Source organism: Pholis gunnellus (genome assembly GCF_910591455.1).
Source record: "Pholis gunnellus genome assembly, chromosome: 23".
NCBI lineage: Eukaryota > Metazoa > Chordata > Actinopteri > Perciformes > Pholidae > Pholis > Pholis gunnellus.
The window spans coordinates 8,310,603-8,598,960 of NC_136550.1; the positions used below are offsets into that span (position 1 = coordinate 8,310,603).

Below are 288,358 nucleotides of genomic sequence, written 5' to 3' on the forward strand. Positions count from 1 at the left end.
GCATGGTGGCACCTGCATGAACACAACAGAGGAGCCTCGTTTCTTGGTGAGTTGTGTTCTTTCAAATTCACACAGTCCAAAGGGATGCCGTCTTCCTCAGAAAAGCGTTTTAGCGTTGAGCTTAACATTTGTGGTAGCTTATTTAGTTATGACTTAATCTCATTAATTCCTGGGGGGGGGAAAAAAGAGCTTAATTGCAAAATAAGCAGAAGCATTTTCTCTTCACTTTAAGCTTCTAATATGAGAAAAGCAGCTTTTAGAATACATTGGAACAGCGATTTCATTGAAAAACCACAGGACGGTGTCTTTTTAAGACCAAAGGCTGGAGTTGTAGCTTTTGGTTTTGTGAATGGGTTAAAAAGAACAATGCTTTCATTTTGTGATTGACATCAGGATGCATTTTACTTCAAAATGTCTTATAATTTACTTTAAATGAGTTCACGGTCTGGAGTTCAAACCAATTTTGTCTATGTGGGTGGGGACACAAGACGTGTCTTGTGCAAAAAAATGAATACAAATTGTTTTATCTTCACATACAGTATGCCACTATTTGAATCTGATGACAGGAAAGTACATCGTTTGTTAATGTCGTCAGAATTACGTTTAAGAAGCACAGGCATTTTAAAAGGAGGCCCAAAAGCAAAAGCCCTGTTGGCTATCACGTCCTTAAATATAGATATAAATACAATTTCCCAAACTCAACTTTGACCCCTTTTGTAAGGATTTTAAAAACATAATAATATATTTAATCTTTTAACTTTCATTTCTGCTGTTACTGAAGGATGGTCTCGTCTTTCACAGACAAAACGTACCTAACATTGACACGGAGAACTTATATTTAAGGATAAACTTATATTAATCAAGATTTGAGTGCTTTATGATTACCGAACATACGCAGTTCATGGCATTTTAGAATTTTAAGTTTGCACTTCACTGAATGGCTTGCATGTTTAAGAGAGCACCACCATTAGCAAGAACGTGTTCCGTACAAAACAACATCTATTCTTCTTTGTCCTTCCATTAACACTCCCCCGCTTTGGAAAACATTTTTGAAACACAATTTTGAAGCATTTACATTTCATGTCAGGCTTCTCTAAAGCAGGAGAGAATACATTCGTAATGAAACAACATAACAAAAGAGAGAACAATGAGAAAAAAACAGACAAACGTACAAAAACTCTGCTGAGAGTTCCGATTGGATTGGACTGCGCGACTTGATGTTCATCTTTGAGTAAATAATTGCTGAAAAGAAGTCCCCAACTTATTGTCGTCGACATCATTAAAATGATATACTCATCTCTACAAATGAGTTTTACTGCTCGATGAATACACTAGATGGTGCAAAATCTAGACATGGGATTAGATCTAGGCATTTAAAACATTGCGAAATATAGGACGTTTTAAAAGAGGAGCATTGGCTCAGGGGGCCCCATACGTCATTCCAAACAGACAGAATGTGATTTTGGGAGAAATTCAGGGGATTGTTTTTCCAGGTTTAACCGGGGCCTGAAACACTAAAATCTGTTCTCGGAGGAGAAAATCCCTGCCCAGGGCCTGTGCGACGATGTAGCTGAGGAAAACACATTCAGCGGGGTATAAATATTGCACGGTGAGTACATGCAGGGCTTTTTAGCCAATGAATTATTACAAAGTCCAGTGGCTTTATGCCAGCCTCAGAATATATCTCGCTCAGCTTCACCCTGCAATAAGCTGTGGCTGGGGAATTGTGGTTATAGGCACGCCACAAATAACTACCAACGATACTAGGAATCCGTCACGCTCATCCCACATGTTGTGTGCTTACACTTGAGCGCTCTTAACATCAGCCGGTTATCGAAAACACACACACACACACACACACACACACACACAGGAGTAAGAATTGCCTGTGAGGCCTGAGTCAGGGTATAAAAGCCCTCTTAAAATGCATATTACGGCATATAGAGTCCAGTACAGTATACTGTAGTATATTATAAATGATTTTTTTTCACATTTACTCCATGAACACATGCAGAGCAGTGTGTGTTCTGTGTGTGGAAGTGCTGTCGGGAGTTGGGACTGAGAGGGCCAGCTCCTCGTGCTCGCTCTTCGGAGAGCACATCTGGATGAATGGGGATGAGTCTGTTCGCTCAACACCAGTAGAACACGGGTTGTGAATTTAGTCCATCTTCGGCTTTATTTTTCCTGCTAAATCACTTTTCATTTGCACGACATAATCATGTAACTCAGCGGAGTGTGAAGTTAATGGTTAATACATCTGATTGTGCCGACACGACGAGAATAAAGGAAGATCAAAAATAAGCATCTAAATGGGAAGGGACTTTGGCTCTGTGCACTGCATTGTTGAACCAAAGAAATATCGGGCAGGTTGGGTCCTTTGGTGATTAGCAAAAAAAAAAAAAAAAAGAAGCATAATCCCCAGACTGCTGACATATTTCTTTAGAAAACCGCCTGTCTGAAAAAGACAGATATGCGCTGGAAAACGGATCAAATCTGTTTCATGTCAGATAGCAGCTCGCGCTTTCCCAGGGAGAATCTTTACTAAGCCACAAACAGACAGGATTAGAGTTTGAAGTACTGACCATAGTAGATCAGGAATATACAAAAAAAAAAAAGACAATATTAAATGATTAATGACAACTTATGATAACCTCCAAATGACAGTCCGTACTTCTGCAACGTGTGCTCTGTGAATCAGCACGTTCAGTGCTGCTGGACCGAATCCACAACCTTCCCTAATGTGTGGTAACAAACGTGCTAATTCTCTTAACATTACAGCGCTATTGTGATTATTAGGACGCGAGCAGAGACAAGTCATTGTATTTCCTCTGCAAAGCAGCAGAGCCGAGCCACCGTGTGTGTTTAATGAAATGCATGGATTTAACTCAAGGCACTATGGATGAGGCGTTTAAGTGCGGTGCATATTTCATGGCCGTTAACTGCTCACGGGCTGCTCATTAGTCGCGTGACAGTTAATGCTTCTGGTGCCTTTTGAAATGCATTACAAGATCTCACTGTCAAGCGCACCAATACTGGCACATGTGCATACGGACAGCATTAACAATAGCTTATGGATGTGATTAATTACACTGTTCCTCATGGCGTAGCAAATATATGTGGTAAACGTCCACATGGGAAAAATCAAGTGTTATTATCCACTCAGGTAAAACCTCTGCAAATGATCACAATCCCCAAAAGGAATGAAAGAGAAATGCTACATTTCCTTCGGAGACAAACTTTTAGCTGTTTAAACTGTCGATTCACATCCTGGATGCATATTTAATATTCAGATTTATACATTTGGCTATTTTTTCAGTCAAATGAGGGTGTTGTGTCAACCTTTAGCCAGTGTATTACAACCACAAGATGGTGCTGTGCATCACCGTTTGCCCTCAAAGGGGACTCCGTCTGAGGCAGTGCAGTTTCCCTCCCATCATTAAAGTGATTGGCTTCCATTTGCTTTTATTTGCTTTAGCGATATAGATTTACATGGGATATTAAACCAACCAATTTAAGTAACCAATGCTGTGCATTTTAATTACTTTCTTATGTGCAGGTACATTTCTAGACACTCATTTTAACTTTGAAGGTCTCCATCAGACCAAACATGTTGACTAAAGAATAAACTAAGAAACGACAAATGTTAAACAAACATTGCTCTCTGTCTGTAACGCTTTAGATATGTGCATATAAATGCATGTGTTCATATACCGTATTCAAGAAGAGTCGTGATGATAAAATAGTATGTATTGAAATTATAGTAAAAATCCAGTAGATGGCAGTCTGTCAATATGGAATCCTCCTCACAGCTCTTCGTAGGTGTGCCTCCAGTCATCAGGAGAGGTCCTTTACTTGCAATGTCTACTCTGCACAGTATGACAGGCGACAGCAAAGTGACAGCACAACGGCACGTTTATTGCTGCTGTAATGAAGTACACAAGCTATTTGGATGTGGAATTAAAAAAAAAAAAAAAAAAAAAATGCATGTGGATTAATGCCTGCATGAGATAGTCCCCACTCACACACACACACACACCTCTGCAGTGCTTTTCCCTCCTTCATTTTCTCCCCTGATATCTCTCGCACTCCATCGCTCACTCTTGCACAAAGCCGAATGGCGTCACCGCCCACCACTTGCGTGTGCGCACACACACACACACACCCCACACACACACACCTCCACGCCATCTGTCTGTGCAGCGGCCCATGTCTCTGGCACTGGGAGCAGTTGGGAGCAAGGGAGTGAAAGAGAAAGTGTCTCTTGGCTCTGTAGTCTTGAATGCCACTTCCTCTCTTCTTCCTCCTGCTGTGCTGTTGCCTATCAAATGATCTCACGACATCACACTGCCCGCCGATGGGCTCCTTCTACTATCGTTACAGCCATGCTTGATGCCATTTGGGGAAGAATCCAATCCTGCCTTGCTGGAACCTTATGAGCTAAAGAGATGGAGGACATGGGCTCGGTGTTTCCAGTGATTTCACCTCACAGTTATGAGAGCTCATTTCAGCTTAGTTCATTAACTACGGGATCCTCGCAAATGTTCGGGCTGAGCCCACAACTCAGCAAGAGGAAAAACATACATGGCTGATTAGCATATGCATTAGGTGTTTCAAATTAATACCACAGATGGCAGCTCTACTCTCACCATGTTGGTAAAAGCTGGGAGGGACAGAGTCTATTCATGCACCCTATTACTGAGTGATTGCAGGAAGAATCCTGCTCGACTGATATTAGTACTTCTCCTGTAATATATATATATATATATATTTACCAGCATGAGTTCATTGTAAGTACAAAATAAAATACAACACATGAGCCAGGGAATCACAGTGTCTGCACACAGCATAATGAGACAAATCCACAGGCACATAGGTGATTCTCTGTCATCAAGATTCCCTTCTCTTTTCAGTGAATTTTCATAACCATGCAGCTTTACAGAGAGCTTTGGAGGCAGCTTAAGTAATTTGAACAAAAATGCATTCCCTCTCTCTCAGTCTCTTCCATTTAGACAGCAAGCGAAAGTGCCTTCATAACGGCGCTATATTCCACAGGAGTGATAAGAAATGGCAGCTATCAGCAGGCGCTTTGGAAGCCGCATATAACAGTTATTGTGTGCGTATATATAAAAATTGATTTATGTGGCCTCTCACTTAGCAGGCGCAATATGTGGATGAATATGGGCTAATATAATATTATGGAATGAGTGAGAGGGTTAAGGGAAGGACCAGCTGCTGCCTCAAGGTGAAAAAAGCCCAAATACATTTATTAACACACCATATTTCAACATCTAAAGCAATGTGAGACTGTCTAGACACTGCAGATTATGCAGATTAAATATATATGTATATACAGTGAGTATATATATATATACACACACACATACATAACATGTGATTATGTTTCATTGACATTTCATAAATTACTTTTTTTAATTTCAACTACATATATAGATACATATAGAGTACTTATTATATTTTAGATATATTACAAAAAAGTTTTTATATTTTCTTTGACCATCCTCTTGGAACTCCTTCCCCTCCAGTGCGTCAACATATGATAATATTGAATTGGTTCAACTTGTTTTAGAATTCATTATAAGAGACAAAATACAAACAATGTATGACGGTGTTCATTGTTTCAAACTACAATTTCGTAATGGAACAATCATTTTCACATATAGCCTCCATTGTACTTACTATTTCAGTCACTATTTTTTGGGGGAAATTGAAAGAAATACTGCCATGATTGAGAAAACTGGGTACAACATGTCCTGCTGAACTATTCTTGTATTAATTATGTTATTGGCTAACTAATACATTAAAGAAAATATCTTTGGTGAAGGTGGGAAATTTAATTCATGTTTATGTTATCCATCGTATGTTTCTCAAAACTGATATATTGGCCCTGCAGGTTACAAATTATAATGGGCGAACACTACAGCGTCCACAATTCATATCAATGATATCCTCCTTTTAAATGTTTATTTAATTACATAACAATTCAAATGTATACATTTATATGAATAATTATGAAGAGAATCAGCTTATATTAGGGATTTTCTAACCAAATCAATGACACGTTTGTCTTGTAAACAAATCATAGTTCATAAAAGCTACTTTTCTGTTCTCCTACCCATTAAATGCAGTAAGGGGAAACAGGTTTGTCGGGAGCAAACAGCCTCATGTTTACCCCTTTGCGCAGAGCTGGTGCCATGTCCAGACTTGTAAATCAGGCCCATTGAGGTAGCATAATGCTGATGATTATGACAGCCAGTCGCATGGGAGTGATAGAGGGAGGTTGAGTTATGGGCTTGGGGAGGATGCCCAGAACTGGAGAGTCTCACAAATGGAGAAGCACTTTCACCAAAACACAAGTCCCCAGATGGGGACTAATGCTGCAGTTGGCGGCTGTGGCACCCAAATGAGGGCACATTAGCTGCTCAAAACCCACAGAATAGTGAAGTATGTTATTTCACAGTTCTGCCGCTTCACTCTATTACTGCTAGATTACATTTAAAAAAACACACAGACTGAACAAGCGAGCGAGAGACAGCCAAAGTATTTCGAAAGTGTCTTTTTGTTGCAATGCCATGCAATGCATCACTTAACCAGATCACTCCGAGTTGGGAGATGCAATCGCGTTCACTGGATTCCTGAAGAATGTCCCGTTTGCATTCTGCTTTATTCATTCGACTCCCCTTTGCGGATGAGCGATCATTCATTCGCATTGATTGTCAGCCATGATAATATAATCAGGCGTAAAGCCTGACAAGGCTGGCCGGTCCGATAGATCAGAGCGGCTGACAGCAGAGCTATGCACAGGTCATAAACCCTCACCTTCCCTGTTTGACCCCACATCAATTTGGCTCTTTCCAATATGAATGCAAATAACAATGCATTTTTGGTGACATGTTTATGGTTATCTCTGTATCTCCACTCGCTCCGCCTGCTGCCCCTAAATGTGCTGATGTCACCGAGCTAATGGGAATGAGAAAGGCAACCTATTGCTCACTAGTGGTCAGCTCACCACGACCCTCCCCTCCAGCACCTCCCCAAAACATAAACAAAGCGTCCGAGCATGCCCTTGCTCTCACATACACACACACACACACATACACATACACACATGCATATGTCCTCCACCCCAGTCACTTGTGTATGCATTGAGCTGATAAGTACTGCGGTTCATTTTCCCCATGGCAAAGCACAGTAAAAAACTGGGGAGTAATAATTGCTTTGGGGGGGGGGGGGGGGGGGGGGCGAGGATGGCTAAATATGCTTGATTGCCTCCTAAGCTTTGGTGCTGTGTAATGAAATATGGCTTCTGCAGACAGGAGCTCCCGTGCGATAGCTTTCTTGTCACTTTCTCACTTGCTTTTTTTTCCGCTTTTTTTTTCCCTCACCCCTTTGCTCTTCTGTTCTGGCATTTCGTCTTTGCTCACCCGTTGCCTTTGTTACAGAATGGAGTCCATCAAAGCTTGTGTTGCCATTGAACACTTATCGTAGCTATAATGTAATAATTACGGGGGCCAAATCCAGCCTAATTGAGTATTCCTCGCCACATCATAACGGCAGGCGCCCTAATATTCCTCTGTTCTACAATTTAATTTGTGGATTCATTAGCATGAACAGGGTGTGTAGAGAGAAAGCCGATAACAAGGAATTTAGCAAAAACACCGCTGATGAAGTCAGATTGAAGATGGCTCACCTGGATAATTATGTTTCCCTGTCACTTACACGTTAGGAGTAAAAATAATAAAATAATAAAAATGTGTTTCCACCAAGGCCCGTTAAGACCTTTGAATGCAACTAAATTGACCAGTTGGCTTGTCTGCTTTCTGCTTTTACATAAAAAGCAGCCACACAGACAATTAACAATGAATTAGCACAAATGAGAAGTGTTCGGCAGACAGACTGCATTCATGACTTCCATAATCACAACTGCCAATATTCATTTGACTGCCATAAAGCCCTAAAATAATATTTTAAAGATAATGAGTCAAAATTAAAGCTCACGGACTGAAGCTAAAAAAAAAAAAAAAAAATGTTTATCCCCAACTCATTTTTGTTGTAACCACCCAAAGCACATTTCACTCTGTTGGTTAAATAAGTAGCTAATCATTTACACGAATATTAGACCACAGGCTTGTATGGGCACAGCAGCATCTGCTAATGCATTTAGCAAGAAAATAGCCTGAGAAAATCCCAGCACATTAAATGAAAGACTCTCTTCGCTTCCAGAATAACTCACAAGCCTAATTTGTTGTGCTACTTAAAGGAAAATGTAATTACACTTGTTTTCATTATAATTCACGAAGCCAATCGATAACTGTTGTGAAGTCATTCTCGACTGCACATGCAATTTTCTGTTCCTTCAACTGACATTTGGTTGGGAAACAAGTATCCTGTATGTCTTTACTATATATCATGTATATCCAATAACGGTGCTGAGTAATTAACTAATTATAATGAACATAAAAATAAGAGTTTTACTCCAAATACTGTACAGTAAACTTCATTGGTGCTTTGTTTTTATCAAGCGTTCCGTTCCTTGCCGTTTGTAATACATGTACAGAAATGGCTGATCCTTACTCCACAGGCAGGCTGATGAAGCTATTCATCCCTATCCTGTTCCTCTCTGTCTCTCTCATTTATGCAGTTCTCTTTCCTGAGACGTCAACCACAGGATGAGGCCTGCGGCAGGTAAGAGACTGAAAAGAATAGCTGATGAGTGTAGAACAAGAATGTTCTGACCTCTGTTTTGCTTCATTTGCCATGCGCTTAAATTTGACGAATCAAGGGCGCCCACATGCTGCGTTATTTATTTTTATGCCTATACATTGTCAAGCCGAGGGTTACAGCTGATCGTGGGTCCAAATAATCCTTCTTTGTTTAAAAAAGGAGTTTATATTTTGAGTTTGGAGACAGAACAGGGTCATCGTCACAGATATCAAGTGATATCAAATCAAGTGCTAAACTGAATCTTGACTCCAGCTCAATCCCTCCCATCTCCTGTCCCGCGATGGGGCAGGGGAAACAGACTATATCTGGCAACCTAAACCTTTTTAAAGTGACTGAGAGAGTGAGGGAGACTGACTGGCACTGATGGGACCAGACCAGGACTGTGCGACGCTGTGCTGCACTGCGCCCAGGCCTCACAAGCCTGATTGATAGAGTGTGATGAGACTGTCACTGAGCAAGGAGAGCAGCAGAGAGATAGGCTCGATGGAGGGAGGGAGTGAAGTGGGCTGACCAGGGTAGAGAGATAGGGAGAAATAAATTTGAGAACATGTGAAGGATGAAGTAGGGGAATGGAGTGGCTGGATGGAATGTGTTTCGGACACTTGAAGGATGGGGAGGTGGAGGGGTAGGGGGGTCACTGGCGGAGAGGTGAGCCAGATACTGGAGGGCTGAAGGCTCCACCTATATGCAAGTTAACTTTGGCAGAGACAGATGTAGTTGACATGATATGTTGACAAAACCGCATAAATCTCTAAAAACATGTGTTGAGGATAAAACGTCTGAAGCAATTATGACAAATGATGGTTGGTTCATCCAAGTTCCAACAAGACAACCCCCCCATATAGTTTCCCTTAATTCTGCTGTCAGGCCAAGGGGATTTTATATGATGAGGTTTTGCGATATCCGTCTTTTTCGTCGATATCCACATTTTTCAATTCTGTGAGTGCCTTCAGAGCAAATTAGTAATATAAGTATATGAAGTTAAATGCAAAAAGACAAGGCTGCTATGTGAAATATCTTATGTTGGAAATAAAGCATGCAACTGGCAACGTCACATTATTTTGGAACATGTTGAACATTGAAATTTGTCACTGGATGGATTCATGTAAAAAAACAAAGTTATTGAGCTTCTACTCTTTTGATCCTCAGAATTACATATTTCCTATATTGTATGTTGTCCATGTGTATGTCATAAATAGTTACTGGCTTGTTTATCAGTCCATCAGCAACTGCTTGGGACACAATATTAGATCTTGTGGACACATGGCATCTTGGCAGTGAATGGAATACAGGCTGAGCTAAAGCCCTGTTCTGGGAATTCCACAGTTAGTGATTTCAGACTCAATAAAGGCGCCATGTTTTACTTTCATCCTTGCCTGAGGAAAGAAGGCTGACTCACCAGAACGGCAAAGTTATTATTAGTTCCTCACATGTGTGGAGAAAAAGCTATGCGTATGTATGTGTGTGTGTGTGTGTGAGAGAGACAGACAGAGAGAAAGAGGCTGAGCTCCAGCAGCAGTGGTAAGTGCATGCAGGAGCAGCATGAGGAGCTCTTATCTGCCGCCTGCCAAGCCCTGACCGGGGCGCCCCGACTCACGCGCTCCCTCCCTCCCCTCTGTCCCTCTCTGGCGCGGCTCCCCACTAGTCTGCTAAAGGCAAGGCGACCAGGTGAAATGAGCAATTCCCATTCAGGGACAGGAGCGCCGCGCTCACTCGCCCTGTGAAATGGCTGCTCACTTTGGCAGATCAATGGACTCCCTCTCCCTCGCGCACTGCCACTGAGTGATAGCCAGGAAGAAAAAGAAGGGGGGGGGGGGGTGTTTGTGCGTCTGTTTGTTTGTGTATATGTGTGAGCGTGTGGAGGGGGTAGGGTGTTAGCAGGGCATTTAATGATATTTGCCATGGCTGCTCTGAGTGAGCGCCGTTGAAGGAAAATGGGATATGCTTTGCATATACTCAAAAGACACGCAATATTGCTGTTGCCTCTTTGGGAAGAAAAAAAAGTGGCGTTCACAGTCCCACCGGATATGAGAATATTCAGCCAGTGAACTGGAAATTTTGCAGATATGAATGATATTAGTGGCTGTCATTAAAATGCTTAGTTCTGGCAAAAATGATTTCCATATCTCCACAGTGATGAAACTCTTATGTCAAACATTACAGCAAATAGGCAGTGGTTGGGCATATATTTTCAAGGGTAAAACGGTGAGATGATATGTGCAATTTGTTGGGTAATTTTGGACCAGGTAATCATCCAGACACAATAACCTGTGGATTTATTTTACTTACACTGTGTATGTTCATTGCACACCGTGTCTTTGTTCTTTAAAAAGATAACACAGGACCTAATGAATCAGGAATGTGAAAAAGTCTATTTAACGATGACAGCATATATAATAATTTATAGCTTGAAATCTATAGCTCCTGAGTCATTTGTAAAAATGAATGCTAGCTTGTTTATGATCCACAGTATTACTTAAAATTCATACATCTTGTGTTGTTGAAGACCTATAATTATGCTCAATCCGCTTCTTTCTAATGAATGAATGCAACAAAGATGCAAGCTGTCCAATTGTCTACTCTGATACATCAAAATCATCACCGTGGGATATTCACTCGCACTCTGACCACATCCTGCACTTGCTGGGACCCTGAATCTTGTTTGGCTGCGGATGATTCCAACAATGCACTCTGTTGATTGGTTACATCATTGGCTCATGAGTGCCAAGTGATTCATGGTCAAATCTATTACTTAAATCTCAAAACTTATCCATAAATGTATCATTTCATGATTAACGCTCATGATGTTTTGCTCATCTGAACAAAGGCATCAGATTCGTACACATTACAGAGTCAGCAACATAGACACACAAAGTGTAATTGTGATTTTTTTTGTATGGTATATATGATTTTAATCTTACTACAGTGTTTATAAAGCTCAAGCCTTTCAGCAGGGTGGCCTTGGGTACTACATCTGTCAGGACCGTCAATACTATTGAGCAAGTCTAATAAACTATGCTGAATAATCTGTACCAGAAGAAAATAAATCTACTTGGATTATCCAGACATCAATGTGTCCTCTTAATGGGGAAGCCATGTAATTAAGATGAAAAGCAATATGGCCACTCCAAATGAAAACTAAGATTTGTTTTTGTACGACTGTACAAGTCTCAGTTCTACAGCATCCAGATGCCTCACGCGAAGCAAGGTTCTGAACAGATCATCTCACAGGGACATATTTGACGCCTCTAATCTGGTTTTATCCCTTTGATTGGTCAAACATAATCAATAATCACATGTCTCTCCATTTATATTGTAGGGGAACCATAAGGCTTCACTTTTTCTTTTGCAGAAACATTGTTTTTCTGTATTTGCATTATGCTGATGATACAGTATTTATCCTGACTCACATATTGTTGTTTTCTCTATCGATGTCTCCTACTGGATTACCAAACAATGAACACAAAATCTATCTCATTGTAAACTGGAAGAAGCTGAATCCGTCCACAACACGACAAGGTCTTATCTCCACAATATGACAAGTCGGGATTCAGTGTTTTTTTACAATCTCTCAATATACCCATAAATCAATCTCACTGAAACTTCCATCAAATATAATTGACCTCGGAATCCTTTCGTCACGTTTTGCATCCTACAGTGTTCCTTAACGCATAGCAAACAGCTGTGTACCTCAGTGGAGGGGCAGAGAAAATGAAATCACCTTACTCCCTCTTGTAAATAATGGAGTGATAGTCTCTTAGTAATTCAGACCACTTCAGATTCATTAAAAAGTCCTTACCAAATCAATGCTGACTTAAAACGGCGTACTGAACAAACGGAAGAAAAGCTCTGCCGTAATGAACGAGCAATGAATTAGAGATTCAGTTTGAATAAGGAAGTACAGAAGCACCTGACCTGAAGCTAAATGATATGAAAATTATAAACATGAGCCTTTTACAGCGATGTCATAATTGCAGATGTTGTCTTTATCATTTAGTAGAACACATAATCCAGAGACTTGATTTTTTTTTTTTTACAGTTTTACAATCCTATTTTACAAGCTCATTAAATATTTTACTGACTGGCTTACTGACCTATACACTGGCCAAAATGAATGACTCATCCGGAAACCTCCTTTGCTTTTGACAGGATATTGAGACTTCCTAATGCGAACCTTAAGGATATTTAGTGATGGATGTCGCAGACAAATTGATTTAACCTGTTTTTTTGCTACTGTTGGGTGAGGTCCCTTATTATAAAACAGTGGCTACAAGTCAGATTCTTGTTACTGTTCGAAAAGATAATCGATTCTCTTTTCCGTCCCTTTTCCAAACTTCTGAAGTCTCTCAACATCAATGGAGCCCGAGTTGAAAATATAGTCAGCCCTATGCAGACATGACAGCAATAAAGTGCACTTGATTACATGGTTGAAAGTAAGGACAAGGAGACCGAAGAGCACAGGATAAGAAAATAGAAAAGAGCACCGCCTCTCAGCTCTGATCGCTCCGAACATCTTTAAGTTAGAAAGTCCTGTTTGTGTGCAGTCTTGACAGAGGCAGGTGCAGGAGGGTTGCATCTTGGTCATCAGCTGTCAAGGCAGTAATGAACAGTGTTTACTAGTAATACCATGCGCTGCCACATTTCAGGGTGGGAAATGTCAAAGTGTCCATTTTTCCCCAAGCTAGTCTGAAGCAACACTGTCAAGGCTTCGGCTGTAAACAATAAGAAACGAGAGGCCAGACAGCAACAAGGAGCTTTCTCCGTTACACCCATTACAGTCAGAGTGAGTGGGGAAGAGTGGTAGAATGTCAAACCTATAAAAGATAGAGATGCTTGCAAAGGGGAGAAATAGTGGATTCCAAGTGGATTGTATTTGGCAGACACATAATGATAGCTGTTAAACAAAACTGAGGGAAGGAGAGGCTGAGAGAGAGACAGAGAGAGAGGCACAAAGACACAAGAAGACAGAGGATACGAGACAGACGGGCACAGAGACACCTGCTGTTGCGTCACCTGCTGTAATAATAGTGTTGACATTCGAATAGAAAGCTCTGACAATAGGAGCGGGCTGATGCAGCACCCCGTATGCAAATAAAAAGAACACATCAGGGAATATTAGCTAGCGTCAGGAATTTCCATCGTACACAATGAATACCACTTGACCCTTTGACATCCTACAAGTGCTTATGTATTATGTGTGTGTGTGTGCAGGCAAGCACAGTTAACACATTAAATGAGCAGATTTGCCACTTAAGTCTTCATTTCATACTAACCCCACATGTAAGGCTTTGAATAGAACTATGTTGTTCATGCATCTTTGTTCATAATAGGCACAGCCACTTCAAAAATGCACTGTCTCTGTTAAGTGTGACATTCCACGCCTGATGCTAGCATGTTGAGAATATTAAAACTTTTATGCGCATCTTATTACCGCAACAAAAAAAAAAAAAAAGACGCGTGGCACAAGAGGGGAGTGCATGGCAGGCAGCGCCGAAACGTTGGAAAACAATGGTTTTGCCGGCACACACATGGCTGGTGACGCGTCTCCAGCAACACGCCTCGTTGTGATCAGCCCCGTCGAATGTACCGAAGCCTTCTGAAGCAATTAGGTGAACCTGTGCTGTAGTGTATAGGCTTTGTTTTCTTTGATTGGCATTCCAATTCCACTCACACCGCCACCCCCTTCCTTTCTCGCTGTCATGCTATCTCGAATACCCAGGTTAAACATAATTCAAAAACAGAAAGGATCATTAGTTGGCAAATTCATTCTCGACACTCCCTTTCATGCACCCCACATGGTCCCTCTGGGCCTATCAATCAAAATCAGATTCAGCTGATATCACATTCACCATTGCACAAATTTCATTTCCTTTTAAATGCTCAGCAGTCTTTTGTGTCAATGTGGACCTATGGTGACTGGAGGAGAAACTTTTCCATGTTTGAACTGGAATTTGAAGGACTGCAGACATCAGCAGATCCTCACTGATGCCCAGGTCAATACCTATTATAGTAAAAGCAATATGGTCAATATGGTGCTCTCACATTACCAGCTTTGTATGCGGTTGCTTTCAAAAGCTGTGGCCCTTTCTACAGCACTTTGATGATGAATTTGATGGTTTAACAGCGCTGCGATTGTTTTGTCTTGTCGGATTCTTGCTGGCAAAATAAAAAAATAAATTGAACACAGAGAAGAGCTTCAATTGTCCACTATACAGAGAATAAACTCGAGTATTCCCATACTCTAGATTTATTGGGTGTTTTCCATCAATGCTCTTTGGAAAGGCCTGTGCACTTTGGAGCGTAGGCTTGCCAAATTACCATCGCCATTTTATACAACTCCTAAAAACACACCTGTATTGACATGCCTTTATGTAATAATCGTTAACTAATTGGTCTTGACTTACTTCCTAATGAAGTGCACTCAAAATTCCGATCATTAATAGAGGCGGTCTCGACGCGCCAGATTGGAACTCTCCTCTGTCCGCATGTGTGTGTGTCCACACTTTTAACCGACCTGCTTGATTGGATAGTGATCAGAATCTTTCTGTGGTCGTAACCTTTTTGAAAGCTTTTTATGTTGAAGCAGGATCTGGAAAATGTTGGGTTGACTCAGACCGAGGTCTCGGCGGATTTCCCTCTCTCTTCCCTTTGCTCTCGTCGGGAGAGGAACGCCCATGCGGGGGGGGGGGGGGGGGATGATGATACCAGACCCACGTTTGATATGTCATCCGGATTGTGCCCCACATGCTGTCCCCACACCTCTCACTGAGATCTGAAGTCAATGCGAGTCAAGTCCACCTCGACATTTAGTCAGGCTTATCAGAACCCAATGCAAGCAAGATCCCATCTCAGAGCATACAGACATGACAGTTTGTGCCGTCCTGGCAAGATCGGATGAGAAAGGTTGCATTGAAAAGACAAGTGTAACCCCAGCCTCTGTTTTTCCCTAATGGCTAGCTAATGCTCGCCGCTGTGCTCTGCGCTCATACTGCGGTTACACTTCGATCCACCTCGTCGTCGCAGACGTGCAGAGCCCACCTTCCAGTTCATCCCCAGGTGAACACCGTTAGCGTCAGCCTCTTGTGACCGCAGCGAGTATTATAACAACAAACACTGAGAAAAAAATGATCCTGATTATAATAACAAAAACATTTTTCACCCGCCAAATTTTCTTTTTCTCCTGTTTTTATGGCTGTATTTCCTTTTTAGGGACCTCAGAAGGATTATCCTCGCAGAAACTTTTCCTCACCTGTTCTTCAGTCATAAACACAGGAGAGAAACAATTCAGATCAGACTTGTTCTCACTTGCTGCTCAGGGCTTACAAAGTATCTCTCATAAGAAAATCACAAAAGCCTTTTGCAAGAATGTGTCAGAAAGGCCGTCAGTTGAACGGGTGCAAGGTTGTGCAATCAGCTAACAACAACCCTGCACATTTCTTTAACCCGAGCAGAGTCAACATATGTAATGAATGAGGCCCTAACTTTGAGCCTTCTGGCAACATCATATTTTAAATCTTTAAAATGCTCTGCTCTCTCTCTCTCACTACTACAGGAACACATCAGCTGCTGTCTTCAGTTGTTTTTACAAACAACCTATTTAATATGAAAATATGTTGCGTTTTAATTCACTTACCACATCCATGTTGGTTTACAATCTGTATGACTAAAAGCAGCTCATATTCAGCTGATATGTCACAGCCCAGTCTCCCTAGCAACAGTCTCCATATTGATCCATTTTCCAGCATATGATGAATGACATTATTCAGTGCAACTGGAGGAAACAATGTGATGTTTATATGGCGAGGCGAAAAGTACGGTTAAGCTGGTGTCTGATTTTCATGCCAGAGTTCACGTTCAATCCTCAACCAACAATTGTGATTGGCCTTCAAGCGATCAATAACACAATCTTTAGTTTTACTTTCCTAATGATAATTAGACCCATTACAGGAATTACAGTTTATAAGGCAAAGAACATTATCATCAAAACCCTGGGTTGAGCAAAAGTGGCCAATGCCAGAGTTCTGTCTGGCATAGGGTTAGTAAATTAATACTGTCATAAGAAAGGAGCTGCAATTATTGTCATTGTGCTCGTTTTAGTCGTCCGTGGAGGGGAAATTATTGAAAAATAAGACTGTAGCATTGACTATGACAGTGTATTCAAAAAAGGAAAGAAAGGAACCGCACCGATTTATACAAGGGAGCAGAAGAGTGCTGGCAAGCTTGAGCGACTTTAAAGTTTTCTATGGGAAATGAGATTTGGTCTATGACAGAGCTCGTAATATCCATTCGCACAGCATCCCAGCATGTATGCTAATGCCCTGTCTTGACCACTAATACACAGCAGGAAATGTGGGCTAAATAAAATGAAGGAAAAAGGGGCTGTGAAATATAATTCTGAATGCCTAGAACGACTACAGTATCAGCACTCTTGGATCTGTACTTCTTCATTCGGATGTTCTCATTTGTATCCACACCTGTGTCATTCACAGCCTTACGTCTTAACCTAATTTCATGGTCTGCAGGTTTGGATGGATGGCTCTGCTGCAACTTGTACACTGAAGGAAGGGGAAGGAGAGAGAGAGAGAGAGAGAGAGAGAGAGAGAGTGCCATGAGTGTGTGTGCACTCACACAAAAACACGATTGTGTAAGAGCGAATGGAGGAGAGAGAGCGGGGGGGGGGGGGGGGGGGGGGCGGCGCTACGATAGCATAGAGAATTCTAGTCACTGCCAGAAATTACCCTTTTAACCTTGTACTTTTGTGTTAACAGATTTACATTAAGCTCCTCTTGGTAGCTGACAGGGAATTGGGGTTTTCAATGAGTGTTAGTTTATGATCAGAGTTTAACTCTTTTTTTGGCTTCGATTCCAGTAAACTCTGTCAACACCACACAACTTAAACCGATATGATGTATTGCAGCATTTCGGTATCAGCAAATGTTATTGCCACGGTCGGCCGGAACAGCTAGAGCAGGGAGAAGAAGACAACTGAAAGCAAATACCACGGTGGACATTGTACATAATGCACCCAATGGCCTTAAACAAGAAAGACATGTGATTAAATAACTGACACAGCTTGACTAAGTGAGAGTTATTCCTATTAATACTTCTCCAAATTGTTCTGAGAGCTACGTACAGCATTATGCCCTAAAACCTTTTTTTGTGCGTGTAATTTCTCAGTATATTCTTAAGCAAAGTGTCAGCACTGCCCTTTTAGTTTGCCAGAGTATCTTCGGGTGTAATGGCTTATTTAGCCAAACCAGGCATGACAGCAATTATACTGGAGGGAAATCGATTCCAACAAAGCACTCTGCTTGGACAAACAATAAAATGATCAAAGTGACTGAATGTTTTTCTTGCGACAAGCTGCAAAATGAATGTTTACTTTAGCCCAGTCAAAAATCCGCAATCCTTGAAGCTATTAGGAGTATGATACTAGCGTGACATAAATACACAAATACAAAGACGGACAGGAAAACAAGCATGAAAAAAACAAACAAAAACAAACCACAGCGGCTCCAACAAGTTTTGTTGCAACAACACATTAAAGCCTTTCGCATTCCTTCATTGCAAATTTCCTTTTTCCATTGATGTCCACAGACTGCTGCCAAAGACACAATTCGAGATAATTGCTTTTCCACACATTAATTGATAAAGTTGGTGACATTTTATTTCAAGAAACTGTGGCTCCAAATGCAGATTTGATGTCCATTGTCCGAGCTCTGTGTTATGTTATTGAAGTGTTTATTCTTCAATTGAAATGCTTTTGCAAGAAAAGGGAAATGCCACGATCGAATAAAATGACGCCGTGTCCCCTCATCTTACCAGAAACTTTTATTTCCCTCCTTTTCAGTCAAGACTCGTTAAGACCTCCATGAATACCGTGTTTCAATATTGGCCTTTGTATGCTAGGTTGAGCAGCAATAAAGCAATTTCCTCTTTTTTAATTCTTACATATTCGGTTTGTGTACAGAGAGAATACACAACAAAAAGGTCTGGGACGGAAAAAACCTCCACCGGTGTATTTTATTATCTGTAACCTTGCCTCTGAGGCATTTGATTTTCTATGTTTCTCTGGATTTTAAAATTCAGATGAACTTCAGTGAGGCTACACAGTCTGCCTCATTTATTTGAATTACTATCGTATCTCACTTGTCCTCACTGAAATGCACAGTACTGTGAACAATATTAAATCATAACGGGTATGTCAACTATCCATTTTCATATTGAGAATCAAACAGTGATTTTATATTCTTCGGATAACAGCACCAATAGTAAGTGCATGTAATTACTGACAATAATAATGTGTCATAACACTGTATCTGCAGTATTATTGTAATCAGTAAACTGTTACTTGAACTCATAAACGACCACCTATGAAGTATTACTGACTGTTCTTGTCCAGGTCATCTTTAAGCTGTCGGCGAGCCGTTGCCACTCGTTGTCAATCTTCATTCCTGTTTCCAGACGCTAGTCTGTGGAAGATAGATCCCTCATATGTCAGAACCACACAGACCATTTCCCGGAGTCCGCTGTGACAGTCAGGCTCCACCAACCATGAAAGCCGTATATGTGATGCACCAAATTACCTCATTGTAGAATGCCACGGACTACCACATTGGTGTGGTAAAAACTCCCTATGCCTTCAAGAGACACTAAAAGGAGCTCCCCTGACACTTTTTAGGCAGTTCTTCGCCAACAAATATAGTGGGAACTGTTATACATTCTCAGGAAGAAACATAAAATAAATCCATTTTACAGGATGTGGGTAGAACATGAATCATCAGGTTAACGGTGTTCATGGCATTCGGTAGGTTAAATCATAGATTTTGCAATGAATAATGTTTTTTTTGGGGTGGGGGGCATTTTAATAAGGCACCCCCAACACACAAGAAGTTTTTTTTATATTCTGAGTGTGGTCTATAATGTCAGCACTTAGTCTTACAATACGTCTCCTGTCTTAACAAGGTGTGTCTGAGGCAAGAGTGGGGAAGAGACCCAACTCTCCCCGGTACAATTACAGAAGTGCACTGCAGTCACTTTGCCTGCTAATACACGGTGTGATATTAATTACTGTTGGTAAACAATGCACTTTGCAGAGATTATTGCACGCACTCGGCGTCCTCCATTTGTGTTTGGTAATTCTCACAAGTGATTAAGTGGTGAAGCTAGGACAGCTGTTCAAGATGAGTTCATTGGCATGTTTAATTAATTGCACTTGAGATAATTATTCAATCATTACTTTGATTAATTTTCTGCATCCCAGATAATGCATCAAACGTCTGCCTGATGTCAATACTTCGGGAGAGAAGAACAAGGCCAAACACTTTTTTTTGGGGGGGGGGAGCTCGATTCAGGACTACATTCTGCTTTGTGGAGAAAATGATGTCAGCTGGTCATGATAGGAATTCATTATTATGGATGCATGGTTGATTTAAACAAAGCTGATGCTCACTAAACAGGCATACCCCCCTCAAGGTTGTCCGAACACCCCACACCTGGAAGGGCTGCATGTTTCCCTTACACTAACAACACCCTGTCACTGCTCACTTCAACGTTTTCAATCGATTCAGTCCGCGTTATGTTTGAAACGTGCTTATTCTTCACCCCCTCCGATATGCAGGGTAGTGGCAACATCCCACTGAAGGAAAGCCAGGCAAATCGTTTGTGAGAGATCTTGTCAAACAGATTAATTCCCACCCTGGGCCTCGGGGTTCTGGGCCGTTTTTCTGTCATGCTGCTTTGCCAGGCTCCCTCTTGATAATACCCCAAAGATAAAATTAATTGTGCAGGGAGATGTGGGATGGGGAGTATCTAAAAGGACCTTGAGCAACACATGAAGCTTTCTTTTTTCCTCTCCGCTCCTCTGCATGTGAAAACACAGAAAACAATCAAACCGTCAGAAGCATGACACATTGCACCAACGATCACGAACTTTGTTCGGAAGTTTCTGGAAGTGGGAAGTCTTGAGAGAGATGAGAAGGGACAGTATCAACCCTCGTGAAACATCCTTGTCGAAGAATGTCCATGCTCAAATTACCATCAAAGTGAAATCCCCCTCCTTCATCAGCAGTTTACTTATTTATCTACAACTGTCGACTTCTGCGAGTTCAGGAAAGTGTGAACTAAAGATGTGACAGCTGTATCAGATGCTGCTCCGGAATAAATCCACGAACAAGAGTAAGGATCTGCAGCCATGCTAGCAGCTCGGTGAGGCTGCACTAAGCATGGTGGTGCTGGGAGCTAACGCTATAGGTTCATGAGCATTATCACAATGATGATGGTGATGGGAAAGTCATTAGATTTGCAGGCATTTGGTCATTTACAGTTAAGTACTGGACATTACAATTTTGATCTGATGGTGGCCCTCACGTACATGAACACTCAGGAGATGTAAATGTGAACTGACAATATACCTAGCAGTTGTGAGCCATTTAACTAAAATCCTAAAATGTCAACCTCACGCTGGTGCTATAGAGGACAAGTTAGGGGATCACCAACGTAATGATGTCACGATACGAGAAATTGAATAGTCGATTTTAATACTCGTGAAATTGCACGATTCTTGATACCCAATTTGATTCCACGGTAAAAAAACTAAAATATGAAATCTCATTTACTTCAACATACACTCTTTTATTATCATTTGCTAACTGTACATATTTAACTTTTTTTATTATTATTCCCCTTATGATCTGCCTGAAAAGCAAAATACTACAAGATTACATTCAAACACTTGTTGATAACTTTATAAGTTAACTTCTTTAACCAAGCAGGACTGTGCTGCCCAGCGGCTGCTATCAGCTATCAACATTATATTAGCTCTCATGCTGTCGCTCTCATTGGAGCGACGGGACACCGTTAATCTAGAGTCTTTTGTGAATTTTGGCATCTAATGCTCGGGACAACGCTATAATGAAGTCAGTAGGATTCATCATCTGGGAACCTTGAATTTCATAGCAATCTATCTGAGAGCTGTAGACGCATTTCACAAACAACTAAGAATGTCGGCCTCATGGTGGTGCTGAAGGGAAAGTTACATCACCAAAGAAAAAGTCAGGATTTCATGGGCAACCATCCAATAGTTCCATCCATAACTCTAGCGTGGCTAAAAAAACATTCCTCCTCGAAAAACTGCCCATTTATCTCAACTATACAGTATAGCAGTCAACTGCTGTCACATTGCAAGTAAAGCAGACCTTTCCCACAACCCCCTGTCACAGCAAACAGCTCAGAACATTAGCTAACGAGTGCTAATCCCTGCTGTGACTGTGTGCAAGCACACAATGTCTCAGTCTTTCATCAAGCGCCGGCCCTCAAAAGCCAGCTAAAGACCAATTTCACCAAGGCATATTCCATAGAGAGCAAAGCAGAAGAGCAGGTAGATTGTGGCAGCTGCACGTTAGTTTTTCAATAGCCCCTTGGCACTTGAGTTGCCCCTGCCACCTCCACTGGCAGATGGTGCAAATGAGCCTTTATGTGCCGCTGCTAGACACTGTGGACAGGCAGCCAAGTCACCAGAGATCCATGCTCGCATGGGTAGGAGACTGAAACAAAAGTGTTCCCTTTTTTGTGCTGTCATGGTCAAAACACATCAGCGACTGCTTCAGAGGAAGATAACGTTTGTATTACCACTCGAGCTTAAATCAGGGTTTTGTCGGCTGTCTTTTTTTGCTGTGACAAATGCAGACTAGAGTGACTTGGCTGTTGTAATATTGTGTTGTTGTTAGCACAGACGTTGAAGCTGTCAAGACTCGTAGTGGTGTATGAATAAGAGATGAGATCATTGAGTTGTTTGTTGGTACAGGCTGCACATCCGATTCTTTGTGTGAGGATTCCAAGAATGTTCTGTGCTTACAGCAAAACACTCCTTGTAAAAAAAAAATGTTATGTTTGGCAGTGGATATGAATTTGGATCTCATGTTCGTGAGCGTTTCACACACACATAAACGTGCAAATACGCGATGGTACACAACCTCACATAAACCCTCATAGTCCCTGGGCAGGCCACATCCAGTAGTTTTGAGTTAAAGCAGTCGCCGCTGTCACTGTGTGACATCATCAACCGCACTGGCTATGTCCCAGTGGTGTCCTCCTTTGGAGCCAGAGATATCCTTCAACAGCGCTCATCCAGTGATGCTGCTGTGTCACTCAGAGGCCCAGACAGCCAGTGAGCAAGGATGACAGCCTGGGAATGAGAGCTCAAGAGCAGGTAGAAACTATCGACGGGGCCCTGGGGAGCAATTATGAGTGAAACCCAAGGGCTTGCTAAAAGGAACCTTGTTGAAGTCTTTTGGAAACACAGCTCCGACCCCTGCTACGGGGTGACAGTTCTCGCTGGTTAGCTAGTCACAAAAGTAAATTTGGAGCTCAACTGGTGACAGATTAATCATATGAAAACCATGGGGGTTGTCAAATTTAGGAGTTCAGCTTAAAAGTAAATGAAAGCATTTGGCTTTTCTGTCAGTGAAATCGTGGCAGTCAGTCGTCATCTGTGGAAATCTGTGAAACACTAAATGTAGTGATGTGATTAACAAGCTGACCTTTTGCAGGCTTTCTCACTCCTCAGCATTTGTATTTCTAAGCCTATAAAAATCCAACGGGAATAAATTCAATAGCTACCGTTGACACTCAGCACATCACTCTCCATAAAATACCTGCAAAAGATCAAGGCAGACAGATAATGGCTTGGAAGAGGACTCGGCTTGCTGCCCTGTGACAGACATTTCCAATTAAAAAGGGTAAATAACTTGAGATTCATCTATTTCACCCTGTCCTGAAATTTATCAGTCCATCGTGCTTTAAATCCGTTCACCCCTGAAATGGTAATATCGCAGATTTGGATTTACTTGCCAAAGAAAATGTCATATAGTTCCAATATCCTCACACTCCTACTTAAATCTCCCTGCACTGTCGGTATCATTTTATAAGGAAACCCAGGTGTGGGAGGAAGCTAGTTATAATAGTAGACAAACGTGATTCGAACAATAGCTGGTGGTTGCAGAACTGTTTTAACCAGAACCAGTATACCAAGGCTGTTTGAGTCTATGTCCACAGGCAGGAATATAATCTAACATCATAACCTTTTATGAACTGCTACTACGTGCTACTATCTGTCATGAAAGAGCAGAGCCTTCCCCATCAAATCTAAAAATAGGATTTTCTAAAAAAAAAAACTACAACTCAAAACAACCAAAGACTTTTACATTCCCAAGTTAGCCAAAATTGTCTCGCCCCAAACATGACCCAAATCTGGCACAGCTGGCTGCACAAACTACTGCCACAGGTTTGATTAATGGGCCGCCATTGGCCCAAAGCTTGCCCAAGTGCTAATAACTGGAGCTGATTCCGAGCCCGAATCGCACCGTGTCTGCATCCCAAAAACCCAGCCAAATTTGAACCTCTGGTGTCAGAATACAAGCGGGCGATATTCAGCTGCAATCAGCCCGACTGGACCAGCTACCTGGGCTACTGGAGATTAATTCTTACATTGCCTTTTTCGATTAACTTCAGCCAACATTAACAGAATGCTGCATCATGATAGTGGGGACCATCTATGGGGGGTGGGGAGTCTTCCTTTTTGTAAATAAAGTGACATGACTCATTAATGTGATGAATGACCATGCAATTCCCCAGGACCTCAGCATCAAGCCTTCCCGCAACCCCCTTCAGGCGTCCCTCTTGTGGGCCATTCCGGGTGAAAGCCGAACATTTAAACGTGTGCCGAGAAGTGCTGAGGCAAGCAGGTCCGCCGGCCAAATGGTTGCTCTTTTCAGCTGTTGAAGCTCCCAAGGACCCATTTCACTGCAAACATCAAATCATTAAATTCACCCCATACTCAGTCAGTTAGAGTTATAGGGACATAGATAGCAAGACAAAGAGAGAGGGTAAAGTTAAAGAAGAAAGAAAAACATAATAGTCATTGTCAGCTTTAATGGCTTTATAAGTGACAGTATTAGTTTGGAAACACAAATGGATGGTTCCAACAAGTTTGCTTATTCTATACAAGCTTTTGTGACTGAGCAAAGTACAAATGGTGAAGTGCGTGTGCACGTTTATTTATGGATGAAATGTTAAGAAGACAAACTATCCACAGCAGATGGTGCAGTCCTTTAAATGTCTCTTTGGTTAAAAGGTAAGCTTGATAGAGTTTAGCAACTGTATCATTTCATGCCACCTCAGAGTACATGAAGAACTAACTTTAGTAAACTGCAAGGCCCAGACAAATCATGTCTTCAGAGTGACTATATTTTTAACAACTTGATACAAAACATCTGAATATGGTAGCCCTATTGTATCACTGAATGTACCAACAAACTGCCTATTGATTACTTGCAATTCTCTTTATTACTTAGGATCTCGATAATAAACAGAGCAGGCTGCTCACACAGCATCTATTATAATTACACCACTTTCAAGACACTCAAAGAGGTGTTCTACCCTGAGCACCCTTGAGTGACTGGACTTAGTTTCTATGGGAACCAAAGCAGCAACACAAGCCAGTAAAATGAGGACAACGCTGCTGTGCTTTGAGAGGAAGCCGTATAAAATGAATGGGGACCTATTCAAACGAATAAAGGTGTACAGGGGGAGACACTGAACGAAAAGAGGGCCACACTTTGCCGAAAAGAAAGATAGTTGGGGCTGCGCGGCACGGTGCACTCCAGGGGTGTTTGACTTTCCCCACTTTCATTACTTTGAGCTCCGTAATCTTGATGTTCGCGGCAAGTAGAGAGATAGCAGGTGAAGGCCATCATGTTTGAACTAGTCTCAGTTGGGTACAGTGTGAACTCGCAGCTGCACCGCAGCTCACTCAGATGCAGTACGCTTCCTTGAAAGATGAAAGAAATGACTTTATATCAGGTTGCCTCCTTTGTATTCACACCTTGCGTCCACTGGAAATCAATTTCTAAATCAATCACCTAAATACACAAAGAGAAATGTCTTCTTTTCCAGGAGTATTTGCAGAGTCAGTGTTTGTGCCTTTGTATTGGGGTGGTCACTTCAGATGACTGATTTGATACACCATCAGCTCTTGAACAGTGTAGCATAGCCTAAAAACACTGAAATCTGTGAAACGCACCTGCACTTATTAATGCGCAGCATGTGGTCCAGTGTGCTGCTTATTAATTAGTAACTCTGCGAAACATGTGCCAGACTTCCAGTCTGCACAACATTCAGTTCCCCACTGATGCGAGTTATGAAATCAACCTTCTGTAAAGAGTTCTCCTCTAATTATTTCCCAGACAAAAATACAGGTTTTTCATGAAACCTGAGAATGTCTATGTTCGAGTATTCAGCCATGTGTGCGTGTGTGCTCAGTGTATGTGTGTGTGTGCGCGCGTGCAGTTTGGAGGAGAAAAAAGTTGAAGCACCCGTCGGATGCCTCCCTCGAAGTGCCGGCTGTTTTCGGCAAACGCCCCTCTCACCCACGTACATGGCATGAATAGAACAGCACGCTAATGTGTCCCTCCTTATGGTAGGTCACACTTCAAGGCAGTCCGGATTTTTCGGGCAGTTTATTTCAGGGCTAAATCAAAAACTGAATTTCAACGCAGTGCCGTATGAAGCTTTTGCCTCAGGGGCCTGATTTCCTCGTTCTCTGGTGTTTTAACAATGAGGCTGTACTTGACAGACTGGGGCAGTCATGTTTAAGTCAGCCTGTGTTGTGTATCAAATTCAAAAGCGCCACAGAAGTTCGGTTTGCAACTCATGGGAGTGTGGCTAGTACAATCGTATCAGGCCAATTTAATCAGACGCAACAATGAAGCACAGAGCCAAACTACAACCCATCTCTGTCACTCAAATGTGGAATCACGGGATACAGAATGGGGATCCAATAATAAAAAGATTGCTCTATAGTGCTACTAGTGGTGAATATCTCCACAGGATACTTTTAATCTATCTATTAAGATTACAATTAGGAAATGTCCAATGTTCTCCTTCATATACGGTGTGGTTGACTTTTGAAACATCACATGTAAAATATTTTTGTAACACATGTTGCCAAAAGGACGAGTGTCCATTGTCCCAACAAGAAATGGTAGACAAGATTTTAGTCCGAATCATTAAGTAAGCTGGAATATTGTAGGAATATGTGGACAAAAAGCACCCTGTAACTTTTGAAAGTCTTGGCATTACCTCAGTTTGACTTCTACTCAGACTGTATGAAATCAGACACAGCACCTGTACAAACTGCTGCCCCAGACGGGATGATCCTCTTAGTGCTTTAGCAATCTGGGACACTATTCCCACTACTTACTTTAGCCAATTTGCTCCTGGGAGCCCCTGAGTCCTTGTCTTCATTAAGGGAGTTCCTCATTGATCAATCACTGTCAGAGGAGCTGCTCTGTAATTGCACTGTGGCCTAATCATGACTGACGTCTCCCCCCCCCCCCCCCCCCCACGCACTCTGTCACAGGTCTCAGGAGAGAGAATGTTCCATGACTTTCACACCTCCGATCTCAAGGTAGGCCTCTTGGATTTGTACTCTTCTCTCTGTGGTTTATCTTCAGCTCTATATGGTTTTATAGTGGACATTTTAACTCCCATCTGAATATTGTTGGAGATGATTACGACAGGTAAGTTAAGATGGGTGATGGGATATTCTTTTTCTTTAATACACAGCACACTGTTTTGATAAATTGTGAAAATCAACTTTTCCTTATCACATGCAACCACTTGTGCAAAAATCACTTGGCTATTATAGATCTACAAATAACAAAACATAAATTCATCAAAGAGTGGCACAAAACAATTAGACTACAGCACAATAAGGTGCCAGTTGCAGTGCCGCAGTTCCTGGCTTGAGTTCTTAAAATTCATCAATCACGCCACATTTTCACTGTGAACTGATTTATATGTGCTGTAGGACTTGCACTCTGTTTGTCACATTCAATGAATAGACCCTTACATCTGTCAAAATGTATTACAGTGAATGTAAGACAAAACGCAAGTCGTATAACTGCAACAAATTACCAGCCTTTGACGTCTTTACTGAGGCACGTACGGTGTTCTCCGAGCAAACCACTTCAGAAATATGCATAGTTGCCTATATAAAAATTAAATGTTTTGTTATATTATCCTTGTTAAAGCTAATGACTGCTGTGGTTATATGTATACAGTCTATTTGCCAAGTTTCACATCTAATTTACTAACATCACACACTGTGGACCACTAATACTGAGCACCAATATACAGTATGTGGGCTTTCATTGAAAAAATGTATAGAATGTTTACAGTGTTTAATGTCATAAAGTGTTTGAACTAAAAGTCAACAAGAAAAAAGTATATAGGAAAAACGTCCCCGAAAACGTCTCTTGGCCTTACAGATCTACATGTTTGCACTATTTGCTCACAACTATTCTTGTTCGGGTTTTTGTGAGAAAGTGAGAAAAAACATCAAAACATTTCTGAAAATCACCGTATAATCAACGCCAGCTCTGTGGTGATAAATTCAAGTAAAAAGTGTCAAATATAAAACTAAAGTTACAGTAATACAAGATTATTTAGGATATATACTGTATGTACAATTAGACCGGTTCAGGTGACAGACAATTCAAGTGTTTGTACAGTTTATCACAGTATCAGGTATTACATTTCTTTGTCTAAGTTTGCCAACAAATGTGAACAAGCAGTCCCTCTTGACTTGTGAAACATTGAGCCTGGTTGCGATGAAGGGAAATGTCTCTGTTACACTGACCGTAAAGGAACAGCTTAGAACAACAGGACTAGTAGCAATACATTCATAAAGTCAGATAGCTAGAGTTTGGATTCAAGCCAGTGCATACTCACAGGATGCCTTTACAACCATTTACTTTAAATATCATCCATGTGAAACAGACAATCTGCAGTGCTGCACAAAAACAAAAAAAGGATGCTTTTCTTTTCATAAAACTGTGCAGTTCATTGATTTTCTTTTCTAACAATATGGCTAAAATGATGAGCAGCTGGTCATGGGACGTAAGTGAACACACTCAGGAAGTGGTAGTGTTTCTTTTCCCACAGAATGTACGACAGAATGACATCAAAATATTCCTGCCCACAGATAACTTCTAAAAAGGAAGGCAAGTTTTGCCATTAGCTCCTTAATCTGTGGTGACACGCCAACACACACGTCTTTGGAGAACCAATTGGAAAAGATGCAAAATGATGTCAAACAGATCAAGAGCGATTTTACGGATTGAAATTGATATCTCTGCCATGACATTAAAAGCACTGGGACACAAAAGTTCTGAAAACTTGATGTGGTTTTTAAACCTTATTTTTGAGTCCTCCATATTTGTCGCTGAGAAGGTGTTTCACGTGGGTTTGATAGCACAGATTCTCAGTCCTCTTGTAATCCTTGCATTATTAGCACAAGGTTATTCAAGCTTACAAACAGCGATTGGACTGAATGCCTACTGAACCTGCATTCTGGTCTGTGTCTGTAAACACGGTCAAATTCTGCTCTCAACACAAATCCCTGTATTTTTTATTTATTTTAATTGTCAACTCGCAGTTGTTAGCTCATGTTGGGTGTTACACATGGATGTGCATGACATGATCTGTCATTTCCGAGAGAGGGCATGGACACAATAGCAAATGCCCCCCACCTCCAAATATGCTAATGATTTATCTTGTGCCGTATTTCATGCAAATGCCTTTCATCGTATATTTTCAAATGTCATTGATATGACAGCTGTAGCACAAGCATCCATAATGTTTTGACATGGGGGGGAGAAATTGCAACACGGGTCTCGGTCATTGTGAATTCTGCCCACAGTCAGAAAAAGAGAAAGTCAGGACTGCTGAACATGATTGTTTTGTTAAACGTTGAACATATCTGATATATTTCACCAATGACAGGTGGAAAGGATTGGTCATGTAGGAATGTATCTAAAGACATGCAGAATTAGACTATACGCAGTGCAAACAACACACAAATGATTATCTGTGTCTGTGTTTTTCATTTGTAACATGCACACACTTCTGTAACTTCAACAACTAAAGTAAAAAATAAAGTGAGGTATTTCCCTCCCAGTCGATGAGATTGCAGGCACCTTGGAATTTACTAAGCCTGCTATGTCATTGTCTGCAATACTGTTCAGGACCATGTAGGAGGAGGAAAGTTTTAAATTTAAAATGTAATCAGCACAATCACCACAAGCAATCAGTTCCTCTTCATTTCACCTGATCGAGCCCCCCGCTAAAACGAGCCTGTTAAATAGAGCATCTTATCAGGCCTGGATTAAGTTTTGACTTTCATTAACATCTGTATTCGGAGTTTAGAATGTCAAAGTTCAAATTTTGGGAAAATATAGTATTTTTAAAAGTCAAAAGCACCAGGTGTCATTATCAAGCAGGACTTCTTTTTGAGATAAGGATAATTCCAAATCATACGAAACAGCATAACAACATCTTAACACTTGATCTGTTAAAGAAATGGTTTGACATTTTGTGAAATACACTAATGCCGTGTCTTGTTGTGAGTCTGAGGGGAAGATTGATACCACTCTCATGCAGTAAATATGAACTCGGGGCCAGCAGACATTTAGCTTAGCTTAGCACAAAGACTACAAACAGGAGGAGCCCGACCTACGTGCACTTCTAAATCTCCACCTTCCAACATAGCCATGCCAGCTGTGTCCCCCTTTATGCTAAGCTAACAGGCTGCTTACTCAAACTGCATATGTACCATACAGACACTAGTGGTTTCAATTGTCAAATATTAAACTCTCAGCAAAAAAAAAATGAGCATATTCCCCGAAATGTAGCTGATCACAGACGAAATACTTTTGTTCTTACAAAACTGAGAGAGAGAGAGAGAGAGAGAGAGAGAGAGAGCGAGAGAGAGAGAATTAACAAAACTGGGAACAAATGGCTTCAAGAGACCAACACACTGTGACGCAAACTACACAGGTGCAGTTGCAGGTGCTAGTGCCACCTGCCCACTACAGAGAGAAGAATGAGTGATACAAAATCACACAGGACACCTCACAGCGTTTGAATAAGGGTTTTTGCAGCGTCGGCAGCAAACGTGCCATGAAATTAATTCTCCGTTTAGCAGAAACTTAAATTTGTAAGCAATTTGTAATTTGAGAGCATAAACTCATTCACATTGTTTGTCCACGCCGCCTCAATGGGACGTGAACTTAATTGTGTATTTTCTATCGGCTGCAAGAGTTTTGCCATTTTTTTGATAGCACTGTTTAATGAATAAATCATAAACTGCAAAATATTGTTTTCCTATTTTTGCGGGTAATTATTTTGTGATAAATAGTGCTGATACAGCATGGCGAGGCAATCAAAAACTTTAAGAAAAGACTTGATGATTCGAGTGATTTGCAAAAAATTGTACTGTATTTGCAGTTGTTCATGAGGAAATCCACTACATGCGGCGCTGACTGGCCAACTATGAACACATTATGAATACCAGTGTCACTACAGCTGAGCTCCTTTAGGGAAAGGCAAACCAAGCACACAGAGGCCACATCCAGTTATAATAAACTGTCGCCCTGTTCACAGAAGCGTGGAGAGGTGAGAACACCTCCGCGGTACATCCTCAGACACATCTGAGCCCATGGCCCTCGGATGTGGTTTCTTTTGTGAAGGAAATAGGTCAGCCGTGAATACCTGGCTCCTTCCATCTTTAAAAAAATCCTTTAACACACTTAATTAAGAGTGTAGCTATGTGGAATGACTGAGCGTGAATTTCGAAATGTTGACTTGTTTTGTTGTTGAGGAGCTGTACAACTCACATGTCAATCGAGGGCATGTCATTCTCACCAATGTCATGTCTTTCATAAATCCTACATTTTAGGAGACGCTTCATTAAGAGCTGCAAAGGCACAGCGATGCAAACTTGGCCCACATTTAGACACTGCCAACTTGGCCCTCATTTAGCCACTGAATCATTCAGATTGCACCGCTGTGATTGCTTAATTAAATGCCCGGCTGTGTAATGACTTTGCTTGAAAGGGAATTAAATGTCTAAATGCTGCAGAATCCGCGTTGAGCTGAAGAGAAATCAATGGGACATAGTGCTGGAACCCAAGGTGTTTTCCGACTTGTTTAGGGTGAACGCTTTGTATTGATGCCGTCCCTCAGTCAGTGAGTCAAAAGCTCATTCCTCTTGGTCCAAAGCATTGATTGGTGGCGTGCGAACAGTGTGCTTACTTTGTGCTTTCTGGAGAGATCTGGGAAGGTAGTTTACAATGCCTTACAAGTCAGCAATGTGTGTGAAGCTGCATGTATATTTAAAGAGGCCGAACTCCGAACGACATCCTCCTATTCTATACAGTAAAATCAACAACTACACTACTACTAAATTAGCAATTGTTAGCATGCTAACATGCTAAACTAAGATGGTGAACATTGTAACGTCATCCCGGCTGAACATCAACATGTTGGCATTATTCTTGTTAGCATGTTAGCATTCTGGCATTGGCGTTTGGCTCAAAGCCGTGCTGTGCCCGTGTTATTCCTTGGCTGGCCATTTAATGTCAGCAAAGCATGGCTACGTTTGTCTCAAAATAACTTTCAGAGTCCAGAATTATCAGTCTCCCAACATATTTTCAGAATGTTTTACCATGAAAGCCTGAAGGCAAACATTAAAACCCAGCCCACATAGAAATAGTTCTTGAAAGGAGTGCAGCCAACTAATCTCACAAACATTTGATTGAACCAAAGACCTTTAGAAATCGCAAAAGCTGGGAAGGGCACACAACTCCTAAAATGACAACCGATTATCAAACTGCCTCTGGCTCGAGACACTGTAATCCCCCAGATGTTGCAGTCTATGAAATATAGGAGTCTGAATTAGATCTCTCAAACAATGTCTGCTTGTCTGCATTCGTAAACCCTCAGCATTTCAGTCACAAAATGAAGTTGACCCCGTCAGAAAGCTTAAGGACATGTAACAAAGCCCCCGGCAGTCTTATTACTTCATCTGCTTTCGTCTCATCTCCTCTGTGTATTAAGTTCCCACTCTAGTAAGAAGACCACTGGGGCTAATAAGGGTTTTATCTGCTTTTGATATTAGATATTAACACCTCATCAAAGTTAAGCCAGCGGTAGGCTCGCGTCCTCCCTCCAAATTTACATTAGCCTAACAATGTCTCAAAAAGAAATCTTATCAAATTCAAATTAAGGACGAGTTGAATAGCCAGAAGGACACCGCTACCCATCACTCAAGGAACATGTAATTTGGTTCGGCGGCAAAGAATACAAGCCAGCTTTACAAATCACTGCAATCATAGCTTTCATGCAATAGCGGTAATACCTTGCATTCCCCTCCGAAATAATCAAAACAGAGTCAAAACAGAGCACATTTGTTGCATATGAATGATGAATGTTTAGCTGCTGGTTATTAAATTAGGTCTGAGTGACACAATCAGGATTTTCTGTTTTGGAAACTCTATAAATAGGGACTGTAGTCAGACTGTCTTTGTGAGCTTCTCCTGAGGGGAAACACATCTGTAGCATGTGTCGCTTGTGTTGTTCTCATCACTCAACGCAGGTTGTAACCCTGTGGTTCGTTGAAGTCGTCTATGAACTGGAATTAAATGCACATCCAAATTCAACATGAATCGTGAATGTTTCAGAATCTGCTCTGAGAAAAAACCATGATGTAGAGCTTGTGTAGCTCCGAATGAACATGTCAATGTCGTTTTTTTTAAGTACCTCTCTTATTTTAGAAGTCTTATTTTTCTGGAAAATGCTCAAGGTAAATCCTGTATCTAGAGCGAGAGTGCAAAGGTTTCAGACTTCTTATCATCCCTTGTGGCATCCTTTGTCAGGTTGTATGAAAAAAAAAAAGAAATATTAACTGGAAAATATAGCTCGGAGAGATAGAAAATAAATTACTTCAGTGTGGCAGGGAAAAGAAGATTGTGATATTTATCAAGTCAAGATGGAAATGCCTGCTAAGTCTGTGCCCCTACCTTGAAAATTAAAGAGAAATCAAATGCCTTGGAGTACACAGCGATTGTGATGGTAGCGGTGTGTGTTTATGTGTGTGCGCCTGTTTACCCGTTCTCTCAGTAATTTATTGTTAAATATTTTTGCTCAAGCCCAGCTGTTTCTGGCGTGATAGGTGCAAAAAAAGCTACAAGTCTGCATATCACTGTAATGCTTTTGCATGGATGCAACTTTAAGCTGAAGTCTGTAGTGGAGTAAATGCATACAATAAGACATTTATGTAGAAGACGTACACACAGTCCACTTTTAGTTTAGCTGGACTCTCCAGTCTTTTAACACTCAACAGATTTGCTGTGAAACAGCTTGACTGGCAAAATCTATAATTGTACAGATAAGTGTTCATGTTAGCTAGATAAAGGTTAAACTATCAGGGATATGTTCTCCATCCATCTAAAGCCAATTTTACACATTCAGCTGAAGCAATAGTGGGTGGGGAACGGGGGGGGGGGGGGAAACTGGCAAGTCAATATTGATTGATCTGGAGCCTTAGCAATTACCTCCATGTGCAGAAGACCATGTTAAGGTCAGTATTATCTTAGCTCATTTTATGGGTCAGCGCTCTGGCTTTAGCTGAAATAAATTAATGGGGTAAACACTTTAGTTCACCTTGATGAAATTTACAGCAAGTGTAAAAGCTTTGCATAGGTGGAAGGTACAGCGCCGGAGAGTGACCCTAAATATTTTGCTGAACCTTCATGAACTTGGGTAGTAAAATGCAGTCTATGAATGGCATTGAATCCCCTGTAATGAAACTGTAAGAGCACAATAATATACTCTATAAATGGAACGGGCCTGTTAAATTGTACGCATTTATTTAACTCAACCCATTTTCTTTTTAAATGTCAAATGACGACAACTCGGGTTTTAAAAATGGAAAACAGGGACATTTAATCAAGTCAAACAATGAATTAAACTTTTAAAAGTTTGATCAATACACTGCTATCACAGAACAAAGATGATGTTTAAACAATTTTGAATAATCTTCTATGCAACTATATGCAAAGGAGGCAAACAGCACAAAGCAGCCTACCGAAAAGAACAACTGCAGCACACTAACCAATACTAATGGAGTCCTCAACTTCGCATGTTATTTCTTGACACCTGTATGTTTTTCACTTGAGGCAACAGGGGGGGGGGGGGGGAGTGTTATTAGTCAACCAAAACATTCCATCAGCTTTCGGTGCATCGGCATTCTTCTGTGGCCTTCGGCTGACTCGCAAACAGCTCTGTTATGTTCTTAAGCCCAAAATAAATTCAATTTCCAACGCAGTGATCTCCTTAATGAAAAGTCAATGTCCCTCACTCATTGGCGTGCTCCCAGGGGGACAGTAAGAAAGATGAATTTATCAGCAGGCCGGAGACTTGTGCCCCGAGGGGACGCCACCTCATATGATCAAACAGAATGCTACAGAGTGTGTCCAACCAGTCGTCCATTATTGCCCAGCTTGTGCTCTTAATGTGAGCCGACGGAGGAGGGTTGACGGTATTGATCTCATGAAAGTGCTATTTATATTCTCACAAATCCTCTCACCAGTGATTACAAAAGAACTCCACCATTGTGGCCAGCCTGTTCTCAATTTGTACAAGTGGACAGGGGGACAGCCTCACATGCATGCGGCAATATCTTACCGTGCTTATTCCTGCAGAGGGTTCAGCATTCTCTATCGGACTGCATGTAACAGTGTCAAAACAGGCCCCTGCTATATTTCAAGTCTCACATTAATGCCCTTTTATGAACTGAAATTTAAACATAAACACAATTTTACTCAACATCAATAAACATGTTTGCATTCTCCATGTAGCTCAGGGTTTGTTGTTTAATTTCCGCAGAGTTTCTGCATTGTTGGGCTGCATCCAGTTCAGAGGTTTTTGATTATTAATAACACCATGTCTTGTCAGCAGCTAACCCTGTGATAAGGGGGACATGAGGTTGTTGTCACGGCATATGGTTAACAGTACCATAGATAAGCTTTAATCCCCACTAGGCTCGACGTAATGCATAGCAAAAGTGATGGGAGCCGAGAACACATCACATGTGTAAACATTGACTACGGGGGGAGAAATAGAAGTGTGCCGATATTACACACGGCAGGGAGAACAATATGAAATAGGTTGCTACAACACAGATGTAATTCAAGCTCATCGCATTCATTATTCCATAAGTGCAGTTCTTGTGCAGTTTAACATGCATGAACATACTCTACCCCTGGCTATGCACCCACGAATACAACAGAGAAATATAGAACTGTATATAACTGTTGACCTTTCACCCAACATACTAGGCATTCTCCTAATAAAGAAATTGCACATTGTGTGTCGGATGGAGGTCAACATACTGAGCATTCTCACAGACTTATTAGAATTATGCTTTAAATAAAAAAAATCATTAAATGTCTCAGAAAGAAATTTTTAATTCTTGGGAGTTGTGGCCAAAATGTACGTGTATGTATCTGAGCTGACATAAACTTCATTTAGTTTTAATCGTTAAAAGATACACGTGTGTACTTTGCAGAGCTGATTGGCTGTGTTAAGTGCTAAATGTTATTTAAATGATCCAATTACAGTCAGAGCACATCGGTTTGTATTAATTTGTGTGGTAATATGTTGCAGAACATTTGTGTGTATTGATATGATATACAAACATCAATATCAAGCTTTTCTCATGGACTTTTGGATAGTATGGTAAGAGGCATGGAAGGCTGATCAGAAAGGGTTGGTTATTTTGGGGGGGGGGTGTATATATATATGGATATATATATTATTTGAACATATATAGTCAAAAGACGTATTTCTGGAGAGTTAGATACACTTGATCATGATAAACTTTCTCAGTATTTGTTATATTTATTTGACATATTTCACATGGATAAAATAAAAACAAAATAACTAATTAACTATGGTTACTGTATATTGTTTTGAGGGTGTTACAAATATTTTGCAATGTCTTATGTCAGTTATAACAGCTAGTTATATGTATCCTTAATCTATATATTGAAAAAATTACTTAATTATAACTCTAATTTGCATACGAACAAATACCAGTCGGTTTCGAAATTCAGTAACAGCAGTTGGACAAGATCAAAAGTACTAATTCTCTGTGCTTATAAGATAAAGTGTAAAACTTTCAAAATAGACCCTACATTTTAATTTATAATTGAAACATATAATAAATATGCATTTGTATCTATCCACAAAAGGTGCATGCTGGCCATATGAAACTTTTAAAGATAGCTCTAAATATAGCTGGCGCATGTCTGCTAACATCTGAACTCATAAACTTTATAAAACCTGAATAATATTAAGTGGTAAGACCATCTTTACATCCCTTGAGAAAATGCATACTATCCACGGAGAAAGGGGTCTAATTTATTGGATCCTTCACCAATAGAGGATCTCTGTTCATCTCAGTCTCCACTGTGTGAGCCTCCCACTAATGTGGCTGTACTGCCCGTAAACAGACATTGAGTGATTAGCGCTGCTCTGCCATTGACATCATTTGCATTTTAATAGACCATAATTACAACTCGGGGAAAATAAATTGCAGTTTGAAGAATGTTTGAATTACTCCAACTCTCCTTGCAAGATAGCAGTGAGCATATGCAGGAGCTGCCTGGATGGTTAATATCAGGTTCGGCAGTGTACAGAGAAACGGGATTGCAAACTGAAAGGAGCAGAAGGGGACAATGTGGGCTGCGTTAATGTCGTTCACGGTATCAATCAACGTTCTTGATACTGAACATTTTCTATAATTTAGGTTTGAAAACCGCTGCAAATTGGGTTCTTTTTCAAAAACAAATTAAAACTAAACCGATACAGAAAAAGAACCTGCCGACGCTTGCTGGAGGATACTTCACAGCACAAAGACGGACACACACTGACTATTTCTGGGATCACATCTGTGGCCTTTCAGCTACAGAACATGTGCTCTAATCACGGGGCCACCCTGCTGCCCCTCCTGTAGAGTCTTGCTTTGTCATTAATGCCTGTGATAATTGCAGTTTGTCCATTAAATATCCCCCAGTCCGTCTTATCGCCGCACCTCACCTGCTGAGATGTGACACCTTCCTGGGATTTGCCGAGGGATGTCTAACCCTGGCAGCTAAAGCCCGTGTGACCCTGTAAGCAAGAGTGACAACACAATAATACTCCCTGCGCTTAATCTTTCATTGGTGGATTATCCGATTAGAGGCCCCAGTTGTTTATGGGCTCGGTGACTATCAAAAAAGTTGATCTGTCAAGTTTATCTTTACACTTGTCGTATCAAGGCAGTGTTGGACTATACAGTTTGGCTGTGGATAGAAGATAAGGCCGACATGGCTGAATGGAACCGCCGGAAAATGAGAAACACGGCTTTTCTTTTTCACTCTTAACGATACACTTTATCTCGCTTTAAGAAATGGACCCAACAAAAAGCATAACCACTCTTTTGGATTCACTTGATTTCTTTGACCTCGTTGGTGTGACAGAGCTGCCCCTTTTTTTTTTTTTTATTTGAAAAGGAGATATCAGAAATCATCCACTAGTTTAAGACTCAGGTTAGTGTTGAGGAATCACAAGTTTCAAAAGGGGACATAATCCATCCTCTTTTCAAGCTGCCCCATTGTGGTGTTTCAAAGACTGGATTTGATATAGGTTTCCTACCAATCTGTTGTTTTGACAAAGTAAAAGGATAGAGGGAGTCCATTATTGAACCTTTGGTTGCGGTTCACTAATTCCTGCTAACTGGTTTCTTACCATTACAAAGCAGTGACTCTGAAGGTCACGGCCTCCTCAAACGTGACTGTCAGAAGATATCTGCGAATAACCGTCAGAGATGAGATCACTATCTTTATAAATCTGCTCTTATCGGATTTGCGAGCCAAGGTGTAAATGCTTTGACGTCGCCCCTGGTAGGAAGGGGAAGTTGAATTTAAAATTACTGGAGAGGCATCCTTTATATGAGCAGAATGATAAACAAGCGTAACAACCTTAGTGATAGAACATTATTCGCACTGTTCCCAGAAAACCTATAAAAAGATATTTGTCTCTTGAAACACCGACCCCGTCTAGTTTACCACGCTTTGAGAGTGGGACTTTTTTTTCCCGCGTCATCACCATTCATATTTTTACAACCAGTGTGTTTATGATTACATTATTTACTTGAGCACAGCATTAAAATACTCAGTTACAAGTAAAACCTCTGCATTCAAAATCTTACTTTCAAAATGTACAAAAGTACCAAAAGTAAAAGTAAACTCATGATGCAGAATGGCCAATTTCAAAGAATATATATGTACGGTAGGCCTATATCATTGGACTAGAATTATTGATGCATTTATGTGTTAATCACTTTAATGTTGCAGCTGGTAGAGGTGGAGCTGATTTACTGTTTTATATACCCACTAATCAATAATATTATACAATAAATGTAGAGAGGTTAAAATACAATATTTCCCTCTCAGACAGTGGTGTAGTGGACTAGAAGTACAGTACAGGACTTGAGTAGCCTGCATTTAACTCTAGAAAGTACATTTCATCTGAGGGAGCGTGCCACCATGGTCTCACTAAATACGCTGCAAAATAATGCAGAACGTGTAATATAAGGATATATAAGTAATATATACAAGAACTATTCATTTTGTTGCAAATGTTCGCATGATAACTCACGAAACTCAAATGAAAAACGGTTGAATTTACGGGACATTTTGTGGCTTAGTCCAAAAGAATCCTCAGCCTGCTAACCTGGCTAAGCCAACTATATTCCACATTCACTGCATTTAGTGGATCACATTCATCACACAGTGGCTTAACTGTTTGGGGATGCATGTCATCACATTGTGATTCATCTAAAGCCCCTTTGAGTATTGGGCCACTGGATAGTGCCAAACAGCCTTAGTGTGAATTATATGTATAAGCACAAGCCTGATATTTTAGAATAGTAACAACCTCCTAAAGGGATAATAATAATTTCCTTTTACCCCATTCCCATCTTATTTATGGCACAACACACTGGTTTGTCACTTCCAGACAGTGTGATTATTCACCTGGCGAGCATATTATTCTAGCAAATACCACAGCTATAAAAAAAAAAAAAAAAAAAGAATCATATTTCCTTCCAGGGGTTTGATGAGAATGCGCTGAATCCCATTTTCGAAAATATTGGGTACTCTGTGTGACAAGTATATGGCTTCCCTGATTACATTATGCCTCGTAGCTGTGTTTAGCCAAATGTGCATGGCTTGCAAGTATAATGTACAATAGGCTGCTGCAAGGGTGTCACATTAAGAAGAAGAAAAAAAAAGAGATGGAGCGAAGGTAGATCATAGAAGTCCGCTTTCATCAGACTATTTACATGCAGATGAAATCCACCAAGATGAATTTGTCGGTCACTGTAAATGTAACTAAGTTAGGGTTCGGTGCATTTCTGGTAACAGCAGAGTGACGGCAGGTTCTTGAAATACTGAAATGTCTTAAATTATATTATTTTAACTTGGCATTGAAAGATTGCAGTGTTTCAGATATTTCTTAGTGCAACCATAGGGAATCACAGTGTCATATCATATTTCTATCTATTTATTCGAATAGATCTTTGTTAATAATACAGAAAGCAGCTGCAATTTGATTTCATTATGATTTAATACACACTGAGGAAACTCATCAAAAACACCAAGTAAACACGTTCTTATTTCAAAAGCATCCGAAATTCCACATTGAACAAAATAATTCCTTGATACTAAAACAAAGGCACCAGACCTAAACCTGAGGCACAACCAGGCAGTCTGGAGCACAGATGTCCACCACATGGAGTGGACGCAACTCATTTGTTGCACTTTGCCATCATTTATTTATTTCCTAGGTCTGGTATAGGGAAACATCTGTCACCTTTGCCTAAGTGCCTGCTTGCCTGATCCATGGTCTATGCTTCAGAATAAAAACACCCCCATATTGTTTGGCTCTCCAGTCCCGAGCTCAGGTGCAGAGTCCTGTTTGGCATTTGGAATGCCCTGCTGTTGCACCAGAGGCAGGCAAGACCCCAAACACCTGGAGACCTCATGTGTGCCACCAGAGTGAGCAGTCGTGGCCAAGTTATCACATGGCTTTGTTTTTCAGTGATACCTATGATTATCGGTGTGCTGAAATGAAAAGTAATCAGTCCTCGGAGTAGGTTTGCTCAGTTATAGATACAAACCTTCTCTCACATATATATTTAAAGATTTACCCTTTGAGTTCGATATCTATTAGACTGAAAGTTTTACCCAATGAATAAACCCGTGCTGCTATATGGACACTTATGTTTTATTTGTTTTTTCGTAGAATAAATAGACATCAATGCTTTTTAGCCGGAGTGGTCAGTTTCCATATATGGTCTGAGATGATCCTGTGGCCTTTTCCTCATGGCAGTCGGCACACCCCCAAAGTAAATTCATTAAAGGGGCAAAGTGCCACACTTGTGGTACAAAATCTGACACTCGCATCTCAAGTATTTGAAGTGTCATCGAAGATAAAGGATGTCGGAGAGGTTCTTAGTCTCAGAGCCCAGCCCCAAATAGTCATCTGTATTCTCATTTCTGCAGCACTCACTAAATCAACACACTCGACACAAGCCTGAGGATGCCTCCGCACAATCATGCATGACAACATCAAAGCTTTTCTTTATTGCCTCTGCTCTTCATTTTTCCCCTCCTCAGTCCCTCTTAACCGCTATCTGGAGCTAAAAGCAGTGGTAACCACGGCAAATATTATCTTTGGGGTTAGTGCAAACACTGAAATTCCCAGCTGTCTCTTGTCAACGGCTTCCGTCAGAGCTGATAGCCGTGTTCAAGGATGATTTGGTCCTTGCAGAGGTGAGAATCTAATATGTGAATCTGCATGTGCAGGGATACCGGGGAAAGGTTTGCAGCCTGATCTGTGAATCGGTGGCCTTAGGAAAGACCTCCCATCTTCACAAAGAATAGACTGTTCAGCATTCTTTAGGACCTCCCCTTAATTGCCTTTGTTCCCACCTCAACCTATTGACAACCATAAATCTCTAAAATGTCAAATGAGCCAAATCCCCAGATTTCCATGAGCGGGATGTTTCAAAGATAAGCTGGATCTGTCATTGGGGAGCCACTCAGCACCCACAAACAGATTGAGCAGGCACCCAAGATGGATTTGTCGACACTTCATTCTGCATATCTCTATTTAATGATATTATATTTCATTTCCCGCGCAAAGAAAACACCATTACCCAAAGCAGTGAGTCGTAACGAGCCATTCTGCAACAGATTCCAGGCCTCCTTGGTGGTACAGTAATTGAATTACAATTGCATGTGACACAAAGTTTCAAAATGATTGTATTTGTTTCCATTTGTTCCTTCGATGTTACACACTAAGCTCAGCTTTGCACACAGTCAAAAACATTGACGGCCTTGATGCTGTCAAGATGTTCTAGGATCTTTAGCGGACACCTCATTCTGGAGCTTCACTACAAACTAAATATAATGCTACATGCTCATATATGGGTAAAATAACAGACATCCGTCTGTAGCATGCTACACAATTCCATCAACTCTCAGACAGGATGACCAACCAGTGGAGAGGTCACAAGCAATGGTCCTCGGGCAGCGTTTAGGTTGATTTCCGACAATCACTGGACCTATATTGATAACTGCCCAAAAATCATTTCCCTGGTAACAGCGGTTAAGTGCTCTTCAAGCCATTGGGGCTTTCAAAAGTGTGCCCAGTTGTTTTGACCACAGATTGAAAAGCAGTTATCATTTCTATGGGAGCGATATGCTCATAGGGGAAAGGACAAAGAGGTCAGCAGAAGTGGAGTAAGTGCTCCCTCAGGCAAAAACACGAGGCCATTCAAAAGGCCCCACAGAGAGACCAGAGGAAATTGATTACAGCTTTATTCCTGTTCAGATGCATAACTCTGCTGACGGGTGACCTGTCCACTCAAATGAGGAAACCATTTGGAGGATATGGCCTCATGAGAATGCCGGCCTATCACACTCTGTGAATATTGCTCCACAATAACATTATTTCACACATCAAAACATCTAGAGGTCATCCAGTGCTCCTGTTTCTGTGAGTGATGATCTTTTTTGTCGGGGAAGGCCCCCCCCCCCCCCATCAATGGTGGCCACTGGCAAAACTGAACAGTGACACTGTAAAAGGTTTCTGGGGCACTGTCATTGGCACAAATTACATAAAGACATAAAAGCTTTCGCTATACCGGCTGCATGCATTTTGACAAAGGAGGGATTGACACATATTCTTTATTCCATTGATAATGGAGAGAGAGTGCTTTCAGTTCCACTGAGCCCCCCCCCCTCCCCCCATTCACCGATCAGCCATCGTGATCCCCCGGAAAAAGGCAAGAGGGGTGAACATAGGGAGATGGAACATACTGTACACCAGCTATTTGATAGTTGTAACACTAGCGGAGTTGACATGGTTTGAATGGATACGGAACTATTTGGTCAACTACTCAGTTATTCACAAGCAAAGAGGAAGCCATTGACACTGCCTTGGATGTGACGGTAATGGCGGATTGTCACACAACCTTTTCTCTGGTGCATTAGTGCGCCTTATTAAGTGAGTTAGGAGATTGTTTGAATTCCATGTGGTACAGAAACTATATTAGCATGGCCCACATACAATTTGTCACGCACTTCTTCTTTCAGCAGTGGAAGTGGTCGCAGTAAAAGCAGCAGCTGGGACTTTGTGTCATGGCTTGTACAATATGTCATTTCCAAAAGCATACCTGATAACATTAAGAGCATTCAATGAATTAAAGTCCACTGTATATTTTGAGTCATAGTTTTCGTCTAAAAACTAAAAGGTTGGTTCACCCACATTGCCGAAAAGCAAGTTTTCAGTTTTCTATTGGGCTATTTATTTGGTAGAGAGTCGTTCCAATGCAAACTGTTAACATCAAGGCCAGTGCTTTATCCAGAGTGACAAGGACAGTTTTACTGGAAAGAAGCATTTCTATTGAACTTTGCAAAAATCTGAGCACAACCTTTCCGTTCACCACCGTCATAACGAGAGCTGCAGGCATGACATACTTTTTGGAGGCCAACCTAGAAGTTAGCGCTGGTTTCCTCGACAAAAAGCCAATGGGATTTTTCCATTGGATTTTGTATTACAGCAGAAAATATACTCTGTGGCAAACCCAAATGAATGAGTTTAATACAAGTTCTGTACAGCAAGATAATCTTCGAGAATGAACACCACTAATATCATTTTTAAAACGTGAATGCAATAAGCAGAAGTAAAAAAGCTAATGCTATTAAAAAGCTATTAAACTACACCACGGTCACATTAGTGTGAGTATAAACACAATGAGGCTTATACATCCATGGGCTGTAAAAGACGGACCTGTTGGTGTCTTTTAAATGTCACCGACAACCTCTGTCGTCTTATTCAGCCACATGTTAGCAACCGCCTTCTTTAGAGACCCAAAAAGCTTATGAATGTTTGTTATGTTGGAGAAGAAAAAAAAGAAAAGAAAAGTGGAGATATCTCAATCTTGTGCTAAGCACAGACCTTAGACCAGGCATCCAACCAAAAGTCCAGACAAAGATTTTTACTACCACATGACCCATTGACTTGCAAAATGCTAACTCGTTTCTGGGTGATAGGACTCATTCCTGCAGCAGGAATCTTTGTGTCTTAAACTCTCCTACAGTTATTTCCGTGGCTCAGTAGAGGTAAACTTGTTGCCATAATTTGTATCCTTTTAAAGGCCATTTGTAAAACGTTAATGTGGTGCACTGCTTATAGCCACACACTGTGTGTATATAGACAATTTATGTATGCTTTGACGCTTTAACAATGGCGCAAATCGGGTTCATTTTAGAGCTGTTTTTCAGACCAAAAAAGAAAGAAAAAAGGCCCATGTTTTTCCCCCCACAACCACACTGTTTATACACTACAGTATATGAAGCAGGACAGGAGCATTGGTACGGAAAAGAGGGTTGTACCAACCATTGCTATGTTGCTTCAACACCACGGACCTCGGGGCTGTGCATGCTTGCCAAGCTGCAGTCACCCACAGAGCCGTGTGCTTATTTTCTCTGCCCTTTTCTTGACCATATGGAGCATAAGGGTCATAGGGACACGGTGTATCACAGATTTGTCCGTGTGTGAGTGTGTGCATCAACATGGGTGTGTGTGTGTGTGTGTGTGTGTGTGTATGTATTGCTTGTTTGCGAAATGAGCCAAATCTGCTCGCTAGTGTCTGTGGGTTTGTCAGCAGGGTGCATTGATTTTGTCAGCATTTGCATTTTCCTGCCAGCCAAGAATACTTTTATTAGCTCTACCAATATAGATGCAGGAAACAGTTCATATTCTGAATGGACTTAACAACATGGCTGTGTTCTTTTCTCACTTTATGAAGGGATTCCTTATTCCCATTAAATTCAAAACCAAGAATTGCAGAGCCGGTGCAAGCTGTTCCTATTATTATAAACAATGGGCTATACAATGGTACAAGTGGAAGGAAAACCCCAGATAATGACTGTAAATGCCAAAGGTCAAAGACACTATATAGGTGGAAGATGATAAAGTGTCTTTTACTCCATTGCCAGCTGATCCGGGGTCAGCTTGTCAGAGCTGACATGGTGACACAGAAGCAACCTCTCACTTAATCACCGTATTAATTCACCCATCACAGAGCCCTAATGACACCGCCGCTGGCCGACTAATCTCCAAATTTGATTTAGCGAGTGTCCATTCATCATAACCGACTGATTCAGTATGCAATCAATACAGCCCTTTTAGCACTTCGGACACCTAGACCTCAAGAGGTACACATTCATGGTGTGAAGAGGTGTTGTGATAAAGTAAATGCTTGCCCAGGCCAAAGGAGGGAAGCATCAATCAAGTACCAGTGCATACATCAGCAGCACTTTGCCCTCAGCATCTCTTGAAAGCCTCTTTGGAGAAGTAGCAACGGGTGCAGCGCAGTGCTCATCAACAATGAACATGTGTCCATCACTTCAGAGCTTCATAAAACAAGTCCTCCCTGACCACAATGAGCAACTGTTTTACGTTGTCGTTGGGAAACATGTACTGACACAGCCCCCTTGCTAGCGGCTCCCAATTTGCTTGTGCAGAGTTGTTTTGTATTTCCTGTGTCTTGGAATAAGCTGTGTTGCTAGTGCACCTTGTCAGTATCCCTGCATGCTTGCGCTTGGACACACTCTCGCCCATTCGTACACACACACGCCATCAAGCCGCGGGGCAAAGGCAGCTCTGCTCACTCAAGGGGAAAGTGAACAGCTGTGCCTGTGACAGCTGGAGCGGCCATGACATCCCCTCACCAAATACCAGGGATGGCTTAGGACGCAACGGCGAATCAGCCGAGAGGGGTCCATTTACAACCTGGACGAGAGGCCGAGGCTTTAGCCTGCGACCAGACTGAAGCGACAGAGCTCGGCTCTTTTTTTTTTTTCCTCCTCGCATTTGCGGTGATAATGTGAGAAGTAATGAGTTTCTCCTTGGTCCACAGCCCATATAATAGTCCCCCATTTGCTTCAAAACAAGCCCAATGGAGCAAATTAGATAATGTTGTGCCTGTGAAAAATGAGCGGAATACTAATGTTTATTTTCGGAGGTCCAGTTTCAATGATTCCTCATCAGATTCTCACCAGAATCTTGTTTCATTGCTTACATTTTCTAATCTCATCGAGACCAACGTGGTAGTAACTCACTCAGGAGAAAAACATCTGCTACAAACTACAAAAAATAGAGCTGTACATTGAGAATGCACTAACATCGGTGGCATGTCAATCAAATGTGCCTTCCCTGGAGATAGATTAAGAATGCAATATGCTTTTGCACGTAAACACTTTTACTAATCATCCCAAAGTTTTGGTTTTGTTTGAAAAATTAAAAATGATGGATGTCGAAAATGTGTTAGAACCGCTTGTGATTGTGAAGGCAGCATTAAAAAAAAGAAATCAGTGTACTATGCAAATGAGCATAATCACCTTCAGCCCCTTTAGCACCAGACCGATTTTAATTACACCTTAATTTCATGTATAAATACCCCCAATTCAGACGAGCTGCTGCAGTAAGCCCCTGCAGAATAGACTGAGTGGGAGGACTGTATAGGTACAGATAATTACAACTCGCTGTTATGGACTCCTGATTATATGAGGTGGTGGCCAACATACTGTCTCCAAATACCACTGAATGAACCTCATCGGGGTGATAGATTAAAGTGTGTCACGGCTGTGACACTGTCGTCCTGTAACCTGAGCAGTACTTCACACATGGCCAAGACAAGTCATTTTATCTTAAAGACGAAGCATGACCGGTCCAATTTTGTGATGCGGACGCAAGGTAACCAAGACGGCATGTCTTGCCACTTCATATAGTCGAGAGCATGTAACTCTAGGATATATAAAAGTCTTACACTTTGGGTACCAACTGGTGATGTGGCCCAGTAAGAAGAAGCACGGAGGAGCTGGATTCCCCCCTTGTTACATGTTCTGAAAACTGTTCAGTTAGTGGAATTTTGGGACTGGCTTATGTGTAAAACAGACCCTCTTAAAACTTGCTATCTGAGGTTATTTCTAAACCAAAGACTTGTGGGCACGTTTGTGTTTCCAATGAAGTGCGATTTGTCTCCAGAAACTTTCCAGCTTTTAATTAACTTGATAACATTAACTGATTTAACAGACGCAACCACATGTTACCCTTTTTTTCCCCCCTTTTGATGTAATATATATTTAGTAGAATTAATGTACTATGCTTGAGAACTTCAAAACATATACAGTACTACCAGGGAAATTAGCCCAGACAGTAAAAAGCAAAACCGCAGTCCATCTTGAGAAAGCATTCAAGTTGAACTATAAATAGAAGCTTTTTTTCTCCTGCAGGGACCGAAGACTGAGCATTGTTGCGAACACCGGAGGAGCATATGCTGAGGCACAGCTTGTTGCGGCCTCAGATGTTCCTTAACAGTTGATTTCCTCAAGTTGCGTTTCCTTTTTTTTTCACCACGTTATTGTGCTAATTATCTTTCGGCACGTTCCACATGGGTGGCTTGCGGCGCAGGGCCGCACAAACTCAGCTCAGTTTGTTTTTCTTACCCCAGAAGCACCCGACACGAGGGCCGCCGTACATCGGCCCAGCTGTGTGTGACACATTGGGTCCTCAACACTATTGACTGTTTTGAAATGCGCCTGAAAGCCGATGGAGCATTTGCAAAGCTCTGCGCTTTTTGCAGTCAAATAAGATTTGTGCAGAGCAAATTTCCCGCGGCGCTGCTCTCACGGTGTTGATATTCAGGTAACTTCATATAGAGGTAAAAAAAAAACACAAAGCATCGCTTATATTGCCCGATTAGGGTGATTTGTGTTCTACTGTATGTACTTCACCTCCTACCATGCCGGAGGGCTCAGAAAATATGAACCGCGTACTTCCATTATTCACAAAGTGCACGGCGATGCCGCTGGTAATTGCCATAGACAACAGCACACCCTGACATGGAGGCAGAAAACAGCGAGGCAGTCAAAAATAAGTGTGTAATTTTATTGCTAGTCACGCAGAATTTTACGGCTATACATTTTTCACATTTCCCTCAAACACTCACGCGGCACGCCTGGAACCTCTGCTGTCTGCCGCGATCTGAAACGGGTTCTGTGCTTTGTGTGCACACCTGTATGCCAATGTTACAGTTGGAATCTGAACGGTTATTCATTTTTTCTGCTTGGGAGGAACGACTGCGGTTTGACCCGACTTTAAAATCTCCTGACTTCAGCGTAGCAGATATGATCTTGACTGAAATGCCGGCATGGAAATTCAGACTAAATCTGTCACTCTGTGATGTTTCTAGTCATTTCTTTTTGCGTCTTACAAGCAAGATGATAACAAAAAGAAAACAGCCCTGTGGGTGTTTTTTTTTCCTGTAAAAAAATATGTACAAAAATAAATAAATAAATAAAAGAGCCGATGCACATTTCCTTTTCTTTTAAGAGAAAGTAAAGTGCTGGCTGTTCTGTAATTTCAGAATTGCCTACTGAGGTCAGAGGTTCCATGCTTGAATGCCCACATTTGCATCTTTGACTCGCTGCGGCCCAGGAAAGAAGAATGAGCTGTTGCATCTCCTCTGATGTGCAAAAGTGAGAATGTACAACAGCATTCACTGAACTACATGCGCTCCACTGATCTCAGCGTGAAACTATTTCGCCGCAGCAGGGTATTCCTTCTCTCACAGAATCTATACAAATGCAAAACCACGTGAAAATGGGGCCAAGCTTTCATGGGAGCACATGAACAGACGGCATCGAGACACAATAAGTAAAATAGTCACGCAAAACAAATGTGCTGGCGACATGTATTTTGAGTAAACGGCGCATTGTCATCATTGCATGCCTATTTTTTGCCGTTTCTTTAAATGTCTTTATGTGGCAGGTATCCTGGTCTCCTTAGCGCCTCTGTTTTCCAATCCCCAATTATCATGCAGGATCATAACAACAGCAGCAACCAAAGGCATTTGCGGTGGCAGGGCTATATGACCCTTGTTTGTCATTCCCCAGCTACAATGCAGGCACCCGATCCACGCGGGCAAGGTGAAATCTGCATCCATTTGTCATATTTACATGTGAACTAATGATTCCCCTGTGGGCTTACTGTGGCCTTCTAAATACTCTACGTGGTGCAGCGGAGGTGATGCATGGCACTAGTGGGCAAGTGAAGCTGGTGACTAACCCAATATGATACATGGTTTCACAGCCTAATTACAGCTCCCAGCTGAATAGGCCATAAGCCAACAGAGACCTACTGACCTTGTAGAAAGTAAATAAATAAATAAAAAGGGGCCCCCATGCCTCTACATGACCCGCTAAAAACAATCTCTGCTCGACATGTAACAACTCTGAAAGGCTAGAGCGAATGGCCGCATTTGACAACATTTACCTCATTGGCCGAGATGTCAGGAGAGCTGCTTGTGTGTTACATATAGAAAGAAGGTAACATCTGCCACATACCCTGTACAGAGTATACAGTGAAGTTATTCTGTGGTGCTTTACCGATCTGTCAGAGGATAGGGAATTTAAACATTATTTATGTGGCATATAGGCCTTTGCACCAACTGTTCAGGTGCAGGATGCCCACATTAAACAAACCACGTCTGTTTGCATAGCTTTAACCAAGACTGTACATACTGCCGTGTCCCACTATATTAGACACACCTGGAGGAAAGCTGCTCTAGTGGTGGTATGCCACACAAGGATAGTGATGCAAAAAAAAAAAACACGCCATCTTTCAAAGAGGCAGATGCTGCCCTCTTTGTTCTCCATCACCCGTCTTCCTACCCCGTCGAAGCCAACAGCTGTTCTTTTGCTGTGCAAGTTAAGGCAGGAAACAGATAATTGAAAATGTCGATCTCATTAATTATCACAGTGAGGCAACTTGCATTGGGAAATAAAGGGATCCTTCTGATCGCTTCAGACCTGGGTGCTTACAAAGCAAAATCATATTCCATGGCAAAACCTTTTGCCAAAAGTTAGTGATCTCAAAAGCTTAAAGCGGCATTCAATAAGTTTATCTTGACAATGGATCAAATGACTGTGTGTAATGTCAAAGGGGTTCCTTGTAGTGACAAGCACACACAAACAATAATGTGCTCAGCTCTACAAAGCTTTATAGCTCCTTCAGCTAATAGTTTTGATTTCACAGCCCGCAGCTTCACTCTTTTGGTTCAATCTCATTGCTCTTATAGTGTTATTTTCTGCATAAAAGGGAATATAAATCCACAGTACGCTACCTGGCCAGCACCAAATGGCAGACATAATTAGGTTAGCAACTAGCTAGTGAACAAATTTAACATTTAAGAGCTCGAGAGAGATGTAGCAAATATTATACATTATACAGACAAATATTTCCCAAAGCTAAGTGAAAGAGTACTTGGACTTCTCATTCGGTAGCCAGAAACATGACGCCGAATGAATGCTAATGTATCTGTTGGATGAGTCAATAGGCAACTGTGATAATATGCCAGTCTTGCTGGTTTAATTAACTAAAGCCTGTGGTCAGAAAACAGGTAAATGCATTGCACAGAAAACTCACATTTCCACTGCATTGATAATGTGACATGAAAGAACACAAATCATCAGGAGCCAGTCTTCCTGTTGTAGTTTAGGTGCAATATGAGAGCTTATTTCATCATTGGAGAACTTAACTCAAAGACAAAGATGAAGTCTGTCAGCTCACACTTGCAACGTTGCAGACAGAATATACTTTACTTTGCATTGCTGTCAAAACATTTTTTTAAGCTTTTCAGCAACTCTAAACCTACAAAACAAAGCCGCTCCTCGCAGGAGAGGACGGTTTTATGGATCATTTTGTGACCAAGGTGCTGCAGATTATATACTCTTGCATGGCCTTCCTGGTCCATTTAGAGAGGTGCCAGCCAGTGGTGCACCTGTAACACATACTGCAACTCCTAATTGATTTTACAAGGCAGCTTAGACGCTAATTGCGGATTTGCCTGGGGAGATTCTTGATCCGAATGGCTTAGCAACTTCTTTTGTGGTGTGCTGTTCGGAGATTTTCATTCATGGGAGAGAAGATAGGATGGGGATTGAATGAATGCATCAGGAAACAAGTTGTGTGCTGCATTTAAAGGAAAGGCAGATATGAGCACACTGACATGAGCAAACGGATGCATTCCAGGAACCACACGTTCATGCCACATCCAATTTGAAAGTTATCTTTTTTTTTTGTGGGGTGGCACAGCAAATAGTGTTCACATTTGGAGTATGATGATGATGATAACACTTTTGACATTACATTTTGGGTTTTTCAGATCAGGAGAGCAGGAAATCATTACAGTGTGGTAAATAAATGCAAAAAACTGCTTTCAATTTGTTCAAACCATTCAAGACAAATCTTTTACTTCAAGTGAGGACGAAATAATTGTGTGTTTTAGAGTAAGCTACAGTTTATTTTTGAACAAGTCTGACACCAATCCGGGGCAGATGAATAATTGGATAACAATATCAAAAAGGGGTTCTAAGTGATAGAACACAGCGCACTTTGAATTCCAATGTAACCGATTTAGCTTCTCCTCACTTAATAAGTTGTGCCGCACAAAAGAAAACAAACTGTGTGCTCAAATCTTGTCATCTCTACAGCTCTTGATGTTGAGCGAAGCTCCTTTCAAAACACATCAATAAATTGCCCTCATGGTCATCGGCACGGAGCGAGTAAATGCATCAATCAGCATTAACCAGTGCAGCGGTAAATCTCATTCATATTCACATTATTGAACGACCATTAGGCTAATGCAGTTCTTTTTCAAAACATTGTGTTGAAGGAATCCCATGTTACTGCAGTGACCAAGGACAGTTCAGTCATCTGGCTGCGAACACTGTACCTGCTCCAGAGACAAAGAATACGGACTTTGTGAAGCGGTGCATTTGCCATTTTCCTTTTTATGCTCCAGAGGGCTTTGTGTAAAGGTCCAGAATTGTCAGCACTACTGGAATGTAAAGCTTATTCCAGAGAAAGATTAAATAAATGTAATGGTGCAAAAGGCAATGTCTTATTCACTCTGTAGCGCAGCTGCAGCCTTTCCAGTAATGTGGCATTACAGCAATTCTCTTTAAGTTGAATCTATGAGCCGGATGCAAGAGGAAATATTACGATTTTGGGAGAGAGTGTTTGGAGGGTGACTAACGTTGCTTACCATGAACAAAGCTTAAAGCTGTGCCTTATCAATGCTATCTTGTGAAATGTAGTTTTTGGCTAGAAACTTGAATAAATGCAGTTGTTTGAAGGAGATGTTTTCACAGCAATATAAGAGATATTAGAGGGAATTATGGCCCGTTTAACTTGCTCAAAGCTAGTGCCAAGATTTGTTTTATTGATAAATATAAATCTTTTCTTTCCTAATCATATGAATTCTGTGTTTTTATGCAAATCACCACTTTAGATGACTATGACAAAGTAAAAGCACAAGGTTTAGAGTCTTTGATTGTTTACTGGCGGTTGAAATGATTTTCCGGGACGGAGGTGAAAGAAAGAATAGTCTGAAACACTGTACAGGTTACCAGCTGCTGTATCAAAACAAAACAACAACAAAAACAATCTGTATCTCATCGGCAATCGGCAGAAAACGTGATGGAGGAATCTCTCCGTAGTGGTGGCATGTTCATTTCCTCTTGGTTACAAAAGAACATTATTTTTTTCATCCTTTGGTTCTGATTAGCTTTTGTCTAATAGGCAAATTCAATTTTCAGTGTAGTCTTTCTGTCCTGTTGGTTATGGCCCAAACACTGTGTTTTTTTTTTTCTTTTACAAGTTAGATAATAGAAAATATGAATATAATATAAATATTTTATCTCAGCAAGATCATATTAATGGCATATTACAACCTATTGGCCTATTCAAGCAAAAATAATGAACTAACGGTCATTTTAAATTGCCTTTCAAAAGCATGAAGGTATGAATAGTGAGTCTTAATATATGTCTACTTAAAATGCATCCATTCTTCTTCAAGCCGGGTTGTACATTCCTACTATATAACCGTGAAGACACCTAGTATAATTTGAAAAAGTGTACATTATCATAATAATACAACACTGATGTAATAATGTGCCTCTGGGACCTTAAACATAAAACCACACTCGCCACATCACAGGATCAGAAAACCATGAATTTAATGTGTTAAGCACAAAGGACCATCGTTAAATCTCCACCGTGCAGCCCGTCTCTGAAGAGATCACACATTCCGCGTTGTCTTGGCCCTCATTTCAAAATTCTGCCCCTCAAAACACCCGAGAACTAAACAGTATGGGGATATGATGGGATTAATACGACAGAATATATGCAGTTTCATAAGACCAGCCAGGCAGAAAATAGATTGGAGGTTGTGATTTGGGGGAGTTAGGATGGGAGTGGCGGGGGTTCCAGAGAAATAATGTGTCACTCACAGCGCCGACTGCTGCCTCCGCAAACCGAGGCTGAGGCATGACCCGCAGCCTGTTTCATGTGATAAAAACTGAACATTCGTAGCTTTCACCTTCAGCTGCTTTCAATGTTCTTACAGAAAAGCAACAAGAAAAGGAGTCTCGAGGGGGAAAAGAGATACATTTAGACAGCCTCTTTCTCATCATTTATTTTGTCTGTAGCACTTTGATGTAAGCTCAGTCCCTCTGTATGCGCTTTGACAGAAGTGCAAGGTAATTATTGAAACATATGGATGGCTGAGCCCTCTCTTAACCCTCTCACTAATGATGCTTGGCTATTACAGAAGGGCACGGGAAGGACACTTCTACCATTAACTGATATATCCCACTAGAGATCCATGCCTTATCTTACACTGGTTGGCTAAAGGGAAGCCGTTGGAGCTTTAGAGGGAAACATATGACCTTGTTCATGCTCAAAAGTGCTCCTCAAAACACAAAAGGGACCGCGGCCCACATGCTGCAAAAAGGGCTTTCAGTGAAAACGTGGAACTTTTCCGAACCTTGACGTCAATCCCAAGATAAACTCTTTTTGTTTCATTTTAATTTTCTGCTTCATTCTCACCAACATGTGGACCAAACAATTATCACCATTATCAAATGAGACGGTGTCGACTCTCTTCACACCATATTGACATCCTTAGATTGCAAGATGCATGTTTAAAAAAAGGGAACTCGTATTTTTCCTACATCTAATAGATGCTGGAAATGTTTGACTGCTTTTCACTGCATGTTTTTACCAACAGAGCAAAGCAACCACTGATGGACTAAGACCATTTTAAAAGGGGTTGCTTTCTGAGGCTGATGGTACTCCGGGTTAGCACATAAAATTACAACAATTGCTTAATCTTCGCGACATCAAAGCCTTTCCATTGGAAGCAGATTCACTTAGACTACCCACTTCAACTCCATTAACTTTCCTTGCTGAATGGAATCAGGGAAGATGCCTCGGTATAATGCCGGCTCGCTTAGGGCAATTTTTCAGCTTGGAAGCTGCAGCTCTCTCTCATGTTAATGGCCCCAATAGTTACCCTCCCCAGTCCATGCAAAACACAAGCGTACATCCCCCAGGTAACATCGCAGTGTGACCCAGCCAACTGGAGCTTTTGTTCATGTGGTCTTGTGGCTGTGGGCAAAAGTGATGCTGCTACACAATGCACTAAAAGCTTTGGCGGACAGCACGAGTGCCCAACACAATGGCTGTAGCCGATCCAGAAGCAGCAGTTGAAAATAGCTTCACTCCTTCAGCGATACGCAGCATTTACACAATTCAGCCGAAAATGGCCTTATGCGAAATTAACCTCAGCCGCAGCTATTTGGAGGGCATATTTGCATGAGATTATTAAAATGTAAAAAGGATATTACAGACCTATATAGCATATTGAAAAGCTCAACTCTAAATACAACTCTGACAAACTTTATTATCACACCATGGTTTGAGTTATCGAGTGCCTAGACACGACCTTACTGTGCCGTTGATTTTATCTTCAGGCGGTGTAGATAGAGTGTGCGCCTCAGGTCCAGCTGAGTGGGTGAAACAACGGAAAAATATAGGCCAGCAAGTACATCTGTTCAGTCATTCTAAGTGGAATTTTCTTGTCACCTAGTGACATTTTCCAACTGGCACATAGCACACATCTTTGATTGGTCCATAACACCAGAGCAGCTCTTACATCCATCTCTCCCAGTAGCTAATTGAGACAGGAGAAAGGCTTCAGCCATTCCATTCTCTCCCTAAACGACTATGGGACGCTGGAGACCAGATGGTCTGTCTGCGAATGTCACTGGTGGCCAGTTGTTACATTTGACAATGTGGGCTGATCTGGCAACTAAAAGTACAATTTTGCTGCCTTCAAGAAGGGAGAAACTGGGAAAATAGCACTTGGATTGATTTCATCCCTCATTCGGCGCACGGCAAATATTTTTGACAAAGACATATGGTGCAGAGAAGTGCAGAGAAGCATGCTGCCCAGTCTCAAGCCTGAGCCGTTTTCACTTGATTGTTTCAGGCAACATGTGCATTTAGACAAGCAATGTATGCAGTGTTCGCATGCAGGCAGGCTGGCAGGCACACACGATGCTTCATCTCAGTGATGGATCTCTGCAGAACCACAAATATCCCTCCCTGACTGTATTATACACAAAAGCCCTCCCTTTTTTTTACCCCCAAAGCATGAAAATATTATTCAACACATTGCTTCATTCTGGTATTATTAATACATGTTCATCAGCCTACATGAAGTCACAGACATTTGTCTCCGGACCGCAAAGCCGCATGCCAGATGTTGGCTGTAACATGTCAGGAAGGAAGTAGCAATGCTGCCTCGAAGCTCCACCTCAGTCACCCTGTCTCCAGCTGAACCAGTCTCTGAGAAATAGAGTCTTTCACCTTCAGTCTATTTGGAATTTGGGGGGAAACCAACCTGACGTTCAAAGTTGCTTGCTGAAGCAGAGTCCCTGTCTGGGCTTTGGCAGCTGGACTGATAGCCAGCCCTGTGGAATGGCAGCTGTTGAAGGGCTTTTTAAATTGCACCCAGGTTGATGGGTGGCTGTCAGGAGGGCAATGGACAGAGAATTTAGAAAGGGAAAAAAAAAAAGATCAGGGATGGAAGGGCAGGAGGGAGGGGAGTGGAGCTGGGATGACAGTGACCCCAAGGTGTACAGAAAAAGAACTGTCTCAAATCCTGAAATAATATATGAAGTGAAGGCATTGAAAGAAAATGGTGAACAGGGAGTGGGATGGGGGGGGGGGGCATCGCTAAGGTGGAGGGGGGGCGATATTAGTGTAAGAATAAATGGAGCGCCAAGGCCTGTCATCGCCAGGGTTATTTAGGCAGGCAGCACATCATCACTGTTCATCATGTTTGATATTCCCAGACTATGTTTACATACAGCAGGATAATACCGCTCTCTTTGCAAGCGTGATCGTTTGTCACAGATACAAATGGAAATGTCAACCGTCTACGGCGCTCTGTTTCTTCGTTTGACGGTGCTTTACATTAGCCTTTGTGCTCACCAAATCGTACCATTCTAATAATTACAAAAGCGAAGACATGTTTTCGGCTGGCTTTCGAATCAACACGTTGTGAACGCACAATACCTATTTAGAATTAAGCAAAGTGGAGATACTGTGTTTTGCCATTTACGGCGCGGTGGGACACTGTGGGTGTCAATGTGACTCTTTCAGCCTCACTGGCTAATCTCGCCTTGCTGTGGTTGTGCTGTGCAACAGATGGCGCTTTAAGAAGGTCATCATGTCTATTTCCCCAGTTACACATGCTAGTTTCATTATTTGGGGATACTTAAGGCATAATGTAGAACTTGTCAAGGTGTCAACCTGCAGCTGAATATACACAGTGCTTGTTTAATCTATCACACCCCGTGGAGAGTTTAAGATTGAAATGTACTGAGTGGACCCTGAGCAGCAAATTATTTTTAATAAACTATCCAATTAGTAATGTTAAGCGTACGCGCATAGCACTGCAGAGTGACTAGCAGGCAGGTCTGCCATTTAAAGTGAATACAGTCTTGGGCACCATAATGTGTGACTGTCTATTTTCGGGAACTAACGTCATTGTCTGGAGCTATTCTCAGTTTCGTACAGGCACAAGCATTTTCACTTGGAATGTATTGTCTGCATCCTCTCACAGTATTCAGCATAAAACACACAGATTGATTTTATTCTGTTTGTATATCTAGCCAACTGGCCCTGTGAGCCTCTGATAGCACCAGGCTGGCTACATTCATGGCCAATTATTAGCCATAAATCTATGAAGGGCGGGAGGACCTCTGACAGGTGGCTCCCTTACTGCCTGCTGATTGCTGAGTGTACCTATTAATCATGTTCTGTATTCCCCACCGGTCAAGACACCTTTCTTACTGGAAGCATAGATCAGACACAATGGGGCTACCTATTTCCTCTTTCCTAACTCTTTGTTGTGTTTCGCTTTCTCTCATTGGCTCCTTCCCAAAAGATGCTCACATCACATTCCAATCATATCATTGATGCTGAGCGTCGTTCAAAATGGATTTTTTTTTAAAACTCAAATGCATCAGATTTACAAAGTGTTCACACATAAGCTGACGTTGACCAATATTAAGGTTGTGGTAATTACAACAACGGTTCAAAGACTATTTGATATTTTGAAATGTAGAGGATTTGTCATATCCGAGCAAATTATTGGACGCTTCCATTGCATTCACTGAATCCAGGCACGGCACCCGTAAGCCTGCGTCTAGAACAGCTCCGCGATTATACGCCAGTGGAATGACAGCATACTGTATATCAAACTGTAGCCGTTTAGTCTCAGTAACTCCATGATATAGCTTGCATATAAACTAGGAATAAATTCCCCTTCAGCATTTTGACAGCAGCTATTCAGATACTTAGCCCTCATACTCTGCAGTCATATTCCTCTGCCAGAATCAATTTCGATGGCAACCATTGCCAAAGCCTGAATTTTATCTCCCAGCTGGAAAAAAGAGGGGAAGAAAACAGAGCACGGAGATATGCTGTTTATCGGTCACACAACTAATTCTCTCTTGATTCCCCTTTTGAAAGTGAACTTGCATTAATCTACAAGACCTTGAGCGCCTTATGCACACAATCAGCAGTGACGTGCCCCTTTTTTCCCTCTTTCTTTTGGTCAATCTCTGACCTTTTGAGTGCCGCCCACATTTTAATTAATACTAAACTAAAAAAGCTGCTCAGCCCCCCCGCAACTCCCATTTCTTCTTTGTTCTCACAACTCCTTTTTTTGGTGCCCCAATGAAATCTCTGTTCGACATACCACATTAAAGCAGTGACTGAATATCAGCGGCGAAGAAGGGGCTTTTGTAACGGCTTGGAAAATTACAAGGGCTTAAGTGTCAGACATATGCCTGCCAAATGTAATCAGTGGGTAATAAATGTTTGCCCTTTACACTATAAAAAGCAACGGCAGTAGTGAATGTGTGCTCAAGCTCAGGGCAGCAGTTCACTGCGCTGTTGGAACAATCACAATCTTCACCCGTGCCTCTTGAACTCTTTTCTTTCTTTTTTTTTTATCATAACAGCTTTTATGACGGTGAATAAAGCGCATGCATTCTAACATGTGTTGTTTGTTGTCGTCCTGCAGCTCTTGAACTGTTGGGTGGGTCGCTTGAGTGCTGAAAGGTAAGCTTTTATAATCACATCTGAGGCAAGAATCATTGTATGGTCAACAACAACGATGGGTCATGACATTTTAAGCTGGGTTTCCATTTCTGCTCCGTCTCAGAAGAACTGTGTGTGCTAATGCTGGTTGCAGCAGAGACGGAGCCTTAGAGGATAGAGTGTGAAGGCCTCCTGCTCTTTTCTCCCCACTGTTTAATTAGCATGGTCTCAGAGACTGGGGGTGCCGCTTTAGCAATCACGAATCCTGCCCAGCCAATAAGAACTGGTGCTCAACCACGTCTGACAGAGATAAATGGCATGCCGCAACATCTCAGCCTCACCCATCATCTCTGCTGCCCATGCAACAGTGAAGTCTATTGGTGGAGTGCCACAAATCTAAGTGAGCATGTGGGTCATTCGACAACAGCATAAATCTATGTGGGTGTTTGTTTGGGCAGTTTGTTTGCACAAGCTAAGCCGATCTTCTTGGGTTTGTATGGTTAGGTTTGCTGAGCATACATTCGACATCTTGACACAAGACTCAGTAGATGCATTGTGGAAAAGTTTGGAGGTAAAAAGAAAACTAAAATGGTAATGTGTCGTCACCACAGAAGTAGCAGAAGTGCTTCTTCTGCATTTGAGAAGAGTGCCACATATTTACTAATTGAGATGCTGTTCATTGGATCTGTTTCACCGAGACGGGATTCAAGGGCTGGGTTTGATCAATAGGTGGGGAATTTAGGTAACAATCGTGAGCCAATCACTAAAGACTGACAAGACGTGTTACCCATCCTTTGACTTGATCACGGAAAGCATTTTGGAGCTTAAGATTCAATTAAAGAGGGGATATTTTGGATAAAAGTCTGAAAATTGGTCCATCTTTGAAAGACGAGAACTGTTATTCATCCATGCAAAAGAACAGATTACCAGAGAGCTTCCACCGAACACATTATATGCAACATCCGGCATTACCTCGTCTTTTGAGCGAGATGCTTCATCTTGTCCAAGGCTAATCGTTCCAGAATAATTTTTCCATAAAGGACACCGACAGCATATAATAAAACCACCTCGATAATCATACCCAAAGGACGTTGAAGGTACCGTGTGTAAAAGGGTAATACGTGTGTAAAAGTACAAGATTATAAAATAGAAAATCCATTTTACAAGCTTGAATCACGCAGTAGAGTAGTTACATCTCAGTTAAAGGCAACTTGACAATGACTGCCATGCCAGCAAGGGCTAAGTCCAGAGAAAACCTCATCGGGTTCAACAGCCTCCAGTCCAAACAGGGAAAACCTGAGAACTGCTTGAGTTTACATAGTTTGAAAGAATTGCTTCTATTTTGATAGATATTTACATAAAATCAATTTGCTTTAGCTGATTAACTTGCAGGCTGTTCCAGATAAACAGTTCCATCTGGTTTCTGTCAAAAAGGTTGACATGTGTGACACACAGTGCTCTTGCTACATGCATTAAGTTGTATTCCTTAAATTTCGTGTCAGAGAGTAATGGATTACCATTTCATGTAGATTATTTTTTTGTTATGGAAGCCCGTTTAAATTGAACTGCACTCTGTCGTTACAGCACATCCAGTATGCACTTCCGAGGTCAATTTACAAAAATAGTGTCACTGAAATAATGCCAGGTTGTTCAAAAGCCATATCAAACTAAATACCTATTATGGAACCCTTTTATAATAAAGTGTCTTTATTAAAGAACCGTTTCCCACATCCTGACACTGACTAACACACATTTGACTTATGGGGTGGTTTCATCAGTAATTGCTGCAGCCTTTTCCCCTGCCTCCTGTTTCAGAGGATCATAGAAAGGGAACAGTTTGTAGCAGTGGGGGCATAATTAGTGATAGGCCTTGGACATGTCATACTCTGTTAGTCAGCCTCGCTTTAAATCCTTTGTCTCCTATCTGCTCCTGGCATTCATTCGGGCTGTGTGCATGTGTGCCTTTGCTCAGGCGTTACCATGCGTATGCATACATAATGCATCTGGTGAAATTTGATTTGACCCTATATAATACTGTTATGATAATACAGGAAAGATGTTCCATCAGGACGTACGTTTGCCTTCTTGTGTCCGTCCGTACTGAGATACCTGTGCGAGTGCCCCTTTGATTTGCTGTCGAAACAAAAGAAAAACAAAATCATTCTATTTTGGCTTTGTCTCTCAAGCTGGAAAGGCTTCAATATTCATCTCCCTCGCGAGGCTCCTTTTTTCTATATTGAGAGGAAATATTTTTTTTAGGCTTTCCGTCTACCTTTTTGAGCAATTCCCTGGAGCAACAAAATTCATAAAAACTAATGTTTATGATGCCAAAAGGTAGACTTGTGATTACTGTCAAAGGACACTTTTCGGAATAATTAGTGTGTGTGTATGTGTGTGTAGTTTGCAGAGGGGTTTCTCAAGGCTGGTGATGTGAGGGCGGATGAAAGCCGCTTTGAGGATACAGTATAGGGCTATAGGAAAAGCTCTTCCTCCAACACCTTTCTTTGCTTTTCTCCAATTTTGCCTCTCTCCTTCCTTTCCACCCGCTCTCATTCTGATGCCACTCTACGCATGCCATGTCATCTTGACTGCTTCTCCCAACCCTCTGTTGTTTCCCTATCCAATTTTCCCTGTACATCCTCCCCCCTCTCTCTCTCTCTCTCTCTCTCTCTCTCTCTCTCTCTCTCTCTCTCTCTCTCTCTCTCTCTCTCTCTCTCTCTCTCTCTCTCTCTCTCTCTCCTCTCTCTCTCTCTCTCTCTCTCTCTCTCTCTCTCTCTCTCTCTCTCTCTCTCTCCTCTTTCCCCCTCTCCCCATAGCTGTTTTCATGCCTGCGCTCATCTGCAACAGCTTTTCTCTCCCCGTCCTCTCTCTTTTACTTTGTGCCCATTCACTCCTGACCCCTCTCTTTTCCCCGACGTGAGGGCTGGCAGCAGCGAAGGACACTGCCCACAGCATGATTAGTCCAAGAAACATGACCAGAAATCACGGATTACGCAGGCATAAATGAAACTCCAGTAATACCGTTCATGTTTCCAGTTTGTGTCGTGAGTGCAGCCTTGTTGCTTTACATCAACATTTCAAGATGTAAAATCTGAAATGTGGAGCACAGGGTTCAGGTGTGCGCCCAGAGCCATTTCGGGGAATGTTCCTTCAGCCATAGCACATGGCACCTCTGCAGATAGCAACCATTGTGCTTCTGTTCTCTCATCACGCTATATTAGCTTTACAAAGAGGAGGGGAAAAAAAAACTCTGCAGTGTGTTTGGAGGTGAACCTTGGACTTGAAGTAAAGTCAGCAAATAGCCAGACTTGTGCAGCTCTATTAGATTGTATTATACCTCAGGTAACCTCCTGAGCAGGCCCTTCAGTGTGGACCATTCATATCCAAGATGAACTAGCTTATGTTACTAGTTCAGCAATGCAAACCTACTGCAAAATACAATTTCAAAAGCTAGGTATGCAATTCCCTAAATGGCACTAATCAAGGCCTTGCACTGCAGCAGGTGTGTACATTATATTTACCTGCATTTTGTGCATATTTATCAGAATGTGTTATTGTTCAGTATAAACGTAAATGGCATGTAATAAAGATTGCATCAGGGCTGTGCTGTTATTACGCTAGACCCTTATCCTTTCCATTACCTCTCATCAGGAGACAGACTTTGACAATGACTTCAGATGCACATCAAAGTCCACTGGTTGCACAAAGCTTTCTTGTTCTTGACTGTCTTAAGTAGGACTAATTTTCGGGGTAAATTAGGACGGCTTTCAAACGAACAAATATGGCTGATTGAGATAGAGCTCCACAGTGCCGAGCTGTGTTCATGCCAGCAGAAAAGAAAATGAAAAGATGCTTCCGGGGGGAGAATTTAACAGTTACAAGGACATTTTGGATTCAATATTTAGCCGTAAGATGCCTTTTAAGGGGATTTATTCCGGGTTCTAAAAACAGTTTTCATTGCTTCTCCAAACATTTGTGAAAAAACAACAAATTATGGTTTATGTTTTCTTCTTTTGTGTTAGTCGTCAACAGGTGTACAATTCCAAACATGGAAACACGGCACAAAGCACTTGTGTCTGCGGATGTATTGGCTAACTTGTTAAGCTTGAAAAGGTGCAGTGTATATTTTTAGACGAGTCTCTATAACGAGGACTGACCTGACATACCTTTCTGCAACCAGTTGTCTTGTCTTTCCTGAGTTTCTTTCAAACATCTCACTGGGCCATCAAAACCAATCAATACTCATCCAATCAGAGATTTTGCCTCGGCCACATATTTTTAAATGTACTGTATCTTACCCTGCATTCACTGTAAAGCTTGCATTTCTCCCATCTTTCCATGCTCGCTCATGCCTCCAGCATCATTTGCCTGATTGTAATTCACTGTCTACTATTTGAGGAGCCCGGGCAGCTTGTTTGCTATTGATTTTATTTACAAGACTTCTATATTTTACTCCGAGCAAATCAGAGCGATTGTTTCCAAGTGCATGCATGAATCAATGCTTCCCTGGAGCCCGCGCTGGCGACTGCATGCAGCTCAATACCTCCAATTTATGTTTTAATTACGATGATCTACTAAGTGTTGGGAGCTCGGCTCTGCTCTCACAATCAGCATCAACAAGCCTCGTAGCATGCATTGTAGTGTACATTGGATTTTACCATCTACATAGGCAGGGGCTGCTTTTGACTCAACTACGCTGATTTGCAGTGATGAAGATGGAGAATGCAGTTGCGCCTTTTTTGCTGACATGGTTAAAGTTGACTGAATACTGAAATGAGCAAAAAAAAAAAAAGCATCGCTGTTTTTTTTCTACAGCACGGTTTAGATTTTTTTGGGAGGCCACACTAAATAGCAGGTGGTGGTTTATTTTATGATTTGCTATCAATTGTTCAGACACGGAGGATAAAAACTGAAAATGCTGAGCCCTGACAACCTTGTTTGGCAATGTAGCTCCAGACTGGATTTTATCCCCCTCCTTGTTTGTTCTATACTGCTTTTGTTTAGCAGAACAGTTTGTCATTTGATCACTCACCATTAGAAGTGAGTGCTCAACTCAGTATGGCATATTAGTGGCTTCTGGCAAGCCTGAAAAACATAAATTCCATTGACTCCTGTAATTAGGGCCGATCAATAAAAGGCAGTTTATTTCAGTGCTTCCCAAGACTCTATTGGTTGCTGCACTTCTCTAGGCCTTGGTTCCCTTGCAATCACAATATTATGACACAAAGCCACCATCAAATCCAAAAGAAAATCTTTATGGTGTATTCTACAAAACGTACATATAGCAGCGCCACAACTTTTTACAATATCAATCCAAAATTGTAAAGAAATACTACGCTATTTTATGGAGGAAGAGACCACCAGGGGTCCACTCTGCTTTCAGGGATTTTCTTTCATAATTTGTTGCTGTTGTATCGCGTGAAACCATTTGCAGATGCTCCACCAGTAAGGCCTAATACAATGCAGTAGAAAAACGGCCCCATAGTGAGCTGCTGTCAAGCCTCTTAAGTTGATAGCTGTGTCTTTGCACACTGCGGGAAGAATCCCTTTCTGTCAAACAACAGCTGGTGAAGACAACATGATGCGGAGGCCACGGACGAGTGAGCCATCAAACTCCGGCTCTGACAGTACTTTGGCAAGCCCCGTTTCATAAGAGTCTGTCTCACTCTGCTTTGCTTTTATGGCGCATGAATCAATGATAATTGTGCTCTGTTCTCACTTGAATGGCAGAAGTATCCCCCATGTGGCAACATGTGGGGAGGGGGGGGAGAATTGGAGGGATGGATCAAGGAATACCTAGAAATTAGTATGAATGAAATGAAACCCAGTTCCCCGGAAATTATGATTCATTAGATGGAAAATGTTCCGTTCAGAAGGCATTGGCAGATACGTGCCAATACGGCTAATATGATATAAATTATGAGCCGCTACGACACGCAAGGTTACATGTGCATTACACGTGCATGTTGTTGACTTAGGTTCAAATAGCAGTTTTTGTTATTGCCAATGTATTTAACCCAAGCTGTACAGCATGTTGGCAGTATAGATTTGATCAAACATGCTACTCTAAAGCTTTCAAGCAAACTGTGTGATCAAATCAAAGTCCAAACAACCTTATCCCCGGCTCCATCAGGGCCTAATTCCATTCCAAACCAAGCTCCCATTCTCCTTTCCCTTATCCCCTCTGAAAGGCCCAGTGATTAGAAGTAGACTTGAGGTTGACTATATCAACCCCCCCACACGCACACATCCCGCTACCCAATTCCCGACGGGACCTTCTTGAATCCCCAAAGCCTCGGCCAGTTTATCAGCATCAGGGGATCAGGCAATCCCCCCCCCCCCCCCCCCCTTCAAACGGGGAGCCCAATGTGTTCCGCGGCCTTCGGTGTAATCTCTGTGGCTGTTGACAGATCTGGCGACAGGTCAGCTGTGATAACAGGATCACTCAGGTGGAGACAGAGGAGGGGACCACTAAAGAAAGGGACAGAAGCTAAACAAAAAGAGAGAGAAATGTGGCCAAGTGTGAGGCGAGTTCTGCTGGTGAAGTGGAGCTGGCGACTGAGATGAGGAGAAGGAGATTTTTGTGGAGCATAATGCGGAGCCACAGGACGTAACCAACGGAACCGGGGGTGGAACAGTTAGTTAATCAAAAACAATTTTAATAAGCGATTCATTCATTATTCCTTTTAAGGTCATGAGCAAAAATGCAACACATTTGCTGGATACAGCTTTTTAAATGTGATGATTTGTCTGCTTTTCTCTCTTTTATCAGTATTCAATATCTTTGCAACGACTAAACAATTGACCAAATTATCAAAAACATAGTTAACAGATGAATCAATGATGTTATGAGTCAATAAGCAGCAAATGGCAGCAGCGTTTGGTGCCAAATACAATTATGTCCAAACTTTTCCGGTGGAAATAACAGGAAATCCAATATTTGTTTCCAAACGGAGCGCTATGTGACACGGCTGGATGCCTGACAGAGCAGAGGGGCAACCTGACAAGGCAACCTGACAAGGAAACTTTGGCCTGTCTTCGCCAGTCTGCCTCTCGCCATATCCACCAGCACTCTGACCTTGTATCTTATTAAAATTGCTATCACCCATAGAGAAAGAAAAAAAAGAAAGTGCAGCAGTGGACATAACTAGTGGAAACAAATGGAAAGGTGAAAGGCCATGCAAAATGGAGGAGCTACAGTGTCAATTATACGCTCGGGCATCCAGTTGACATGGAGCAACACACACAGAAGCCATTACTCACACCCCGTACACAAAGTTTTACAAACATATTGCGTTTGCATGCGGACACACTAGCATTCACAGACTCTTCCCTCTACTCTCTCGCGCTCTAACACACACACACGCTGAGAAGCAGCATGGCAGGCAGTGACACAAAGCTAATGCCTTGTCACACAGGCTGTCAGCAGATTAGCCAGTGGATTACACCCCAGCCATTAGATGTGCACAGAGCGAAAGGCCACAAAAAATGGCAGAGAGAGTGAGGAGAGGAGAGGAGAGGACAGAGTGAGACAGAGTGCGAGACCGGCTGTAATAGAGCACATATTCTGGCATAGGGGCATAAGAAAAACTAGCGGCGGGTAGGTTAAAGGAAAGAGAAGACAAATAAAGGCTGGTTAAGTAGCGCAAAGACTAAAAGTCAAAGTGACAAAAAGGAGAACATGTAAAGATCGGGTCAAGAGAATTTGCTGCTAAAGCGGCGGTAACAAGATAATCAGACAGGACCGAAAAGGTAATAACAATGGTAAAGGGAGACAAACAGAGAGAAGCAGAATATGTGAGGGGAAGGCGGGAAGAGGATCCAACAGCACACGAGGGAGCGAAGAAGAGGAGGAGAAGTTGTGTAGTGTGCAGGAGGGGGGGGGGGGGGGGGGGGGGGGGGAACAAAACCAAACGGATGGGAGGAGTGGGGGTGATGAGAGGGACATGAGAGGGGAGAGAAAAGGGAATGAGGACGCTAGAAAATACAGAGTGAGAAGGGAAGAGAGGGTAGGGGAGGAGCGGAGAGACATGGAAATGAAAGGACCAGGAGTAGAGATTAGAGGGGAGAGATGGGATGTGAAGCACCAGAGGAGAGGATGGAGAATACTCTGCGGCGCATTGAAACAACGCAGCACGCAGATGAGACATTTAAAACGGTCAGAGGTGGGATAAGGACCTCGATGTGGAGTTGGGGCAGAGAAAATGAAAAAGATGGATTCAGTGAAGGACATTGGGGTGCAAACATTTGTCCTTGCAGCACCAAGAACCGTAAGGCCGCCATCACGGTGGGGCCTCGGCGTATTTTGTCTCACCTCAAGATAGACTTAGACAGACATTTAGATAATTGAATTCAGTTTCAGGGTTCTGGTATTATGCATCCGGGCTCACTGTCACACTGTCATGGCTTATTGGGACTTTTGAATAGAACGGAGCTGTCATTAATGTTGTTAGTAACACCTGTGCTTTCCCCGCTGTAAGTCAAAATGTCTGAGGTGAAAAAGCTTTTTGATCAGCTGATCTGGTGAAAAACATGGTCAGACTCATGCTCTGTGTAACGTAAAGCTGCAACTAATAACCAATCTGTCAGGCCACTTGGGGGCAGCAGAACAAGCTGAAAACACAGCATCAGACACATTAACACATTCCAAATTTGGATACATATATTAATTGCTGCAGTTTCAGCATCTGCAAATGAATGGAAATACCCTGATAGCTAGTTCAGAATACAGCAGTCAGCCCTGTAATAGGACAAGTTTGACCCGGATGTACTTTTCTTCACTTTGTCAGTTGAATAAATACATATTTTCAAATTTCCATGTTTCATCGTAATTTTCTGATTTTATCTGATCCACAATATTATGGGGAATACAAGAAAAAACATAATTATCGTCATTATTATCATTATTAATAATATTATTGTTGTTGCAGTCTGGATCTCTTTGAGAGACGAGTTGACAAAGTCACCAAATAACACTTGTCGACAACTGTCGACACCGCTTTCCTCTCGATGTTACTAACTGCAGATGGCACTGTTGATGGCAGAAGTGTCAGAAACTTTCCGAGCATTTTTCAGTTGAACTTTTACCATGGCACTTGTGCATCACCATCTGCTGTGTAGAATGAAAGCCACTCTCTGCATTGTGAGGCAATGATGATGCTTCAGCTTTTTTTTTTTTCTTCCTTTTCTTTTCTTTTTTCAATCAGTGTCTGGTTCCAAGTGGAGAGGTGTCAGGCCTTCTCAGTTGGCGTTTCATTTTATGATAATCGACTGCACTGCCCCTACCCGTCACAGCCACCTACAGCCCCCACCACAAAACCACTTTGCAGATGTAATGGCATGTAATTGTCTGCTGGATTTGCCTGTTAGGAGCTTCATTTTGAGCTGGTATTTGTGCAAGAATGGAAGAAAAGATGTCAACTTAACGGGAGCTAATGGGACACTCTGATATCCATTCTGACGGGGAATTGTGGTCAGCAAAGCCATGAGAAGCATCTCATACTTCCATCACAGAACGCACGTGTTTAGTGTGTGAATTGCATGTATAGAACGTGCCATGAGTTCATAGCAGCATATCCGCTGATTATTCTTGGTGACTGAGGTAGGAAGGGCTTTGTGTGCGTCTGCATGTATGCCAACAAGGGTGTGTGCATTATGTGTATGCATGCATACATTTGTGCGAGTGTATTTGACAGCAAGGCTGATGTCATTCAGGACCTTTAGCTGCTTGAGTGATTTGACTGTGTGCTGTGGAATGAGCTGAGGTCTCAGAAGTGCCGGAGGGAGATGGCGAGGTGGGGGGGGGGGGGGGGACTAAATGTGTGATATCCCTGCAGGATATTTAGACAGTTTATTATGATAAGCCTCTGCACGCACACGTCCTCCACATAAACACATATAAGTACACACATCAACTCACAAATGTAGAGAAAGAATGACAGAAGGGGGGCAAGATGAAGATGTAGAGAGGGGGGGGGGGATTATAAGGAGACAAGGAAAAGGAAGAAAAAAGAGAGCTACGAAACACCTGATTCACACATGCACAGTAATTGGTTAGTAGTTCACAACCTATAAAGACTAATTCCACAGCAGCCTATCCATAGCCATCTCATGTGGGAGCCATTCCACCTTTTAAGCCGCCTCTCACTTAAAGCGGGCCCAGATGTAAGTCAAGGGGCTGCTTTGGATTAGCCAGAGAAAAAAAGAAACCTCATTTCCTTTGCCATTTTACGAGCATTTAATTTGAAACAATTAAGATATTACGGTGCTACGGATTCACTACACAGAGTGACAGCTGGAAGCAATCCCATAAACCCCTGAGCCAGTGAATGAGGCACCTTGCTTCTCTCTTTTGCTCCACTCGCTTCTTCCTCCTCTATCTCCTCTCTGTTATTTCACTGAAGCGTTTCGCTTAAGGCTCTGTCGAGGTGAATGCGCTGCCTTTTGTCTCAGCCGAGATCTCGCCGCGACCGCCAATTACTTTAGCGGCTCATAAATGCACCAGTTGGCTGATGATAGAATGGCCTAATTTCCCAAGACTAAAAAGGAGGAAGTGAGCACAGGGGATGTTTACCTTCTGGTTGGCTTTTTCCATCACACCTTTTATTGCGTTATTGGCTTTATAGCATAAGTTGCATGACTCATCTTTGGGAGGAATTAATGAGAAAGAGGCGAACTACAGAGGGCAGCGAATGGTAAACTGAGAGGCAGAGGCTCACACTGTACATTACGGAAGTGAAAAAAGGGATTTTCATAGACTCTAATGGACATGTTTGAATTGGAACACTTGTTTTGGCATCATTCAGATGTTTCATTAGTGGACTTTGACAAAACGTATATCGACGACCCTCCATCTCCTATCTGTCCTCCACTTGAAGAACTTTGTCACTCCCTGACTTCGAATTCAAGCCAGCTTTGTCAACACTCACCCATCAATTCTCCTCCGCCCCCTCCTCCCCCTCCTCCCTTCCTCACTGGCATAAGAGGGCATCGGAGGTGTGAAATTGATGAAGGTGTGCTTGTGAAAATGTCAGCGGGGGATCACTGGCCAAAAGGAGAAAGGGAAAGAGAGAATATATTTCGGGGTTGACAGATAGCGAGAGTGGAAAAAGCTCCTTTTCATGAACACTGAACTGTAAAATGGAGGACCCAGTGCAAACAATGGCCGTGATCAATCGGCTATGGTGAGAGGTTTCTCGTAAATACCCGATGCCGGCCCGCACACGCTGAAAGACGGAGAGGGAGAGAGAGAGAGAGAGATGGAGAAAGAGGGAGTGGAGGTATGAGATATAGACAGAGATGATGTATTTCACTATTAGTTTTGGGAAGGAAAGTTAGAGCGGTGGAGAGCAGAAAGAGCCGATGTAGAGCGGGTAGTGAATGAGCAAATAACCGGGATAAGAAGATGGCAGGAAAAAGTTAAAAAGGCTTTTAGAGGAGGGAATATTTAAATAAATGAAAGGACAATGAAGAGGAACAGAGGGAGAAGATCAACACGCAGCCATGCAAATTCAGGCAAGATGTAGAATTACAAAGAAAAAAATGAGAGTGAGATCTGTAACAACATCCAAACAGTGTCGCATTATCACATCAGTACTCTTCACAATATTCATCCTGGTTTACTTCATCCTGTCGTCCCTGTGGAGGGTTTGCCATATCAAAGGCCTTCCTAAACCACTGCTTTGGACAAGGACAGGCAATATGTTCCCACATTTAAATAGCTGGAGTCTGGACTTTTGCTAAATAAGTGACTAATGGTTAGTCAATAATTGAAATTGCCATTGACTCATTTAGCAAATTGATTAATCAACAACGCATTTCAGCGGCAGCTTATAATAGATGTGCACAGAGCACGCAGACCACATGTTCATTGTTTTGGGATGTTTTGCATTCGCAGGGAAACGGCACACCACATAACTCAAAAAGCAGAGCGGCTAATGCATCTCTCAGTGCGTGGTGACGGATGTCCCCCGCTTGAAGGAGTGTGCGCGTGCTCCTTACAATTTGACTGCTTATGTGCGGCCTCTTTTTCTAATAGGACGCGCCCTCCACAGCGGTAAAATGCAACTTCACGCAGGTTGACAATTAAGAGTGAAGTGCTTGCGGGGTCAGGAACGGTCTGCCAATCCACTCCTCCTCATTCTCCACCTCAATTTTATAGTCACAGACAACTTGTTCGGGGCTCATACATCGAGCACAAAGTCCATTTGCATGCGCATGCTCACACTACTACACACACACACACACATTCAGATACAAATTTGCATGGTTTCACCGGACAGGTGTCCTGAGCCGAGTTCCACAGAGGGACTCCGTCAGGCAGGAGTTGACTCAATCTGTCTAAGCCCATGTCCCTCGCCAACTCAGTCTCTCTCCGATCCTCTGAGCAGGTTGCCGCACACACACCATGGCTGCTCATGCCATCCCAGATGATCTCTTAATGGACCTAATTGCTTTTCAGCTCATTGCACCCCATGCCAACAATAAACTAAATCACACCGAGGTCCCATCCACGGGCCTCGTCGTGAATCTGATTTCGCTCGACATCATAATAAGGCGATATTGACTACTCGTGACTCAGCAGTTCCCGTGCAGTTGAGTAAGCGCATTCCTCTCGTCACGGCGTGCCCAGTAACAGGAGGAGCGGTTCAGGTCACGTAAGAGTTCAAGTCGCCCTCTTTAGGAGTGCAGCCTATTGCGTTTTCATTGACAATATGCTCTCTGTGGCAGACAATATATTATGCATTGTCGCACACTGAACTATGGATGCTGCCTCCATACAGCACAGACTGTAGTCATGCCTGCTTCGGTGGTCTCACCACTGTGTCCTTTACTTTACTGGTGACGTCTTGGGTACTCTCGTCAAAAGCTACTTGAAAGCTAATCAAAGCTGATCAAACATGTAAGATAAGCCTGCAGTCAGCTCCTCCAATCTGAGGCAATGTCACAGTAGACTAAACATGTCGTCAGCTCCACCAGAGTTTAAGACTACATGCAGTGAGCTCTGAAGGTATTGTGACACCAGGCTGCAGTCAGCTGCTCCAAATATAGTTAATATCTAACGTAAAACTGCTGGCAGCGCCACCAGTGAGAGCTAATGTATTACCACAGTGCTCTTTGCTCACTCACCTCTTTTATATGAGCGATGGGGGCCTGACATCAACTCAACGTTTTCTGACATATTTAGAACTGGTTTATTTTACATAAAACGTCGATGTCATATATTGCTGTGCACCTTATAAAGTTAGCAACATTCAAATAAAAATGTCATGTTGTTTGATCATGTTCCCTGACTTGTCAATCAAATATAATCAAACTTCAAGCATATAGTCCTGATGAAGCAGATTAGCTGAGTTTTCAGTGTAAAACTTTATGTGTTTAATATGTTTTGCCCAAATTTTTACTTTGACTCTTAGGATAGGGTTAATTTAATAATCGGGCTAGAGGGCACGCGTTACACGGCTGTCATTGTTTTTCCAAGTTATGTGAATTATATAGACGCTTGTCACTGATTGTGTAAGGCTCCAGATGTAGCTATCGGACATCAGACCAATAAATGAACCACTTCTTCCCTATCATGTACATAATAATGGCTATTAATGCTCGTGAAAGCATGGCTGCATGGTTATCCATCCATCATGTCTGACAGGCTCTAAGAAGGAGCGAGGTATAAGATGTCCCGGCCAAGGACTACACTTGAGTGTTGGTTTACATTTTTCCTGCCTTGGAGATGTGTGTAATATCACCTTGGTATTTGTCGCTTCACCCCTCCCCTAACACCACCACCCACCACCCTACCCCACCTCTCTTGACTGCTTGGGCAGCGGCCATAAACAAGTCAATCTCAACACATTGGATTAGATTTATCCGCTTAAAATAGATTGTTATCCTGAGGAGCGCGAGTCTCGCTTGATGGGGAAATTAATTTTACGATGACTGGTTTACTTGATCAGGGTTGAGGAGGAGGAGGAGGAAGGGGGGACTATAAATGTATCATCTCTGGGGCGCGAGGGGCTGAACACAACAGTCCTTGTTTTTGATTCAGACAACGTGTCTCTCTTCTCCGCCGTATTATACACGGTGTCGTCTTTGGGTAGCAGAAACTAGAGTAATGACTGACAGTCATTTGTAATTCGCCAACAACTTGTCAAGGGTGAAAAGGCCTACACCCCAGGCTATAGGGAGATTGACAGTGAACGATATTGTATTTTCACGTCTGTCCGTCTCACATTAAATGCGACATTGACAGTTTTGTTTGCAGAATTATAAATAGGCAGCATGATCAGAAGTACATGCAACTTATTCAGAAATAAAATCCTTCTAAAATAGCTGTCGGCCCTCCCAAATCTCAAGTGTTAAACTGGTATGGCAGTTATTGGATTGAGTTACAATGGAACTGACCTCAGCCTATTTAGCAACAAAATCCAGTCTGAGCCTTTTCCTGAGTGGAAATGTACCCGACAAGCATCACTTAAAACGTTGTTTTTCTGCAGACTAAAAGCAAACAACTTTCTTTGCAACTTAAAGAACAACTTGATTGGTTTTCGAGCCGTGTTGCCGGTTTGTTTCTTAACCTTTATCCCCACTGGGATAAACACTGCACCCTGGAAAAGAAACCCTACTGAATCTATAAATGTATTTGCTTTATTCAGTAACTTACATAGCCCACAATGCCACCTCTAAAGACAGTGCTGAGAGAAAATGTAGCATTTAAGTGCACGGCATCCACCAACTCTAGCATACTACGACCTGCTAGTTATCACTTAACACCAAGTACTTCTCAAGGCTGATGGGAATGGGATTATTGTGCAGGTATTTGGTCGATGTTGAGATATTTCACAGGATAAGTACATACTTTGACCTTCTTGTGGCGCTAGAAGGAAAGTAAGGGCATTTTGACAGTGAAAATGTATCCTCTGGGGACCATGAATATCTGTACTGAATTGAATGGCAGGCAATTCATCCAGTAGTTGCCAAGATATTTAACTTAGGTTCTGATACTTACTTAAAACATTATAGAACATGGCATTCAATTATTCATTGGCAGCCTGTAAGGCAACCCACTACCATTTCCAGTGTGGAAAAGACAAAAAAAAGGGAGGTAACTGAACAGACTTTTGAAATAAATGAAAATATTCAATGCTAATTATTTTTGTGGAATCTGAATAGCCCCCATAGATTTCCTGTGTCAGCAGGAAAAACACCAACAGAAGATTTGCTCACATCATCCATTCGAAGCAAATGCATATTGATTGTAGAAACATGCATCCTCAGCTGTATTTGCATTGTACTTACAGAGTAAATGTCAATCAGTGCTACACTTTACCTGACCCCCCACACACGTGTGGATGGATATAAACGCGCCTTAGGCAGTTTATCAACCACTGTTGGCTCACTTAATAGTAATGTGGTGTCATTCTCCAACAAAGAAAACATTTGCCAAGTGAGTTAAATGGCCTTCCCACTGTCAAGAGTATTAATAGGCGAACTTCAGCACGCGATGATGCCGCATCTCAGCCCGGCACTCAGGCTCTCTGTCTTGGATCCCTCTTACTGAAGGACACATGGTTTATAGACTACCGTGTCCTGTTGGGGCGACAAAGTTCAGCCATGATAGGCCAGGAAGGAAGGCTCTTGATAAATCCTACCCTTGCACCCATTTATCAACAAGTGCTGCAGTATCACTGCTGGAGCTGGTGCCAAGAATATGAAAGCACAAGGTTAGCTACAGAGCGGAATTATAAATCTTCTAACTAGTGTCATCCAATTATATTCAAAGATCACGAATACGTTGGAGGGATTTGAAAAAGAGTAAGACCCCCTTCAGTCGTGCATCGGAGGTGAACGTCTGCAGGCCTCGTGCTAAAGGGCCGAAACCATTTTATTCAAGAGAGCAAGAGCACAACCAGGACCGCGTTCCAGCCTTCAGTCTGTACTCCGGATGAATATGAATATTTTCCAAACAACCGCTTCGGCGAAAGTTAGATAATCAGACATTTGTGATCTTTAGTACAATGTGCCTCTAGACACAACAAGCTATCACTCCCACCGTGTTTTCTCATAGCTAGCAGTCGAGGGCAATAGTTCACCCAACAGTAATTTCATCAAGTTTCTCGATTGTTCATTGTCACAAAACCAGCACTTTCTTTTGGCCCATAAATCTGCATGTGGAGGCGGTATCTGGTACGCTGCCCTTAATAAATGGGAGCCTGGGTATAATTTGCAGGTATGAATCACTATCCCAGTTACTTACTCAATCAGATACATGGCATGTCTGAGTGCAGGTAAGAAAACAGATCTGCTGACTGCGGCAGTCTGTCTCTCAGAGTACTATTGCTGGATGCTGGATGTTTGGTGTCTGCAGGGCTGGGTTGTTCATCAGAAGGCTTGGGTTGCTGCCACAAAAAGCAACTTTTCTCAAAACACAATTGGTCATAGTCATCTGTCTCCCCGGGCCATTGCTGCTGTTTTTCTGTATAGCCCTACATCAGAGGACCCTACAACTTGACTGTGTTATCAGGAGCAACATTGTCCCTTTATGCGTTTGCTGTGTGCACCATTATGTCTTTTCAGTAAGGTGGACGTGAATCAATCACGCCTTGGAATCATTACATGAAATGTGTGATCATTATACATGGTTTATAGAGGTTACTGCTCAGCTTGGCTGCTCCGACTGGCTGACCTTGAGTACGCGATGCGGTATGTGAAGGCAGCTTTCCTGACATACTGAAGCACTGCCTTTGATAAAAATAAACAAAATGCTAGATGACAGGCTTGCACACACATTCAAGCCCAGCCTGACACCAAAATCGATATAATCTCTCTACAGGGACCTATAGTGTGGCTGTTAGTGATGAGTTTGTCGTCATCATATTGTATATGTTGGCATTTTTATGGAGTCTGCACTGACATTACTACCATGAAGCATCCATTTATGCCAGGCTTTAACTCTCACTTGCTTAAAAAGGTGCAATATGTCAGATCTGGCCAGAACTAATATTAACAAAATGTCACGAGGTTACAGTGTCTATGTCTTGAATTGTAGTTATATCTCCTGACATGAGCATGCTAAACAGCTAGCCCCAGCCCGTATAGTGTCTTGTAATACCACTGTCACTGTAGTGTCCAGTCTGCAGAAATGAGAACATTTATTTTTGTTTTCATTTCGTCCTCGCCGCCGCCAGGAGACCACTTTGCCGGCAGGAGGGCAGGCAGCAGTTCTTCAGTTGGCGGTTAGTTGTAGCAACTAGCATTCAGCCAGCTCAAACCCCGGCAGCCGGGAGTCGCAGCGTGCTGTGATTACCGGCAGCCCCGGGGTCTAACCTGTGCAACGTCTGCAACAGAAGGTTTTGCTGATCTGGCGGGGAGTCCGGGAAGGGCCCAGGAATCAGACCCCTGCTGCAGTTGTGTTGCTACAACTCTGCTCTCTGAAGGTCTGTCTCCCTGGGCTGCCCCCCGTCTCTGGCGGTGGGGAGGGCGAGTGGTTTCCTCGTTTATGTCACCTTGGATTAGATCTCATAAACAAACTATCCAAACATACTGGGACGGTACAGTCCTTGCTTTGCGGCACAGTAAACAAACAGATGGAGCCACACATGAAGATTATAAGATAGTAGTGTTGTTTTGACCGTCTCTCGGAGTTTCAACAGTTTGGTCGAATTCAGCTCATTTTTGCCCTGCTGTGGGTTTGTGACTGTTGATTGTATATTTAGATTGTATAGATCAAGTAGTAGAGGTGAAATGCTGCCCCCTATTTGTTTGGAGCATGTGGCCAGACATTACACAGTGCAACTTAAGGATTTAAAGTATATTTATTTAAGTACTGAACTTAATATCCTGAGGTAGTTTTCTTTGTACTTTATACTCATACTCATCATAGGCATACTACATTTCAGAGGGAATATATTGCAATTTGTACAGTACTAGATCTATTTGACAGCTACAGTTACAACATCATATTCACATTAAGTTCAGTTAAAAACCTCTATTGAGCATATCAAACATGATGTAGTGTAAACATCAACACGATGGTTTATATGATCTGATCCCAACTACATTCGGAAAAGAGTGTTTTCAGAAGTTATTTGCTTGTCGTGACGAAGCATGAATTTAGACTTTTTACAAATTGGCATCATAATGTAGTTATTTTTGCATCCTTTCTATCCGTTTGCTGCAATTGAATCCCCTAATAGCCTATTATGGAAAGTGCATTTTTTCTCAATTTTCTGAACCGTGTTATGTAAATTCCTCCATGCTATTCGGTCTGTTGTATCAGATACAGTATGTGTTTACTTTCATCCTTCATAATAACATAGCTGTAGCATAACTAACATACACAGACATATGCGGTGTCACACATGAACTCGTATTCTCACGATTTACCGACTGGGGGGGGAACAAAATGACATAGTCAGACCCAAACACTCACCCACTAGCTCGCACACACCCACACACACAAATCATCCTCTAACGTAGCCATGTCCAAGTGCACATTCCTGTAGTGGACTTGGGGGGGAGTTGATCCCAAAAAATTGGGGAAAAGTGGGACCTCGCTATGTGACGTCACCCCTCCTCTCTCTCTCTCTCGCTCTCCTTTTCTCTCTCTCTCACACACACACACACACACACTCTCCTGGGTTCAGTCCGTGCTCGGCAAAGACAGAGAGAAAAAGAGACAGATAGACAGTGAGAGAAGGAGAGAGAGAGAGAAAAGGAGAGCGAGAGAGAGAGTGCGAGAGAGGGGAGAGCGAGAGAGCGAGCGCGAGGGGCTGTGTGTCCCAGCCACGCCGCACTCTTCAAACACAAGCACAGTCTCGCCACGTTCAATTCAATGTAGATCTAAACAGAGCCCAGCGCAGACAGACCCGAAACCCAGAGAATACATCACATACACGCTCCACGTGCGTGGGTTTTTTTTTTATTGGGTCCGATCGCCCCGAAGATCGTTTATGCGTTGGTGACGGACAACCCCGAGGAAAGAAACGAAATAAGAGCGAACAGACGGGGGGGGGAAAGGAGAACCTGAGGACGGATTTCTTTCTTCCACGTTATTTCATTTCCCCAGGACCAGACTGTCACTACTGGATGTAAAAAAGAAAAAAAAGAAACTTCTCTTTGTACAGAAGAATAAAGGGAGAGTCCGAGTTTCGAACTGACAGCACAATGGTGATAAGGTAAGACTGAGTTTGGATGTTGTGACAGTCGGAGCTGAAGTCGCTGCCGCAGTGATTTCAGGCGTGCGTCGAGCCCCATGAAGTTGGTTCAAATATATAAGCTGGAAGCAGCGTTACCTATTTGGACTGCCTTCATACTGCTGATGCATACAGTGTATATACTGTGTTGAGGGATGCAACCGTTTTATTTATCAGTCAGAAATTGTTTTATTCATAGTTTATTATAATGGAGCGCGCAGCCTTGAATACAGTAGCGCTCTCCCGAGCCACATTACATGATTTACAACGCCACGAATGGCATAAAATACCACCGACAACGTGTTTATTATCTATTTTAAACACCTATCGGCACGTAAACTACATGGTTTAATGGGCAGGTGGAGTGTTTTCGTCACGGTGAGCGGTTTGCGTTGAGGGTTGGAGAGACTCGTGTTAAAATCAGTTCATGTTTTCAGTAATTCATCAAAACACAGCCTAATACACAGATTGCATTGCTTTAATATTACGCTTTGAAAAGGCTACAGTTGAATTGTTCGCCCTTTTGTTCTAAAACGTGACAAAAAAAAAAGAACGCCAGCAAAATCTGTTATTTTAAGCCCAGTGTGCTGTAAATACAGTTCATGAAGTGGACTCTTCTTAGAGTTGTGGAAGCCTTTTCAGCGACTACATCGTGAAGAATTTTCAAAGAGCATTCCTGCAGCTCTCCAGAGAGCTCTCCTCTTATCCCTCTTATTTTTAGAACGCGTTTTATTTTCGCGGGGTTTAATTAAAGTTGACTTTGCTTCTTTTCTTTCTTTTTTTTTTTTTTTTAAAGAGCTCACATGTTTTAAAAAAAAAAAAGAAAGCCACAACGTATCAGCGAGGCACGCAGGGAGCCAGTCAGTCACGCAACATATTGTGTCAGTCAGGTGAAAAGTGAGCCTTTATTTCCAGCAGAGCTGTGTGCGCCACCTGTGCTCAGTGCGCCGGTTGGGCCACTAGGGGACTCGTTCTCCTCAGCCAGTGAGGGGAATGCAGTAGAGAAGAGGGTTTTTAGGCACTATGTGGAAAACACTCTTAACATGAAGAGGCATACTGGTTTCCAAAGCTAAAAAAAAAATGACTGGGTTTGTACCCATTAGTTTGATGAAAATTAAGATTTTTCTAATCTGCAACTCGTTTTTGGAGGCATTGTGGTGTAAAACAAAAGGCCGAAGAAAGTCTATCTGACCATATGCAAAGAAATATATTGCCAAATGAAAAGGCAGTGATTGAAGGCGGAGTATTCAAATGGCCAATGTGTGTGTTTAAGCATGCAAAGTAGTGTGTGTGTGTGTGTGTGTGTGTGTGTGTCTGCTCAAGCAATTCCCAGTTTAAAGCGAGTAAGCACTTCCCAGCACCTCCACTGTCTCACATGTTTTACGGTTTCCCCGGCTCAAACAATCAGCACTCGCCCCAATTTTGACACGCCGCACTGTTCGATTTCCAATTTTGCTGTTGCAGACAGCGGGGCGCTAAAAAAAAAAAGAGGAGGCGAAATGGATAAGGTGGTGCTCGCTCAAAGTGCTGCTATCCAAAGTCGCTGAAGGGGGCAAAGTGTCTCAGTCGAGGAAAAGCGGCCATCTTCTCTCAAACCCCCATCCTCCACTTTGTGGCTTTTCTGAATCCTCTAAAATAACATGGAGCTTTTGGGAGGGGGGAAATATTGGTGTACATTATGAACAGGTAATTCCTTATTATAGTGTAAAAGGAGAAATGAGTCAAGGTTTCACCAGTGTGCGTGTGCGAAGGCTACAAACCGTTAGTGGCATGCAAGCCATTAAATTGAAAGATGATATCAGGGTTTAGAAAAATGCCTATAAGGGAGTTCGGCCATCTTTGCGTGTCTGCCGATCTACTTTTCTCTCCTGCTTTTTTTCGCCTGAAGCACATTCTGAAATCATATCCCACATTTCTGACAGTGTCTAGAAGGGACAACGGGACTTTAAAGACTGAATGTTGGAGAAAAGTCGACAATGTCTTTCAGATTTTTTGACTTCTCGAATGTGCACTCACCTGCGTACGCGTTTATTTATTATTTGTTCTGGGTCGAATATTAAGTTTATAGATATAAGCTCATTGACAGCATTAATGTAGCGGGCATCTTGAAGGACTGCGGGATCTTTAAACATTCCTTTATCAAAGTCCTTATTCGGCAAACAAGCCAAGCCCTCTTACAAAGAAGTGTGCTTTGCACCTCACAGTCCCATTGTCTTAGCACAAGTCAAGTAGCTCTGACTCACTGGTTTATTTTCAAGTGTGGACAAAAAGAGCGAGACCAAAAGTTTGTGTGTGTGTTCATGCGTGTGCCTACGCCTGTGTGTGAGCACTACTTCAGGAATCCCAAGGCCAGGGCCCCTATTACGAGCGTGGAATGAGAAATCAACACTTCCATCGCAAAAACATGGATACGTAAACACAGAGGCCACAATTATCGGGCGCCGTGGTGTTGGGAGCTGAAGGAGATGGAGTGCCAATAGGTCTGTTAGCAATCACCCCCCTCACTGCCTGCCCTCTGTAATCCAGTGGGTGTATTCTAGCTTATTTTGTGCCAGCAACAGTCCTTAACTACCCACTGACTGGCAGGCCGGCTGGCTAGCTGGCAGGGTGGGTGGTTTGGCGGATGCAGGGGAAGTTTGACGGGTAGAGGTCATGTTGGGAGGAACAAAAACATAATAGGCAGGAGGGCAGCAAGGTGTATTCCCACGTGTCGTAGCGGTGTTGCCGTGTGCACTGTGGCACACGCTGTACATGCGTGGATTGATTGTGTACGTCATGCGGTGAACTTCACTGATGGACATCAACCGGTGCGTGCGCCTGTGCGTCGTGGGGCCTTACGCTGCTCTCTTCACAGAGGCCAGCTTGATGCATTGTGACAAATGAGAAAGCAGTTTGATTTCGCACAACACTGAGCCGCACTCCAGCATAATGAAGTGATCATGACTTTACCCTTGGTTCACTTTGGCCCCGGTCCCGCTGTGTTTTTCCCCTCGATTCAATCGCTTCACTCACTTATTTACTTGGCAAGCATTTCCTCCCGTAACCTCTAGTACTGCATAACTAGCGTCAAGGGTGGGTTGCTTGATAAAAACCACCGCTATGGGGCATTGGTTTTACACATAGGGGAGCGCGAGCAGTTTTTTTAAATTTTTTTTATTGATATTCAAGTTGCCACTGGGTTGGAATAATAAGAAGCCTATTTTCACGCCCAGGCAAAATCACCTCTACTGTCCATCACGCTGTCAGGGCAGAAAGCTGAGGCGTAAATATTATTTAGCAGTGGGGGGGGGGGGCACAGGGCTTTAGCTGCACTTCTTCTTTACTGTGTGTTACTCTTGTTTTCGCTCTGTCCTTTCTCATAATATTCTTTCTTTCGCTCCGTCTCAGATGAGTGTCATTAAAATGAAGTATCATGAAGAATAAAAAAAGTCCCATCCTTTCATCCCGATGTCACAACGTGCATCTCTCTCAGTGAAATTGACTTGCGTGTGCTCCAGTGTCACTTCCAACACGGTTCGACTTAGCGTTGGGTACAACACCATTAGCTTGGCCTCTGCCTCCAGGCTTTGCGTACAGGGGGAGTACCGACATGTCGGAAACATGGAGGACTGCTTTTCCGCCCCAGCTGTCCTTTGCTTGCAGATTGAGTTTCAGGGGTTATGATTGATGCCAAACGCCTGTAGCCAGTTGTGAAGACATACAGAGGGAGGGGGGGGGAGGGGTGTTCTGGTATGGTTTTGGATCGGGGTCAGTGGCACTGGCAGAGGATTTGAATTCTGCCCTTGACCTCCATTTTGGATCACCCCCCCATCTGGCAACTATTAGCACTTTGAGGGAGTTGGTACTAATTAGAGGAAAACTAAAGAGAAGTGAAAGGTAATAACTCTAGTTTCAAATAACACAGGAATGTGAATGATGGGGTATATAAAGGTATGTTGGTAATATTTTTCAAGACTTTCTGATTGTGTTGCAACCAAAAACATTGCTTTTTATGCCGTTCCCATTGTCTCATTTTCTTCTTATCTTAATTTTTTGGAAAGGCCGGGAGTAGAATCCACCGAGGTTCATTTGAATAACCTGCGAAATGAGGAAATAAAAGCTGGAGGAAGAAATAGAAGTGGCGGTCGGCTCTTTGCATTCATGTCACACAGCTTTATCAAATTATTCCACAATAGCAGCCACACAAGTGATGGAATTTCAATTAAAGTATGACAGTTTTAGAATTTGTTTCTGCTTGCAAGAGAGCCAGTAGAGGTTGTGTTTCATGGGTTGGGAAGGGAGGGGGGTGGACGACAGGGAGGGTCTCCTCCAGGAGACATATTTTCCAGTCTATATTCTCCATCTATCCCCCCCCAAGCCTCTATCAAAAGGGACTGACTTAGCTGAAACACTTTTGTTCAGAGGCACTCTGCGGTTAGAGCCTGGAGCTGGGCAAAACAAATGGGGTGTTATGATGAAGGTCTCTGCAACAAGGAGTCAAAACGGAGCCTTTAGCTGATAGGCTCTTACCAAGAACAAATATGCTACCTGCTGTGCCAAATAGAAGGGTGCTAGAGATAAGTGCAATGGAGGGGTGCACAGCTCAGGCTGGTGGCTACCTCGTAAACTGGGAAAGAGCAACGTATATATATGACCCTCGGGGACTGAACCGCTTCAGGGCTCAATTTGTGAAACACGCAAGCCAAACACACTCATATATATATATATATATATATATATATATATATATATATATATATATATAGACACACACTATGATAGAACAAATATAAGATTAGACAAAACATAGCGTTTGTTGCTGCAGCCGCTTTGCATAAAATAATTTGCGTAAGATGAACCTGAAATAGGATCATTTGTATTTGTTGGCCATTTACATTTCCCCAGACTCCCACTGGAATTGTCAAAGAGGAGAAAAATCCATTAAAAAGTGCAGTGACATTGCCACATAGCAATTTCACGAATGAGGAATGCATTTAATCGTGGATGGATTTTTCATAATTTGGAAGTGTTTCCCCAATTCGTGCCATAATTCTTGAAGTGACACGTGTCATAATGGGATCCAGTGCCGCCTCCACTCCGCTCACAGTCCGTCACCCACAGAGAGGGGTTTTTAAACATGTATGGGTGTCTCACAAGCAAACTGAGGAATACTGATTAACATCAGCATTTCGTAAATATTGGTTGTGTATCAACTCTCATTTACCCTTCCCGTTTTTGAACTCAAATTAAAAACCCTGCATCACTGCAAGGTTAGGAGTCAACGTTTAAATTCTGTGTAACCTCAGCATTCCCTCTCTACTCAATCTGCAATTATAGCTAGCTGCTTTGAAGAAGCCAGGCGGAACTAAAATGACTTTTCATGTCCGGTATAATGACTGCCATTTGGAAGCGAACATGGAGAGAGAGAGAGGGCAAGAGAGATAGAGCAACAGAGGAGAGAGTGAAAAGAGATGGGAGGGAGGGGCAGAAGCAGGGAGAAAAAGGGGGACAATCATTGGGTGACAATGACTTAGGTCACCTTTGGTTCTCACTAGACGGCCCAAACCAACCACCTTTCCGTCCGTCATTCCACTCAGATGGATCTGCCACGTTTTTTGGTCCTTTTCTTCCTTTCCTGCGCTGCTCGCTGAAACTTTCACCCTCTCGTCCCTGTGTGTCCATCTTTCCTGCCATTGGTCCCCATTCGTTTGCCATCAACGGAGGCTTAGCAGCTTTAAGGCGGATTACAAGATGAATAGCGCAGAGCGAGACGTCGTATATTCTCTTTAGGGTGGGCCACTACTGCCAAAGGCCAGAGCTGAGTGCCGTCACCTGGGCTAGCAGCTGGCTATCTTTTACACTTCCCTCGCTAATGAGGCTAGACAGTTGGGGCTGAAGTTATAGCGCGGGCTCGATGCTGTGTTGGTAATCTATTATTTAGACTGTCGTGGGGAGGCTGGTCTCAAGAATTTCATGCATGCATTTTGCAAAGCAAATGGTAGCCCGGGGGGAATACAGAGCTCTGTGTGGGGAAGAAAAATAAATGAGCGAGTATTAGACTTTAATGTGAGTTTGCAGCGTTTCGTTGACCTGCCGATTTCAAACCTGCCAAGACCTGAAAGGAAAATTGTTGGTGTTTTGTCATTTTTTTCCTCACACTAGAATAGGAATGTTGCTCATACAGATGTGCTTCAGTGGTGCTAGCAATGCTCCATTCGAAGCACAAGTCGTCTTTGTCTTTTTCATTCGGGGCTTCTTCCCGCCTTTCCTTCCTTCCTTCCTTCATTTCTTTCCTGGTTGTGATATTTTAGGCATGACAGATGACGGTTGTGCTCGCGTCTTCAAACAACTGATAGAAGAAATAAAAAAACTGCTGTATTTTTCCATTCCCTTTTCATGTATATTTTAGGAACTATTTCACAGGGGTTTCGGGGGGTTGCATCACACCGTTACAGATAACACTGCGCAGACGGGCCTTGTTTATATTTAGTCGGGCTAGAAAACTATGGCACACATGACCCCACCTATGTATTTATAGAAAAATACCAGCATTTGATTCCCTTAAGGACCAGGGGTTGCCATGGCAGTGTTCTAAGTCTAGCATCTCCCAATAATTCAACCATATTGGACATCCAAAAATTAGAGAAGCATCATGGCCCGGTACCAGTCATTCAATCAGCAAATAAGGCATCAGTATCCAATAACTTTTACAGCCCCATGAACCAAGTTGGCAATTAACTATATTTGGACCTGTGTATACGCATAACTCCTCCAAGATGAGATGGCAACAGTTAAACATAGAGATGCCGTTTTAGCCTGAGCTTTTTTAGCAGACTTAAGTTACTCTGAAATGAAGTTCATGCATAATAGCTCAAGATACCACAAATAGCTCAGAGTCATGGATGGCATAAATCAGCTGCACATACCAAACCCCACGAAGTCACCAAGTTATTTATGACTCCACATGTAAGATCCACATCATGATAATTTAATGTTGATATTTGCAAAGGCCATGGGACAAAGAAAGGGGCCTGTCATGTCATGAGAGTTACAGCGAGACAAAGTGACTGTGGCGTACTTATGCCGTCCCATTCATGAGAAGTATTTTCAATTACACACCCAGACTGTATATAAGACGTAAATTACTGTGACGTCACCCACTGGGTTGTGGACTGCCGTTTTGAAGCCTTGAGTTTAGCATTTGGCCCGTCACCATCTTGGTTTTTGGCCCGTCACTTGACTTGACACGTGACTCGAGAGGGTGGAGCGTACAACTGACGCTGAATTATACGTTTTTTTAGATGACCAAAATGTTACAATTAACTTTGTTGAACTGAAAACACACTGTGAAAGGGTTAAAGTTGTAAGATTAGAACACAGACAACTCCCAGACTGGACACCACCGTGGTAGCAACCTGTCAATCGCAACTTACCCTTAAGCATACCCTGCTTTTTCATCTGAATTGAAGAAGACTTGAAACCAGTGATTGAGACCATAAACTCTTGTTTACAAGGGTCATTTTCTCATGGACTATACAATCGTAGACCAGAGGAGTCTCTTCCTGCTGGCCATTTGAAAGAAGGTCTAAGGCACATCCACATTGCCGCCTGGGCCCACCTCACACTCACATACAGCTTTTACAGATGCAAACTGTGGAGGATGCCGTCGGCCATCCATCAAATTCCCAAAAACCCACAGGGTGAGGTTAACTAGAATCTCCGTGACCTCCAATACAGAGATTTTACACCACATTTCTCATGCTGTTCAAGAGAAGTGAATGCCAGGTGTAGGGCAATGTAACCCAAGCTGCCACACTTATTCCTCCACCTAACCCCTACCTTGTCCTTGCATGTGTTCTCCTGTCGATCTGCCCTAAAGAAACATTCCATAAGAGTTTTAGCGTCGCTGTAACTGGACACCAGCATGGCTTTTGTGTGTGTGTGTGTGTGTGTTTGACAGTGAGAAAGGGAGAGTTTCTGCGTGGGAATCGGAATGCTTGGGTATGGCCGTCTCTTTTTTCTTCCAATCAGTGACAGTTTAACACAACATGCTCCTTGGGTTCCATGATGTAAGGCAACAAATAAGCCTGAGATCAGGTCCCTAGGTAGCAATGGCTAATATGCAGTTTGGTTAAAGATCGGATGGCAACATCTTAGGCGTGATTGACGTACATTGCAGGAGAGATTTTGCAAAAAGGGGTGGTGGAATTAGATGAGGGGAAGAGAGAGAAAGGGATGCACACACACACAAACATATGTTGAGCATAACTAGGAGTTAAGATTGGGATAAAAGAAAGGTTTTGGCGAGTAACTTAGATACATAAATGAATTGTTTGAAGGCAACTCAAGAGAACAATCCCTACGGAAACCTAACCTCCACGACTGTAGTTGAAACTGAGATTGAGATTGACTGTGAAATGGCTTACTAGCTTTAATTGTCATCCATATTTGATGGCTTGCCTCAGGTCTAGACAAGAAAAAAGGCATCAATTACAGCAGGTTTTATTTTAAAAGTATTACCACATAAAGAAAGCTAATAAGCTCCAAAAAAAAATTAAATAATAAAGTGTGGACGGATGGCAATTTAGCAGTTGATGCTGGCCGTCACACCTCAAGCTTCTAATACCGCCTGTAAATGTTCCTTTTGCCACAGCGCATTTTTATTCCTGTGACAGCCCAAGAGGAGTGTGAGTGTGTGTTACAGTACTACGGCACTCTTTGTGTCACAGTCTACGGAAAGGTTCATTTGGCAGCCATGAAAAGACATTACAATACAATCCCTTCCCTTCCCCTTCCTTCTGCTCTCTCCCCCGTCTTCCCACCCTCTGCCGTTATTTGGAAACCTGCCAGACCGTCTATTGTGATAAGCTAAACACACAGCTGTGAGGAGGATGTCCTGCGCTAGCTGCTAGCCATATTGTTGTCTTGCTCCTCCGCTCGGACTGCCAGCCTGCATAACACTGCACCAGGGAATTAACCTCTGCTGCCGTTTCTTTCATATTGTATACATTTTTGCAACAGCCACTCCAACAGAGCCGCAAGGGGGAAAGTACCGAAAATGTTGCCAATTTACTGACAGTTTCTCTCGAGCCTAACTGCATAAATACACAGCGAACGCGATAAACAGCTCAGTCTCCCTTGCTTGTGGCTGCCTCTGGTAAAGGGCATGACATTTTTTTTAAAAGACAAGTTAGTTGACGTGAGAGTTGGATGTTAAATAAAGGAGAGTGTAGTTCAGTGAATGGGACATTACTACATTGTGACAGTTTGTGACCTTTCCCATGTGTTCTGACAAGCCTGGGTTTCTCTCTGTCAAAATGGCCTACGCTGTTTGCAAGCAATTCCTCCCTTCCTGTCCTTTTTTTTTTTTTTTCTCCCCATATTTGCCATCTGCAGTGACTGCATGACGCCGCAGCTTCTGTGTCATCAGTGACACCACTCTCACACACACACACACACACACACACAGAGGGACGAGACAAGAGAGTGTAGAGGAAGAAAGAGGGAGACGGAAGAGACGGGGAAAGAGAGCTCACTTCATCCTTTTAATTGTGTCTCTGAATGTCCCAGTGGACTTCATTACCCAGGCATCGGAAGAATTCTCACTTGTTTGCTCTTGGAGTGTTTGTAGTTCTTTTTATGTCTCTACAGTGTCAGCGTCACTGCTTCAGTTGGGGTAGTCAACATTTCTTGTAGCACAGATCGAGGCATATTTCAAGCAGTCGGTAAATCCAAGGGTTTCTTTGCAGTCAGAAAGTTGTGACGATTGTGTGCTAAGCTAATGGATCTGATGGATGCCCTCGGCAGGTCCGCTGTGCCAATATCTTTTACAGCTGCTCAATTGAAAGACGTTTTCATTACACTTTAAATAATATATGTAAATTTGAGTATTTTCTTTAGTTTAAGTGTACATATTAATCATATTGTAATTGTGTTAATAGACTTTAAATGATAGCCTGACTGGTTCACTTGTGTCCATAGAAAATATAATATAGTATTACCGGATTTTTTAATATTCAAATTTTCTTGAATAGTGACAGTAATTTCATAAACTTTCATGTTTATGAAAATAACACCCTTTCCTTTACGATCCAAAGACAAATATTCGCTTCCGTATACCTTACCGGAGGACTGGAGGTAATTTTTGACTTCATTAAATCCGAGTCTAAAAATCTACAGCTTCTCTGCATAAAAACACAGCAGGAGAGGTGATTATCTTTGGAAATTAGCTCACTCATTTAGAGCTGTGTGGATGCAGATGCCTCCGTTCAATGGAAGCCTATTATTCCAAACGACTCTCATTAAGCCATAGTGAAATAAGGCAAGCTGTGGAAGCGGTGAAATAAAATCTTTAGACTGGCTGTGCAGAACTCGGCAGCGGTGAGCGACGCCGTCTTCATTAAGGGCTCTGACGTCAGAAGTGAAATGCAGAAAATGACTCCGTGTGAAAGAAAAATTGTATGCAGCTGATTTCTACCTCTTAAAACCGAAAGAAGACTATTTAGTGTCTGTGCTCCGAGGCGGGGGAACCAACAATACAGTCTGAGCTTAATGAGTTTACCTAATACTGAGGAGCATGAGTCACAGCTGATGCATGATTTCTGTATTTCAATATAGACCTGCTGATCACGAGCTTCTTTTGAATAACGAGCCACTTTTCCTGATTAGCCAAGCCTGGCTGTGCTCACTTCTATGTGACACTAAAGAAAACGGATCACTCGCATACTTTTACCATGGCCTCCGACACTGGTTCCCACAGACCCTTATGGGAATCCACATCCATCCCATCGCCAAACACTTGTCTGCCACTGCTCAGGTCCCGCCCAGGTAGGCGTGGTCACAAAAAACAAAAAGACCTCATAATGTGTTTATTAAGTGCTGCTTATAGTCAGCTAACAGAACGGAACATGTCCTCACCTCCTCTCCTTCCCAATTAGCAACATTCTTTCCTTCTTTTTCTTAAGGACACAAAACGTGCATTAGCCAATACGGGCCAGTCCGCCAATCATTTAGTCATTACTCAGTCCATCCCTTTGTTCCAGTGCACGAATAGGTTCATTTAAGGTTTTTGTCAAGCTATAAACTAAATGATATAACTGTACTTTGATGAAACACATCGATGCTGGTATTGATATTGCCATTCCTTACCAAATTAACTTTAAATTAAATTTATCAATCTGCGTTTTAATGGTTGAAATTGGCTCAAACCGCCATCTACTGTTTCAAATCAAAACTGCTCTTGCAAGGCCCGACTCTGAGATAGAGTTGACCGTTTGGGACTGATCTATGTCTACTGATCTAGAAAATGTATGTTAACTCTCTCGGATCAGACGCCCCCCCCCCCCTCCCCAGCATCTATCCTTTCAACCTTTACAATCACCGCACAGCACCAACCTGTCTCCTCTCCTTTCTGTGGACCGCAAATTACAAAATCTGGTCAGTGTTGATGGCTGGTGATCCGGCAATAGCAATGTGCTTTTCTACGCTGTGACAAGAGTGTGTAGATGAAGCATTAAGTTGTTGAATTTTTCTCATTTAACGGCTGGTTAGTAAGCTAGCTAACACAAGCTTAGTAACTCCAGTATGTTTTAATACGAACGTTACGCTGGCTACAACAAGTGAGCAGAACATCGGCAGTGGGTCCCTGCTCCCCGCCGCTAGGAGAGCAGACGGGGTCCAGGCTTTTGTCATAAAAATGTGACCGTTTTTTAGCATTTTCCATAATTATGCAGTGGGTTGACTGAAGAAAAGACCTGGGGGTGAAGTTACTAATTCACATTAAAACAGTTCATTAACTTGGTTATCATGTTTTCCAAATCTTACAACACCTTTTGCCTGGGTCACAAAGCTAGGTCCGTTCAGATTTACACCCAGTGCAGGTTTGACACCGGTCACCGTTTCTCTGAAAGGGGCATCGCTGATGCTCACTTGCAAAGTCAGTTTGCAAAAAATACTTGCACATAAGCTCACTGCAGTAAATAAAATATTAGATAATAAAGCCAGACTACACACAACTCTCAGACTCTCACAACTACTGTAACTTTTCTGAATATTCCAGGACTGGAGTACATTACAAGACGGCATAAACCAGTGGTGCATAACAAAGCACCATGGGACCGTACAGCATCTGGGCTTTTTGTTTTCTTCCCAGGAACCATTTCAAGTGTTGGGGGAACAAGGGAGGGAGGGAGATTAGATGGACTCTTGTCAAATGAGGAAAAATACTGATGGGTCTCCCGGTTCCCTGTGGTCTCAACACCACAGCAGGTGTCCGTCATTTGCATCTCTCATGAGTTTACCTCCTCGCTCTCCCTTTGCCGGTTATTTATGTCAATGGCTGCAGGTGGAAATCAGATGACTGTCAAATCACCCTGATGTTTAACAAGGTTCTATAACACACACACACACACACACACACACACACACACACACACACAAACTCAACAGACAGAGTCTGTTTTTAGAATGTTTCCCACTTTATTACTGCCCTATGATAACCTCAGTCCATAGATTCATGTACTGTTTGGCCGGGGCCCTAAACATCAGTAGCCTGTATGAAGTGATGGAATGTACACATTAAAATTCGATCTCCTGCATCAGTACATCCCGTGCTGGTCAGGACGGCAACTATAAATTTCGGGCCATTATTTTCGATTAACCACACTGACACCATGGCCCATCACATTTCTTCTCATTTTTACCCCCGCTGTCGACAGTGGCGCAATATTTTCAGCGCCGTTTCATTTCAGATTGTCCTGAAGCACGATAACACAGACCAGCAAACCTCGGGACACAAGCCAGCGGGCGATTTTATTAATGGCAGAGCTACGATAACAGTAGTTGTCTACGTCCCCAGTTGGTATCTCGATCTTCAGGCACATCCTTTCCAGGGCCTGAAGAGCAGAAAGCGTCATAGACGGGTGCAAAGGGCCGGTGACTCGACAGTTTATCATTGATGTGATGGGGAAATAGTTGGCAGATAAATAAAATGAAATAACCTTTGTACATTTATAACCCCTATATGTTCAGATTAACAGAGGCAGTATGCATGTTATTTTTTATGTGCCAGATCTGCCAACCTTGGAAGCTTATTAAACATAATATGCAGATAGGATAGAAACAGATACGGTCAGCTGCCAGTGGACATCGGGGATAGCAGATGCACAACACAAGAGGAGCAGATATATGACTTTATCAGTTGCTCGTTCTGTGAAATAATGGCCGGTGTCCCAAAGCAATAAAGCACTGCCAGAGTTACACTGTTATCAGAATTATAGTCATTTCATTGCCCTCATTATGAGGCCTTTACAATATGCACGTTCACCTAATTGTCTTACTTCAGGTTTGAATATAGTCAGGGATAACTGATATGAAAATCATTGATATGGCTCGGAGCCATAGCTCAATTGGAAAACAATGAGTTCAAAAGGGCAAAGCAGTAAACTGAATCTGTGAAAACAAGTGCTAAGCTCTTGTTTTGACGGAAACAAATTGTTGTGTCTGTGCAGAAAGTCCTACTCTTAGCTCTTAATGAGTTTATTGGGAATCGATATCTCTCTCTCTCTCGTCCACTGGCATGTGACACTGAGGCCGTGACCCAAGAGGGACCCTCAGACGGTGGAGTCGAGCGGGTCACTGAGGATTGGCAGTTGCTTGTCCATGCTTAGGCAGGCAGGAATGTCCCAGTTTCACCTCGGCGAGACGGAGGCCTAACGTGTCTATTCGCTTAAATTAAGCAAATTCCTTTTCATATGTTGTTCTCTCATATCCCTCATTTATTTCAAGGTGCTATTTTTTCTGTCTACGTTCTGCAGCGCATGCTTTCTGCCTTGGCTTGCGACCAATGCTCTTTGAAAGCAGACCTTCGCAAAGAGCTGGGTCTGCGTCCCTGTCAAATACTGCACAAAACGCTAGAGTGCCTGTCATTCAAAACGTCTTTGCGGAACCTCTCTCCCTGTGATTCCGTTCGTATCCTGCTGACACGGACGCTTTTTGGGTCTTTTTTCTTTTCTTTTTTTTTTCCAGGAAAATGGGGCCTGGCCTCCCATTGGGGGTCAGAGCAGTTGACCCTACCCTGGCGAGCTCTCAGTCTCTTCCTGAGATGATTTTATTCAGCCCCGCTCAGTAGAACAGCGGGGTGTGACCCGGGTCGACGTGGCACTGCCAACGCCGACTCCATTGAGAAACCCAAGGCCCATTCAGAGGCGCTGATCAAGGGTGCCGGATGTTTTGGATTCACACTGCTGAGCCTCCATATATTCAACCGTCAAATCAGTCTGCTAAAATCAGTTTGGTTTCTCTTTTCTGTAAACATGTGATTCAATTTGAGCTGGCCGGGTGCAGTGGAGCTTTGCGATCCCTTAAAAAAAACAAGATATAGTCTTTCTCCTATGGTTCATGTCAAACAAATTGTATACGCGCATCATTCAAGGTCCTCTTTGTTATTATTTAGCCTGATACAAAGCCGAACAAAAGGAGGGAGAGAAGGAAATGAAAATGAAAAACAATTGGGCCAGGTGCCAGACTCAAGTCAAGCATGTGAGCTCAATAAAGCACACTGTATCGATTTGCGAGTTATTCATTATTTGTTTTGGATGTAGAGAAAGTTCTTTGGAAAATGATTTTCGCGTGCAGTTCAGACTCTGAAATATATGGTTTGACAGGTCATCAATGACCACAACATATGATAGTAAATGGCCCGATATTGATTGATTTCACGATGCCCCCTCCTCTTCTCCATGCCTAAAGCAAAACCAAGCACTCTCCTGAGGATAGGATTTGTGTCCACTCTGCTTTCAAATGTGAAAATGAGGATTTATTCGGACCTGGTGCTTGAGTGATGCTTATAAGGGAGCGTGGATTCGACTAGATGAATGGAGATAGAGAAAGGATATACATCACACCGCACGTAATACCTCCCATCACAACAAACAACCTTGCAGGTGGTAATATGCAAGCATCTCAAAACGCAAAAAAAAAATGGCAGCTTTGTTTACTGCATTCTAGATAAATGGCTGAGGCCCCGCTGTCACTCACAGATGGCACTTCCTTTGAGAAAAAAAAAAAATGGCAGAGCCAGTGACTCGTAATAATGCGTTGGCATGGCGGCAGCCATTTTGCACAACCTCCGGAGGCACTGATCGTCACAGAGAGGCGTTGGCATTGTCTTGGCACCGGCCCGACCTCAGGCCCGGAGTAGTAACTGATAGCCAAGCTGGAGCTTGTCAGGCCTGACGCCTACCACTTCTGACATCTGTCCACACCATCTCTCTTCCCCCGTCTGTAGCGGGCCTCGGAACACTGACCTTGGGATCTCTCTCTCTGTTTCTCCACTGCTCCGGACCTCCCTTCCGCTCCTTCTATGTCCTCATTTGGCACGGCTTCCGCGAGTGTTGTTTCGAGGCTATCATTTACCCTTTTAGACCTTGCTTTGTGGTCACAGATGACTTGCAAATCAATGTTCAAGCACTGACAAGTCCCCTGCCTCATTTGGATTCCTGCGTGCATGTAATAAAATCATTAAGGTTTATTAAAGATGTATTTATGTCAAATATATATTTCAAATTGATATTTTCCCATGGGTAGAAACAAAATGAAAGAAAAACAGTATTTCTTTCAGATAATTAACGAAAGATAATTATGTAAGACAAAGGAACAAGCCGCCACACACAGCCTAGCGTTAACAGGCTGGCAGGAAAATGCTTGAAATGATGTGTTGTGAGGGAGCGCTGCTGCCGCCGGAGTGCCGTGTTGCTGTAAAGAAAGGGTCAGCGTGGCCAGCACATCCAGACTCACATATGCCATATGGCATCCTGAGTCAATCCGTGTCACGGCTGACAAGAAGAATATGCTGATCACTCGGCTTTCACATACGTCAAGGGCCTACCAGTTTAGAAGCGAATCATGTCGTCCTCCTTTCTTTGTGCGAGAACCAACACCAAACCCCCCCTGTTTTAGCAAGTCAAAGGGGGTCTTGCGAGTTTGTGTGTTTGCACGAAGCAGCTGAGATATTAAAAGTGCTAGTTTAAGACTCCCACATTGCTTGCAATCATGCATCCTTTTGAATGAATAGGTTTTTTTTGCCACTGAGTCACCACTCGAATCAAAATCCACAAATCGTTTGCATTCACAGCAGAGTGTATTGCATTTTCCCCGGGTTACGTTCCACATCCTTTTACATTATGCTACTGTGACTCATCGGCAGCCCTCACCCCTGGCCTCCCTTATGAGGTAATTAAGCCCCTGGTTGTTTGTTTAGCTGTCTGCTTGTGTGTCCTGTATAAAACACAGGGGGGGCATATGTTCTTCCTACCATAAACCCATTTGAAACAGCGGGACATGAGTGGTGAGGAGGGGTCGACTGCGAATGTGTGTGTGAGTGTGTGCTCTAATTAGGCAGGCAGAAGTGTATTAGCCTCACTGGGCAACAGCCAGCTGGGAGCATCTGGAGTCGTCTCTCATACTCACAAACTTCCCATCCACACACATACTTGTCCACACACACACACACACACACACACACACACACACACACACACACAGAAAATTAGAAAAGATATCTGTGGAACAGCAGTGTGATAAGAGAGCGCAGGTCAGGCATGACGGGTCGTATGCGGCAGCTATTTAAGTCAGCCACATTTCAAGCCTCTCTCACATCACAGCCCCCCACCCCATGCCCCGTCTGGAGTCCTCGCGTCTCTCTCGAAGCTGGAATGCCAACAGCAGGGAGGGGAGGACCTCATCCATTCCCAACTTCTGCACTCCCAAAGACGCATCAAAGCAGTTTGAAGGGCCAAAAAGAATTTCGTTTCAAAGTGGGGTCAATATCTAAAATAATCCTCACAGCCTCCTGCAATCCCTCTGCTCTCTGCGTTTGGTTTGTATCAATGGAACACGAGATGGCTAATCTGCTTTTTTATGGTCGGCGTTCTTTTAAAACCGCTTCTTCTATTTGCCAAAGTTGTGAAACTTTAGCAGCCCCTGCTATATAAACAGTAGAGTTTCCTCTTGTTCATATCAATGACATACTTCAGCTGCTCCCACTCGCTGCATTCCCTCTAACGTCCAACTCGGGCTGCTGCGTAGGTGCACTCTCACCACTGTACAAGACACATCACTTCCTGTGCATCACCTAAATGTATTAAAAGAAATACGGCTGTCACACACTGCAGAGGGGGGAAAAACTGAAACACTGAGTTGGCACTCTCAGTATTTATCCAATACAGAGCGCTCAGTGAGCCAGCTGAAATAGTGTTTCTCTGTGCTATTGATTAGCTGGTTATGCCATGAAAAGCCTGGGACAAGACATCCACTGAGCTCCCTTCCTCTGGCTTAAGCTATGGTGTGTCTGCTCTCTCGCTCACACTTTTATGGCCCCTTTTTCCCCCCCCCCTCCATCCATCCCAATCCTCTCTGTGTACTGTATTTGTTGCCCTCATTCTTGTGCTATTCTTACGTGTTTTACTATTCCGCTCACGGAGGAAAAAAGCCCCGGCAAGCCGCTTGCCGAGTTAGATCACAGGAGCCCAGCTGTTCACAGTCAAGGGCCGCTTCTTTTATTAGCCGTGAGTAGGCCGACCCGGTGGGGCAGTGAGAAGGAGAAAGGGTGGGTGGCAGGAGGAGGAGCAAGGGCAGCAGGGGGGGGGGGGGGTCACAGATTTCCCAGCTGTTAGTCCACCAGCTCTGCCCCCCTGTCAGAGATTAAGTAGATCAGCGGGAACGCTAGCACGTACACAGCGGCGAGACAAGACAGCTGACAGAAAATGGATTGAGATTGTCCCCCTCAAGGGTGATAGGAGCTGCGTAGGAGCGACAGAGCTCTTTAAGTTCTTTGTTGGCTGAGGACTGCACAGGGCTGCACACTGCACCACTGGAATGTACAGTGGGATAAGGGACAAGCGGGCAAGTCCTTAATACCCCTACAAATCCCCCACTCCTGCCTTGCGTCCCTTTTTTATTTTCCCCTACCATCTCACAAACCCATGCCGCCTTACCGTCGATGGAGGACTGTTTTACTAGTGAGCCAGTTGTCTGGAGGGACACAAAAGGACCTGAGTGTAAAATTATATTTCGAGCTATATAACTAGACCTCCATAGTGCCATTTTTACGATATTATTTTCATTAAGATTGCAGGGTTGGGTTTCAGCCTTTGTTGTGCCTACCCTCCATATATGCCTCGATTCTAACCACTGTGGAAACAAAACCACTCAAAAGAAGTGGCAGCGATGAGAGCAGCACAGAGTGCTCCCATTTTGTATGATTAAATTCACTGTGACAAGCAAGCATGCTGTGTTTTGGCAAAGCACGTTGCAGCGGGAACCCGTAAAACTTTCGCCCCACATGAGATGTTTAAGAGACCTGACTCGAGATTGGAGAAGGGGTCTCCTGCAGGACTTTGCCTGAACTCCCTTTTGCACTTTAATTGCTAAAGATGTCTGGATTTCATTTGCATATTCATGAGAAATGGGTGTCACAGTGATTAAGTTAACTGGGAGACAGTTCTTCAGAGCGTGGATAAAAAAAAGCCATATGAAAGCCAAAAGACATCCTGTAACCTTTTTTAACATATCTGCTTTAACCTTGTTCACCTGGTGAAGTTTAGTTCAGAACTTGCCTTCAGCAAGACGGACTGATATTTGAGGAATCCGGTCGGTTATGGCCCAGTAGCTGCTAAGACTGCTGGAAGATGGTACAAATGACAAACATCAAAACGTACAGGTTGTCAACTTCTCCTGTACGCATACACTAACTGACACAAAGACAAATCCAGAGCATGAGCAGTCAGGAAATATATTTTTGTGTTTAATAAACATGGAACCAATATGGACTTCATTACTAAGTGCTTGAGACCAACGTAGCTCAGTGGCCCCAGACAAGTAATTAGAGTTCAGTCTGAGACCTGACTCTAAAATACAGTCATTATCCCAGCAAAAATACAACCTTTTCAGGTCACATCATTTTGTTTGCAGCAGTAAAACAAGTTTATTTCTGCATTGAGCCACGATTATAGTGGGCCCAATCCACTCGCCAGCATTTTATGGAGCACAGAGTGATTGGGGGCGACCCAGAGATTCCATAAAAAAGTGGTAACACAATTGGCTCAAAGCAAGGTAACCGCGTGAGCGTAACACATTTTGTGTGGAATTTTTTGCTTGATTATAGAGTCTTTTTATATGCCAGTGTATGCGACGCATGTGTAGAATAGTTTTCATCCCTCCTAATTTAACAAGCGTCTCCTGAGTGAAGCCCCAAACGACAGCACAAAATTCTTTACAGGCCCCTTAAGAGCTAATCAGCCATCTTGCAATGAAACACTGGAGTTTATATTGGGCCTTCGCACACAATAGTCCCAGTGTACACTTGTTGTTGGGCTCAAAGTTCCTGGCAAGAATGAAACTCATCTTGTTGCTGTCTTGGTGATAACAGAGTGCAGACAGGACGGGAAAAAGTCCATAATCTGACATAAATTAGGTCTAATGAATGTTTTGCAACTGCAGACTGGACGGCGGTCCGAAGTTTGTCATAAAAATGGGAAAAATGCAGCTAAGAAAATTGCCCTTGGAATGTGAAATCAGCTGTGAATGTTCAAATAATCTCCACTTTCCTCCTGCAAGACTCCTGAGTCAGCAAAAAATCTTGTTAATATTATGTCTATAACTGTCTGTCTCAGGGACACCGTTTGCAGTGCTCCATTAGGTTGGATCTGTTTTCAGTTGGAATTGTAGGATAAAGACACACACTCAAGAGCCTGTGCCAGTGTTTTGTTGAGCTTGAATTAAACTGTTGTAGTGTTGTTGTATTGACCGTTTTGCCAATATGTTGGTACACCGATGTTTCAATGTAATGACTCTACTCAACGACAGGTATTTATAGTATACACAACAGATTGTTTTTCCATATACCAACCTATGAGCAGATGAAATAGACAAAAAAACTGAATAATGCCACTTAAGCTTCTGGTGACTCAATGGTGATTCATATTGAGCTATAGATTTTATAGTCGTCCCTTTGGATCAAAACCAGTAAAGGGCTTCCTCTTGTTCTTCCCAAAAGGCATCACTTGATAGAGGATACGTGGGAGAATCGCGCTCAAACGCTGACTTTCAGCATGAGACGCAGGCTGTACTTTCAAAGAGACTAAGCACTTCATCAAACACACTCCCGAAGAGGAAGGAGAGGATGACCCCACTCTCATATACGCAACACCACTGGCACCACTGCCAATTTATCACACGTAATTTCCTCAGCTCTTGACCTTTGACCCCTCCCTAGGGCTGTGTTTGTATTGAGGGCAACCTGCCACTGTCTGAACTGTCTGTCTGAAGCCTCCCTAGAGGGACACAGCGGTGTTTGCAGGAGAAATATCCTGCTTAAGCCACTGACGGTAAATCCACCCTTGTGCCCAGCATATGTTGCTGTCCCTGTGTGTACGTCTATCATTGTCTTCTCAGCCCTCTGGTGTTTTAGGCATGCTGTTCATTAGCCAGACAATGGGTACCTTCCGATGAAATGCCGTTCAGGTCAATACGTCAGCAAACCCTTGGGATGAAAGAAGGGAGGGTGGCAGCGGAAACGTGGTGTGATTTCAAAGAAAGAGGAGGCTGGAGCTAAAGGAAAGAGGGGCGAATGACAGAGAGATCCTATGGATAGCTCAAAAACAACAGAGATTTCAACCAATGAGGAGAGGTTTGCATGTTTTTCATAACAACAATACCCGAACAAAGCATCAGCAAGATCTCAGTTCAACGCAGCAACCTGCAAGCAAGCCCAACGAGTCAGATTGTCCTGACCTCTTGTGCTTGTGAGACCTAGTAGAACAAGCACACTGCTGCATGCACGCACCAGCCGCACCGCCGCAGCGCTAACTGAGGCACGAGCTCCATCCAGTGTGTGCCGGCTCCCCTCCCCTTACATCACTGCGTCTGGAGGCGGAAGGTGGGGTACAAGATTAATGACGGTGCTAACCGCGTATTTATCATCCGGCTGGAGAGTAATGCGACACCTTTCTAATCTGAATATATTTCATTGGGCTGTTATGGCACTCAGCCCTGGGCCCCCATGTATGTGTGTGTGTGTGTCCGGGTGTGTGCGTCACGGGAAGTGTATTTGAAAGTTAATCATATCTGCTCAAGTTTGTGCATGAGAACGCGTGTGCTCGTAAAGGCATGCGAGTACTGCGATACCCAACCCCCGCCATAAACGCTCACACTATCTACCCCTGTGGTAATTAGATAAAGATGAAGTTCCTCTTTCCAGCACGTTGGGGCCACGCTCCCCGAGATCCTCTCCTCCGATTCCCAGCTGCCTTATCAGGTGAACACCTTTCTTCCGTCCTCCGCTCCATCTCTGCCTCTCTTTCTCTTACTCCTTCTTTTTGGCACTCAGCAGAAATCAAGATGGATGTCTCCCCAACAGAGATGGGGAGATAGGGAATGTGCAAGGCCAAGATGGGGCCTGATAGGGCCCACATTGGGCAGCCGCCAGTTTGATTGGTTTTACTGCGGCCAAGTCTGCCAGAACTATTGAGGAACTTTGGAGTCGAAAGTCTCCTGTCTAGATGGTCATTCTGGGCATGCACAAGACCACACACAAACGTACAATTATGCAATAATTTGGCTTTCTGACAATTTGTCATAGTTACTGTTACCGAACTAATCAATGGATGGTGGTAGAATCTCAAAACAGGAGAGCAGATGAGTGTATACAATCTGTTCTGCACTCATTTTCTAAATGTATTCGGTCTTACATACGGGATCAAAGTGTGGCCATGTGCAATTGTACCCAGATAGCATAAACATACACTGTAAGCACTGGTCATGGGGAAAAAAAGGGATTTGCAGTGATGGTATAGAACATTTGAACAAACACTGGCCTCATCACTAATTAAATGTCTAAGTCCATAGCTAATTACCATCATTCAGTAGCTACAGCTTTAGTCTTCAGACAGTCTTTGTACTCACAGGAATCTCTATCTTAAGCGTCCACAGTATCGAGCATGCAGGCTTACATTCCAGTCAACAATCACAGCGGTGACACGGACGTCGAGATTTTATGCTGGAACGGAGTACACGCGCAGGCAGGCTTTCTAGCACAAAGATGTTTTCTCTCTCGGAGATTATGCATCTTGCTTTCTTGTGCACCCTTTGCCAACATGCCATTTATACAAGTGAATGTATTTCAGACTCTGAGGCTTATTGCACGCTGCATTGTTCAAGTTCATTGTAAGGCAACAAAGAGAGAGAGGGAGTTAGACGATGACTTTTCAAGTGAGAGATATGGATGAGGCTTACCACCAACTAACCAACCTACCCATACTCACATTTAACCCATCACAACAGCAGTAGCTCCTTGAACACTCAACAGGATTATTACAAGTCAAGGCTCAAGATATGTTAACAGCCGCTTGTTGTTGTTACACTTGCTCTAATATCTTAATATCTTGGGACTACGTGGTGGTAAGTTTGTCTCGCCATTTCGCCATCTTCAGTTCAGGTACGTCACCTTTGCTAGAGATGCATAAGGTGGCTAGATACTCAGTTTACAATGTGATAGCAAAATATAGTATATTTTCCTGATGCCTTTACCAAATGAATTACACTGAAACAGTAACTTCTGTCATCATTGGTGGCTCAGGGACAGACTTCTCACCTGTCATGTACGAGATCCAAGTCAATTTCCTCGCGAGTGCAGGAACCTTTTCAACCTCCATCATGTCAAAGAAGAGTAATAGGTCTGGTGCTAGGACAGCACTGACTGACTCATGATGCTCCAGTGTCATTTCAGCCCTGAGCATCTTTGGGCCAGTCTTCAGCACCACTCCCCCACCATGGTGCTCATATGAATCCCCAGAGGGAGGGACAGTTTATCAGCAGCAGTTAGCAGCTGGTGCCTGCCCCAAAGACTCCCAACAGCCCCCCAGCTAGCGTTGCCACTTCAGATGCTAGTCATTTAGCAAAGAAGTCAATCATGAGCAAGCCAACTGCCAGTGACTTGCCAATGTCCCCAGTGATCCCACATTTAGAGATGAGGGGGCAAAACAGAGTCACAGCCTGCTGGGTCATGGAAATCGGGTCAACATGGTCATCAGAAAACTATCTGGGTCCAGCCTTCTGTTCTAATAATTGCCACAGTTGATATTGTTTGTAATGACAAAAAGATCAGGGGCCCTTGGTGTCATCCAGAGTCCGCCTCGGTTCATTAATTCAAGCCCCTTGGTCAGAATATCTCACAACTAAGTTCAGAATTATGATCACAAACATCTCGGCAGTGAAATATGTGAGTAAATGAGCCTGTTAGACCGCAACGTAGTGGAACTGCAAAGGAACGTGTGGTCACCCAATATCGTGAAATGTCGAGAAGGGAATTGAACAGCATTCTCTCTGCACTGAACTGGTGGTGCTTTTGTCTCAATAGCTTTGAAGATCTTAAAGACTACAAAAATAAAAGCTTCTTTTGAAGTAAACGCCACATTTACTTTTTCACCACATCTAGAAATTCAATTTAAGTGGATAACATCACAATGAATAGTTGCATTATCGCAGCTTCTGTAAGAAAGATAAAAAAGATACATATCCCTCTTGTATCTCATCTCTTGTCTGACAAAACTGCTTTAGATGTGGCACTGGAGAGCTAGGGGCTGACACACCGTGGCGTCAATAAAAAACTTCAGTTAACGACCGACAATGTTAGTGGCATTAACTCACTTGCTGTCGTTTGTTGTTGGGCTGGAGGAAACTTAGCAGTAATGTGTGCACAAAAATGTCCCTTCTATTGGATTCAATTAGCTTCAAGGAGACAGGAAATGTTTCAGCTTTGTAGTGTTTTTCTTTCATCATGTAGCACAGCCTAGTACTCTCAAACGTTCTCTTTTAGTTTGTAGCTTTATTTGGCTGGCAATGACAATGTTGCCCAAAAATAGCAGTTGGAACAACTGGAGCAGAATTTGCATCACATTAACACAAAGACTGTACATATCTCCCGAGCAAGTTTTCTTTGGCTAAAGCAAGGGGCGAATGTCTTAATCTATCGCCGGTTACAACAGTTTTTTATCAAGTAAAGCAGAATGGAATGAAATTAAAATGTGAGAAAGGCTCGACAGAATAAGAAACTCATTAATTTTGCATTTGGTCACCATTGGGAGAGCAGGAAATTGTCCACTCAGCTCACTCACATTATAGATACGGTTGACTTAATCATCAGTAAGTTATAGAATAAGAACAAAATTAGAATTACGGTTTTGTTTTGTTTCGATTCAATACTGAACGTGTCTACGGAATCGGAACTAACAATTGCCTTTGCAAACCACCAACTATCTATAAAGATGGAACTTGATTTGGATTCCTAAAGGTTGGACCAAAGGTTGGAACTGTGGAAAGTTCCGATGTTTACTTTGTCAATCAATTTCTAAAGGTGAATCTCTATTGGATTCACTTAAACATGCATGTGCCAAACTGTCTAATCGCTATGACAACAAAAAGACAAGGTTACAATCTGCTGCACACACGGGCATATGCAAACCCACATAACCCCACCGCCTCACGCCCACACAAGCATACTCACATGCATGCACAGGCAAATACATCTATATCCCTGTAGTGCCTTCCTTGGCAAAATCTCAGTGCCAGTCTCCTAATGAAATGCTCAATTAGGATCTTTAAATAGGTAATTATGCAGTGCCTAATCCCTTAGCTCCTGGGCCCTATCTCATTTAGATGACACTTGGGCAAGCAGAATGGGAGGAGCAGGCACAGGGGCCTTGGTTTTCTGTCATCAAAGCCCCTCAGTGGTGGAACAGGCGGCCCTGTTAATGATAAGGCACATCCAGGCAGTCAGTCAACAGCGACTCCCAGTGAGGGCCACTGACAGCAACGGGAGCTGGCGACGTCAGGCTTGACAGTGTCTTAATCGTGTTTTTGAGTGTTCGGGGGTGGATTGTATTGGGTTGGGGGAGCTTGCATAAAGGTTTCTAAGAGGATGTTCGATGGAGAGCGAGAGCAACAGAAACTATTTGCGCGATTTGGGTTCATAGGCATTTTTTTTGCGACAATTTCCAAGTTAATTTTACATGAAACAAGTACAGAGGGAGAGAAAATCTCTTCCAAATGTCAAACTGTGTATTTTATTTGATGCCAGGCATCGACAAAAAGGTTTTGATTTCCTGTACTGACATTTGTTTGAAGGTGGCATTTGATTTGAATTTCAATCTGCAAGCTGTGGCTGGAGAAAAGGACTTATTCATTCCTTTTCAGCAGCATAATAAAATGTCTTGTTCGAGTCCTACAATATACCATCACTGACCGGGGAACTGCTCTTGTTCAGTTGCTAACGTAGCAATGGCAAGCATTTGTCTTAGTGAAACGACAAAGAGGGAATTGTTGCTTTTGCCTTGGGGTGACCCATTGCTTTTCCTCGAATGAGTTGCACAAGCACCCAGCGCTGCCTTCCATGAGAACAATAGCTTAGCCCGGCTAAAACACCTTTCAAGGGCGTCCAAGAACTTCAAAAAGTTCAGCTTTTCAAACCTATTAATCAGCAGCAGCCACATCAAAGAGCTCAGTAAAGTTAGGGAAGGATACTTGAACCACTGGAATATTGAAACGGCTTTCTAAAATGCTGTTCAACGCTGTCCACCCCGCATGTCCTTTGACAGTCTTATCAGGATGGAGATGGAAAAGCAGAAACAACACAATTTCACCTCTATCTGTCTATTCAGCAAAAACATCTCATATCTGTGATAATATTTTCTCCGTCCCGTTGCCCTCCCTTGTTGGCACTGATGTATTTTCATGCAAGAAGCTTTTGATAAGCTGCCGGTTGTAATGCCGGCTGTCTGTTCGTTCAGTTGTTGACTCAGGCCTTCTTATCAAATCTGAGTCACGGCAAAAACACCAGTGAGCAAAACCCACTGAAACACAAGAACAGCTGTCAGTGTCTTCATGAACACCAGTTTGACCAACTCTGAGTGACACCGGATAACATCCACGCATTATTTAAAGCCGGTTGGTGAAAAATATAGAATTCAAATGAGCACAGCAGCATTTTTGCCTATTAATTAAGCTTAGCTTAGAAATCTAAAGATCAGCTGCCTGTGAAACAAAGACTTATTAAAACGTCCACCGCGTAACATACCGAAACAGATAGCATCCGGTGTGCTCGGCTAACTGAAGGGAAATTCACCCGCCGTTGCTTCCGTGCAGTACAGCAACCATAATGTGGCGTTACATTTTAGCTCAGGGTATATCAAGGCAAATTAGCATTTAGATAATGGGAGAGACTTGGCATTTTAATTATTTTGCTGCCCTATGAGTGTAGCGTGTATGCCCCAAGCGCCTCCTTACATCCTTCATGTTCGCCTAAGTAGTGCATTTACTAACCAAACGGCCTGGCCTGTGTACAAAAGCCGCGAAAATGTCACCACCGCACAATGTACCTTGGTGTTCAATTGTTTCGAGAAGATAAAGATGCATATTGTTGTTGACTTATGCCATATGTATTAGGGGGCAACACAATGCCCGGTCCTGTGTTATTCAGTCATTTTCAATAGACGTCTGTTTTCTGCCATGTCGGCGAGTGGCAGTGGAATGCCGTTTTGTCCGTTCGAGGTCTCTGTACTTAGCATAAAAAAAACGACATGCGCTCAGGCTGGGAACAACCTCCCTCTCACCCTCGTTCCTTTCTCTCATTTTCTCTGCCTCGCGGAAGTGAAATTATTCATCTTCCAACAGACCGTTGCTGTGTTGGGGGTAGATGTCAAAGTGCCAAGAGCATGTGGTGCAAAGGGTATGCGTGCCTGCTCTCTGCTTGTACGTGTCTATTTAGTGCACATGAATGCCTGAGTTTACATGTGCGAGCGAGTGTGTGTTGGAGTTCGATTGGATGCGCTTTTTTTTTTAGGGTGAGGAGAGCTTACATGCGCCGTGATTCTTATTCTCTCACTTTTTCACCCGCTGTCATCGGTCCAGTTCCCTCCCTCCAGGAAACAACACCTTTAGACTGTCAGAGTGGCCTCACAACGATTATCTCCTCTTCAGCAGTGCCTGCTTTTCCTCCCTCTCTTCTTCTTCCCTCTCCTCCATCTCTCTCACGCTGCCTCTGTTAGGCGTACAAGCACAGACGGAGCGTGAGAAAAGCTGGCGGTGAGGCACATTCCCTTGCTTCCCTCCCTCTGCCTCCACCTCTCCTGCTCTCTACCCTACGCCGCGCTCTCCTCGCGCCTCCTTCCTCCCTCTCCTTTCTCTCGCCACCTCGCTCCCTCTCTGCCTCGTTGCTCCCCTTATCCATTATATTTCCACTCCTCTGCTCCGCCCTCCCCCCTCACTCCCCCTTTATTTTTTTCTGGTTCATAATATGTAACATGATTTAGCCCTCCCCTGTTCATGCGGCATAAATTTAATCCCAGCCATTACAGGTTGGCTGCTGCTGCTGCGTCTACCATTTTTTTCTCAATTCCACCCCCCTCGTCCTGCCACACTCGCTGCTCCCGGAACAATAGACTCCTCAAGATTCAGCCTGTTTGCATGATAACAAGTTTTTTTTCCCCCTGTGCTAAATGCTGATGCGCAAGGTCAAGCACGATCCGAGTGGCACACGCTGTACTATAGTAGGCGCCCACACTGTGACAAGCAAACATAGCACAAGAGAAGGCCGCCCCAACAAGCAGGCCGTCATTTGAACAGTTTACACAGCTCACACGCAGGCCCAATGGCTGATTGTGCCTGTGTTATCTGCTGCACATTGAAAAGGCATTAGTGGCGTCCGTTACAGTTCAATAAGTAGCATGTTTTCCTGTGTCATCAAGGTCAAAGGACGCGATCCAAGCATGCAGGCGAAGATGAAATACTTTACTTTGCCCCCCCCTTCCAGTGTCCTTAAAGCTAACCCAATGGCTATGTACCCGTGCGTGTGTGTTTGTTTGTGACTGCCTGTTTGTGCACTGTGTGCTGGTATTATTTCAGGGAGCAGCACAACAGGACACTGGGATAATCAGTCACTAGAGTGCAGGTCAGGGTCTTGCACTGTTGGGACCATCCATCTGAACCCAACAGCTGCTGGGAAACGTGGCGAGAGGAAAGGGACGAGGGAGAAAGATGGGTGAGAGAGAGAGAGAGAGAGAGAGAGAGAACAAGTGTCGAGGTAGATCAGGTAGATAGAAAAGTCAAGGAGAGGCTTTTGAAAACGAGTGGGAGGAGGAGGAGTATTTGTGAGCTGATGCTACGTGGTGATTTTTTTTTTTTTTACTAGAGTGTATGCTCAAGGTTAGTTTGGGTGGTCTGAATTCTCATGAGGACACAAAATGCTCTTTGCACCCAAACAAGGTAACGGTTTTCAAATTGCGACATCCTCTCCTTGAACTATGTTTCAAATACAAGCTTGTTTTTACAGCAGTTAGTATTTTACGAAGATGTGTAGCCTCATAAAATGAGAAACTATCACATAAACATATAATACATATAATACAATTTGATTAATAACAGTGCTCACGAGCTAGGTGAATAAGTGTGAGATTTTAAAGTCCAAGTCATTTTGGCGACAACAAAAAAGAGTGGCTTTGAAATCCAACCGGAGTTATGTTGCAGCGGACACACAACTGAGATGGTATTGTGATAGCTGCGTTATCCTACAGCCGCAGCAGGTGCTTTTAAGCCAATTATTACACTGGCAAATGTCATCAGATGCAATTAGCTCCCTGCTGTGTGTTTCATGTTGCGGCGATTCATTCATAAGAAAGCAAGATAGAACCACAGACATTGGCTTGACAAAAAATTAGCCAGGCTTGCAGGCGGAACTGTAAACCTTGACTTTCTCAAAACACAAAGTCAGGCGGTACCACCCAAAGGGTAGTTTATGACCGTGGGAGGCTTGTCAAGGGAGGCGAGGAGGGAGAGGGGGGGGGGGGGGGGGAGTAAATAAATAAGTATAGCAAATAAACTCCTCTGATGTGTGCTTGTCAGGGTCTTTCATGTGGAGGCTGCACTTGAGGGCATAGCTTAGCTTAGCTTGAGGGATGTTATTACACATGCCGGCTGATCGGGAGCGATGTGTGAGAAACGGCCTTGTCACTCGGTCTTAAATCACGCCATCTTGGGCAGAAGAAAGTAGCGGCAGATGAAAAAAAAAAACAGTAAAAACACAGGAAAAGAAAAAAAAAGCGGTGAAGAAAAGAAAGAACTACAGCTAAGGAATGGACTCTGTGCAGATTGACAGACTTTATATCACGATCTAGTGAAAAAGAGATAAAAGATGGCTGCAGCTACCATGTGAAACACACTGTGACTCAACCCGAACTTAACCTCTCTTGATGAGGATGTGGGGATTGGCAAAGGCGGTGGGTGGGTGTCGATGTATGAGGGAGCCTTTGATGAGCTTATTTTATAAATCTGGTCATATGATGTTTTAAAAAACCCTGGGGGCACTGTGAGTGGGTGCCTGTCACAGGAAGCCATGTTTTACTGTTACCAAATCTGTAGAACGAGGAAAGGTGCTGGTGCACAGGCCCTTTTACGTGCCCTTTGACCTCAAGGCCTTAATTTAAGCAATACTGCATTCTTAAAGTAGTTTAATCTTATCCACACCCCTGCCTACCCCCTGTCACTGACACATATTGCATAGACAAGGAGGGAGATGTGTGTGTAACCATTTTATTTTACATCATTTTCATATTTAATTCATTAAAATTTGAATAATGTCATTCCTAAACTAGAGTAAAGCACTGGGAACATCCGGCGGCCTGTTTAAATGAACAATAAAAGAAGAATACTATCAAAATGACGTCTTGATTTGCAATAATAATAAGGAAATTACATGGCTCTGATGCAATACTACAACAGCATATTGGCAATGATGTACTAAGTATTTTAGACAACACACACGCACACAGGGAGGTGTAGACAAGTAAAAGGCTCAATATATTTCTTTAAAATTCAATATGTAAAACAACCCTTTATTAACAAACCATGCGTCATTCCTCAAATTGCGCCTTCACTGTGTTTTGTAGAGTAGTTGAATGAAATAGTATGTCAGCAGCAAAAAGGATGGTGGTGGAGTCTGTCTCAGGTGCGGCGCTGACTCTTCTCCACCTCGCTGCTAATTAACTCAAACTTTAGCCCGGCTTCCTGAAGCAGGGTCGGTCAGCAACAGGCCAAAGTCAAAAAGAGACATCCCAGAGATAATTCCAGTACTTACACAGCAGCGTACTCTGTGTGCTTGACTACCGTAGTCCTGTGTATCGTTGCAGTTAGAACGTGTGCGTGTGGGGGGTAATTACTGCATTCTTTAACTCTGCTAGTCCTGAGGGAAATTGAAAGTCCTGCCTCATAAAAAGACACTAATTCTTATTTGCTGTGCCTGGCTGGCCATGATACTGGGCAACTTTTTCTAACCCAGTGGATCGCATCCTGTGTAGTTTTGCCATGCTTTGTCCTTGCATGTGTTGGGCTAATTACAGAGGGATTGGCCTTAATAGATTTGGTGGCATTTTTGCGGCTGCTTTGGTCTGTTAGGATAACATACTGTGGATCCGCTACTTCCTTGAAGTTCAATTCAGTTTGTGCATGAGCCTGAAATTAAAAAACACCCCGTTTTAAAATCCCCTGGAGCTGGCCAAAGTTAAATTAGTCAACTCGCACGAAGGATGGCCATACTGTGGTACCACTGCTCGGCTCAAACCCATGTTTAATTAGTTGAAAATGCCACCATCGGTAGCATTCTCGTGTCAGCACTTGTTTCCTCGGTTTGCCAAAATATTACAGCATGTGCGAGAACACGGAGAGACAAAAAGCCGATGTTGTGAACCTGCTACTTTGGGGAGCTCATTACTAATCTGCCTGCATTCTTTGCTCTAACAAGTTCATTGCAGTATGGCTGGAATATAAGATAAATATGACTGAATCTTTCTTCCCCCTCAATAATATTGCTCGTCTAAATAGAGCAGAATACCAAACACACGCGCTGAAATGAGAATAGAGAGCATAAACATCCCACCCTCCTTCTCTTTCACATTTGTGATAAGGATCATGGGGAAGGAGAAAGAGTAGACAGCTCAACAGCCCCTTTCTTTTTCTTGCCCCCCCCCCCCCCCCCCCCTTTTTTTTCTAATTAACATTGTGCATGTTGTCAGGCTTTGTTTAATAATGCATGATTGCTATCAGCAGCAAAATCCTTTGAATGAAGCACCACTGAATGGGAACACAATAATACCACCAGGGGCCCAGGAAGAAAGACAAGATTGTTTTTTCTTTCTATTGTAATAAGCGTTCAATGGAAAGCATCAATGCCACCAGATGTATGAAAGTGAAGGTGCAGAGCGCAATGCAAAATGGCCATGTTGGGGATAAAATGGGCAAAGGTGGCGCCACCTTTTTGAGGGAGTCTTGTTTTACGGACACATGAGAATGGAAAGGATCACGTGTACATGCTCATACATGTATTCAAACACGCATTAGCACAAGCTTTCACGCAAAAAGAAGCCGCAGCTCAATCCGATGCCAGATAACGACGCACAACGCATTCGGCAAACTGCTGCTTCTCTGCCAATGTACACCGCGAGTCAACACCAAATATAATTGCTTTGATTTTTGGTATAAATCAAGGTTTTCATGGGGCGTTTGAGCTGTGCGTACATTAGCTTCTCCTTGTGTTTACTCACATGGCAAAGCCTCTTGGTAGTCTCACTGGTGGTTACGCAACATACAGATGGTTGTGTTTGCCTCTTATCAGAGTGCGTGTGTGTGTGTGTGTGTGTGTGTGTGTGTGTGTGAGTGTAAATGGCTGTGCGCGCATGCCGGCCGTGATTAGAGAAAGGGAGTGCTGCTGAGCACTGTTTCTCGTGTGCTGCCTAATGTCACGTCATTATGAAAATGTACACATTAATTAACTCAAAGGCTATCACTTAGATTTGGAGGGGCCCGATGCGTGAAACAACAACTGGGGGAAGACAGACAGCTGTACCTGCGCTACGTATGATCACACTGCGGCTTCATCCTCTCACGCCCTGCTCAGCCTTTTCAGTCCGGTTGAGTCTAATCAAATTCAAAGTCGCTACAAACGCCACTCGTGTGAAAAGTCTAGTGTGCTCAAACGTATGTATATGTATACGCATTTGTGTTTGTAAGCGTGTGTGTGTGATGTGTGTGTCGGCGGAGGTGTGAGCGGGGGATGAGATTGCCTCAAATTGATTCCCTTCGCCACACGTCCCCCGCTCTCGCGCTTGCTGCTAGCCCTGCGGTGCTCGGAGACAGGTAGTCATGTCTATCTCCCCCCAACACAAATCGAGTGTGACAGGTGCGCTATCTTCCCGTCTTTTCTGCCATTTACAGCCCACAGAAATGAAAGAGGGAGAGCTAGTGGCGAGAAAGAGGATGATTGGTAACAGGGAAATGAGGTACTTTGTCATCATTGCGCCTGGTGATTGGGCTTAGGTGGGGCTTGTTTTTCTTTTCTTTTCTTTTTTTTTCCTTTTAGTGAGTGGCGGTCAAATCTGCAGATAAACAGTCCAATAAAATATTTTTTCTAGCAAAATAGCATTTATATGCACCGTTGCAGTCTCCTGAGCAGACTCCCAAGACTTCAAAAGATCTGGCGTGTTCTGTGTTTGATCTCATGGGACATAAAGTGTCACGGACCACGTACCGGTCCACAAACACCCAGTCGCCACAGCTGAAACAACAACAGTCTGCAGAACAATGCAGGCGGACCAGCTAATATGCTAACCGGCAGTACAATATGTCATCAAAGCTCACACACTTGGATTAGCAGGGAGGCGTATTGCGAGGCGAAGACTACTGCAGAGCATCCATCACTAAGGATCAAGCTCTGGCTTAAGCAAATGGATGACAGGGATAGAGCCGGTCTGCAGCTAATACTAGCTCACTGTATCACATTGATTTCCACAGCCGATGTAGTGGCCCTTCAATAAAGAGCTGAGACATGAATGGCAACACTTAGCCACTCTGTCTTCTAGATTGTGTTTGTTTGAGCCGCGCTGGATAAAAAGAGAGAGTCTGTGTTTGTGTGTGCTAAAGCTAAGCTACTCCATCACTTTGTATCGGCCTTCAGAGCTATTAAACCTCCTACTATGGATTACATGTGGTGTAAGAAGCATGACTCGGAGCTTCAGATGCACTGGTTTATTGAATGTGTGGACCATAATGTACTGTAACTAAGCATCTTGTATTGTACTTTAGAGAAAAGTACCCAAGAAAGTCCAAGCAGTCTCGCGGTGATCAACTTTACTAAACTACTTAATTTAAGAACTATGAAATAGCTTTCAGCATTCACGAATACATCCGGTATTTTCAGACACGCGACAGAGGTGCTTTTTTATGTGAAACAGATATCAACACTGATCTTACCACTTAAAATGTACTCTTATTATACGCTATATTTAATTGGTGCTCGAGACCAAAGCTGTGAAGACAAAATCTTATTAGCCCACAGTTTCATATGTGTGGTTTCTCCTTCTCTCCATCGCTCTCCCTCTCACGCACACGCATTGTGTGAAGTGACTATTCCATTTAGAGAACTGTCAGAACATACCCCGTGAGCACATCAGCCTCTTCCTATCCTCTGTCAGCTCCAGCCGAGGCTGTGTGGGGGTATGTCAGAAATGTGCAGGGATAGATAAAACCCGTTGAGCCAAACAGCTTTGTTTCATTCAGTCCCTCTCTCTCTCTTCTTCCCTCCTTTTTTCCCTCCCTCTCCCTCTCCCTCTCCCTCTCCCCATCCCTCCTTGCCTTGCATAGGCTGTGAATACCCTGCATCTGAGAAATCAGACCAGACTGACTCACAGGGCTCTGTGAGCCAGCGCCACCGAGGCTGCCAAAGCATGCTGGTGCCAAGCTGTCCCACCATGCACAGAGCCAGACCCACGCTGCTGCTGCCGCTGCTGCTTGTCCTGGGTCTGTTTCTCCACCTCGCCGACGCTCAAAGTAAGTGGACCGTTGGCTTTCACGTGGGCCTCAAGTGTTGTGTCCTGCTGGGTTGGGGGGGGGGCTGGGCTGGGATTGGTCTTTTTTCATTGAACATCAATACTTCATGTAACACCCATGCAACTTAAATACTTAATGAATGCATGAAACACACACACACACTGATCTGTACTATGATGAGACTTTCATACACCGGGGAGATATTGCCACTGCCAGAATGAGATTGCTTTTTCAGTGCTTGTGCACATACATTTGGGTACTTTGCTGATTACCAACCCACAAACTGTGAAATAAGACAGCCCGGTTAGTTTAGATTTGTGAGCTGTCAAGATCACAAACCATGCGATTCAATAAACCATTTAGATTTGTCACTGGGGGTGTCACAACACCAGAAATTCAGTGGCCGATACCAATACCAGTGAAAATCCATGATTCTCGATTTCCATTTCAATACCACGGTAACAAAAAAAACCCAATAAATCCCATGTACTTTATCATATACTCCTTACTTACCATTTGCATACTGTATCACAAATGTATTATTAATTCCTGATGATCTGCTTCAAAAACAATCATTTGTTATTAATTTGAACACATCCTGATAGCGTCATCATTTACCTTTGTCAATACTCACTGAATAAAGCAAGAATGCATCATAATGCAACCGTTACCGTTAGCTTTTAGCTACATTATTTAGCCAGGCATGTCCTGTGCTGCCCACTGGCTGCTATCAGCTAACGTCACAAGTTCTCCTTCAGCCAATTTCAACATAGAGACATGTTGCGGTGCTGTGAAAAAATAAGCAACTTCACAATTTCTGAATTGTACCATTGACTTGGTATGAAAGTATCAGTTCTCGTGACATCCCTATTGGGTTCCCCTTGCTTTGTCACATGCAGCCCTATTACAAAGACACGCCCCCCCATCTGAGTATCTCCACCCACGGCTTGAGGAGTTTGCAAAGATGCACCGTATTTTTCCCGTAAACCAATCACAGCAGACTGGGCGTTATTGGGAGGTGAGCTTAAAGAGACGGGCGCTAAAGAGTGACAACAGGTGTATTCAGACAGACAGTATTAGAGGAATTGTGTGTTTTTTTAACATTAAAGCATGTAAACACGATCCCGTAGAAACCCCAAATAAAAGTATGATCCGACTCTAGCATGGGTATTGGCAAGTAGTAATGTTAGCATCACATTGAGCTTATACCTCCCTCCCTCTCTCACACACACACACACCTGGAGACAATGATCCATCTCATCAGACAATCAAAATGTGTTCAAGTGCCTATTTTCCCACTACATTTTTCCGTCGCAAAAACCATCATGTGAACCAGAAATGCTAAGGCCTCAGCCAAAAATCTCATCATGACAAGTCATTGGAATTGAGTTACTTGACATCAGACACCTGCTCATTGATGTGTGACAACAGTTTTCAAACCTCATTGAGCTCTGGTCCTGCACCTCAGCTCCCCCCCCCCCCCCCCCCCCCCCTTCTCCCGCCCACTCTTTTTTTTTTTTTTACACTAAGATCCATGAATCATTAGCTTCTGGAGTCACAGAGGGATGAATAAAAGTTTGATTGCTCCCTTTGCAGCGACTGAAATCCCCTCAGTTCAGCTGAATGTCTCTGACTGAAGGGATCATTCACCCAAGGTCATCTACAAAAGAGCCACGCAAAGTGAAATTGATGGGAGAGACTCACAACGTTGTGCTTGAGAAATGTTCCCTGCAATCTGCTCAAATGTGTTTTATTTTTCTTCTCTGCCTCCCGCCACATATGTCTCACAGCGGGGAAGAGGCAAGCGGAGAAACGTAGTCGCTGTTTATCCCCCGTTTTTATGTGCAGCTCCAGGATTTATTGACACAATTTAATTACGGGACCTTCCCAAAACGGCATTAACAGTCGATAAACGTTACCATTGAGGGGGCTCTTTAGTAGTTATCTTTTCAGAAACTCCCATCTTCCACAACCTAGTGTGAATTTACATAACAGCATTTGACACCACTGCCAAAAACCTTCCCTCAGACAACTGCCTCGGCAAAACTTCCACTATTGCGTGTCCAGACATTCCACAGTCACATTTGAGCACGCATGCAACAGAGACCTGCACAAGTGTAGTCAGCAGCCCCCAAATCATGACGCCTCTGTGCTCCCCCCCCCCCCCACCCCAACCCCCCAAATCTCCTTCCTTATAGCTGTCTGGCTGTGAGCAGCTGCTGCTACCTCATACCCTACTTAGACAGCTGTGCTGGGTCATCATTTCAAAGCCAAAACAAACGTATCATGAGGTAGCCACAGTGGCTGTCTGTTAATGACTGAGGGGGTGTATGGAAGGTCACGGTGGGTGAGGTGTGTGTCCTCTCTGCAACCAAGGTAAGAGAGCAAGAGTGTGTTCAGGCAGTACATATTGGCCCTGGGATTCATTTTTGCCCCTTTCTGTTCCTGCACTGCCTGATCTCCCACATGCACGTGTTTGTTCCTCCCCTTCCCGACTCCCTTCTATTGTTTTTCTCTCCTAATCGCTCTCTTGCCAATTTTCTCCTCATTTATTCGTATTATTATTTTTTTTCCTTTCTAATGTGTTTCCGCCTGCGTCTTTGTCTCACCCCCCCCCCACCTTCTCCCCTCGTTGTTTGGAAGCAGTGCAATAGCCCCTTCCAGCGACTGAGCAGCTCCTTAATTTCCTCTACTGTGCCGCTGCATACGCAGCCCAGACACACTCTGGGGCTCTCTCTCCAATCTGTGGTGTGGTGTGCTGAGGACAAAGAGACCACCACTCGGTTTAGTCTGCTCCAGACGGACCCAGAGAACCAAAAGTCGGGCTGGATTTAAAGGGAAAGCTGCCCTCTGTTGGTGCTCTGGATTCATTTGGGTTTGAGCTAGCCTCCGGCTGTAGACATGGTGGAGGATATGAGACGAGCGAGAGCAGAAAATGGCTGAGTCGGCCTGCTCAACAGATGGCACGATCCTCGGAGCCAGTCCTACTCACCACCCCACACAGTGGACACTGCAGCCCCCTCTCAAGAAAAACGCCAATCAGGCCCATAACAAACACACATTGCTGTTAATGGAAGCTCTAGCAAAGATTTTCTTTGTGCAAATATTTCCAGTGTAGAACCAGGATTTAGCTGGGAAGAGCATGATGGATACGGAAAATGATCTACTAAGATAGCGGGTTGTTTGTTTCCCCCACTGCCATTTTTCTTTTTGTCTTTGGCCTTCTCTCTCCCTCTGATTTTCTCCTTCACCGTGTCCCCCTCGCTCTTCAAATGTGCACCAATTAATTTGTGTGGCAAATTGGGCTTGGCAATAGCTTGAATGAAGGGCATAATTGTCCCCGGTGAGCCAAGGGGACAGATCGCGAGAGACGAAGAGCACGGGAGGAAACAAACAACTCCTCTGTGTCCTTTGCTCAACAGTAATGCAAAAAAAAAAAAAAAGGAAGCGTCTGAGGATGAGAAGAGAGCTGGGAGCATTTAACACCTCCACCTGGGCGGGGATGAGGCAGGCGATAACTTTGATGTGGGCAACTGTACTAAATGACTTGGCTCTTAAATAACTGGATAGAGTGTTTCATGAGTCGGACAGTGAAATGAGGAAGGAAATAGCCGAGTGTTAAACGTTAGTGTCTAGAAAGTTTCCCACAGGTATCATTTTGTGATGGCGCTACAGTATGCAACACATCGACCAAGACGGCTTGAGACTGCTTTACCGGTTTTCATATCAAAAATACAGTTTTATAAAGATACTTATTGATAAGATACATCGGCAGTGAAAATTGGCTTGCAGACACCCATGCACTTACCGCCCCATGCTGTGCTGGACCATGTCAAACCCTGGGCCTAATGGTGTTTTAATTGATTGCTAGTGGATGGCATGGTGAGCTCCAGCAAACCAGCATGCTTCTCTTTAACACGTCGAATGAGTATCGACAGGCCCCTCCGGCCTCTGTAAACATTAAGATGTTAACACCCAAAGCACTGCACACAGATGCGCGCACGCGCTCACTCGCAACACCCGCAGGCATCAAATGTATGCGAGAATCCTTTTGAGCCAGCAATCAAAGGTGAACCACATGGGAGGAAAAACTGCAAATTGTCTATTGATGCGGCACTTCTTTTGAGCCACTGCAGTGTGAGAAAAGCAGGATCGGGCAGGATCGGGGGGGGCAAACTTAGTCCCATTTGAACACGACGACGGTCACGTTTAAATGTGCGTGAAATAATCAGAGGAGAGGAGTCGCTCTCTCCCGTTACACGCGAGTTGGACTCTCGTGCTGTTTTTTTTTTTTTGTGACAGGAGTCGGTTCTCCATATGTTCACTATAAAAGTTACACATTTATGATGGAAGAGCGTCTACCGCTCTATGAGGAGTAATTTGTTGAACAGTACGGCACTAACAATCCAACAGCATCTGGCCGTGTTGAAGTCAGTTCGAGTATTTTGTGGGTGGAATGCAGATTATCATAACGATGTCTTGTAGTGGTGTTTGTATATCTGTATATCAGGGAGATGCATGCCGGGATGGACAAGAATAACTAAGCATGCATGCGCACACGCACACTTGAAAAGGCACACATTAATAGAAAGGGAGTAGTTCCAATCATATGCATGTGCACACACACATGCACACACCCCTAAACCGGATCACCTTGTAGCAAGTCCGAAAGCTAATGATACTCTATTCCCCAGATGACATCAGGCTGTAATATGTATGCTTTATGCATGCCTGGCCTAATATGAATTATTGTAAAATAGTGTTGTATTTGCATATGAGCTTCCGGGCTGTACTGAAATTAGCATTTTTACAACAGCTCAAATTAAATCCCTCTGCTTAATTTGCCTGCATGCTAATTTGATTTAAATTGAGTCTATTCCATTCCCTTTTTCTCTCGTACCCACACAGCACTAACATACAAACCCACACACACACACTAATTCAAGCACATACACACACATGAATGCATAGTATGTACTCTGAAGAGCTGCAGCCCACATTTACCCCCTCCCTCCACACACACACACACACACACACACACACTCTCTGGCACACATTGAATTAGACACACAAATAAACACACACATCTTACATGTTTGTGTATGCACATAAAATGAGATTAAAGCAAGAGCAGAACTGAACTCGGAGCGGTTTTGACCCCCCCCCCCCCCCCGCCTACCACCTCGTTCATCATTCTGCCGGACACCGCTCAAGTGGAAATCTCATTGTTGGCTCCACTCGTTCATTTCAGAACCGGCTTACTACAGTACGTCTCGAAAAACAGCATCGATATTTACAAGAAGAGCGGGTGCGCATCATGTTCGCACTTCAAATGAAAGTCGTGAAAACACCTTCACTTAAGATTGCCAGCAGTTAATTGCCGTCTCGTTGTTTGGATGCAGACCTTGTGACAAGACTGGTAATCTGAGATAAAACAATGTTATCAGTTTCGTGCAAGATGCGTCTCACTCGCAGGTTGAACTAAATTAGTAAGAAGTCATTATTGTTTTCTGTGGCTGAAAATGCCTGTTCCAAGTCCTTGTCAACAATGTGCTGTGCAATTATGTTTAAAGGTTGTATCTGGCCCGATATTAACTCCGTAAAAAAGCCGGAATTTTTGCTGCCAACTACACCCAAGTGTATTATTTAAGGCCATCAGCCCTCATCTATGGATTGCAGTCATTTTTCCTCGCGCTTAGACCACAGAATCACACAAAAGCAGAGCAATTTTCACCACACTCATGACCCGCCCACTCTTAAGAAAAGCACATAATCACATACATACGGAGATGTTGTAGAGGCCCAGATGCAGGTAATTAAAGGCTAGCCTCGCCCCCCCCAGTCACGCTATATCTAAGTGCACTTATGCCTGCGAGACACATTGACTTGAAAATGGTGGGGCAATTTAACCCTGCTCTACCAGTCATGTCTCAGAGTGGGAATATTGACAGAACAAAAGCACCATAATCCAAATTGTAAATCAATTGGAGCGGCCATCAACAAACTCCCCCAATCCCCCTCTCTAAATCCATATATTTGAATAGCTTGACATGAAATGACTGCGTCTATCATACTGTTGAAAAGTATGGATTTCAGTCAGCCTAGCACCTCTTTATCTTACCTTTGAGCTTTTAAAGGTACCCACAAAATAATGGAGGACCACGCTAATGCAGTGCACAAGACTAGGCCTCTATACTTACAGTCTTTTCCTCTAACACGCACACTCTCACACAAAGGGTACCTTGTAGCATGCCTTTGAAGCCGGGATCAGGCGGTGAGCCGAGCACAACGCCAGCTGTTTTGCATCTGCTCGGCTTACACTTGGCATGATCCAGGCCTTGCTGGCATATGTACTAAATCTGATCACCCTTCATACGCTATGCCAGTGAACTGTATAACAATGCAGGTGTTTCGTGACATTGCCCCAGTGACAGTGCAATTAATAGATGGATGCTGTAGCTGCAGTAATGGGATTACTGGACCAGTCAAGTCTGAAATACATCAGCGTTGCCTGCACGGATGATGTTTTACCGCAGTGTGCAGTCTGAACAGCGAAGAGCTGCTCAGAGTACATATCATCGGCACGTCCAGTATTCTAGGACAGGGAATTCATACAATAAAGACTGGATTGCTCATGCTAACGCAACGTTCATGTTCAAACCTTTTAAATACAAAATACAACTTAGAACGGTGCGGTGTATATGGATAATGTCCATTATGATTAAGATCAAAATATTCCGTAAGTGGTGGGGATTGTTTGACGGCCTTATTTTCATTAGTGCATTAATAGTTGCTAATTTATCTACCAACTCTGGGTAGAGTCATTAAGCATAGGTATCCCAGAATAAATGCAGCTTTGGCTATAGCGTTACTGCTTATTTATTTGATTTGTACAGCTGACCAATGATTACAAATTCACAGAGTGTATATCTTCAGCATGTGATAGGAATCAAAGATCCAGTCTGTATTTGGCACACCATAAGCAAAACACGTCAACTTTAAACTGTGGGGAGCCAAGAGCTCAACGATCATGCATGATGCCAGTAATTATTTGTCATCCAATAATAAACGATTCTCTTGAAAATACTGTGAAAGAGCCATCTGGATATGGCAACATCTTACCTACCTGAATGTGTGGGTTTGGAGGGAGTGAATGTGGGGTTTTTTTGTGCACTTTTATCATACATAAAAGTTAATTTATAAAAGGGCTTTTGAATTTTGTGCCTCAGAATTCATGCATATGTGCGTGCGTGTGTGTATGGCCGTGCATGTGAGCCTGTGTGGGTAACACCTGGCCCTAGGCTGGAGCTTTGGTCCCACTCCAGGGGTCCTACGAGTGCGACACATTGCACTGATCTCAGCGTAGCACATTTGTGTGCCTGTGGGGTTTGTTGAGATTCGGCGGTGGGGTTAATGGTCTAAACCATTCATCTCCATGGAGCGCCTCGAGGCGATCTCTCAGTTGCAGCCAGAAAGCTTACATTCCCACCTTCTTACCTACAGCACTCTCCAACACTTGACGCCGATTGGGAATCTTTACGCCCTAAGCTCCTCTTGTCACAGTTGATTTACATTCAGCGGAGTGATGGAGTGAGTGCTCAGAGTCCGTCTTTGAAGAGTCGTCTTTCTCACCTGATACTCTCACACAAACTGCATCTGTCACTGTTTTTCCTGTAACTCCGCCCTGCCATTTGTTTACTTGCGCACTCATTAGCTCACTGTCTTGCACACTTACTCACACACTCCCCGACTTGCTCCCTCTTTGGCTTCTCTGCACCACCAAGTGAGTCATGCCATTCGTGGAGCTGAGATTTATTGTGACACACGGCTTCAGTGTGGTTTATTAGTTATGGCAAATGAGAGTGAAAGCCTCCATTGAGAGGCGAAAATGCTCTCACGCCACAGCCAGACCCATAGGCTTTTCCAGTTGAAACTGAGCCAAGCTCTTGTTTCTAATGGCACGGCGCTCTAAGTGCCCATCCCATCACGCCGCAGAACACGGAATATGCATTCTCACACACACACACACACACACACACACACACACACACACACACACACACACACACACACACGATTACCAAAGGGTCCCTGGACATTTATGAGGCGTTTATACAGCATCCATCATAACATCCATGAACAGTCTGTTTCCCCTCAGCTTTAAAACTCCCTTGGTGCAGTCTTTTATGCCATTCATCATTCTCTCATCAACTAATTAATTACCACAATCCCCTCCGTCACTTGAGTCATGATGAAGGATATATCTAGTTAAGTGTAGATAATTAATGCAAAACAGAGAGGGACAATGGAATCCGGAGTGGTCATTTGCTTCGAAAGAAAGGACCTCATCTGGTTTTCCTCCTCCCCGAAGAATCTTTAGGACAAACACATATGCGGACATATTTCATCACAAACTTTTAGTCCTCTCAAGCTCGATCTTACTCGATCTTTACATGAATCCACACTTTTAGCTCTCCCTCAGTCTGACAGTTAGTACCAGAGAGCAGGTATCAGGAGGGGGGGAGGCTGTTGAGCAGACTCGATGATGTCAGGATTTATGCCAACATGGATTTATTAAAGTACACCTTTCCAATAAGATCCCCCCCCACTGTCATACTCGTGGCCCTCGGAGTGAGGAAAAAACAAATAATGATCAGACAGTCTCGAGGAGATTCCCCTTCACTTGCTCAGTCTCCTTCCCGCCACTGCCTGGGTAAGACCGAGATTTCACACCGCATGAGCCGCTGCCTCTCATTACATGGCACAATTTAATTGCCTGTGCTTTCCCCCCGTTGTGATTATTCAAGGAGAGATGTCCATGGAAAGATTAAACTGTAGTATCACCATTAAGTCCCACCAGGGACAACCTTAAATCGTGTCTTTGGCACAATTATGCCAACTCCGAACGGAAACGCCCAGGAGACATTAGTCAGTTAGCAGGTAGCAAAGTCCTTCTGAAAGGTCTGGTTAAGCATGACTAGAGGAGATGCATGTTGCTTTCTAACCTCAATCTCAAGCAACGTATTTGCCTTGAAATTCCCAAAGAATAACATGATGAAAATAAATTAAGATTATTATGATCTATGAGTTTGTTTTACAAGTTATTGCATTCTGCACATGCAGTAGTGTGCACGTATATGCAAGTACACCCATTTCGTTGTTCACACTCCCACACATACAGTATGTGATATGCACACGCTAGCGGCCATTGTACACATTCATAGTCTGCGCAGTATGCATGTATAAAAATAGTCCTGTGTTCTCACACATACTGGACACCTAATGGAACCAAGAGACGGACAATATGGCTTATCTGTAATAATATGCTTTCATTCTCCATTACTGCCAAAGAGCACCACTGATCAGATGGTCTGCAAAAATCCACTTTGACCTATGCTAAAAATAACCAACATCTGTGATGTCTGCCGCAGCAATGTGCTGTATGCACAGTATACAAACAAAATCTTTTGTTTCCAGAGAAGGCAGTCTTAGTACTTGGTGAGACACCTTTAAAATAAAATAAATGAAATACACATAAAATATACGTAAGGGGAAGGGGTCAGAGTAGAGAACTGCCACAGACATGGAATCTGAAAATGCCATGGGACGCAGACACACGGAGTAGATAGAGAGGAAGGAGCTTAGATGGAGATTAACTGAAAGAATGGATGGATTGACTTTCAAAGGCATTCTAACCAAGATGAGGAGATAGAAATGAGGGAAAGACAAAGATAATATGAGTTACAGCGACTTCTTTTATGTCCCTTCACTGCTGAGTCACAACTCTTCTTCTTTTTTGCAAAGCTTAAAGATAATTTCAAAAACGTAATCCTGGAGCCTACAACTGTAATCCCACAGATATGATAAGGTTCCTGACATCTAATGGAATCATCCCAACCGTTCTTTTTAAGGATCAGAAATTTGATAATGAAAGTCAACGGTATACAGATTAAAGATATTGTATTTGGGATAGAATATCACCATTTTGATCTTACCTCAAGTGTCTTGTGACACACAATGAAAGAAGTCAACGTTTGTCTCCAAAGTATTCATTAAGTTCAACTTCAACCAACTTCTATCAAAGCTGGGAGTCAACACTGAGAGGCTAGATGAACACATTGAGCTTTTATCGGTGCGCACAAAGGGAAGCAGTCTGGCTTGTGGTATTATTATGATAGCAAATGCAAACCCAAGCATTACCGGGAAAAATAAAAGAATAATGCAGCTTTATAAATGTGTGCTGAAAATGCAATCTCGTGTTAAAATCATATTCCATTGCAACAGACCGTCAGGCAATACGCGGTGAAATAACCCAGGTCCAGGCAACTTAGTAGTAATCAATTGGTTGCGTAATAACTAAAGCGATTCAGGGATGAAGACGGGAGTCACAATAAGAGCAAACAAATAAGCAAAACAGAACCATGAGAGGGGTATTCTTATCTCAAGATCTCGTGGAAGACAGCCACTTTCGTTTCGCCATGCTTCATTGTGTGGCGTCTTTGAAATGCACAACGGGCCCGTTACGCGGCGTTCATTTTGTTTCATCCCTCGCACAAAAGCTTGACTGACAATATACGAGATAGCTTGTTTCAGGTACAATGAGAGTAATTATTTAGACCGGCATTGAGAAAGCAGCGATAGCTTATCACAGTTAATAAAAGCTACACAAATATCTGCGTCTTCAGTGCATCACTCCTGCATCATGCTGTGGCTTTCTGGCACCGGACTGGAATAAAAAAAAAAAAAAAAAAAGAGTCATATCTTCATATCTCAAGGTTGCCTTTTGGTTTCAGAGAAACACATTTGGGTCAAAGTGGCCACAGAGCGGCACTACAACTTGTAGACCACCCAAAGCACTCCCTGCGTGGCCCAGAACAGGATACAACAACAGCAGGGGAGGGGGACCTTTTTCAGCTTGGACATACCTTGTTGTTTTTTCTTCCCTAACATATTCAGGTACAGTGGAGCCTGTGTCCATTACTGAAGGGGGCTGTATGCCTTTTGGTCATGCGTGCAAAGAGAAGCCGGCTCCTGTTTGCTGCAGCCCTGCTACCCGTACACGGGGATTCTTAAAAAGGCAGATCTATGCACCCGGTCACTGCTCTACATCTGTACAAGATCTGGATATATCGACGAGGTTATAATTAAATTGTCTATCCCAGCTTGATATGGATTAATAATTGCCCACTAATGCCCTCCTGACATTTTGCTGTATTGACTCGATACTGTTTGCAGCAGTGCGCCGATAATTATGACGCTTGGCATTCTTCATTGTGTCCCTAATGAGACCAATCAGAGTTGGCTCCACTTTTGCCTAAGAATTAGTAAGGAGTGAGAAGGAAGGATAGATTTTCTCCGAGGACCCATTCATCAATGATTTGGACCTTATCACAGAGATATTTCCTTGTCTTACAGGAGCATTTCTTTTGTTACATTCATCATTTCTTGATGTGTAATTAGTGCTCTGTCAGGATAAGGACAAACTGTCATACTATTTGGGGCCAAATCACGAAAAGAGGACATCTTTGGACAAACACCACCACCACTAGGAGAACTATAAATACTGAGATGAGAAGGTGGTACGGGCATCGTGCCACATCACTGCTTCGACTTCCTCACTGCCATCTGTGAGTGTTCCTCCTCTGGCACTCTCACAAAGTCCGTTTGTGCTTTTTTTTTCCTCTCCTCTCCTTTGTCCCTCTTTGCTAGGTTTAATTAGGTTATTTACTTGAGTCCTCACCTCCCAGTGTTTTCATCATAGTGGGCATTGCAGATAGGGCTTCACACAGGGCAGGGGCAGATAAAAAGTTCGGACAAAAGATGATAAATGTCGCGAGAGGAGACCGGAATGCAATCTGGCCGCCACGATGCAGAGATGCTCTAATGGCTTCCCAGCAAGGAAGGGGGGGAAGGCACTGCCGAGATGGCAACATGATAGATGGTGCCGGGATGGCCGTAAGGACTGTGAGGCAAGACGGAGAAAAAGAAAAAAGTCATGGAAGGAGGAAAAAACGAAGATGACCACAAAATGGAATCTAATTAATCTGGACTTGGTTCCCCCTCTGACAAATACGGTGAAGAAGAAGAAGAAGAAGAAGAAGAAGGGAAATTGTTTTTTAGGGACGCGTTTGACCCAACCCCCCCCCCCCCCCCCCCACCACCCTCACCCTCACCATTGCACTTTCCTCCCAGGTTGAAAAGGCAAAGGGACGCGTGGGCTCTGACAGTGCTCCTGCACCTGTGGAGTGATTAATGACAGCGGACTGGCCTTACATGGAGCAGAGTGAAAATGAGCACACCAAGGAGAACCCTGCTATCAACATAATTCTCCTGCTATTTGCCGCTACATTACACTAATAGAGGTTTTTAAGAGTCCCTTTAATTAAAATCGTTGTTTTCACTCGCGAATATAATGCTCATTTTTCGGTGCAATATTAAATTCCCAAAGGGTTTCTAAATGGTAAAATAGCATTATCGTATGCATTATTGCCTATATATATATATGATTTAATAAGATACATGTTGACGTGATATCCATACTTTTATCAACATAGAAGTGTTCGTGGAACCTAATTGAGATGCCACGTTGTCACACACCGACTAACTGCCTCGCCATCAGTGTGACCCTCTTCAAGTTGAAAAAGTCACTCTGTTCCTTTAAGTGTGCTAGATTTCTTAGAATATTCATGAAGTTAGCAATCATGCCGAGTCAATGTGCCGACTTACTATTTAACCTTTAATCTATGTGCGAAAACGGATGAAGTCATTACTTACTGAGGACCATAGTACCTTGTGGCATTTTGTGACAATGTCATTGGCTTTTTACTCTTTCTTCCTCGTGGTTTCACTACTCCACATTAAAAGCCAATCGCCCCGGCCATTACTCACAGTTGTGCTTTTAGAATAATTCAGATAACTGTGAAAAGGGCATTGTGGACAGATAGGTCTTCATAGTACTGCGGGGACATTTATGTCCCTCATCCAAGCTGATTCATGACCAGAAGTCACAAATACACACTCACATTATCTCGGATCACAATGAAATCAACTGTACTGTCTGGGACAGTATTTCTATGTACATACATTTAATGCACACACAAAAAAAAAACAACCACACACATTCACTTCATCCAGTGGACTAGAGCCCATTACTGCTGGCAAACATTGGCACTTGAGGCCAGCGCCTTTGTTTACCCTCTTGCTCTGTCAACTGAGGCTCAGTTTGGCAAAGGGTGAAAAGGACTGAGAAGAGAGGCGCAACAAACTCCATCAATCCAAAGGCCACATCTCCGGACCCCAACCGTCTTCTACCCCAAGGAGGCTCCTCGTCTATAGAAATCTCCCCCCTTTCTCCCCCTGTCTCTTTGGAAATATCACACAATATCCAATACAATCTCAATGCAGACACTGTTGGAAAAAACATACTTATAAACTATCAAAAACGAAATTGTCGTGAAGCCAGCAGTTTTAATAATGTATCTCCCTTTTTAAATCTTCATCTCTGGTTCTCTGAACTTGCTTTGATGGATTTCCAGCCTGAACTCCACGGAGGTGGTGTAATCATGGTCACTTTTACCACCTCTAATGTGATGGAAAGATGTCCCAGGTTAAAACAATTGTACTTTTTTTTTCTAATCACATTGTACAATAGGATTTCAATGGTAGATTTTGACTATTTTCAAAGGTTTGGAACCAGATGCTATGATAGTACATTTCCAGGTTGATGAATATGAATGCATCTTAAAACTTTGGCTCAAAAGCATAGTGTCTAGTAACACCCACACACTGTACACAGACAGACAGACACACACACACACACACACACAGAGTCATCCTCTTCAAACTTCTACACATCTCCAGATGAATCATCCCCATATCCGCACACATCAAGAAGGAGCCTTTTTTAAAAGTGATCCGAAGCAGTTAATTTAACGGGATTATTTTAATGATGTCCCCTGAGGCTTGTTGTTTTTCGCTCCTGGGGTGACATTGCACTGTTTGCTTCCAAGTGAAAACCCCATCCGCCAGTCTGACCCTGATACCACCTGCCCTCATTTGTTTCCCATCTGTAGCTCTTCAGAGACATCGCCACACACACACACACACACACACACACACACACACACACACACACACACACACACACACACACACACACACACACACACACACACACACACACACACACACACACACACACTGAATAGTTTTCTTCAGGGGTTCCCAATTAAGAATTCAAAGACCTCAACTTAGATCGACTGCATGTGGTTTAGTTGGAGAGGTATTAACTAATGTTTAGTTGACACAAACAAGCCACTAATACACAGCTACTGTGTTATCCTGCAGTATTGTGTGTCTATCATTTAATGCAAAACAAACTCATGAAAAGAGTAGAATTATGAATAATCATTTAAAATGTAATTAATTTGGCCATTTAACCTTTATTTGGCATTTATTATATCAAATGCTGCAGCTCAGAGGCAACCATTTGAACACAATTACATTTTATTTTCATTCTTAGTAATGATTGCTTTTATGAACTTTGATAAAATTGCATTAACCAGGGAGCCAACAATTTGACAAAATGTAATTGTGGAGTGACAGCAGTATGAGCACATACATTATACCATGAAAGAATTGAAATGAATGAACTGCCTCAGTCATTCAATCACTGCATCGGCACTAAGGCTGGCCCTCTTATTGGACGATGTTCATTGTAAACAGCTGGATTGGTGGTTTCTATAAAGGCCGATCGCTGGAGCTTCGCTGGAGTTTTGAGTTGTGTCTCGAAAGCTTCTTTTGCACACCCTGTTCAAGACGGGACTGTTACTGGCTAAGCCGGCAGCGGGGTTTGCCACGGATCAAAATTCTGATTAACTAGAGGACTAGTAGCAGTAGGACACCGCTGGGGCCTCGATGCTGCTGCAATCAGCTCGCCCAGGAGTGGAATACTTTGCTGATGTTATAGTCTGTTAATGCTTCCAGGGATTTGTGATCCGCCCCAAAAATCTTGATGCAAGCACCCTTAAACAGTATATATGTAGGAAGCTAGCATATAAACATAGCAGCTCAAGGCGCAGTATGATAAGACTTGGTTGGAACCTATTAGTGATTTGGCTGGACTGTGTATGGTCAACGTGCCATATTGTGTCCACGTTTTTACGAGGATAGTCAGCCGTACTGCGCTACTCTCATTACATACGCATCAAACTGTGTCAACACCCTACAGCTACAAGATTTATCACGGTTGGGTGAGTAACAAACGCGTTGCGCAGGAACAACACCCACGTATGTAGTGAGGAAGTAGATCAGCTGATGGATCGCCGCTGCAAAGACGGCCAATGGCGTAAACGTCATCACTCATTTCTACCAATGGTATAACTTCAAAACTCAGCAACTCTATTACTCAGTATTACATTCATACAATACTTCTCTCAAGTAATCACTTCTAAAGAGTAGAGTCAGACAGTGTTCGGAATGCTTTTACGCTGGTGTATTCTGACAGATCACACTCATCGTTGGCTTCCAAGATGAGAAGGGGACTTTCTTTTTTTTTTACCTCAAAAACATTTCAATCACAACCATTTTTCTTCCTCTCGTTTATGTGCAATACTCTCCCTTCACTGCTGCATAAAATTAGTGGGCTGTGAAAGGTCACTTTGGTCCTTGACTGTTTGTGGTACCTCCCCTGCATATTCTTTGTCCCAGTAATAGGCTTTTGGTTTGAGGATAGCCATGACTGCAGAGAACAGTATGCAGAGGGATTGCTCTTTTCGGGGTTTCTTAGAAACTGCATTTAAATTGTAGTTATCCCATTCCAACATTCTCCATATTCATTCCCAACAGATTGGTGTAATATTCCCTGAACTTTACAATGTGACAGCTGGTAGAATGTGATGGTTGGACGTACAGTAGACGTGAGAAAATTCTATTTAAAGGGCCTGTTTTGTTTTTTTTCCCCAAAAAGCTTGGTTTAGGTGTAACCTCCTTTGCTGAACTTGGGGACATTCGCACGATATCTGAGCTCTACAGGAAGCCAGTCGTCATCTAGCAGGATTGCTGGAGCATGAGCTAGTTCGCTTGTAAGCGCTTGAGAAAACACAGTGCAGGGAATGTGTCACTTCTCATGGCCTGACAACTGGCATCCATCGGAAATGGCTTGGCACTACTTACCCATACAATTTAAAGTCTGTTTAAATATACAATGCCGAATCGCTGGAATGATTTGCAACATAATCCATCTCTGCTCCTACGGAGACAAATATGAAGCAAGCTTTTCCGCTCCGTGGTTGAGGGCAAAGACAATTATGTGAAGTTTACGCTACAAAGAAATACAGTTGGACAGGCCCAAGCATATAATGTAATTCTCTCTTGAAAAAAGCCAGTCAATTACGTAGCTTATTTGATTTTCCATTCCACTTTTCCCATCCATATCTTTTGATTTCTGCTACATGTAGTGGAAAGCCAGCAGCTTTGTAGATTCTCATCTGCACATGCTGTCATGGTGATATTTGCGGTAGAATCATCTGAATCACACACAATCATCCTGCCTTATTATCTACACATGTGATTACATTGGCAGTGCGCTGACAGGCCAAAGAATGTTTATCACTCCTGCCATTTTTAACATCTTTTTAAAGTCCGTGCAGCCCCAGCATGATAACTATTGGCCATTTTGCTGCAGCACTGCCATTTAATGAATCGTTCCATTGCCTAGTGGATAACAGAGCGAACGAATGGCTTTCTGTGTTAGTGGCTGCCACTGCCTATCCTATCAGATAATTAACTTTTTGCAAATAGACTGCGCTGACTACCAAACAGAGTAAGCCTGCACAATTAGAATTACTTATCTATGGTCACTCTCTTTTTTTCCAGACGTCGGAGGAAAAACAAACAAATCAAAATTTCATACTTCTTACTCGACTGTTTTTTTTCCTCAAGTGGTCACACACGCGAATTTGCCCTAGATTTGTGTATTTATAGACAAATGAACAAGTACTGAATGAGGGAGCATGTCTTATTGAAGTTAAAGCCTCTGTAGTTTTTTTGCATCTTCGTTCGACAACCTCAGCCCAGATGTTCAGATTCTCCTACAGGAGGGTCTGGTGTTTTCCACCTCCCTTCTCCTGCTCTCCGTGTTTTCTTTTCTTCTCTCTAGCGGATGGTCCCGCGCCGACAGTGGCGCAATTCAATATTTATATGCTTCCTTCTGTTTGGTTTCCACCGCAAAGGGAGGTGGGCTTTCATGTGTCTGATTTGCCACAGCAGCGATTCAGTTCCAGCTTTTAAAGCGTTGGGGGCCGTTTGAACAAAGCCATCTGTTTGAGTGGGCCGTTTTATTAAGTGACAAACTGGATCCCTCTACCTCGCTAATGTGTCCCGTGGGAGATGGCGGTAGCTTGTGTGTGTGTGTCTGGTAGAGAGAGACACACACACAGGAAGAGAGAGAGGTAAAAAGTGTTTTGCTCCACAAACATTGCCATATACCACAGAACAAACTCACTGACGTTCCTTCATTGCAGAACTGAAAGGTTTTTTTCTTCATCTTCAATGACGATTGAACAAGGGGGGCCTTTCAGATGCCATCTTATCCCATGAAACACAGACAAAGACTATCGGCACTCTTCCAAAAATAACCCTTTATATTTATTTAATGGAACCTTCCGGAATGTTCTATTGTCCCAAACCCCCCCCAATTTATTAATGTTGTTTTCCCTCTTGCAGTGCTCTCTCCCATCCAGCGAGAATATTCTAACACCCGTGAGAGTGTGTGTCGGTGCGTTGACGAATGTGTATGATCGGTAGTGCACCTCTGGAGCCCTTTTCTCCCTATACAACCCCCCCCCGTCAGATAATCTGTCAGTGCAGTGGATGTGGGACATGTGCATTAGCCATTCTTTTTGAAGCTGTTGCTGTTGTCTCTGCAAAAGTGCCCTAACTCCTGCAGAGCTCCTGCCAGAAGCTGGGGCCTTGCATAGCAGTGCCAGTGAGCACGAGTAACACACACGTAGTGGGGTTAAAGAAGTCCCATTGGAATATGATTTATGCCATCTCAGTCATCGGGCTAAATACTTGGCAAGCAGCCGTGTTGTAATTGATGACATGCATTTATTTATTCACGGGAGACTCTCGCCGGCTTATGAGCCAAATAACAGACCCCGATCCCATCGCAAAATGGACCCGCAGCCCTAGTATCCAAATGCAGTCTCAATATTAATGTGTCATTAAGCTGCATTTTTGTATGTTCTATTGAATTAGTTTTACATAATGACTGTTATGAATTTTGCTTAGAGAGCACATTTCAGCAGTTGGGGGGGGACAGTGGAAGAGGAGGCTTGCATTATGAACTTCATTATGTGTGACAAGCGGCACAATATTGATGGAGGAGCGGGTCCCCATCATTGCACTGCATTAAAACCTCTGCAGTGAATTAATGTACTATTCCTGATCCAGTAATTAACAGTCATTCGGGGGCCATATCCCTTTTCAAGTAATCACTAATTGCAATAAGAATTTCAGTTTCCATTTAAGGCAAGATTACCGATGAGCATGCAATTCGAATCAGCCAACAGTTCTAATTAAGCTCAGATTCCCTTTTTCATTCTCTCTGCTTTGTGAGCCCATACAATGTGCCGTTTGTTTCCTCCGCATTACAAAAGACACATGTTTATCATAATGCTGCAGATAGAGAGCGGTAATGGATGTGTGCTTTAGCTTTTCTTGTGTTTATCTCTGTGTCAGTGCGTCTGGCATGGGGTCACGTGTTTTCTGAACACTGACAGTTGATTAATCCAGACAGGTGCTGTTGCTTTATAAAGCACAGAACTGCAATCACAATCACCAACAGACCCATCCCCCTGCACCTGTCTTTATGGAAATGCTATGATAATGAAATTGTTGCAATGGACTTTCAGAATACTTAAAGTCAAATGTACCAGATACATACTGTATACGGCGTGCATCACTTTTACCCTCTTCCAGCATTAGCCATCCCTTTCAGTCCTATTTGCACCACTTGCTGCCATTGTGACAATTCATCAATAGCGCAGAACTGATAGGCTGCGGCTTAAAGATGTCGAATGAGGTTAATGGCATCTTTAAATGTTCCTTTCTTCCACCAGTATGTCCAAAATGGAGCAGGGTATTTGCAGACTGCCACCCAATGTGTTAGGATTAATTATCGCCCTCCACAACCCCACCTCACCCTGCAAGTTAAAGATTCAGAGAGGAAATGGCCCTTTTCATGCAAATGAAATTGAATATGTCAGTCAGTATAATTGTGAAAACCGAGCCGTCTTGGACTGGTGTCTGTGCCGAATAGCGGTTCAAACTGAAAGTGGGTTTTATTAATGTTCCTCTCTCCACTCTTTGATTCATGCTCTTTAATGGCTCGGCAGATCAAACTTTAGTCGTGGCGGAGCCTTGATGACTTCAAATGTTTTGCCCATTATGAATGAAACTCAGACTCTGATCTATTTGGGAGTGGTATTTAAATGCATGTAAGTTAAGCCAATATCAAACAAACTTGTAATAAATGCTGATCCGCAAGATGCTCTGAACCCAACCAAGCTATTTTTTTTTGGTAGACTTTAAGACTTTGGTATTTCCGACTTTCAATCAGTTTTCAATAAAGAAATCCATTCCCATTTGTTTTTAGGTTTGATGGTTAGAGTTAATCCGGGAGGGGAAAAAAAAATGACGCAACTCTTGGCATTTAGACTTTAGGTCAAGCCTTCCTTTTATAATGTCACTGGTGCTGCTTTGACCGCAGCACCCTTTTGGTGTAGCGCGGTGGAGAACACACAGCACAGCCATAAAAGAGGTGTGCTTGGTTATGGGTCCTGGTAAATTCTGCTAAACTGTTGCCTGTCCAAGAGCTTGATCATAGATCAAAGCGATGTTGTTGAACATCGCAGCCTGCAGTTCGTGAGAAAGGCTGCCCCAGTGTGGCGGTGATCACCTAAAAACACCTTATTGATTGATCAGACCACTTCATTTAAAAGGTAGCTTTAAAAGGCCCCAAAAGGGGGGCAAAATGATAATAAGGAGAGTTTATAGTAGCAGCAACAGTAGTAAAATGTACTGCCCACATCGTTGAAGGCTTCCAATTTCCATTTATGTCTTTCAATTAAAAAAACATTACTTGCAGACATGAAATGCTCTGCCCCCTTTAGCCCTGTGGACATGGGTGTTCTTAAGAACGGTAAGGGCTCTCAGTCAGCCGCCGAATTATCAACATGGTGTTGATCCATGATAAATAGAGCAAAGGATGCTATGAAGCTCTTCCTCCTTTCCATTGGCAGCGATGTGAACAAGGCTACATTGTGACCTCAAGGGAGAACAGGCCCAGGCCCATGTCACCAACCCTTCAGCTTGTGACAGGCTCTACACTTTGTTTGCCCGCGACAGCTTAGCACTGGATTAACAGGTGCCTATCCCAGGTATTAATTAATCCATGGTTACCTCTCAAAGGAGATCCCAACATGCTGCAGTAGTAATGAGTTGATTTGATTAAAAGGCAAACCAGTGTGTGCACACTGAACTGATTCAATTATCTTCTATTAGAATTAACATGATTGCAGATAAATCTTTCCACTTTCTTATTATAAAAGCGTTTGTGTTGTCATGGTTGTTGTAGTTTTCCAACACAACCCTTGAAAAATCAGGGTTCTGCGGTAAAAGGGTTCTCCGTGGTGCAGGCACAACGTTTGTTCATAGACCGAATCATTTTAGTTGCTCTCAAGGGGTCTAGTCGTGGCATTGTTCGGAGAAAACAGAGGTTTCAATCAGCCTCTGTCTACCTGCAGCCATACGAGGAGTCGACCAAAATGGATGTTTGTCAGCAGGCAGACCTAAAATGGGGGTATGATGGTGCTATCAGCGGCCATGTCTGTGAAAACACCATTACCTCCATGTCACGCCTCAATCACTCCCCATTGTGCGATGACTCTCCCCCCACCTCCAGTGCTGATCTCCCGCACATGTCCTAGTAGTCTATCACAGCCGGCGTGGGGAGACGCACCGAGCCATAATGGATGGCCCCGGAGCGAAAAACAGCCCCAATAGCATATCAATTACCCATCAGCACCCTCTTGGCTGGATGACAATGTGCACCACACCCCGGCAAAGTCAATGAGATAAAGTGCAAATTCAGATATAATGGTGCTTTTTGCCGCGTACAAATTACACAGTGTCAACTGTGCTTCCCCCACCTGTCAGATCTGTCAGCCGCTGAAAGAGAGAGAGTCTCCGAGAAGTGTGTTTTTTTTTGTTGTTGTTTCATGCCATGAGGCAATCAGGTGATTTCCCAGACTCATTTGCCCAGTGGAAGCCCAGCTGCTTGCCTGTTTATCTATTCGCCCCTTTTGATTGCTGACCACACGTTATGTCACCTCTCCATGAAGCCTGCAGGTTAATTTGTCCCGCTCTCGCAGCGCTGCCACCGCCACTGCTGCTGCTGCTGGGCAATACAATCTGGGAGGGGAAATCAGTCCACACACACACACACACACACACACACACACACACACACACACACACACACACACACACACGAGCCGGCACAATCGCACACACAGATGAGGTGATTCAGATGGTTGGCATTACTGCAGCTGTGTGGCCCTTAATGGCCTGCTGAAGTGATTGATAAAAGGCAAACAGTTGCTCCGCAGGGGGACAGATGGAGCTACACCTCCCACTGAAGCCGGTACTCGAGCTTTAGATGAAAATACTAGGGGAGTCTGACTAAGCACTACATTATTGAAATTAGCCTTGATCATCAGGATGACGCTGGAATGTAAATACAAAATGTCATCTGGGAGAGACAGCTTCCGTATTACTCATCACATTGATGTGTTTTGTTGTCAGTTCATAAGCAGGAACTGATTGGAAACGACTCAATCCTCGGAATTTGAACTAAATTGAGATTTGTTTTAATGTCCGACAAAACCTGAATAATATCAGGGAATCATTTTACTTGACTAAATATCAAACTGCAAGAATATGGTTGCAGCTCTGTTCACTGTTATCGGGATCATAGCTTGAACAAACGCGATTGTACAGTGTTGGTAAAACAACCGCAGTAGATGGGAACGTCCCCGTCCATGTCCACACAAAGCAAAGACTGTTCCACTCGGCTATTCTCTCACCTCCACTCGCCTGCATTTTTAGCATTTCTATCCTCATTGCCTTTACACTCGACTTGTTGTGCTGAATTGAGGGACCAATTAGGAGCAACAGAACGCTCACATGGCCGATGAGAGCGTTTGCGAGGATCTTATCAGGTTCGTGTCTCGTTTGTTTCGGGGCACAAACCAACGTTCTGATTGGAGATTAGTGTTGTCTGCTACTGAACGGATAGGCAAGCTAGTGTTTCTCTGCAAGAGTTAGGGACATCTTAACTGCGTTGTTAGAAACACTGAATGGCCACTCGCAGCATGGAGAACAGCTTGTCAAGACAGATTACTTTTGAATGACACTTAAGGTTTTTCCTAATTTTAAGAACTTATTTCCCTCTTTAGCGGCATTATAAACGAGTTACTCACTAGCGGCTTGAACACCTAATTACATAGAACACAGCAAAGAGTTACAAATAGTAGTCATTTCCATTACAGCCTTCTCTGTACTGTGTACTGAACAAAGTCATTCCTAAATTAACAGTTTCTATATACCCCATTTTACGTTGACTGAATTTGCTCTGGGACAGTATCAAATAGTGACTACAATGAGAGAAGAGGCAATATTTTATTACAGAAGTTTACACACAAACCCAAATATCTTGCCACAATCAGATCCATTCAAACATGTACACCAACTTCTTTTCTCCAGTGATTGGTCTTTCTTTCTTCTTCACAAAAATGTGTCCTTTTATCCAAGATTAGTCTCAGTTCTACCTCAGAGTTTTCACAGTTACGTAGAAATACTCAAGATAGAATGCCCTCTGTCCTTTAACTTCTGCTCTTAATCACCGATCATCTGTTTGCACGCACACAATAAAGTCAGCACAATCTCTTGCCTTGACCTCAACATGTTGAAATCTGCAACAGTGTTTCTTTCTGGTGCGTGTGGCTTGATAAGAGAGATTAATTGCTCTGTCTGCAAGGCTTAGCACGCTTACTAACTGTTTTTGTACTCTTTTATTCTGTCTCCGTCTCTCTCCAGCACCACCAAAGTTTTTAAGAACCCCCAATGACCAAACAGGCGTGCAAGGAGGCGTGGCATCCTTCATCTGCCAAGCTACGGGAGATCCACGACCGAAGATTGTGTGGAACAAGAAGGGGAAGAAAGTCAGCAACCAGAGATTTGAGGTATTAGGTCTATTGTTCTGATGTAAAATGCTCGACAAAATGGGAATGCTTCAAGCACTGCTTTTGGCTCTGCTCTCACATAATCCATCGCGCCATGCCCAGCTTCGCTCGCTTGCTTGCTTGCTTGCTTTTCGCCCTGACTTGCCACCACGCATTAGCAGGCTCTAATAACCATGCTGGCTAGGCTTCCTTACATGCATGAGTTTTAATGAGCTGCTCCACACAAAAGATCTGGGGACGGATTTGTAATTAAATAGAAGACAAGAAAAGAGCAATTGGACAGAAGAAAAAACAACTTGTGGCGTGACCCAGATACCTACATTAGCATCACGCCACATTGGCCAGCTTTATGCACAGTGAAAAGGGAAGGAGCGCTTTCACTTCGAACTATCCTTTTGCTTCGTGGCATCTTTATCTAAATGCATGTCCTACCCTGCTTATTTTGGCTGAAGCTTTGATTTCTGGTCAGCTTTAATCTGCACTTGGGCTCAATACCCACGAGAAATAGCACATCATTGCAGAACACTGATAAGATTTCTATTAATTTCTGTGTCAGTCCTCGGGACTATCATAGTGTCACTTTTTTTCCACCCTCTGCTCGAGACGCCATATTTGCTCGCTGCTGCACAGCAGCAATGGCTTAACAGAGCTCGGAGATCTCTTCCCGCCTTTTCTTTGCATCTTATGCCCACAGAAATCTAATCTTATCAGAGTTCATTGCATCGCTCGTCGTGCTGAATGCTAACACGCTAGTTTTCATTCTCTCATTGCTTCACAAGGCTTGCTGGCTGCCGCTATTCCATATCCATTCAATCCTGCACTGCCTCCTCATCTTCTAACAAAAACCCATTTCCTTTTAGAAGTCTCGCAACTTCCTTTCTAATTCTGCCGCTTTGACTGTGAAAGGAGGGTTTTTTTTTAAATATTTTACCATCACCTGCTGTCAGCTTGAATGCCAACACCGCTATGGCTTGGCCAATGAAATGTTGAGCTGTATTGTTAACTAACACATGCACAGATGTATTGTGAACTTGTGAAAATGTGTGTAGGCCTCTGCGTGCGTTTGTGCGTGTGTGTGTGTGTGTGTGTGTGTGCTTGTGTGTGGAGCAGAGGTCTCAGGCCAATCTTTATTGAAATCTACCTCTATGCTTAAAAAGAGAGTGAGTTATGACACAGGGCTTTCTAAAATCAGTGAGTATACAACATGTAGCATGCAAAAAAAAATAGCTGAATAAGCTACAACAAACACCTGTTTGTGAGCATTTTATGTGTCGTTCGTCCAATACAGTCGGTCCTGTCCTTTGTACCACTAATCTCACCTCATGGTACAAATGTCCGTTAACCGTTTATCAAGCCACCTTTAACTGTCTGTGCTCGTTTCTGTCCCATTAACACAGTCCAGTGTGATGCATCTCCAGGGGATAGAGTGTTAACTTTAAGAGTGGGACACATTCAGATTTAAATTTCACCCTGCAACCCGATACCCAAGGAGCAATTCTGACCACCATAACTTTCCCCATTCTTAAAGTTAGTCAGCCGCATCGATTAGCTTACCAATGAATGCACACGTTAGGAGTAGATAGTGAATAGCTCATCAACTAAAAGACAACATGTCTGAACACATAACAAATGGACATCGACAAAAAAAGGCTAAATTATTATTATTGTTCATCAAATATGCTCATTACTGACATATTACCAATACACATTATAATACTGCACATATCCTGACGTTACTTTTTGTATATGTAGAGTATATATACAGGTATACAACCACAATATTCATAAATCACTAGGGTTCAATGTAAGGTAGGCAGCAGCTTTTGTTTATGTCATGGAAAGCACATTGTGTCAATCACCATCAGTGTCAATAGCCAAATGTCCTCGACAGTGTTGTCTTCTCTTTCTCTCTGCGGAAGGTCCCTCGCCGATTGAGAACCAAAAAATCTCCTTTAACATATCCTGTCTGTCGCACCTGCAGGTGATAGAGTTCGACGACGGCTCTGGTTCAGTGCTAAGAATTCAGCCACTGCGCACGCCCCGAGATGAAGCCATATATGAATGTGTCGCCTCCAACAGTGTTGGAGAGACGAGCGCGACCACCAGACTCACTGTTTTACGTGGTAGGTCCTTTCTCAGCAACCCCAAGAGAAAACACACACACACACACACCTCTGACATGCCCTTTGTCTCCCAGCTAACCCAGGTAAGCTTGAATGTACTTGTTTTGTGTCTGTCCTGTCTTCTTGGTTTCTCACTTCCGCAACACACAGTCAAACCCAATTAGAGACTCTTGGTTACACTCACGTTGTGTCTTTTAACTTGATCAGATTTAGTCCCATTAGCCGTTTAGCCGAGTACGTTTCTGTTTCTAAGTGACTTAAGTCATTTGCATACAGATTCCTGACATAATAATTAAGATGCCAGTTAAATTATGCAAATAGCCATCCATTCATAGCCTGTGGTGGTTAAATGGAAAAGCTCAGCAATAATTTTCAAATCAGTCATTTTTCATCTCTGCGTTCCAGCTTTGATATTCTTTGGCCGTGTTAGAAGTACAGCAGTGTATTCTCATTCGATTAACACGCATATATTGTTTATGGTAGTATTCTAGACCCAAGTTGCCTTCATGCCAGTACCTTTCAGTGACCAGTGGCTGTTAATAGCCAGCCTCCTCTACACAGACACGTGTAACAATCCAGGTGGGGAAAGGTCAGCCACTTTGTTTACTTCCAGCGAACAATGAGAATAAAAGTCAGATGACAAATATCAAGTTGGTTGAAAGTGCCTCTTTTATAATAAGCACTGAGCAACATTTTATCTTGATTACACACAACATTGCATTCAAAGGCAATATGCGGCGGCCCTGAGCTTAAAAGGCTGAGTAATATCTCTCTAAAGAATGACTTGTTTGGCGGTGAATGGAGAAAATGGCTTTAGAAAAATGCCTTGGGCTGCCTGAATGAGGTGTGCTCCATTATGTACCACAATTACACAACATGGCAAATGAGTTTCTATTGAGAGGGGTGCTTCCATCCTATAGAAGAAAAAAAAAAGCTGGCTCTGCGAGTCGCCGAAGACCCCCCTGCCCCCCCCCCCCTCTCTGCTTCTTATCTCGCCAATGAGCCAACAAAAGGCCCTTTGCACTGTCTCCAGAGGCAGATTGAAAGAGAAAGGTGGGACGTTCACATGCAGCTCTCGCCTGTTTACTCTGGAGCACAAAGTGAGGGTGTGTGTACGTGTGCACATGCAATACTGTGCACCATTTCCTGTTCCCTTTCGCTCTGTCTGTATCTCTGTTTTTCCCCCTTCACACACACACACACACCATCACACACACACACACAAATAGATAGCTAAGGGACGGGTACAGAAGCAGCTCTTCCCCGCTCCACGGCCTGGCATTAGCATGTTTATTACCATTTCCATTTTGCTCTTCTGCTCCCTCTCCTTTCTCATCAATGTATTGAAGGTGAGTAGAGGCCTATCACGGACCGAAGAAAATAGAAAAACAGGAAAAAAGCGTATTTTTTTCTTTCTTGGCCTTATTGCAAATAAAAAGGATGTGCTCCCTGTCCTCACATTGCCTCCAGTGGATGCATATATACTCCAAAATATATTGGCATTGTGAATGATAAGGTAATGTTTGGCACAATTTCTATATTATATATGTCCATTTTACCACCCTCCGTCACCACTTGCTATGAGGCAACAGGTATCCAAACCAATACCAATACCAAGGTCAAGCATTTACATTTGCTAGACATCTAGTGTGTTGTAGGTCTGACAGAGGAAATGTATTATTAAGACCTGAATAACTATTGTGAGCAGTGATAACGGTCTTGGCTTGACAGACAAAAGGAAGGGAAGCAAGATGAAAATCAAATATACACAAAAGGGGAAATGATGCCACAGTGCTGGCCACTGACACGGAAAAGCATTGCTGTGATAACACAAACTCTAGCAAGCCATTTTCTTTGAGTTTACACTTCAACAGTTATAACTTGAGTTGTAGACATCCATAATACAGCCAAAGACCCAACATAAGGATGACTTTCAGGAAGCTTGGAGTGAGCTGACACACTGTGTGTGGGGGCAGCGTACTGTATGGGTAACACAAGGTTACCTCAAGGAGGCTTTATATATTATTTAGGAGACCAAAAAGCTCCCTCCTTCCAAAGCTACAGTAAGACACACACTCATCATTCCACCTGACACAAACTGCAGTTTGAAAAGAAAAACAACTTCACATTTTTTTTAAGTCCGATCTGTCACCACGACCAGCAAACATTTTTTTTCCCTCTCCTCCTTTGGCCCTTTCAGTGTAGAAGAGATAAATAAATAAGCAAATACAAACAAGTGCTATACTACACCAGGCCTAATACATATAAAGTGACTGCTTAGTTCATTTGGGCTCCAATGGTCTGTGGAAACAACTGCAAAGCATCTGTTGTGGGAAGCTCGCCACAGGGGGCGATGCCGGATTCCATGAAGGAAAAGCACATTGTTGTAATTGCCATGCAATGAGGAGAGGGGACTTGAGGTGACAAATCCAAAGTTCGGGGGGGATATTAGTATTCGAATGTGCCTCTAACTTGATAGTAAGTGCCATTAGCAATGAACTTCCAGGCTGAGGGAAGTGATTTGCATGAAAGGCGAACCCTGAAACGTAATGATTTCCACAGTCAAATCTGCCGGGCCACAGCGTGAGCTACGGGTTTCGTCAGTGCACTATTTTTCTGGGCCCTCTGTTTTGATTAACTACGAGATGACTCGACTTCTATGCGACTCGGGTCTTTGAATTAAGGTTGTCGTGATTTGCTCTGTAATTGAGAACGACAGGAAGGGATAGAGAAATGGAGAAACAGCACATTTTGGGTGTCACGGCTGGAATATGATTTCAGTGGTGGTATTTGATCTAATTTATGAATATGCCCCTGTAAGATATCTGCGTATACGTGTGGACTCATGGGGAGCCTGTATATCTGTCACTAGACGATGTGAGGGCATTTGGATTTCATTTGTACACTTTTAACTAAAGTAAACAAAAGAAATATTCAGAAAATGTAGCAGGAACACCGCACAGGGTCCACACTCTCTGCTAGGAGTTCCAGCAGAATGATGTGTGGATTTGAGTGCTGCAGTTCATGATTCAGGCATGATTAAGGATTTATATTGCATCCTCACACTCCCATTATGCTGTCAACAGCCATTTCCTGTGCCCCACACACAGGCGCGCAAACTTATGCAGCTGTGCACAACTTGACAGTGGGAGCGGAAAATGGGAAGCCGCTCTCCTGTGACGGAAAAACAGAATGCATCATTTCCATTTGTATGGAATGGTGCAATGGCACGGTCAAAGCCGTATCGCTGAGACGGATCTTTCCATAGACAATGAAAGGGCTGCTACATGATCAGTGATTATTCATAGACAATGTATGCGCTCGGCTCTTTGTCATTGTCATAACAAAAATGCTCTCCTCCTTAATAAAAGACATCAAAAACGGATTCATTTATATTCCAAGCCGAGTTAACCGATATCCCAGAGATGCTGGTCGACGGGAACCGCATGGACGTGCCTGCATCGCTGTGACGAGTGACTGATAATAATAATTCTAAATGTACCTTAAAGCTCATTCCTAACCATCATTTTCTCCTTTTAAATCTGTGTGCTCTTGCACAATTTGCTCAATGTATAATGCGTTCCTTTCTTACAAGTGCAGAGTGAGGGATGAACAAAAGCCGTACTGCATGCTCAAATTGCTTAGCGAGATAAATGCTGTGTCAGCTGTCTCGGACTGCCGGAGCAAGGAATGCAGTGGGGATGAAGCAAGTGACCATTGTAAAACTACTGCGGGGGGGGGGGGGGGGGGGGGGGGCGCAGCTACCATACAATTCAGTGGTTTACTGGCGGGAGTTCTATGGACGGCAAGGCCTAGGCTGCCACATGGAACACTCCATTTTGTTAGAAAAGAAATGTTTCCCTCCAAAAGTGGTGCTGTGGAAACATGCCGAGTCACTGTAGGCGTTTAACTCTTTTGCTACATTAAACTACGATATTATAGACTTCTTGGAACAGCATTTTAGGTCTGGGTGAATTGTGTAACCTAAGTGGTCGGTGCACTATGAAGTCAAACTGATTTATCCTCTAACAGTAGGTAGGACTCTTAAACATAATTGTCCTTGTCACCAGTTCTGGTGTTTCAGAAGCCACTGTTGTTTTTTGCAGGTTTTATCACAGATCATCAATTATCTTCATGTCCATTAGATGTTTCATGAAATACCCACAGGCAGAGTTATTGCTTGGGATTTGGCCAATACCGATTTGATGCTACTCTCCCCTCAATTCCCAACTTCTCTCTCTCTCTCTCATACGTCACAGAACTGGAGCATATGATGACAAGCTATTAATTATTGTAATTAAAAAGATGGAGTTGACTGTCCTCACAGAAATTGATCTCTTCTCAGAAAAAGAAAAAAAAAAAGAAACCCCACAACCCCTTATATCTTACTGCGCGGTTAATGGTGGGAGCCGATCACTTTCTGAATTGTATGCAAGATGATTTAAGGCATAACCGCTGCCAACAAGACGGATGTCAGACTTTACAGTCTGCATAGCGTGTGAAGAAACATCTGTTGGAGCCACAAAGGCGCTTGGACTGCACACTGAACATGATAGATAACTCTGCGGCTCTGTATTTGTTTGAATTCACGTCAAGACAGCCTCCTGAATTAATAATTATTGATTCAGACAAATGAGGAATGTGTTTTCTGTTTGTTTGTTTTCCTTAGATGCCACTGTTCTCCACAGTGACCTCACTGTTACTGGCAGCGTAATTGGATCATGAGTGAAAATGCTAATTGTTTCGCACATCTTGTGGAAGGACAGTTGAACAGTAAATAACACAATATGGTAAAGAGAGGTTATACACCTGAAACATGTTTCTTGCCTTTTAAAGACATTTTATATACATTGTTGTGTATGTTAAAGTAAACAAGACAAAAAGAGACTACATGCAGCCATGCTAACCGTTTTGTTAGGCTGCATTTGTGCATTGAGATAAAAGCTAGCCTTAGCACGCTAATGTGCTCACAGTGACAATGCAAACATGCCACAGTTCAGTTCAGCATGTTAGCATGCTAACCGTTGCTACATCCTCTAAAACTGTATAGTTATGCCAATCATAAGATCAGACATTTTATCTTTTTTTAGCTTGATAAACGACTATCTGAAGTCGAGCAAATGGCAGAATGTAACACAGAACTACTCCATGACGAGGAGTATGTAAGCCTGAGCCAGGTAGTCGAGGGGTGCTAATGTTAGTAGCTTTGATCGTAGCTCCACTTAAGTCATTTTCTACTAGATTAATTGGGCACTGCAGGGTCATCGTTAATGCAGCTAATGCATTTGAGAAACTTTTCAAGCTGTGAAGGCTGCTCGCTAATTACAGCCAAACAACTTTGGACTGAGAAAGTGGCAAGAATTGATTTGCGGGTGTAATTAGTCGCCTATAGATTATTACATTCAGTACAGCAAAGATGAGTGCAATTAATAATGAAATGTTTTATGGCTGCATGAAAGGGGGACAAAACAAGTTCATCACAAGTTTCATCAGCGCTAAACCGAGCCGTCAGATCTCAAAACATGTGGCCTCAATATCAAAATTTCCATAATAAAACACTGGCATCCACTGCCTGCTGTGACACCGTAGTCATGTTTGGGGAGAATGCCCGTCTGATGAATTTGAGGAGCCTGATATAACCCCGTTTTCCATTAGGGCTCTTTGAAAGCCATGAGGTCCTTCTCTGCAGGATGTCAGCAAGCATGAATAATCTTTATACTCCCCTCTCCTGTAGCAAGCTTTTAGCTCTATCAATTATTGAAATGGCTGGTGCTAGGTTTTGCCTTTCTCAGAAGGAAGTGAACTTGTATGATGTCGGTTTCCTCAGACATTTATACGGCAGGTCTCCCAGAGTACTCGTCTGTGCCTGATGATACCATGTTCAAATTTAAGAGTCCTGGGGCGTGACCCATAAAGATATCTGGTCATGCACAAAATGCTGGAAGTGATTAAAGCTCAGAGGAGTTTGTGGACGCATTCTGGCAGCTGATGGGATGCTTTCTTGCGAGTAAAGTCATACACACCACATACACACAAACAGTCCCGTGCAGTCCATTTAACCTGAACACACACCGATTTCTGGTAAGATATGCCAAGAGACAATCCAAGCCAAAGTATTAGAAATGCCCGTTTTGATCAACCTGACCCACCTGCTTCTGAATGTATAGTACATGAAGCTTAATGAAGCAACTCAGTGTCTCACAGTGTGGCCTTCTGTCTTTTTGCTCCTGCCCAGTCGGCAGACTCACCTGGTTGCTGATTCTCTCAGCCCTCACCGGCTCCAGCTTCTGGGCTTTTATCAGCATCCCCTGAAAAGACAAACACAAATAAATCAACCCACAGAGTTAAATATTATTTTATGATAAATATTGATACGCAAACGTAGACTTTATTAAACTTTGACACATCAAGCATCATGTAGTCATCCCAAGTGGGCGGTAAGAGGGTGAATATACAAGAAAAGGCTGAAAGTTAAAAGCAGAGCAGATGTCTCGCAGTATATGCTTCAAAGTGACAGGGGTGTCTCCAAGGAGACGGTAGTGTGTGCTTGTTTATATATTCCCTGCCTTTTATTTGTGAATGTTTAATGCACTCAAGAGGACCAAATGATGGTTGATGGACTGTTACGAAAAGGCTAGGAAAAAAAGAAGAGGCTTCCTAAAGTGTGTTTCATGGAGTTGAGAGAAAATAGGCAACATCCATTTTACCTTTGTGTTTGGCTACTAATTCAAAACACTGTCAAATAGTTTTCTCCCTCCTCCTTTGAATATTGCTCATAACAGAAAAAGTGCTGGTGGCAGACAAGATGATAGGAGCAGATTTTCTTTTTCTTTGTCCAACTGAACCAAATAAATATGGAACCGTTTTCTGAAGTAAATGGAAGCATTGCTCAAGGTAACAGCCAGCAAATGGAATATGCTAAATGAAATCCTGAAGAGGGTTGGAGAGGGAAGATGGGAGACAGACAAAGACAGATTAGAGGAGAGCCTTTGCGACTGGATCGAGGCAGATGAAGACAGTGAGTGAGGCAAACTCAAAAGACAATGTCAGCGTGGGAGAAAGACATGATTGTAGGTAGAAAAGGTCCTGAAATCTCCTTTTCTCCCTTCTCCACTTCCCCCTAGGTGATCTTTACTCAGAACAGTACATCTGGCTGAGCTGACGTCTAGTCTAGAGCAAAAACAGGAAGAGGGGGGGGGGGGGGGGGGGGGCATCTGAGCGTAAATGGAGCTTTGTGCCTGGCTTGCTGCTTGCCCAGCCAGGCCTGTAGAGAAAGTCCCCCTCTCCGCCCTTCCTGCTTCATCTCTGCTTTTCATCTTCCTCTTTACCCATCCATTTTAGTACTATACCCCTTAGGGGCATCCGACACTAACGCTCACTCTCTGCTTTCATTCTCCTCCTCTGACTCCCTTTGCTTATGTTGTAAATGGAAGAATATCACAGCTAATCCGTCATGTTTATGAATGACGTGGGGGCCAGGGGAGAGTTGGGGGCGCCTTGCCAGAAGCGGCATACATCTCCGATGCATGCCCTGTGCTCGGCTGATTCAATCTGCCCCGAGCAGCGATGGCCATAGAAAATGTCTCTGGGGAACGGCAGACGGGGTCATTTTAAAGCATAATCCATAGAAAATCATTTTTGACCTGGATCGCGTTTCTCAATTTCAACCCGAATCCCAAAACTGCTTCTCTGCGGAGCTCCCGACACAAAAGTCCTAAAGGGAGAAGTGGACATTCAAACAAATCGATCCAAAATCTCCCCATGATTGTCAACTGTATAGCTCCTACCTTTTGTAGAGAAACATGACAGATGTGCATTACGTCTTTCATGGAAATATGTAGTTATTATGTGATCCACAAAGGAAGTGTACAAGAAATAATGCACCATGACAACAGTGTGTCAACTAAAAGTTTTACGAGTTCTCCAATGTCATCCAGAATGAGGAACGGCTCGAATTGTTCATCTGTGAAGGTTTTTCTGGGGGGGAAAAAAGGCTCGGTGATTAATAGATTGACTCTACAATGGTTTCCTCATAATCTCAGGCATTAGGCGAGGGTTTTTTAATGACAAATAAGCAGCATTCAATTAATTATACAATCTCAAAGGGGATTTATGGAAGAAACAATCAGTGCGGGGCAAAGGGGGAGACGATGCTATTTTTCACAGAGACAGAGGGCCGTGAACCTCGGGTTACCGGAGCTCTCTGTGCCTTCACCTTCCTCCTCTTGTATTTCGTTCCGGCGTTCATCATCACAGGATAAGGAACACGCTGGTATTTCTCAATCCATTCCTATTTTGCTCCTTTAGGCAACAAGGGTAAAATAACATTTTAGTGGATACTAGATGGTCCCTCGTTGTCGGCCTTCGGGTATTAGCGGTTTTCTCAAAGAGACTGCATTTGTTCAGCAAATTACTGAACCACCTTTTAGAGGTAACACGCTAATGCGACTTAATGGCACTTTGTGTTGAAGTGGGCCTGCTCCTCTTAAAACTATTATAGAAAATTGGAATTAGCTGCTTGAGCCATTTCTGGCACATTCACAGTAATATTCATTAGCGCGCTCTATACCTGTTGAATCAACTGATGTCTTAAAGCATGCCGTCATCAGCCCAGCTACACTTCTTCTGCGTTGCACGGAAGAACCCAATTTTTCACGGCAAAATATATTCAGTATATTGGGACACATTTGCAAAACCATATCTCTTTTGTTGTGGTTTGTGAAAGCCCTCGTGTGTGTACGCCATAGCAGTCATTTCAATTGTACAGGTAAACTACTGCAGACGGTAATTGTTTATTTTCATTTTTCACCTGAAACCACTCTCCTTCATATCTATAAGATGAAAATAAATGATGACTTGCATCTGTGAAAATAGGCCCTTGACCCACAGTAGACACAAAAACTGACATAATCCTCTCTCTAAGTTGGCCACTCCATCAATGTTGTTATGAAGACTGAAGTAAATGGATCATGGGCTTTCATAGCAAACTCTCCAGCACTCTGCTAAATACTACAGGATTGATTCTAACCCGACGCATTTGTAAACTTAAACTGGAAAGCTTTGTAGGCTTTGCCTCTTAACATATTCTCATAACAGTTTGTCTAAGGCTTAGGAACATAAAGAATTGTGGTCCCAGGCTTATAATTGGGACTCGCCCTCAGATTTCTGTCTGAAGTCTGCAGAATAATAATTTGAAAATGAATCAGTCTAGATACACAACCTGTTTTAAAACAATTTGAAGGTTACTCGCCCTGTGAACCCCTGAAAAACAACTGAGGAAGATGAATTCCAGAATTGTCCCCTACCACACACTGTTGTGTGCCTTAATAGACGAAGTGCTGAGCATTTTGTTTTCTATTATTGGATTACTTAAGCAATATCTACCCAGTGCAGGTGCCAGGAGGCTTATTTGGGAATTCTGGCTCAAAGGAAGCTCCAGTGGGAAACCTAATCTTATTTAGACTGGACAACATGTGTGCCAAACAGCCCTGGGATGTATCAGTGAGATAAATACATGCTTTGGATTCTCTGAGGGCATTTAGGGAAAATTCAGACATCTCCGTTTGTCATTCCTCCTTTTCGCTCAGCGATGATGAACAGGTGCTTTTATACTCAGGATGCTTGTCTGGACTTGTCCTCTGATTGAATAACGCGTTACTTTCACTTGTATCTCTGCAATAGTCGTCCTTTGTGGCAGCAACAAGTAAAACAACAATTTAATTACATCAATAGAATCAAATGTCTGTGTTTTTTCATTGGACAAAGGAAATAAGGGATAGAACATGTATTTGGGGACAAGTTTCACCTTTGCAAAAGTTTAGAGTCAGAATGATGGAGTGTTGAATAAAGTAACTCTGTCTTAGTCCAGGTTTGAGATAGTTGAACCAGGCTGCAGGTGGCTGATAAAACAACGGGTGGGTTTAGATTTAGAACCTGTCAATCATTCGGTGCTGGATTGTAAAAGTACACCTTTGCACCGCAGTGGTAAGTGTACCTTGTAAGCAGAGCAAGGAAACCAACGATGTGGGTGAAAATGGTGAAACATTAGAGGGAGGGGAAGAGCAAAAAAATAGAACAGATGCCGTCATAGAATTGGCACAAAATGGAATTGCTGTCTGCCTTTGTTAATCAAGAGCTCTTACGTTTGGTTGAGTAATTTTGTTTGTGTGAAAACAAAAGCATAATTAACATTCCCCTCTCCCATGCCAAAGGAAAAAAAATAATAATTGAATACGTCAGTTTAACAGGAGCCGAACAGAACATTTTGTTGAAGAGGATTCAGGTCGTCTCTGAGCGGATGTATTAACTAGGCTTGCAACACATTTTTGAGAACTGTAAACAAATTACAATGGACAATGTTGCCATGTTAATGTGATCCGAATCAACAACCTCATTTGGGCGGGGGGAGTGTATGTCACAAAGACCCAAATGTCATGTATTTATCTGTGTGTCAAGATTTCCTCTCTGTAATATCACTGCACTTCTACAAGTCTTTCATCCTTTTTCCTTTATTAATTACCTTTTACGAGTTTATAAAACACCAAGTCCAATCTAGGTCAGCTAATGCATTAGCAAGCCATGAAACAAGCCAATTCCAAATGACGTCCTTGTGAGCAGCAAGAGTGTATGATTAACATGATTAGCACCCTAACCCTGCTAAATTCTTCTATCTTCTTTCTCCCTTCTTTGGGGTTTTTTTTTTTTTGGAGCGTGGAAAGTGCTTTAATCACTGTCCCTCAACTTCAAATGATATGCTGTGGTGTGGTGGGAAAAAAAATGGCTTTGGCTCAGGCTGCTGAGAAAAATAAGCAGTGCTGTCACACTCCACGGGTAATGTTTTGTGGCTCATCTTTTTGTTCTGGCTGAAATATCTGGGGAGGGGTAGCGAGAATCAGATTGATTCCTAAACTGGGCAAGGATAATCTTTAGGGCCCAAGAAAAAGCAGTGTAAATCTTAAGAATGTCATACTTGAAGACATCTACCCCGAATTCCCACACTTCCATAATCCAGCATCTGTGGCGAGGAGGGCTCCTCAAACAACAATAGGTCTTGACACACACGTTTCCCCAGCACGCTGACACAGCAAGTGACCTGTGACAGCCTCTTTGAGGAGATTGTATCCACTCAAATACGTCCAACAAATACATCTTATTTTGGCCCGCGGGGATTTTCCCTGAAGAATAACCTCAACCGCAGGGTGAAAAGTCTTGTTCCGCTTGGGAAGAAAAGGGTCGGACCAAATCCAATCCTTGTGCAGCAACCACGGAACATAAGCCAGAATGTGACCGGAAAGGTTTATGTTTTTATGGCTTCACTTGGAAAGAACAGTGCGACAAAGCTTTTATTTCCTTCTCAGATTCATTTGTACTTAATCTGTAATATTGGAGCCAAATGTGCTTTCAGTGACATTACATCTTACTTAATTAGACTTAAGTAGAAGATTCACACTCGGTATTCTTCGCATTTTACTGCTTTTGTGTCACTACGCAATGAGGAATGCTGAATTGTATTTTGACATCACTGCTCACTATTTAAATGTCAATCATCATTACCGACACAATGTCCCACCTACGAGCTAAAAGCATATGCAATATTAGCAGACTACCAATATCTGGCGACGCCTACTGACTGTGTAATTGCTTCCTCCAAAAACCTCTGCTCTGTGAATGGTCTATCGTACACCAGAGAAAAAGACACAGCGCTAGGTTTACTGCCGGCGCTGTGCAGGAGAGCGGAACATACTTTTTATTTGGTTTTTCTGTAGCCGCTTTCCCACAGCTGTCCACATCTGGGCACATATTAAACTCAGGCAGATGTCCCGGCATTGGTTTTAGTCTGGTTGCACTCCATAGATGTAACTGCATTAGTCCTGTAGTACCTTGTAAACAACCCCTCCGTCTGCACTAACACAAAAGTGCCTCGCTGGAGCGCGAACCAAGCTAACAGTCACAGCTCACGTTTGAACGGTACCTTTATCTGCTGAGACTTAATTAGGCTCATTTAATTTGAGCCCAAACAAGGTGGATATTACTTGAGTTTGTAACTCCAGTCGTTACGACGCAGCAGGTGACAAGTTGACTTTGAACACAGTGTGATTGTGTGCGTTTATTGCCAGCGACTGCAATATAACGACAGATTGTGCCGACTTTATGTTGCTCTCAAGCTACATTTCAGAAACCGAAATGGCCACTGTTTTTGTACGAGGAAAATGTGATTCCACTTGTGCTCATATTTTGTGCGAGTGATCAATAGATATAATCTGCTAATGGGCTGAGTTTATGTCCACTGGCCTTATGTCTTCAGCAGAAATCTGCTCACTGAGGTACTTTTTGAGCCAATGTCCCTTTTATACTCCTCCCATACTTGGCACCGCACACTCATATGGCCTGATAGCCTGGCAGTGGCTAATGTGTGCAAATTGTCATTGGGAGTCTTTTTATATCAAGCACCAGTGCTCAGCACTTCTTTAGAAGGTGACTTCAGCATTTCTCTCCCTTCCATCTCATTTAGTGTGTAGATCCATTGTTGAATATACAGTATGGGTCTATAAAGCAGAAACTGCCCTTGTCTTATAGGCCGTCCTTGAGATTGCAGTTCGCAGCAAGGTAGAATAAAGAAGCTGTTTTCCCATTTCAGCTTTGACTTCCGTACACTGCACAGGTAGCTTGTGGCTGTATGTTCAAGTCACACAGCATATATTAGCCCCAAAACACAGAGCACAACAAGCCAATCAAATCCAATTGCTACTCCTATCAGGATGCAGATCAGGGTTACTAAAGGGGTAATGAAGTAGCGCTTTGCTGATAATGTAACCACAAGCCGAAAACCAACCTCTTGACACTTAGCAGAACTGCAAACATAGCACATGGGGAAAACTACTAGCCGCTTGGCCCCTCTTTACTTTTAACACTTTGTCAATAACCCAACTTTTCCTAAATGTACACCAAACAGGCCGCGGCTTGGATTACGTCGTGATTAATCTGATTTCATTTTTGGAGGCTTTGCCTTTTTGGAAGGGAAATGCTGCTGCAGCTCTGTTGACGCGAGTTGTTAATCACAGCACAAGTTAGCAAATGTGTTTAATTTCCCTCGCTTTATTTATGATCACAATGGTAATTCTCTTTCTGAAGTGAGCGAGCGTATTGCTGGGAGCCGTGAGGAGCTTGAGAACGTCAAAGGACTCGTGTTTATTATTCTGTCTTTGGATCGTAAGTCAAAGTCCTATGCAAGAAAAGTTTCGAGATACCTCACGGTTGAAGTCATGACTTTGTGGCCATTCTCGATGAGCGCGAGTGCACAAAGCAGCTGTAAAATACATTTCTGGGCTGAGCAAGAATTCAAAGGCCAGAAACCTTTGTAACAGGTCATTAATTTTAAATGCACTGCCTGGAGTCACATCAGCTGCCTGCGCCAGAGTTACGGGCTAGCATCATGTAACAAACGCATTCTATAGGATACGGAAGATGGGTTCTGTGAAAGTGCCCTTTTGTACACTTGACCCAGGCCTCACTTTTATATGTTTCCACAATTTCAGTGAGCCACACTGTAGTTAATCAGCAGTGCAAATCAGACAGAATTGCCATGGTTTTACTGTCCAAATATTTTACAGGATCCTCACTTTGAGGACACCATTTACAAATTAAAATGAATGTTGCCTCACACCCTCTTCAGGAACAACCTGGGGCATTGCATGCAGCAGCATGAGAACAAGCCGGGCTTCTTAAAAGGACAGTTAAATTATGATCTCTTGAGCACTTTGTTTTAGAATATATTGCAATTTCACAGGAGTTGCTTTTTAGTTCGCATGGATTGTCACATCCAATTACTATATTCAACATGCACTCATGCTCCCGGGCTATTGTGTTTGATCAGGTATACTTCTGACTCACTGTAGAATCGACTGATTGTCTGTTCGACCTTCAGCAGGCTGAAGGGAGCTGGAAACGGGGCTACCTTGTACAATGAATTCCTTTCACCGTCCTCCCCGTCTTTCTCCATTTCAATGAGCCACTTTGAATGTGCAGTTTTTAAGTGTTGTTTTCGGATTAGACTATTCCCTCATTCCTTGAAAGTTGTGAATGGGATACTTTTGGAAGAAATAAGTTGCTATGACCAATGGTCACAAAATTCGTATTATAATATATATATATATATGTGTGAATATCAGAGAACTCCTTAAATGAATGTGTTGATTGTAAAAACAAAAAAAACACATAAAAAGTCACGATCGTGTACAATGATCACATTACATAATTATTTTTTTACTGCGTTGTCACTGTAAATCAGAAATAGAGCAAGATGATAGCTAATAGAATTCTTGAAGCTTATCACATAAACACCTAAAATGAATATAAATCACCATCCCTCACCATGCAATCACCTTTAATGACTGTAAGGCAGCTATGAACGGCGGTAATAAGATAGCAAGAAAGAAAAAGGGGGATTTCCTCAGGTTTTACACTAGAATTGGATCTGTCCTTCACCTTAACTTTCCTACTTTAACTGTGATGTTAACTAAATAAGGCTAGTGTAACTGAGGTGAATTGCGTGGTTAAGTGGTATTTGTCTTAACAGCAAATCAATTTTGTGCAAGCAACAAGCAAACACAGTGCCAAACACCTACAAACTTTTAACAAGAGTAAAGCCCGGGGCAGCTCTCATTACCTTAATGGATACTGAAAGGGATAAATGTAAGCTATATATTGCACAGCATGTCAAGGACTTCCAGTGATAAACCATAAGGATGCATGGGGCAGGACGTCCGGTGTAACTAACAGCGCACTGCTGCCAAGAAAAGGACCAGTGTTCAAAGTATGCCTTATATAGGATAGAAATTCATTCATTCATTCAAACATTTAGCAAACAATGCCCCTCCATCACTGTCAAAAATTACGTGTCAGTTCAGTCAGGGACGCTGAGTTGCATCGGAAAGTTTTGCAGTTCAGTCTGAAGTCACTCATTTGTAATACAGTCTATTTCTGAGAAGATTTATCCATCGCGTTGGGTTCTCATGCCAGATACCCAAAAGCATTGTTGGAAGGCGGCCATGATTGTCGTTTGGCTGTGTGCAGGCTGTGGCATCTCAAAGCTGTTTCCAGACTGATGTCTCCTCATGAAAATTTAATGTAGAAAGTGTTTCCAAAAAAAAGGTGCAGTTTACGAGAGCAGCGGAAGACACTAATTAGCGATATCACAGCGGGGAAAGGAAAACTTAAAAAGGTGCACATAAACCTCATTAGCATTTAGAAGTTAGGTCTGGTATTTTTCTGATTTCCCCTAACTTTACGCAGAGGCAGACATTTTGCATCCAGAGATCTCACGGCGCATGGAAAATTCCACTCTGCACACTCTCAAAGATCCTCACTTTCTGCAAGCCGAGTATACTTCCCGCTTCACAGCCGCGAGCTTCAGACAAAACTTCCCCCGGACTTTGATTTTGCTTTGTTTTGCTAAAAGAACACGTTTGAAGCGAGGAGTTATCTCCTCTCACATCTCAAACGGCAGCAAGATGTAGCCCGCCTCTGTTAAGTCAGTAAGTTGAGACACAGGCTGGGACAAGACAGCTTATTCAACACAGCTAAGCCGCCTGCCACTATCAAAGAACTTCAAAGGTGGATAAATGGTTATCCAGTGGAGCTAGGGGCTCTTCTTTTATGCCATTTAAAGAATTCTGGGAAATACTCTGTTTAGGGTACTCCTAGCTTGTTTAACTGACATATAATGTGTTCTATCTTCTCACCTAACGCTCAGCAAGGAAGCAAATATTTTTTGATTTCCTCGAATACAACCTGAACTACGTGGAGATGCCTAAAGTGTGCTGTTGTGTCCATTCTCCCTTCTTGTTCATGTACATTGTAGATCCATCTTTCACTCGTGCTGTTGCTCTGCAGTTCTGAATCTCACGTCTGTAACAATATCTCTCATCTTTTTTTTTTGTTTTGTTTTTTTCGCAGAGGACCAGCTGCCCCCTGGTTTCCCCACCATAGACATGGGCCCACAGTTGAAAGTGGTGGAGCGAACGCGCACCGCCACTATGCTCTGTGCCGCCAGCGGCAACCCCGACCCAGACATCTCCTGGTTTAAAGACTTCCTCCCTGTCAACACCACCACCAACAATGGACGCATTAAACAGCTCAGATCAGGTCGGTTTCCTCTGCTGAAAACTGAATTACAAAGCGGGGAGTCTCCTTTCTTGTTATTCTCTATCTGAGCCGCTCCCCCTGTTGTCTTCTCTGTTCGTTCATCCTCTTCTTCCTCCCATAATTTAACCTCTCATTTGGCTTTTAATTTTGTAGGTAATGGCATTGTTTCTACTACTTCCTGTCCTCTACTCTCTGTGCGCCCCGGTGTGTGCTGTCTGTATGTGTGTCTCCCTTTGTCTTCCAGTGTTGTCATGGGCTGTTGGGATTGTTCCCCCTCTGTGTTTGCTGGCTTCTGCCCTAACTTCTGCCCTCATTGCTCACTGCTGTGACTTTTTACAATTAATTATTTCTGCGGTTTTGTGTTGATTTCCTGTCCACTGCATTGGTGCAGTATTTTTCCTTTTTGGGATCCATTCTCTTCATTTCTTATGCCTTTTTTCTTTTTTTTTTTAAACAATTAATATTCAACATTCAGCTTCATTCAGAATCTGCTAAGGAATTCACATGATTATAAAATAGGAAAGATGCAGAACAGCAAATTAATCATCGTTCTGGTTCATTTGTTGAAATTGTATTTTTTTGAAAGAGGGATCCTTAAACCTCTGAATAAAAACTATTTTATTGCATAAGAACTTTCTTTAGGTTAAAGACAAACATCTATTTTTGGACTCTAATCAGCCACAGTAGTGTGTAAAGCTTCACAAGGCTTTTCCCCTTACCCCTTACTTCTTTAAATGTACTGCTTTAATGTGTAGATGCCAGCTTTGTTTTGATTTGCCTGTGACATTATCCTAATATCCCCATTCGCCTGAATACCCCATTTGATTTCACTGTCTCAGTACTATCTCAGAGACTATTCTATACTCTTAACGGAAATGACATAAATCATAGCTTGCAGCTTTATGTGCCCGCGAAAGGCAACACATTAGCACAACTACTTGTAACTTTGAAGTCTTGTATGTTTGACCACCTTGTCTTCAGATTTCACAGCTGTCCTTTGTTAAACCGTCTTGTTAACCTGACTTCCTTTCTGACTTGTTTTTAACAGAACTGTGTAGAATTAACCCTTTATTTCTAACTGTGCGACTTTGATTCACGTAGTTGATAAAGCATTGACGAAAACCTTTGTTAACTAAACTCACTTAAAGCATATAATCATATTCTTATGCTGTCTTTCTTCTCTCTATATTTTTAAATCTACAGAATCCTTTGGTAAGTGCTTAGCTCTAAAGCACACATCACCCCCCCCACTAATTTCCATGTCTCAAACAACTATTAAAATGCATGGCATGCATTTTACTAACAGATAGTGTAGTATTAGGGCTACTACTAGAGGCACATACACTCTTCCCTCACCCCACGGTAGTCAAGTGTCCTACCACTGCCAGTATCACCTCTATCTGGAGATTATAATCACCCAACCTTAGCTGATGTTGTCATACAATGACCTGTCCTCACATCTTACTCACTCACTGACCCACCACGTACTCACTTTATCCTTTTAACACCAGCAAAGTAGCTCTGGGAATTTCAAGTGTTTTAGGGAGGTGACCAGCTCTGCTTAGCTCAGGTGAAGCAAAGGGATATCTCAAGTTGTTTAAGTATGACTGCTCACAATCTCACACACAAAGTCGTCAAAAGTCTCTCCCTTCAGGAGACGGTCTTCAGAAGCTATTGCCACTTCCAAAAATGGCGCCTCCCCGTGCCACATCAATGTACAAGTTCTTCTCTCTGATCTATGCTTTTTTCTATGATGAATCCTGTCTATCTTTGCCAGTAGAGTACAGAACAATTCCTTCTCTCTTTCTCTCTCTCTCTCTCTCTCCCTCTCCTTTATCTTTCCTCTAGTACCTTTATTTACGTACCCTGTTAAATCTAATTTGATTCTTCTTCCAAAGCCCCAAGCCTCTATCTACTCGTACTAATGCTTCTTCTTTCTAATCTTATTTGCATTCATATTATCCACCCAGGTGGTACACCAATAAGAGGTAAGAGTGCTGAACTGACGTTCACAGAATGAAAATAATACAAATTCATTCTTGCTGTCAACCCATCCATTCACTTGAATCACCTCCATTTTTGTCCTGTTTACCAAGACCGAAACCCATTACATTCATACGGACCTTCCTTCTTATTTGTCCCATTTTCGTTGACTAAATTTGTATTCCATTTTTCTTTGTCTATGCTTTATTTACTCCTTTGTATTCTGGTTTCAAGAGCCTGTTTAGCTCAGTTGTGATATGCTTGCCCTGGCTCGAATAAGCATATCCAATGACAATTATTTTTTTAAACTATATTTTTTTCCGTTCATTTTTTGTTTTCTTTTTGGCCATAGCGAATCATGTGTCCCTCTTTTTGTCCAACTAAAACAACCAAGCATTTTTCCCCCTTAGCTGTTCTTGTTCAGCACTAAACAATATGCACAGATGCTGTGGAATCACGCAGGCATGCTGAAGACAACATTGCCTCTCCTCTGCTTTTTTCTCCCAAAGAATTCTTTCTATATTTGCAAACTATTTTTTTTCCCATTTCTTCTATTTGCTTTCCTCTCCTGTACCTCTACAAAAAAGCCCAAACAACCACTTTTTTGATAAAGTTTCTACGGTGCTTTTTTTTCTCTTTCACCTATTTTTCTTACTTTTCTTGGGTTTGGAGACTATTTTACTTTTTGACTTTTTTTCTTCAGGGTTTGGGGAAGGCAAACAGTAGAGTCTGGCGAGGACCTGATTGGCTCATTTTTGCCGTGTGACATGAAGCTGGAGAGTTGTTGATGCATAAAGCCATTTTTCCCTGGGTCATGTGACACCACACTGCTGATCCCATTTGTGGATTTTTATGGGTGTCTTTTGTAGCTTTCACAAGCTAAAGCAGTGGTTGGTTACCTTCTTGTCGGCTCAGGTCGATATTTTGAATTTTGTCTTCTAATACAATTGCATTTTATTTTTCAGCTAAGGGTTGTCAGAAGGTTGTAAGTTGTGCCGACATACATTTCTTGCCAAGATTTGCATGTCAAAACTTTTGTTATTGAGGGTTATATGTTGGTTTTGCCTTACATAATACTTCAATTAACATTTTTCCAAACATATGAGCAGCATTTTTCAACTTTTTGTATGGGCTGCCTTTTTTGAAAGTCACTTCACCTAGATGAAGTCCCCAAAATTATTCAGTTAGGTGAATACTACACTCAATCTGTGATTGAATATGCTAAAATTCATACCTAAATTTCTTTCTTTTAATTGTCCTCCCTTGTTATGCTGCTTTCTTATACTGTAAACCTTTTTTTGTTTGATCCATGTTTCCCTAAAGCAGTATCACTCATCCCCATATTGACCAGTCCAGTGATATGTTGTATATTGAAGGGCTTGCCCCTATTCTTCAAAGTGAAATTATGACTTTTTTTTTAACATTGGCGATAGGATTAGGGTCTTTTTAGATCCTATAGCCATATAAGCATTCGGGCTTTTTCTCTAAAGAAGTCATCGACAAGGTAAATGTATTATAGACAGACGGTAACTTAGGAGCTTTTCTTTTCTTTTGGTTGACAACGTGTTATATTCTTTTCCCTTGTGGTTACTTTAGCCTTGTTAAATTGTATTACAATGTCTTGCATGATTACCATTTGCAGATATCCCTCACCTATAGTAGGGTAACACAGTCCTCAGCCAGTGGATCAGGCTGTGATAATGATGGGGGCTTAACTTTAAAATATAGAGTATTACGTAAAAGATGCAAGGACGTAGTATTTCATCGATGCAGTTTATTGGATATTGTTTAATTTCAACTTTCCTCAAAACTGTCCAACTACTCAGGCTTGACAGGACAAAGCAAAACTAGAAATGAAGGGGGGGCCGATGTTGGCCTCCTTGAGGTTAAACAACTACTTTTCCTTTTTTGACGTCTGCTTGTGAACATGATGGGAACAACAACATTTTAACCAAACATACCCCCCCAACCCCGTTTGCTATTCCCAACCAGGAGCCCTCCAGATAGAGCAGAGCGAAGAGTCTGACCAGGGGAAGTATGAATGTGTGGCGACCAACAACGATGGAACCCGCTACTCTGCCCCAGCAAATCTATACGTCAGAGGTAGGAAACACATGTTGACCACGCTGGCATGCGTTCTATCAAATATTATATTAATCTCCTCTTTAAAACTCGTGAGTAACCTTTAAATCAGCCAATAAAGTCAGCAGGGGCCATCTCCTGTGAGGCCGTTGTAAGTATGCTTGGTTTTTGTTGTTTTGGTTCTTGTTTTTATTTTGCACTCGACTTACCTGCACTGATTTGAAACCTACGGTATCTGCTGTTATGTGTTTCTGGTCCTTGTTGATAATCCTGAGCCTAACACCGATGACTAGACTTGCTTGCTGTGTTTATCTACTAATTGCCTCTCAAACCTGACTGTCGGAGGTGGTAAAGGGTGGCCGGCCCTCCTCCATCAGTCCCAACTCTTTCCCCAGCAGTGAACAGATCCTCTCTGGCCTTTTTTCTCTCTATTGATCCTAATGGAAGGACAGCTTTAATCTCACTAGTTTTACTGACAGTGAAATGTAGAAAATAAACAGTTACAACTGGTATAAAGTCATTCTAATATAGGTTTTTTTCATGATCTTACTCCATATGTAAAATGATCTTCTACAAACATAGTCTCAGTTTTTATATAGAATTATATATCATTACTATACAGCTTCAGGAATTTAGAACAGAACATGCAGAGTAGCAGCAGAGGCTCACTTTCAGTCACCATTTTTTCAAAGAGGCTGTAATCTTTCACTCTTTATTATTAGTACAATTAGTATTGTCAAGTATTGTTTTAATTAAATTCTCTATAAATACGTGTTGCAGATAGATACTGTACATTTGTACACATTTTTTTGTAATTTTCAAATACATTTTACAATATCTTTTGGTTAGCTTTTGTAAGTAACACATACAAATATAAAATAATTGTATGTATCATTATAAGCTAACCACATGGCTTGGGCAGAATTTGCATTAAAAGTAAACGTTCTCTCTTATTCATAATGTTTGAGCTTAGACAGGTCAGACTTTATCTGGGAAGCAGGAAGATACAGTACAAGGGGCTACCTGCACCTTGGAGACAGAAGGTCCTTCGAATTGTTTAAGTAGCATTTGAACACCTAAAACATGGCCTTTTTACTCTCTGTGTTTCCCTTGTTTTTCTCCTTTCCTTATTTAATTTTGTTCTGCATCAAATTTCCTACATCCCTCAGAGCTACGAGAAGGTTGGTGTGTTTTTACTTTTTGAACACAACACTAAACATAAATAATTTCATTTGTTTAGAAAAAAAGAAAAGTTTTTCTCTTATTTCATTTTTTTGACCTCTATTCAAATCATGTCGCTCATTCAATGTCCATGTTCCCATCGAGAATGCCCCGGTCTTTGTCAGAGTGCTTGACTGTCCAACAGGTGGTGCATGTTTGCATCTTTCAGGGGGGGGGGGGGATATTTGCACATGTCTGAGGATCTATTTGCATGGTCACCTCTCAATGCTTGAGCTAGTCATCCCCTTTGCCCTGCCCTTACCCAAACCCTAACCCTGTCAGTGTTCCTGCTTGGTTTCCTCTGATGAGTCACCACGCAGCAGGTCAATGGGATGAATAATGAATAAGTTTGTAATAATTAAATTAGTTTCAGTTAGAACAGAAAAGTAATGCGACGCACACGGCCAGCATACAATATATCCTTGATTGGGCTCTTGGACTAATAATTGCTGTTCTACATAGATGCAGAGCTGCTCCATATGAGCACTGAATCTTTCCCTCCATCGAGCCATTTCAGCATCACTGCACTACAATGTTCCCTGTGGTGCTTCTCTCCAATTGAAGTTTCTCAGGGATAAAAGTATGTTAAAGCAAAATCAATCCTTTGTTGAAATGGGCACTAAAGTCAAGCGCCAAGCTGTAAAAACAACCGGTGCCCTCGGAGATTATACACACTTCCTCCGACTCGGATGTTTCTGCGCAGGAAGTCGTGAAAGGATGATGTATTTAGAGCGTTATTCACGAGACTTGACAAATGTAATGATATTCAAATGAGCACGATAATATTATGTCTGTGGGGAGCGTGATCCAATTGGATATTAATTAAATATTGAGTGAGAGAAACGTTGTATTTAATAATGCAAGCAGTTCCCCTAGATTTCCTCTCCAGAGAGCGCTGCAGTCTGCTCGACAGAATGGGCTCGTGAATTAGAAGCAGACAGCAGTCGACTATACCTGCACAAATAACTAGTTTAGAGTCACGGGAACTACTGTAGAGGCAGCTTAAAAGGATGGGTCAATTAGCAAGCAATAAATACAAGTATCCACTCGATTAAAAGCAACACGTTCCTTAACAGTTTTCTTCAAGGTTCACTAAAGAACTGAAGAAATAATCTAATCGAAGCTAACTGTAATCTATTTTCAATACCATGAGCAGTAACACTGACTTTCCTTTTACTGTCAACCCTCCCTAAATGTTTTATAACAATACCCGGTAGTCCCTGTCTTGTTTCCCACATACCTAAGCCCCTTAGTTATCCACGTATCCATGTACTTAGCTATTATTGCATAAAACTCCTCACAAGTAAAGCCTGAGGAGGAATACTATGTCTTAGACCCCTTGTCCTAAGATGTTTGTCTTCTTCTTCGTGTGTTTTTTTTAGTTCTCCCAGGACCTTGAGCTTGTACTCGTCACATTTACAACCATGTAGCAGTAGCGGACTAACCCTCCCATTACACAGTGTGCTACCACGTCTTCCTTCTGACCCCGTTACCACTTATTTTACCCCTGCAGCCCTCTTCCCCCTGACTCCCGTACATGGTTGCCTCACAAAGTCACATATTGTTCTTGTATGCATGACGGACTCTTGCTCCCCTCCAAAAGGCCTTGAAGCCGTCCATGTGCATTATGAATGTTATACATTTAAGTTAACCTAAGAGTTTCACCTTTTCTTTGAAGTTTTAGCCTTTTATGTTTTTTGGAGAATATTTTTTTGGGGGGGGAATGTGTATCCGCTAGTGCTGTCAAATGATATGTTTGTTTGTTTAAAATCCGGATTAAAATCAACATAGCTGTGGGTAATCATGATTATTAAAAAAAATAATAAGGCTCGATTGTATTTTGAAATGACAGGAAAAACACTTTTGCGTCAGCAAAACAGAAATCATAACAAAATAAAGCTCCTGGTTAAACTAAAACTCAGCATTAAGAGACAAGTATACCACACACCTAATTACTCCGATGGCAGTTCTGTGCAGCCCTGTTGTAATGTGCTGCAAAATGATGACTTGTACTGTACATAAATCATGAAAACAATGAGTAGTTAAAAAGCCGCCATCAGTGGTATTTTCTGCAAATGCATCCGTCGTGGAGCATCTTATGTACCTCGTATAAGATGTGTGTGGCTGGTCTAGATCCTTGACATGTACCGAGGTAAAGTTACATTTATCTGAATGAGCTCGCACAGCCTTTTATCGGACATGCACTGAGGCCCGCAGTCATGTCGAGATCATTTGAATTAGCATCAGTTAATATTTTGATTTTGATTCATTCACAGGCTTGGACTGATTTTGTACAATCAGAGAACACAGTGTAGCGAGACAAGTTAATGCTTTAAGCGCCCGCATAATTGGTCCTCTTCTGTGATAAGCGTAAGACCTTTCAACGGCTTTTGAATTAGTAAGCATAAAGAAAGTATGCATAACTTTTACTTTCATCCTCTGAGCTGGCAGAGTTCACAAGTCTAAAGCCACTTTTAAAAGTAAAGGCAGGAGAGGGAGACACGTTAAGGGTGATAGTGTTCTGACTGAAGTTTATTCACGGCGTGAAAGCATAACATTTGACAGCCCTAGTCTCTACTTTGGACCGACCCTAAATATTGCAGAGAAACATCATTCTCCTTTGATGCGTGTGCAACGTCTCGGAGTATTATCTGTGTTTTTGTGTGATGCGAGAATGTGATGAGGCACATTATCTCACATCAGCTGGAAGCACGCAGCCGAAAAAAGTTGTTTCTTCGCATACAACTGTGGAGTGCTGTCGACTCTCCAGCACTTTGTGTAGTTCTGCATATCTGTTCCGATGGTGATACGGTATTTCTGTGCATGGCGCTCGTGTTGTTCCTTCACCATTGAAATATGTAAGTCTTGGATCAAATGTGTTTTCTTAACCTTCATCCGGCAACCATAAGTTATGTATCTAGAAACCAGTTCAATGTCTGCTACAGTGTCACCTTTAACAATATGCTAATGTTATTATATAACGACCAGTCAGTTTTCTTTTGGCAACATTTGAGGGGAATACACAACATTTTTTTTTCTATGAATGGATTCTGTTGTTCCATTTCCTGCTGGGTTTTCACACCACCTTTTGTCTCTTTTCAGTGCGCCGGGTGCCACCACGATTCTCCATTCCACCTACGGACAATGAGATCATGCCAGGCGGAAGTGTCAATATCACATGCGTGGCAGTGGGCTCTCCCATGCCGTATGTCAAGTGGATGCTGGGTGCAGAGGACCTTACGCCAGAGGACGACATGCCCATTGGACGGAACGTCTTGGAGCTCACAGACGTCCGGCAGTCGGCCAACTACACCTGTGTGGCCATGTCAACCCTGGGGGTGATAGAGGCTGTGGCACAGATAACGGTGAAAGGTAAAGCTGAGCTTCTTCAGAATTAAAGGGCCGAGTAGAGTGCTCAGCAGCATGCTGATATATATTTTTTTTATTTTAACTGCACGCATATACTATCTGGATATTTGAAGCTACTGTATATTAGGAGTAAATATCCAAGCAGAGACTATGGGCAGTGCTTTAAAGAAAGTAATTTAACCCTCACTGTCACGGTAACTCATCTGTGGAGGATTCCTTAACGCTTTAGACAAGCCCTGCTGCCAGCCTCAGTGCATTAGATGTCAGATGGAGAATATAGTGAAGTTCTTATCTCTCAGCTGGAGAGCCACACGCTTACCATTTCTGTTAGCGAGAGGTAGAGGAGGAGGAGGAGGAGGGGGGGCGGCAGGGGGATGTAAAACGTAGCGAGTATTGTTTGGTGTCCTCTGTAGGCATGGTACTTATCGGAGTGTAATCATATCTACACAGCAGCGTACCGGAAAGATATCCCAGATTGGTGTCGCCATGTTCACGTGCACACAAGGGACCGACTCCCATACACGGCTTTGTTTTTCCGAGACATAACATAGAAATATTAGTCACAATATAGCCGTCTGGCAGCAAGCTCCCCCAGAAGCATACTTGAGATGGCATATAAAGACAATCTATTGCCCTGATATCTTTTGCCATGTGCCACGGCGTGGGGAATTAAAGCAATAAATTCAACTGTTAAATTATTAAAGTGATAAACACTGGGATATCCGAGATTAACGACAACAGCACTCTCAGTTGAACACGGGGTGAGCCAACCTTTAATCTCGCACATAAGTTCGTATCCAACTTTTGTTTTTTTACAAATGTAAACTAGAAAAGTGAAATAACACTAGGACGATCCTCGCAACAGAAGGCACACATCGTACGAGTCTCTTAAGACTCCAGATATACTGTACATCATCAGTGTCAAGTGCAATGGGCTGGAAAATGATAATTCAACCATCTATAGATTAAAATAAAGTGTCTCTGGCCCACAATGTAAATTAATCTACAGAGATATAGCATTGCTGTATACATTCCTATTCATATTTATGTAATATTCATCATCACAGCGTTGCCCAAGGCTCCTGGCATTCCTGTGGTGACAGAGCGCACAGCCACCAGCATAACACTGACGTGGGACTCTGGCAATCCGGAACCGGTGTCCTATTACATCATCCAACACAAGTCCAAGTACTCGGAAGACTCGTACAAGGAGATTGACGGCGTAGCCACCACTCGGTACAGCGTGGGAGGCCTCAGCCCTTATTCGGACTACGAGTTTCGGGTGGTGGCGGTGAACAACATCGGCCGAGGGCCACCCAGTGACAGCATCGAGGCCAAAACAGCTGAGCAGGCACCCAGCACGGCACCGAGGCAAGTCAGAGGTCACATGCTGAGCACCACCACCGCCGTGATCCACTGGGATGAACCGGAGGAGGCTAACGGGCAGATCATGGGTTACCGAGTCTACTACACCATGGATTCCACCCAGCACGTCAACATCTGGGAGAAGCAGATTGTTCGGGGGTCCAACTTTGTCACCATCCAGGGCCTCATCCCCAATAAGACCTACTACATCAAGGTTTTGGCCTACACCTCAGTAGGCGATGGACCTCTTTCCCCAGACCTTCAAATAATCGCAAAGACAGGAGGTAAGCATGGTTTGTTTTCATTTGCGGAATTTATAATTGAACAAGTTTGAAGTTTAACAAATGTTCAGACTCCACAAGTAAACTTGAGAGTGTCACAAACATTTTGAAGCCACACTACTTTTGTCACTGATCCTCATTAGTGGTTTACAGCCGGGAATGCATGATCCTCTTCAGGCTTTCTACAAAAACGTCAATTGGCTTTCTCAAGCGGGAAAAAAAATTGTTTTGTATTTCAAGTGCTTAGTTGTTTACTTCTCCTGAAAAAAGTTTGTGTTCTTTTCCTCATTAAGTAACCATGGACTGTCTCTTGTAGCGAAAACTTAACGCAAAGTGACATCTGTGCCAGAATGACTGTGATGATAATGAATAGTGCAAGATGTAATGATACATTAATTCATCTCTTTATTCCACTTGCAGTTCCCTCCCAACCAACCGACTTCAAAGGAGAAGCCAAATCAGAAACAAGCATTTTACTGTCATGGATTGCCCCAGCGCAGACTGGACAGGAAAATCAGATCACAGGATATGAACTGATGTACAGGAAGAGGGACGACAAAGAGGAGGTAATCATTTCCTGACTTAACCCAATTCTTCGGCCTCCCCATATTTAACAAAATAAATATGATGAATCACACAGGAATCAATGTCATTTCATGAAATTATCATTTTCTTGTGGTTTCCTAATACCAACACCAATAGCACTAATTAATAAGTCAGACATATGTACACAATTCATAATTCCATGGCGGAATTTACAGGGCAAATGTGGTTTAAATGGATATTAACAATATTTATGGTAAGCTGATAATCAAACCAATAATGTTACACCATTTCATACAACACTAAAAAATACCGCCAAATGACTGCATCATTGTGTGGTTATCAGGATATACAGTCAAATGTTATCTTCATATCAGAAGGCAGCATACCTATTATATATGTGGTACTCCCCGTCTTTACTTTGAAAGCTCACACGTGAAACTTTCTCCACAGAAACGCATCAGCTTCGAGCCGACAACAACGTACCTGCTGAAAGACTTGAAGCCCTTCACAACTTATACTTTCCGGCTGGCTGCCCGTAGTAAACACGGAGTTGGAGCTTACACCAATGAGATCTCGGCAGAAACTCCACAGACACGTAGGTCTTCTTCCTTATCTGACAGGGTTTAAACTATTTGGGAAGGAACACATTTTCAAATGCATTCTAAATTTAAGTGTGCTGCAAAAATCCGAGGAAAGAAAAAAAAAAGTGACAAGGACGTCAGGAAGGGTTTTGAGCACAGATAAAGTGAATATGATTTTTCTTTAAATGGTCGATGCATTTGAAAAGACGTACACATTTGAAGGAGTAAACAAGTGTTACCTGACCATGCAGAATTCACTTTGAAAAGGTTGCATGGACAGAGTACCCAGGCTGTCCTGTGAAGTCAGGACACAAGGTTACAAAACGAATGATAAAGCCTTGAATTATTAACACCACTGCCCACATCTGCATTACCCAAATGTTTTTCATGAGCGAAAGGGCATTTCAGGAAGCCTTGTCTCTTGACATTACATGTCAGCCAAAAATAAGAGAGGAAAGAATTTTTCAAAATGAGCTTTCTATGTAGCTACACTGCCAAGAACCACTTGGGATTTTCCCATTTCCGCTATTGATGTTTTAAACTCAATTCAAATTAGAATCAAGAAAGTCGTGGAGTAACGACATCATAGAAAGCTCACAGCAAGTATCGTCTCTGTAGTTAGGGACGTTTCCACCCGAAAGACCTCAGATTTATGAAACAAGTCAAAATTGAAAACTTCGATTCTGTTCCAAAATCAAACTAAATCCAGCGCAGTTCAACTCAATTAAACCATACGTGGAAGAAAAAAAACACTGAACTGTTTTGTCTTTGCACATTAACATAAGTCTGAGGTCTCTGAAAGCCAAGGGCAGGGATCAGGTGGGTATAAAAGCTCAAACTCTGCCCAGATGTATGTTCTGAGGTAAATGATGTTGTCAATCAAGACGTGCATGCCAATGTTATCAGAATCTAATAAATCAGTCGTGTCTCCTTGGGAAGTTCTCTGTTGTACAATCAGGCTTTTACCACAAACCAACAGGCTTCGGAAAGGTTGGTGACAAATACAACATTTTTCTATTTTAAATAGTTAAAGCATCAACCTTTATGTTTTTGGATTGATGGTAACTGCTTGCCAAATTTGTCTTAGATATTACTTCATTTATTTTGGAATGGTTTTATCCTAAATTATTCTGAAGTAATTTTAGAATAAAATGATCTTATAAATAGAATATTAGGATATATGATTTTTGTTTCATTTTTAATACATATATCTATAAATATATATTTCCATGACAAAGGTAGGTTACATACGTTAAAGCTGTCCTTTTCCCAATCAGCACCTTCCATTCATCATCATGTGTGTACACGTTTGTGTTGGTCTTTGCCTTTTGTTTTGCCTGTATTTTCTATGTTTCCTTGAGTTAATATACTTTATTTTTTTACCCACATAAGTCTTTGTGCTTTTTCTTCATTTTGTGTCATTTTATTTTCCTCTTCTTTTTTTTTTTCCTTTGTTTGGTCAATTCTACCATCATCACCCCGATCAAACCAAACTGAAACTCCTTTAAAACCAAAAATCCAACTCAATGAACGGCCTGACCAAACAAAAAAAAAAACCTTCACCTGCACCCAAATCCAACACATCAACCAGAACCCTCAGGCCCACCTCAGGAAGTCCAGTGCTACAGCCCCAGCTCCACCAACATCCTGGTAAGTTGGCGGCCACCCCCAATGGAATTACAAAATGGGATCATAACGCAATACACCATCCAATATGCTGCAACTGAAGGGGAGGATGCTACTGCTCGTCAAATCTCCAGCATCCCTCCGGAGAGCTCTCAGTACCTTTTGGAACACCTGGAAAAATGGACAGATTACCGCGTGACGGTTACTGCTCACACAGATGTCGGGGCAGGACCGGAAAGCCTGCCGCAGCTCATCCGCACGGAGGAGGATGGTATGTGTTCGCTAAAACAAAGCTCCAGCTGAAAATCCAGTCCACCCCTCTTAACCTACCCTGGCAAATACTAACAACCTCGCCTAAATCTACGATTCCCTCTTCTTTCCTACCCCCTCTGCCTGCTTCTAGACTGTCGCCACTTGATACTTTTAGCCCCGTTTTGGACTGTGCACTTTTTCACCCACACAAACTGTGACTCACTTTGCAAAAGCACCTTTTTTTATTTTTACTTTTTTTTTTATTTTTCCTACGCTGCTCAATTTCAACACATGGTATGGCATTTTCAACTGCAGGCCTCCAACTTCCAGTCCCAACTGTCATTTTTGAAATATTCTCTGCAGTGTTTTTGAACGGCAGCATTTTTTGTAGAACTCACTTTTTTTTTTTGGGAACTTGGCAAAAGGACAAGTTCTGGACAGTGGGAATGACAATAGGTGGAAGACATTTTTGAAGGCCATTTTTTAAATATTTTTTCTCCCCTCATGTGATAGAATCATTTTTTTTATTCATTTTTTTCCCTCCCACCATAGCCAAAATTCTTGTAGTGCTTCAAGTATTTGAAACACTCGAAGCCCCCTTTTGGCTCCACTTTTCTATTTTGGCAAAACACATTTTTATTCTATGTTTTAGAAATCCACTCTACCCATTTTTAATGTTTCCAGATTAGGTCAGTTGTCAGACCTGTTTTTGCTGTTGGTTTTTCCCCCTTACCATTGTTGAAATATTGATGTCATGCAGTGCTTGTTGCAGTTCGCTGCACTTTTGTGATTTTTTTTGTCACTGCAGCATTTTGCGCTACGGCTTTGGGGCAGGAAATAGCAAGAGAGCAAAGGGGTTCTCCGTAATTTTGACCTTTTTTTTCTATCCCATGGTGTTCCTCCAGTTCCTAGCGGGCCACCTCGTAAAGTTGAGGTGGAGGCTGTCAACTCCTCATCAATTAAAGTGATCTGGCGTTCACCGATGCCCACCAAGCAGCACGGTCAGATCCGAGGGTACCAGGTGCACTATGTCAGGATGGTTAATGGGGAGCCCACAGGACAGCCAGTCATCAAGGACATCCTGATTGATGATGCCCAGGTACTACACCCAGCCAACACATCTCTCAGACACAAAGTATCGCTTTCTCTCTCTCACCTTTACATGCGCTACAGAAAAGTATTTTAATTTGAGTGGGAAAAAAGCTCACTTTCATAATGTCACATCAATTATTAAACTGAATCGAAAATAGTTCGAATTGAACTGCTGTGTCACTAATTACAATTCTACCGGAGGCAGAAGTTGTGCACATTTATTGACTAGTCTATATATGATTATTGTTACTTTTACTATCATTATTTTTATCAACATAGAAATTGATTTGGTGGTTGCAGACAAACTGTGTGTATACTTTCTCACCAGTGACTAGCGTCTGTACCTGGCCTTATTTGTTGTCTCTTTTCTCTCCATATTCGTATATCATAATCAGTGGGAATATGATGATTCTACCGAACATGTGAGTAGTTAAACTTGACAAAATTCGAATCTTGTTTTCCCCTGCTGTCATCCCTCTGCATGAATGGCATGTGTCTTTTGTGCCTTTGGAGTTCAAGACCTCAAGCATTTTAAGCATTAGCTTGAGCGCTATTTCAGCTTCGTAAGTTATTTAGAAAACCGCAGATGGAATCTTTGACTAACACTAGTACTGACCTTAAAGGTTTGCAGTCTATTGGCGTTTACTGCCGGAGCTATTTTGTAACGTACGAAAGAAACACTCTTTGCCGAGCATTTTATTTACCCAAGCTTATCACGACCATTCCTATCCACTGAAGCATGCCTCGATTCAAAGTATAGCTTGAGAGAATGTGTCTGTTGTGTTTTTCCTGATGGTTATGCTTACATATACATTCAGCTCGCAAGTGAGTGTCCTGGAACTTAAGTCCTGCATCTTTACAGGAAATGATCATCACAGAGCTGCAGGCTGAGACCACATATTCAGTTACTGTGGGAGCCTACACAACCAAGGGCGACGGTGCACGCAGCAAGCCCAAACTGATCACCACCACTGGCGCAGGTACTGTAACCGCAACCACTGACGAATCTCCTGTGGTTCAGTGCTATACGTTTTCATCTGAGACTGCATTTCCCACTCTGAAAAGCTGTGAAACTGCAGCCGATAAGAGGGGGGGGGGGGGGGGGGGGGGGGGGGGGGGGGGGGGGGGGGGGGAGTGCGCGGCAGATATCATGTCATCGAGCGTGTAAAGTGTGAATGCAGCTAATTGCCGTCTCATTTACTGCAATAACTCTTACCCACTTGGTGTGACATGGCGCTGCTGAAGGCATTTTCAAAATAATGGAAAATGTAGAGGGAGTGCAAGAAAGGGAAGAAAAGTTCAGCTCTTTTACGCACCTCTTTTGACAGTGTTGTACCACAGTAAAATGACTTACAACACACAGATAATGAATGCCTGTCTACGACAAATATGATAAGATGGAAACATGATTCTCCATATTTATAACTATGTGTCCTTTTCTCCACTGGTACCGTCTTAGTTCCTGATAAACCTCGACTAATGGTCAGTACAACCAACATGGGCACCGCTCTCCTCCAGTGGCACCCCCCCGGCATTAACCCACGGCCCCCTGCAAGGCTACCGCCTCCGCTTTGGCCGCAAAGACGTGGATCCGCTGACCGTCATCGAGTTCCCCGAGCGAGAGAACCACTACACTACCAAAGAAATCCATAAGGGAGCGTCATACACTTTCCGTCTGTCCGCGCGCAACAAGGTGGGCTTTGGTGAAGAGACGGTCAAGGAAGTCACCACGAATGAGGACGTGCCAAGCGGCTACCCTCAGAGCATTACAGCAGAGGGTGCCACCACCTCCACCATTCAGGTCAGCTGGCAACCCGTTTTGCTGGCGGAGCGAAATGGCCAAATAGTGAAATATGCTCTGCAGTACAAGGACATCAACAGCCCACGCAGTCCCTCAGAACTCTTCATCACTGCCCCGGAATCCACAGTCATCCTGGATGGCCTTAAGGCAGATACCACTTATGATATTAAAATGTGTGCCTTCACCAGCAAGGGCTCTGGTTCCTATAGCCCAAGTGTCCAATTCAGGACACAGCCTTTGGATCAAGGTAGGACCAGTCCCTGAACCTTTTATAGCTCTTTCCCCCTTTTAAAATCAACCTTTCCCTGCGCTGCCCATTCCAACTACAGCAGCTTCCTCTGAAAGCATCACGTTGAAAAAAAGTATGGAATCACCGACAGGACTTTGGTATTAACATATTGTCCAACCATTAGTCTTTCCTAATCTTAGAATGATTTAAGAAACTCACGCGGGAGTAAGTATGTTTGTTTGTTTGTGTCTCGTCGGTCAAGCAAAGCTCAGTCATTGATTTAAGGGTTGGTGTTGGTGAGAAGGTAAGAGGACAGTGTTGAGTTCAGTGTAGTACTGCCTGCTTTTGAAGAAGAGATTCTCAGGTAAGCGCTGGTGACGGGACCATTAGCGTAGATATATAGAAGAAAAAAAGGATGCTCTGTGTCTAAATCACCTGCTCCCCCTTTCTTTTAGCAGTGTTTGCAAAAAACTTTCATGTGAGAGCTGCCATGAAGACATCCGTGTTGCTGACCTGGGAAATCCCAGACACCTACAACCCAGCTCAGCCTTTCACTGTGAGCACTGCCGAAATAAATATACAATCATCAATGTGTATATACGTACCCTACACAATGCTTTGACCCAACGAATGATTCAGTTGACATCCTAAACCAAGTCTGCACATGAAACAAACTCGTTCGCATACAGATCCTTTACGACAATGGGCAGAGTGTGGAGGTGGATGGGAAGCTAACACAGAAGCTAATCGTGGGTCTTCAACCTGAGACGCAGTACTCCTTCCTCCTGACCAATCGCGGCAACAGCGCCGGCGGTCTGCAGCATCGCGTGTCCACCATGACGGCCCCAGACATTCTCCGCAGCAAACCCGACCTGGTCGGCAAGACCAACTCGGACGGTATGGTGACTGTGGAGCTACCATCGGTGCTGACATCTGAGAGAGTAAGGTGAGTAGAGCTGACAAAGTGACATCTAATTACTCAGACTTTGGGTTGCCCCTATGAAGGTGGATGATTTGAATCGTATGTTGAGAAGCCCCCACGTTGACTCGCATTTTTTGTTGTTGTGTATTGACTCCTGCCCAGATGCATTGACCTGGAGCGCTGTCTCTAAGTTGATTCTATTTAGATGTGGTTACTTCCCTACTTGTCATTGTCAATGTGCACAAAATGGCTCTTTTGTTGGATATGCGACTTCACCACTATGGTGCCGTGGATCTTTTCCTGTCCATTGCTAAAGTCAATATTACCGTTTATTATTTCGTACTGATACATTATGAATGGAAATAAAGCAGATAACTTGATAGCCGACCTTGTCGGGTAATTCTTCCAAAACAAAGTCCTTTCAATGCATCCCTACATTTCAGTGTAATATCCACTTCACCTCAGTGATTATACACTGAAACAGCTCGACTCATGTAAGCGCACTCCTTTAAGCCCTATGAAGTCTCTTACAGCCTTTCAACAAAGCCCAGGGTTGTCAGAAGGCCAAGTAGCACATCCGATTGTAGACTGATGCTTCAAACCCATCTTGGGGTTTTTTGATCTTGCTGGATGCACTTGGCCCACCGTCTCCCATGCCAGAGCTTAAGCTAATTAGTTTCCCATTAGCCTGCCACACTGCCTTCCTGGCTAACGCTAGCTAGTGCAGTGCCCAACCAGGAAGCCCAGAAAACTCTGGCAGAGGCCATTATCTCTGCTGCCACCCCGATGAAGGGATGAAAATCCCTCTAATTCTGTATCCTTTCTTCGTGCGCAGAGGTCTCCTAATTAGCCCACGGGGGGCCTCAGAGAGGTGCAAACTGCACTGCCCGACTTCTCTGAACATGCTCAAATTAAATAGAAAACAGAGGGAAATGGCCCCAATCAAGAGATAAAGACTTACTTTAGTTTCTAACGGCATAATTATGCATCTTTTTTCATCAGTTTCTGGTAAGCAGACTAACCTAATACATGTCGACATGGTGGACACTGGGCAATGCTGTATTTGTTGTTGCCGTCATAGGGTTTGCTTTTCTTGTCCAGGAAACGGTGACCAATCGCATAGAAATACAACTTGTGTCTTCCGATATGTGGCAGTGATCTTTGACCTACATTTTTATTTTCCAGGGGATATTACATCGTGGTAGTGCCTCTGAAGAAGCAACGCACCGGCAAGTTTTTCAAACCCTGGGACAATCCCGATGAGATGAATTTGGAGGAGGTAAGCTTTAAGGTTGATCTTGAGATGATAATGACAGAAAGTGAATGTATAAGTTGAAATAGTACATCTTCTGTTTAATAAGGCCTATATAACTGCATTCATTACACCTTTCTTTTCTCAAAACCGGAGAAAATAAGTTGAGGCCTATAAGAGGGCAGGAGGAACAGGAGATGAGTCTCGCTGATTGACGCAAATAGCTGCAGAGAGCACTGTTCATATGGAAATGAGAACATGAAGTAGCCATCAAGTGCACTGCTCAACCCCCATCCCCCCCACCCCCCCCCCCCCCCCCCCCCCCCCCCTCCTCCTCCCCCCTCCTCTTTGCGTCTGTGGTAATTACCTGAAGAGCTGCATCAGGCCTCCATGTCCCTTCTCATTCCATACAAAGCTAGGCTACTGCGTATGTAACACTCTGTGCATTGCAGGTATGATTTACTGTGAAAGCAAATGAAAGCTTTTATCACTATGCATTGTAAAGCTGCGATTACATTTACGTTGTCCTTTATATGCGGTGTCAAACATTGCAAGCTGATGGTTCATTAAACTGCAGTCTCTGTCCTAGAAATGTGTAGAAATGGAAACTTCTAAAAAGTTTTTTACCCCTCAGGTTATATACAAATTTAAATTCTTGCAAGGATTCTTATTTGTAAATCAAATCCTCTGGCAAATTATAACTTATTTTGAAACTGAGTTTTTTAAAATATTTATTTCTTTAGTATAAGCATCACAAATATATCACGTGTCTAGGGGGCTAAAAGAAGAAGAAAAAAAAACACACCATGTCTCATCTGGCTTTGGCTTTACTGCTCATGCCTACAGGCCCATGTCTGTAGCCTTGACCGATTGCCCAAAAGTCGCCCCTCTGTCAGAATTTATTTGTTTGTCAATATTGGCACTCACCTTTTCACAACTTTTCCCAAGGGCAGCTAGATTTAGCCCTGTTGACAGGAGAGATGATTGAAGACATTATCGGGCAGCACCAACAGCCCCGCAGCCAAAACAGAGCACACACGATAACGCACACACTCGGATGTGAATGACAGCCGCACAGAGCGAGCGCACACACACACACACACTCTCTCTCTCGTGCGTGCACACAAGTCAGAGATATGAAATCAGACACCCAAACAACTATCGGGGCTTGATTAGCATAATTATGATCCGCGCTTTGTACTGGGAGTTTAAAGCCAGATAGAACAGACTTGCATGAAGGGCACACTTGATGTGGTTCTTTCATTAGTATTGTTATTATTGTCGGCTGAAGGAGCAGAGGTGGTGTTTTTGGGCTACATTATGTATCCTCACTTTGCATATCTTTCATTCATATTTATCAAAAAATGAATTGGAATATTAATAATGTCACTCAAATCCAGCAAAAATGTATTTCGCGTCTCTTTTTTATTTTCCTGTTTGAAGCTGTTGGATAATCGTCATCGGTTTTATATGCTGGGATTTCACAGATCTTTTAATCTCACAATCTTTTGTAGTCAAAAATATAGATGAATTAAATCATTGATCTTCTCTGTAACGGTCTGCCTGTTGCAATCAGCATTGTCTGTTCGGCAATCAGAGAGAAGTCTAGATAGACGGATTTGATTTGTCTCAATGTGTTTTCGTGTGTGGTGCAATGGGTCCCTTTGTGTTACCAACAAGTCTGCCTCTTTCTACTCCTCACTGTAGCTGCTGAAGGAGATAAACCAAACTAGCAGAGGCCTTCGCTTCCAGAGGCAGGCAGAACCCAAAGCCTATATCGCTGCCTACTTCAAAGTCCTGCCCAACAATTTCAACCTGGGAGATGGCAAGACCTACAGGGGCTTTGAAAACAAGCAACTCCAGAATGGCCAGGAGTACATCTTCTTTGTGCTTGCTGTTTTGGAAATGTCGGAAAATGTAAGACTGCTTTCTCAAACATGTTTTATTTCCATTTCTATCCAAGTGTGCCTCATATTTTACTTGAGTTCAGCTTCAGACATGAGCTTGTTCGCCTTTGGGACATCCCGTGCTAGTGATCTCGTGGGTCTTCGTGCTAGGAACTGTGCATCTTGGCAGAGGCTCGGAGTTTGCCTCGGGTTTGACGTGTTACTCTGAGCCTTTGTGAAGCTTTGACTTAAACCCTTGAAGCTGCAGCTGGCCTAAGAAGCTGACCCTCGCCGCTTTGGGGAGAGAAACCCCTGAAGACCTTCGCTGATCGCAAGAATACCTCGATAACAGAGCTCCTCTTTAATTGCGTCCTACGTGCGGGTCCACCTTATCTCCGCTGCTGCAGCTAGTGTGTATTTGTGCATGTGTCTTTCTGGACTGAAGACCCGAAAGCCGCATGATTAGGCAGCTGCAGGCGTGATGAAGGATATGATGAGCTGCAGGGTCTATAGTGCTTTCCTCGCACTCTCTCCGCTAACCCTGGGTTCAGGTAGAGCAAAGCGATAATGGCAAATGGAGGGAAATCTCTAATTTGCTCACTGAGGCATATATTTTCTTCCCACTAGACCTTTCCTTTAATCTCCTCGTAGAATGTGAAATAGTTCAATCAAGGCTCCTGTAAAAGGAGAGATATTGAAGATAATTCTGATTGGTCAAGCTGCAGCTTAGCAGAAATTACACAGCAAAACTTTGAATTGGCTTTTAATTTGTATCGTTGGTCATGCTGTCTTTGTCAGAGTCTTGTTAGATATGCTCGGTGGTGAGGGGAAATTAATTGAAGTCTTGTGGTAATGCTTTGAATAGCTTGAGCTCTGGATCCACTATATTTCTCAGCAGTTCTGGATTTTGATGCAATTTAGGTGAGAAAATATCTTTAAAAATCACGAGATTAGCGATAAAATGAAGGCGTAGGTAGAGGGATGAGGTCCGGTACGTAGAAGCAGCATTTGACGGTTGGTCTAAACTAATATAACACAGGTTCCATGATTGACTGATCAGTGATTTGCCTTTCCCTGGATCAGATCATGTATGCCACAAGCCCCTACTCAGACCCGGTTGTGTCGGCCGATATCGACCCCCAGCCGATCATCGATGAGGAGGAAGGCCTTATCTGGGTGGTGGGCCCTGTGCTAGCCGTCGTCTTCATCATATGCATCGTCATTGCCATCCTCCTCTACAAAAGGTGAGGATATTAAATGATTCTCTCCATATAGAACGACAAACAGAAATTACAACAACTGTTCCCACTAAGTGAAACAAATGCGCAGGAATCCACCTCAGATGGGACGTAAATGCTCCATACAGTACACATTGTTGTGCACTTCCAATTTACGTATTGCCATTCAGTATTTAATATTCATGTCATCAATACAATACCCCATACAAATCTTCAATCAGGACATTAAATGGCAGATTTGAACTTAAAGCCCAAAGCACATTGATCTTCAGACTATCCATCACCCTCACTCTCAGCAGCACACACACACACACACACACCCCACACAATCCCTCAGCTGAGTAAATCCAAACATACAGCTCCCCAAACTGTGAAGCCATTGAATGCAGATGCCCACAATTCTTCACACAGACACGTGTGAAAGACTTGCGGTAGTGCACTTTCACACCGAATCAAAACAGCTTCTTTTTTCTGTCTGAAACCCCCAAGTGGTAGCGAGACCTCGTGCTGTCACTGCTCATCAGTCAAGCGTAGGAGGGGAGAGCTTTGACTATCTGCTGCATGTCACTGCATCTGTCTGCAGCTTTAGAGAGGCCCTGGAGCCTGGGCAAGCATCCCAGCCCCCACCCTCCCCCCCTTTTTTCTTTTTTTTTTACGACTGCCCATTCCACGAGGGAGAGGAGCTCTTGATCCCGACTCTGACCTTATGATGCCCTCCTGCTTTGCCCGGGTACACACAAGCGCATATCTTACACGCGTGCGTCCACACACAGATTTTTTTTTTTTTTGTCCGTCCTTCACTCGTCTCACCTTTTACATAAGGCATATTTTCTGCAGTGTTCATTCAATCAAATGTCCAGTCCTAAGCAGAATTTTTACAGTAGTCCTCAAGAAGTAATTTTGTGAAGGTAAGATTAGCAAGTGAAGCGTCAGCACACTGTAATCGGTAACAGCACCAACACTAAAGACAAAAAAAAAGACATCAATGGTAGTGTAATGTAAGAGGTTTACACGTACAGCTTTATTCTCTTACACCTTATCGTCCTTGGATTCCATTTAAATAAAGTTTTGGTTTGGATGATACGAAGGTGAACTTGAAAGTGAACGAAAGAACGCGTGTGCACGAGCTTCAGGCAGAGTTTCCAGATTCACACATCGATCACCGAGCCGCGGTCACCGCCACGTTAGGGAACTTTCAGTGCATAACCAGGAGACATTGCTCATGTCGAGATCAATTTTTATGTGACAGAATGCTCATGTTGTGTTGAGCTCTGGCAGAGGAGACGCAAATAAAAATATGCAGCTTCACCGGAGAGAAACGCAAATCACAATCATTCGTGCAGCTACACATAAAGAATAATTGAAGTTCAGCCATGTCTGCTCCCAAATCGATTTAAAATAACGGTAACATGCATTTTAATGCGGTATAGGGTTTAAGTTATACAAATGAATTACAAATGATGATCTCACATGTTCACATTGATAAGAGTACATGCATCAATCTTGAATATGCATAATTTTTTATCTTAATAAATCTCCCAGTGCAGAAAAAGACAGAGACAGCAATTAGGAGTCAAGAGATGACTTTTATGCTTGAACAAGAAGCAATCAGCTGAAACTGCTTGAAATAGCAGAGATACACTGTTCAAGTCTTGGATGCACCTGGGAAACTGTAGTATTTGAAACAAAGAGCCCCAAGGCTGCATAATTGAGCAGAAATTCTCAAGTGAAGCATCACTAATCTCGCACGCAAAGGAAACATTGGGATATGATTGGTATCGTTTGTCTCTTATAAAGTCATTCACTTAATCGAAAGAAACGTTTCTGGAATTCTCCATCATATAAAGCCAAAGGTCTTACCACCTAATGTTGTGTCGATATTTCTTTCCTTGCTGACCAATGGAGCAGCAAACCAGACAGGTAAGCGTGAGAGAAGTAGAGAGAAACTAACTCCCTTTAAACCCCTTTTCTCCCTAGACTGTACATAGTAAATATAAAACACATGACAATTGGTCGCCCACTGGAGTTGATGTCAATCCTGAAATCCTGCTGTGTGCTTAATCAACATGACCACATGTGAAACACATCTTTTGTACTGTTAGCAGTTATTTATCTCAAAAGTTGTCAGCAGGCAATTATTGAGAAACACAAGCACACACGTGTTTTTACTGTTCCTACTACTAAAAAAAACTTCCACCACATTACCTTTCCATTGTACACATGCTCTAACTACAACATGTTATCCACGTCAGTGACCAATTTTGTGTCGATTCTTACGAATGAACGAACCCCATTGCATTCTGTGAAACTGGCATCGTGTGTCAGAGGTGACAATGTAGTGCACTGCATATACATGGGAACGAGACTCTCTACAAATGTGAATTTTGTATTCAAATTAGTGAAAAATAAAGCGAAAATAAAACAGGAGCGGAACAAATAACAAGAACACTCTTCAACAGCCAGTACAATAGCCCTGTAGTAAATGTACATCTGTTAAGCATGCAGCGTTTTCTGTTGTTTCTTAAATAACTGGACTGCAGTCTCAACACCACCCCCTAGAAAATTATATGACACACTAGCTGACGCCTGCATTAAAAAGTGAACATTAGGCTTCACTAAAAGTAGCATTTACTGGTTAAGGGCTATTGTATTGAGTTGAAGTGATGATGTTATTTAGTCCACCCCTGTAGTCCTATGTACTGTAGGAATGCAGACCCGTCACCTCCTCAATTACACATCTGCCTGCAGTATTTCTTAGACCACAAGGCAAGCTTGGAGGTTATAGAGTAGGAGTTTTGAGCACCCAAAAAAAAACAAAAACAATCTGCTGTTTGTTCTTCAGAAAAAGAGCAGAATCTGAAGCTAGGAAAGGCAGTCTCCCCAACAGCAAGGAAATGCCGCTGCACCATCCCACTGACCCGGTTGAGCTTCGACGCCTCAACTTCCAAACGCCCGGTACGTATTCCAAATGACGCCAGTGACGTCCCATTCACTGTAAATGTAAAACTGAATGTGCACTGCGAAAAGGGATGCCAAAGCAACGGACTGCTCGCTTAAAGGCACGATACGTACGTATTCTCCATTAGCTTCATATCAAATCGTGTTTCTTCATTTAGCAACCATTTGCCGACATTGAAACCTAAAAGTACCCGTCATCTTGGCAGTGAGAGTGGCACGACACAAGTGCGCAGTTTGCCGGTAGACAGTGGACAGGTGCTTAGACAAGGCACAAAGGGTCAAAACTGACAGTTTGCCCCCCCTAGAGACACTTCTCGGTGGAAAATGAAGAGGCAGAAATGCAAGCTTGACAGTTTCGTGGCAGCTGTCGTTCTCCTCTGCACCTGGGTTATCCAGGTCATCAACACTTGTCATGCTTAGTCAGAATAGCGCAGTCCTGCTAGGATGGCAACCTGCTGCTAGGAGACAAGAGGCAGCGTTGGGGAAGGTGAGGGAAATGCAAAATGTGTCATGGCTCTGTGGTCCATTTTGTTACGAAAGCCAACGGATAGCGACGGAAAAAGTGTCCACTCGCTCCTGTAGTGACCTTTAGTGCAGAGGTGAGTGGCGGTCAGTGGCAATGCTTTGACTCAGCCACGTGGTCTTTTTCTCGCCTGGGGAAACAATGGGAGTCACAGTCCATTTATCACCTGGAAATGAGGTATGCATCTCTGACCGAGAGAGAGAGAGACAGAGAGAGAGAGAGAGACACTGAAGTGCCGTTGGAGTTCCTCCGGTTTGGGGACAGGTGGTCAGAGACTGCCAATAACGTATTATCAAAGCCATATTTCTCAGGTCAGCTGGTATGAGAGGAGGATGAATTATCCCTGCAGGCTCATTTTGGAAAGAAAAAAAATGAAAAGATTTTGCATATTTATATAAGCTCTTCAATGATGTTAGGACCATTACTGTCTGTTTCATCCTGGCAGAGGGGTATTTTTCCTTTTGGCTCAGAGTGATCTCAACCATCCAACTATTTCACTCACCTCTCAAGCCATCATTTTCCCCCCCCAACAGCCCTTCTGAGGGCTGGTATCTTGTCTCTCTCGCTGCTCAAAAAGGACCAAACATTTTTTTTTCCTACCATGTGACCACTTTCTCTCAAGTCCTCAAGCACTTCCACATTAGACCACCTCTCTCCCCTACTCTCTCCAGCCTTTCTTCCACCTCTTTTCCCCCCCTCAATGGACATTTTCTTCTTAAGGATGCTCGATGTTTGAGTGATGGCGTGTTGGAAATGGTACTTTCATTGTCCCCCAGTGGTGGAAATGGATTTTGAGTAGCGGGCTGCAATAGAAACCCCCTTTGCCGTCTTTCAGAGAGACGTGAGAGTGGGTGGGAAAAACGAGGCACAGCTACCATTAGCTAATGCCCACTTGTGTCAGCAACCAAAATGAAAAATTACCTCAATCGAGAGACAGAGAGAGAGAGAAACAGACTGTCATGCAACTGTAGTGTCAAAATGGCCCCTGAATACTCAAGATGAATATCTTTGGCCACAGGCTAGATTGTGAAAGCATGTACAGAAAGGTGTCTTTGTGAAGATCAGAACGGTTCAAACACTACACTTTTGATTGTTTCCCCAAGCTCTTAAATATGCTGATGACACACCTTGACAACCACCCATATTCAACAACGTCAAAGTCAAGTGAATTTAACTGCAACCTATGCAGGCAGTATAGCACAATGTCAGCATCCTCAGGTTAGAATGAAATGTCAAATCATGTCCCATGGTTGATTTATTTCCATGAAATACGCACGGTGCATTAGCCAAGCTTCTAGCATGATGATGTGTTTGTTACTAATAAATGTTCCATTAAAAATACACACAATCACTCAACTACTTCTTGTCACGTTTCAATTTCTACCTAGTAGTCATCACATTGCCAATGACATCTGCAATGTATTTAATTCCGCCGCCGTTTTCCTCCGCAGGTTCAGGTGCGTCCAGTCACCCCAGTAACCTCCATTTGTCAAGTTAGTTGTTCTCGATTATGCACTTGACATGATTTTTTTTTTTTTTTTAGCTTTAATTCCATTTTCTTTTCCTTTTTTTTCTGCATAGTCTTGTATTCCCATCCCAATCTAATCCATCTGGTGGTAATACAATGTCATCACAGGAGGCGGAGTTTGAAATGACATATCACTCAAAGCAAAACATCAACATCTGGCCTAACAATCTGAATGTTTTTCGTTTGGTTTTTGTTTGGGTTGTTTCTGTGCGTTTCTGTTTGTGTCTCACTGTCATGCTAACTATCCACCGCAGCTTTCTGTGTGAATAACCTTTTTCCTCTCTCAATAGGGAGAGTCCCAGTGGGGCAAGTGTGCTCGATGACCTCTCATTGGCTTCTGTGTCCATATTCTCTTTATGAGCATGGCCACTGCTTTGAGTGAACAAACTACCCTAACCAGAACCACTCTTCCATTCCCCCTGTTAAACACATGTGCTGCTTATCTAATGATTCACTGTTGGCTTGTGCGATGCCGGCTTACAAGACCGATGACTGACCTTTCGTCCATCTAATTGACAGGTATGGCTAGCCACCCTCCAATCCCAATTATGGACCTGGCAGATCATCTGGAGCGCCTGAAAGCCAACGACAACCTCAAGTTTTCACAAGAATATGAGGTTAGTGTCAGCAAAGTCCAGATGTTGATTCAGCAATTGTTATTAATGCTTTAGAAAGACTGTTTGAGTTGAGAGACGATGTGTATCACCGGATTGATGCACAAGTAGCCAGTTTACAAGCTCAGTTTACAATGATTGGTGACGACGTGATTGGTCAATACTACACAGACTACAAATGCAAACACTTCCAATACCCAAATCCAGTCCTGTTCCCTACAGATTCTGCATAAGAATACAGAATCTTATTCAGATTATACCCATGCTACCATATACCAGTTGAAGCATGTCACCAATTGGTGGATGACTGCTCAATAGGGGAATTGGGAAGTACTTTCATGAGAAATAGCTTCACCAGAGATCTAAAATCAGTCAGTATGCCCTATTCACAGCAGACATTTTGACATGTCATAGGAGGAAATACACAACAGCTTTAATAACAATAAATAATGGTTGCACTCCATTTTCAACTCCAGAGCCCTGCTGTTGTGCCTGCTGGCTCACTGAGACCCTTGAATGGGAAAGACGTCATTATTAATGGCATTAGTAGCACCTGTGCTTTCCCTGCTACGCCGAGTCAAAAAATGTCGGCTGTGAAAAAGGCTACAGTTTGCCGACTCTTGTCCAGCCAGTGAATCATTCCTACACTTTGGCTGAAGTCTCACTCTGGAATGTATGGCCACTATCAGACTAAAGATGCATAATGGAGCAAAGGTGATCGCTACATTTATACATCCTGTGATTAGACCTTGAAACGTAAAAGTCCTTCAGAGTTAAGTGCCCTCAAAACCCTGTGGGCAGCAGTGAGACAATGGAAGTGTTTCCTTCATATTGCCTTGCTTTGTATTGTAGATGAACTAACGGGGCCTGAGACACTTTGTGAGCAAGAGGTCCTTTCAGGGGCATTTTGTGAGATAGGAACGATGCTCGTCCTTTCTCTGCGGGTCCTGCTACAGCTCCAAAATCTATGAGGTCACCCTATGGGTGGGTGCCAAGCCGCCCAATCATTACTGCAGCTTAAGTACATTGAATTCCAATTTCATAGAGCTTATTCGAGAGCAGTGGAAAGCAATTTTGCGAGCACAATGAAATAAAGATTTTTATTATGAGCAATGTTGCAGCCCACTGTTTCAACATATTTTGAAAAAATATCAGGCTTAGCCAGCGGTGCTACTTTAAGTGATTTCTGCAGATAAAGATATTGGTGCTGAAATGTATTATTGTATTCACATTGAGCTCATGTGCGCCTAAATACCTCTGAATGTATTTGCTTCCTAGTAGTATTAAAAAGTTTGCCATCATTAAAATGAATAATTAAGCTTATCTTTATGCTATTATTGCTCCCATAAATTACCATAAGAAGTCATATAAGTACGATAATTATGATGATAATAAGCAAGGTCAGTGTACTAACGTGGCATCTATTTGCAATGTGTCCTATTACACTTGGGTTTGTACTTTCAGTGGAGATTAACTCATAAAAGCAGGTTGCAGTCGTTAAAAACACAAGCACAATATTTTCCCTGTAATGTGAGATGGAATGCCATCTTTCATGCCATTGTATTTTCCCTTTGTGACATTACATTTTATGGCTCATTTATCGGTGATGAGGGAGCATTGTCAATCTCTGCTTTACAATGCCGAAAGAGGGCTTGGATAGCAAATTCTGTTGAACTGGTCTCAAGTGTGGCGTTCTAGTATGTGCCGTAAAGTCCTACGACTCAAATGAGGAAAGCTGATGGAACACAAGATTTTTCCTTTGTGACCGATTTGGAATGTTTCTTTTTGTAAATCTAATCATTTATATGGAGCAATTATGTCATGCCAAAGACAACAAATTGTTCACATTGCTCCTAAAGCTTAAAGCTATCCGCTTCCAGTCAAATTTCCATCTATGAAATGCTTTAATTTAGGCTTTGCAGACCAAATTGTCATCTTAGATTCATGTGTCTGTTGACAACCCATTTTCTACAAGATACCAAGGGGCCAGAACAGATTCTACTTAAATTAACTGGAAAAGAATAAGAGTCTGGGGAAGACTACTCATCAATTAAATCAGCTTTCAGTCAGAGATCAATAATCATCTTTGGACTGAATAACTTCAAACACGTTTTGCTCATGGTCAGGTTCATTGAAAAGACGACACTCACTGGTTTATTAGTGTGGTATGCCAGCATAAGCCGTAAGTTATATATTGATTTGGAATATGAATGACAAACACACGTGATTGCATTAGTTAAAAAAACGATTTCTTTGAAAACATAGGCGGCAATTTGTACTGCAGCCAACTTGAAGACACGCCATGTCATCAGAGAGAAGCATGGTTCTAACTGACAGGTCTAGGGATGCTTGCGCGTTCATGCTATTTTATGTTCCCTTGTAAAATGCTGCGTGTATTAGTCTCTTCACTTGGTGTAAATAGTAAGCTTAAAATATTCAGTCTTGTATATTCTTTGACCTTGATGGCAAACAGTATTCATTGCAGGGCAAACTGGAGATTTATCAATATTTTTCAATCTTTCTGCATCACTTTGGTGCACACATGTGGTTTAACAGCAGAACTCAAAATCAATATTATGAAAGACTTTAATACCAAATGAATATTTTTAGCCAAATATGTCAGTGTAGAGACATGAAAGAAATAGATTGGAACTCAGAGCTTTGACTGTTATGAACTGCCTTCCTCAAAGCGCTGGATAAACATCTTTAAAACATACAAGTCTAGATGTGGCTTTAAGATTCAAGTACATTCTTAAAGAGATGAAAACATAACATAGTATTTTCAATATAGTGCAGGAAGCTTTGTGATATTGATCTTACACCAACATCTCATGGGCAATTACGTTGAATTGAGTTGAATTCAATCCAAGCAAGGAACTATTGTTAAATGTTCATATTATATATTATATAACATTCCATTGTAACAAAAAGTGTTCTTCTACTTCACAGTCCATTGACCCTGGTCAGCAGTTCACGTGGGAACACTCTAACCTGGAGGTCAACAAACCAAAGAACAGATATGCCAACGTGATTGCCTACGACCACTCCAGAGTCTTGCTCTCTGCTATTGACGGTATGCCGCCCACCAACATCTTCCCTCCCAGCTGCTGTATCGATTGGACAGACAGCCCAGGCCAACTGTATCTTTGAGACCCGCGGAGTGCAACCACGCTGTACTTTTAAATTATATTGCTCCACAAGCACGTCGGACTACTTTTTCCTTTTATGCCTCAGGTGCTTGCAAAGGAAGTGACGGCTTTAGAAACTGGCAATTTTGACTTTAAATGCTGAGGCAAGCACTCAAGTCAGACTAAACAATCACCTATAGTGAGCGATGCAGGTTTACCAGCATCTATATTTCTGACTTTATAGCAGGTGATTTTTTATATATATATAAAGCCATGGGCAGTTTATTGACATTGAAACAAGAACAGTGAGTACACTGGAAGATAGACATCTTAGCTTATTTATAACTGTCATTTATTATAATTTAAATTTGCAATACACATTGCATTGCTTATTTGTACACATCACATTACCTATTTGTGGGTACACATTTGACATGGATATGTGTTTGCCAATGTGCTACCTGACAGAAAACTCGCTAGTAACATTAAGACTCAAGATGCGGCTGCACAACTGGTAAGAAACAGCCCAGTAAGTGTCTGGCACATTAAAGAAGTGCTGCGCTGTACAGTGCAGCTTCTAAAGAATGAAAGGCCATTTTGAAAAGGCTAGTTAAGTGCTGGCTCCCTCACTAGTTTCTTGGATTAAACACAATTGCACATACACACACACACGGCTATTAATTAACCATTTCCATTGAGCTGCTCCCGCGGAGGGCGAAGGAAAATAAACAAAGGAGTAAATGGCTATTGTGACAAAAACAGACAGATAAAGGCTCAAAGAGCCCCTTTTTGCAGTCTCTCGGAGACGACACACAGCCGAGTGTTGATGGAACTCCATTAGCCGGGCGTTTAAACACATCTGCACGACCATATTGGAGCCTTTGTGCTGTAGCAAGTGAGCAGTTATCAGCCAGGGGGACAAGAGGGACTTCCTCTTTTCCTTCTGAGGCTTAAAGCCTTTTGGCAAGCTATGCGTCTATTGTTTACTTTGATTGAGTTATTTGAATAAAAGGGGATTTGGGATTTGACATCAGAATTTGAAGACGGCTACTTTCAGAATTTATTGATGCTGGGATGGATCAGCAGAATCTTCAGAACACAGGCGCACTGATGCGCAAGTACATTTGTGGACTTTGTCGTGACCTTCCTGAATTTGCTCTACTTTTGACCTCTGCCAAGTTGCCTGAGCGCACAAAACATGCGCTTAGCGGGATTAAACATGTTTCTAAAGTTAATCCCTAAAACTTTGCCCACCCTTCATTTGCCAACTTGTACAGTTTCTAAATTAAATTAGTATGTATCAGTATTTGTTAGCATGTTCTTTTTTGGAACTTTACTTTTATTAAAAGGGAATTTATGCAGTTTTTCCGTTGAACTATATTTAGTGTGTGCTAGCTGTCACAAACCTGTTATTCTACAAAGAGGTCATTTGTTCAGAACATATCATAAAAAATCTAATGTGACAACTGTATAACCATCCGTTCTGAGGTGAGACAATGTGGTAATCTGAGAAAGTGTGAGTCGACATCTGCTCGCAGATGCACAATGTCTAAACATGAACAACAACTAGGAATCATCATCATTATGAGCATTACAGTGTTGTAGCCTGAAATCTGTTCATTTACAGATTCTTTTGCTTTCCTATGAAGGGTACAGAGTACTGAACAACGCTGGAGCAATGTTTATTTCTCAATAAGCATATTGACTGAGAGAATGGTTGCATTTATACAAATCCTGAGTGACAGAAAGCACAAAGGCAAAAGCCATTTGCAAATGTGCATTAAACAACTTGCCTCGTTCTCATTAATCCACAGTAATGTCTCTTTTTGCTTCTTCTTTTCAAATTGAAAACGCACTGGGCTTAATTGCATTTATCCCTTGTCCATCACGGAAATGTACTGCCGCCCGGCTGTTTGGACAACTTCAACAGCAAAAGCGAGGGCGGGGGACTGTTGAAAAAAAATAAAATCTTTGAATGTGTTCATATTCCATTTTCCTTTCCTTTTTTTTTTGCTGTTGAATAAGTTACCTGGGAGAAAAGGGAGTTTGGGGGAGAGGGGATGCAGTTGGAGAGTGGGGGATTCTCTGATACGTGGCGTCCATGCAGATGAGACTTATCTTGGTCGACCATGTGTGCACGAAGCCCCTAAACTGCCAGTCCTGAAGCATTGACTGGCTGTCAGCTCCGTCTCTTCCGCCTGGATTGGAAAAGGCTGCTGTGCCTTTCATTTAATATAAGCAAAGGGAAGGAGGAGAGAGGAAGGGAGGGAAGGGGGGGGGGATTGTTTTGCTAGTTTTTTGTTGGTTTGTTTTTCCTCCATGTGATGTGATAGACTTTTACAGACCGAGCGTTATCGGTAAGTCAGTTGCAGATATGGAACGGGAACACAAACACTGTCGATTTAAACGTGTTGTTGATAGCAAATACAAATCCTCACTCTGACTGTAACGCTGGGTCCAAATGTTAGTGTTTTATGCTATTTTTCGATTTCATACTTTCAGAAGACTGAATTCATTTTTGGAGACACTGAGGAAATCCTCATGCGGTGTCATCTGAACCTAAATCCAATACTTAGACCAACTTAGGAAGCAACAAATGCCACCGTGTTGTGACATGTATCCTCTTCTCTATATTGTGTAACAAAGTGAAACATTGTATTTGAGATGTTGCCTTTTGATTGTAACTCCCGCCATCTACACGTTCTGTTTTAAGGTATCCCTGGAAGTGACTATATCAACGCCAACTACATTGATGGCTATAGGAAGCAGAATGCCTACATTGCCACCCAAGGATCCCTGCCAGAGACATTTGGTGAATTCTGGAGGATGATCTGGGAGCAGAGGAGCGCAATCATCGTCATGATGACCAAACTGGAGGAGAGGTCCAGGGTAAGAGACACAGACACAGACGTATTTACCCTGCGGCGCTCCGTATCTCTCGAGGCACTACTCAAATGAAATCACGGGGGTTGAACCCAGAAGTGTGGGGAACATTTGTTTTATTCTAAGCTTCGGAATGTAGAAACCCAACTCATGAAAACACCCGATGATTTAAAAGTCTGAGCAAAGTCAAGCAAGTTACTTACACACAAATGCCTTTTTGTAAAGCAAATTAAATAAGATTTGTTTTTCCATTCTTGATTTGACGTCGGAGATTTGCAGAATGGATTCTTCCAACGTTGTTCACCCTCTCTAAGTGACAGTCATCTTGGAGTCCTTGTCCTTTTGTTTCATTTGTGAAGTGTGTTGTACTCCGGCCCTCCCGAGAAGCCTTTGTATTCCAGGCAAAGCCAAGTTCCACGCTGTTACCCACTGATGTGCTCAATCCTTTCTTTACTAAAACACTTTTGTTGTTGTTTACTTCGGATTGATTAGTGGCATGGCTCCATTCATTAGCCCAGCACTGCTGAGAGCACTGGATTACAATCAGTGATAAAGAGACACTGGAAAGCAACCATTGGCCAGCTGTATGCACTCACAACTCCTTTAAGGTACACATGGTCAGCCCTTCCTCTTCCACATCTTACAGTGTTTGACTGAGCGGATGAAAGCTTGCACAGAGCTTCCACAAGCCACTGACCTTCACACCTGTATGCCTTTTCTAAGAGCCCGGCGTCGTGTTAACAGCGGTGCTGACTCAATCCACAGAGCAGTTTTCACTCAGTATCTGTACAATCTGCAAAGCAAATAAGCTCCCCCCGTCTGACTTTTTAATATCGGAGGTGCTGTAAAATGCATAATTCTTCAATTAGGTGTCAGTTTGACTCTATAGATGCTTTGTGATAGAGGAGTGCTTCTTGGCTCTGCCGTAAAGGCTTCCTGCAAGACATCCCCCACTCTGATCTGTTCCGTACCATTATGTTGTTTGACATTTGTAGTGCATAATGTGATTCTGTTGCTGCCAACCGCTCCCGTCTTTTATATAAATCAGTGGTATCATTCTCTGGTAAGCACTCAAGCTGTATTTGTATGTTGTACATATCTAAAGCTGGAGTATTTGCAAGTAAATGCCATTATGAATCATTTCACTACTCCCGGTGTCACAATCACTCCATTGCTACTGGTGTCAGGGACATAACATCTGCTTAGGTAATGAAATTAATGTACAGTACACCTTTTCAGATATTTGAATGCTCCAGTGACACAACTGGTGTCCAGTGGTCATACCTTTTCGACAGTCACATAGCCCCAGGATTTGTTAAGCACGATGACATTGCCATTGTGTTGAAAATACGGCTATCACCACATCAGTTTAATGGACAATTTGAAGAATAACAAGTGAATTGGAACCCAGTTATTTCCTCCCCAACACCTATAGGGCTTCCCTTTGTCAGCTAAGCAGTAATGCGATAATGGAACCATTTTTTTATTGGCCGTTAACCGGGAAACAAAGCTGTGCAGTCAAATGGCAATAGGGCTGAGCCGGTGATATGATTGGAAACTGTGGTTACTTTTGTAATTATGGAGTACGGCAGGAAAATTAATAGCTCTCTCGGCTCTATACAAATATCTCAGGCCATTTAGTTGATTACTCAGCAGGAAATTACTTGACTTTGTGTAATACTTTGAATGTGAAGCAGGGCATTTTTGAAAAAGAGCATTTTTACTTTGTGAATATACCTACAGTGGATAAAGCTTGTTGTTTTTGAGTATTCTGTTCTAAGTATATGGCAGAATGTGTTCATTCCTATCCATACCATGTGTAATGGAATGTGTCTCTCCCCTGCAGGTTAAATGTGACCAATACTGGCCAACAAGAGCGACAGAGACGTACGGCCTCATCCAAGTGACACTGCTAGACACAGTAGAGCTGGCCACATACTGTGTCAGGACATTTGCACTTTTTAAAGTAAGGAGCGTTTGGATTTTCTTGTCCTACGGTAGCGACTTAGACCCCACAACAACTTGTCAAGTCGTTGTTTCACTAACCTTTCTCCATCTCCATAATTCAGAATGGCTCCAGTGAGAAGAGAGAGGTGCGGCAGTTCCAGTTCACGGCCTGGCCAGACCACGGGGTACCAGAGCACCCCACTCCTTTCCTGGCCTTCCTCAGGCGGGTGAAAGCTTGCAATCCTCCGGATGCGGGGCCAATGGCGGTACACTGCAGGTAAGAAACAACATGGTATCACCAAAACATCCTGAAGCATGAAATTGATTTGTTCTTTCCATTTGCTGTAATGAATATATGAATACATATGACAAAATGTGTTTTTTTGTTATCCGGGTGATATTTTTAAAAACTAAATCAGACATGAACCAGAGGGAAAAAGTGTACGCTGAAAGGAGAATATTTGATATTGAGTAAACTGTGGCCCGATGTAAGCCCAAACAAATCAGCCTACTAGCTTTCACAGAAGGCACTTAAAATCGGAGGGTGTTTTCAACATCACAGCACAAAGAGTACCAGTGTCATTGCCCTCGGCAAACTCAAACATTTCCTCCCACTCGCTGACACACACAAACACACACACACACACACACAGACCTGTCGTGTCCCTTGCTACACCACTAACATGTCGCACATCAGCAGCCCACAAGTCCTTGGCTTATCCCCTGGGTTATTGCATCCGAAACAAATAACTTTTAACGCCAACTTCGCTTCCCTTAGCTACATAAGCGGCCGCACTTCCGACAGAGAGGCAGAGGGATATAACACAGACTTCTGGCTCCTTTCAACTCAGCAAGTCAGCAGAGGCTCAGCGCAGAGAAAGCAAGTGACTGAAGGGGTAGAAAGAGACAGTCAAAAACCGAGCAACAGCCACAGTGTGTGTAATAGATACAAACTTGTGTCAGAAAGTGACAAAAAAAAAGGAAGGGGGATTACTGAAGAATTAGAGTTACCACATGCTGTAGTTAATTAGAACTAGTTGCCGAATCGCTTCAAATTGAAAATCCGGACTTTCTACAATGAAGCAGAATGCAGGAATTAATGTCACTCTGCAGATGGGAGTTTTTAATTCCTCTGGCTCCCTATCAGATACAGTCATTCCCAAGCTCCAAATCCTTCCAGAGGCTTTTCCTTCACTTCATCTTTGACCACAATTTTAAATAGAGCCATCGCTTTTTTTTTATCTGCATACTTATATACCGTAGATAGAGATATTTAGTATCGTAGCTAAAGCTGTTTATGCACATGCAAAACGGCCTATAATTAACAACATGGTACAGTCTCTGAAGTAGCTGATTAATTAGTTGCTGCACTGTACCTATTCTTTGTAAATCACTAATTAGAACCATGTTAATTTATCCTGACTAACACAGATCCTGAGCTACAATACGTCTGTACTCCTCCACACAAACACCTCAAGACAGAGATTTTTACTCTGTAAAATTGAGGAAATCAGACAGTTGTCCATAAACTATACCGTAAACTAAAGTAAAGATTCACAATTGTATCTAATTGAAAGGTAATGATAATGACTTAGGGCCATGAAAGCAGAGCATTTTGTGTAGCACATGCTCAACATTTTACGGTAAATATGGGTTTAGTACATCATTTCCACCACACGAGTATTTCACAATAATAAGCAAAATGCATCAATGTGTTTCCACTGCACTTCTTCAACACTTCTCACAAGGTGAAATTCCAGTTTGTCTTATCAAATCTGCCCCCCAGACGCATTATATAGCATGTTTCCTGGGTTCCTTGTTCCTGCTGCTTTCACTAACCCAGAGGTCAGGGACTGTTTTGCTGTTCTAGCTAAAGGGCTACCCAAGCGCTGTGAGGTGACGGAAGAGGTTAAAAGTTCATGATTGAATGTCGTGGAGAGCGCTGGCCTCTCCCAGCGGCTGTGAAGGGAAACTTTTGATGAAACAACAGTCTCTGTATTACTGTGGAAGCCAGCACATAATGTAGAATGTAGTCCACTCACCTAGCAATTAAGGTATGTCAGCTGCGAATGACAAATAATATCTAGAGTGCCAGCAAAAGCAGAAAGTGGGTATTTACCTGCTTTTTTTGGCACAATTGCTTCAAGTGAACATACTGATGGGCTGCAAGAACACTGCATCATGCTGCAGGGTCATTGGAGAGGTTTCTATGGACTTCTCACTGTGAATGACAGTCCTGATTGGAATCCATTGTAAGTGCTCCGAGTTAAGAAATAACTGAGACACCTGAGACAAATAACTTTGCTTGCATTGGCTACTGGTGGCGGCTACATGCCTGACAAAAGTCAGGAACCCGGTAGTTTGAATGAATGACTTTTTTGATGCACTTGTCACATTTTGAAAAGTAATCAAGGACTAAAAAGTATTATTGACTCCATTAACAGCAATGAGGCGATCCTGGTGAATTTGAGTAAATGTGAGCGCGCTAAATAGGCAGTGTGGGGAAACGGTGACAGGTTAGCTGACGGCAAGAGATTTGGTAACAATACACATGTAATTACTTCCACTGCTGCTCATGCTTTATCTTCTCGGGACTCATTGCGGCTGTATTTTAAACGGCACTCTCTTTCCCCATCCCCTATTCCCTAAACTCCTGGAAAGCATATTAGTCTGATAGTTAATGTGTGTCGACGTCCAAAGCAGCTGGTCTTCACTGGCTGAAAAGGCAGTGTCAGGTCATTAGTGCAGTCAGTCCGCCAGCTCGCCTTCAACTGCCAAACTTACCGACGGCTTTCTGCACCGACACACACACACACACACACACACACACACCATCACTTGTCGATAAAAAGGAATAGCGCATATTTTGCCAGCGTTTCCTGTTCCTACATTTCAGAATAAAATGCTGCTCAATATATATTCCTGCTGCTCAGTCTTTCAGAAAAACTAACCACACAACTCCAAGGTAACCCGGCGGCGTCTCTACCTGCACAACACCGCTCCACCTTCTCCTCACCTCCCTCCCCCATTCCTCATCTTCCTCTGTCTCCGTCTCTCGAGCTCAACGCTGTCACTCTGTCACTTACTCTCTCGCAGGTCATCACTCTCCCACATTCAGGTCTGCACTGTAAAATGTGTTCAGATTGGAAGCAGCTGGGGTGGAGGGACAAATCTCTCCTAGTTTCTGCATCCCCTCGCCCGAGGGCTGAGGTGTACTCGGACCTGGCAGAGATTCATTCTTCAAATATCCCTCAGCAGTCTTTCACTTTTCTTAGCGGCTTGATTCTTCGACTCGCACGCCGATTCTGTGAACGCCCTCGAGCTTTGAAGAGTTTCGTGACAACACAAAACAAAGTTCAGTCTCATTCAGCCAATGTCAGCCATTTTGAAAGTGATCATCAGATCATTTGTTAAAGCCAATGACTCCCATACGTGTCTTAATTCCATTCGCAGCACAGTTCCAGTGCAGCATGGCACATTAACCAGACTTGGCCCCCAGGGACCAACTTTACTCCCTCTCGAGTTCTCCTTCTCAACCCCTCTCTCTCTCTCTCTCCGTGTCTCAGAGCAAATGAAAAACAAATGCTCCATCAGAAGGAGGAGGCACGAGAGCATGGCTCACACCTCGTAGGCATGTCGGCTTAATGGATTGAATAACCTATTTACTTTGGAGCGCGAGGTACTGTCTCGTCAGTGCCGTGCTTTGCGGGGTGTGGGAGGAGAGTTAACGAACAAGATTTACCACCACCCTGTCGCCCCACGGTAAATAAATTGTCATCAGAAAACATCCTCTGTGCTGAGGCATGAGATATTAAAAAACTTGTAATGTGCAGGGGGTGAGCGTTTCTTAACTGTCGGCAGTCTGTGGCTGGTCTTTAAGAGGAGGTCAGAGAGAGACATGTTCCCTCTATGTAAGAGCGCTTCGTTCACTTGTGCATTTTTAACACACTAATGCAACAACGTGCCGATGTGAATCTCAACGAGGAGACCTGCCTTTCAGTGCCTCTTCTGAAGCTCTCTCGGGTTTTTTTGGGTGCACTGTGCTAATCTAATGGCATTAATTGAAGTCAGCTGCACTTCTCAGAAGTTGCCCTGCACATTAACGAAGCCCTCAACAAAAAAAAAAAGTCTCAAAATTGCGTCTGTGCACGCACATCTCTGTGTGCATTTGTTGTAGTGGCACTTTTCGGGAACCATGAGATAAAGGTTAAATGTTACCGTTGCGTAAGTGATTAGCCCTGATGGATTGGAGAGCACAGGTGGGGTCCGGGGGGGGGGACTAGATTGCAAAGGCAGGAGTGAGCCCGCTGAAGGCTGTGACTGCCAAGCCCTCTTCTCCACACAGTGCCACTTCAGATTTAATTACACTCCAAGCCAAATGGTCCATCCTACAGTGGCAAACTTGGCGCAGAGAGTTTACCTTTTGGCCTCATCAATGGGAGAAGGGAGATCTTCACGCCCTTGTACATGTTTAGAAAAGACACCTTACCTTCCACTGGACTGCTCCTCATTTATAGAAGGTATGATAATAAAAGCTCAAACTTGTCAAAGTAGGGACCTTAAACATGTTTCTCTAAAATGTATGCATTTTTATAACCTCCCTTTTCTTGTGCTGCTACCACTGAGAATGCCATCCAATAACACGCTTCCTTCTTTATGTTCTTTTCGACTGCAGTGCTGGGGTGGGACGCACAGGCTGCTTCATCGTGATTGATGCCATGATGGAGCGTATCAAGCACGAGAAGACTGTGGACATCTACGGGCATGTAACGCTAATGCGTGCCCAGCGCAACTACATGGTGCAGACAGAGGACCAGTACGTCTTCATACATGACGCGCTCCAGGAGGCCGTCAACTGCGGCACCACCGAAGTGCCCGCCAGAAACCTATACGCCTACATCCAGAAACTGACGCAGATAGAGGGTGGAGAGAATGTCACCGGCATGGAACTTGAGTTCAAGGTACAAACTGTGTTACTATGAATGAGCGGTGTTTCAGCTTTCGACTCCTACATGACACTAAGAACTTGCCATGTGCCGCAAGAATGTACCGGCATCCCATTGGCAACCGTTTTCCAAGTCAACTGCGTGCCCCTGTGCCATTGACTGGGAATTCTCAGTACAACTCCCCAACTCTTTTCCAGTTCTCATTAGGCTCTCTAGACAGTGTGGGGCCTGTGGTTTCCTCTCTATTCCACTTAGTTGACTTGCTTGTGCAACCCAACATAGGATAAATTCTCCATGTCTGATTTGCCCTTTCCATAGCTCCACTTCCTTGGGTTACAGGGGTCTTGGTTTACACGACAAACGCCAAAGACAGGTTTCCCCGACCACAGAGGGACTTGAGCAATGTACTCTGCATTTACAATGAGAGTCTCAACCCTCCTTTTCCAGCTGTTGCAGTCCTTGTTGTTTGCTGCATGCACCGTGTTGCCATGCTCGTCACGCACCTACTTTCGTGCTCTGTGATGGATGCTGATTCCATTACGAGACGATTAACAGGTTAGATGCTTCTGTCCACTTCAGGTTCACTGGGGGATCCATTCCCCTGTCGTCATCATAACTTGTCATTTTTCCCCTGCAAAGGCAAGCTGGGATAGCAATCACTGATGCCATTTCTGTACTTTATGGTTACATGAAATAGTATATAACCACAGTACACTGGTGTGTAGATTTCATCACCCACTATGTAGAGCCTATTATTGGGGATTCTTCTTTAGGGAGCAGGACAAAATACAAAAGCATGTGATCGTTCATAGTACTTAGATCTATGTAAAGTACAATCCACCTTTAATGTCAAACAGTCAGTCACTAGGGTAATTAGGAAAACACCAGAATGTCAGTGCTGAAAGGTGTCTTTCTTTCTGTCTCGATGCAGCGTTTAGCTAACACTAAAGCCCATACGTCACGATTCATCAGTGCCAATCTTCCCTGCAACAAGTTCAAGAACCGCCTTGTTAACATAATGCCATACGAGTCCACGCGTGTGTGTCTTCAGCCCATTCGAGGAGTTGAAGGCTCCGACTACATCAATGCCAGTTTCATTGATGGGTACAGGTAAGTGCTAACGTGCTAACACCCATTGCTGATAAGATGGCCAGTATGTCAATTCATTGGACTTGAAAAAACTACATTTTTTTCAATGAAAGAGTCATAAGAGAAACTTATACAATACTCATACTTTTCCATAATGTGATTAATGCATTCCCACAGGCAACAGAAAGCATACATTGCCACACAAGGACCACTGGCAGAGACCACGGAGGACTTCTGGAGAAAGCTCTGGGAGCACAACTCTACTATTGTCGTAATGCTCACCAAGCTTAGAGAAATGGGCAGGGTAAGCCGACTGTTTTTTTTTTGTCTCCACAGTTTTTGGCAGATTAACCTTCTTCTGGCTACAAACACAAAAGCATATTACAAAACAGCGTATATGGAATACCAGCTGAAGATGCAGTAGGAGTTGAATGAAGAAAATTCTGGGAATGAACACAATGAAGCGAGTGTATGAAGAGAATGTTGTGGCTCATTGTGGTCTTCTATTTTTCACTCGACAGGAAAAGTGCCACCAGTACTGGCCAGCGGAGAGGTCAGCCAGATACCAGTACTTTGTGGTGGACCCCATGGCTGAGTATAACATGCCCCAGTATATCCTGAGAGAGTTCAAAGTGACTGACGCCAGGGTAAGCTTTGTTTCATCCAACTAAGTTTAAAGATAAGAAAACTAACTCCAGTGCTATAATTTACAGTTTGGTCGAGTGTATTGCCTTTTCAAAGTCTGGGTCGTGTCCTAACCATGGGTCATGGGGGGCACTGGATGCATTATAAAATTAAATAATAATAATTTAATTATTGAGAAACCAACTGGCTATTTTAATTTCTGAATTCCCATATGCAATGTATTTTGTCACATGATTTTACTTCGAGAAAGATTTGTTTGAAAGTGTTGGTGCTCGATAGCACCAGATGTAACACTGCAGTAGTCATTAACTCCAAATGTTGGCATTGTATCAAGTATTTGTTTATACCAAACTATGGCCTAAAGTGTAACATAAGGATAAATATATATTTGTGGGAATTATGACACATGTCAAAGTGTAAAAACAAATGAGTGCCGGCAGCAGTGAGCTGCCAGAGTTTTTAATTCCATCAAAGGCTTACACAGATAAATGGCACCGACTCCTTCCTTTGTAGTGCATGTTACACTGTCTCGTCAATGGGATTGCTCTTCTTATCAAGGGGATACAATATCACTTAAGTAATGCACACCCTCAAAGTCGATTCTCCAAGCACCCTGTCGAGGGTAGCACATCAAAGGAATTAGCATCTTCAGTGTTCATGTTTAATACATTCAGGGGAAATGACAGACATCTTTAATAACACAACAGTTTCTCTGATGCTTTACTCTGCACCTGTGCTAGATTTCTTCTCAAACGTCCATCTTGCACCGTAAAACCCACACAGCTGCGGATCATGATGGAGATGCTGCTATGGGTTGGCCGTCCGTGAAACATCTCGGATTGCACTTCCTAGTTTCACTCAAAGTTCTCTCTGTCATATTTCTGACTGATTCTAAGAGCTGCTTCTGTACATCCTCTCTCTTTCGGTTCCAGGATGGACAGTCGCGGACAGTCAGGCAGTTTCAGTTCACAGACTGGCCTGAACAAGGAGTGCCAAAATCAGGAGAGGGCTTCATCGATTTCATTGGCCAAGTACATAAAACAAAAGAGCAGTTTGGCCAAGATGGGCCTATCTCAGTCCACTGTAGGTAAGTGATCAACCAGTACCACCCACCACACCATACAACATGCACTTCGTAGAAAATTAAACCGGGTGCAAACATCTATTGAGTTGCAAAGAATATATTTCTACACAAATACTGCATAATGGTACATTGTTTGACAGAACCTTTTCTATATGCATCTGCTTTCTCTGGCCTCTCTCGCACAGCGCGGGTGTTGGTAGAACTGGAGTTTTCATCACCCTCAGCATCGTCTTGGAACGAATGAGATACGAGGGCGTAGTAGATATCTTTCAGACAGTGAAAATGTTACGGACACAGAGACCAGCTATGGTGCAGACAGAGGTGAGGTGCTTTTCTTTCCCCCCACTAAACTGGCAACGAAAAAACATAACTCGCAACTGTACTGAGGTAGTAATGTAACTATGGTTTAGAGAACACATGGAATCAGTTTCTGTGTGTTACCGATTTGATAACATGCCAAATATAAAAGGGCTGGTGAGATTCCAAGTGTGCTTTTAAACCAATCAATATTTTACTTACACCTTTGTATTACAAAAAAAGATAAATAGTCACGTTCGAAGTACAATGTACCAAAGATGGTAGATCCCTGTGAGCTGAAGTCTTCTCTTCTGTGCTTCCAGGATCAATACCAGTTCTGCTACAGAGCTGGCTTGGAGTACCTGGGAAGCTTTGATCACTATGCAACGTAAAAGACCCAGTATTGGAAGAAAAAGAGCAGAGGGCCCTTTGGAAAGAAAACCCAGTGAGCCTCTCTTCTGAGCCATAAATTCCTGCTTGAGAAAGTACTCCTTAACTCCTTGCTAACAACTCATTAAGTGTTGGATGTGTGACATGACTTGTCAAAAAATGAAAAAGATGATTCCCGGAGGACCAAGTATTTCCCGACCCCCCGATAAAAACCTCGCCTTGATACAAAGTGAGGGAATCCTGACTGTTGAAGCATCGTCTGGAATTATCTTTTCTCTTGCTTCGAGGATTCATTTTGGGGCTCATAAAACTGAATGAAACCAACACAACAAAAATATAAATGAACAATAATGACATCGTCAGAAATGCATCAGTGATTATGAACCATTACGAGAGACATCGGAGGCACACAGAATTGGGGGGGGGGGGGGGGACTTGATGCACATTGTAAAGAAAAAATAAATCAGTTCCGCTATCAAGTACACACAGATAAACCATTGAAAAAGAAGACAATGTTTGGTCCACAACAGCAAGACAGACAACAAGTAATAATGAATAAACACCACTTTTCCTGTCACAATGTTCGTCATCTAAATTTTGGAGAGGGTAAAGCTCAAATGATATATGAAATAAATACAAATTATTGATTTAGTTTTTTAGTACTTTATTATACAGCTGATGTGCTTTTTTTGAACTGTGTGAATTTCCTTTTTTTACACAAATGTATTGCTTGGAAGAAAGTGATAAGATGTATTTACGTAATTGTTATTTTTTTCTTTTTTTTTTAAAGCTGTAGAACTGTTCTGAAGTATGTGCTATTTAGCAGAGGATCTCTCTTTGCTTTTTTTTTTTTTTAAAAAGAAGACATTTTGTTTATATTTGTTTCATTCATTTTGCTGCACAGAACAGAATTCATACTACCAAAACGTAAGTTTGTTCAAGAGTTATTTTAGGTTTTTGTTTTTTTTGTCCATGATCACATACATGGTAATTAACTCCTCCCATAGGAATAACTGGGGCTTTGTGGAATCAACAGGGATGAGCAAAGTATAAAGTTGCTGCTACCGATTATCTTAGTTCTTCCATGTTAGAAGGATGAGAAGAGAACCTGATGAATTGGACGAGATATATGAATTCATAAATATATGGTAAAGATTGTCAAATACGTGTGAAATATATATTAAAGCATAAATAGAACATTCTAAATATATAGACATAATATATGAAGAAAAGTATATGATCGATGGACCGTCTATGAAAGCTTCCAGATGGAGAGTTGTGCGCTATGGGGGAAATGAAATGAGATATTTCACTGGAATGCACATCAGTAGGACACAGTTGTATTCTGATTCAGTGCATCTTTTCTTGTGCAATAAATACATGTGTGTGTGTGTGTGTGTGTGTGTGTGTTCAGATAGGGGTCTATGTGGATGTGACATTCACTCGTGACATTCTTGTTTCACCCGCAACTGAGGTGTGGGAGCGGGAATGTCAGGTGCCAGTCAAAGCATCACTGGTGCATTTTTTTCTTTTTTCTTTTTTCCAAGCTCTCATACAGTCTGTAATTAGAGGCAGAGGGGTCACACAGCCGCAATCACCGCTCCACACAATAGGGCAAGGTACAAAGAAGTCACTTCCTTGTGGTTCTTTAAAGCATCCAATGGTAATAACTTCTTTTCTTCATTTTGCATTTAGAGTGCCTTATATTTATGCCTGTTTTTATAATGTTTCATTTAACATATTAATGTACCCTTTGAGTAATCTAGGCATTTAGTACAACTGTAACCATATAGTTTATTTACCTTTTTGTATTCATTGTCACATAATGAGATTATATATGCAAATAAGAACATTTCAAAGCTCATTTCTTTTTTTCATTTTCAGTGGCCTTACTGTGGCTGAGTAAATTAGAATAAAACTCTAAATACATCACTGGCCTCCACAGAAAACAGTCAAGAATACACAATAGTTACAAAACACATATTTAACAAATGCAGACATAGAGACAGGGACGATAACGCAGAATACACAAAGATAAAGAGGCCCGTCGTAACGGCAATGAGCTTTTAACAGATTTTCAACATTTTACATTTTAAGACAGCAATTATCAGAGTTTAAAATCACCTCACTAAAAAGTTATTTGGTTAAAAAGAATGCTGGACGCACACGTCATCACCTCAGGGTTTCTCCTTCATGCCTTGGGTTTGAATTCTGGCCTTCATGCATCGTCACTACTACACAACAGAGAGTGGATCGAGAAACGCAATCTGCAACTAAACGTTCTGTTATCCTGACAATCCTAAAACGGTGTGTCATGTTCCTTTCTTTAAATGGCATTACAGTTTGAGACTGGGCTTTAGTTTGGGTCATGTTGAGCAGCATCCGTACCCTCCTGATAGCTTTGTGGATGTGCATTCCAGGTGCTTTCTTTCCCTTGTAAACTCAAGCAGCTATGTGTTTCATGTGTGTCTGCTTAACCCATTACTTTTGTCATCATTGTGAGATATAAAAGTGCTATTATTTAACTTCGTGGTGGCTAATGTTACATTATGTTCAGGTCTCAGATGTTTATTTTCCCCATCTCAGTTTTTCCTTTCCATGTTTTTTTTGGTTTTATTGATTTCTCATATGCAGGGTGAGACATTGCAGAATGGCCAAAGCTGGCCGGGTAGAAAGATTTGCACTTTCTCTATCTTTGTACTATGCACTGCCCTATTGATTCTTAACCCAACAATATATTACTTGAACCCATCTATAAAAAGAAAATCTCCTTAAACGTTCACTTTGTGTGTATGTAAATAACACAAAAAAGGTATCGACTCTTGAAAAAGACAAAAAAAACAAAAAAACGTTTGTGGCGAAAAAGAGCATCCATTCTGATGCCATGGTTACTCCAGCAAAACGACTTCAGAAGAATCTGTCCCCCAACCATCTGTTCTTGTGGCTTTGCCATTCAAGCTTGGAGTGTCATTAACAGAAATAAACGTTGTGTTCTCTGCTCTCTCTATCTATCTCTCGTCTGGATGCATAGACTGAAAATTAAATAATGAAATTGTAAAAAAGAAAAGAAAAAAAAAAAAAAAGGCTTGTTAAAAAGATCATACAATTACCTCTGATTAGTTGTAAGCGTAAACTGTTTCTTTTTCTGAATGAAAGGAGTGCTTTTTATTTTCTTACACATTGGTGGCGAAAGAAGTCTGTGTGAAAATCAGTTCTTTGCTGACACAAGTTCCATTTGTTATAAATTAATTCTATTAAAAAATGTCAGTGTTATGCATCGACGTTTCACTTGTTTCCCTCCACCTCACTCTGACTTGAAAAGACGGATGGAGCTATTTTACCCCCTACTGGTCTGGGTCCAACACATTACCCACAGTCCTCCCATGGAAGGGGAAACTGAGCCTCACCACAGTCTAACAGATTTCCACCGCTCCGCTTTTTGTTTCTGTCACTGATGTCAGCTACAATGTATCATCAGGGGAACCTTTGACAGATGTGCAATGTTTTCAAAGCTGCCTGCCTTGTTTTCACCACACATTTTGTTCACCATACCAACCAAGTGGTCTAGTGTTGTAACTCGGAAATTAAAACCACATTGCATACCATCCGGTGCCATTGCACTACGTAAACACTGTACCTTTTCTTTTGCAATTTGTTGCTGCTTCTCTTCGATTATGTACATACGTGTTACGTTAACACCAGAATGACACCAGTTAAACCAGCAACCTCAAGTTAAACCACAATAAATAGTCAATCTAAAATCAGATTTACCCTTAATAGTTAAACATTATGAATACACTGGTTTAGATAGATAGTGGGAGAAGATCCATCTTCAGCTAAAGCTAGAAAAATACAATCAATATAGAGTGGTACATATTAATATTTATATAACGTAGTGTAAATGTGTATCGTGACAAAAATAAATACATACAAAGAGTACCAACGCCACAGATTATTTAAAAAAAGACCAACTAAAAGGTAAAGTCTACACAGGCGGCGTTTCAGCAATGCTTGAATGACTGGGAACAATTGCACATTAATTATAGTTATATAATTATATATATCAAAGATACTGTCTGGTATGACACTGAGCTTGGTAAACATTATTCCTGAGTCCGAGTCTATTAGTCTAAAATATCCACAATAGCAAATCATAGCAGCTCTAAAATGTAATAAATATCAAGACGTACCTTTAATCAACTTAAGAGGTTAAGATGATGTTTGTGGGAGATGTTTTTTTTGTTTGTTTTTCTGAAACTAAATATGCAACTTAACTTAATCATTGCATCTGCCAGAACAAGCAAAGTGCCTCTGGAAAGGCAATATAGCTGTAAATGTTTAGAAGCACCACACCATGACGCCTAAAGAATGGCATGTGACATGTAGGAACATTTTGCACGGATTACCGCATGGCAAGAGCAATTATTGCTTCATCTCGTTCCTGACAATTTGATGGAAATTGTCCAAAATGATATTCTAAATTCACTGAGCAATCATGCCAATGCAGATGTCTGCTTCTCCATTGTCGTCAGCTTTTATTTTTCACCGGAGACTGCACTTCAGATGTGTCAAGCAGATGTTTTGTCTTCGTCTCTCAGCGCTTTTTGCAGAAATGTGAAACCATACAGCCATTCACAATACTGCGCACAAGTAATTTCTCATGTATCCCCTCCACCCCCCACCTAGAAAACGACAGCTTGCCTCACTCTCCTTGTGCTTTATTTTCCACGTGCTAAATTTGATGAAACGCGTCCAAATGAAGGCTAGGGAGCGTTGCAGCTTTGCCAACAGTAGTGAGTGGGATTAAACAACGAGACATTTCTGTTATTCTCTCAGTTTAGAAAGAAGAAGAGCTTCTGCTTCCCAATTCTACTGCAGCGAAGAAATAATTACATAACGGTGCATTTGAAGACTTCAATTCTATTGGCAGGTTTGCTTAGACCCCCCCCCCCCCCACTGTGTTTGTGATGCTCCTGTGTTGATCAACAATCATCTTTCACCACCTCACCAACTTCAAGCATAAGGTTGGGAGTAATTTGCACTAATACGATACTGTTGGCAGTTCTGCTCCATATGCATCCATCTTCATATTAACATTGCTGTGAAGATATTCATTATATGTAAATCACGGCACCTTTTCAACAAACAAAACCTTCAATCTCTAGGGGGGGGGGGGGGGGGGGGGGGGGGAATCCCACGATGAGATTCTTGATGTCATTCAGTTTGATTTGATTTAAAATTGATTCTCGATTGAATAAATACAAAGCTGTATTTAGTCCACTGGGTTGCAATAAGAAAGACCAAATACAGTAAAGCTAACTGATGATGGTTACTGTCGAACTAAGCAGAGAAGGCAGAGACAAATGTGTTTATCAAAAAACTCAAAATCAATGACTTCGCTCGTATGAGAATGCTTAAATCAAAGTAATTTACTGAACACCTCCGCTGGCTTAATATCTTGTTTGTAGAAAAATAAGTTGAAGAACTCGAGTAAGGGGAAAAAAAAAGATAACATCTCCAGCAGAGAAGAACATTTGAAGTTTTAATTGAAATTGCCTGCATATTTACTTAACATTTCCCTTCTGTCTTGCAAAGAGAAATTGTTCATCTTCTTTGAGGATAAAACACAACATAAGGTGTATCTGCGCTGTATACTGTACCCCCACAGTTAGGTTCTGCCTCTCCCACACCTATTCCTCTGTGTCCCTGGAGTGTTGCAAGGCCTTATGGCATTCATAACCTCTTCATAACATTTACAGGATCCAACACATTTGCACTTCCAACAAAGGTTGTCAAACGTCACCTTATTGACAATGCTTTTCTACAGAATTTTTTAAAATACCTTCTGCAACAACTCAAGAATAACTACAAAGAAAATAAAGCAACACAGCTTACCTCCATGACCTCTTCTTTGAACCGATATTAAAATGCTTTCCTCACAAGGACAACCTTAGCAGTGCCGATACAACAACAACACCTGGGCTTTGGGTACCGGCTGATTCCAGTGGTATATTAGTAGGCTGTATCCCTCATTGTGTGGAAGTAACTGTGGTCATTCTTTTATGTGTTATGTGTTGAGGCAACATCAGGCTTTGTAAAACAAAAAAGAGACAAATACATAGACCTAAATGTATTGAATTGCTATTCATCTTTAAAATAAGAAATTGAACACCAGCAACTTGGTAAAATAGAATTAAGTAGATCTGCCCCATCGTCACCGATATCCGATCCAGGCCCGATATCATCATCCTTGTCACCAATTCACTGTCCCAGCTGGCCGCCGGCAGAGCTCATTTTAACACTTGCGAGCAAAGCAGCTGTGTAAACAGATGTTGCACTTCCTGGATTCCTGGCTTGAGTGGACTGAAAGGCACAACGCAGAACAAGCGGGGCAACTCTGTGCTGCAATTTAAATGGACAGCTATGGGTCCGCAGTCCGCAGCGCAACCCGGGGGCCTTTTGCCGGCAGAATAGTGACGGCTGCTGTGCAGCGGAGAGACAGATACTCCGCCCTGCAGCAGGCTGGTGATGATGATCCATATGGGGATCCTCAAGTGAGCGGGCTCCCGGTTCAACGAGGAAGGACCCAGATCAGAGCTGACACTGCTGCCGACGCTACATTGACTTTGCCTGCGCATCGCATTAGAGCTACTTCAGGAGCGAGATGAGGGTTTGACCTTTGGCAACTACTGCAAGGGAAGGAAAGGAAGACCCAGTTAACGGCGTCATTATACATTTTTGTTTGAAGTGGCCGTTATTCCGAGCTAGCTTTGCGAAAAGGGTTTGTTTTACTCTGTGACCAAGTACAGCAAGAGAGGGAGAGAAAATAGGGACGTAATAATTGCTGAAAATGGAGGGGGATAGGGGGAGGGGGGGACGGCTTGAGCGAAAAGCTCGACTGGAGAAACGACGGAGATAGTAAGAGAGGGCCAGAGAGGAATCCAGCATGAGCCAACAGTTGCCGCAGTGTAGAAACCTCTGAAGGTTAATTTCTCCCGCTCAGCATCTTGCCAACATCCCCGTGATCAGAACCTCTGTCGGCCAGCCATCTGCTTCCCCTTCCCCTCTCTGCCTGTGCACTTCTCATTCCTAGTTGGCTTCATCTGGGAGTGGACATGCATCGGGGCGCTTTCAGGATCTAATCTCTGAATGTGGACGCGAGGGGGGGAAAAAGGGTTTTTGGCATCCGATCTCTGGTGTCTAGTTAGTTAGTTTGCGGTTGAAGATGCATACAATTTATATATCGATAACTTTAATCGTAATACCAGATTACTAAATCACTACATCAGCACATCTCCCTGTGAGAGTACAGTTAAACAACTACTCAAGAGACCCCTGTGGCTGCAACTATTGAATCTTTCCATTATTGATTAATCTACTAATTCTTTTCTCAAGCGATTCATTGTTCGGTCAATTGTCAGTAAATTCCCCCACAAGATGCCAGAGCTCATGGTGACGACGTCTTGAAATGTGAAAACCAGAAAATATTCACATTTCAGGAGCTGGAAAAACACACAATTTGTGTAATTTTTGCATAAAAAAAATGGGTCAAATTAGCATTTGATTCATTTTAAGTTAATCGGTTGAGCTAATGTTACTCGACACGTCTCAGAGCGATCAAACACAAACAAAGTGGTCAAAGACAAAGGATCCCCTACCTCCAAATGTATCTTTTCTTCTTGATATGAAACTGTACGGAAATTAAATTTTCCTTAAATGTTGAGCTGAGGTCATATGACCTAAAAATAAAAAACACACCGGCATCCCTCGTGACCTGACGGACAACAAAAGAAATATATACAATATATAGGCTAGTTGAAACCAATAGGAAGTTCACAGCACACATCAATTATCCTGTCAAGCCTGAAAAAAAAGAACAGGAAATATAATTTACGAGCTCCCCGACCGGTTTATGTTGCAACCTGAAGCAATAATACACCTTCAGTTCGGTGCTCAGCGGCAATCTTTTCATACACTGCCACCTCACCAAGGGGATAAGTACTAAGGGTATATCTTTGTGACCTCAAAGGACACAGTGTCAATTATTCTGGGTATGCCTCTGTGGAAGACTTCATTCGCTAATCAAAATAAATGGCCAGGGCAGCAGAAAGTGAATGGAGCTAAGCCCCCAATATTCCTTCGAGACAGGAGGGGGAGCTTGGGCCACAAACAAATCCATTACAACCCGGTAAATAGGAAGCATCAGCACTCTTGGCCCATTTGAATGTTTCCAGCCCCGTGACCACCGCTGTATAGGATGCTTCCATTTTAGACGTATGGGGCTGATAATACCAAGAGTTTTTTTTTTTCTTTCTTTCTTGCACACCACCCTGCAGTCAATCTTACATAATACATTCTGATGATAAAACTCTTCTGTGTATGGCAGCTCCGCTAACTGAAAGTGGCTGTGACTAACTCGGTGTAATGGGAAAATTCAACTTCCTGCATATAATGGGGAAAAAACGTGGCGCAAGTGTAAGTTCAAATTTTAATGCAATGCTGTAGCCTAATGTGGTCTTAAGCAATTCATGGATGGGTTGGAGGTGGTGATGGGGATGCAATTAAAATGAGCTGTCCTGAAATTAAATGCCCCCCCCCCCCCTTTTTTTTTTCCTTCACCAGCTGGCAGTCATTTCACTGTCAGGGTGTATATAATTTCAGCTGAAAGCGGAGACGGGGCACCATGTTTTGCCACAGTAAGAGTGCTTTTAGGGGGCTCCTCATACACAACGAGGCTTTCATATTGTCCATCTTCGCTCCAATGTCTTGTTCACAATTGTTTTTTTTCTTTCTAAATGAGATCAGGGATAATATAAAGCTGTCATCTTCCTCTACAGAGGTTTACAGAGTCAGGTAATGATACGCTCAACCACAGAATCAAAGAAAAAAAAAAAAAGGCTTCTATTTTGAAAGTCATGAGACACAATTAAGAACTGTCAGGTCTGTCCTCCCGCAGCTTCAAAACACAATTTCAGTGTCACGCTTCATCTCATTGTTGGAACATGAATATACGAATATTTTTCACACCAATTTGTTCTCAATTCTGAGCACTCTGAATATAGTGGACAAAAGGATTAGCTTAAGGTACAGCTACAAAAGAGACCACTGAGTCAAACTTCCATCTGTTGCAGCTGCAATGAGAGTTGGAATGGTTATTTTGCACCTATGCCAGGGAGGTTGTTAAAGCGCATCCACTATTGAAGGCCAGTCGGTGGCAGAGTCCATTTTCCGTGCGAGGCAGGGACTCTTACCTGAAGCTACCGAAGAAATTGTTAAAATCATTTAAAAAGCATTTAGTGCCACCTCTATCTGCTAGCCCGTGGTTTATGTGCGGGGGTGATCAATGTATTGCGACATCAAAATTGGTAACTCATCGAAGGGAATGCTAATGAGTACGAGGAGTCCTGCTGGATTTTGTGATTGGCACAAGTAGAGCCAACAGACAATTTGTGTCCCGTTTGCTAAAATGAGACGAGGTGGCAGATGGAGAACCGAATCAACCGAAATAAAGTCTTCTCGCCGATGCCACACCTTGGAAAAGCATTGCTCGTTTAAGTCACAAAGCTGCAAGCAGACTGCCAAACACTTCCAATCAAACAATCAATTCAGTATAATAATACTAAACGGGCTTAAAACTGTTACCTTGAAATGAGCTTTTCTTCCCCTCATGTAATACATTAAAATAGGACTGAACCGATTCCCCCGAGAGCGAGTAAAGCAGAAAACAGGGGATGGTTGACTGCTACAGCTCACGGCCATACAAGAGCATTTAACTAGCAGAGATTAACTACTGTATTCCCACTGGTGGCCTAGATGTCCTCGTGTACTGCCTCAGGGAAGAGAGATACCGGAGAGGGAACGGTGGAGGGAGGAAAAGAAAAGGGAGGAGGTGGGGGTGGAAAGTCCATGTAGTGCCGACAGTCACTTGAGACTGCAGAGTGACGGGTAATACAAAACAAAAAAAAAACAGCCTCCACACCTACATTGTTTTTAGCATTTGAGCAGCACTGGAGGTAGCAACTGCGTTTCTCTGCTCTGTGTATCGAGGATATTGAGAGAAAAATGGTGGAGTACAGCGACTTCTCCTGAACTCCCCAACAAACGCATACAGAAAAAGATGCCATAGCAGCTGTGTTTGCTACTCAATTTATTCCCTCCTGAAAACTGTCTCTCACTCTCCCGCCGTCTTGATGCACCGTACCTAGACACGGCAGCAATCACTCCAACTCAGATGGACACATTTGTGGGACCGCCTGCAATTGCTCCCGATCCATCGGTGACATCTTTTCAGGCCATTGCTTGTTAGCGTTCATAACATCACAGCCATATCCACTGGCATTCATGTTATGAATACTGTATGTCAAATATTAAAATCCAGATGCCACGGTGAGTGTTTTTACCTTTAGGTTACAGTGCCATGCAGTCAAATGGCAGAAGTCCCACTCCCCAATTGTATCGGCTCGGTTTTCGAGGAATATAACAATCAATATCACTTGGAAATCCTTCAACACTTCCTGTCCCTCTCAATAAAACATACTTCACAAACAATTGCAATTAAAATGTACCTGCAGTTTAATTATTGTACAAAGACAATTCGATGACGTTTGCCATTATCATCTACTGGTAGGGTAGTTGGTCAAATTTCCAAGTTAAGAGCTTTGTTAATTGGGACCATATTGTCCTCACAGTCATTTTTCAAGTGCCTTCAAGCAACTAAAACAATTAAGACTCCCAACCAATCACAACCAATCACAACCAGGACAGTGGACGCTTCTGCAGGAACACCACTGAGTTGTTTATTATATCAGCAGCTTGCACTGTAGGCTTCCGCCATGTCTTCTATTAGCCTGTGGAATATATAAAAGCGGGAAACACACAGAAGCGCCACTTTGTCTTTTGGCCTCCCTCGACCGCCCACCATTTCCCCTTCCTCCCTCCCTCCCTCCCCCCCTCTCTCTCTCTGCTTCCTTGCATCTCTCCTCTGTGTTTCTGCCTGGAAGTGGAACTGATCGTTCTGGCTTCCTCCATCACTGCGAAAAGCTCCTCTACTTGTGATGCAGAGCGGGCGAAAAAAAGCACAGGAGTATGGCATGTCTCCAGCAACGTCGGTTCAGAGAGAAGGAGTGCAGCATTTTGTATGCAGGCAGGATTAGCCTAATTGAAGTGTCAGCCTGAGAAAATTGTGGATGCGTGTGGGTTAATGTCTGGGTACAGCAGAAGCTTCACTCATCTCGGCGATGATGAGGAATTTGCAGGCCTCATTTGATTGCGTATGCATGTGTGTGAGTACAAGTCCCTGTGTGTGTAGACCCCACCCCGCGGTAATGGTGACTGTAAAACCTACCATCTAGTGTATTTATGATGCTGAGACAGCAAGGTGGAGGCTGTTGGCTACATAACTACTTAACACCATTGAGTCATTAAATTAGGAATTCACAATTAAAAACAGCAGCGGTCTTGATTAATTAAATTTATGTGCAAACTCGCAAACACACTGATAAACACACACCGGAGCCTTTTTCTGAAGCTTCCTTAAAGTGGTGTGAGAAGGACGGCAATTGCACAGCTCCCACATTCATTGTTCTCTCCCTCTCCCCGTTTCCATCAGTGTAATCGTCAATGTAATTGAAATGTGTCAGTGTGACAGTGGTAACCGAGAATTAACGCTGAACCTACGAGAGGGAAATAAAACAATGCAGGCCGCACAGAAACCACACCGACGGAGCAGCACCATTTCCCCGTTCTAAGTATACACAAGAGCTATTATTGCCTCGTCAAGGCCTGGCACCAAAATGACTACCTTAAACAGGTCTCACCTCTCCATGTCCACAGCGTATCCAGCAGGGATGAAGTTAAAGGCTTTAGTGCTTTCACTAGACTTTTATAAAAAAAAAAAAGGTAGGGATCAGAGTTAGTCCCATCCCAAACGGCGTGACAGAATTTCACACTGCACTTAGCTTTTCCCTGGTAAACAACTAAATTCAGTCTAAAACCCAACAAGTGGCACCTATCTGTGGCGGGAACCGATTAGCCTTTTCTGCTTTGTCATCACAGTTAACCGAATCTTGAAACAAAGGAGCTAAGTTCCTAGCAATTTGCCAGTTTAAAACAGAGCCCCCCCCCAGAGGTACTTTGAGTTGGAAATGTAATGCCTTTTGATTGTTTAAACTGCTCTAATAACCATTTGCTGTGCCATGCAATTTAATGGCACTCTTTGAACATTTGAAACAGCAAGAGATCATTTAAATTAGCTCTTGCCCGTCATTTGAACGTGTTTTACAAGGTGAAAGTTTTAGCTGGTGACGGCTAATGTCATGGGCTTCTTTAATAACGCCTTTCAGTCGGCCAACTTGGTTGTTGTCGGTTTTACGTGCTCTCTGGCGCTAGTAGCCGGGATTGCATTCACGTATTTATATGCACATTAAAGTATTGCATTAGAAAAGCTGTATGGAAACTGCAAAATTCAATAAAATGCTCAACTGCACAAAGACGGTCGAATGCTTGCTTGAGGTGGTTTTCCTTTTGTTGACAAAGAGTTGAAGCACTAAATGGATTATGGAAATGCGTTTCTCTGATCAGTTCTCAAGTAGAGAACATTTAACTCACATGACTGATCAGCTGTTTCTGCTTTCAGCGTCTTGCCATAACGGACAAATGCTTTTCTTCATGGATCGGATAAAACATGGCCGACACAAAAGAACAAATAAAACGTTCCCGATTGAAACACATTGCTGAAGATCTCTCTCCATTTTGCTATCGTCCATGGGTTGTATGGGCAAGACAAGTTTGGTTTCCAGTTTGCAACCTCTACGTTTACTTTGTTAGCTTGTAGATTATAGCCATGCGTAGCCTATTGTGGCAACTTCTGGCTAAACTACACCGTCGCCTACTTTATTAACTCCAAACCAGTTGATGGAAATGCATCTACTACACATATCTTTTTTTGCGATATCTCGCCAGGTAGTCTGAAAAAAGTCAAATGTTAATTTCATTCCCTAAAGTTATTAATCTGTTCTCTTAAATTAACAACATATATATTATGTAATTAATAGTTCTGTAAATATATTATATGATACATTTCTGAGAAGTCAGACACACATATTCTTAGCTTGTATGTATTGCCAGGTACAGTATCTCAGCACAACCCAAGTGGAAAACTGTAATAGCGTATTTTGCTCGTGTGCATCTAGCATGGGCAAATTGGAAATGATTTTACACTTATTGCCAGCTGGGCAAAACAACATGTCACTTCACACTTTTGAAGAGAATAGTAGAGAACAATAACAATAGAGAATAGCAACATTTCTGTAGACCTCCTGAATGGAGTTCATGTGGAATGTCTCTGAATGCAAACAGCAACAGCAATTTTAGTGCCAAGACAAGCTACTGTGTGATGCAATGAGTAGGACACAATGACAAGTGCAATTATCTGACACATCAAGCCCAGCCCTATACCATATAGTACTTCATGCAATATGTGCTTCTATAGATAATTGGCAATGTTATAAAACCTATGCAGGAAGAAAAAGATAGTTGCAAACTGCAATGTATAGCAGCCAATTCATAGTTATTCATTTATGCAATATACCGATAATTCTGTAATGATTCATTCCAATTAACCAATCAAACAGTGGCTACATTCAATATATAACCAAAGACACTTAACATGTCGCAGCGTTCGGTGGCTTGACAGTCGAACACATTTGAAGCCGTAGTTTGATTTACTACACAGCAGCCACTCTGAAGAATCCTCCTTAGTTGTAAACTCAGTATGGGTATGATGTCATTCAATATAGGATGGATTTGTCTTGATAAAGTCAATTACCTTAATGTGCATGAGATCGGATTGGTGGCTTTGCCTGTGTCCACTGTGGGGTTGCCCTACTGGAGGACCACCTTGCAGTTGAATATTGCTGAGTCATTATATCCTGCAGATGAGGTCAGCCTTAAACGCTGCTGTAGTGATACGGCACCATTAGTGATCTCACTGAAAGGGGCAGCTGTCAGGGTAAAGACCTCTGTCAGCCCTTCTGCACCTCATGCCAGCACACCCACTGTCAACTCACACCCATCAACATAAACCTGGATTACAGTATTATATGGACACAAGTACAAGGGGGCTATGAGTCATAAAATAAAAGAAAATTTTACCTTAATCATAACTTATTGATTTTTCTAACTTAAAATGAGAAATATGTTGATTTATAAAATAAAAACATGCATCACAGATGCCGTTGTCCTTTACCCGCCTGCATTCTAAAATTGATTTTCATGTATATACAGAAGTTATAGGGCTAATTCCTAACAAAGCTAATGGAAATCTCCAAAAATGATGTACAACTTGCAGCCCTATCTGAAAGCATCAAGCCCACTTTGCAGTAGGTAAACACCTAAATTACAGTTAATTTACACTGATGAGAAAGAGTGGGCGAGCAACTGGTAAATAGTCGATACAACTGCAGCCAGTATCTCACAAAAAGAGCCTGGCTCAGAGTTGGCAGAGGCACGCGTGGGATGGATTAGTGTCTTCTTGTTTATTGCGCTTTAATAGGATTTGATTTTGTAGATTGTGTTGGCAATTCCTCCTCCTCCGAACACAGCATCTGAAGGCTGAGAGATATAGAATACGGATTAAAATATGCCTTCTTACAGAAAAATGTGTCTGTTGCCTTGCATCAAGAGGATATTATCCTGCCGTTAAAAGTATTTATAAGTAGATGTATATTAGTTAAAAGTATGTATATTCATGGGGCTAAAAAAAAGAGAGAAAGGCTCCGTCTTCACATGCAGAACCAAGTGAATAATACAAAGAACTATCAGATGGTCTTGTAGGAAGTGATTTTTGCCAACAATGAGAACTTGAAAGTGTTTTCTTAGCACACCAGTGTGGAGATTACAGTAGCAATTCCACTCACATTTTGGATTATTATACTCCCAGATCAGATGAGCCAGTTAAGTGTTTCCAGAATTATCCATTGTAGCTGAAGGAAGAGTCAGACTTTGTAAAGCTGTGCCAAAATAAGTTTCACCAAATACCCAATGGCATCTGTCACATTTGGAGTTGGGCAACGAGTTCACATTTAAAAATAAACTGCTTGTCCACAGAGTACATCCTGTACCTTCCATTACAATGCACTTCTTCGGCTAATACGAACCAGATCAAGTCTTACTATCTTTTAAATAGCTGCTGTGAATTGCCTCTTTTAGACCGAAGACTTTCAGAATTTAGTGCTGGATTTTGTTTCTCTGGTGGAGTAAATAAAATGCCGTCTTGCCAACATTAAAGCAAGGGATAACCTAACACTACATGGCATCTACAGACAGGCTGAAAGGAAGTGACATTATTGATAATATACTATAGTGTATGAATATACTGAGCGTTGAAGCTTGAGGTTAAAATCAGAACAATCAAATTTACTCAACATTGTGTGTTTATAGGAAAACACACCAAAAGCTCCCCTCGGCAGGCATTTTGACAGTCTGCTCCCTTTGTTGTTCAAATATTCCGCTTTTTATTTGAGTGGATAATCAGGCAGTACACACACCGACGGTTCCCAGGTAAAATAAAATGTAAAAAAAGACATTTGCTTCTCAGAGGTAAGAAAACAAAAGCTTCAGGTGGACGCTTGCATTGGAGCTGCAGTGTAATTTTAGGGGAATGAGACGTTGGCTCTGCTATTTGAAGTGGATAGCTTTGGCCCCTTAACTTGACAGTCATTTTATTGCACCCATTAAACCCTTAAGAACCTCAAGTTGTTAACATGACAGCAGCAAAGACAAAAAAAAAGGTCCATGATCTAGTGGCCCACTTCCATCACGAGAGAGGAAGGGAAATGGGCAATGTGTCATGGCAAACACTCTTGCAGTGCGTTATAATATTAGACGTAAAAGCCTAAAAAGCTTGAGGTGACGATTTAGTTTGGACAGAGATATAATTGGCTTTGGGTGTCGTCCAAACTCTGTATAGTAAGCCTTCATATGCAACCCATTAGAGATGGTTTCTCCCCCTTTTGGCCTTGCTCTTTAATATAACGAGGCACAGAGAGAGAGCTTCCTTTCGACTTTAGTCAAATATTTTTACCTTATCAGTTATAATTCCACTGTCAGCCTGCAGATAAATTCAGAGCTGTCTCAGAGCTACAATGACAGCTCCCGGAAATCCTGTGGGAAAGAACCCCCCCCCTCCTCCTCACCGTGGGTTAGAGCTGACAAACCCCTAAGCCCCGAAACCTGCTTTTTCTCTGCAGATTCCTCAGCAAGATTTAGGAATAATTATGCAACATAATCACAACAATAACATGTTGCAAAAAACTGTTTCTTGTCTACTATGAATATGATTTCTTCCAGTTACTAGCATGTGACTGCGTGTGTCTTTTTATATGAGCAGGGATTGGAGGTTAGTGGAGTAGAAACCTTGAGCGGGATTTAAAGAGAAAATAAATGGAGGCTTCTCACTTCATTTGCCACAGTGTCTCCCAGCGCCAGAGAAGGAAACCCATCCTCTATGTAACATGTCAAATCTGAGCTCAGGAGTCATCACAATCGTTGTCACATTCTCTTTCCCCTCTGACTTTCAGAAACTTTGGGCGTATCTCATGAACTTCTACTTTTTACTGAGGATATTTCCATTTTCATTCAGTCGCATTCCTTTAATCCCGTCATTTAAAAAACGTGTTTACCATTTAAAATCTAACCATACATAGCCGTGCATGTTTGGCATCGGCTCATAAAGCCACAGATACATGTTAGACAGACTGTAGCACTCCGAGTGTCATAATCAGATGCTAACACACACGCACACACACACACACACACACACACACACACACACACACACACGACGACCCCTCCGATACACCAGCGGCCCTAATGTGCAGCCTTGTCACTCCTCCTGCTTCTCAAATCTGTCTCCACCATCCCTCCCTACGTCCCCTCTTTTCCCCGATGTATTGTCTTCTCTCTTCAACTGTCTTGGCAGCGACTTGTTTTGCTTAAGTCCCCTAAAATGAAAAAAAAAGCAATGGAAGACATCACCAAAGTTCTCTAATGACTAGAGTCGGTAGGTTGGCCAGCCATGTCAACATATCCCTCTGTATTTAAGTTTGAGTCACTTGTAGTGAACAAAAACACTACTGCAAGGTTACATACTGACATTACATTAGAATGATCATATAAAGACGGGATAGTGACCAAAATAAATAATGAATCCAAATGTATTTAGGGTCATATTTCCCCTCACCACCGATTTGACTGGCGTAGGGTGGTCTCCCATGTCATTTCAATGATATGATGGAGCAGTTTTAATAAAATACCTAATTAAAATACTAATGTGAGCACAGAATAGCAGAACAACCTGAGCTTTTAAATGACCTACTTTTGAGTTGACACTGCATTCTGTGTTTATGACGTGGACCTTTGTCTACTCACTGCTCACTGCAGACTCTACCTCACCATTTTAAGAAGTATCTCCAGAAAATAAATTTAAATTCTCCGACTTTTATTGCTCTGGTTGGACGATCATATGGTAATCATCAGTCTCGAAAAGAAATACAGGAAATCCTGCGTTCCATTCAAAAATGGAGTGAGAACAGCTGCTGTCTGTGCTGTGGGAAGAAGTAACGTTGCAATTTCGGTGCGGAAACCAGGCAAGTTGCCCTGTGATGTCATAGTCCAAATATAAGGCTAGCATTTGAGTTATAAGCCAAAGGTCTGTCGGCTCTCACCGTTATTTGGGATGACATGTGCTTAAGAATGCACCATGACCCCACAGTCGAGGAATGGAGACTGGGGAAGGAAAGAAGGGAGCAAAAGTGCAGCCAAGTAGAGACACAGAGAGGCTAAGCTACAAGCACACAAACAGAGAATACTGCACAGGGCTTCCTATTACAACAAACTGCTTTTATGACAACTGTCTGAACAGCAGTTCTATTTCAGAAAGTGAGCTCTGTATGCTGAACCTCATATCTTTGCATATGTGTGCAAACTGAAAATGTGCATGTAGTCTAGTCAGGATACACCCAATGAACCCTGTCAGTGTCGCTCCCTATTCACCCTCATTTAGCAACAAATGCTTTTCATCTAAGCGAGCTAACCTCTATATTATCTACATTTCTGACACATTGCCATTATGGCATCTACCCTGCACTTACCCATAATGTAGGACCTATTGTATGATCAGTGTGGTAGCTGTGCACTTATACCTGGCCATTCTCCAAAGAAAACAGTAAAGGCTCTCAAAGGATCTAGACAGGTACAATTTGAATGCACCAAAAATAAAACATAATGGCTTCACCTGTGTTCAGAGAACTAGCATTAACAAAACGCCAATGCTACGAATTCACAATGTCAGTCAACTCATAAAAAACAAAAAAAAAGAGATTTAGTTTGCATGGTTTTTCAATCAAAAACTTTTGGACACACTCATAAAAGGGCAAGCTGTGTGGGGAGCGTTCTGTCTGTCCAGTCTGTAAGCACAAGTATTCTGTTATGCACATATGAAGTAGTCTATAAAGAATAAAGAGGATTTTGTGGACTGTTTCCAACAAATACCACTGTTTTCCAACTTTATTGGGTGCTATATATCTAAGGGATTTCCTGTGATCGATAAACCTCGGAGATGTTTATCCTCAAGCGTGTACTTTTCATTACGGTGAATACAAGCGGACATCTCTACTTTAAGCTGCACTCGAGAGAATATTTCCTTCAGCTCGCAGCACGGATTCTTGAGGACAAAACAAGTACCAACACTTGCAGTAACACACATTTTCTGTTGCTGGGTCAGAGGAATGGGAACAGACATAGGTTGGTCCTATGGATTTTAACATCAGAGTGAGTAGTTTGTCAAGTTTTTATCTGCAAGCGCGACTATCACACTGAAATGACTTTAGGTTCACAATGAAGAGACTACAGGAGTATAAGTATGCCCTGGTTAACACCTATGCCGCTGGCACTGAATATATTAATTGCACTGGATATGAATGATCACACACATGTCTGGGTGGTGTGTAAACTGTGAAAATTGGTATGAAGTAATCCCCTGCAACAGAAATGACTATGTGGTGAGATAGAAAGAAAACACACCTACTTCGTTGCCTTTCCCAGAGGATTATCTTCATCATGCAAACATAAAAAGGTAAGAAGCAGACCTCTGGCCTACACAATCAAAGGAAAGAAGCGTGGGAAGGACGAAGTCAACATGTGTTCTTTTTGCATACCATCAGACTGCAAACATTAAACACTGTATGTACATAAGAGAGAATTGTCTTGCAGGAATAGAAAAAAAAAAGAAAAATCACATTAAAAATCTCATTAAATTCGGGTAATCATGCTTTGCCTCAGGACTGGGGAGGAGGGTTCGCGAGAGGAAATGCTTACAAGTTGAATCAGCCTGGGGAAGAATACATCTGCTTTTGCAGCATGCGTTAATGCTCCAGTGTATTATTAATGTTGAGAGGAAATAGATCCCATGTGGAATGGTGAAAAAAAAAAAAAAAAAAAGGATGTTGCCTTTCGTATCCTAGATTAGGTCATCCGCTGATTTACTGCTGCGGCTGCTTTGTGGTACAGTAAGAAAGCTTTCCCCAGCATTGTATTCCCACATAGGATGAGACAGGTGGCTTGGGGAAATAAACCTAGTGTGGGAGAGCGGTCACTAAAAGTATCATTCTGACGTGCGTTACAAATATTCGTCTCGTATAGCTGTTGTTCCTCAGAGAGCAATCATTGTGATGTATGTGAATAGCAAAACATTCCACACAAGTCAAACCAGAAAGCTGTACTTTTTAAAAAAGGAGCCTGCATCTGGTTCCTTTTCTACTCTGCACCTGGATATATTAAAATGCCACCCATCGAGGGTCAGATGAACCACACGGTTATTATAGCAAAAATCATGGATGTGGTCTGTGACTGGCCTGAAAATAATATTATTGCCTACATTGAATTAACAGCCCCCGGATTGTTGTTGGAAAATGTACATCAATCATGTCTCCTTTCTAGCTATAAATTTTGAATTTCTTTTCTTTCTATCCCAGTTAACACAGCATGACCGATGCCAGTTCACATCTTATATGGCAAGGGTCACACAGAGTTAATCAAAAAAAATAAGAGGAGAACATAAAGAGTGCTGAAAGCATTAAACTGATTTCCTGCTGCTTGTTCCCCACTTACTCCTGGCATTGCACCTTTCCAAAACTCCTATTTGCTTTGGCCTCCTGCAGGTCGTGGCCATGAATACAAATAGCAGGCACCGTTGCTGTCGCTTTGTATTTTCCCCATTACGGTAATTTCACAAAGCCGTCGTTGCTTGGACATCTGTAGGGAGAAAGCTTCATTTGTCGTCGTCTATAACCTTTCCTGGAAAAAAAAAACGGTGCCAGAGAAGACGTGGCTGACTTCATTACTCATGAGAGCCGAGTATGGACGCGCTGCATCTAATCTAAGTGTCTTTCGTGGATAATGCTGTTACTGAAGCACTGAGTAACTCGGCTTCCCTCTTAGTTACTGTTGTCACGCCTGTCAAGCTTTCCGTTCCAGCACAGCGTACAGTATATGCAGTCGGTTATTGCTTTAATCAAAACGTATACAAACCCTGTTTGGATGCTGATAGGCTTTAAAAGTTATAATAAAAGTGACAACACGTTGTACCTTTAAGGATTTGAGGATGAGGAATGTGTCTCAGATAGCAAGTTGTACTGGGGTTGCTGGAGTGTCCGCCTCTCTGAATAGCATATAGAGCAGGACAAAGCCACCCAACTCTAAACTCGGATATAGAACCATTCATTTGGCTTTTTCTCATGTAGATGTAGGAGGTAAATCAATCAGCTGGGTGCTAACATTTGCAGCTTATGACAGAGCAAACCGTTTGAATCGTTACTGTTTTGGTTTTGGAAAAGCTAACAACAAAAAGACAGCATCCTGTGAAGTCTTTCTACAGTATCACTTCTACGACAGCACCATGCACACTGCCTCAGCATGTGGACACATCCAGAGCTGATGCATAGTTACAGTTGCTAGCATTTTGCAAATGCTGCTGTTTAGAGGAGTGAATGGTCAGTTGGATAATAAGATTTTGAACGAATCAGTTATGTCACTTTTACCTATATACCTATATATGGATGATATATGGATAGACTGATGGATTGAAATGATTTCCGATGACTACATGCATCATTTGTGTGTGCAGAAGGGACAGGCGTTATCAATCAGAAGCCTCATGATTCCAAAGGTCTTCTCGCTCAAGCCACAGGGAAACATTACCCATTGCCTGCCTTTTAGCGCTTGACAACTGACATTAATTACAGTACCGACTATTCCTTATAATTATGCCTATTCGTGTGGAATATGTATGAATGGACGGGCCAAACGCAAAATGTTGAGATTAACGGTAGATTGTCAGTTGGATGTAGAGGAAGATCATCCTTTTGCGCTTGGCCCAAAATGAACGCAACAATTACAGCATGTTTACAGCTCACACAGAGAAGGCTATCTTGGAATATCTCCACCATTACCTCCCAACAGGAAGAAAAAAAAGAAACTCTCGTAAATCAAGCAGCCCGTCAACGGTGGAGTATCACACACAAGGCCGCTGTAAACTCTAGAGACATTAAGAAGAATGTGGGGACCTAAAGTGTGCAATTTATGACTGTGAGTTTATATTCTCATTGCTGCAGCGGGCCTACTTTGAAGGGAAGATTGATTCCTCCTCCTCATTACCGGGCTATTCAAACTCTACTCGAGATTATTCCCCATCATAATGATGCAAATGGGGAAAGACAAACAAAACAAAAACAGATCTGATAAAGCTGGAGACGCACCGTTGCTCACATGGAATTGCAGTCTTATTCATGTAAAGCCGGGATCTTGTTATGCTATGGCTGACTTGGGGGGAAACTAAAATAACCACTGTCCATGTGTGTTTTCTTTAACTATTTACTTATGTTTGATCAAAGTTAAGAAGCAATGAAAATGGGCTCTCATGGCACTGAAGTGACGGCTTCGGTGGTTTCTTTCAAGGTTGCTTCGTGGTAAACACAAAAGGCACGTAGAAGAAAGCATTACACAAAATCAACAAGTGGCCATTTAAAAACTAAACACTTTCTACGACATCAAGTTCAGGAGCTCAACAAAAATGGAAAGCCAACTTCAAAGTGAGAAAGGCCAGTTTTCGATACGATTTTTCCATGAATCATCCTTTCTGGAATAAAGCGTGTAAACCACAATACCCCAGCAGAGTGGAATAGCACTGACATGCAACCATAAATTCACATAACACCCGCAGTGATTCCTTAAATGGTACATAAGTATCAAGAACTCACTAAGGTTGGTTGTTTTAATGGAAAGGGAAGTTATGAAGTCATGTCACTTGAAAACTGTATCTCTGTGAATGTACTTGATTTGTTCTCTTTTCAGAGAAATTCAATCTCTGAGGCATTCAATAATAGAAACAGCTGTGGGAATGATGCATTAAGTTCAGCAGTACATGTGAACCGTCTCACTGTTCCACTAAAATGGGAATGTATGCCCTCCTAATTACAACACAGATGTTGGTCTTTAATCAACATACACATGGTGTATATACAGATTCATTAGGAGGTCAATTGAAATGTGAAAACCACAAAGGTGGAACCTCAAGTTAGCTAAAGAAATGTGCAATTATATAAGAAGATTAAGCAAACGTATAGAGCGGGTTCTAATTCCAGACGGATGTATGTTGAAAGTAATATTTCGAGCTATGTCGTATAATCTTTACCTGGTTGTATTCAGGCTTCAGTCTTTTTTTTTCGCACTCCCTTTCCGTCTTACCGCTCCCTCTCATCTCCCAGACCTCAGTGTTTTGCTTTCTTCTCATTCATTTTTAATGAATTGTTTCAGGTGCAGGCACGAGAGGAGCAAATCAAGGGGACATTTAGCACTGGGAGAAAGGAGGTGACTATTGAGCCGATAAACCAAAGTAATGAAAACAGGAGCTCCAATCTCAATGCTCTCCGCAGGACGTTCGTCTTTTTCTCATAAGCGGCGCGCCAATTCAGTGGCTCTGCCTCTCTCGTGAGCCATAAGAGTGTCAGACTCAAGATTGTAAAGCGTAAAACTTGGGCCTTGGGCCCTTTGGGTGTATGAATTCCCACATTTCTTGTGTTCAGTTGTGCCGTTGCTTTGCATCAGGTCTGGTGAACATTTTGGGTTTTGTGGGTACCTCTGTGTAGTCTAAAATTAGCCAATTTGTGGGGGATGGAACGCGTAGGAAATTCACCATGAGGTCATTGGCGGTGATGGGCCGTGTGTGAGAAACCATTCAATGAGCAGCAGCACACACTTGGCAGCATAAAGGACATAGTGTGCCATCATTCATTTTCTCACATACACAGACCCATAAATAGGGAAGGACTGACCTAACGGCACAACTCTCCAAATGGTGGTTACTGTACAAACAATGTGATTATGTTGACATCATAGCACTTTGGTTATATGAGGGACCATTACCGCCTGACCGCACTGTCCTCCGACTTGGCCAGTGTCGGGGACACACTTACGTAATGGGAGAAGCTGTGTGGGACTTGGACTCGGTGCTGCTTTGGCAACAAGAAATAAAACGGAATCGTTCTGTGCCAGGGTGGCACACTGAAACAAAGACCCTGCTACACAGAGTGTGTGTCTTGAATTCAGATATATAAGTATGTATTATTATTATCATCATTAGTATTTGGAATATTTAGTTTTGTTAAAAAATGACAATTTCCTGTATGTGTCACGTGGGTTTCGCCGCTGTCCCAGGCTTTTAGGAGACTGGTGGCAGGTCCTGAACCTACTCACTCCAATGGGAGAAGTGAACGTGTGCACTGATTATGAACAATTCTTAATATATATACAATCACCAAAAACCACAACTTGTTCACATTTTTCTGCAGAATCCTATACAGACAGGGCCTAATTGTAAAATTACTTATGATTTACCCTTAATCAGATTTCTTGTTGTTGTTGTACATGTCAGACGCTTTTTGCTGTCTTCATTTTCTGATTATCTTTCAATTCACAAATTGAGGATGGTAATTAGATGGGGTGAACCATGAAATTAGATATTGGGGATAAAATGTAATCATTATATTTTTTTTCCTAATACAGTTTCCGTGGTTATGCCATTAGAGAGAGCGTGGCAGCCATTTGGGCTGAAAAGTAATTCTTTGGTAAGACGACACACGTTTCCACAGTAAAAACACAATACTTTAAACCCCTCACTGATTACAATTATCGTAATTTTACCTAATTGTCTACCTGGGTTGCATGAATTTAAGCTATTTTTGAAGCTAGTGTGGGCTGTATACCTACAGTCTGTCAAGGTGACAAGCGCCAACACATTTCTTTTGCAGAACTGCTTTGTTGCTCCGCTTGTCTTCTCGAATAACATTTCTTTTCTCAAACCCAGACACAGAAATCCCGCTCTGCCTAAGTCGAAGCAGAGGCGACATTAAACTTTAAATGGTGATGACGATGTGAATCATAAAAAGATCCCTCGAACCCCTTTCGGGGAACAAGCATCTGATTCTGTGGAAGTGGAATGTCTCGCCGCCTACGAACGAACGTGAATCACAGAATCGAGGTGTAATGATGTCAATTCCAAGAGTTTGGAGCAAATGGCAGTCCACCTGCTGTGAAAAGACAATCTGCTCCGCAGGGGGGGCGAAGATCCACAGCGTACTCCGTTATGAGCACACTTAACACACATTTTTATGATGGAAGTTCAATATAAAAATGGTAATGTATAATCAACGCTTTATGAGACTGATGACATTTGCCAATCAACCGCAGATGAACTGAATCTATTTACAAGTATTTTCTCACCTCGTTGTTAAGCAGAAGATTTAATCTATTGAATGTCAAGCAGGGAAATATTGTGTGTAGCATCAGTAATTACTGGTCGTGCTCCTTTGCTTTCCCATGGTTCATCAGTTTGAAATGACAAATCAATTTGAGAATGTGCAGAAAAGTCCTACGCATCTGTTTTCAATGCGGTATTTCAGGGTTAAACCAATATTTTATTCTTTTAAATGTGTTTTCTTTGTCTTCACGCTCAATTTGACACGAGACGATAAACTGTGCCGACTTGAAACTTTGCACACTCGTCGCAAATGTCTCATGTGGCGACACGCCGACAGAATGATTAAGATTCCAAACACCCTGATTTATGTTTCCTGAAAAATGATACACATAGCTCTGATGCTGCTCTACGATTATTCAGCAACAGTATAATCCATCTACTTGTTGTGCTTCATTTATCGTATACAGCATTATGAGCAAGTATTGTTTGCAAATCCGTGTGTCGCTAGCCCTCTAAATAGTGACCTGTTATTCTGTCAACCCAAAGCTGGGTACATTTGAACTAGAAATACAATATTTGCCAGCAAGGCCAGAGTATCATGCTAATATCAAATAATAATGATCCCCACCAAAGTCTTTCCACAGGGGTTGAAATTGAACCTGCTCCGCCAGATGGTTTGTTTACACAGAAGATCTGAGAAGCCGTCTTTGGAAACGGTTTGGCAAAGGGCACGCTCTTTCAAAGAATACTTCAAATACTATCCGTCAATAAAAATGTCAACGAAGTCAGACGAGAGCAAAAAAGAAAAAGATGTCACCCACTGGTTTGTGGACTGCCGTTGTGAAGCCTCTACGATTTCACCATCGCCATCCTGGCCTTTTTGCAACCCATGAAAGGAAGTTACCATATTTGGAATGCAGAGGAGTGACGGAGGGAGAGAGTGACGCCGGATACAGAGGGCTCTGGTAGCGTCAGCGACCTGTCAATTCACAGTAGGCCCGCCAGAAATCATACTCCGCTTTACGGTTTATTTTTCTCTAAATGGGTCCATGATTTACTAAATGAACATCGTGCTGTATTGAAGAAGACTTGAAATTAGCAATTGAGAACATAAACTCATGTTTACTGAGGTAATAAATCAAGTGAGAAGGAGAGTCATTTTCTCATAGACTTCCATACAATCAGACTTCTTTTGCAACCGGAGTCACCGCCCCCTGCTGGTAAGTAGAGAATGCACGTTTTAAGACACTTCTGCATCGGCAGAACTCGGCAGAACTGGAGGTTGCCGCCAGGTAGTCGTGCACACACCTCCCAGCCCGCAGATGCCAGAGTCTTATCACAGGACGCTGATTGGTCCGAGCTCTGGCTTACCAGACACAAACGCATTGGAGCCTGACTACATGGATTTACCTGTGTTATGTGATATTGTAACATCATGACAAATCAGCTGTAGTGCAAGGTAATCAGGACCAAGTATAAGTCTAGTGAAAGTGGATGTATGTTTACAATAGCATATGGAGTAGCTATTAAATTAAAGAGTTTTGGGGGATATCAGCATGTCCTTTGCATGTTTGCTTCAATATCAATGGATTTGCTCTCTAAATTAGACTGCATTTCTAGAACTGGATTTGCATTTGATAGTTTAGTTATGGATAAGACTGACTAGCTTCTCTATATTTGAAAGGTATTAAGGACTAAAATGTGGGCTGCGCCCGAGATGCATCATCACAAACTGCCGAGAGAGTGCACTATCCATGTAGTCAAAATGTACTTGCTGAGAAAGCACTTGAATCAATTATTTGACAGCAATATTTGTTGAGCAGAGGAGCAAACAAACAGCTGCACCACTACAGAGTGACACCCGCAGAGCCTCAAGTTTCCCGAGAATAGCATACCATTAATTCGGATGGCTCACATCTATGTCACATGCTGTTTGTTTCAGACATGGAACTGGGTGAATTTGGCCCCTGTCATTTCAAGTTAAGTCAGTTCTTTACTGTATCACTGCAACCAGATATGAAAATCAAATTCAACGCCTAACTGGACTGTCTTACGTTTTTGCAGAGAGAATCATTTACTATCTACGATAGCGCAAAAACAATACGTAGAAATAAAGGAAGTAATGCTTTTTACTCCGTGGCTATAAAGGCACTTCTTTCAACTGAGAGGTGCTTGCTTTCTTCTCTGTTGGAATGGTGCTTAAAGCAACAAAACAGCCAGAGTCCTGAAACTAAAAGGAGTTTTTCAGTGGTTGATTTGCTCTCAATCAAGACAGGCTGTAGCCTCTGTACAGCAAAGGCGGCTTAATCACTGTTTTTGTATATAAAGTGTGCATCTTTACAGCTAATTTGCATCTCTGCCATCTTCATGAGGTTTGGAGAATCTGCCTAAGGGGCGAGTTAATTATGACTAATTTTACACTCCGTCTTTTTGAGAGGGACCCAATTTGGTGTCTGGCCCCTGAGCTTCCTTAACCTGCCATTTACCACTCATCATTACAAAGTAAACAGCCTGAACAATGGACAATCAGAGAGGGGAATGATGAGGAGTGTGTGGCAGATGCGCCTCTGCATTGCAGATATCTGCTGCTTCTGCTTCAAATCAATCTGCAATTAGCGCCATTTCACCGCAGCTGTTATGGACCGATTTATTTCACTGGAGTGATCCCTTTTTCTGATCAGCCCCGAACTGAAACTGCAGATCCCTCCAAGGCCTTGCTCAAAGAAAGAGAGGCGGAGAGAGGCGGATGGGGAGAGAAGTGGTGCATGAGAGGGGAAAGGATGAGGCTGATGGAGAAGAAGGAGAGAGGAGAATGCAACTGAATTATCTGAGTTCAACAGCACAGGAGACGGCTGCTAGGTGACGTTTCAACAGCCCGACGCTTTTTCAGAGCTGGGCTTGATCGTGTTCTTTGAAAATGTGGAAAAAAAAGAAAAAGCAAATTCTACTTACGTACTACTTCATCCTCTTGAAGACAGTGTAAGTTTAATTATGTAACACGGGCTTCTGTTGAATGGAATATTGTTGCAGTGAAACACCGGACTAGCTAGTCTATGCGAGGGCAATAACTTATAGCTGTTATATTCTTTATTGAGCGTACTGAATGCACAACAGTCCAAAAGTCCTCACGCGCACATATTGACATGAAGAAGTCTTGATATGTCAGACTGAACCAAAACATTCAAGTGTTGGCAGTAAGAAAATGTGTTGAAAGAGCAAAAACACAGAGAAACTGAAGAATTGGGATATAATTATCTCTGGGTTTGTCAGGACCCACTGACAAAAAAGTTATTTGATTTATTGTTAATGTGAGGGTTTTTTTATTACTTTAACTTGTCATGTTTGAGAAAAGGATAATTGGTCTCTTAACATACACTAACATATGGCATTCTTTTGTGCTTTTGATCTATTCATAAATAAGAACTTAACTTGCTCACGACCATCTTCGGGATGTATCGGAACGTTGACTGCAAGCCCGGCCTTATAGCTAAACATTATTACGTGGAATAATGCTCTTGTGGCTGAAAGGGAGAAAAAAACCCTCAGCCAGGTTTGAGAGTTTTGTGGAAAGCGTTGCCAGAGGACTGGAGGCTGTTAGAGCAGTATATTAATGCCCATGGTTTTAAAATTAGATGTTATTCAATGAGGAAACAACGGTACTGATTACAATTCTACCAGCTGTACAATAATACACAGTATGCATGCTTCCTGTTGAGCTTTTCTATAACTATGCAGGAGTGTATAGAGGCTCCAACTCAACAGATCCATAAAACATGGAGCATATTTTTCCTACTGTTAAAAAGCCAAGTCCTTACCTCAGACGGCACACAGAGGTACAATTTCCTTTGAAAAATCACACACAGCATGCCAGAGCAGTTAGTGACCACAAGCTACAATTATGGCTGGCCTCAAGTCATATTGTCCCAGACTTTATGGAAGGAATTATGTTTCTATGGAAATGCTTTTCTATACAGTAATGTGATATATTATTGGACAGAATGTTGAATGCAAGACAATATTTCCTTTGGATTTCTGCAATCCCCCACAATCTAAGCACGGCCAAGAACATGAAATATAAATGCTATTTAGTGATCTTCTCCTGCCAATACATGTTGAAATCATATAAAAAGTATAAAGCATGTACAAAGACACAAAAATGCTCAGGCCTCCTTTCAGTTTTCTGGACATTTTTGACAAAGACTGACATGCCCTCAGATGCAAACGATGAGGCAAAGGTAACATGAACGTGACATCTACACAGAGTCATCTTCTTGATCACATTTTTTCTGTGATAACCAAGAGACATTCAATGTCAGAAATGAACAACAAGCAAGTGAAAATATATATATATATATATATATATATATATATATATTCCCTTGTCTCTCCTCCCCCATCATCTCGCCCCATTAAGTCTTTGAAACTCGAGCCCTTATCAGCAGGTCCCTGAAAAAGTATGAAATTAACTTCTCAGAAGAAATGTTGATAACACGTCAGCTGACTGGCAACAAGCAGCTGATTTTATCTGCTGGAGGGAGGAAAGTATTAATTAAACAAATTCTAACTTTGTCCTCTTTTTCCCTTTGCTCACAATACTTCACACGACAAACACGATCAGATCGTCTTGAACGTGCAGCACATTTATCACACAAATGATGGAGAAGTGATGCTCAACAATAGTAAGAAGTGTCCTGTGTATGAATTACATAACAAAACTGTGCACTCCGTTTTTAAATGATGTTGGCCTTACACAAAAAAAGGGTGACTATCATCTTTTGGTGTGATTAAATTCTTTTTTTATTTCTTATTTTTCACAGCAGATTTTGACACTGGTCTGGTAAAAGGCATGACATCAGTCAGAACCCTCACAACAGACGCTTGGTGTTTCCATCTCTGCCAAGATGTATGGCCTCAAATTACGTCCCACGTTTTTCCCTCCCTGTTGTTGATGGCACTTTGGGAGGAAAGTGATGGCAAGTTGTGAGAAAGCAAAGTGGTGCGGCTTCATGACCTATTGCCTTGTCTGCCATCTGCGGGGATCAATTAGTCTTCCTTGTGTAACAGTTGAGAGCAGAAAATATGCTTTCTCCGGAGCAGCAACAGGGTTCCCCACCAGTCACACTTGTGGTCCCTAATACAAGTGTATTGTACCCAGATATAAGAACAAACTAATGGGTCTGCTCGTGTGGAAATTTGAATATACGCTAATTCATTTTATTCAGCTGTTATTTATCTCAGCTCCAGCTCCGGCACATAGAAATGCTCGTTCCCTGCTGCGTTTGTCTGGACGGCTGTGATTGACTTCAGGACAAATGGGACTGCTGGCTGTTGAGCTGACACCATCAAAGCGCCATATTTAATGGATCACACCTAAGAGGTAAACATGTATCTTTCTAGTCAGATAGTCTCTTCCCATGCTATATGTTCACTCTGTCTGAACATCACAAAGTCCATCTTGTGAGCTAAATAATCAATGGTTTCCCTTCTGGCAGCCTCGGGGCTATCTGGCAGAGAACAGGGAGACGGAAACATTGCACGTTTGCCCAGAACAAAAATAAATAAATAACTGTCCTCACTTGCCCTTAAGGACAAAAAAAAAAGAAAAAATGCTACAGAACCATTTTCTTCCTTTACCAACTTTTTCTCCCATGGGTGACAACTCGTCACTGACTTCAGGGGGACAAATGTTAATTGAGAGTGACACCTGAGCTGTTCTTTTGAAAAGGGTCATAGCGCTGGGAAATAACTGCACTTTATCAATCTTCAAAATCTTTTTAAAATCTACACACTGTGTGTTTCGGCTGTTGGGGGGAAAAAAAAGCCTTATAAGAAACGCTTTAAGAGAAGAGAAGGATTGTGACAAAACTAGGAGAGTGCACTCAGAAGAGTGCAGATCTCAGCCGGTAGCGTCTGCAATGACCACTGCTGTAATATCTGATCGAATCAATACAACCCACAGTCGCACCCTCGACTAGACCATGAGCATATCAGACGCATATTTTACTTGCACATCTCATAAAACAGATACATTCTTACTTTAATCGATACAACAGTCTGCACCAGCTCAATGCAGGCTCGCATCGCAGCTGCATAAACGCGAGGTTGATGCGAAATAAATAACTGAATATGTCCATCTACATTTTGCAAAGTGATTAGGATCTTTGAGACACTGTTATTTGCAAGTGATCAGATCGGACTTGTGCGTCCGGACATCGCCAATCTGTATGCACGGGCTGCTGTGGTAATGATGTTGGCGTCAGTACCTACATGCCAACGCTGCTTTCTAACAAAGTAGCATTCGCAATCTAGAAAGAATCGAGCCATCAAGCCACGGTAAAGAGCTCAGAGTCAGAGGCGGCTGGTATACATTGCAAGGGGGGAAGCAGCAGAAGTGCACTTCCACATCTGAGGAGTGATGATTCAGCAGTCAGTGACGGTAATAAACAGTCAACAAAATAGGTTTTTCAAAAATTGTGAATAACCGCAACCACGAGAGGTCCTCGAGCAGAGAGTAAAAAATGAGAACTAAAAATATTAGGTTGATGGGTACAGTAGTATGCAAGATGAATCGTGGGATAATAGAAAAACACACACACACACACACACACACACACACACACACACACACACACACACACACACACACACACACACACACACACACACACACACACACACACACACACACACACACACACACACACACACACACACACACACACACACACACACACGATCCCCTCCAGACTTATGCCTGGCAGAGATAATAACATAAGTTCTGCCAAGGTAATATTCTATTAAGCAATCTAAACATATCTGCTGCAATCATGTTCACCTTTTCATTAATCTGGCTGTCCTCTCTCTCAATTTATATATATAAATATATAAAAAAAAACCTACAGACTACCAAATTCTGATTGACACATATGACTTCATATGCAATATATAAACTTTTTTTTTTAAAGTCAAGTTATTTAGGCTATCAAGTAAAGAAGATGACGGGACTAAAAGAGTTATTTTAATGTAACAGTCCTAATAGTCCCTGTTTGATGATTAGAATTGTTTACCTGCTCTATATCCTAAAACATAACTCACCCCTCTCTCTCTCTCAACACTAATATTAACTTCAAATTCCAGGATAAACCCGAGCTTATGACCTCAGGACACTGTAGTAGTTTACTTCCTGTTTCCCAGGCTCCCCATGAGACGTCTCGCCTGTGGGCGCCTTTAACTAAGCACACGGCGGTATTGGATTTTCAGAGGTTTGCCATTTAATAAAGGCATAATGAGAAAAGAGTTCACATTGCTACAGTAATGCGACGTAACTGCCCCAGGTGACTCGTCTCTAAACTGGGGGTTGAATTAATATGTTACCCTCTCTGTGTCTTAAAGTGGCCTCAAAACCATTGAGCAGAGAAAAAGCAACAAACCAGAAGAAAGAGACGTTTGGACTGTGAAGGTAAGTGAAAGATCATATCAGGAAAAAAAAGGAGTGAAAGTCTATGAGAGAGGAATATTGTGTGGTTACTTGTGCCTTAAAGAACCAACCCAGCGAACTACGGCATGCATTGGACAACAGTCGGCACTTAAGTAAGGGCGCTTTATGAAATAGCTACAACATATAAAGACACGATGGTCCTTTTATTACTCTTTGCTTTTGTTCCTTTTTTTCTACACGACATAAAAAGTAACGGACAGAAATGTATTCTGAAGATCGTTTTTCCCCAAAACAAAGTATTATCTGAAAGACAATCCCACTGCTATTTATTAGCTCCGTCACAGCCTTACTTATTGACAATAAGTTAGACCCACATATGAATGCTGCATTGATGTGCAGATAAACTTACTATCCATCTAAAGACAGACTGGGTCTATGAAATGTTGAAGCCGATGTAATATCGTTTCCAACTTCCAAAAATAATTAAATTGTAGGTGTACTATTGCCCTACACTGACAGTAACACTAACGTCACCGACACAAATGGACATTATTTTCCGATTAATTTTTAGATGAGATAGCACATGCTGTCTAAGGTATGGAGAGGCAATAAAAAGCAAAATGGTTCAAGTGTCCTTTTCCAAATGGTGTGCCCAATGAGGCCTTCCTAACCTCAGGCGAATGTTATTTGCCCACTATTATTCCCATCTTATTTAGTTGGAATGGAACATCCATTCTTATTTCACATTTGCTCAGAAATCTGGACAAGGCAATCGCATATCTACCGCTGGGCCCCCATATTGTTAGAAATTACGCTTTCAATTTACCTCCGCGCAGCCACACTGTGGCTCGCTTCTTTTGTGACGATCAGCGGGGACAATTGAAAACACAATGGATTTTGGAGGACAGGCTGTGACTGTTGTGATTGTCATCATAGGCTGAATTTGATGAGGGTTCTTGACTACAGAGGTTCATGTGCAGAAAATGGGGCAATAAAACACTTATATTGCTTTGCTCCAATAAAATATCTATATTTACTTGCTTTAAACGTTGATGAACAGTAAATACACATCTATCCATATGAGAAATGCATTTGCAGACCACGACATAATACTTAAGTGAATTGTAACATCGAAAAAGCTTCCCCGTTCATTAAAAAGTATGTTTCTGGAGCCACTCTGAGTCCTCTTCACTCTTGGCATTCTTCCTTTGTGTTTGACAAATTATTTCCGTCCATGATCTACTCCGATTCCAAAGCAATTAATAAAACGTTGAACGAAACCAGTTGTGTGGCACATTGTTGTAAACAAAACATGCAGGTGTCATCAGTTTGTCAATTTTGCCCGCGTTTCACCATCCAAAAATCTAAATATGATTTGCAGTTCATTTGAAAAGATGATAATGTAGCAATAAAACCCCTAATCGGCCTTGACAGACTATTTTGAGGCTATAGTGAAATAAATATTAAAGCTGGTGAAACCACTGTTTCTTAATGGTGAGCTGACTTGCTGTAGAAGCATCACATCTCTCCTTACAGATTGTACTTAATTAGTATTGGGTGGGGTTTCCTTTCCTTAAAATGGTCCTAGAGTAGGCCACGTTATAGATACACAGTGCCCACACACACCCTAGGTTCTCTCTTTCAGTATCTCGTGGTGACTACATTTCTTCATCTATTCACTTCAAAAAGGGCCTTCTGTGAAAAGCCGGCCAGGTTACTTCTCGTGTGTGTGTGTGTGTGTGTGTGTGTGTGTGTGTGTGTGTCCCTGAATTCCACCAGACCCAGCGACCAGCTGATCGCGAAGCTGATTCTCGACGAAGCTTGTGACTGACTCTCCGCTCTGCTCCGTTAAAAAGACGCGCCCAATTTATTTTTGACGGAGCAGAGCTGCGTTGCACAGATTGAGCTAACAGCCTCCGTATGTGAAATATAGTTACAGAACGTATTTGTAACAACTAAAACACAGCCACAAATATTTGATCCATGTCCCATGTCGTTTGTAGCGGTCCTTTTAAGAATAGGCAATTGTATTTGTCTGGCTACAGCACAGCAAAGTATCCTTGGAAATAACAAAACTAATATTTAAACAGACAAAAACATTTTTTTTTTATATATATATATCAATCAGTTGTAATGTTCATTACAAATTCATTTTATGTATGACTGATTTCTTCTCACTTAAACAATGTTATAATAGGTTTAAGATAAACAAATATCTTGAAATGTTGCATTCCGAGTATATTAAGGACACAACATCAGCAGTTTAAATGTTCCAGACAGTTTACGTAGTCTGGCTCCATTTTTTGCTGAAAAAGCAGTGCATACTAATTTCAGGGAGGCTGGCGTGCGTTTGTGTATCTGAGGGAGAAATCAGGCGAGTCAACTTCCCAAGATTACAGAGAGCTCATGTGTTTATTTTGCTGCCACGAGAAACAAGGAAATGCCGGTGTCTTTTATGTTTCCAGTGGATTCAAAGGAAGTGCAGCTTTCTTTCCGTCGGTTGAAACTAGTGCAGAAAGACATAATATAATATTGCATGTACTAATCAGTTATTTTTGAATAACTGATTAGAACTGATTTTAATATGAATCATGTTGTGGATACACATAAAAATAGACAAACAAGCTTTCATACTGAGCCACTCTGCAAAAACACAGCTCGCTCTTTGTTATTCACACAGTGTTGGGTTCTACGATATTAGATTTGAACTTGGGTCCCCAGTTGTTAAACATCTGCCAATCACCCAAAAGGCAAAATCCCCATCTGGGTGAAAACAGAGAGTCAAGCATTCATACAATATATGTCTGCAAAACAGTTGGCCTGCTGAGTTAATTTCAAATGCTTGTTTGTTTGATTAAATGGTAAGTGCCGACTTAATTAATTAGAAAATTCGTATGTTGGACATATATTTTGCTCGGTTTTTGCAGTATTAAAAAGATTAAAAGCCCATGACATTAGCTGTGAATAACCAGCGTTGCAGCCACAAGGGTGCCCCCTGCGAAAGAGGATTCAGCCGAACAGGTTCCTCCCCCATGTAGAAAGAGGCCTCTTGTTATGCCTTGTGCCCCAGAATGCAGAGCGTCGCGGCCGACTGGGTTCCATCATCATTCCAGCTACCTAATGAGTGATTGTTGTGGGCTGATAAAATTAAATTGCAAGCCTCGCTGATTTCTGCAACAGGTGTTTCTCTGTGTCTCATAATAACATGAGAGACAAGGGTTTTCACCACCTACTCAGGATGATAATGTATTCTGGTGTACCGATTCTCTTGGTTTACCATTCCCCTCCCTCATGAGAGGAAAAAAAAAAAGAAGAATATTTAACAAATTATGCTTCGTGGAGGTTCATTATGAGAGACCATATTCTCAAAATTCCTTAGCCCCCCCCCCCCCCATTGTCTTTAATGGTATAATCCTTAAGATGTGCATGAAGTCAAATCCAACTTTTTAAGGTTTCAACAGCTGGTTTTACTGCTACAATCCACTGGAATATAAATTATCTCAGATTGTTATTAGCAGGATTAGTAAACAAAAAAATCCATCAAAACAAACAAATTCTTTAAAAATAGAGTATGACTCTTGTGAAGTATAATTTTGTATTAATGTGTTTCTCCTACCAAAACTTACACCACCAGTGTGTTCAAATGTGGCCTCCATGCATGGCTCTCTTTTTTCTCCACTACAACTGTTTCGTGGCACAGTTTCTGAAAACTTGGTTGTTTTTACATATAATATAACCCAATTAATAGTGTTCACTAGAAAGGTAGACACTATGTATTTGGATCTAAGCCAATTAGTGTCAAGAAGGACTTCGGTAGCACTATGTAGAGGAACTTTTCTGAACTCTTCTGGGTTTGGAGACTGCCTGTGGTGTGTGTGTGTGTGTCTATATTCTACCTACCTTACGGGATTGACATCAAACCTGCATTTCAGCTACCGTATTCAACATAACTTAGATTGTTCCTTCATCCAAGACACTTCCTAATGAAATCATACCTGCAAGTACTTAATATGATAATCTCAATTAAGATCAATTGTTGGGGTGTGAATATGCCATGACTTCTGTAAACAAAAGTAGTTCTGCTCAGTGGCAGGATTCACTTCTGAGCCTTCAGAGAAATAAAATGTTTTAATAGCCTCCTCTCCTGTTAATGATATTCCGTTCGTTCTTAACACACCATTGCACAGATATTGAAACCATTCATTTCTGTAATAGGGAAAAGGGGCCCACAGAGAACACAATCCGAGTCCTGTTTTCCTGACACTTTGGTTTTTTCTGTGATTGAACATCATCTATTCAGTAAATGTACTGATTCTATAGACTCTCTTACTGTTTGATGATTTGGTCAATTGCATATTTCACAAAAGTCCAGAAATAACCTCAATATTGCTGACACTTTGCATCTTCTAATGCAGTAGTGAAAGACATAAAAAATGCAATGTGCAAGGAACACAGTTATTATCACTCATTGCAGTTACAGTCTAGTTCTTACACAAAGTTGTGTATTTACAATATAATTAACGTTTACTAAAGATGGAAGCCTTGCGCTCTTGACATACACTCAGGCGATGTAGCGGCGGCTTGCCTCGGGCAAGAAAATATGAATACAACTATATTTCTGAATGCTTCACTCAAGAATAGCTGCTAACGTCGATTTCTAATAAGATCTTTTAAACAGCTTAGTTATTGAAAGCCCTGGTTATGTCCACAGTCAATCACTACGTTCAAGGTCATGGTCTCTCAAATGACGCGAATCTTAACTGGTGGTAATCTACATCCTTAAAAAAAAAAAAAAACGCTATCTTTATTCTCAAATCGTTTGGAACCAATATCAAAAACAGTAGCATTAGTACGACATTTCCAAGTATTTCATGTATTCCAGCAACGTGATGTAACGCATAAAGTCAGCAGTAGCTTCCCACAGGGCCGTGTGCTGGATCCAAAAAGACGGTGGAAGCTAAAACGAGGCAAAAAAGGTGCAAACGGCACCCGCAGGGCTTTACTGCAAACAGTGTCTGGGCAGTTAAGTAAAAGGCTGTATTCAGATCGATACACAACACATTAACCTTTAGCTCTTCAACACAGCGGATCAATACGCTCACACAGTTAACTCACTCCGCGAGACTGTGGCAACGTTGCTTAGATGTGAACAATCTGGACGTCTTACGGTTTCATTAAACTAAGACGACATAAATGATGGGGGTCATGCGGGCATCATGAGTTAAACGTGTCACTGTTGCCTGGTGTTTGGATGCATCCCATTGATTCTACGATGACGTGTGTCACTAAACAGCCAGCGGGCACGCCTCGTTGCCGTACGCCGGACAGCACGAGTTACATATACGTAAACAGTAGGTTATGTCATGGTCGTCAATAGCGGCGATTTATAACTGTGCGAGTCTGAAAATAAGTGTTTCGCTGTTTTCATACGAACCAAAGCAAATAATAACACTGCAATTTGCCAGCCTCAGACGCGCAGACAAAAGGGAGAAAAACACGGCGAGAGGAGAGAGGAGAACCGTGCAGTGAGGCAGAACCGAGGCAGCAGCGGTCGTGACGTCTTGGTCAGAGACACAAAAGGGGAGCAGATTGCCTTGACCCGAAAGCAAGGTAACCTGACCAGTGAAACAAAGACAGTATTCTGCGTCAACTAGAGTCCCCCCTATGTAATTGGTAAATGAACATTTCCACAAGGTTCTGAGGCAGTCTGAGAATAATCATCTGCCCTTGAATCTCTGGGGTATGTGCCGACATTTTTCCCTTACAAATCTGCCAATGGAGACCATTTGAACACACTTATCTCTTTGTATACAAATTGGTTTGAACCACGAAAGGAAAGCTGATTGTACTTATCTCGGGGATGCTGTGTGCGTGTGTGTGTGTGTGTGTGTGTATTTGAGTGGCAGGCACACACTGCCAGCAGATTTAGCCTATTTTAAATTACACCGCACTGCAGAATGCAAAAACTGATTTGTCACAACAAAACAATCGTCGACATGTTAGGTTTTGTGATGTTTAATGCAGCTCTCTGGAGGAATGCTGTTTCTACGTAGGTGTGCAAAGTGATGTGCTGTTATTGCAGTATTGAGTTGGACTAAATACACAATGTAGTCAGCCAAACATCACCAAACTATGCAGCCAAAAGGTGGCCACAGTGGAGGAAACAATGATATCTGTGTACAAACACACCGACTCCAACTGACTGTACCACAATGGAAGATGGAACAGACTTCCAACTGGCATTAAAAGACATATGAGATCGGAGCTGCCAGGCATTATTCACATACTTCCACTACTGTAAGAGGCCAGCACCTACACTCATTGTTTTCATGGTCGTTTTATGTCATACATACTGTTTTGCTTCAACGGATGGAAACCATAAGACTACAGCGGCATACAGAGCATCCTCTTCACTCCTCATGTACAAGGAGCCATCTTGACAAGTCATCGCATCAGTTAATTTCACACTTCACTTGATACTTTGTGATTTAATAGGAAGCCATATTGCTGGGGTCTTGCACAGTCAGCCCAATCATAATCACCGAGAATATGAAGTGGGCGAAAGAGTATGGAGAAAGAGTTGCTGGAATTACTGGAAGGATTTCATTGTGTTTGAATTTTGGACTGCGGCGAGTAGAGGGTAAGGTAGATAAGGTAAGGTTACTCTGTGTGTGTGTGTGTGTGTGTGTGTGTATGCAGGCCGGCTTCTCTAAAGACAGTGGATGGGCTGATGTGGAGAGAGGCCCAAACAGCCAGAGTAATAGGGCTTTGCTTATCGTGCAGTCACATGACTTTGAGTGAAAGGACAGCTCATCTTCCGGTGGCACCGACTTTGAAGCAGGTCAATGGAACGCTGCCTATTTTCAGCTCAATGTGTGTTTATGTATTTGGCATTTTGCATCCTGGAAGGGCCGAGTGAATGTTAAAATCAGTGTGGGAAATCATGGCAAAAACCACATGCATATCAGTAAACTGCAAGTGTGGTGTACTTAGTTTTGTAGTAGTTGTTGCCACATTTAGGGACACGTGACTGCAGACAAAGTTGGTAAATCGAGAGCAGAAGCAGATCTGGTGTTGGTGCTGCAAAATGAGGCGAAGTTTCAACTTGGGTGGAAATGTCTGCTTACTCGTAGTTGTGCGAAGACAAATATATAGAGACGGGACAGGAAAGGAGAGGGCCTGGAGGATATGAAGAGAAACAGATTTTCCTCATAAGTTTGTGAGTACGTTTGTTCGTGTTGTAACACAGAGTGGCTGGTCGTTGTCACAGCAAACATCAGTGATAGAACTTGTCCATCGACTGCTTGCGGCCATAAGACGGACTGAAAAAAACACTTCAGCAATCAAAGGGAGCCAAAGTTCCCTTCGCTTTGTATCTAAATGCAGCTTAAATGTGAACTGAGAGCACTTAAACTCAACTATAGAGCTCTGCCTACATGTCCAATAAATAGTGTGAAATATAATTGATTCACCTATGTTACGCACTATTTTTTTAAAGTCTGAATCAATATAATTCCTTATTTTGATTCTATGGTTGGATCCAAAAAAAATTCTATGTCCAACGACCAAAAAGATACTTACTCACGGTTTACTCATTCAAAAGTATGTTGAACGATAGTACACATGTTAAGTATGTAGTGCATAGTATAAGATTTCAGACGCTGTAACTGTGGAGGTAGAAAGAAGTTACAACTTTTATTGTTGTCGTCTGAGTAATGTGATAACATCCGTTCATCCAATCGTACCCTCACATTTAAATCCAAAGTGTGGTAAACACTACACATAGACTAAGTATATGGGTTTCACCCATTACCAGGATGAGCAGAGCTAAACATGGCTAAAGCTGCATGCAAACTCTTCCATGCACAGTAAACGTTATCGTATTGCAGTAACGTGTGTTCAAGCTCCATGTCTCCATGGTCAAATCAGCTGAGGCTACAATTGCAGTGCACACCGTGCATTCTAACGGCACAGATTGAATGTCCATACATGTTTTGTACATGTATGGACATTAGATTTATTGGATTATATTCACCAGAAGTATAAAACGTGTTATTTGTGCCCCTTATGCATTACAAAAAGGAAATACCACTAAATTGGGAGGGAAATGTCTCTATTCTTTTAATTTTATAAAAAAATAAAGGAATAATTGCTGACAATGACTATTATATTTGACTTCAGGATATCTTTGACTACAGACATGCTCAAAGTCAAACATTTTGACTGTACAATTTTGAGATTTTGAGATTATTTTTCTAACAACTGTAATTGACAACAAGGCTCCAAAAAAACGTACTTTCACCATCGTCCCGGAACGGTCTCAAAAAATATATATAAACCCCAGAGTCTGTGTCAAAAATGATTAATGTTATCTTTTTACTTTGTTATTGTCATCTACCGTGGTTATTTACATAAAAACACACAATTCAAAATGATTTAACTGATTTTATTCATATTTAAATACTTGCTTTGATCAAAAATAAAAAAAGTTGTCCTCTATTTTATATTGCAGTGAAAACATCTCTTTCAAACAACTGCATCACCACATGTATCGTGCCACAACATTATTTATATCATAGTATTACCTAACTGTGACGGGGACACCTTGAATGCTCGTTAACGCAGTGGGCATTTCCTCTTCCAACAAAGAATCTGCTTTTCACAGACTTAATTAGATTATACAAAGGACCTCCTCACTTTAACGTTTTTCTCTTGAGGCAGACCTCGCTGTCTTGTAGAAATCATAGCACGTTAACCAGCTATTCAAAATGTATGAAAGTAAAACAGCATATACGGTAAGATCATTCAATGTCTGTTGGCAAAAGCTCACATTGGAAACTTTGAGCGGCTGCTAAAAACATTTCACACTTTCACAACGCCGTAACCTAAATGGAGCCTAGCACAAATATGGTAGCATGCAAAAAGATCCAATGTGGGAGAGAACATTAGAAATGACTTCCACACTTATGGACCATAAACATGAGAGCAAACTCAGATCAATGAGATTCCATTACCATCCTCTCTCATTTCCCAGAGCTGAATTGGAAATGGGTTAGAGATGGATCGTGTCATTACCAATTCCAGCGAATCCACGGGAGCCATAGATGAGGGTGTGTGTGTGAGATGGTGAGTGTGTGTGTGTGTGTGTGTGTGTGTGTAGGGGGGTGCTATCTGCACCCGCTGCCAATGAATAGGTTTTTAGTGACAAGCAGGAAGGTGAGCAGGAGTTCATGCACTATCACTACCATCATAGTTGTTAATACGCTTTCCACGAGATGCAGAGCTACTGGAGGTCGCCAAGCTAAACAATTTCGTACATTGTCTGGTCTGGAGTGTGAACTAATGCTGTAATCTCTTTTTGATGGTGAAAATACTCAAGTTGTTTAGATAAAGATGATTAAAATGTCTACGTATTAAATTACAGATGGATCAGTGATGGATGATATGTGACTGTTTTGCTCATCGATGTGGTTCTTCTCCTGTCATCATCATTGTTTCTGCCATTCAGCTTCAGTTGTCATGACAAGTGAATAACCATCCTGCCAACACATGATTTTACCTTCACAAAAACTAACAATGCATTTAAGCCCCGAAAAGTATGAGCATTAAAAAAAGGCTGCCTGCTTTTTCTCTAATGCCTTTATCTTCCATATTCAAGCTCACTGTACATTCATAATCCCCGTTTGCCAAATATTTTACTCGACAGTCCACGGACGTTCCACTAAGAGGACATGTTTTAAATAAAGGACTCTTTTACACACCAAGTTATAAGAGCAGAAAAAGTGTCAGACTCATTCTGGGCAGCAGCAATGACTCAACATTATTGAAAAATCTAGTTTCAGATCATACACCCAATTCTCAGCTGCTGTAAGAGTGCTCTGTGAGCCTTTATTCTACCAGCTCTCCCATGTTGTCTTGCAGCAGGTGGGTCAGTTGTAAACTGCAGTAAAGCACTAGATAGAGGTGACTCACAGACCCATGGTGATGGTGTCTGATCAGAGCACAAACGTCTGTCTTAAAGGAAAACATTGAGAGGCATGATGTGAAATGTGAAGTCAAATTGAGCTTATGATCTGATGAACAACTGTAATACTCAACATGCAAATTAAGTGCAATTTTAATTGAATTCTGAGTGATTTGCAAACCTCACTGCAACACTGAAATTACATTTATAGCGAATACACTAATAAAAACAATTCTAAGTTTAAAAAGGGGAGAATACAATCACATTTCTGACAGCAGAGCATGCTACCGTTGAGAAGATTAATGTATAGTCATTGTACAATACTGTGACTTTAAATCAGGAGGAATGTGAAAGGTATTTAACAGCAGTTAAATCACAGAGTTGTTGCATTTGGTCAGAAGAATCACTTGGAACAAATTGTGCAGAAGTATATTGGTGGTTTCCAGACAGGAAGAAACATAACAGTTGATAAACAGTTCTGCCAAATGACATGTCGATGTCAAGTCAGCCAGCGCTGTGCAAGCAAAAAAAAAACAATTTGGCGTCAAACTTTGGACACGCCAAACGCATTTCCTCAACGCAGAGAGACTGCTGATGCATCTCATACATCATGTTTCACAGGCAAAGGGAGGAATGCAGTCATGGACAATTTCTTTACACAACTCTCGCTGGCCAACGAGCTAATTGCCAAAAGGACAAGTCTGCTCAGAACCCCGAGTAAAATAAAGCAGGAGCTGTCTCCTCTCTGTAAAAGCCAATATGCTGGAGAACTACAGCCAACAACTGTGAGGACAGCTGGCAAGGCAACAATAAAACTGTCCACATACAAGCCAAGAAACAGATTCTGTATTGACACTGTTTATCTGTTAGTTTTCCACACCAGGATATGTCGGCCTACAGTACACTAGTGACCTGGCTGCCACCTCTGACCAAACGTTGTATCAGAAATGCTTCAACCAAAACCAAGAAATGGACAAATCACAGCAGCTCTCAAATCTCCATCGCTTCCTTAAAGACAATGCATTGCCCAGGCCAAAAAAAAAAAAAATGCATTAATATATGTACTGGATGGACAATACAATTGTTTTACTGAGAACAAACAGACAAACAAAACCACCATCCCAATTACTGTATGTAAGTAACACAACAGATTACACTTTGAACACTTCACTTTAATGGGTTATCTGACAAATGATATAATCTACCGAGAGTACATATCCAGTAGAGAATGTGAGAGACTTCTACAGTACATTTCTTTTGATGAAGCATTCCCTCCAGTTGAATACATTGATGTTAGGGGGAAATTATTGCAGATGCCATCATTCATTTAATTTGTGTAATCAGGGATTCCCCATACATACTTCAGAAGCCAGCATTACTGTATATAAAGATGAAAAACTAAATTCAGTAAGATAAGTAAGTGTTTTAAGCCCTGTCACCAGAAACGCAGCGTAAATTGCAGTGATGCATGCGTTGAAAGATTGAAGTTCTCGACGGTCCTACTAACCTTCATCGCTTCATATTGTTTCATGCTTCCCTGAACAGACATTGATTTTTTTGAAGCCTATATGAAGTAGAAAGAAATTAGAAATGCTTGATATAACATATAGCAAACTATTTATTCAACCGTCATCCTACCAACTGGGGTCCCTGCAGAGGTCTAGTTGTTGTCATATCTCGTAGGGGCTTCATTCCATCATTCCAATTTTAATGACTCTGTTAATCATTGTTTCCCAATGAATTTATATCATTTTCTGTTTGTTTTAATTAGGGCTTTTAAAATAACCATATCCCCGGTCAAAAGCTCCCAATTGTAGCCTATACGCTAATTCATCCTTACTGCCAGAGGCAGTGCTTAACACTGAATATCTTCTGTCTTTATATCAACAAAGTACAAGCTCCGGTGTCATCCATGAGATCATTCCTTTTTCATCTTCTTGCTTATGCAGGTTTACTAATAGTACTTGTAGCCTTGTGACCACCGGTCGGAGTTGCGGATTGCTCGCCCTCCAAATGCTGCAACAAGCTGTCCCCTTGGCGGGCAGCTAATATTGACTGTGTTGTCCTCGCTCCCCACTCACTAGACTGTTCCCAGTTTGTTTCTTCGCAGTCAGCGGAGTGCTCTTTCTTAGACGGACTTCGGCAGCCTGCAGCAACTAGTGGGGCAGGGTTTCTCCATCATCTTGACTATGTCTAACTCTCAGGGCTATAAGAACTGCATGGCTCCTCTTCAGCTTGAAAACAGCCACAACCTTTGCCCCTCTAGTCTTGGCCTCGAGCATCAGAGGGAGGGCCTCTCGAAGGACCCGTGCAAGAACTGCGGCATCATGCCTCGGGCGGTAAGGGCTGCTAGTATGGATGAGGTCGAACTCCTGATGGGTGATGTTGGCCTCCCCTTGTCAGGCAGTTGAACCCAACCCAACCTACCCATTTAAGACGTCAGACTTCAGAGGCTGCCTGAGCTCCCTCCAAGAAGGATTCGTCTGGCAGTGGATCTGCTAACTGCTGAGCTAGCCCAGGTTTGAGTCAGTCCTGGGAATGAGCGCGCACATTTTTGAACTTTCCTTTGTTCTGGCCTGTACAGATGACCACAGAGAAGTAGGGCCGGAACGACGGCGAAGATGCCAGTGCTCCGAAAGATAACGGTAAGGTGAACAATGCCGTGCAAAAATAGTGTTAGAAATGTAATTATTTTTGATAACTGTTTCATGCTGGTTAATTTCAGGTTTGACTTTCTAACTTCTTGCTAATAAATCATGTGGAAGCTGCTTCCACAATTCCAATTTAGCCAACCGAGCTAACTGAATTGATAGCTGACGTTAAGTTAGCTAGAATTTAATAGCTAAACAATTCTGTGTGTCTAACGTTATAATCTTAATGCTGTTGTTGTTTTAGCACAGCTTGACAGCACCGCCCGTCTCCTCTTTTGGTTCAATCAGCTCTTCACCACATGTTGGAAATATACATAAATACATATACACACACATATTAGGAGAGAGCCACCAGCTCAGCTGTCGCCATGTTCACAGCCGCTGTGACGCAATAGAAATGCTCCCCATCTCATATTTAGCACCTCTACATTTAGTTTGAGCTTTCAAGCTAAATTGAGGATTAGGAAACAATGTTTTATTCATTGTCCACAATGTATGAGGCCAAATGTTTTCTGTCCATGCTTTGATTAAATGCCAGCTATACAAACAATTATAGGGTAAGGTTAAGAACCCTAGATTAATATGTATATATATATATATATATATATATATATATATATATATATATATATATATATATCTGTGCTGTTAGTAACACACAAACATACAAATACTGGGGGAAAGAAAGGAGTGACAGAGGGAGGGTGAGTAGAGAAGAAATAAGATCATGTTGGTAGAACATAGGAAGTGGGGTGAGTTTGGAAAGACCAGATTAGACAAACGACAGACATTGGTACTTTGATGAGAAGAGCTGCCCGTATTTATGATTAAAAATGTCCGCTTCTCTCTGCCAATAAGTCCTTATCTGCACTGCATGCATATAAGTCTGATAGGGCCTCTAGCCATACTGAAAGATACAAAAATAATTAGCAAACATTCAGCTTTGAGCAGACAGAAATTTCATACTATACGGAAAAAAACACATTGGAGAAGGAAGATAGGAGGGCGAACTTCACGCACAGTTTATTCTTACATCAAATGTTTCGGTTTATTTCCGTATGTGTTTGTCAAAATGACATTATTTCCCATCTGCATGTGCAGGCAATCACTTTAAGATAAGCAAATACTGAAAATCTGCACTTGCACCTTGCCGCTCAACTGAAGTCAATCTTCATTGATGTAAAAGTGGATTGAGCCTCAGCCTGTGTAAGGACCGTTTAACCTTTGGATGATATTTAAACTTGTACCTTGTAGATTATATTTAAATTTGGATGAAAAATGAATGTCAACACATTTGATTTACAAATTTAATGACCAATTTTTTTTTTTTTTTTACTTGTATTCTTAAAAACAGCTAATCGTGTATAAATGGCTATATTGTGTCTTTGATGCAGCATTTTCTTAGTTTTTGGAAAGCTGAACAAATATGGAGGATGGGGTGTCACAAGTTTAATTATAGTAAACCTTGATTCTCTATTCTATTGTAGAAAGCCAAAAAGTGATACCAGTTTCTCCAGCAACAGAAGCCTTCATAGTCCATGCTGTAATATGCTGCAGTTTTAAGATCCTATTATGTGTTGTCCAATACTTACACTATTTTTGTCATATGAACAACTTCTTATTGCAGCCTGAAAAAGGGTTTTTTCTTCCCAAATATACCTGGATGTGAAATATAAAAGTGATAATCTGATGATTTACTTTCTTCCCTCCCTAGCGATGAGTTGAACACTGATGTTTTCGTAAGCTGAGACAGTGAAGATAACACACACACACACACACACACACACACACACACACACACACACACACACACACACACACACACACACACACACACACACACACAGCGGGAGAGACAGACAGACAGAGCACTGTCCTATAAAGGTAACGTCTCATCTTTCTCCATTTAGCACCAAAGAGAAAGTAGCATATGGGATCCCAACAGTCCGTATTAATAAACAAAATTCAAACATCTTAGCCAGATTTACTTTGCCACTAATACCACTTGTATCTTATAAACAGATATTTTCAATGTAAAGGTTAGAAACACCATTTTTTGCTGCACTTAATGTTTTTGGCGGAGTGCCAAAGACATCCCATATGAATTCCACTAGGGACCAAACATGTGATTATATGTTAATAATAATTCCTCACCTCGCTTCTTAGTCCCGCCCACAGAAAATGCAAGTAGAGGAAGCAAGGAAGAGACGCGGGGAGAGAGGTGAAGCATGAAAAGTACGATATAAATAAAGAAATATGATTGAGTGATATATATTATATACACACAACCACAGTCCTGTCTTTAAGTATATGACATTAAATACAGAAAAGTATTGATATATTTTGATGGCAGGACCTGTTTCACCTGTAAACATCATGTCACAATTATAGCAGTTAAATTCGAATAAACCAGAACCTTACGAGGCTCTTTACAAAAAAAAAAAAGACACTTCAACGGATACACCGGTGTATCTTCGCTCATAGCTCCTCCATTTTAGGAATTGGGATGTCCTTCAAGATGGAAAGCTGAAGTCGATTTCCGGGTCACAAACCGGAGGATCGAGGGGTGAGGAATAGAGGAGTGATGAAATCAGGATATGAGAAAGACCCCCTGCACATAAATGGGTGGCGCATGAATGAGCGTGGTAACTGCAGAAGGTACGCACGGCTTATCAGGCAGCAGGAGGCGGGGGGAGAACCCCAGTGGCTAAATAACAACTGACAACTGGATTCTAGCCGACTGGCAGGCAGAGAGCCTCTAGCTGGGAGCAGCAAGTGGCTCGGACTGTTGTCCATTATCTACAAACAAATTATGATTCAAGTAATGATTCGAGTGTTGGAGACAGTGGTATTTATGTACACACACATTGGTTGAGTAGATTCAGCTCCCGAAAGGATGAAACAACAACGGCTGATTTCAAGCGAGATTCCTTGAAGCAAGTGTGAGCTTAATCGGATTAGAAGGCTGGTCGCCACAGAGAGAATAAGACGGAAGGAGTATGGCTTTTGCAATTTATTCCCGTTTTGTGTGGTTGGAGGTGATGATGACGAATCAATACTGGCATGTTTAAGGGAGCTGCCGATGAAACTATCGATTCAATCTGAAGTGTTTCAGCAGAATGCAACTCCCCATCACACTTAACTTATCAAATATGTTTTCCAGAAGATTGTATAATTTTGAAGGTACCAAGGGAACATGCCCACAGTAGAAGTTACTGATAATGATTGGACAGTATTTGTTGGGTGATAGAGGCCATCATTGTATATCTCTGTATATTTAAATGGAATAACAATATACCATAGCTTGCTTGGATTCCTATTATCTATGTAACTACCTGAGTTACACCACCAACTTGAAATGAACCTCCTTTCCTCTGGAGTGCCGGCATGCTTAATAACCCAATCCATGATAGCATCTGAGGAGGTTCCGCATTCTCTCTATGTTCCATGACAATGGCCACCACTTCATCAGCTCTCAGCAAGCCCTACTTGAGTGAGGTTAGGGTGGAGGTTAGGTTAGGGTCCTTGATTTGAGTGTATAATATGAGATCATGCAAATGAGATGAGTGCAGTCCTTGGACCTATATATAGAATACAATGATTACTGAACACTCCCATTGGTAGAGTTGGGAATTATAAACATTGCACACTAACATTTACTCTTTCAATTACACCCAAAAATATACCTTCAGCCAAGAAAAATTACATTTGGGATTTATCTCCCAACAGTCCTGATGGGAACTGGTTCATCATTAAAATTGTTGCACCCTAAAATACTTTCCTACTTTTTAGCATCTGTCAGTGACATTCAGTGTTTTTCAGGATTTAGTTTATCATTAAATGCTTTAAAACATGATATTGGTGTACCCACATTATGGGGATGGCACCCTATACGTCTGTTACTTTTTACTATGGTATTCAAGTCAGTCTATTCAGAATGACAGTCTAGTCTGGGGATGTCAAACATTTGAACCTAGGTCCAGAACCGCAAAGTGTGATTAATTAAAAAAAAATATATTCCTTGTTCCTATTTCATCACAAAGGCAAATGGGAAGCCAGTATGCCTGGTGTGCTCACTGCACCTTTCACTGCCCAAGGACTATAATATTTACTGCAATATGACAACTGAACACAGAGAAATGAAATGAAATAATTAAAGAAGAGGGAACATTTGGGGGTGTTGGTATCTATAAGTTATTGGGCGGCGGTTTACTGGTCCGGCCCACTTGAGATCAAATTGGGCTGTATGGGGCCCATGAACTAAAATGAGTGTTTACACCCATTTCTGTAGATATTCATGGAGTCAGGCAGCTATTGCATCATTTGAGCGACTAATTAATCATTGCAGCGTGCGACGCACAGCACCAAAGACATTTAACCGCAAGCCTGAGGCTCCAGAAAGTCACACAAATACCAATCTAAATAACCCAGCTTTGTTTTGACTACTCTGTTCTGCTTTAGTTTGCCACAGTTTGGTAAAGTCCCGGGTGCTCATTTCACGTCTCTATCTGCTGTGACAGGATGAGTCATTACTCAAATCCAATTTGCCTGCGAGCCTTTGTGTTGCCCGCTTTGCTCGTGTGTCTTTCTGTTGACATATAAAAAGCTATCTCTTTCCATCGCTGGCATGTGACCAGCATGTTTTCCCTTATTCTCTCAACTTCGGTTGGGTGAGAGGGGGGGGGGGGGGGGGGGGGGGGGGGGGGGGGGGGGGAATGAGTGGACAAGATGCCACTTTAACCGAGGGCAAAAGAAAATGAAGCCATTCATCTCCCACTAGGTCATGAAAAGAGATGAGAAACGCAGAGGGGAAACACTGCTTTCCGTTATATTCCCGTCGATGGGGAGGCTGTGTAGATGCCTCTCATTAGAGCAGTCCCCCTCCTTTCCAGCTTCTACCCCTGTGGCACTGACTACGGCCTGCGCTGGCTGCTGCCACTGTGCCCAGCTGTGAACAGATGGGTGGCACAGAGCAGGCCAATATGTCAGGCCTGATGGTGTACTGCAGGAAATATGAAGATTTGCTCTGTGGCTTACACAAGTTCAGATTCAGAAAAATGCAGTACAGATTTCAGACTTGTATCTACAAGATACAATGTGAGAATCCGGAGAATGTGGCCATTTGAAACCACTTTTACATAATATGTGTTCACTATCAACACAAATTGTTGAAAACTGAGATCACAATGTTGTCAGTCCTTAAAATCATCTTAGTGTTTTAGTTGAAGATGGGTCTGTTCTGGGTAAAATGTTCGGGCTCTGATGATATGCTTTGCTCCCGATACACTCGGATTTTACTAGTAATGATATTATGATTCATTGCGATTTTTGTTTACTTTTTTGAATCACTTCACAATGGAAAGAGTTGAATCACACACTGCTGAAGACTTCTGCTTTGGAAAATCTCTAAATTGATACAGTCGTCTTTAGACAGGCCCCCCCCCTTCTTCTTGTATCCTGCTATGAAGTCCAGCCTTCTGCTGGTGAAAACTATTTATCCATTGTTTTTACAGACGCAACAGTAACGGCGGAGTAGACTATGGCAGTAATAACTTCATGGATTCTTTGGGGCAGCCCATTGCCCCCGAATACCATATGCCAGAACACCACTGGGTTGAAATGATAGCACACCAGCAGCTTTCTCTTACATTTACTTGCATTTGGCAAGTGGGAAGCGTTAATTTTTGTCCTAAAGTTATACAATTAACAAAAGTAGTCACGTCATGAATACCACAACTGTCAAAGTGTATCGTTTGAGTGCCATTGAGTATTGTCGGGTCCATAACATTCACACTTAACTCACATACATTTTCACAGAATTAAGGCCATCTCTTAAAACCAGAATGCAACATCGTCAGCTTAAACCATTCTTTGGGTAACTTGGAAACTAGAACTAGAACTGGAAAATACCCCCCTATGAACCAGGACAAGCAGTGTGTAGTACAAACCCACCGTGTGGGAGCCGGTTCTGGACACTATATCATAGTTCAGTGTAACATAATGTAAGCAGAACTATGGAGCACGATGTATGTAGTCATCAATGGCATATTTAAGACCCTTTTACAGTGCACCAGACACTGTGCCATGGAGTTTTCAACCAACTCATGGAACATTTGATAAGAAGCTAACTAGCTAGCTAGGATAAAACCGATTTTATGAAAAAAAAATGGCAATACAGGTTAATTAAACACAAGTGCATCAGGTTACTAATTTCTGGAAAAGATACGTACAGAAATTGGGGAAACATTTCTTAAGTAGACACATTTCTTGAGCTCCAAAGTATGATAGGATGTGTTCCGTCAACAGCATTTGCAACAGACCCCTAATGTTTTGTCATTTCAACGCACTCCATGACGCCATTTCTTTCCACACGGTCAAGTGTTGCAGCAGCCAGGGCTGCACAGCTTGTCCTCTCTACCCTCCAAAAACAAGATGGAGTCTTCTAATAAATGATTAGCTTGATGAGGAATCATGATCTAGATCAAGAGCAGGCTAATGTCAGCAATCTGGTGTTGTCCATCTGTCTCATTACCCAACCAACCACCAAACTCCCTCTACACATAGAGAGAAGCAGATCTGGTTTCTGTAGAAATGCAGCTGGGAAGGAATCTCGACTGTTTTTGGTGGTTTCACTCCAGTAAACCTGTATGATTTGAATGCATTATGTATGACCTGTGTGGTTTTCTGCCCTCACTTCCTGAAATACTGACCCTGAAGCTTGTAGCGTGTTGACATGGGACAGAGGAGGGTGTGTGATAGTTGGAAAAGCACGGAACATTGTGCATCATATCACCCTTGAAAATCAAAAGTAGATCAAGTTAAACTGTTGAAACAGTGAAGAAAAGAAAAAAAAAGGAAAAGACAGAATTGCTGCCCATAAAATGAATGTGCCGTCATGGGTTACTGACTAGAATGGCTAACTATAAAATGTGTGTGCGTGTGTGTAAAAATGTATTATGTGAAGGTCATCGTATCACCATACATGCAGGATTCATGTTTAGTTTAAAGGAGATACGGTTGAACAATGTTTACAGTCAGCAAGCTCTACTTGTGACGTTGGCTTCACCAACAGTATTTGCAGTCGTACACGGAGAAGAAGAAAATGGGAATAAAACACAAATGAGGTGCTAAATATGCTCCGAGGTCGCTCCAAGTAACTATAAACGGAAATGCTTTATTTTATCTTAAAGTCAGTTTTCACTCATTTTGTCATACACCTTAGAAACGAATACATTCTTCAAAGATTTAACTTATGGAATTATTTATACACACTGTATAGAGTAATTTCCCTTGTGTCCTCTAGAATTACTAATGTTAATTTAAGTGGCTAAAAACCTTGTACGGAAAAGTTTATTATAATCGGCCTCAAAATGTAATTGTGTCTTTACGGAGGGGGAGAGAAGATAATGCGGCTTGTCAACAAACAAACAAAAAATTCCTTTGTACCGTCATCATGAACATCTCACCACTAATACCTATATTTAAGTCACGGCGAGACATCTGAGAGGTACCTGTCACATGACTACACATGCAGGCAATGGTGAGTGATGTGGTGAAATGGCTCACAAAATGAAGTCCCGCTCACTTGAGCTTTGCCATGTAGTGCACCATCCATTTGAATTATCTGCGGTCTGGTAAACACATTTCATGCGGCATGCGACGTTCATGCGAAAGCTCTCAGAGACCGCAGTGCATTACAGCCTGCGAGCTGGCAAGTGTCAGGCACACACGCTCATTTTTCACCTGTTACATGACAAGAACTGTCACATGAGCAGGTTTTGTTCCGGAATCCGTGGGAAATAAATGGCTAGCATCTGTTTGGATTTGATCGATCTTGCCGTTTTTTGAATGTAAAGAGGCGTGAAGCTGGAAGACTGAGTAACAATTCTCAACACACGTTCACAGGCAAACATAAGAGTGTATGCCACGGCTCAAACAGCATCACTTTTTACACACAAACGGCTAAATTAAATCAAAAACAGGTGGGATGGCAAGAAGTTATCTCTAGCTTTTAACCAGTAAGTGCCTCTGACTTATGCTAAGCATTGAGCGACGATAACGTGAGGCGGCCTTGTGCCATGCATTACTTTGTTATGTAGCATTACATTAGACAGCTCTTCCCTAATGCAACACTGAAGAAGTGACACTGGTCGCACATCACTTGCCCCATGGGGTACCTGGTATTAGTGTGCAGACTGTAAGGGAAGCCAATCCTGCCAACCTCTATCCTGGCACCGAGCTGACCCAGACTGCTGCCGAAGGCCCCGTCACCAGCTTCCCCACCTTCGCTGGCATGTCTCGTCTGGCTAATCTCACCGTCAGATTGTATCTTGGCTTGGACGAGGCTTATCATGAGGTCTTTGAGCTAGTGTGGGGACAATTCCTACGCCATCAGAGGGAGTACAAAGGGAGTGTAAATTGTGATCCGCCTGTCAGGTTTATTCATTCCAGGCAAAAAAAAAAAGCATGCGGCTCAAGTATCTCCATTTTAAGACAGGCTGCATAACTCCTTTTCACAACGTTGAAAACTACTTGCCTGTTGAAAGGGAAATTGATGGCCCAATTGTTACAGAAATGAATGTTACGGTATACAAACTCTATTCACAGGTGAAGTGTGCCATTATGAACGGTTCAAACATAAACAAAAGAAACACCGACCCACAAGTACAGAACATACAGGACTGCCACTTGCTGTCCCAAATTGATTGAAAGGTCTATAAACACGTGTACCAACATGAATAAAACATCTTTACATTGTTAAATGTGTGTAATGCTGCTCAATGTGGTCCTTAAAGTTTTAGCTTTTCAATACAGGAGTAGCCCAGGCCTATATTCTTAATAATGATGAATTCCTTAACTCATAAAATTCTTATATTTCCTCCAAGTCAAACGTGTCAATGATATCTGTGAACATAACTGTAATTTATATGGCTAAAAATTAACTGATTAGGTCTTAAGCAGCCTTGTGGCCCAGCGGGATAGCGAGCGGAGACCTGCCAGACTGACGGACCGACTACGGCTGCAAAAATGAAGAAATATTACCTGCCGGGAAGGATTCTGAATTTCAAACCCGGAGGCCATATATTATCCCGATAAGTCATGTCGACCCAAGCCAGCGGACCCATTGTCAAGCCCCACCACCTAATGACGGGAAACTGATAAGCGGCCATACCATGTCACCGGCGATGTAAAACAAAAATAGATTCAATTAATCATACGAATTGCCATTAAAGAAAAAAGAAGATGATGGGACAGGCTCCAGCCAGGTATGAGAGTCTAATGAAGAATAATCAGTCAGTGAATCATTAGGATTTGAGTGGAAGGACACTAGATTTGACTGCCTGCATAAAGAATGGATAGTGTTGGACTTCAGGAAAGAGTGTATGAATAAATAGTCTTTGCAATTGGCAACCTCGTTTTTATGGAAGTTATATACCGCAGCTGTACACTGTGTTGCACTGGTTCCCTCGACAAACAGCCAATGAGATCTTTATGTTAACGTTAAGCTATAAACACAACAAAGTTGTAAAGGCGGACTGGTCAGTCTAATTTAGCAAATTGTTTTAGCCATTTTCTAAAAAAGCTTAAAAAAATTAGAAAGGGGTATTTACTGACATAATATATATCATAAACCAGGCATCAAAAACCCAAGCCACTCTGAGACAAGTGAACCGGAAGTGTCAGAGATTTCCATATTTCTAAATATAGATCATCAGCTAATGTTAAGCTGTGATAAAGGTCCATGATTCCAGTAGCTTAAAGGCTAGCTGGTACATGGACAGCACACAAATACGCTTACTCCTTGTAATTAGACTACCTTTAAAGTTTGTCAGCGTCTGCTTTACCAATAATGCAGAACCAAAACTGCTAAACCAACACTATGTAAAGTTAACCGGTAAAGGTCTTCAACATTGTATACGTATTCACTTGAGCTCTAGGTGACCTCAAAACAATAAATTGTGTTACGGCACAGAAACGGCACTCCAACACTTCCTCTAAATTCCATTAACCTGTGAGACCTGTGACAGCTCAAATGAATGTTTCATGTCTTTAGGCAGGAGGTAAGTCTTCTGCATTATTATTGTATAGGTTTCCAGCATTAGCTATATAATGGCCTGGCACACATGTCACGTCTCGAAATCCTATTCCAAAGAACGGGAGTCTCTCTTCACCACCACTCCACTGTAACATCTGCTGAGTATATATATATATATATATATATATATATATATATATATGGAAACACTTGAGACAAACATTAACACTATAATATATCTCTGCTCAAACTGTTTTTGTTTTGCCTTCAAGACAAATCTATGGGCTTCCATGCCTCATCAGAGCATACAAATTAGAGCAATAGAGTGTAGTGGGATGGTGTATGATAATCAATGTAAGATATTTACTTCGCTTTACACAACAAATAGTAACTTACTGCACAGTTGCACAAGAGAACTTTTGCCCTTCAGTCGTAATAAGTACTATAGATTTGAATGCCTGGTTTTTTAAATAATGTTTTCTCTACTCCCACCTTGTTAACGTAAGTTCTCTTGACTGATCCCCCTTTTATCCCTCAGCTACAGTTCATGTGTGGCTCCTCAACCTCCTTTAATTCCCTCCCTTTCCTCTGTCTCACCCTTTCCTCGTGTCCCTTTTTTCTTTGCACTTTCACTATCTTGCCTCCGCAGAGGGCACACACAGAAGTCAGTAAGCGCAATGTTCTGGGTGCTTGCAAAGCATCTGGCTTCTGCGCCCATACATCCAGCCCGGCCAATATGTTTGCTTCTACAATGTCTGTACACAAAAGTACACGTGCGGCTGTTTGCTTGAGTTGTCAAACACAAATTACTGGCCAGCGGGGGGTCTGCGCTTCGCTGCAGTTCTAAAGACCTCATTTCCCTGGCTTTAGTTTGTTTACGAGACATAGTAGGAAGAGAACAATACAACATGCTCAACAGTTTGAGCTGACAACATAGTTTTAAAGGAGTTTAAAGGATAAGGCATTGAGGCCTTAAACTATTTGTTTAAACATGCCATGAGAATTGCTGCTGTAGACGTTAACTTGGATTCTCCCATTTGCAAAATGCACTTTTAGGATGTTTTTATCAGTATTTTCCAACACCAACCAAAAACAATGGAATGGGTATCAAAAACAATGCAAAGTTAGTCTGACTCAAACTAAAAAAAACACCCTGTGAAAGCGTATACTTTGTATGACTGTATAAACAGACTTTCTGTGATGAAAACAGAAGCTATTCTACAATGGCAAGAGCTGCTGGTTAATCACGAGCACAACACCCGAATGCAAAACAAGTCGTATTTTTTGCATACATTTCATATATCAAACTACAATGTAAGAGAACATCAAAAATCGCTACCATGCTTCATCAACCTGGTCACACAGGCTCAACGTAAACAGGCAGTGCTGAGAATATAGACTGCAACACTGTGTGCATGTATTGCATGTTTTGGGCTTGTGGCAGTGAAAGTGCCCTTGAGGGAAAACCAAATTACTGAACGGGCATTCTCATGGTTAGCTAGCCTTCACTGAACAGGGTTGTTGAGTCATTTACACTTGTTTAAGTACATAATAGATCATTTGAGCAGTAGCTCACATTACATAAAGCCTTTCCTGGGTGCGTTCCAGCAGTCTAAAGTTGTTGTACCTACAATGAAAAAACACTTAATTTTGTGCAAAATGTTATCGATATTCTAAATAGATAATAAATAAATAGATAATAAGCTGAATGCTGAATGCAAATAAATAGATAATAAGCTGAAATAAATAGATAAGCTGAATGCATTCAAGCAAGTTCACCTTTAAGGATGTACTTTTATGTACACATAAGTTGTACTATTTTAGTTTGGTGTGAAACTATGACAGAAATTATTTAATTGTCATTGAAGCAACCAAAAGTATGTTTGCAACTACCCTAGTATTTACAATTAGTTTCCTGCATGTTAAAACTTTTCACACATCTAAATTGGTCAGAGCAGAGATAAGATAGATATGAAAGGCACCTTTCCTTCATGGTATTCACCTTCTTACTTGTCCATTTCACAGGCTGTTAATTATTACTGTAATTATTTAAGTCATTAACTTTTTTTTTTTTTTCTGTCTACAAAGTCTGCGAAGTTTCCACGAGCAACAGTATGTGCGGAGGAGGACGTGTGACATACCGACAGGAGAAACGTCTGCGTCAGTGTGTCCTTCTGACTAGGCCACAGTTGGATTCACAGAACAGAGATCCGCTGATGTCGACAAAGTTTCCACTCCATTTCATTGATTAGGCCCACCGTGAGGACAGCGTGCCACCCTGCCACATATTACGAGTCCATCTGCAAGACGATTAGCGGGTTTGTAAACACATGGACATCATTTTCAGAGCTCACAATTGGTTTGGTCTCATCAAAATAAACAAACACATGATTAGCTTCTTAATAATTGCGTGCGCTCATTTCTGTATTGTGCCGACAGTAAGGGCTGTTTCTCTTTAGGGAGCTTTACAAAAGGCTTTGTTGGAGCACAAGTAATCTTCCCAACGTCGTACTAAACTGTATGCATCGGCGCACTTAAAGAACTATAAGGATGTAAGGGATAAAGCTACAGAGCATAATCTTTACTCATATGCATATAGCTGTTCCAGCTTTTCTGAAATAAGACCTATAATGAGTCTGGCAGTATCAACTGTAAAATTGCTTTATTATACCGTGCCATTGTGGCCGTCCTTAAAAAGAAGCTTAGGCGTCAGGGAGCCTCGGGCCATAAAATAACTTCTAAAACTCTGAGCGATAAATCTACTTCCTGGCCCGTGTCCTCTATGCGTCTTATCGAGCAGGTATTGGCAGCTGTTCAGAGGAGCTCTCGGCCCTTCAGGTGCATGCACTCCAACAGTGCTCCATTCTTCACCATGAATTCATCATCAATATGGATCCATCTTTTGTTGATGGTGGCACACTTGCACCTTTCCCTGCTCCGTTGCGCTGCCCTGGCAGGCCTGCTTGAATAAAAATGAAGCCAATTTCTTCCACCGTGGCAGTCATTGTGCCATTTGTTGAGTAAAACACACGGGTCCATTATTGGAGTGTCATGACGCTGTGTGTTTGGAACGCGACAAATCACTGCATGCTGTCAGCCATGCAGTTGCGTGGCATTACTCTCAGCAGAGAGGAGCGCTGTTGATGCTGACAAACACTGGAGAACGAGGGTCATTTACTACACATCCATTAAGCAGGTGCCAATACTCCACAGGCAGCAGATACGTCTCTCACTCAGAGCCACGTATGCATCCAGCTGCTCGGGTTGATGTGTTTGAATTAACACATTCACAAATATCAATGGCGATAACAACTTAAGTCAGTAAAACATGCGCTTTATCTTCTGAAAAAAAAAGACAAACAGTGAGGTTCAGTTTTATCTGCGAGTCCATTCATTCATCACTTTGCTGAAATTAAAATGAATAAAAAGCGGTTCATCCCTAGATGACTCACAGCCCCTTCAGTGTTTCCCTCCTACATTAGACACTGATCAATACAACAGGCCACATGTTTAGTGTTTCTGTCAAAATACCCGGAGAAGCCTTTCAGAGTTCACTCACACACTCGTTTCATTTTTTTTGTGGAGGACGCAGGAAAGATCACAGACTTCAAATCCCTTTCAAAGCTCTTGCTCAGGGCTCTAGTTAAAGCTCATTAAAAAGTATAATCAAAACACTGCAATATCACAACATGTTAAGTTCATTTGCTAAAAATAAATCCATGATGAGCAATAGACCATAACAATATGAACCCCTCTTTGCCCCAATGAAAGGTAACGATACGATCACCAGCGACTTCCAAGTAACAGCTTAGCTCATTTGAATATGATAAAACTCATTTATAAACTCATTTTTCTTTATAATTGTTGATATTGCCTGAAGGCACTTTTCTTTGTTGGATTCCTAATTTGCGTTAATGAGTTGGAACTATTTTCATTTTTGTCCCCACCCCTAGGAAGTCAGGTGTGGAGACACCCATTTCCTTAGACAATTAATGCCACATAGAATCTGTCCGATGCAACTTAAAACTAATACAAGCATATTTAAATTGTCTTACATAAAGTATATCAAATACATTTCCTCCACGGCACTTTGCTAGAGCTGGTATGATGGATGGGCGAGACATTTCGATTGTGACATGAAATATGAATCTCTGGAATTGACATTTGCTGACCTGTTCCCATGTGAAGCGTAGAAAAGGTCCTCTCTCTTTGAATAGACAGCTCGAGTCTCATAAATATGACATAAAAGCACCTATGACCAATTTTGAGGCTGGCACAGCGCACTGAAATAAAACTAACACTGCTAATCTGCACATTTCATGCATCATTAAAACATCAGTTCAGAGGAGTGGAGAGAAGGTCATTTTAAAGTAGCATGCTGTTACAAATGGTGTGCAATCAACCGACGAATGATCTGTTTTGAATCGAGAAAATTCAAATTTGGGGCTTTTTGCTTTGAGCTGGTGTTGAGTTACTGTACATGCTGCAACTCACAGCCATGTCGGCAGTGACTCATTTGACCAATGGTCATGATCGCTATAAAATTCACCATGTGGTTAGTGCGGCAACAATGACTCACCACAACAGTATGCTTCAAACCCTCCAAGACAGCCACTTAAACTACATGTATAAACAGGACAGTTCAAACATTCTCTCCATAGAAACAGTAATTATAGGATTTAGATATAAATCAGTGGCCCCCAGAACAACAATGATTAAAAAAAACAGACCAGCTGTGTGACCATAAAAGGAAACTAAGCACCGCTGGAAATATTATTGTGTAAATTGTTATACGTTTCATATATAAGGAATTTGAATCAACGCTCAAATATGTGTTCAAAACAAACAGTAGGTTTAGAAATCATTTTTGTCCATTAACAATAGAAATGATAGCACTGCATATGAAAGCACTACCCCTGAATAGGTCCACATAAGAAATGTATAGCCTGGATCACGACTTAGTTTTAATGGTTTCCTATGATATTCTGAATGTGTTATAGTCTTATAGGATGACAAGAGTGCTGATGTGTGAAAAGAAGTTTTTGGAAATTCTTCAATGGCCTCTCTTCAACCTCAGCATGAATAACATGCCGACATTCAAATTCAGTTTTGAACCAGAAAAGGGACGGTGGACATGCAAAATGTAAAATCATTTTCTGAATTCATCAAGTCACAAGTCAAGGCTGTGCATAGTTTCTTCGCTGTGTAACAGCAGTCAGAAGGTGATGGGAGCACCTCGGTTTCAGACTCGTGATTCGATGAAGCGAGGTTGCAGTATTGTCACAGACCCTGAACTCACAGGTCAGGGAACTGGTCATCGGTCATGGCTTTCTAGTAGAGGAATGCCAAAAATGCACCATCTAAAAGGGACATATGTATCAGAGCAAAAAGATATTTGTGCAATAGTTGAAAAGCTTTTAGGACACAAGTTTATTACTGGTTTTACATTAGACGCGGCCCCTGAAACATCATGCCTGAGGAGCTGCGGAAAACAGAATAATGTAGCTTTTAGAAGGCGATGTCTTCCAGGAGGGCCAGAAGACAAAGAAATGATCAGCATATGACGACAAGAGAGGTATCAAGAGACCACTACAGACAAAATAACTACAAAAGCAACTACAATAACACAAAAAGTTAGCCCACGGTCCAAGTAAAAAACTTGAAAGTCCACATCCATGTTTATTGTATTGAAGTTTCAGCTTTTTATAGTTCAGTGGGGGAAGAACATCAGGTGGGCTTTTGCAAACACTACAATTAAAAACAGCGAGGGAGATTTGCATATAGCATAAGCATATCATTAACTCTCGGGGAAATGGAAACAATGTCTCCAGGGTGACATCCAAAGATAGGCCTCAAATCCACCCTATGTAGGTGTTTGCCCCAGCAGGCTCCTCAAGGTAATAATCCACACAGTTCCACATTCTTAATATACCAATTCCACACTATTTGACATTTCCATAGAATCCATCTCAGAATATGAAAAAACGATATTGAAGCACGTTTGAATTTAGCAGAGTTTGTGTGGAGCAGCTGGCGGTTGGATTGGTATTATCATTTCTATAGCTCTGTAGACCTGCATCACGTCACCCTTTTAGTCAGTGTCACTGCTTATTGCTCCTGTTCTTATACACTGAGACCAGCACGTTCCTTTAAGATGAGAAAAAAGGGAATATATTGATACGTTTTTTCTTTTTGTTAATCTTTTAGATGGATATTTTAATTTGTTTCACCACAAAAGAACCTTCTATTGTAAAACTACTGCAACCGATGTCCTCTTACAGGAAACTCACATTTTCAGAATACAAAGTGTAGCTCTTGCTCTTACCCATCACAAATGCCTGAAATGTCTGAAATTTTACTTTACAGCATGTGGCGCTAAAGGCATTACTGTAGAGAATGTTCACACTGTATTTGAAAAATGAAGGTCCTGATTTCCTAAACGTTGTACCTACTTCCCTTGCCGAACTGAGGGAGCTAGAATATATTTCAGACTAAAGTTAGGTTAGGTGATGTAATGTGAAAGGAGCACAATCCTGCGCTACACCTAAGGCCAAGAACTCATCATCCTTTTATGACCCTGTTTTATTGAGAAGTTTGTAATATCTCCTGAAGAATCTTATTTCTGAATCTTTCAATTCTTCCAAACCAAAAAGCCAGAGAGAAATACGCTTATGGTTCGTTTGTGGATTTAGTATAAGCCTGCAGCACAAAGGGTGCAACAAACCAGTTTAACACCAAATTAAAGGTTGTTTCAAGAAATAAAAAATGTAAAAACCCTAAACAAGACCTATTTATCATGGCAAATAGAGCCATATGGAACTCCCTGTCCAGTGGCCACTGGGTTCAACTCATCCCATTTAAGGCTAGAGTTTGAGAAGAGAAAGTGAGGTGTGCTCACATTATTTATGGTCCATTCCAGGGTCACAAATTATCCGATTCCCTAAAATAATTGCAAAACCTCTGCATTAAACGCTAGGCAGCCATGCAAAGTAAGAGTGCAGTCGTGGGAAAGTGGTCACAGAGTGTGGTGTTGGCAGTCAATCCTACAGTGGAACTGTAAGTTTAATGAAAGGTGGTTTCAGAGGAAAGAAAGGCATTCATATCATGGTAACAACATGAGGTTTCTCGCACAGTGTCGTGTGTATGTGAGACGGGTGATTTAGGCATCACACTGTAATCCAAGCCATCAGCTTTTGGTCGACCGATTTACGTTTAATATTTATAATCATTCCAACTGTGACACACAAACTGCATTATTTCACTAAGGAGACCAGTCCATTGACATATTCATTGCATGAAGAATTACAAACCATCACCACTGCATGCCTGACCCCGCCCTGACCATGACCAAAAAGTCTCGACCTAAAACTGTATGGTGTAGCTATTAGGGGACTGCGTTTTTGTTCACAAATGGTAATGAGTCTCCAGAATCTGACTGTGGGCACAGGATTCTGTCCGCACAATGTCATTACATGTACACGTGCCATGAGGCTAAAGAATTTCACTATGAATAAGTGACTCAATGTCTCTGAAGGAAAGTTGCTATCTATTTGTTTGTTTGATTGATACTAACTATTCTAGTATCACCATACATATCAGATGCATTTTTGGTTTACAATCAAATGTAAATATAAGCAATAAAAAAAAACATGAGATGGGTAATTTCTTCTGGAATGAAGAGGAATAAACTTTTTGTGTTATCACAGGATTATAATCCTACTTGACCTCAGTGCAGCCTTTAACACCATCAACCACTCCATCCTCTTCTCACGTATTGAGTCCTCCCTCCTTATCACTGGTACAGCCCTCTCCTGGTTCAAATCAAACCTCTCCGACTGCCAACAGTTCAGTAGTATCCATAAATTCAACTCTGACACAGCCCCAGTCTCTCAAGGCGTTCCCCAAGGTTCGCTACTCGGCCCCCTCCTCTTCATCCTCTACATGCTCCTCCTTGGCAACATCATACGTCACCATGGTCTCCATTTCATTGACCAACGATGAAGGGTTTTATATCCCAGCTGTAGATGCCACTTGAAGGTTTGAGACATATGCCAATATCTCCCGGGATAAGAGCTAATGGGATTTAGCACCATTTCAATTCAGTAATCATGAAAGCTATGGTCATGAAATCATCATCGTCAAAAAATGAGATTATGAGGGTTATCAAAAGGGCCGAGCAACCTAGTGCAACAGTAGAGTAAGTCTCCATAAAGGCCATTGCCGTTGTTGCCAATGTTGTGATGTTAAGTCATTCTCCATCCTCGACAAACTGGAGCATGTGCACATTGAGATTCACAATCACAGGGAACAGTCAAAGGAGCAACTGAAGCCGCTAGAATCATGCTCTTTATTAGCTTTCAACACCGTAAGCAGAATGTGGAGGAGAACGGCTCGAGGAAACAGCAGAGAGTAAAGAGTACGAACTTCCTCCAGAGATACAGTAGAGGCCCAACAGATCAAAATTAGAGGGCCAATTGCTCGTTTCCAGAGAGTTTAATCCCAGCTCAGAACATCAAACTATCTCAGCAGAGTAGTTCTCTGTGCACATAATGCAGCTTTTGTTGCTTTCTAGCAGCAGACATCAATAGCACTGACAAGCAGTGACCTCTGCCTCTAAAAGAAACACCCATGTGAGACGGACAACCCTCGGTTCTCATCAAAGTTCCTTTTCTCACCATTTCGACCAATAGCAGATCCATCAGAGCATCGCTTTTCCTATAAAAAACCTAAAGTACATATACAGTAGCTGTGCAGGAGAGCAGAAAGCACTGGACTGAGTGGATGCTTTCTACAATTAATAGCTATAAAAAGGAAAAACAATCTCACTCGTGGAATTTGGCAATATAGCAATATATTGTGAAACTATAAAAGGTGTCAGCCGTCGGTGGGTTCGCCGTAACATTTAAACCATGGTGGCTTTCCCTTTAGCATCTCTGTATTAGGCCATTGAATGCAATGTTGACGGTCAATGAGCACAACTGCTGCTGTATATATATATATATATATATCACGAGGTTTAATGAGGCCGTGCGAAGCTACCAAAGACATACAGGCCAGGGTTGATAACGTAATAAAGCCAACAATGAGGGCGACACAAACTAAGATATCAGCAGCATGACTTTGAATATTCATCTCAGTTTGTTAATTAATAATAACCAATCAATCCCTCGGTCAAATACTTTGATCCTGTGATCTCAATTTATACTGAAGGATGTGTGCACAGTTTCAGTAAGTCCCATACAACTCCTGTTACATGTTTGCGTGCACATTTGAACAGGGTTAAAGAGGGGAAAACCCAGAATCGTGTGTAATTTTGAGGTTGTCTGTGCAAGTGCATGACCTGACTCAGTCCTATGATCTTCTTCCACAAAGTTCACATGAGGCGAAGACGAGTGAGTCATACGTGCGTGATCGTTTTGATATGTGGTTGGCTACACTGGATGATTTTGCTTTTCTTCATAACGGTTATATATCAACCCAACCAAGCGGAGAAAAACACTATTCTTGTCTGAAAAACAAAAACAAAAGAATGAAGTGGAACATCGCTCAGATAGTGTTAATGGATTAGACATCATTGGCACTGGTATGAAAAGAAATGAAATGGAGATACTCAACTCAAGGCATGCACACACCAACAAAGCATAATAATATAATGAGAAAGATGCTGATCTGCCATAAAAAGTCATGACATATTTTTGTATTATATTTTTATATTGATCATTATATTATATTGCAAGTTGCAAAGGCAATTTATCTCTTTCAACCAACATAGATCCCTTTCACATTTTCTACGCAGGTTTCTTAAAACGGGGGATTAGTTAACTGCATATCCACTAATACTGTACTTCTGACAAATATCGTCAATAATGACAAATGTCAATATGGAGAACATGCACACATGCGCAAATTCCATTTTCAGATTATTCTGGTTGGATTTATGTTTTTAACTATATTGGTTTAGTTATTACATTTTAAACAGACAGTATTTATAGGATGTATTGAGTTTTTTCAGGAGGATGTGCTACATTAATCTGTTCTATTGCAGGTTGTATGTACCATAATGCAGATGCAATGTTTAATAAAGCTGTGATCTGGCATTCAAATGCGGTGCACAAAGGGTTGCGCTTAAATTCTATGCATTTTCATGTTTCCCACGTGAACTAATATCCAACATTATTTAAAAAAAAAAATACATTAGGGTGATAAATTGTAGCAACATCATAAGAGTCTTGCAGAGTCTTGGCTTAGAGATACTTGCTGAAAATAAAGCCGGATCAAACCAACAGCCCCAGATTCAGATAAATATCCCACTATTTCCAGTCAACGCTCCAACAAGATAAATGCACCTAAACTTAGGGGAGATGTTAGAGACAACAACAATCTAATTTGCCGAATGAAGGAAGATATTTGACAGGAGCAAAGTTTAAAAGAGCTGGGGCTGATGCGATGTGCGTTTATGTGGATTGCAATGGCTGTATAGCTGAAACAGGCGAAGAGGTAAAATAGGAAACAACACAGACAAGGCTGTGTGACATAGATAAATGCTGCTTATTCTGAGTAACCGGAGGGTGCAAAGCAAAAATAATAGGGCCATTTGTGGGATGGAAGCTTGCCAGATCTTACTCTGGGCAGATGCAAAGCCACAAATGCATTTGGGGAAGCTGATGTACATATGCCAGTAAGGCATTTACTCCATTTTTACTCCTTTTTGTTCATTCTGGCTTCCAGTGTTGTCACAACACATCTAACCAGGTTATTTCACTGTGCATTCAACGAGTAGTGCTGTCATAAAGAAATCAATAAATCTATACACCCTTCCCTGTTCAGCCACTGTTAATGATGGATTTCCCTGGTGATGTTATTGATTCACACACACCTCCATACACACACCTTTTTCAAATTGCGTGTGAATCAAATCATGCGTAGATCATTGTTAAGTCAAGTTGGACCTTCATAGGTCACTGACAAAGATATATATGTAATAATATCCCTGTAAAGCACCCTCATAAAAATCCATCACACCAAAAGGGACCGAGAGGATCCCCTTGAACCTCTGTTAACAGGCACGCATGTCAGGTCTGAAAACAGATCGCTGGAAAGCATTTTCTGAAGACCTGCTTTCACACTGGTGGTGGTAGAAGTGCTGATTTGAGCCGATTTAATCCTGGTTTGACCAATGTGTGGCGCTTGTGTTATTTGGTGCTTTATTTTATCCCCAGACATTAGCCAGGCTTCCTGTTGACAGAGCAGAGATCCATTGTGACGGCTTAATCCAGCAGATCTAAATGGACGACGCCTTCGTGTCATTGGCTCAGTTAATGCTTGTAATCCAACAAAGCAGCGCCAAACATGATGTTTGTAAGTTGTTAGCAATAGTTTTTAAGGAGCTGTTGACTGACTAACATGAGACATTGGATTGGACACCACTTATACAAAAACATCATCACAAAGATTCTCAGGAGCAACTTTGAAAATGGTTAAACTATCCAGTGTGGTGTTCCTAAAAATACAATATTGCTACAATATACAGACCTGGATAAAGTCACGACTTGCAACTGGATGAATTACCTCAACTCTCACAAAGATGAAGCAAATGGCAAATTACTGGACACTGTAAATCAATTTTCATTTCCTGCATAGGATCAGACTTGCACAGCTGTCAAGGTCACCGAGTGCTAACCAGAGTGGAGAACATTTTATCAATTCGTCGTCACAAACAAACTTCTTGGTTGTTTGAATGTCACAAAACCGGAGCATTATTTATACATCACAGATGGTTGGAGGAATATGAAATAAGCCATGTCTCGACATGTCTTCTATGCAATATGGTCACACAGCTGTGGATCTTGGTTCCATTGTTGGGTAAATCCAAATTTAGCTGTCCAGTTGGCTGCAAACAGCTACCCTGCAGCATAATTCTTTCAGTGAGAAGCCAAAATGCTGAATGTTCCACATAGATTATCTTGGAAGCCTGTTGAATTTTTAACAATGAAATCCAGTTTCACGTTGATGAAGGAACAATGACAGGTTCCTCAGCATGCTTCACTGCTCCATGTGACATCAACTCCTGCTGGCTGAGTGAACTCTATACTCCAGTCAGAATGAGAGAGGCAATCCATTTTTGATGCCGTCTTCATTTCTCAAACTGCTGTCATATCTTTAGTCTCATCATTTCAATTATATCCTTTTTAAAGCACTCTTTATTTCTGGCTACTTGTCAAAGTGAGCATTATTAAAACATGCCCATTTTAAGGTTATTCGGGAATATTGAGGCATCTATTGTCTAAAGACTGCTATTGATGGACTACAATGGTTCTTGCTATGTTTGTTCAGCTGATACACTCACTAGGTTTATGTACATCGATGTCAGCTGAACGCCAAAAAATGCTCGCAATCATACAGACAAATTGTGAGAAAAACGGTTATACAGAGAAAGAGATATCAAAAGATTTGCCACATGCGGATGAACTCTACCAAATCTAAAATGAGGCACAGACTGCAGAGGGACAGAGGGGAAGATCTCCCTCTAAGGCTCATTACTCCCGTCATAGCATGCCAAGTGCTGACCCAGCATTTCAGCCCCCTATCCTCCTCTTGCCCTTCAACCCCCTCCTCCAGCAGGTGAGGGAGTCACATGCTTTCAGGCACATCCGCTGTCAGCCCATTCGGTGTGTGAAACCCATAAACTAATGCAGGATGGTAGTGCTCAAAGAGCTTTGAAAGCAGCCAATGGCTACTTTAATGGATGGATACACTGTTTAACTTAATTCATGCTCTGTTCGAGCCTTACAGGGAGGATTTGACCTCTCTTAGGTTAAATAATGGTCCCAGCGTAGATGGGTTGGTCGGGGGCAAGAAGGAGATAAATGCACTGTGACATTCAACTCACTCCAGCGTCCCCCGATGTGTGATTTGAGAGCAGTCTATTAGGCACACACTTTGCTTAAACATGGGAAGAGTTATTAGACGGGACAGCGATGACTGGGAGCAGCGCAGAAGGCAGCATCTGAAGAGAGAGACGGGTGTGGGCAGAGCTTGACTGCCATTTATCAAAGCAAAACCGAAAAGCATGCGAGAAGCCATTGTAAGAGATAGTATGACCAATTTACAAAAGGTCCAGCTTGCATTTCGTGGTTACATTGTGGGCTGTTGGTGGGACAAATGCAGCATTAATAAAACTGAAATGTAATCGACAGAATGGCAGACAATGTTTCTTAGCTTGCTTGCTTTTCGTGGCTATAAATAGAACTTTCAGCCTGAAAACCATGTTTCTCCATTGTAGCAATTGACAGGCAGCAGGGAAACGATGGAGAAGCTAAGGGACGGTCAACTAGAGAGAGAAAGACAGAAGTTTCTACGCACCTCCCCCTGCTGATTTAGAGAATCATTCATCAATTCTAAATATATTCAGCTCTCCGATAGTGCTACAGGATCCTTGTGTTGTTTTATAGCCTATCTGAGGCTATGGCCGAGATGCTGCTTCAATGCTCCCACAAATTTGGATCGTGCATACATGGGGATTTATTCACACACACTAAGGAGATTGATTGAAAGCACATGAGTTATTAATAGGATGACGTTTAAACCAAAATAGACTAAATATGATTTATTGGGAGACACATGAAGCAGTTCTATATAAAATCAGACATTCAGCTCCCCCATATAGCCCATATGGAATGATCCATGTTTCATAACTTTTTTCCACCACTGCACTGAATCAAATGAGTCACATAGTCGACTATTCAGGGTCACCCTTAATTTATAGTCATAGTAATAATTCCTTGGGTGGCTGGCCCTTTAGTCTGCTTTCAATTTTCACAAACTCACTTTTCAATACACACACACACACCAATAATACCCAATAGGTCCAGTGTTTTAGTCCATTTTACGTCTGTAAATTGTGATTTACTTTCAGAAGTTTAGCCCAGTCCTGTCTGAAGCTTGACTTCAGCGTAATTTATGACAATCATCTCGGTTTGACGTTCTTGGATCGTCTTGGCCTTCACATGATGGACGTGATTTTTTGGAGACCAGAGATAACTTGACAAATAGACTTTCACAGAAGATGCATGTTCACTTAGGGTTAGGGTGTCCCAACATGTTGGCCGTACTACTGTAGAAACAAATCATACAGAACTATAAAAGACATGTTTTGTTTGTGATTCGCAAACACACACACACACACACACACACACACACACACACACACACACACACACAATCAATCACACACACACACACACTACAGAAACAAAATACAGTCATGGTAATGTTTTTTCATGCAGCTAAAATAAATTCATTTACAAACCACATCAGATTTAATGATTGTTCACTTCCCATGTCTGCAGCTGATAAGTTAATAAAATGTTTTCTATTATTTGTGACCAAAAATTAGCACGCCAAACACTTTTACTGCCAGCAAAAATGAGAAATGAAATCCCAATGTGGCACCAACAATAGTGTTGTGAGTCTGCTAAGTATAGCTCTCACCACACACTCTAATAGGGGACAGCATTGATGAACATGCATAGTGATTTCATTAGCTGTTTCCTGGTGAGCAAACCTGCTCTTTGCCCTGAAAATCATATCTGGTTATAAGATGTACAGGCAGGTAGGGTGACAGGCAGGTAGCTCGCCTCTACTGACAACATTGTGACTTCAAGGTCACATCAGATAACGTGCTAGTGTAAACGTAGGACCAGCTCACCTGTCAGTCGCTAGTTGAAAGGCACAGCTAGCGTTAGAAAACATCTAAAAGTTGGGTGAATTCTAGTTCCTGGTTTTACCAAATTAACTGCAGACATGTATCTTTACCAGTCATTTAGTTTAGTAAAGGAACTTGGAATTACTATTTCCATAAAATAAAGAAGACTAAAAGACTAAATTAAGGGAGAGGACATTTTTTGGTTATTACCACTATAAATCCCAGGGTTAAAAGGGTTCTTTTGAAACACACATCACTTATTATTATTAGTTCGGTAATAGTGACTCACAAAAAGTTGGGAAACAAACCATTTTGCATTTAAAATAACTCAAACTAGGTTTTTCCAACTATTTATGAAAGAAAAAGTTATTTGATTAAATGTTTACGTTGATTTCATTATTTAACTATATTTTTTATTTTAGTTAGAATATGGCCTTGATTTGAATTTGCTTACAACTAGTTTGCTGCTAATGCATGGTACAACAAACTAAAAACATAAAGCTCTTATGCTCGTTCACAGTAAATTAGTTTCATGTTTCAAACTGTAATCAATGTAGCACTGGTAGACATTTTAAACTAAGAGAGGCTTAATTAAGTGACCGACCCACGAGCACCATTATTCCTCCCCAGACTGTGTTCATCATCACCCTGAGGGGGTCGGGACGACTCTGTTCCTTTAGATGCAGGTTAGCACGGAGATGTGTGGCGGGGTCACACCAAGTTTGGCCATGCTGTCTCTCTCCATCTTTCTCTCTGTGAACATCCTAACATCCGCCCCCATCTGCATATTCCCAGAGTGACAAAACTAGTTAGCGGAGCAATAAATCAAACCTCGACTGCCCAATTTGGTTTCCTAATGTAATTAATAAGTGCTAAAAGCACTTAACTGGCCATAATTTGCGGATGCCACTTTGAAGTGACTATTAAAAGGAAAACTTTGTGTGCCCGTGGAAGAAAATATTATGTTGGCAGTGAAATATTTGCAAGAAGTTGTATGCAATAGCATGCAATGCAAGCATGATCCACATAATTATTTATATACTTGAAAACGTATAGTGACAACTACAAAAGAACTTTGACCACATCAAGATCCATCTACATTGGCCTAATCCATGTTGGGGAATAACAGACTCCGTGATAAAGCATTTGTAATCCATTATAGTTAAGAGGCAAACATATTTTCCAATATGCCAAATACCGGTTACAGAGGATTTCACCATGATTATATTGGATTGAATGCTAAGATTTGAAGAAGTACAGATAGACAGATACAGTTTATAATCCATAATCTGTCACAGATTAGATTTGAAAAGTAACATTTCTGATCCTGGTGTTAATAATTGCTTTACTTTTAAATTTCCTTGATTAAATCATTATCGACACATCCTCGCACTGCACACAGATTGACTCTCTCAGAAAGGGTCTATCAATTAAATCTCCATTACGTGGGAGCCACTCCTTGCAGTCACTTCCAGACCCGTTTAATCCCCTCTCTCACTTCCTCTCTGCAGCAGACCACTGAGAGGATAGTGCAGACAGACGTGAGCAGAGGGAAGCCGAGAGGAAGGAAGTAGAGAGGGCTGATTGCCGAAGAGCAGAGCTTGTCATGAGTGGATTTATGGCTCGGGAGACAGCGGCGGGAGGCGGGCGAATTGATGGGTGACACATAATCAGCCTCCTTATCGCAGCTCCGCAAAACTGGATTGCATCCAGAGGCTTGTGATCCGTCCGGATTTGGCTAATGTCTCCCACTCCTCTTGTGAGCCCCTACGGCTCTCCGTTATCAGGGCCTGGCCTGGGTTTTCTTTCCCTCTTCCTCTGACTGCTATCCCTCCACCCCTCCACACCGTCTATCTTGACACGGTGTCAGGTGAAGAGGCAACTAAGGGTTTGTTGACCAGCTCTGTCCGTCCACCTCTCTCCAGTACCATTTTAGCCTCTCCCTGTCTTCTTGTAACTCTTTCTGCATTGCTTCCCTAAATGCCACACCAAAGCTTCCACAAAATAAATCTGTAAACGTCCTTCGTAAATCACGATCAATTGTTTACAGTGTTGTTGGCAGAAATAGAACCAAACCTCTAATGTGTCAGTGCTGTTGAAAACAACGAGACGAGTCCCTGTAAAAAAAAAAAAAATTCTTGTTTGCATTTTGTAACCCAACATGCCAGTTTTTGTCAGCGATGTTTATTGTTTCGTGACTGGAGTTACAGAAGCAACAGCTCGAGGAAGGAGTGAATCACAGCTTCCAGAGTGGTTTGGGGCTGAAATGGAGCTATGCTGTGACATAATGCTCTGGTTCACTCACACAAGCTCTGCACTAGTCTATAAAGTCTCTCGGGAAGCGGACGGCAAAATACTTTTTTCTTGTAATGTGTAATTGGAAGGACTGGCCAGGGCGCTGGAGAACGCAGGGCAATATTTATGAGAGGTTGCGAGAGGCCCCAAGTAAATGCATGCACATCTACTGTAAGTGAAGACATCTGGGCACTATTTGTCCACTTCACCCACCTTTTACATTTACCAGCTCGCCTGAATCAGTTGCTTTTAATATCTGACATTGTGTGAATGAGACGCGAGCCCAGCCTGGTGGGGTACGGGAGGGCTAGAAGAGAGCAACGTGAGACAAAGATACTGTATGAGGTGAAAGGAACAGGTGCATGCCAAAGTTCTAAAAACAAAAGAAAGTTAGTTTTTGCTGTTTGACCTGTGGATTAGGCACATGTATTAACACAATCAACAGTTGGACCAAAAGCTGTGGCTGTGACGCAGAGCTCATGGCACTTAAACTACTTCTCTGTTCAGATGTGACGGAGTTATGACTCACACATGAGAACACATCTTTAGGGTGAGTGTGACTTGCACTTTCCAAGGAAATCATGCTCTCCTATTTTCACTGCATTTCAAAGCACTGTTTAGAAAGATAACAAATATGTAAAGACAAGAACTTGCTTGAGAAACATTAGGTTTTTAAGTTTTCTTCAGTATCAAAGTAACCCAGTGATAGGTGTCTGTGCATTGCAAACAGGAACTGCTGACAGCTAATGTGTTGTCTCCATTTTGTGTGTTTGCTGTCACTAGCACAACACCTGTGTAGCTTGTAATGCCCAAGAAACCATTGCTCTGTTAAATAACATAACACTACACAAAACACCAGCACGTGAACTAAACTGTCAAAGCATAACTGCAGGTCACACAGCATTAGAATGCTGCCACAGTTTAATCATTGGGGATTTTGAGAAGACCCCTCTGCCAAGATTTGGAATTATTTCTTCTCTTTCTGGTTAGTTTGGCTTATCCAACACAGACTTTACTCTTCTTTATTTTCTGCTGGGGACTCTGTGTCCTACTAGCAACCGGCACAAGTGAAGACCTTTCGTGCAGTCAGAGAGAGAGAGAACTAAAGTCATTTGAAAATAATGAAGCCTGAACCTGACCCCGGCCCACAGCTCTATGCACGCAACTAAATACTCCAAACACAATCTGAATCCAATACTTTCTGGGCTCCTTGTAGCTGGGTTGTTAAATTGTCAACGTGCATATGCTTACAGCTGACAGTACCAATCTCTATTTTAACTTTGATTCAAAGTGAGAAATTAACCACATAAAGTGACACAGCTCTGTGGCATTTTTTCTGTCCCATCTGTGTTGGTGAGCAGAATGCAGAAACAATAATGAGCCTATTTGCTTTAAAGCGGTGTTGCCAGGCGGCCGGACTTAAAACATTTAAGATGTTGCCTGAGTGAAACTCCTCTCATAACGCGGGCTCTCTCCGGATTCCTCCCACATTCCAAACACATGCAGTTTAGGTTCATTGATGACTCGGAATTGCCCGCAAGTGTGAACGTGAGCAGTTGTCTCTCACCATGTGTTGGACCGGTTATAGTCTGGTGACATGTCCAGGTTGTACCCTGCTTTCACCAAATGTCAGCTAGGATCGGCTCCAGCCCCCCCCCCCCCCCCCCCCCCATCCCGCGACCCTGAACAGGATAAGCGGTTAAAGATGTACGCACATATTTCATTTTACATGCAGTAGAGTGGCTCGTTATGTGAAGTTAACGCTCACAAACAGACATCCCTTACATTGTTCGACGGCATTAGATTGTCACAGTTTTAAAGACGACACAGCGAGCACAATGCAAACCTCTGTTCCCTTTAAAGAAGATGAATATAATGTAACGATACTGATTGCAGTCGCCGCTCTGAATGACACAAAACAAAACCAGCCAATGCTGACATAATACAATAAGCTCATTACACAGGGAATATTACATTTACATATAAATTGAGTTAAGTCACAACTCACTCCACTGTTTCTTAAGATTACTCAGTCTTATCGCTATTGGTAAAGACGTTGGGTGAAAAAAGGCCACTGTTGACATTGCATTAAAACAAGGACAAATGTGCTATTTCTTCTTTATAGAGCATCAGCAGTAAGTAACAGTTACAGTAAGATGGTACAGTCTGCCCAATACGGGTATTTTGGAGACAGTACCGATAGTCAGGAGTAAAGGAAATGTATATTCCAAATGCAAATGTTACTTTTGTTAGTGTTTGTAAGTTGTCTGTAAAGAAGTGTTATTTTTCAACATTTCATAATATGTATGTAATATTGAAAATGGTGTCTTTTGAATATTATATTGATGTAGAAGATACATTTTACCCTGTAAACTCTGAACAAGCAGTACGCACGGTCAAGCAGCCACAGCTGGTATTACAGGCATTTTAAGTTTTACACACTTCTTTCTTGTGAACCAGTGCTCACGTCTTTTAATCATGATGATGACGATTATAATCTGGGTTAGGTACACCTTAGCCCTCCAGATTTCAATAATTAGAGATTCCACAGCACAAACATTCACGATTAGGAGAAACGTTTGCTGCAGTTATTAAACCTCGACTATCGGATTCTCTTTAATGACTCTGAAAAGTGGCCATTTACAAAAGGTGGCTATGGACCATGTCTGCTGTCTCTCAGTCATTCTCTACATGTCCTCATCCTGTAGGGCTGCTATTTTCCCACGATGCAACAGTCGGATGACAAATGGTTGCTTAAAAAAGCAGTTTAAGAGGGATTGCTGTCTGTGTCGGTGTCCGTGTGTAAATATATGAGTATATATGAATATATGATTGAGAGAAAAGAGAGGCCAAGTCCACCCCGACTGATTTATTGTTTGTGGAACTACATGAGGAAAACATTTACCTTGGTGAGTTAGCTAAAGGATGAGGGAGCATGATGATTTACTTCATCACCTAGAAGTGATGAGGACCTCTGTAGGCTTGCTACACATTTTCCTGGCAGGAATAAGGACCAAAGCATCCAGAGAAACATAACCCTTTTCTATTTGTATTAAAATATATATATATATTTTATATATTTTCAGTCTTTGTCTAAACACACCGTTTCACTGTCGCACTACTCGAAGCTCTGCACGCACTTCAGAAAAAAGGTGCAAACTCAACATTTTACAGCCCCCAAAAAAGTGTCTTGCATGATTTATATCATATGTCGCAAGCGTGATAAAAACATGTTCAGGTTAACTACCGTTTTGATGCCCAAAGACACGTATCGTATGGAGCATCGTGATTTATTCGGGTATGACCTTTAATGTGCTTCTTTAAAGGAGCCTTTAGTTTGGGAGGCTTATCGTTTGGACCTTGAGCGTAATTTCTTCTCATGTTGCTGCTTTTCAAGACCGTGTTGGTGTTTACCCAGGGCATAAAAATGATTGAATTCTGTTGTTTCAGAGTTGGAGGATGGGTTTTCATTTCCTTGAATGAGTGCCCCGTGACAGTCATTAGTTATCGCACAGCTCCATCCCATATTGATCACTTTGAGTGGTCAGGCTATCCGATAGCACCTCGTCTCAGACATCAACTACGGCGAGATTCTCCATCTCCTCCAGATCAACAGGAGAAAATAAAATCTGCACACATCACGTGTCCAAACACAGTGCTGAGTATTGACTATAATGACAAACACATTTCACCACTTGACAGAGTACAGCATGGACAAAGCACACACTGAAAAAAGAGAACTGAAATCCAACTCTTCACATGTATCCCACACACGGCTAAGCTAATTATGAATGTTTGATCGTGATCGTGGGAACTGCTTGCATGAATGATAAATAACAGGTTTGTTCGGTCATTATAGAGCAGTCGAGTTGTTTGTGTGGGTTGCTTGGCAAGTCCGCCCTGAGGTCTGGAAGCTGCCGCCGCGGTGCATGTGGTCAGCAGGTCAGATATATCTGGCAGCTCATAGTTTCACTGCTCCGCTGCCCACACACTCAAAAGTGTAATCTTTAAACAAAAACAACACTTTTACAGGACAGTGTTCAAATGTAGGGAAAGTGATCATTGGATTGCAAAAACATCCGGTCAGTTAATATTCAGACCCCAAATGTTGATTCCCGTCAGTGGAAAACAACTTTTTTTTTTTTTTTTAAGCCACGAGTCTTTGCTACAAAAACGATACATTTTAGACAAAGTATATCAAATATGAATATAATATAGTACATATCCTTATAACAGCAATGAACTGTATTCATACAATTACAATACAAGTCTACTGAAAATCAAACATACATTATTGCGTGTGTGTTTGAAGGCGATGTTTTGACAAATTCTGTGCATTAAATGTGACATGTAAGTGCAGAATGTGCAAGGTTGTTACCCTGTGATACTATTAAGAGTTTTTCCATGATTAACTTGTGAAGAAAATGACTAAAGCTATCTTAATAACTTAAATTAATTGAAAAGAATAATCTTTCTTGAAATGAAAAAACAGTAGTTCGATTAAAAAAAATCTCTCGATCTCTCTCATAGAGAGAGAGAGCGAGAGACACATGTATGTCATATGTTATATTTTTGCAATAAAATATGGACAATATATGCATACAGAAATTTACATTATTTAGATTACTTACATTAGTTCTGTTGGTGGTGAAATGTGCGAAATACAGATTTGCCAACTTTACACAAAGGAAAGGTGCTAATGGTTGCTTAAAAGGTTACTTTGAATGAAAAAGAAACAATAATAATTAGCCTTAGTGGGGCACTATGGCAATGTTCTGAATTCATACAAGTAATTCCTATAAACATATGCCTTTATCTATACATTTGCAGTAAAACTTGCCCAGAGCTGCAGAGACGGCATGCGGAAAAATGCGGCAGGCGCTGCAGACGACGCAGATGTTTGATTGGACATCAGAGCCGGGAGAGTGGTTTTCAAAACAAGTACCTCACATAATGTTACAACAACCTTATTAATTATAGCCACAGGAGCTCAACCTCATCATCCAAGTCTTCCATACCGTCTACCTTCCAGCCATCGACTGGTATTTGGTCTGTTGTGGCCAGTGCTCTGTACTTCGCCGTAGTCTGCTGGGGGAGCAGCGTTGGAGCCGGAGACACCAACAGACTTAAACTGGTTAAGAAGGCCGGCTCCATCATTGGCTGCAAACAAGACATTCTGGAAAAGGTGGTGGAGAGGATGACTGAGGAAATTATGATCCATATTGGATAACCCAGATCACCCTCTCCACCACCTACTGCAGGGACAGCAGAGCACTTTCTCCAACAGACTCATCCAGCTCCGCTGTCACAAGGACAGATACAGCAGATCATTCCCGCCCACTGCAATAAGACTTAATAATAAATCACCTCTGGCCAAATCGTCATTCACTTGCACTACTGTTTAGTTCATCTAGTTAGTTAAATGGATACTATTCTATTTTATTGTATATACTGTGCATTTGTTAGACTTCATATTTTTACTTTTTACTCTCACTTTGATTGCTTAGTATATTTTTTGCTGCTGTAGCGAACAAGTTTCCCCTTGCGTATATTTCTATCTATACTTATATGGAACTACTGAATCATGCCTATCAAATAAATCAAAGACTGCCTGACATAGGAGTTTTTAAATTGCGGGTCTAGATCCAAAAGACATGGCATGTTACGTGCAACCCATCTCAGTACTTTATACCGTGTGTGTGCCCGTGAGAGGGACAGCCGCAGGAGAATAAATCTGATGAAAATCAATCCAAAAACATTAGTCAACATGAACAACTCGCTCCCAAATCCATAACTATAGTGATACAACTCAAATCTGTGATTTCAGACGTTTTCCTTCTCCGTGAACCTCAGCAGGAGGTGAAGTTGTGCCGGAAATCTTCCCTCTGCTTCTCTAAATATAATAAACATACCGTCTACACACACAGAAGTAACAGCAGATAGTTATGGGGGAAAACATTTTAATGACCCCACACTGCTACATTTCAGGACACTGGCTGCTAGAAAAACCTGTCCAACAATAAATTGAGGTGAAAAGAGGAGGGAGCGTGGAAAAACGTCCTTTGTGACTCTGCCACTCACTCTGGTGAACACGCGGAGAAGCGTTCCCTCCCTCTCTGATCTATGGACTGTCAAGATGGATATTTGCTGAAATACTTTATCAAATTTCTGCCAAACCAATACGAACTGACTTCGATATGAGCTTAAGGAAAACGGGAGTTCAGAGGAACCTTTGATACTGTGTCTAAACTAAAGCGTTGGCAAGTACTGCAAACTAGAAAAAAGAGGTATGCAAAACATATCGGTTGGATGTCAGAGACGACGTGTGGTGGTCGTTTCCAAATACAGGTTTGTTTTGTTTCTCGGGTTTTGTATTGGGAAAGATGATTCATACCCAATGTGGTTGAAACCTTGACATTTTGACTCCAATTTAGGCCTGGGATTATTCACAGGAAGGATCCAGTGAAGGAAGCTTGCCCTTTGGAAAGGACACATGTGGGCGACCTCAGAGTACACAACATTCTCCAACAACAATTCTCTCACTTTGTTTTTCCATTCAGCAAAAAAATACTGTTAGTGTCTGCCTCTGGAACCACATATAGACCTCCAGTTTCTTCAAACTAAATCGCATCACAGTCTCTCCCCTTGTTGGTCCCCCGACTTGCCTGAATAAAGAACATAAACTAAGGTAAGCGCACAACCAACTCTGCCAGAATAGAATGATAATGATGCAGCGCCAGTGGATCCCTGTGAAAACAACTGTCAGTGTTGGCCTTGTGCTGATGTGCGGTTTTTGGCAGCCTGACGTGGTCGTTAAACAGTGGCCAATGTTTACCACACCGCCATAACCCCCACCCCCACCTCATACACACAACCTCCACGGTGGTCAAAAGGTAATAATATCTTCCTGATGGGACATGTTTACTTACAGCAAGTACTAAATATTAGAGGAACCCAACGCTGCTTGCATATCTGCCCGGGCCACTTTGCATAATACACTTTTTACAGAGGTCCACTGTGTGTCCAAGCAAGCGCATTTCTGAGCTGAAGCCAAGTCAAGCCAGGACAATCGACCGCTGTGGATAACTTGGTGAAAAAGATTGAGCTGGAAATGTGCTCCCCTCGCTCTCAAGACTGCTGCCCTTTTGTGGTTAACTGAATGTGAAATGGCATGACTGAAAAAGGAGCATCTGCACTCACAAAACAGTCCCTGGAGTAAATCAAATTGTAAAAGGAGAAATGAAGCATATACATAATTACTATTCATTATTTGAGTCATAAATTGACGTTAAAAACGTTGAGGATACAAGTATAAATGCTGGTGATGAAACTTAGTTTTGCAGACTAACGAATGTGTGATGAAATGTTGCCACCTCGAAAGCAATTCATTCCTCTTCCTATGGACTGTTGTGGGGTGCGTTAGTAAATTGAAGAGGTCTTTGAGAAGCCACGACAGCTCCACAAACATTAACATTTTCATTCTCCTCTCATCGCTAACAGCCCCAGGGAGACCCAACCATGCGTATTCTATTAACAAAAGGCACGCCCAGCGCTCCCAAGTCTCAGTCTCGATTCATACACATCCACAAATCCCTTGGCAAAAGCTGTTTGTGTTCACTAGAGCCTGCAAGAGGGACAGACAGGGGAAAAAAACACCGGGACAAAGACAGGGGAAGGAGAGAGAGATGTAAGAAAAGCTTAAGAACAAACCCTCGACCAAAAGATGTCACTTTTTGCCACAGGACACAGCCCGTGGTTGAGCTTCTGTACGGTTCATCTGGGTAAAACCTACATTTTAACTTAAAGGGCTCAACCTTGCTCCTCCATTAGCCTGTAGACCCCAATGACAACTGACAGTAAGAATCAGCTTCGGACTACTTGTCAGCCCTATGAGGTGCTGAGTGTTTAATGTGCAATATAGATTTTGGGTGGAGTATCACTTCAACAAAAGCCTCCCTTTATGTGTGGTGCGGTCCAGATGACCGGTTTCTGAAACGGTCTTCGACAAGCGTGCACACACGCGCAAAGTCCCTGTGTGGAAATATCTGCAGTGTGGTGACATCACTCAAAAAAAAGGCTTTGAGTCATAAAAAAGTGCAAGAGACGGGATTCATACGGCAGCAGGATTAAGAAGCTCGACGCTCCCCGGGGCAGGTTAAGCAGAGGGTGGTTGGGAATCCAAATTTTCATACAAGAATTTGATAATACGCAAAAGTCAACATTGTGCATCAGCTGCTACCCCCCCCTCTTTCACACAGTTGACTGATGTATTGTGTTCCTCAACCTGAGAATGATTATTATACTTTGCAGAAAGGCAAATACTCCTTCCAAATGGATAGTTTGCTTATTTCAACACCTTCGCAAATTTTCGGCACTCAAAACACATGGACAGCGGGGATCATTTTCTTGTCTGATAGAAATTGAATGCATAGTTAATTTCACAGCAGGTACAAGTAGAGCCAAGTGGAATTGCTGATGGTGGAAGTTGTTTGCCCAGCAGGTGTGCAACACATCACTGACATTTGCCTCTGTTCATTCACACAAGGTCTTGAGCCTGCTGGGAGCTAGCCAGTCAGAATAGTAAAATGGTCTCTTGTTGGGCAAAGTTGAAGAACCAATCACACTTAAAAGCTGGCTTCCCCTCAGGGATTAATGAGATATGCACGGTCATGTAAAAGCCATATTTGAAAATGGCCTGGTATAAACTTCTCGCCAACAATCCAGGGGACTTTATATGTTGCCCCACCAGATCGGTGTGATTCAATCATTAGATCTGGCAGTCAAATGATTGACTGGTGTTCAGCTTGGAGGAGCAAATGAATAGGCTGTGGTACAGGCAGGAAAAGAAGTGTGAAATATAGTAAGTTTGGTTTTAGATCGCTGTATGTTATGATCACAAAAAAAATGACATTTGCGATGCACATTTGAGTTAGTTAGAGAAGCAGTCCAACAAGTTTACTGTTGCTATTTCTAAATCCAACTTTCTTGGACTTCAAGTACTGCACTGCACTCAGCTCTGATAGTGAAAGGTGTTTATCATGTAATGGTATCCACAGTGGAGCCACTGCAGGGCGCAGATAGCAAGCTGCTGCTGTTTTCAGATCAGTTCTGTTCCAGCAGTCATAATGGTTGGTGCCACGATTAAAGATGGAGAGACGGTTCTTGGACCTTCATCTGCTCTCTTCTGGGCAAGTTAGGACTGAAGAGATTCAATGCTCAAATGACATGTACAAAAACGCAATTATGTTTTTAAACTTTTCAGAAACTTCTTTATAATTATGTAATTTTCTTATTCCCAACCTGGAAGTTATTGTTTCCCTTTAGAGGTCTAGACGTTTTTTTCAATGTTGTCATTTGTCTGGCTTCTTTTCTTATTTATTTTTTACCACTAAAAACAGTAAAAGCCCTCACAGAGAGGGGCAACGCAGATAGTAAGACGGACATGAAATCCAGTCACATCCTAGTATATTACTGCAACAGTAGTTGTGGCTTGAGACAAGGAAAGACAACACTGCCCCCTAGGTACAGAAAATGTAATAATATCCAGAAGAGCAGAGATGGGGTGAGAGGGAGGAGATGCCATTTCAGCAGGCAAGTATAGTCTCATACCTGCAGAAGCCTAAAACAAAGTAATTCTGTTATCTGGGTTGTGCAATCACAGTGTTTAATTAATGTGGATTAATGTATTTTTCCTAACTTGATCTAACATTTAGATAATATTGATCTGTGGCAGCATAACAAAGGAAAAAAATAAAAATAAAAGAGATCATAATGCACTGTATCTATAGTTAATGCACCTTTCAATTTGAATTTAGTCAGGCTCAACAGTATATCATCAGGGCTCCAAACTGGAACTACAGCCATCTCCATCAAAGCACGCAGTTAGACCATCAATAGCCCTTGAATCCCCTCTCTTCTTTTCATTCTGTCTCTCATATGCAGCTCAACTCGTTGCGCCTGGCTGTAGCTAATCTGGCTCTGAGCAGCGTGGGCGGCAGCGGGCAAGGGCACAAAGGGGCTGCTGGGTAAAAAAAAAAAAAAACTGTGGGGAGACAACAGTGATTGACGGCTATAATTAGCCTGCAGAAGTTGTGCCGGCGGAAGAAGGCCGAGGGGAGGTGCTGGGGTGTTTTTAGCGAGCATCTAGTACACTGGGAAACACACAAACTTGCATGTTTTTAAGTGTCACGCTGTATGAGCATGAAATATAAACTCCTGCAACGCATTCTATATGGAAGCCTTGAGAGGCAAGTGACTGTTTATGAGTTAAGAACAGGTGGGAAAAAAAGTTTTGCCAGGGTGATCTTTTAAAGAGAGATTTTCTTCCCCCCAATCTGTGAAACAAGTACAAAATAAGTTTTGTAAAGTGTGTGTGTTTGTTATATTACTCATTTCGGTCATAAGACGCTTAAGTGCACCATTGGTTGCAATGCCGTCTTTATGGTGATAAAAACACATGTTTTGTATACGCTCATATGCATAATATGAATCATCATAAGTGCAGTTGCTATAGCATAAATTGTTTGGACACAAACTTTGTATAATAAAAAGGAACACCTCACAGCATCACGCTTGTATTAACGGCATTAGCACAGAGTTGAACTGTGGAAAAGAGACAAGGCCATAGTGGGCAACCCTGACAAGGCCTTGAAGCAACACAACTCCTGATCACGTTAATGGAGGTTTTGCACCCCGTCTCGCTCCTCTTGGCTCCTTTTATGTGGAATATCATGTCACTGTCAGCATGGCCATTAAGGCAGAACGAGGGAGAGAGGGGTGCAACTTGCTGCCAAATGGTCCAGAGAAATGAGGATTCCATCAGGCTGACAGACCCCTCACCGGCTTTCTGAAAAGGTGTCATTTGCTTTAATTTGATTGTTTTTTGGTGGTCAGTAATATGCTTTTATTTAGCCCACCTGCAGATCTGCCTTAGTCTACCCCTGGCAAATACGCTGATGTGTACCTGCATGCATATCATTTAAGGCTATTTACCATTCAGAGATATTTGAGAGCACTGAATTCATATGCAACATTTTAAGATATATATCCTGATCATCTCCAGCATTAGCTCTTATACAGAGAAGAATCTGAGTTTAGATTTTGAGCACAGATGCCATTTTACTGCTTTTTCGTTATATTTAGTATTCTACCAATTACACATCAGTTTACAACTGGCATCTAGTGTTTCATGAGGAGCGTCGCTAAAACACATCATAGTTATGGCAGTATTATCTGGCAGCAGAGGGAGCTGTGCAAAATCTGGTAAATCACCTGAAGGTCGAAGACTACATGTTGGAAAATGATCAAATCTGTAGGTGTGGACTAATAAAGAAGAGCACTAGTAGACATCTGTAGCCCAGTCCTCATCTCTTCTTGAGGCTAGTGTCTCGGGCTACATGAGCCACTCTTAGCAGAACCAAACCTCCGTCAGCTAAAACTGTCCGCAATCGAGTTGGATTGTGGGAAATGTGGGCACCAGGTAAATTGACGAGGAAGAATAACGCGTGGAATAATAGCGACGATATCTACGGTTCTGCTATAAGTCATAATCTAAACTTAACATTGTATTGTTACATAAAATGAAAGGCTTTGGGAAACAGTAACCCCGATTGTGAACATCAAGCTTTTCAGTGTTTTAAAAAAAGCATGGGCGTCGATGTCTTGCACTGTGTGTGTGAGAGGCAAGTAATACTTGCTCCATAAGTTACAGTAGCAAACTGTGCCCTGATTTAGGACAGCTCAGCTGATACAACTGTCAGCACCTCCATTAGACACATGGAATTCATAGCTGCAAGCTCTTATTTTAACAAGGCCTGACTGCTCCCAGCCTGGATTCTAGAACTCTTATTAGGGGGGAAGGTTTCAGAGTAGTGTCATAATCTAATGTCATAACAGTGCTGGCCAATTATCACTTCCTGATGTGTCATGGGTATATAGGGCAGTTCTTTTAACTTGCGTTTTACAGCTGTGAATGAGAAGTGTTGCATGTGTGCATTTTGAGACACGACTGGCCCTTTTTCAAATAACCCCCTTGGTGGTATATTTCATGCAAACACTTGAGATTCAATAATCATCACAGAACTGCACAATGCAAGTAATATCTATTGTGCGTGGCAGTGCAAAATGACATTACTGTCGGATACTAGTGGCGCACAATATTTCCACACGCTGATTGACAAGTACTCGCTCTCTTGAGACCTTGTTTGTACACGGAGGAAATTAGAAAATGAAAACAGATTCGAAAAATGCCACAGGACTGCTTCCATCCACGGCAGATAAAAATGGCCTCATCGTGTGTCATTCCAGTCACATGTCAACCGTATCGACTTCACGCACCTTTCTAAAGCTGCACTGCGGTCTCAAAAACTTTGCTTTCCTGCTACTCTCCAAAGACGATGCTTGAGCTTGGTCTGTCTAGCCCGAGGGCTAAACGGCTGTGTTATTTGTCTTCTGAAAATGTTCACATACAAGTTATTTGCTGTCAAGAAGGCAGGAGGCTTGTCATAAAATAAAGATTTGTGGAGCACCTTCAGTGGCTGCGCAGTTTTTGATACTGAATAGCTTTGGGGCTTTCACACTGACGGTTCAGTACAGTCCACATCAAATTCTGAGAAGATGCTTTTTCCAACATGGCTGCTAACCTGTGAACGGAGATGATCTGTGTGCAATTTCAGGGACGCAGTCCGTTCTCCTTCAAGAATAGTTAGTGTTGGATATGTCGCATGTTGAACTTTCTGTGCATTCTCAAAAGAACTTCTCAAAATGTGTGGCCGTCAGTGCAGCACAGGGAAGATCTGTGGAACTACTTGAAGTGCAACAATAAAGGTGTGAACATGCTCTGTAAAAAATAAATGTTACATTGTGTTCATTTGGATTCTAAAGCTTTAGTTACAGCATAGTACTGTAGCAGATCGGATATAAGTTACAAATTCATTACTGCGCATCCCTAATTAATGGGAAATAATTTTAAGTCTTTAAGGGTGCCCCATAAACATCTGAATCAATTACAAATATAATTAATGTTCTTACTCTTTTACAGTGATAATCAGTTCCTTTTTCCAAAACTTGCCTTAACTGCTGCATGTGGGAGCAATTTCTATTCTGACAAATTGTCTTCTCCTTCATGAATACAGTCTACTATCTCCCCTTTTTCTGCCCTAAAAGCCGGAAATAAGTCGAACATTGTGCAGCTCTAAACCCACTGTTTACCAGCAGGTTTAATGCAGCAAGCCCTTAATTGCATTCATTATCTAAAGCTCCAGGTCTGGGCCAAGGTTGTGGAAAGAGATGGGGGATTTCAGTTATCTCTTGTTTATTCAAAAATATATATAATAATAACTGGCAGCATTGTAGATAATAGGTAATGAGCACATATTGTGAAAATAAATAATGAAAAACGAAAGGATTTCCTCTGCACTTTTATCCCATCCCCATTTCCCATACAGAAAGGAAATAAGGATGTGTAGGCCATCATGGCTTAAGACATATTGGACGTCTGGAGGAAAATAGAAGTTTCCTTTGTGAGGGGACACATAATGGAGTCCTCCCCATCCCCCGAGGTGAAGTGGAAAATGGGGATATAATTGAAAAGCAGTGCATGAACTTATCGGAATTTACCTATAAAAGGAAAGTCACGTCGGCTGACATTAAATAGAATTGAGGTTGGGAGGAGATCCGTAAACTAAACTGAATAATCAGAAATATTACGACTAAGAACATTTTATACTGGGTTTTAAAGTGTTAACAAAAGGAATGTGCTCTGACTTTGAATCTCAATGTGGAAAGTTTGTAACTTAACATGCTTGTACTGTAGTTTTCAAAGTGACAGCAAGTACAGGTACAAAAAATGGAAAGATGTGGGTTGTTTGAATATTCATACGAGTCTTGTTGTGGCGGCACTGAGTGACAGTCGCTACATTTCTGATAGTATAGAAGACATGTATCGTTGAGTAGCTGCAATATAATGTATGAGAGAAATATCTTTAGTAGCAATATATAAATATGTATATAGTGAGAATACAAATTAGATAACGTTAAGCATGTTAAGCTCATTATAAAGTCATTAAAATCTACGAGATACGTTCATAGTCCTGACACGGATATGATATGAATATTAAACACGGTTAAAATGAGTGAACAAGTGCTCCATTTTCTTTTGGGTCATGGTTCAGTACTTGTTGACAGCATTTCCCAGTCCGATATTGCTATATTTTTCATGCTTTATCTCTTGCAGATTCCATGAAATATGATAGGTATAACAAGTAACAAATTCCAGTTTAAGCTTTGGTATTGTTTACGCACAGAGAAATGAAAGGTGTAGAAGAGACATTTCCTCATATTTCAGATGATGGACCAAGTGTTTCTTCTTAGATTTCTGATTATTTGTTTGACTGAAGGATCTCAGTGGAGACCCAGAATTTTCCAAACTTAAGATAAAGCTCTCTTAAACTATCAAGATATTAATGACGTCAATAGCTGATTTGGTTGGTTATAAGAACATTCCACTCAGCTCGTTATTTTTATTCAGTTACAGTTTTCCGGTTGATTTTTTTGCACATGCCACCATAACCTACTGCCCACAAGTCAACCACAAAGTTATAAGCGACTACAAATTGATTCTGATATACTTAAATTATAACAATACAAGACAACTGCAAGCACAAAGGAGAATCACAACCGGACCCAAGTACAGGCTTTGGTTCAGAATTCTGAAAAGTCCAAATGCAACTTCTTGCAAAAACTCTCAGGGAAATAGTTCAGACAGGACTAGATTTACTTCAACTCAATGTTTTACAAAAGGGTATTAAAATGCTTTATTGGGCTATCAGGACTGAATTGACAGGACGACATTACCCACACTAAGTCAGTTAAAGCGATGCTAATCCTACAGGCTAAATCTACGTTTGTCCAATTTCCTCCACCAATACGTGTGTATCCTACATTGTAGTCATTGATACCACTTCGAAATACTGAACAATTGAAAATGCAGTTGGTGCATTTTCTGTACATGCATAGACACGACATGAATATCAAAAGCAGTAAAGTTGACTAAATTAAATATATTCTAAGCACACAGTGAATTTCAATTATATTTATCGAGCAGGCCAATGCAGTTCCTCTATTGAACGGCACATTTGGAGCCCTCAAATTAATTGGCATCCTCTTTTAATGAAAGGACTCACACATTAGCCTCCGAGTGAATGTATTACAAACCACCTGGCAGACAAGCATGTACTGATTGTGACTCAGTAAGGTGGAAGCTCCCATCCCAGTGAGTTACATCAGATGACATATGTAGGGGCAGATGGGATGGATAGTTCTTCCAGGTTTATTTATCAGGGATGGCGGCAGTGTGTTGTACCAACTGATCAAGCCAGGTGCCAAATCAGATCGCAAGCTGATTGATGAGAACTGAAAACAAACACACACCTGAATATGGAGCAATGACAATCACAATGTGGTTGGCTACTCGACCCAAAACATTTTAGTACATTGTTGGAAACTGATTTTGCAGTGGACAAAAATCAAATGATGTGCTGAAATACGTATTAGATGCTTGCAGCTTATGGCCTTCTGTTAGTGTAAGACCACAGAAGTTTCTAATTTATGAGACTGTACTGTAATCACAGATCTGTATCCAACAACATGTTGCTCGTACACTGCCTCAATACTTGATGAGCTGAGAGCAAAGGTCCACTGGGACACTGCCTGCTTCATGTGGACTCCCTGACCATATGCTTTCCTCTATTGCTTGCGATATTCATTCACTTTCCCCTCCTTTATTCTCTCCGTCTCCCTCTCTATCAAGTGTTTACCTGGCACTCATCACAGAGTACACAACAGCCCTGAAAGAATCGCTGGAGACTTCTAACTCCTACTCTGCTTCCCTTTCTAAAATTCATTCTTTCTCTCTGACATAATACGCGCACACAGCCAGTGAACTGCCATCAAAACCCCACACATCTTAGCTGAGTTCTCAAAATAGAATAACTGTTGGAAGGAACCATGAAGAGGTTGGTCCCAAGAGGAAGCTGCTCCTTTACTTTTGAGAGGTAAAACGGGAGATCAAAATATAACAAAAACAGTTATCGGTTAAATGAAACGGTAATCGGTTGTCCTCCCTTGGGTCGTCAATACACAACCAGAATACAATATTGACATTGTGTTAAAATGATGGTTTCAAAACTTCATCTAAAATTCTGTTTGTACAGGAGTGTGAGGCATTTTCAGTCCTTTTTTTAGATTTACTATTTGTATCATTCCCATCCGGAGCCTGCAGTGTTTTTAAGAAATCTTCAAAGCCATTGTTTTACTGCTTAATTTGTGTAGAACATAAATATGAAAGTAGAGATAACACCCCAAACCAGATGACTCCCCAGCAGGAAGAATTTGTTTTCGTCAACATCCCCAATAAGAGCAGAAATACAGTACGAGTCATGTATAAAGATTGCAAAGGGTTGGACAATTTCCAAGAGAGGTTCAAATTCAAAAAGCATACTTGTGAGCCGAAGGACTATATGCTTTGAACTAAGTTTTGATTATATGACTGGGGTGAATAGATTTTGTATTTTTTAGGATATTTCGGTTAACCAGAAGATAGTAGCCAAAAGCGAAGTACACAGTTTATAACTTGTTAAGTTGTTTTGCAGGCTTCCACCTCGACTATTTTACAACCCTGACCAATGTGACATGTCGCGCTGACCCCTCTGCCCTGATTCCCTTCTGTTGTTTAGCAGTTAGTCACCTACACCGCTCCCTCTTTAAATCCAATCAGAGCTACAATGATGAACATGATAGGAAAGCCCTCCCCACTCCATTTCATCGTAGCAAGAAGCAAGCATGTTCTTCAAACAGTGTCAGCATCTATCCATCACGCATACAAAATGATTGAATTAAATGTCATCCTTGCTTTTTTTGTAGCCAATTTTAAAAACAAGACTGAGCAGAATCATAAATGCAAATTAGGAGCGGCTTTACCACATGTTCAACATGCATGCCAGGAGCACATTATGTCCACGGCGGAATATAGATGCCAGCGTTGGTGGCTTCTTTCATGGGAAGCAGGACAGGACGCCACGAAGCAGAAAAACAAACACTGGTTGATTACGCTAGTGAGGAGGTTGATTTTGGGATTGGCATGCAAATAAATCATTCTTTTGGCTGCTCAGGCAGTTGTCCGTTTTAGTCTACATGTGCAATGAACAAATAAACAGACAGTCACGTTATTTCAGTAATGGTGTCACCACCTTGCTAAATTTATAACCCTTTTAATATGGCAGGAAGGAAAGAGGAAAAGAGGGGGAGACGATTTTTATCTGAAAGAGTAAGAATGACAGTTCCATTACCTGAGAGTCGCAGATGCTGCCTGCAATCCACCAGTTAGACTTTTTTTCTCCCCAATGAGTGCTTATCAATACTGAAGGTGTGCCATTTTGAACCATCAGCAGTGAAGGCTCTCATCGATCACACCCTGAAAAGTTAATCCTGGTTTTCACTAATCAAAAGCCGCAAAGATTTGTGAGTCAGCTTTGGACTGCACTACCGTCATACTGTATCTCATGAAGTGAATCTGCTCCAGGGCACGCTCTATATTGATAATTACTCACTGCAGCGAATCCCAGCCCAGTGGTTTTAAAAACAACCCCACACATACTGGAATAATGAACCGCGCAAATGTTTCTGTACAGTCAGTACTGACGGTTTATTAACTTAGCACATGTTTCAGAATCCCTCACTTCAGTCCCTCTCACTTTTTGATCGGATTAGTTTGTACTTTATTTCTTTTTTTGTTCATATGTCCAAAAAGCCTGTGGAAGGTTCATACCCGTTACAGACACAGTATCTTCATACAAATAGAAAATGTTTGTACTGTATCTAATCAACAACGACCAATTATCACTGCCAAGACAGCCACTCTAGCTCCCATTCTGTTGATGTCAAAGAGGCTAATGGTTCTCTAACGCTAATTAAACTTCAAATATAGATCAGTTAAACACATGTAAGCAATCATCTTAGGGGCCATCGGGGGCCCTAATCTAAAATCGCAGACACGCATGAATAATCAATAGCCAAATATTCCGCAGGAAAATAATTCAAAGGATCACACTGGCACACTTCATTTCACTCATTTCCCTCAACAGTGACCTCCTCTCATTTAGGTACCAGTGTTGAGCTTTGGAGTATGAAAATGTATCAACTGCGGCAGATTCAAGTACTGAAGTTTGTCTCGCACTAAAGAAATGGAGTTCTTCTCTCAGAGGGTGTAACACTTCTGAATCAGAATTGCTTATTCCTATATAATTACAAACTCTAAAATGTATTGTATCCATCAAAAACGGCATTCCATTCAAAAATAAGTACATCAATGCATTTTTCCCCCTTGTACTTTTGTTTTGATATTAAATTATTGTGAATGTGTTTGAAAAATAAAATGACTGATATGTAATTTCCAGATTTGTGTAACTTTCAAACATCCAGATGAATAAATGACTTTCTTAATCAGAAGTTAGGTTTGAATACTAAGCCAAACACAAATAGATTTTCATTCTGAGAAAAAACACTGGGTACAACTTAAGCACCACGAGACAAAGACACCGAGTTTCTCTGAACAGTTAAGCTAATACCATCGAATGTTAATGGCCTTTATTTCAAAGCCGTACGACTGCATACCCAAGAGTCAGTGGGTTTAAACTTTAATATCTATGAATAATTAAAGCTCTGGGAGAGACCATTTAGCCAGCCAATAAAGATGAAGGGAACTGCCATGTTAAATGTGGAAATTTCCAATAGGCCTAGAATAACGTTCAATTTGAAACTATTACACTGATTCCCATTCTGTTCAACAAGGTTAAAAGCCATCAGACCCCCCCCCCTGTAAATCTAACTACTGCATACACAACATGTTACTCCCAATTGTAAGCCACCTGCCCTAACTAATAATATGTATTTAACTCATGAGCTTGTTAGGGGTTTGTTTGAGCTTTATAGAGCCTCTGTAGTACCAACAGGATTACACAGCTCCAGAATGAGAATGAGCCTGAAAGGCTATGCCTTTGCTGAGCAAGCTATCTCTGCAACTACAGAAGCCAAGCGTGTAAGAATGTCTGTGAGCGTGCGTGCATGCCCGAGAGTGTGTGTGTGTGTGTGTGTGTGTGTGTGTGTGTGTGTGTGTGTGTGTGTGTGAGAGACTTTGTGCCCGAGTGTGTGTACACAGTCTGACAGGAGGAGAAGGATCATTGAGATAACTAAAGCCTT

At 42.1% G+C, this 288,358-nt stretch overlaps 1 protein-coding gene across 1 annotated transcript; it reads left to right on the forward strand.

Annotated features, from left to right (window-relative positions):
- Positions 1-58,770: 58,770 nt before the first annotated feature.
- LOC306714860 (receptor-type tyrosine-protein phosphatase delta) lies at positions 58,771-197,610 on the forward strand. The gene is given in 35 exon segments (XM_079185019.1): positions 58,771-58,803; positions 111,690-111,875; positions 135,036-135,181; positions 137,163-137,304; positions 153,259-153,447; positions 157,423-157,533; positions 161,836-162,105; positions 163,170-163,751; positions 164,169-164,314; positions 164,745-164,889; positions 166,467-166,772; positions 167,659-167,852; positions 168,241-168,267; positions 168,708-168,825; positions 169,305-169,369; positions 169,371-169,893; positions 170,334-170,431; positions 170,565-170,821; positions 171,983-172,076; positions 173,757-173,966; positions 175,019-175,179; positions 178,016-178,128; positions 180,106-180,147; positions 180,702-180,799; positions 183,746-183,869; positions 186,638-186,813; positions 188,654-188,773; positions 188,877-189,031; positions 193,430-193,715; positions 194,632-194,810; positions 194,967-195,093; positions 195,311-195,436; positions 196,367-196,521; positions 196,704-196,839; positions 197,139-197,610. Coding segments are annotated over 34 exon segments (5,793 nt in total). The 5' UTR covers positions 58,771-58,803; positions 111,690-111,772; the 3' UTR covers positions 197,208-197,610.
- Positions 197,611-288,358: the final 90,748 nt, after the last annotated feature.